Source organism: Erinaceus europaeus, chromosome 10, assembly GCF_950295315.1.
Source record: "Erinaceus europaeus chromosome 10, mEriEur2.1, whole genome shotgun sequence".
Taxonomy (NCBI): Eukaryota; Metazoa; Chordata; class Mammalia; order Eulipotyphla; family Erinaceidae; genus Erinaceus; species Erinaceus europaeus.
In genome coordinates, this window is record NC_080171.1 from 19,210,569 (window position 1) to 19,456,926 (window position 246,358).

Below are 246,358 nucleotides of genomic sequence, written 5' to 3' on the forward strand. Positions count from 1 at the left end.
TGGTAACCTGTGTGCTCAGTCTGGTGCACCACTGCCCAACTCCCTCCCGTTCTCTTTAAATGACTAAGTTTTAACCCGAGAGATTAGCTCAATGAGTTAGAACACAGGATTTGCATGCCTGAGGCCCTAGAGGTTCCAGGTTCATTTCCTGGCACCATGATAAGCCAGAATTGAATGACATTCTGGTCTCTCCCTCTATGAATTTATAAATAAATAAGTACATTTATTTATTTATTTGAGATAGACTCAAAACAGAGAGAGTGTGAAAAAGAACACAGAAAAAAAAAAAAAGAAAAAGAACACAGAAAAAAAAGAGCACAGAACGGAAGCTTCCTTCAATGTATGAAAGTTAGGCTTGAACCTGGGTCATACACATGACAAAGTAACACAATATCCAAGTGAGTTTAAATATATACATTAAAAAAAATAAACCATGGGGAAGCCAAGGAGACCCAGCCTCTGTGCTGGCCTGCTGGGAGTGCAATTGACTCCGGACTGTGAAGGGACTTCCAGGACGTGGGTCTAGTAGAATCAGATGCAGGAATTTTGTAAATACTTGAATCAGAATTTGGGTTACAATTCATGTGTAGTGTTTTTCTTTATGAATGTTTCCTTTTTGAAATGTTGAGAAATAAAATGGATCTTAATGAAAAAAAATAATAAACCATGTAACATACAATCATCCTATTAGTAACTAGCCAGTTTGTAACTAGCATAGTACCCTACACAAGTAAATACTCTCAGGGGCAGGCAGTGGCACATCTGGTTGACCACACAGGTTATAATGTTCAAGCCCTTAGTCCCCACTGCAGTAGGGAAGCTTTCTGAGTGGTGAAGCAGTGCTTCAGGTGTCTTTTTGTCTCTTTCCCTTTTTTCCCCACTTTAAAAAATATTTATTTTCCCTTTTGTTGTCCTTGTTTTTTTTTGTTGTTGTTGTGGTTATTATTATTGTTGTTAATTGATGTCATTGTTGTTGGATAGGACAGAGAGAAATCAAGAGAAGAGGGGGAGATGGGGGGTGAGGTGAGGTGGGAGAGAAAGATAGACACCTGCAGACCTGCTTTACCACTTGAGAGGTGACCCCCCTGCAGGTGGGGAGCCGGGGGCTTGAACCAGGGTCCTTACATTGGTTCTTGTGCTTCATACCTTGTGCACTTAAACTTCTGCACTACCGTCTGATTCCCTATTCCCACTTTTTTTTTATTATCTCTCTTTATTTATTGGGTAGAGACAGCCAGGAATCTAGAGGGAAATGGGTGACAGAGACGGAGACAGAGAGACACCTGCAACACACACTCTCTCTCTCTCTCTTTTTAAAGATTTTATTTATTTATTTATGAGAAAGATAGGAGGAGAGAGAGAAAGAACCAGACATCATTCTGGTACACGTGCTGCCGGGGATTGAACTCAGGACCTCATGCTTGAGAGCCCGATGCTTTATCCACTGCGCCGCCTCCTGGGCCACGAAAGTCCAAACTCTTATCCATGGCGCCACCTCTCAGACCACACTGCAACACCGCCTCTTTCCCTCTCTATTTCTACCTTCTGTCCTTCTTGATTTCTCTGTCCAATAAATAATAAATACAATATTAAAACTATTTTTTTCCCACCATACTTAGGCGTGTTACACCCAATATATAAGGTTATACCCAATGTGTATAAGGTTATTATATACAGTGTGGGGAAACAATTACTAAAGTTCACTGAGGGCTTTTTACGTCCCAATCAGATAATCAGATAATTTACATAATCTCATTTAATCTTCACAATCTGGTATGTGGTAGGGCTATCACCAAGGGAATTTCTATTGAGACAGGGCCAGTAGGACTGCAAAGTCTGTGCATAATCAGCCTCCAGGTACTACTCCTTTGAGGATCAAATATGCCACTGATAGAAATTATTTTATTATTATTTTAATACTTATTTCTTTTTGTTGCCCTTGTTTTATTGTTGTAGTTGGATAGGACAGAGAGAGGAGAGGAAGACAGAGGGGGAGAGAAAGACAGACACCTGCAGACCTGCTTCACTGCTTGTGAAGTGACTCCCCTGCAGGTGGGGAGCCGGGGGCTCGAACCGGGATCCTTATTCCGGTCCTTGTGCTTTGCACCACCTGTGCTTAACCCGCTGCACTACCACCCAACTCCCTGATTATTTTTTTTTATTTGTCAGGATAGAGAGAAATTGAGAGAGGAGGAGAGAGGGAGAGACAGAGACACCTGCAGTCCTGCTTCAACATTTGTGAAGTTTCCTCTCTGCAGGTGGGGACCTGGGCCTTGAACCTGGGTCCTTCTGCTTAGTAATGTATGTACTCAACTGGGTGCACTATTGCCCTGTCCTAAAAATATTTTTTAAGTTTTACTTATTTCATACAAAATAGAACATTCCACATGAGAAAAGCCAGAACATGCAGTGCCGGGACTCAAGCCTGAGCTTCAAGTGTGTAAGTCCTATGCACAACAGTTGAGCTATTTCTTTGACAGAGAGAAAACATTTTGCTTATTAAAATTTTCTTAAAATTTATTTTCCCTTTTGTTGCCTTTTTTTTTTTGTAGTTACTGATGTCGTCGTTATTGGATAGGACAAAGAGAGATGGAGAGAGGAGGGGAAGCCCAAGAGGGGAAGAGAAAGATAGACACCTGCAGACCTGCTTCACCGCCTGTGAAGTGACTCCCCTCCAGGCGGGGAGCTAAACCCTCTACGCTACAGCCCCAACTCCCTGCTTATTAAAATTTAAGAAAGATTTAGTTAACAGTGGGGGGGTGGGGGTGGAAGGAGAGAGAGAGAGAACACACGATAGAGCACCACTAGTTCACAAGGCAGTGGCAAAGATCGGAACTCAGGATCCAACCCTTGTTAAGTCCTGCACTCTATCTCTTGGCCAGCTCTCCAGCATGAGTTAATTTTTCTCTTTTGTGAGAACACATTGTAAACTCTTTAAAACAGGATGTTACAAGGGGGGTGGGTGGGCGGTAGTGCAGCGGGTTGAGCACACCTGGCGCAAAGAGTAAGGATCCTGGTTTGAGCCCTCGGCTTCCCACCTGGAGGGGGGTCACTTCACAGGCGGTGAAGCAGGTCTGCAGGTGTCTATCTTTCTCTCTCCCTGTCTCCCCTCTTCTCTCCATCCTATCCAACAACATCAAGGGCAACAAAAATAAGGGCAACAAAAATGGGAAAAAATGGTCTCCAGTAGCAGTGAATTCGTGGTACAGGCACGGAGCCCCAGTGATAACCTTGGAAGCAAAGATAAAAACAAAAACCAAAAAAACCAACCATGATGCTACAATTATAAGCCATCAGAGGCCAGGTGGTGGTGCACCTATTTTTTAAGTTTAGTTTTAATTATTTTCCTTTTTTTGCCCTTTTTATGGTTATTGTAGTTTTTATTGTTATTGATGTCGTTGTTGTTAGATGTCCTTACTCCGGTCCTTGCGCTTGGTGCCACGTGCGCTTAACCCGCTGCACTACCGCTGGACTCGCAGTGGCGCACCTAATAAGCGCTCACATTACAGTGCTCAGCAACCCAGGTTCAAGCCCCTGGTCCCCACCTGCAGGGGGGAAGCTTCACTAGTGAAGTAGTGCTTTCCAAGCGGTGAAGTGTTGCGGCAGTTCTATCTCTGTCCCTCCTTTTTTTAAACTTTCACCAGAGCACTGCTCAGCTCTGGTTTATGGTGGTGCAGGGAATTGAACCTGGGTCCTTGGAACTTAATGTGTGTGAAACCATGATAACTATGATGCTATCTACTCCTCTCCCCACCCCCCTTTGTTCCCCCTTCCCTCTCAGCTTTCTGTCTTTATTCAAGAAATAAATACTATTAAAATTAACAAAGTCGGGGCCGGGTGTGGCGCTCCTGGTTGAGGGCGCTTCTTACACAAGGACCCGGGTTCGAACCCCAGTCCCCACCTGCAGGGGGGAAAGCTTTGCGAGTGGTGAAGCAGGGCTGTAGGTTCTCTCCCTATCTTCCCCTACCCTCTCGATTTCTGGCTGTATCCAGTATATATAATTTAAAAAACTTAATTTTTTATTTGACACTGATTTTTACACAGAAAGCAAAGTTGTTTATAGAAAACTAATCACGGCATGTAATGCGGCTGATAATCTTGGATGGAATTTGATTAAAGATTTAAAAATGACAATACAAAAAAAAACTTAAAAAAGTAAACAACTTATAAGCCGTTATGTTATTCCTGCTTCATTACTGCTGTTGGAACGGGTCAGGTCGTTTTGGGGGCAGAGTTCTTCATTGTTGGGAGACAGAGCTAAGTCTTTCATCGCTAAACCCAGAACCACCCACAGCCCCCAAGGGCTGATGATCCGATTTCTCGAAAGTGGTTATGTGCATGGCTGACCCCGCGTAGGCGTGAGAAGGATGTGAGTCCTTTCAAGCAGAAGAGACTTGGGGATGCAGAGGAAGCCGAGCCCACAACGGGCAGGGCCGCAGTAGCGAGGCCCGCGGAGACGCTCCCGCAAGCCGGCAGCCGCCCGGGGTACCGGGCCGAGCCGTTGGCGTTTTCCCGCGCAGGGGGCGGGGCAGAGTGCGAGCCCGGGAACAGGTCGCCCAGCCCCACCCCCAGCCGGGACTACACCTCCCGGCAGGAACCACGCGCAGCCGCCTCGCAGGCCGCACCCTCGGCTTTCGGTCCCCGAGACTAGTCCAGTGCGGCTGCCCTCTCGGCTTGGCACCGAGATATAGAATTACCGTCTTTGAGACCGCGAGGGAAGCACTGTGGCAGCCTTTGATGTGAGGCATGCTGGGAGGCGTAGTCCCCTCGAGCTGTGATTGGTGGGGCGGTTTGCCGTGAGTGGCTAGATCTCGTCACGTGACGAGAGGAAGGCAGCCGCTCAGGGAACGACCTGTGGTGCCTTGTGAGGTCATCACAGCGTGACGACAAGCTGCAGTTGTGGACATCCTGGGAGCGGTGGGTAATAGTCTCTTGATTATTGCGAGTATGACAAAAGAAGCCCCATAAAATCTGCCTCGCTTTCTCTTCCCTCTTCCTTCGTCCCGCCCCAGCGCTCTCGGCATCGCCTGGATGTGGAAGCGGGTAGGCTAGCGGAAGCGACGGCGCCCCGAGGGCAGAGCGAGGACCCGAGCGTGAGCGAGGAGGACGTGGCCCCGCCCCTATCCGTGACGTACAGGTCACGTGACGGACCGGGCCGTCCCTGCCGCCGCCGCCGCTTTGTAAGAGGCACATTGGCAGGTAACGAGCGGCGGCGGCGGCGGCGGTGGAGGCGAGTCCCGAGTCGAGCGAGAACAGCAGCGGTAATTGGCACCCTTTCTCCTTCTCGGTTCCCGGGGTCTGCGCCCTGCAGTGTGCGCTTTGTGCTCCTGTGTTGGCCTCCTCTTTCCTTTCTCCGCCTTCCTACGTCCACCCGAGAGGACCGGGCCAGGCTTCCCTCGCCGCCGCCGCCTTGGTGCTTCCTCTGCCCAGGCCCGGGCGCCCTGGTTTCTCTCTCCCGCGGGCTGCCCTGGGCCCCTTTCCACCTCCCGAGCCCGGAGTCGGCGCGGCCCCACCCAGCCCCAGGGGGCGCCCACCCCTCCCCCCATTCCGGTTTCTGCCCTGGAGGGTGTGGTTTTCTCTCCCACCTCGCCACGCTGTCGCTCCCCATCCCCGGCCACCACCTCTTCGCCTTCACGGCCGTCGTGGGTCCTGCAACCAGACCTGGAGGAGGCCAACTTCTGCGCTCTGTGAGCCTTTCCCTGCTGCCCGAAGGCATAGTTCACTGCTACTTCTTTTCATGCTGGATGGCTTCGGTCCTCGACTGACTCTGGGGACTCAGTTTTTCCTTCTCATCCCACCCCCCCCCCCCCCCGGCCGTGTCCAGTTTGTTCTTTTTCTCTAACGTCGACGTTTGAGAGCGCTCTGGAAAGTAAGGCGCTCCCTCATAATAATACCTATCCGGAATGTCTCGCTTTCGTCTGCACATCACATCTTAGTATTCTTTTCCTTTAAAAATCACTTCCTAACCTTTTCAATCTAGTTATTTGCCCAGGCATCTCAGGTGCCACCTTTCTTGGCCTCTTTTCCATGTTCACTCTGGGAGTCGATCCCAATCACCATTCCTGTTATTTTCTGTTGACATAATCTTTTAGTTTACTTCCACCTCTGCCATTATGTTGTTTGTGCTTACCAAGGTGCATGGTCTACCGGTACTTAGATTGTGAATGCATGTGTGTCCTAGTAGTTGGGAGCTTTTTTAAGGTCTCTATATAAACGACCCAGAAATCGTTTTATTTTCTCTTTATCTACTATTTATTTATTTCAACCAGAGCACTGCTCAGCTCTGGCTTATGGTGGTGCAGGGAACTGAACCTGTGACTTTGGAGCCTCAGGCATGACAGTCTGTTTGCATAACCATTGTTATCTACTGCCTTTTATCTACTTTTTTAAAACATTCATTTAATTTTATTTATTTTAATGAGACAGATAAAGAGAAAGAGAAGACACCAGAGCAGTGCTCAGCTATGGCTTGTGGTAATGCTGGGGATTGAACCTGAGACCTCAGCTTCTGGCATGAGTCTTTTGCATAACCATTATACTATCTCACCAGCCTTCTCTATTTTTAAAAATGAACGTGTTAGATCTTCCCATGCTTCCTTCTTTAACTATTGGAGAGAGAAGCCACGTAGCAGAACTTCACTCTGGCATACATATTGTGTGGGATCAAACTAGCATCCTCAAGCCTGCAAGTCCTGGGCTTTACCACAGAGCCACTTTTCCCAGCTACCAGAGACTAACTTTTATTTGAAGGACATATAACTTTGTCTGGCGAACCTAGTTCTTTCGTTTTTTTCTTTTCTTTTGCAAGCACTTTTATAGTTGTCACTGGGGCTTTCACCATTCCAAGACACTTCTCCCCTTCCCCCCAAATATTGATAGGAGAGAGGGGAAGCTACCATAGCACCAAAAAGTTCTCTAGAGGAGTCAAAGTGCTTCAGCGGGGGTAGGCTGGGGAGCCAGAGACGACAGAGCTACAGACAATGACCCACATAGTTAAAGACTGCCACCTCTCCAGATTCAAAGGAGGTCTCGAAACTTTACATCAGGCTCAACCTGACGCTGTTGACTGGCTACGGGAGAAGGGCAAATGCTAGAAGAAGAAGCGGGGGTAGGGACTGGGCTGGAACTTGAATCTTGGCTAGGACAAAGCAGGCACATTATTCAGGTGAGCTATCTTGGCAGCCCTTTGCTATAATTTTCCAAGCCAAGTCATTGGCTAGTGTGTACCTCACTTTTTACCATGGGTCGTACTGTACAGCGGCAGTTTTTAAGGTATCATAAATTTGAAGGAAGTTGAACATACTAACCTGTTCTATATCCAAGGGGATAAATGGATAAATCAGTCTCCCTCCTCTCTTTCTTTCTCTCTCTCTCTCTCTCTCTCTCTCTCGCTCTTTCTTTCTACTCTTCCCTGCACAACTACTTGAGTAAGATCCTTCTTTCTATTGCTGTGAAAACACCTCTTTTATTTGTAGGTAGAAGTGACTAGTTCCCCCTGCTGTGCTTCTCCCTTCTACCTGGAGTTTTTGTGCTCATGGCTTATTCACATGCGTGATGGGATTTTCCCCTCCTTCTGTCCTGTTTATCTTCCATGGCTCTAATTTCTTCTTTGCTTCCTTGTAGACTTTGAACTCGTTAATTAAGAGAAAGGGAGGTTTTTGTTATGATAAAAATATGTATGGATGCAAGTGGTGGCATGGGAATGAGGCCATGGGAAAAGGTGGTAATTTGCCTCTCCTGCCTGTTTCCTGCTGCTCTGGTTTCCTCTGGTCTCTCACTTTAAATGTGGGCTGGACCAGCAGTAGTCACATGTAGCTGTCTGTGGAACAAGGCTTAAACAACAATAACACCTTTGCTTCCCTTTCCTGGTAACTGGTGCAGTTTATGTGCAGTGCTTAATTTCTCTTGCTATTAGACTAAGAAGTCCTTTTTAACTTTTTTAAAAAAAATTGTATTTATTCATTCCCTTCTTGTTGCCATTGTTGTTCTATTGTTGTAGTTATTGTTGTTACTGGTGTCGTTGTTGTTGGATAGGGCAGAGAGTAATAGAGGAGGGGAAGACAGAGGGGGAGAGAAAGATAGACACCCGCAGACCTGCGTCACCGCCTGTGAAGCAACTCCTCTGCAGGTGGGGAGTCGGGGGCTCTAACTGGGATCCTTATGTCGATCCCGGTCCTGGGCACTTTGCGCAATGTGAGCTTAACCTGCTGCGCTACCGCCCGACTCCCTGTTTTTAACTTTTATTTAAAAGTTTTAAGTAGTCTCCCTCCCTTTTTATGGAGGCAAATAGAGTGGGGATATTGGGGAGACAGCATAGTAGTTATGCAAATGACTCTCTTGCCTGAGGCTCTGTGCTCCCTGGTCCAGTCTGTAGCACCACCTCAAGCCAGAGCTGAGCAGTATTATGGTTTTCAAAAACAGAAAAGAGAAAAAAGAGGAGAGAGGGGGAGAGAGAGAATGCATAGATTCTCTGCTTACAAAGCTTCCCTCTGCAGGTGGGGTCTAGGGACTTGAACCCTGGTCCTTGTATACTGTAATGTATGTGCTCAACCAAGTACATCACCACCTGGCTCCAAGATGTACTTATTAAGATCACAGAGAGAAGAGAAGAGAGCCAGAGCGTCACTGAGGCATATGCAATACTGGGGATTGAACTCAGGATCTCATGCTTAGGAGACCAGCACTGCATCTACTGTGTCATCTCCCAGGTTGCTAATTTTAAGCCTTTCTTTCGTGTATATTGTTTTTTTAAAAATATTTATTTATTTATACCCTTTTGTTGCCCTTGTTTTATTGTTGTAGTTATTATTTTTGTTGGATAGGACAGAGAGAAATGGAGAGAGGAGTGGAGGACAGAGAGGGGGAGAGAAAGACACCTGCAGACCTGCTTCACTGCTTGTGAAGTGACTCCCCTGCAGGTGGGGAGCCGGGGTCTCAAACTGGGTTCCTTACACCGGTCCTTGCGCTTTGCACCACCTGTGCTTAACACGCCGCACTACTGCCCAACTCCTGCTTTTTTTTTTAAAAGCATAAAGGGTTGATGCTTAAAAGAAACAGTCTATGAATTTACAAGTTGTCTCTCTGAGTTATTTATTTTTTTACTTTTATTTATTGGACAGAGGCAGTCAGAAGTAGAGATGGCAGGGGGTGATAGGGAGAGAAGCAGAGACACCTGCAGACTTGCTTTACTACTCTTGAAGCTTTCCCCCTGCAGGTGGGGACTGGGGGATTGAACTCAGGTCCTTGCACATTGTAACATGTGCGCTCATCCAGGTGTGCCACCACCCGGCCCCCATCTCTCTAATTTTAAACAAGTTTTAGTCCTCCTCCCTAGATAACCTTTATGTTAGTAGATGTAGTCAGCTCTTAGTGGATAATTGGAGCAAGTGGAGTGTCCTTTAAAAGTCGATTGTTGAAGGGCCCTGGCGGTGCACCAGGCAGAACACACACATTACCCAGCGTGTAGGACCCGGATTCAAGACCCGCCCTACAAGGGGGAAGAGTAATGGGTGATGGAGAGGTGCTGCGGGTGTCTCTCTTTTCCTTCCTCTAGCCTCCCCTATCCCTTTTCTAACTCTCAAATAAAGAAAAGGAAAAAACAAATAAACCCACCAGGAGCGTGGATTCATAGTGCAGGTACAGAGCCTGAGTGATAAATCTTGGTGGGAAAGAAGCAGGACCTCAAATATTCTCATATGTTCTTTTTCCTCTGGCTTTCTCCATATTTTAAGACCTTCAGAGATAGAAAAACTGAAAGTGAGCTGGGGAGACAGCATAATGGTTATGCAGAAGGCTTTCATGGCTGAGGCTCTGGGGTCCTAGGCCTAACTCCCAACACTGTCATAAGCCAGAGTTGAGCAATGCTTTGGTTAAAAAACAAAAAACTGAAAGGATAGTAAATGTATGCTGTTTAATTATAGAGTGTTGCACTGGCTTTTCTTCCTTTCTCCCTCTCTTTCTTTCTTATTTTTAGTGAACCCCAGAGCATCACTGTGGCATATGTAATGCAGGAAGTCAAACTCAGGACCTTATGCTCTAGAGTCCAGTGCCTTGGGGCCGAGTGGTGGCACACCTGCTGAACACATAATTATAGTGTACAAGGACCCTGGTTCAAGGCTCCTGCAGGGGGGGAAGCTTCACTAGGGTGAAACAATGTTGCAAGTGTTTCTCTTAGTCTCCCTCCCCTTTCCCTCTCAATTTCTGTCTCTATCTAAAAAAGCCAGTGCCTTATCCACCATAGCACTTCCCAGGCAAGAATCCATTTCTTTACCACCAGGGTTTTCACTGCGACTTCACACCTGTGTGATTCCACCACAAAAGGAGGACATGTTTTATTTGATAGAAGGCGAAAGACAGGGAGAGAGGAGAAATGCCACTGTGTTGTTGCATCACATGTGAACTTTCTTCTTTTTTTTATACCAGAGCACTGCTCAACTCTGGCTTATGGTGGTGCAGGGGATTGAACCAGGGACTTAGGAGCCTCAGGCATGAAAGTCTCTGTATAACCATTGTGCTATCTCCCCCACCCCACATGTGGACTTTGCTTGTGCAGGTGCTCCCATGTGTACTCTGCTGGGTGACCTCTCTCCATCCCCTTAGGTGATTATTTTCTTGATTATCAGACATAATTGCCAGATACATCATCTGATAAGCAAGAAAAAACTACTGCTGTTTCTTAAGACAATTCTCCCTAGTTAAAGAAGAAATATATATACATATTTATTGGATAGACACAGAAGTTGAGAGGGGAGGGTGAGAGAGAAAGAAACAATTATGCTTCACTGCTTGTGAAGTTTTCCCCCTGCAGGTGGGGACTGGGGGCTTGAACTTGGGTCCTGTGTGCTAACCACTTGCACCACCACATAGCCCAATTCTCCCCGATGTTAAGTAAATTGTAATTTGTTGTAAGATATGTGTAACTTTCTTTGGCTACTGGAAAACAAAGTGTTCTATGTATCTTATTATTGCTACACAGATTCCAGATTTTAAACAGTTGATGAAAGACCCTTTTGTTAATGTGAGAATAAGATCAAACTTTTAAAAAAGATTTTATTAATGAGAAAAGAGGGAGAGAAAGAAGCAGACATCACTCTGGTACATGTGCTGCCAGGAATTGAACTTGTGACCTCATGCTAGAGAGTCCAATGCTTTATCCACTGCACCACCTCCCGGACCACGAGGTCAAACCTTCAATGATTAAACTTTAAGGAGTATATTTTCATGGCATTTAATTGTATGAAATTCTCAACTTAGGCTTCAGGTATAGCGCCCCCCCCCCGTATATATTTATGTCCACTTGAAGGTCGATCATTGTTGCTTCGGGCTGGGGTTTCCGGTAATGCACCATCATCTATTGCCTCAGAGTGCTTACACTTCAGTGGTGCCACAGTGTCGTTGGGAGTGCTGAGTCTGGGTATTGGACAAAGCCTCCTTGAGTTGACAGGGAGACTAAGCCTCATTTCTTCTAGTAGGGTTTATTTTTAACTAGATTCATGGAGTTGATTTTTTAGTTTTATTTACTTATTTATTTGGTAACTTGTTAAAACAGTTAGAATGGGGTCTGGGTGGTGGTGCACTTGGTTGAGCACACATGTCAGAATGTGCAAGGACCCGGGTTCAGGCCCCACTTGCAGGGGGAAAGCTTTGTGAGTGGTGAAGCAGTGCTGCAGGAGTCTCTCTTTCTCTCTCCCTCTCTGTTTTCCCTTCTCGCTAGATTTCTCTAACTCTCTATCCAATAAATAAAGATAACAAAAAAAATTGAAAAAGCAGTTTGAATGTTTGGTGCTGGATGGTGGTGCACCTGGTTGAGTGCACATGTTGCAGCGCACAAGGAACCAGGTTCGAATCCCTGGTCTCCACCTCCAGAGAGGGAAAGCTTTGCGAGTGGTAAAGCAGTGATGCAGGTGTCTCTCTGTTTTTCTCCTCTATCATCCCTTTCCCTCTTTATTTCTGGCTGTCTCTATCCAATAAATAAATAAAGATTTTTGAAAAATTTAAACTTTCATGACTTAAGAGGCAGTGTAGTAGTAAAGTTTTGGTCTCTTGGGCATAAGGTCCTGAGTTTGATCCCTGACATCACATGTACCATAGTGACATTTTGATCTTTCTAAATCTCTCTCATGAATAAATCTTTAAAAACTAAAGGGAGTTGGGTGGTAGTGCAGTAGGTTAAGCGCAGGTGGCACAAAGCACAAGGACCGGCATAAGGATCTGGTTTGAACTCCCAGCTCCACCTGCAGGGGAATCACTTCACAGGTGGTGAAGCAGGTCTGCAGGTGTCTTATCTTTCTTTCCCCCTCTGTCTTCCCCTCCTCTCTCCATTTCTCTCTGTCCTATCCAACAATGACGACATTAATAACAACAACAATGATAACTACAACAGTAAAACAAGGGCAACAAAAGGGGATAAATAAATAACTATTTAAAAAAAACTAAACTAAAAAAATTCTTAGAAGTTTGTGTTTATCATTCATCTTAATTGGATTTGTTGTTTATTATTTATTTTGTTACCAGAGCACTGATCAGCTCTGGTTTATGGTGTGGGGGATTGAACCTGGGGCTTTGGAGCCTCAAGCATAAGAGTCTCTTTGCGTCTACACCCACCCAGGATTTGTTGTTTATTAACATTAAAAAATTTTTATTTATTGGATAGAAAAATTGAGATGGAAGAGATAGAGACACCTTTAGCACTGACTCACCACTTGTGAATCTTCCCCTACATCTGGGGACTTGAGCCCAAGTCCTTGCACATTATAATATCTGTGCTTAATCAAATGTGCTACCATCCATTCCCTAATCTCCCCCCCCCCCCCCACCAGGGTTATTGCTGGGGTTTGGTGCTGGCATTAAAATTCACTGCTCCCAGTGGCCTATATATATATATATTTTTTTTTTTCCTTTTGTTGCCCTTGTTTTTCATTGTTGTTGTTATTGTTGTTATTGATGTCATCACTGTTGGACAGGACAGAGAGAAATGGAGAGAGGAGGGGAAGACAGAGGGGGAGAGAAAGATAGATACTTACAGACCTGCATCACCGCCTGTGAAGCAACTCCCCTGCAGATGGGGAGCCGGGATCCTTCCGCTGGTCCTTGTGCCCTGCGCCACTTGCGCTTAACCCTCTGCGCCGCCTGACTCCCTTTTTTTTTTTTTTTAAATTTTCCTTGTAGTTGCCCTTGTTGTTTTATTGTTGTAGTTATTATTGTTGTTGTTATTGATGTCATTGTTGTTGGATAGGACAGAGAGAAATAGAGAGAGGAGGGGAAGACGGAGAGAGAAAGACTCCCCTGCAGGTGGGGACCTGGGCACTCAAACTGGTCCTTGGACTTTGCGCCATGTGCACTTAGCCTGCTGTACTACTGCCCCATCCCCCCCCCCTTTTTCTTTTTAAAGTTGGATAGGACAGAGAGAAATTGAGGGGGTAGGGAGGTAGGGGGAGAGAGAGAGAGAGAGACACCTGCAGACCTACTTCATCCCCTCTGCAGGTAGGGAGTGGAGGCTCGAACCTGGGTCCTTGTGCATGGTGAAGTATGTGTTTATTAACTTGGTATGCTACCACCCGCCTTCCCTCCCCTACTTTAAAAATTTTTTTATTATTTTTTCAAATATGAGACACAGAGGGAGACACTAGAGTAGTGCTCAGCTCTGGGGGATTGAATCTTGGAACTAGGTGCATGAGATGTGCTAATTCTGTGCTCGAAGACCTTGAGCTGTTTTCCCATCCAGAATTCATTTTGATTGCCATGTTCCTGTATTACGGTTTGACCTTGTTCACTTTATAGCAGGTAGTAACAGTTAATTCCTCTCCCACATTTTGTTTTGTTTTCACTGTCAGATATCAGCCTAGGGCCTTTACATGCCTCCTGTGCTGTGCCACAGAACTGTATCCCCCATCCCACAGTTACTGTTATTACAGTGAGTCACTTTAAAGTTATTTTCTTTGGGCCATACATATTTTAAGCTTTTTATTTTATTTACTGCATATGATACAGTTTTTTTTTAAAAAACAATAGAATTTATTTATTCGTGAGAAAGATAGGGGGAGAGAAAGAACCAGACATCACTCTGGTACATGTGCTGCTAGGGTTGAACTCAGGACCTCATGGTTGAGAATCCAATGCTTTATCCACTGCGCCACTTCCTGGACGACATGATACAGACTTTACATGAGTCATAGAAATAGAAACACAAGCCAGAGCACCACTTTGGCATTTGTAGCACTGAGGGTTGAACCAGGAATCTTAGGCATGCACGTCAGGTGCACTACCAGCTGCTATTTTCTCAGCTACTGGAATTTTTTTTTTTTTGTCATATCTTACTTTCTTAATTTTTCTACTTCTGGTAATATATTTAAGTACTTGGTGAAATGACTGTTTACTGGAGACCATTTGAAAATCCTTAGCTTTGCAGTTCAGGAGGTGGTGCAGTGGATACGGTGTTGGATTCTCAAGCCCAAGGTCCTAAGTTCCCTGGTATCGCATATGCCACTATGATACTCTGGAGTTCTCTCTCTCTCTCTCCCTCTCTTTTTTTTTTTTTTTTTTTTTACCAGAGCACTGCTCAGCTCTGGCTTATGGTGGTACGGGGGATTGAACCAGGGACTTTAGAGCCTCAGGCATGAAAGCCTCCTTGCATAACCACTATGCTATCTATTCCCACCCTGGTTTTCTCAATTTCTCCCTCTCCCTTCCTCTTTCCCTTATATATCAATAAATAAAATCTTTTATAAAAATAAAATAGAGGATTCTTAGCTTTGGTATTTCAGCTTATTTGGGACCTTTTTAATTTCTTGAGGTTGAGAATACAAAGTTGATAATGGAAATGTACCCCTGAACACTACTGAGGTTAGTACAGGAATAAATACTTATTAGCTAATGTAGGCTATTTACCATTTTTTAATTTATTATTATTATTTGCTTCCAGGGTTATCTCTGGGGCTTGGTGCCTGCACAATGAATCCATTGTTCCTGGAGGCCATTTTCCCCATTTTGTTGCCCTTGTTATTGTTAATTTTGTCATTACTGTTGTTGGATAGGACAGAGAAATTGAGAAAGATGGGGAAGACAGGGGGAGAGAAAGATTGACACTTGCAGACCTGCCTCACCTCCTGCTGTGACTCCTCTGCAGGTGGGGACCTGGGGGCTTGAACCGGGATCCTTACGCTGGTCCTTGGGTTTTGCACCATGTGTGCCTAACCCACTGCGCTATTGCCCAGCTCCCATTTTTAATTATTATTATTATTATTTAAATATTTATTGATTTTTCCCTTTTTGTTGCCCTTGTTTTTTTTATTGTTGTAATTATTATTGTTGTTATTATTGATGTCTTTGTTGTTGGAATTTTTAATTATTTTTAAAAAGTATTGTATTTATAATGCGAAAGGCAGGAGGAGAAAGAATCAGACATCACTCTGGTACATGTGGTGCAGGGATTGAACTTGGGACCTCATGTTTAAGAGTCCAGTGCTTTATCCACAGTGCTATCTCCCACACCACCCATTTATACTATTTATTACCATAGAAATGTTTTCACTTTTTTTCCCCTTTTGTTGCCCTTGTTGTTATTATTGTTGTTGTCGTTATTGGATAGGACAGAGAGAAATTGAGGGAGGGGGGGAGACGGGGAGAGAAAGACAGACACCTGCAGACCTGCTTCACTGCCTGTGAAGTGAACCCCCTGCAGGTGGGGAGCCAGGAGCTCAAACTGGGATCCTTGAGCTGGTCCTTGCGCTTTGCACCATGTGTGCTTAACCTGCTGCGCTACCTCCCTCCCCCATGTTTTCACTTTTTAAAGACAAATTGAGTTTTTATAATCGCTCTGATTCTTACCTTGCTTTACAAAAAAAGCCCTAGTTGTAATGAAATTGTAACTAGCATACCGTGAACTAATTCACATACTTGAGTCTGGCCAGCTATAGGACAAAGAAATAATATAACCATCGTTACAAAGGATTTTATTGAAGTGATAGTTGGTTTGATTTGATAGTTGTAAAGCTTGGTAGACATCTTTGATTTGATCACATTAACTTTTTGTGTTTATTTTAATGAGAAAGAAAAGCAGAACACTGTTCAGCTCTGCTTTATGGTGTTGGGGGTGGGGGAATTGAACCTGAGAACTTAGCTTTTCAGGTATGAAAGTATTTTGCAGAACCATTACGGTGTATCCTCAGGCCAGATTGCATTTGCTATTATGGTTTTTCAAATGTATTCACATGAGAGAGGAGGAGAGTGAGAAGGCTAGAGCATAATTTTGGCTTGTGTGATCCTGGGGAATCTCAGGACTGCATGCTACAGTCTTTCTACAATACCTTTTCACCATTTCTGAAGCCCCCCCCCCCCCCCCTGCAGGTAGAGGCTGGGGACTGGAGCCTGGGTCATGCACTTGGTCTCCCAACCGGGCACACCTCTTCTTGGCCACCTAACAATACATTTTTTAATGTGGTGGGACCAGGTATACATTTGTGACATCATTGCTGGACCAACTTTTTCATTCTTTTCTTGGGAGAGAGAAGACACCACAACAGCGTGGAGCTCCGTGGTGTCATCCCTGTGTTACTGAGACATGAATCCAGAACTTTGTGCTTGGTAAGCTCTCTTGAGCCCACCCTAGATACACACACACACACACACACACACACACACACACACACACACACACACTGTGTGTGTATTGTCATTGCTGGGGCTTCACCATGCTGGGCTGGAATTTTTAGATGGAGGGAGGAGATACAACACCCAATTTTCCTTCAGTGCTGTAGTACTGGGGGCTCAAATCTGGGTTGTGTACAAGGTAAAGTAGGTGCCCTCCCAAGTAAGTTCTCCCACCCTTGGCTTAATTTGAATTAAGCAGAGTCAACAGGAAAAAAAAGTGGTCAGTGTACATTGATTATGTGGTTGATACTATTTGTGATAGTTTTTAGGAGTTAGCTTAAGTATTTGAAAACAGTACATTAGTTTGCTTACTTCTAGCAGCCTTGAGAAAAAGTATGTGGTCAAGGTTATCCAACCTAATAATTTGTGGACTCTGGGTCTCTGTGACTTCCAGATCTATGCTGGTAGTCATAATACAGTAGTTCTTTACCTATCTGGGAATACAGCCAAGTGCTAGCTGATAAGTCAGACAGTGCCCACATTTGTGGCACTTGGAGTTTTGCATTCCATGAGGAATGAGGGGTGGGTCTGTAGGTGGAAACCTTAAACTCCCCCTGCCTTGTTCATCTAGGCCCATTCCACATTTCTCTATTTTATATGTTGAGGTTTAGTTAGAATTTGTTGAACTTGCTTTCTGTGGTATGAAAAAGCAGTCTGTCTTTGCCTTGGCTTTTCATTCTGATTTTACCAGCTCTTCTAATCAGCATGGTGCATTGGTCTGTGATCCCTCTGCCAAATTAGTTACATCCTTTGAGGAGGCCAGGGACACAGCACCAGGAAGCAGTGATTGACAGTACACAGTGAGAACATAGGTGAGCTATAAAATTGCACTTAAGGGGCCGGTGAAATAGCTCACTTGATAATTTTGCCAACTGTGCAACCTAGGTTCGATCTTGGCCCCCACCACATTGAAGGAAGCTTTGGTGCTGTGGTCTCTTACTCTTCTGCCTCTTTATAAAAAAAAATAAATAAATAAAAAACAATGCATTTAAGAAACAGACTGTGCTTATGTAAGACTGTTTAGTGGTATTTATTTATTTATTTATTTAATACCAGAGCACTGTAAGTTCCAGTTTGTGGTCATATGGGAGTGCTAGAAATTAAACCTGGGACCTTTGGTGCCTCAGGAATGAGGGATTTTTTGCATAACCACTATGCAATCTTCCCCAGCCATATGTTTGCTGTATTAAATGACCCTAAAATGCAGTCATTGCTACTTGAGTAGAAAGTAATTGCTGTTCACATCGAGGAATAGAAAGTGAGACACTGAGGATGACTTAGCTGATTACGCTGTTGAGAAGACATGTCTGTGAAAGGTGGAGGCAAAAAAAGCAGGTACCACTGGAAGGATGGCAAGGTTCATCTGGTCAAAGTATATGGGTCAGAAAGAAGGCTGGAGAACAGACTCACCAGCTTTGGTGTGTGTCCTGAACTGCCCACAGCCCATGTTCAAATCTTGGCACCACGTATGAGAGGTGCTGTAACAACAGAGGAAGCCCCTATGCTGTGGGATGTTGATCTGAAGAAGGAAAAAAACCACCTTGTGGGGTGAAATTGGCAATGTGCAAGCCTCTGGCTCCACAACAGCTCACGCACACACTCTGGCATCAGTTTACAGTTAGAATTCACACCGGTAAATACGACTTGAAGTTGTAGCGATCAAAAGAGGGTTTATTATTGACACTGTAGTTGATAGAGATGCTCTGTCGCTTTTGGATATATTCACATAACAAAACAAGTGTTTTACAAGGGCTATCTAATGTATTCTTTGAGTTGGTTTTGAAGTACAGTGACCCTTCCTTTAGATACTTCCTAATTACTGAGTTTGTGAAGGGAGGGGTGGACAGGTCTTAAATCCTTTATGACTTAAATAGATGAGGAAGAATGGTGACACTGAAAAGGTTTTGAGGCACTTGAATAATACCTTGGAAGTCTTCAAATGAAATGGTTTTTAAAGGGCTGGGTGGTGGTGCACCTGGTTGGGCTCACACTTTGTAATAATGCACAAGGACCTAGGTTCAAGTTCCTGTTCCTCACCTGCAGGGGGAAAGCTTTCAGGAGTGGTGAAGCAAGGCTGTAGTTGTCTCTTTGTCTCCCTTCTCTGTCACCTCCTTTCAATTTCTGGCTGTTTCGATACAATAAATAAAAAAGATAATTAAAAAATAAAAAAAAAGGCTTTTAGTGAATTCCACACAAGTATGTGTAGATATCACTTATAGACAGTTAGGTGTGTGTCTCTGACCTGGCCTTTTTCTTTTTTAGCTTTTTCTGGGGGTTTAACACCCCTGGCTGGCTGACTTCTTGAGACAGAAAGAGCAAGGCAGGCAGCGAGGGAAAGAAACCACAGCACAGAGGCCTCTTTAATATGGCAGGGGCCAGACTTGAACCTGACTTGTGCACATGGCAAAGCAGTACACTGTGAGACTTCTAGTTTTGCTTTGATGTCAAAGATAACTATTTTTGCTGATAACACATTAGTTGCGGGGAAGTGTCTGCTAAAAAATGAAGTTAAAACATTTTGTGATGGGGTAAGAATGTGATGCTGAGAATTTGTGAACAGAATCAGGATAGTGTGTCTGAAAGGGAAGGAAGCTATGAAGTGTGTGTTGATTAACCAGAAAATCAGATCATAAAACCAGAAGAAAGATTTGATAATTAGGACATCAGTGGTTACCTGTGGAAGTACCTACCTTCCTTCCTTCCCTTTTTTTTTTTTTTAACTGTTGGATTGAGAGGGTAATGGAAACAAGACTAAGTTGAGGTATTTGGTGAGCAGATGGAGGCAATAAGTGTTCTTTTGGACAAATAGTTAAAGTAGTCATTGCTTACAAGATAGAACATAAGTTTCCAGGAGTGTTTGATGGATGATTTGTCTAAGCCTTTGTTTTTGAGATTCTTTGTGAAAGGAAGCATTGAACAGGTTTATATAGCAGATGTAAAGAATGAATTTGATATTTGAATGAAAACAGATTGGTGCATAAGTGACAGGTGTGTTAACATTTATATAAATCACATAATTATCTTTTGATAGATACATACTTAAATTTTATTTATTAATGAGAAAGGTAAGCAGTGAGAGAACGAACCAGACATAATGCTGGATCATGAGCTGCCCGCCAGGGAGTTAACCAGTACCTCATGCTTGAGAGTCTAGCGCTTTATCTACTGTGCCACATCCTGGCCACTTGATAGATACATTCTTTAGGTAACTGACTGGCACTTTAAAAATTTCTTCCAGCATGAGTGAAATAATAAGGATGCCATTAGAGTAACACCAAAGTATTTTTTTTTTTCCAGTCCTCAAGAGCAAGTAAACTTGCAGACTTGAAAGGTTGCAGAAAAACTGAGTTGAAATTAAGAAAAAAATCAGTATTTTTTTTTTTATTCATGGTAGTAGAGATAGTAGTCTTGGGATTGCTCAATAATAAGTCTGTTGAGCCTTTTTAAATTAGTTGTCAAAATATATTTATTTATTTATTTATTTATTTTTTTAATCTTTATTTATATATTGGATAGAGACAGCCAGAATCAAGAGGGAAGAGGGTAATAAAGAAAAAGAGAGACAGTGGTCCAGGGGTGGTGTAGTGGATAAAGCATTAGACTCTAAAGCATGAGGTCCTGAGTTCAGTCCCTGGCAGTACATGTGCCAGAGTGATGTTTGGTTCTCTCTCTCTCTCTCCTCCTGTCTTTCTCATTAATAAAATAAATCTGAGAGAGACAGAGAGAGAGGCCTGCAGCCCTGTTTCATCACTCACAAAACTTTCCCTTTGCAGGTGGGAACCGGGAGCTCAAACCCAGGTCCTTGCACGTTATAACATGTTCACTCAACCAGGTGCGCCACCAACCCGGTCCCTCAAATATTTATTTTTAACAGTTGTTTGCTGGATAATTTAAATGGCTTGTGCAGAGAAGTGAAAAGTAAGAATAACTTAAAATAGGCCATCTGCCTTATGTAAAAATCAAAGCTATGTAGAGTTTTGTTGGATGCAAAGCATATAATTATTATTTAATCACTTTTAGCAGTCATTTGCAATTTATTATATGGAAATAATTAGCAGAGATGTCACTTTACCCCAAAGTCAAAACAAATTAAATGTGGTAATGAATGGATGAAAACTTTCAAGTTTGGAGTGACAGAGCCCTGGTGAGACACCACAGTCCCACCCCTCCTTTAATGCCGCTTTCCCTTTGTATCGTCCTTCCAAATGGGGTTTCCACGAGTTCTTGAGCGTGGTAAAGCACGTGCTTTCCTGTGTGTGTGTGTGAGCTGTGTGTGACCTCTGTTGACTAGTTTTTATGAGACAGACCAGAGCATTACTCAGCTGTAGCATATGGGGGTGCTGAGGATTGAACCTTTGGTCTCAGGAATACAGAGTTGTATGCTTCAGCTATGCTATCTGCAAAACTCCCCATTGCAATAATTTTTGATCAGCTTGCATTTTATTGGGCTGACGATACACACAGGGTAGCACTTACATAGCATCGTGCTTTCCCTGTTGGCCACACCTTGTAAGGGAGTTCAATCTTGTCCACCAGCTGCTTGTCCTGAACAGCTGTGGAGAATAAAAGTATCAGCTTGGTTAGCTCCTGGCACACAGACCCAAGCAGTTGAGCTGCATGGAATTGAGGCCCAGCATTCCTCAGCACCCCTAGCTATCTTCCTCTCTTCTGACTGGGAATGTCAGCTAACTCTTGTCCCTCTGGGCCTCTCAAGTCAGCCAACATTCTTTTTTTTTTTTAAAGTGTTTTTTATATTTATTTATTTTTAATATTTATTCCCTATTATTGCCCTTGTTTTATTGTTGTAGTTATTATTGATGTTGTTGGATAGGACAGAGAGAAATGGAGAGAGAAGGGGAAGACCCAGGGGGAGAGAAAGATAGACACCTGCAGACCTGCTTCATTGCTTGTGAAGTGACTCTCCCCTGCAGGTGGGGACCTGGGGGCTCGAAATGGGGTTCTTACACTGGTTCTTGCACTTTCCGCCACCTGCACTTAACCTGCTGCACTACTGTTCAGCTTCCTATTTTTTATATTTATTTATTGATATCCCTGCTTAGCTTTGGTTTATGGTGGTGCTAGAGATTGGACCTAGTACCTGTTGGTGCCTCAGGGAAGAAAGGCTTTTTTTTTTTTTTTTTTTGCTCCAGGGTTATTTCTGGGGCTTGATACCTACACTACAAATCCCCTGCTCCGGGGCCGGGTGGTGGTGCACCTGATTGAGCACACATGGTACAGTGTGCAAGGACCCAGGTTCGAGTCCCCAGTCCCCACCTGCAGGGGAAAGCTATATGAGTGGTGAAGCAGTGCTGCAGGTGTCTCTCTGTCTCTCTATCTTCCCATCACGATTTCTGGCTGTTTCTATAAATAATAATAATAATAATAATAATAAAAATAATAAAAAAAATCCACTGCTCCTGGAGGCAATTTTTCCCCATTTTGTTGCCTTTGTTTAGCCGTTGTTGTTATTGTTGCCACTGATGTTGCTGTTGTTGGACAGGACAGAGAGAAATCTAGAGAGGAGGAGGGGAGACAGACGGGGGAAAGAAAGACAGACACCTGCTGACCTGCCTCACCGCTTGTGAACTGACTCCCCTGCAGGTGGGGAGCCAGGGGCTCCAACCGGGATCCTTCCACCGGTCCTTGCGCTTTCGCGCCATGTGCGTTTAACCTGCACTACCACCCAACTCCCTGAAAAGCATTTTTCATAGCTGTTTTGCTATCTCACCAGCATTCTGAGTTTAAACTCATCCTTTTCCCTCTAGCAGTTAAAAAAAAAAGATCCTTTGTAGGATAAAGTTGAGAATATTGATAATCTCATAGGAAAGGAGTCAAGAACACATAGGAAGTAAAATTGAAAATAACAAAACAGAAAAGACTCCTAGCATTGCAGTATGCATTGCTGAGGGCCGGAGCATCACTCTGACACATGCCATGTTGGGACTCAAACTTGGAACCTCTGCTTTGAGGCTCTGTGCCTCTTCACCAACTGCTTTCTGTATTTTTTTTAAATTTTTTATATTTATTTATTTTCCCTTTTGTTGCCCCTTTTTTATTGATGATGATGTTGTTGGATAGGACAGAGAGAAATCGAGAGAGATGGGGAAGACAGAGAGACGGGGAGAGTGAGACACCTGCAGACCTGCTTCACCACTTGTGAAGTGACTCCCCTGCAGGTGGGGAGCTGGGGGCTTGAACCAGGATCCTTATACCTGTCCTTGCGCTTTGCGCCACGTGTGCTTAACCCGCTGCGCTACCTACCGCCTGACTCCTGCTTTCTGTGTTTGTTTGTTTTGGTGCCTTCACGATGATTCCACACCCATAATTCCCTCACCCTCACTTCTTTTCACCAAGGTACTGTTGAACTCTGGCTTATGGTGATGTGGGGAATTGAACCTGGAAGTTTGGAATCTCATGCATGAGAATTTCCTTGCATAATCATTATGCTGTGTCTCTGCCCTCCCCCTTTTATTTGCACCACCACCGACCCTCTTTTTAAAAAAGATTAAAAAAAATTTCATTTATTTATTATTGGATAGAGACAGAGAAATTGAGAGGGTAGGAGGAGATAGGGAGAGACACCTGCAACCCTGCTTCACCACTCATGAGGCCTCCTCCCTGCAGGTGGGGACCGAGGCTGTAACCCAGGTCCTTGCACGTCGTGGTGTGTGCACTTAGCGAGATGTGCCACCACCTGGCCCCCCCCTTAATTTTTTTTTTTTTTTGCTGGGGCTTGGTGACAACACCACGAATCCATTGCTCCTGGAGGCCATTTTTCCCATTTCTGTTGCCCCTGTTGTTGCACTTTTTTTTTTATTGTTATTGTTATAGCTGTTGTTGGATAGGACAGAGAGAAATCAAAAGATAGACCTGCTTCACCTCTTGTGAAGCGACCCTCCTGCACGTGGGGGTCCGGGGGCTTGAACTGGGATCCTTATGCCAGTCCTTTCACCATGTTTGCCCAACCCACTGCGCTACTGCCCAGCCCCCCCCTTAATTAAAAAAAAAATCACCATTATGTATTGGATAGAAACAGCCAGAAATCGAAAGGAAAGGGAGTGGTAGGGAGGGAGTGACACCTGCAGCCCTGCTTTACCACTGATGAAGCTTTCCCTGAGCAGGTGGGGACTGGGGGCTCGAACTCAGGTCTTTGCAAACTTTAATGCGTGAGCCCAACCAGGTGCACCACCACCTGGACCCACTTACAGGGGAAAACTTCATGAGCAGTGCAACAGTGTTGCAGGCGTCTCTCTCTCTCTCCCTCTCCCTCCCTCCCTCTCCCTTTTTTCTTAATTTCTCTGCCATATTAAATAAAAATAGAAGGGACAAACAAGAGGAAAATGGCTGCTCCTTATAATGCTGCCGTCAATGACCCTGGTGGCAAAAAAAAAAAGAGGGGACACTTGAGCCCTGCTCATGTCTGCTATAAGGTGATAGAGGAGATTGGACCTGTCTCTGGATTTATAGCAACATATAAATTGTTGCTCTAATGGGCTAAATTAAGCTCCCTGATCCTTGTTTTTCTTTTAGGGTGTGACTTACATGATTTTGTAGATAGTTTTAGGGTCACCTTACAAGTTTCTGTTATTTCCTTAATGTAACTTAAATAGAAACACTGGTGTGTAAACCATTTTCTAAACTCTGGAGGTCCTTAAGAACTCAGCTGTTAAACTGAAGCAGTTTATCTTCCAAAAAGTCCTTGGAAAAAGTTAGTATGACATTTTCTGTAAATGTCCCTTCTAGAGAAGTCTTTGTAGTTTATCAAATCAGTTAGCTTTGCTGATTTATTTGTATTTCAAGTCATTTAGACCATTTTTGTACTTTGAACAGTCTAGGAAGCTTTCCATATTTTGTTGATTTTTTTTTTTTTTGAAGTGGTTAAAAACTTTATTTTTAGCCAGAGCACTGCTCATCTCTGGCTTTTGGTGGTACAGGGGGTGGAACTGGGACACTGGAGCCCTTAGACTGGAGAGTCGCTACATAACCATTATGCTATCTACCCTGTCCCAAAACGAACTTTAAACTTTAAAATCTGTTGCATCTTTGACTTACTTTAAATGAGATATTAAACTTTGTTAGGATAGATTGAAATGTAGGTCTAGTGTTCAAGAACCCGAGGTATGTATGTTTGAGTTTCTACTGGATTATTTTTAGAACCTCTTGCTCTTGTCTGTCTCTATTCTAAGAATTCAGTTGGAACCTATTCCAGGATAGTGGAACTCATGTGGGTGGAGAGTGATAAAGGGAATGGAACACAAGTGTAAACTAAATTCTCTAGTCTGGCAACTGTGTGCTTATTGCAGAAGCATTCCTATTTACTATACACAGCTCTGTTTCTTCAGAAGGGGACAGAGAATTTCACCAAATGACAGTATGTTATTTAAAGTTGTTGATTGGGGGGTAAATTTAGGACCTCCTACTTACGAGTCTGCCACACTAAAAATTAACTTTTTAAATTTTTTTGTTTATTTATTTTTTAGTATTTATTTTATTTATTTATTCTATTTTGTTGCCCTTGTTGTTTTATTGTTGTAGTTATTATTGTTGTTGTCGTTGTTGGATAGGACAGAGAGAAATAGAGAGAGGAGGGGAAGACAGGAGGAGAGAAAAGACAGACACCTGCAGACCTGCTTCACCGCCTGTGAAGCGACTCCCCTGCAGGTGGGGAGCCGGGGTTCGAACCGGGATCCTTATGCCGGTCCTTGTGCTTTGCGCCACCTGTGCTTAACCCGCTGCGTTATAGCCCGACTGCCAAAATTGTTAACTTTTTAAAAATATTAATTACATATGGGAGAGAAAGAATCCCAAGCATCACTTTGACACATGCAGCATGGGGATTTTATCAAACTTGTTGATTTCTAATTAAAACAAAAATGAAAAAAAAATTTTGTTATTGGGTAGAGACAGAGTGAAATTGAGAGGGGAGGGGGGAAATAGAAAGGTAAAGATGTGGTCCGGGAGGTGGCAGAGTAGATAATGCTTTGGACTCTCAAGCATGAGGTCCTGAGTTCAATCCCCGGCAGCACATGTACCAGAGTGATGTCCGGTTCTTTCCCTCTCTCCTATCATTTTTCATGAATAAATAAATAAAATCTTTAAAAAAAAAAAAAAAAGAAAGAAAGGTAAAGATAGGCACACCCGCAGCTCAGTTTCACCACTTGTGAAGCTTTCCCCCTGTAGGTAGAGACCAGGGGCTTGAACCTGGGTCTTGGCATACTGTAATGTGAGCACTTAACCAGGTGTGCCACTGCCTGGCCCCCCACTTTTTTTTTAATCAGGCATTATTCAACTCTGGCTTATGGTGGTTATCAGGGATTGAACCTGGCACCTCAAGCCCTTTACTTTTTTCATTTTTTAAAACTTTACCATAGCAGTGTTCATATCTGGCATATGGTAGCGAAGGGATTGAACCTGCGACTTTGGAAACTCAGGTATAAAAGTCTGTGAGCCTTTCATTTTCACACTTTCTTGGTAGCAATGAAGTTTTCCCCCCAAAAAGTGTATAAAATTTGTTCTACGAATTCTGTATATTTGTAAAGAATGGGACATAAATTCATCTTTTTTAATTTTTTAAGGTTTTATTTGTGAGAAAAGCAGAGCATCACTCTGGTATATATACTGCTGAGGACTGAACTCAGGACCTTGTGCTTGAGCACCCAAAGTCTTAACCACTGCACTACCTACTAGGCTACCCTTTTGGATCATTTTATTGCAGGAATAATGCTTTACAAGACATTTGTTGTAACATGAATCGATGTCTGTACACCAACTTAGCTCCTTATCCATTATTCTGAACTGGGTCCCCAGTGAGCTTCCCCCCAGGTGGTAACAAATTATATAGGTGTTGATATCTGAAGCTTTTATCTGATTTATGAATTTGCTGTCTCTAGAAATTTTGTGAGATTAAGGAAATATATGTTGAAGCATACTTTTATTGACTTAACATATTTATTTTCTGAGCTTTGTAAATGCCCATTTTCAGCCCCGTACTTGCCCTGAAAACTCCCATTTTTACCCTGGAAGCTTTTTTCTTGCACAGTTTAAGTATAAAGACTTAGAGGGTAGGAATGTAGGTCACCCAGTAGAGTGCATGCATTATCATGTCAGAAGACCTAGATTTGAGCTGCCAGGTCACCACATAGGAGCACCTGCATGGCAAGCTTCACAGGGAGTATTGTGTCTCTCGCCTGTTTCTTTATTCCTTTATCAACTAGAACAGAAAAGGAAAGAAAAAAGAGCCAGCTAGGAGCAATGGAATCATGTAAGATTACATGGATGTAGAGCCCAAGCAGTGAACATAAGAGAGAGAGAGACAGACACACACACACACAAATGCGCATGACACACGCATGTGCGCCCCCTTTTTTTTAAAGAGAAGGAATTCAGTCTTTTTGACTTTTCAGTTAGTATGAAGACCTATATTGATAGAAAATAACCTAGTTTGGGGAGTCACGCGGTAGCGCAGCAGGTTAAGTGCACGTGGCGAAAAGCGCAAGGACCGGCATAAAGATCCAGTCATAAAGATCCCAGTTCGAGACCCCGGCTCCCCACCTGCAGGGGTGTTGCTTCACAAGCGGTGAAGCAGGTCTGCAGGTGTCTGTCTTTCTCTCCCCCTCTCTGTCTTCCCCTCCTCTCTCCATTTCTCTCTGTCCTATCCAACAATGACGACAATAATAACAGTAACAACAACAATAATTACAACAGTAAAACAATAAGGGCAACAAAAGGGAATAAATAAGTATTAAAAATATATTTTAAAAAAAGAAAAAGTTAACTAAAGAAAAAAAAAAAAAAGAGAAAATAACCTAGTTTGAATTTGTTGAAGCCAGTATCCTTTGAGGCAAGTCTGGGACCATCACTAGTCTTTTACATTTTTTTTCTTTTAGGATTTTATTTGCAATATTTATGCCAGATTATTTTCTTTTTAAAATATTTATTTATTTCCTTTTTGTTGCCCTTGTTGTTTTTATTGTTGTAGTTATTGTTGATGTCGTTGTTGGATAGGACAGAGAAATGGAGAGAGGAGGGGAAGACAGAGGGGGAGAGAAAGATAGACACCTGCTTCACCACCTGTGAAGCGACTCCCTTACATTTGGGGAGACAGGGGCTTGAACCAGGATCCTCACACAGGTCCTAGTGCTTTGTGCCATGTGCACTTAACCCGCTGCGCTACTGCCCAACTCCCACCAAATACTTTTCCATTGTAAAGCTTTTTATATCATATAACCCAGAGCAATAAACCTTAATTAAGAGATGGTGCTTATTAGTTTCTTAACGTTTTCCCATCTATTGAGGGATTAATTTTTAAAAATTTCTTTATTGGGGAATTAATGTTTTACATTCAACAGTAAATACAATAGTTTGTACATGCATAACATTTCTGTTTTCCATATAACAATACAACCCCCCACTAGGTCCTGTGTCATCCTTTTCCAGGAACTGTACTCTCCCCTCCCCCCACCTCAGAGTCTTTTACTTTGGTGCAATATACAGACAGTTGCTTATTTTCACACAACATAAACATAAAGTGAGCAATAGTATTTCTATATTTCACAAAACAACTGTTGTGATCTATCCATGGAATTAGGGCCATTATCTATAGCATAATCATGTATTCATCATCCAGTATGGATTGAAAAGAATTTCTTAATGTTCATGCTAAGGTAATTGATAACATTTTGTCACAAGGCTATAAAAACTGAAAAATGTTTATTTTATTTATAAAATGGAAATATTGACAAGACCATAGGATAAGAGGGGCATGTACAATTCCACACAGTTTCCACCACCAGAACTCCGTATCCAAACCCCTCCCTGGATAGCTTTCCTATTCTTTATCACTCTGGGAGTATGGACCCAGGACCAATATGGGGTGCAGAAGGTGGGAGGTCTGGCTTCTGTAATTGCTTCCCTACTGAACATGGGCAATTAAAAAAATGATTTTTAAAAATTATCTTTATTTATTTACTTATTGGCTAGAGATAGCCAGGAATTGGAAGGAAGTGTTGGTAGAGGGGGAGAGAAAGACATCTGCAGCACTGCTTCACTACTTGCAGAGCTTTCCCTCTGCATGTGGGGACTGGGGACTCAAACTTGGGTACTTGTGCTCAACCAGGTGTAGTACCAACTGGCCCCCTTTAAAGTGTTTAAATCCAAAAATGTGTTAGTACAAATTGACTGTTACTGAAGTTGCTCACTTTTTAGATTCATTTATCTTAGAGAGAGTTCACACAAACCAGAGATGATTATGGCGTACGCTGTGTTGGGGGATCAAACTCAAGAGACAGTGCAGCGCTCTACCACCGAGTTAGATCCCTGGCCATTATAGCCGTATTTGAATGGCATTTTCCACTTAAAGTCATGTGCTTTCCATTTAATAACTATGAAAACACACACACTCTTGTCTTTATTTATTTATTTATTTTCTTTTGTTACCCTTGTTTTATTGTTGTAGTTATTATTGTTGTCATCATTGCTGGAAAAGAAATGGAGAGAGGAAGGGAAGACAGAGAGGGGGAGAGAAAGATAGACACCTGCAGACCTGCTTCACTGCTTGTGAAGTGACTCCCTTGCAGGTGGGGAGCTGGGGGCTCGAACCTGGGTCCTTGTGCACTGTAATATGTGTGCTCAGCCAGGTGCCTCCACCACCTGGCCCCCAGGTGTCTGTGTTTCAGCCTCTCATCATCCCCTCCCCTTTTTATCTCTGGCTGTCTCTATCCAATAGATAAGTAAAGGTAATTAAAAAAAATTAAACAATATATTATCTTTTTAATTTAATGAATTTTTGCTTTTAGGGTTTATTTCAATTGTTGTTGCTGCTGCTGCTCTTGTTGTTGGATAGGACAAAGACAAATTGAGAGGGGGTCGGGTTGTAGCGCAGCGGGTTAAGTGCACGTGGCGCAAAGCACAAGGACCTACAGTAGGATCCCGGTTCGAGCCCCTGGCTCCCCACCTGCAGAGAAGTCTATCTTTCTTTTTTATTTTATTTATTTTCCCTTTTGTTGCCCTTGTTGTTTTTTTATTGTTGTTGCTGATGTCGTCATTGTTAGATAGGACAGAGAGAAATGGAGAGAAGAGGGGAAGAGAAGACATCTGCAGACCTGCTTCACTGCTTGTGAAGCCACTTCCCTGCAGGTGGGGAGCTGGGGGCTGGAACACGGATCCTTACACCAGTCCTTGCGCCGTGCGCTTAACCCACTGCTCTACTGCCCGACCCCCTCTCAATTTCTCTTTGTCCTTTGACTCTTCTCCTCTCTGCCTTCCCCTCCTCTATCCCATTTCTCTCTGTCTTATCCAACAACGCATGACATCAACAACAACAATAATAATAACCACAACAACATGGGCAACAAAAGGGGGGGAAATGGCCTCCAGGAGCAGTGGATTCATGGTGCAGGCACCGAGCCCAGCAATAACCCTGGAGGCAAAAAAAAAAAAAAAAGAAAGAAATTTAGAGAGGAAGGAAAGGCAGAAGGAGAGAAAGAAAGATAAGATACCTGTAGACCTTCATTGCTTATGAAGCAACCCTCCCTGCAGGTGAGGAGCTGGGGACTTGAACTGGGATCCTTGCTCCAGGCCTTGCACTTTGCACTCTGTGTACTTAATCCCATGTGTTACCACCTGCACCCCTCCCTATTTTTTAGATTTTTAAAATTTGATAAGACAGAAATTGGGTGGGGGGAGAGAAAGATGCTTACAATACTGCTTCACTGCTTCTGAAACTCCCTTCTTTCAGGTGGGGATTGGGGCCTTGAACCCAGGTCCTAGGGCATGATAATGTGTGACTCAACAGTGTGCACCACTGCCTGGCTCCTTAGTAACACATCCTTTGAAGTAAATTGTTGCCAGGTGAAATCTTGGCTGGACCTATGTAACTTTTGTGTTCAAATAAAATAGGAAGAGGTAGGTAGATCTGAGTGTACCTACCAGTGTCTACATAAAGTGGTGAGATGATTTCTGGTTAAAATTGATGATGTTTGAGATTCTTGGTCTTGCAAAAATTATAAACCATAAACTTTAAAATTGCATCTGTGAAATTCAGAGTTGCTGGGAAAATAGGAAATTGTGATTCTTTATCATTGTTGTTAAGATGTATTTATTCTTTTTATGGAGGCAGAGGAAGGCAGGGAGAGAGGAAAAAACAAAACAGCACTTGAATCTGGGTCGTGCAGATAGATGGCAAAGCAGCACACTGTCCAGATAAGTTCCTTCCTTGAGAGGTTGTATTCTAGAGACTTTTGTTTCTTTTATCTCAAGCTTTTGACTTCTATCTCTGTTGTCACTATTATTTATTTTTTTAAAAATCTTTATTTATTTTCCCTTTTGTTGCCCTTGTTGTTTAACATTGTTGTGGTTATTGATATCGATATCGTTGTTATTGGATAGGACAGAGAGAAATGGAGAGAGGAGGGGAAGACGGGGAGAGAAAGACGGGGAGAGAAAGACAGACACCTGCAGACCTGCTTCACCGCTTGTGAAGTGACTCCCCTGCAGGTGGGGAGCAGAGGGCTTGAACTGGGATCCTCACGTCGGTCCTTGTGCTTTGCGCCACCTGCGCTAATCCACTGCGCCACCACCCGACTCCCTGTTTTCACTATTTTTTGCACATTGTGCTGACCATGATAATCTGGTTTCTTGCAGATTTTCCGTTTTGTACATACATTCTTTTGTATATACGGTATATGATGACTTCAGTGAACAGTGACCGCTCCAGAGGTGCTCGGGAAAAAGCGCAGATTTCAGTGACACAGACAACACAGTTACAGAAACAAGTAGTACAAGTAAGTTGTTGGGGAACTCTTTCTTGCTTCATTTGGAATTAAGGAAGTTAAGGGTGTATATATGCTTTCATGTCCTCCCTTTTAGGGAACCTCTGATTTCGAACTTTTGCTTTAAAAAAATATCTATTGGGGGCCGGGTGACAGCACATGAGTTGAGCGCACATGTTAGCTACCACACACGACCTGGGTTGGAGTTACAAGGAGGATGCTTCATGAACAGGGAAGCAGGTCTGTAGGTATCTTTCTCCCTTTCCTTCTCAATTTCTCTCTGACCTATCAAATAAAATAGGAAAAAGAAAAAAGGGGGCCACCAGGAGCAGTGGATTAATAGTGCTACTGTCAAGCCCCAGTGATAACTCTGATGGCAATAATTGAAAATACTTATTTGTAAGAGAGGAGAGAGGGAGCCAGAACATCACTGTAGTGCCATCGGAGGATCAGATTCAGAACCATGTTAATTTAAATTAAAATATTAATTTATTAATGAGGGATAGGAGGAGAGAGAAATAAGCAGACATTACTCTAGTGCTTGTACTGCGGGGATCAAACTCAGAAGAACCTCGTGCTTGAGAGTCCGACACTTTATACACTGTGCCACCTCTCGGACCCCTGTTCCCACCCCACACTTACACCATCAGGATTGATGACAACTCCACTGTTCCCAGGGACCTGCCCTCCCTCACTCCTTCATTCTTCTTTCTCTTCCCACCCTCTCTTTCCCCTCCCTCCCTTCTCCCTTCCTTTTTCCTGATAGAGGGAGAAAGAAAAACACCTGCAGTACTGCTGCACACTGCTTATCTTCTGCAAGTTGGGGCTGGGAGTTTAAATCTGGCCTGTGCCAGATTTTTTTTAACACTAGAGCACTGCTCAGTTCTGTCTTGTGGTGGTGTGGGGGACTGAACCTGGGACTTTGGAGCCTCAGGCTTGAGAATCTCTTTGCGTAACCTTTATGCTGTCCACCCCTTTCCTCCAGTTTTTGCCTCCAGGGTTATTGCCGGGGCTCAGTCCCTACACCACGAATCCGCTGCTCCTGGAGGCTTTTCTTTTTTCTTCTCCCATTTGTCGCCCTTGTTTTTTTTATCGTCATTGTGGTTATTATTATTGTCGTCATTGTTGGGTAGTACAGAGATAATTGTAGAGAGGAGGGTAAGACAGTGGGAGAGAAAGACAGAAACCTGCAGGCCTGCTTCACCACCTGTGAAGCGACCTCTCCTGAAGGTGGGGAGCCGGGGGCTCCAACTGAGATCCTTAAGTCGGTCCTTTGTGCTATGTGCGCTTAACCTGCTATGCTATGCTACCACCTGACCCCGTTTTTATTTTTGTTTTTTTTTAATAGACATGGAGAGGCAGTGAGAGAGAGGGTGAAAGATATTGGAACCATGCTCTTCTGTGGGGGCCAGTCTTGAACCCAGTTTGTACACATGGCAAGGTAGCACACTATCCAAGCGAGCTAGCTACTTTATTAGCCCTCATGAATAGCCTCTTAGGAGAAAAGAAATACAGAGCAAGTTGTAAATAATTGTAGGGACAATTCTACCAGTCTACTAAGAAATTAAATTAAAACAGACCTTGTATTACTGTATTTTTCTAATCAGTAAAGATTAAAAGTATAATCTTTTAAAGGAGGGCCAGTATGGAATGTCCACATTCTCCACCTTCTGCTCAAAAGTCCTTGGGCTGACTTCCAGAGAATTAGTCTCCAGACTAAAGAAGGAAGAGTAACTTTCCTCCTAAAGGTTATCATTAAGAGTTTAGTGGTAACCTGTTGTCAACCTCTACGTGAACACTTAAGGGATGGCTCGTTTTATCTAACTAGAAAGAAAAAATGCCTACTGAGACATGGGGAGGGTTCTTTATATAAAAAGTAGTGTGAGGACTTCTTTAAAAAGCAGCATGTATGTTAGAATAATTGTTAATGTTCATTTGTTTATTAATCCCACATTGGGAAATATTCCCTAAGCAAGCAGCCTTAAGTTGGGGGCGTGGGGAGATAGAGAGCCTTATTCTATAAGATGTCTAATGACCAATTCCTGTGTCCAATGGTAGGGGGTTCTGGGATATGAATTGTTGAGGTAACATAGTTTGAGATTAAACTGTGCTCTAATTTGATTCTCAATAAAACAGTATTTGGGAAGACCACAGAGTGAGACCCTAGGCTTGATCCCTGTGTTCTGACCTTTATTGCTCTTAGTTTTAAAACAAATAATTAATAAAAAGTTGGGTCTCTTTCTTTTTAAAAACTTAATTAACTGGACAGAGACAGACATTGAGAGAGAAGGTGGAGAAAGAGGGGGAGAGGGCAGCAGAGACACCTCCAACACTGCTCTGTGCTTGAGAAGCTTCTCCCCTGCAAATGTGGACTAGAGGCTTGGATTCATTTCATTGAGTGCTCAGCCAGCTGTGCTGCCACCCTGCCCAGGGTCTTTTTACCAGTTACGTAAGTCCCGAATCTCATTTGAAAGGAGAAAGAGAAAAAAAACAAACTTTGGAGTTTTAACCAACCACATGTCTTCAGGGGTCAATATTTTTTAACTTACTTTTTCTTTTTCTCCCTTCTATACAAAGGAGAAACTAGAGAGAGCTTTTTTTCTTAACCTTTTGAGAATAAGTTACAGAGGTTGGTGCTTCTTTGCCCTTAAAAACAAGGAAGCCCTGGGAGGTGGGCGGTAGTGCTGCAGGTTAAGCGCACGTGGCACAAAGCAAAGCGCAAGGACCTGCATAAGGATCCTGGTTTGAGCCCCAGGCTCCCCACCTGCAGGGGAGTCGCTTCACATTACCAAATGAGTTTTCTCCCACACCCTTGATGATTTTTTTAAAAGATATTTTTAAATTTATACTTGGGTAGAGAAAAATTGAGAGAGAGGGTGATAGAGGAGAGAAACAGACACTTATAGCCCTGCTTCACCACTTGTAAAGCTTTCCCCCTGCAGTAGGGACCAAGGACTTGAACCTGGGTCTTTGCACACTGTAATGTGAGTGCTTGTTAGGTGCACCTCCTTGATGGATTTTTTTAAAAAAGGACTTTGATGAAAAAAGCAGTTGAAAAAAATTTATTGCAGAGGTGATTGATTTTTATGTTTGTAAGTTTTTTTCTTTAAAAATATCTTGCCAAGATATTTCTGTTGTTGCTGGGGACTCACTCCAAGTTGAATTTAAAGAGTAATATATATTATATTTTTGCCAGAGCGCAACTGGGGCTTGTGGTGGTGGGGGCAGGGGTTGAGCCTGGGGGATGAACTTCATTTGCATAACTATTATGCTGTTTCCTCCACTCTAAAGAGTAATTAAAAAAAAAAAAGACTTGGGGGCTGGGGAGACAGCATAATGGTTATGCTAAAAGACTCTGCTATCCCAGGTTAAATCTTCAGCACCACCATAAACCAGAGCTGAGCATCAGTGCTCTTGTCTCTTCTCTCTCTCTCTCTCTCTCTCTCACTCATATTTTAAAATAAATAAAATATAATTTAAATTTTATTTAAGAAAAAAGCATTCATTTATTAATAGCAAAGAGAGCGTACACATAGGCTAGACAATCACTGTGGCACATGCAATGCCAAGAATCAAATTTGTGACATCATGCTTAAGAATCCAACACGTGGGGGCGGTAGCACAGCGGGTTAAGCGCACATGGTGTGCTTAACAACAATAATAATTACAACAATAAAACAAGGGCAAGAAAAGGGAATAAATAAATATTAAAAAAATAATTCTGTAGGGAGCTAGGTAGGTGGCAGTGCACCTAGCAGAGTGCAGACAATGCTGTGTACAGGTACCTGGGTTCAAGCCCCTGGCCTGCACCCACAGAGGGAAATTTGAAAGTGATGAAACTTCTGCAGGTATCTCTACGTCTCCTTTTCCTCTCACTTTATCCTGTTTCCTTTTCAAATTAAATAAATACAATTTTAAAAGTCATAAAATAATTTTATGATACAGACTTACTTTCATAAGTGACCAAGATGCCATTTTTGTTTATATGTATATGTATATATATATATATATATTAATTTATTTTCCCATTTGTTGCCCTTGTTGTTTTTCATTGTTGTAGTTATTATTGTTGTTATTGATGTTGTCATTGTTAGATAGGACAGAGAAAAATGGAGAGAGATGGGGAAGACAGAGAGGGAGAGAAAGAGAGACACCTGCAGACCTGCTTCACCACTTATGAAGCGACTCCCCTGCAGGTGGGGAGCCAGGGGCTCGGAACCGGATCCTTTCACAGGTCCTTGCGTTCTTGCGTTTTGTGCCACTACGCTTAACCCGCAGCTCTACTGCCCGACTCCCTATATGTATATTTTAATGTACTTTCAGGATCCCTTTTTTTTTTTTAAATTGAGAGCAAAGCTTTTTTTTTGCTCTTTTGGCAGCAGATGGAATCTGCATCCTGTCTTCTGACTGATTTCTGTTCTTCCACTTTCTTTGATGTTAGCTGCTCCTCCCTAAGGGAGAGAAAATTCAGATGAGTCACATGGCTAATAAAGATGAACAAGGACAGAATGGGATCTGTACACCATTGTGCACTATTGAATCTGATGCACGCTTGGTTATCTTAGGGAACAGACTGTGTGTGTTTCAAGAGGCACACATTCAGTGTGCTTTTTTTTTTTAATTCAATTAGTATTGCTGTCATGCTTGGGACTTTATTTATACAAGACTTTGGCATCTAGCCTGATTTTTGGGTGCACAAAAATTTCACAGTTTTATGTGCTTTCCAGGCAACTGCTGAACAGATGCGTCTCGCTCAAGTGATCTTTGATAAAAATGACTCGGAGTTTGAAACTAAAGTTAAACAGGTATGTTTCTGGCAAAGGGTTTTTTATTATTTAAAAAATAATACCATTATTTTTTAAATCTGTTTTCATTGTACCTACAAAAGTAGTTCAGAGATTTTAAAGCATAAGAACTTCTTGCTAAATTTTAATTAGTTGGAATTTGTAGTTGTCATTAGATACCTTGATCAGTGGCTAGAATAAAGGAGTTGAATGCATTTATCCTTTTGGTAGTAGGACCTTTGTATTACTAGTGTGTATGAATATTGACCTAGACATTTGTGAAAATGTCAACATTATTATTTAAAATAATATTTTTGGGAGTTGGGCGGATAGCGCAGCGGGTTAAGCGCAGGTGGCACAAAGCGCAAGGACCGGCATAAGGATCCCGGTTCCAGCCCCCGACTCTCCACCTGCAGGGGCGTCGCTTCACAGGCAATGAAGCAGGTCTGCAGGTGTCTATATCTTTCTCTCCCCCTCTCTGTCTTCCTCTCCTCTCTCCATTTCTCTCTGTCCTATCCAACAACAACAACAACAACAGTAACTACAACAATAAAAAAACAAGGGCAACAAAAGGAAATAAATATTAAAAAATAATATTTTTATTTATTTATTAAGAAGATAGAGAAAGAACCACAGATATCACTTTGGTACATGCTTCCAGGAATTGAACTCAGGACCTCACGCTTGAGAATCCAGTGCTTTATCCACTGTGCCACCTCCTGGACTATTGTTAACATTATTTATATCTGAAAAGAAAAACGTGGTATTTGCTCTACAATGAAGCCTTTTGTCCTTTATCATGTTCTTGCTTTCATTGTACTAATGGTAATATTTTTAGAAGGCCACAGTATGACTTGGTAAAAACTATAGAACAAATTCTGATCTATGTGCAGTTTGAGATATCTATGTGTGTGTTTTTTATTTTATTATTATTATTTCTTACCAAAGCACTGGTCAGCTCTGGCTGAGGGTGGTGCTGGGGATTGAACCTGGGACTTTGGAGCCTCAGGCATGAGAGTTGTTTGCATAACCATTATAGTATCTATCCCTGTCTTTTTTTTTTTAATATTTATTTTATTTATTTATTCCCTTTTGTTGCCCTTGTTGTTTTATTGTTGTAGTTATTGTTGTTGTTGTTGTCATTGTTGTTGGATAGGACAGAGAGAAATGGAGAGAGGAGGGGAGGACAGAGAGGAGGAGAGAAAGATAGACACCTGCAGACCTGCTTCACCGCCTGTGAAGCGACTCCCCTGCAGGTGGGGAGCCGGGGTTCGAACCGGGATCCTTATGCTGGTCCTTGTGCTTTGCGCCACCTGCGCTTAACCCGCTGCGCTACAGCCCGACTCCCTCTATCCCTGTCTTATCTGTATGCCCTAGCAGATACATGAAGTAGTCATTGTTTCTTTTACTCAGAATTTAATGTTTTAACATTAGCTTTCTAATCTTGTCACTGGGAGGACTTTTCTGCTGACTGGGTGTAAATCCAGTGTACTGCCACCACAATAGCTCCTCAACCCCATCTGTGCAAATAATTTCACATGATACACAGTTGGTTACAGGTCATTAATAAAGAAAATATGAGATTATTAGTAGATATATAAAGATTAAAACATTGGAAAGTGGTAATGTGTATAGAACTTGTACTGTATAATACAGGATAGGATGTAAATCAGACCTGGAGTGGTGTAAAGAGTTATATGTGGGATGGGGGCTATGTAAAGAGACTCATTCCTGAGGCTCCTAAGTCCCAGGTTCAATCCCCTGCACCACCATAAGCCAGAGCTGAGCAGTGCTCTGGTAAAAATAAAATAAGAAAAAGAAAACTTAAAAAAACGTTGTATGTATTAGTTTTATTTTCAGATAGAAACAGAGGGAAAGCGACTATAGTACTGAAGCTTCCTTAAATGCAGAGAGGACTTTGCTTGAAACCAGGTCACATACACACACACTGGCAAACAGTGTCCTATCCAAGTAGCTGTTTTGCCTACCCTTAAGCTATTTTTTTCTTGTTGTTGTTAAAGATTAATTTATTGATATACTTTCAGGGTGAGAGGATAACTATTGTATTGCTCTAGTTTAGGACCACATATGTTCAAATCCAGTATTCCAACCTCTGTTCCCCTCCTGGGCCAAAAGACTGTTTTTTACGGGGGCCAGGGTAAATAGCATAATGGTTACACAAAGACTCTTATTCCTGAGACTCCCAAGTCCCAGGTTCAGTCCCCCACACTACTATAAGCCAGAGCTGAGCAGTGCTCTGGTAAGAAAAATAAATAAAAGAAAAAAGATTTACAACAACTCCTCACTTATTGGCCTGCTTTTTTTATTGACCCCTTGGAGTTACAGTCAGCTTTCCTATGAGACCTTTGGTCATAGAATCAGCAGTGCATAGACCCAGCCTCAAGTACCCATCTCATCTTATCTCACCACCTTTCTGTTTTAGTCTTGTTCCTGCAGTTAGTCAGTGTACGTTATACTAATGTTTTTCATCTTTTGTACCAGAGGCAGTTTATTTCTACATTGAGACCAACAAAATAGAATTTATTTCCTCTTACAGTACACTGCTGAATTAACATGTAGAATATATTAAAAGTGATATGTGGGTAAAGGTGACACTGAAAATGCTTAAAAACTCCCTCTTAGTACATATTCTATACTTGAAACACTGGTGGGGAATTTGTCTTTTATTGACAAATTCATTTATTCACCAGGATTTAGGGATGGAAGTAAGTGAGAGCATTCTTTTGGCATATGGGTTGAACTCAGAACTTCACTATTGAACTCTAATAAGAGATGAGAAGACCAGAATTTTGCAAAGCTTTGCTGTTAGTTTTGTGATCACAGAAAATCACTTGAAATTTTGGGGACCGAGGGTTTAAAATGGCACTGGTAAATTTGAGAAGCCTGTGTTGTTGTGTCTAATCTGTAATTGTTCCACATGTTGCATAAAAAAAAAAAAAAAAAAAAAAAAAACAGAGCATCACACTAGCACAGAGGATGCCAGGGGTTGAATTTGGGATCTGATGCTTGACAGTCCTGTTGCCATGTTCACTGAGCCACCTCTTCGAGCCAAGTAATGTAGTTTAATTACTTTAATCTTCCTTTGTTATCTTTATTTATTTGATAGAGACAGCTGAAAGTTGAGAGAAAGGGATATACAGAAGAAGAGAGAGAGAGAGAGATACATGCAGCCCTGCTTCACCACTCATGAAGCTTACCCCCTACAGATGGGGACCCAGGTTTGAACCTGGGTCCTTGCACATTGTAACATGTGCACTCAACCAAGTTCGCCACCACTCAGCCCCCTGCCTGGTGAATCTTAAGAGAAAAGTGTGTGTAAGTAGGTATCATGGTAGTTACAGAACTTTGCTTTGAGATTATAGGGTGTTCAAACTTAATATGTACGTGGAATTGTGGAACGTTCTAACCCATTCAGTTAGGACTGATAAATACTCATACAGGGAATTTTGTACCAATGTAAAGCACGTGAAATGGTTCGCGGTGGCCACAGACTCAAACTTGACCTTTGGGAAACATACAGTCCCACTTGACTATAACTAGTTCAGATTTTGGGACATCTTTTTCCATTTAATTGAGTTTGAACAGTTAGTGATGTGATCCTGAATATACTGAGTATGCCACTACGTACAAGAATGTGTACGGTTAATTTAAAATGTACATATACAAGCAGAGGGAATAGTAGAGTACAGGACTTGCACACCTTACATGCCCGGTTTGGTCCCCAGTGTTGCATATACTGGAATGGTGTTTTGGTTTTTCTGTCATGGTGGTGAAATTCTCTCTCATATAAAATGAATTTATGGTCAGTTGGGAAGAGAATTGACTTGAAGTTTGATCCTGCCATTATTGGTCAGCCACAAAATAAGGTAAATACTTTATTCGGTTGGAAGTTCAGAATTTAGAGTACGCCTTCTCCATGTGGAAGGATTCAGTCTTTTCTTTTTCACCAAAGCCTCATGTGCATTTCCACTGCTTTGGGGCTGGTTTGTTTATTTTTTTCTCTCCCCCTTTCTGTTGATTTCATATAGGAGACAGGAAGCGGGACTGACACTTGTCTTGGTTCCATTGGTGCTACCATGTGATGCCAGAACTCAAACCCAGGTCTTTGGGCATGCTAAGGCGTATGTCCTACTGGGTGAACTATTTCCCGAATCTTCCCTCTTTGTATAGAAGACTCTTAAAATTATTATCAAGTCTAATTTTTGACTTTCCTAACCATTTTTTTTTAAAAATAATTTCAACAGCTTATGGAAGTGACAGGCAAGAATCAGGACGACTGCATAGTGGCGCTACATGACTGTAATGGTGATGTGAACAAAGCTATCAACATCCTGCTGGAAGGGAGTTCAGACACAGTAAGTTAGTCATAAGTACACGTCATTGATTTGCTTTGCTAGGATTTGCTTTTAATTTTGCCACCAGAACTTCATTGGCTCTTGGTGGACTTTTAAAACCCCCCCCCCTTTTCTCCAAATAGAATGTGAGAGAGAAAAAGAGAGACTGAGAGAAGGAGAGATACCACAGGTCCACTCGCGAACCGTCTCCTTTTGCTTAGTGCTCTTACGTGGTGGCCACGGACTCCAGCCCTGGTCCTTTCACATGATGAAGTGTGTGTTCTGCTGGCCGTCTCCTGTCCTCCAAGATTTGTTTCTTTATCCCATATTGCATTTAGGAATAGATGGGGTTTATGGAGGCTGTTCTACATTTGGCTATTAGCATTCAGAAAGAATGCTAACTTGAAGCAACTATTTTTTGGTATGTTTGGTTCCTTTGTGAAGTTGTAGTACCTGAAAAACTTAAAAATTCTCTGGATTTATAGATGTTTCATTTATATTTTTAGACATTTTTACCACCTGAAATACTTCTAGGCTCCAACACTCATGCTTCCTCAGTTGTTACTCTTTGATTTATATCTTTTTTTAATTTTTTATCTTTATTTATTGGATAGAGACATCCAGAAATCCAGAGAGTAGGGAGAGAGACAGAGAGACACACCTGTAACACTGCTTCACCATTTGTGAAGCAAGCTTTCCCCCACAGGTGGGGACTGGGGGCTTGAACTTGGCTTTTTACGTATAGTAACATGTGTGCTCAATAGGTGCGCCACCACCTGGCCCCTCTTCTATTTATATCTCTAGAGTGATAGAAAACCCAAATTTACTGGTGTGTCTCTCTGTGTGTAAATAGTCTCCAGACACATTTTCATGACATACTGATGTTGTATAAAATGAAACACTTTTTTTTCTCTTTGAAGATTTTATTATTGTGCTGGATTGGGGGGGGGGGTTGGTGTTGAACCCAGGTCCTGTTCATGGTAATGTGTGTGCTCAACTGAATGAGCCATCACCTGATCCTGATATCTAATCATTTTATATGTGAGTTTATTGGAGATTCGTTGACATCAACATTTTCTTTTCCACTGGGGGAAACGCTGGGTTGTTAGAGAAGTCATAACAAGTTTTCTGTATAAAAAAATGCATCATGACTTCCAGCAACCAGTAGCACAGCACGTTACATAGACTTTAATGCCTAAAACCCCAGATGTCCTAGAACTAGTCCCAAACACCACCATAAACCAGAGCTGAGTAGAGATCATTTAAAAAAATTTGGGGGGGGGGAGTCAGTCATTACTGGGGGTGGCGGCAAAATGGCTCACTTGCATAGTGCATTGTTTCGCCACGTGTGTCGCCCTAACCCTTGAAGGAGACTTCAATGCTGTGTTGTCTCCCTCTGCCTCTGCCTCTATCGAAAGGATGGGATGGGTAGACTAGGTGAGAAGGAAGGAAGAATGGGCACAACCCAGGTTTGAGCTTGCCCCCCACCCCTCTGAAGGAAGCTTCAGTACGGTGAAGTCTTTCTGTCTCTTCTCTATCAGCAAGTTGGACTGGAACAGTGAACACCACCTCCCCATGAGAAAAATAAAATAGACATGTATGAATTCTTTTGATTATTGTCTATGCTTTACATGACATCTCTTATCTTTGGTAGACTTCATGGGAGACTGTAGGTGGGAAGAAGAAGAATTTTGGAAAAGAAGGCTCAGAAAACAAAGAGAATAGAGAGAAGAGAAATGAGAGAGAACCGAGTCGTGGACGTGGAAATAACCGGAAAGGAAGAGGTGGCAGTCGTGGGAAAGAATGTAAGTACATACTTCGCTCCTTTATTTTTTATTTTTAATATTTTAAAAGTATTTTATTTATTTTGAATATGGACAGATAGAAATTGAGAGGCAGGAATCGGGCAGTAGCGCAGTGGTTAAGTGCAGGTGGTGCAAAGCAAAAGGACGGTCATAGGGATCCCGGTTCGAGCCCCTCTCTCCATTTCTCTGTGTCCTGTCTAATAATGATGACACCATCAGCAACAACAATAATAGCTACAACAACAATAAAAAACAAGAGCAACAAAAGGGGAAAAAAAAAAAAAGAGTGCTTTCTGTCAGCTTCTCCATTTATTTTTGTTGTTGCCTGGGCTTCACTGCATCCAGCTGACCTTTTCAGATGTAGAAAAGGAACGGCATCATAGCATTGAAGCTCTTTCCCCAGTGCGGTGCTGGCTGATTTCAAACCTGGCTTCCACACACGACCTAGCAGGCGTTCTGTCTACACGCACTATTTTGCTGGCACATCCTACAATTTTAAAGGGTCTTTTCATTCACTGATAGACATTGATAATATAGTCAGAGCTTACAGGATAAGTGGAAAATTGTTGACTAGAGTAGGGTAGTCTGGGCTTACAGGATAAGTGGAAAATTGTTGACTAGAGTAGGTTTTCTCACTGCTTTCCATATGACCCACATTTTAATAGCATTTACCCAAAACAACACTACTGACTGGGTTAAACGCAGGTGGCACAAAGCACAAGGACCGGCTCAAGGATTCCAGTTTGAGACCCTGGCTCCCCACCTGCAGGGGAGTCGCTTCACCGGTGATGAAGCAGGTCTGCAGGTGTCTATCTTTCTCTCCCCCTCTGTCTTCCCCTCCTCTCTCCATTTCTTAATGTTCTAGCCAACAACGATGGCATCATCAACAACAATAATTATAACAATAAAAAAACAAAAGCAACAAAAGAGAAAATTAAAAAAAAAAACATATATATATATATATATATATATATATATATATATATATATATATATATATATATAGACAAACAATAGGGTAAGGGGTAAAATTCCACATATTTCCACCACCAGAATTCCATATCCCATCCCCTCTACTGGAAGCTTTGCTATTTGTTATCCCTCTGGCAGTATGGACCCAGGATCATTATGAGGTGCAGAAGGTATAAGTTCTGGCTTCTGTAACTGCTTCCCCACTGAACAGTGGTGCTAAAACATGTCTTTTAATGAAGATAAATGGAATGTAACAATACATAGGCAAGTAATGTTATTAACCCCCCACACTACCAGGGAATTGAAAGCCAAATAAGCCAGAGCTGAGTAGTACTCTGGTTAAAAAAAAAAAAGTGTGGGGGGTAATATCTTATTTTAATGCTTAGTATATTTTTATTTTATTTTATTTTTTAAATATTTATTTATTCCCTTTAGGTTGCCCTTGTTTTATTGTTGTACTTGTTGTCTGTCTTCATTGTTGGATAGGACAGAGAAAAATCAAGAGAGGAGGGGAAGACAAAGAGGGGCAGAGACAGATAGATAACCTGCAGACCTGCGTCACCACTTGTGAAGCGACTCCCCTGCACATGGGGAGCCGAGGGCTTGAACCCGGATCCTTACAATGGTCTGTGCTTTTGCGCCACATGCGCTTAACCCGCTGTGCTACCACCTGACTCCCAGTGCTTAATATTTTATCCATGTTATAGAGAAATTGTTTCCTGGGGGGAAAGAAAGGTAAAGGGGGGGGGGGCCAGGAGGTGGTGCACCTGGTTGAGTGCACGTTGCAATGTACAAGGAAGCGGGCTGGAGCCCCCAGTCTCCTCCACTACAGAGGGAAACCTTTGCGAGTGCTAAAGCAGGGCTGCACGTGTCTCTCTGCCTCCCTTTCTATCTCCCTCCCCCTCTCAATTTCTGGCTGTCTCTATCCAATCAATAAAGATTAAACAATTAAAGAACGAAAGAAAAGCAAAGAGATGCGGATTCTAAAGACGGGTGTGACAAATTAAATGAATAACTTGGAAAGACCATGATGATAATTCATGTATGTTAAGCCCTGAAAGAGGTGAAGGAGCCAGTGGTGCCACCATTGTTCATGATTTTCTGTACGGTACAGTCACTAATGCTAACGGAGACAAGGAGAAGAGAAGACTTTCTTAACATTTTCTGGATGGCATCGCAAACTAGTTTTCCAGGGACTCAGTGTTTCTCTGATGTTGCCATCTCTTACTGTTGTGTGCCTATCCAGGATTTGAACCTAAGAAACCAATTTTATTTATTGCATAGAAACAGGATTTGAACCTAAGAAACAAATTTATCTTTATTTATTGCATAGAAACAGCCAGAAATTGAGAGGGAAGTGGGTGATAGGGAGAGAGAAAGGAGATACCTGCAGCCTTTCTTCACCACTTGTGAAGATTTCTCCTTGCTGGCGGGGACTGGGGACTTGCTTGAACTTGGATTCTTGTGCTTTATAACATGTGCACTCAACCAGGTGTGCCATGACCCGGCCCCTGTTTATTTGTTTGTTTTTAACCAGAGCACTGTTTACCTTGGAGTGAGGGATTGAACCTGGGACTTCAAAGCCTTAGGCTTGATAGTCTCTTTGCATAACCATTATGCTGTCTTTTCCACCCTGTCGTTTTAGTTCTTGAGTCACTTTTGTAAGGCTTTACTTTTCATATTTTATGAACCCTTTGAGAGCTGTCCTTGGCATCAGTAGTAGTTTGATAATGGTTATGAACATGAAGAATTGTTTTTCTTCCTTAGTTAGAACTGAAGAAAATGGAATTGATTGCAATCAAGGGGACAAGCCTTCAGACCGAGGCAAGCGAGCCCGTGGCAAAGGTAAAACAATAAATTGAGGAAGATTTTTTAAAAAATGTTTTATTTATTAATGAAAGGTCGGGTAGAGGAACGTTTTTGCTTTTTTTAAATCCACCTTGTACCTAGTATCTCATACTATGTAGTTACTTTCAGTAGTACCGCAGTTATTTGATGACATGCCTTTTACAAAACTATGTTCCTATTAAAAACTGACCTGGATTTCAGAAATGATGGTTAGATCTTTTTACCACTTAGAATAATTCCAAAAGGGGCCAGGTGGTGGCACAACTGGTTAAGCGCTCCCATTACAGTGCCCAAGGACCCAGGTTCAAGCGCTTGGTCCCCACCTGCAGGGGGAAGGCTTCACAAATGGTGAAGAAGGGCTGCAGGTGCCTGTCTTTCTCCCTTTCTTCTTCTTCCCCCCCCCCCCTCCTTTTGTTACCCTTGTTTTATCGTTGTTGTGGTTATTATTGTTGTTATGGATGTCATTATTGTATAGGACAGAGAGAAATGGAGAGAGGCGGTGAAGACAGAGTCAGGGAGAGAAAGAAACCTGCAGACCTGTTTCACCACTTGTGAAGCGACCTCCGTGCAGGTGGGGAGTTGGGGGCTCAAACTGGGGGCTCGAACTGGGATCTTTACACTGTTCCTGCGCTTTATGCCACGTGCAGTTAACCTGCTGTGCTACTAACCGACTCCGCTCTCTCCCTGTCTTCTCTTCCTCCCCTCTTAATTTCTCTCTCTCTCTAGCTAATAAATAAGAATAAATTTAAAAAGAGTAATTCCAAGAACATACAGTATCCCAGTTAATACTGACTTAATTTTAACTACTTGTTAACTGATGAATACATCATGCCAACTAAATTGTTATAATTTAATGTTAAGGTCCTACTGCCTGTCAAGGTTAGGCAACACTAGCCAACACCCACCTCTTTTCTCTCCGTCTGCAATGTAGAAACTGCAGGGATTCACTAACTTATGTCCAGATATACCATGGCCTCATGTGTCCCAATCCCAACATTCCAAATTTAGGTTTTTGTCTTCATTTTGTTTGGAGCAACGGAGTCTTTTTTTTTCAATGGCTTCCCCCTTGATCACTTTTTATTTGTTTCCTTTGGCATATTACTATTTGTAGGCATTTGACGGTCCTGTATCTATAAATAGACTGTCCTTTGTGGTCTCCCTTTCTGATTAGAGTGGAATTCAGTTTTGTAATGAGCGAAGTTAAAATTTAGCTCGGGGGGGAAAAAAAAAACAGACAAGAACACTGCTCAGCTGTGACTTATGGTGGGAGCTCAGAGTCAGACATGGAAGTCTTTTTTCATAGTCATTATGCTGTCTGCATGAAATCAGCCAACCAACCTACCTTCCTTGCTTCCCCCCCCCCCCCCCTTCAGGGTTATTGCTGGGCTCAGCACCTGCACCATGAATCCACCGCTCCTGGAGGCCATCCCCCCACCCCCTTTGTTGCCCTTGTTGTAGCCTCATTGTGGTTATTATTATTACCATTGTTAATGTTGTTCATTGTTGGATAGGACAGAGAGAAATGGAGAGAGGAGGGGAAGACAGAGGAAGAGAGAAAGATAGAAAGAGAGAAAGATTGCCTGTAAAGCAATTCCCCTGCAGGTGGGGAGCCGGGGGCTCGAACCAGGATCTCTACGCCAGTCCTTGCACTTTGCGCCACGTACGCTTAACCCACTACGCCACTGCCCGACCCCCCACCCTCCTGCTTTTCCTTTTTTAATTGCCACCAGGGTTATTTGCTGGGGCTCAGTGCATCTGCCAGCAACGATTCTTTCCTTTTATTCTTTTTCTTCTTTTTTTCTATTTTTTTAAAATTAGGTAATATTGAGAAATTGAGAGAGAACAGGGAGATACAGAGAGAGACAGACACCTGCCGACCTGCATCACCACTTGTGAAGCATACCCCCTACAGGTATGAAGCAGGGGCTCAAACCCAGGTCTTTGTGTTTAGTAATATGTGCTCCTAACCTGGTGTCCTACCACCTGCTTCCCCATAATTTTTTATCTTAATCAAAAATATAACGGCAGCTCGGGGGTAAACTCAGTGGATAAAGTGTTGTAGGGTCTCTCAGCATGAGGTTCTGAGTTAAATTCCTGGTAAGGACCTGGGACACACATTTTTACATTCTCCTGTTAGTAACTACAATTTAAAAATTCAAATAAGGTAACATGAATTCTGTAAGGGGGTCTGTTTTATTGATCGCTTCATGTTCTTTACTGAACTAGGCATAGCTTGTTATATATAGTTATGTACATTATGTTATATGTATTATGTATACTGGTTGTGTCAGTATGTTGCTTGGAAAGAATAGTTTTATTGGTGGTCGGGCGGTGGCACAGCAGATTAAGCGCACATGGCATGAAGCACAAGGACCAGCGTAAGGTTCCTGGTTCAAGCCCCTGGCTCCCCATCTGCAGGGGGATCACTTCAGAAGTGGTGAAGCAGGTCTGCAGGTGTCTTATCTTTCTCTCCCCTTGTCTGTCTTCTCCATCTCTCTTGATTTCTCTGTCCTATCCAACAATAATGACATCAGTAACAACATCAATAATAACTGCAAAGATAAAACAACTAGGGCAGGGCAAATAAAAGGGAAAAAAAAAAAGCCTCCAGGAGCAGTGATAACTCCGAGCCCCAGTGATAACTCTGGAGGCAAAAAAAAAAAAGGAATAGTATCTATTCAAGGCGTGGGAGTCAGCATAATGGTTCTGCAAAAGACCATTATGCATGAGGCTCCAAAGTCCCATGTTCAGTCCTCAGCACCACCCGAAGCCAGAGCTGAGCAATGCTCTGGTCTTTCTTTCCATGTCTTTCAGTCAGTCAGTCAGTCAGTCAGTCAGTCAGTCAGTCAGTCAGTCAGTCTCTCTTTCTCCCCCTGTCTCTCTCTCTCTCATTAAGTTGAAAAATAAATAAATTTAAAAACAAAGATCTTTTCAGTGCATTTGTTGGTTGTGGTTAACATGAGGGTGCAGCTTCTGTTCTCTGTAGACAAGTATGTGTACATGTGTCTACAGATTATGGAAATTGGAGGATTTCTTGGATTTTCGTCCTTAGGATTCATTCTTTCATAAATTACTTATTTATACATTTTGTTTTCCTCCTCAGTTATTTCAGATATTTTATGATTTTTTTTTTTACCTTATTTGCCACTTTTTATTATATTTAACCAGTTTTATACCACTTGTTGAATATAAATTATTGTTACCTTTTTTTTTTGCCAGCTGGGTTATCACTGGGTGTTGGCCCCTGCACAAGCAATTCACTGCTCCCAGCAGCCATTTTTTCTTTTCTCTTTTTCTCTCTAGTTTTATTTGAGAGGACCGAGAGAAATTGAGAGGAGAGTACATGATAAGGCACCTTCTGTGCCAGGTGAATGGATTAGTTGGTATAAGTAACAGAGTGTTGCTGGATAGATGTGTATTATAAAGAAGTTGGTAAAAGTAATTATTTTGTAGAACTTAAGAATTTTATACATTAGGGAAAAAAAATTAATTCACTAATGAAAGAGAACTAGGGCATCACCCTGGCACAAGGCTTGAAGTGCTGGGGATTGGTCTCCTTAAGAGTGCATGCTCCAAAGTCTCCAACCACTGCAATGTCCTAGGCCGCACAAATTTTATACTGTACCTTTTTATTTTCTTTAAGGATTTGGCCGTGGCAGAGGGAGAGGGGCAGGAAGATTCTCAACACAAAGCATGGGGTAAGTTTACTAATCTTATTTTTGTAGTTACTGTCTTCTGTTATTTCCGTTCCTCCATACCAGATGCTTTCATATGTATATATTTATATTTATTATTGGATAGAGACAGAATTTGAGAGAGGAGGAGAAGATAGAGGAGAGAGACAGAGAGACACATTCAGACGTGCTTCACTGCTTATGATGCTAACCCCTGCAGCACTGTTCCTCTACTTCTGAAGCCTTCCCCCTGTAAATAGGGACTTCAGTCTGGTTTTTTTAAACTTATTATTATTTAATTAATTAATTATTATTATTTTTTGTCTCCAAGGTTATTGCTGGGCCTTGTTGCCTGCACGACGAATCCACTGCTCCTGGAGGCTTTTTTTTTTTTTTTTTTCACTTTTGTTCTCCTTGTTGTTTATCATTGTTGTTATTGCTATTGTTGGATAGGACAGAGAGAAATGGAGAGAGGAGGGGAAGACAGAGAAGGAGGGAAAGACAGACAACTGCAGACCTGCTTTCACTGCTGGTGAAGCAACTCCCCTGCAAGTGGGGAGCTGTGGGCTTGAACCAGGATCCTTATGCTGGTTCTTGTGCTTAACCCGCTGCACTACGCCTGACTCCCAAGGGGAGACTTTTAAAATTTATTTATTTCCCTTTTGTTGCCCTTGTTTTTATTGTTGTCATTGTTGTCGTCGTTGTTAGATAGGACAGAGAAATAGAGAGAGGAGGGGAAGGCAGAGGGGGAGAGAAACACACCTGCAGACCTGCTTCACTGTTTGTGAAGCGACTCCCCTTCAGGTGGGGAGCTGGGGGCTTGAACCAGGATCCTTATGCCGGTCCTTGTGCTTCTCAAGGGAGACTTTTTAAAGTCAATTTTGTGACAGTAATAATTGCTTCCTTTAACCTTGTTCTTTATTTCAAACCCAGGACATTTAATCCTGCAGACTATTCAGAGTCCCCATCTACTGATGTCTGTGGAACAAAACCAATTGTTTGGGAAGCTACTCAGAATGGTACAGATGAGGGAAATGGTAAGTATTGTCAGAGATGTGTGTTAAATGTTTGGTCTATTAACAAAGTTGACATTGCTGTGTGCTGGTCGAACAAAATGAAAAATAGGTGCTGTCTGTTCTCCAGCCCTAGAATCAGGGTTTACATATTTACTAATGGGACATGGACCAGGGAGAAAACAGTGGCTGTACACAGGACTTGCATGCAAGGGCTCCCTGGTTTAGTAGTACCACCACAACTGAGTGGTGCTGTATCATAAATAAATAATGGTATACTTTTTAAATTGATGACAATGCTCTCTTAGACAAATATATTGGTCGACATGGGAATGAGAAATAAGGTAGTTGGTACAACGCAAACGTTCAAGGGCTAGTGGCACACTGGGTTCATCGCGCATAGTACAAAGCGAAAGGACCCACGCTCGGATCTCAGTTCAAGGCCCTCAGGCCCTCCTATCTTCAGGGGATTCAGTTCACAAGTGGTGAAGCAAGTCTGCAGGAGTCTGTCTTTCTCTCCCATTCTCTGTCTTCCTCTCTTCTATCAATTTCTCTCTGTCCTATCCAACAATAACAGTAGTAGCAGCGGCAACAACAATAGTGGGAAGGAAAAAGGTCTCCAGGAGCAGTGGTTTCATAGTTCAGACACTGAGCCCCAGCGATCACCCTGGAGATAAAGAAAATAGCAAAGGTCCAGGGGTGAGTCAGGCAGTAGTGCAGCAGGTTAAGTGCACGTGGCTTGAAGTGCAAGGACCAGTGGAAGGACCCCCGGCTCCCCACCTGCAGGGAGTCGATTCACAGGCGGTGAAGCAGGTCTGCAGGTGTATCTTTCCCTCCTCTGTCTTCCCCTCCTCTCTCCATTTCTGTTTCCTATCTAACAATGACGACATCAATAATAATAACTACTACAACACTAAAACAAGGTTAACCAAAAGGGAAAATAAATATTTAAAAAAAAAAAAAGCCCAGGGATGATAGATAGTTGAGTCACAGTGGCCTGCCAGAGTATAAATATCAGCAACCTCCCCTCTGCGTGGATACATAGCATACATTGATACTAAGCTTTGGTGCTTTCCATTCTTTGCTAATTTGTTGGCACTTTCTCTTTTGAGGAATTCATTAATTACTTTGGTATCTTAAAAGCCTTCTGTTTTAATTTGACCCACAGAACTGTCGTCAAATGCTCACACTGTAGCTCAGGGACTGCCAAACAAAAATTCTTACGGACTCAAAGGTATGACTGTTGTATTTTGAACATTACCTAGGTTGGAGAGGTGGCTCACTGGGTAGAGCACAGGACTTAGGAGATGTGTGAGGCTGAGTGAGGGCTGGAGGATGTGTCAGCTAGAGAGCGCACACCTGGCTGTGTGAGGGCCCACCAGATGGCTGCACTTGTAATTTTGAGGAAGTGTGGTGTCTCTCCTATCCCCTTCTGTTTCTCAAACCCTCTACCTATAGGGAAAAAAATGAATGATTTCACTGGGACCAGTGTTAATCCTCTTGATGCTAATTATCTTCATTTATTTTAGTTTTTTATTCCTGAATTTGTGTCTTTTTTTTTCCCTCCCAGAGGTTTCTACCCTGTCCTTGAATTCATCGGTCTGTGGTTTCCTATTATCTTTATTTACTGGATAGAGACAGCCAGGAATCAAGAGGGAAGGGGTGATACAGAGGGAGAGAGTGAGACACACACACACACCAGCAATATTGCTTCAACACTTGTAAAACATTCTCCCTGCAGGTGGGGACTGGGGTCTCGAACCTAGGTCCTTGCGCATTATAACGTGCGCTCAACCAGATGTGCCACCACCAGGTGCCTCAACTACCACATGACCTCTCAATAGGCCTCTCAAGCATGAGGTCCCGAGTTCAATCCCTGGTAGCACATGTGCCAGTGTGATGTCTGGTTTTCTCTCTCCTATCTTTTTCACTAATAAATAAACAAAATATTAAAAAATATTTTTATTTACTATAGGATACAGATAAATTGCGAGGGGTAGTGGAGATAGAAGGAAGAGAGCCAGAGAAACACCTGCAGCCCTGCTTCAACATTTGTGAAACTTTGCCCTCTTCTGGTGGCGGGACCAAGGGCTTGGACGTGGGTCCTTGTGCAGTCTAATGTATACACTTAACCAGGTACACCACTTGGCCCCAGCTTTGTTGAATTTAGGGCTTCTTCTACTGTATTGATTTTATATGGCAGTGTAGCTTTGTCTTGACATGTTTTGTGCATGTGGAGACCTGAGATAGGTGAGCAGGTGTCTGTATCTGAATGGTCCTAGGCAGAAGCTAGCGATTCATGGTCAGAAATACCTGGTACAGGACTATAGTAACAAGCTTGAGCCAGTCTGGATGGCAGCCAGAGGCTCAAGGTCGCAAGTTCTCAATGGGTGTTAGATTGTTGTGGCAGGGGTTCAGGGCTGATGGCAGACTGTGTATCTCTGGATCTCAGGACAGGCAGTGGGGCCCATTTGTTAGCTGACAGTACTTTAGGAAAACAGTGCTGTGCTTTGCGCCCCCCCCTTTTTATTTTTTTATTTTTTTCCAGAGCACTTCTCAGCTCTAGCTTATGGTGATGCAGGGAATTGAACCTAGGACTTTGGAGCCTCAGGCATGAGATCCTTTCTTTATATTTATTATTTATGATTAATAATGGGTTATAAAATCGGTAGACCGCAGAGTGTAGTTGCACACTGCACTTGCCACCAAAGCAAATAATGTGACAAGCAGGCTCCCCTATAGAACAGCTATTTCACACGCGCTTGTCTTCTCCTGACGGGGCGCATTTCCGTATACCTGCTCTTCAGGCGCTACAACACCAGTCTTTACGTGAGCGGGACTAGTCTAGCTTTACTAGATAACTGCCAGGAAACTATATACTGGGTCTCTTGTGTCATAAAGTTGATGTTATCAGTCCAACTGAAGTAGATGTTAAGCAGATAATTTTACAATGCATTATTCTTTAAAAAAAGAAAAATCCATGACCTGGGAAGTGGTGCTGTGAATAAGGCATTGGACCCTCAAGCCTGATGTTCTTTCATTCAGTCCTGGGTATCACATGAGTCAGTTATACCCTGTGTGATTAGTAAATAAATTATATATATATATATATATATATATATATATATATATATATATATATATATATATATATGTTATTTCATATGCTATGAAGAGTTTCACTTGAGAGTGACAAACCAAGAGCAAGAGCACCACTCTGGTACATGTGGTGCCTAGGATCCAAGTGGTAGCTTCAGGCATGTAAGTCCTGCACTTGACCAGCTGAACTGATCCCCCAGGTGCCTTTTCCCTTACTCTGTTTCACTTTATTTCCTCCTCTTCTGTTCCTGAATATTTTATGTACTTCATATATGAGAGAGAATTTAGGAGTGCCAGTCTAGCATATGAAGCACTAGGCTAAAATTGGGAGCATCGGCGGCTGGGGAGATTGTAAAATGGTTATGCAAAAAGACTTTCATGTTTCAGGCACCAAAGTTAATCCCCAGGATCAACATACACCTGACCTGAGCAATGCTGTGGTAAAGAAGCAGAAAAAAATTCAAATTGGGAGTCTCGTGTATGCAAGTCTTGAACTCTGCCAACTGAACTGTTTCCCTGCATTGAAAAAATTTTTATACTATAAGGATTCAGTTCATTTTTTTAAATTTATTTATTTATTACTCCCAGCCTGCCTCTTTCTTTCCCTAGTAAGGTGTGGCTCTGGAGAAGCAGAGCTCCAGGACACATTGGTGGGGTCGTCAGTCCAGGGAAGTCTGCTCGGCATCCTGCTGGCATCTGGAACCTGGTGGCTTAAAAGAGAGTTAACATACAAAGCCAAACATATTATTGAACAATTATGGACCTTAAGGCTGGAATAGTGCAGATGAAGTGTTGGGGGGTACTCACTGCAGACTATTGTGTACTTTTGCTTTCAGGTATATATTTTGCCCTAGTTTATGGATGCGTGTGAACATGTGTTCTTTCTCAGGGGACCTGGTCTATATCTAGGTTTTCGGACTTTGTTAGAAAGTGAACCACCTGGAATGGAATTAGAGAATACTATGAAAGGAAAGGTCTCACCTGAGTAATGAAGCTGAAGGGTTGTCATTCCACACCTGAAGTCTCTGGATACAGTCTGAAGTGAAGCATGCTGGGGTGGTACTCGTTGCTTTGATTAGGTTGTGATTGGCGGATGCAATGTTATTTGATATGAATTGAGAGAAGCATGCAGGAAAGTGCGCCCCACCCTAAGGTTCCAGGATTGGGGGAAGTATATCTTGTATATATCTGTGCCACTGGTTGCTTCTGTTCTCCCTGGTCTAGGCATTTGAGAGAGTCAGCATATCAAAGACTCAGCCTGTGTATTAAAAAGACTCAGTCTGTGCTTTAAAAAGTTTGAGACGTACAATCAATTTTTCCCCTCTCATATTAATTAGTGATTTATATGACTACAATTTAATAGGAGTGTACATAATCACCATTCCCACCACCAAAAAGACTGTGTCCCATCCCACCCACCCTCCCCTCCCCCCAACTGCACTGGTAAGCGGAATGTCCACCCTCCCCCTCACCACAGAGCTTTTACTTTGTTGCCCTACTCTAGATTTAGTCAAATCCTGCTTTTAGTTTCCCTTTCTCTTCTTCTTTCTCAGCTTCTGTTGATGTGTGGGATCATCCCATACTCATCTTTATCTTTCTGACTTAGCTCACTTAATATAATTCCTTCTACCTCCGTCCAAGATGGGTCAGAGAAGGTGGGTTCATTGTTCTTAATAGCTGCATAGTATTCCATTGTGTATATATACCACAGCTTTCTCAGCCACTCATCTGTTGTTGGGCACCTGGGTTGCTTCCAAGTCTTAGCTATTATAAATTGTGCTGCTATGAACATAGGAGTACACATATCTTTTCGTTTGGGCATTATGAAATCCTTGGGGGTATATCCCCAGGAGAGGAATTACTGGGTCATATGGAAGGTCCATGTCTAGCCTTGTGAGAGTTCTCCAGACTGTTCTCCAGAGAGACTGGACCAATTTACATTCCCACCAGCAGTGCAGAAGGGTTCCTCTGTCCCCACAGCCTCTCCAGCATTTGTTGCTACTGTCCTTTTTGATGTATGCCATTCTCACAGGAGTGTGGTGGTATCTCTTTATTTGCATTTCTCTGACAATCAGCGACCTGGAGCAATTTTTCATGTGTTTGTTAGCCTTTTGGATCTCTTCTGTAGTGAATGTTCTGTTCATATCCTCTGCCCATTTTTGGATGGGGTCATTTGCTTTTTTGGTGCTAAGTTTGCTGAGCTCTTTGTATATTTTGGTTATTAATCTCTTGTCTGATGTATGGCATGTGAAGATCTGCCATTCTGTGAGGGGTTTCTTTGGCTGTGCAGAAGCTTTTCAATTTGATGTAGTCTCATTGGTTTGTTTCTGCTTTAGTCTTCATTGCAATTGGGTTTGTTTCATCAAAGATGTACTTGAGGTTTAGGTGGGAAAGTGTTCCACCTATGTTTTCCTCTAAGTATTTGATAATTACTGGTCTAACATCCAGGTCCTTGATCCATTTGGAGTTGATTTTTGTTTCTGGTGAGATATGGTGGTTGAGTTTCATTCTTCTGCATGTTTCAACCCAGTTTTCCCAGCACCATTTATTGAAGAGAGCCTCCTTCCTCCATTTAATACTTTGGGCCTCCTTATCAAAGATTAGATGTCCATAGGTGTGGGTTCCCCCCCCTCCAGCACCATTTATTGAAGAGAGCTTCCTTTCTCCATTTAATACTTTGGGCCCCCTTATCAAAGATTAGATGTCCATAGGTGTGGGGCTTTAGTTCTGGGCTTTCAATTCTGTTCCATTGGTCTGTGTGCCTGTTTTTGTTCCAGTAGCAGGCTGTTTTGATGATGATAGCCTTATAGTTTTAGATCTGCGAGTGTGATGCCTCCATTTCTGTTTCTTTTCCTCCAGATTGTTTTGGCAATTCTAAGTGTTTTCTGGTTCCAGATAAATGATTGTAGTTTTTGTTCTATTCTCTTAAAGAAGTCACTTCATTATTAAACAAGTTTGTGCCCTCCCTATGTTTTCTTACTCTATGTAGAATTGCTTTGATGTGATCTGTTTTAAGCAAAAATTAATTTGAAACTTTGAATTTTAGTGTAGTATCTAGTTATATTTGAAAATTTCCTGGTTTTATTGATAATCATTCTTGAGCCTTATATTTCTTACATGATTAACTAAATTACTGAGGTATGTAGTACAGTACTTAATAGAGACATTGGGAGTAAGGTATTTGACATTGTGAATATAAAGTATGGTCGCTGTTCCTTCTCAACAGGCGCCTGGAAGAATTCTGTGGAAGAATGGACAACAGAAGACTGGACTGAAGATGTAAGCATTTAGCGTTCTATCAAATCCATCTTTCTTTTGGTTTTTGATGGCTATCATCTATACTTTGAAGCCTGAGATATCTTAATGGATGTTGTTGGCTTCTTTTGAAGAATCTGTTTACCTTTTTTTTAAGAAGATACTTTTCAGAAGGAAATTTGCATTTTTATATTTTTCAGAAATGTAACTATAAAGCATTTTCTTTTAAAATTTTAAAATTTATCTTTAGGGCTGGGGAGACAGCATAATGATTATGCAGAAGCCTTTCAAGCCTGAGGTTGTGAGGTCCCAGGTTCAATTCCCAGCACCACGATAAACCTGAACTGAGCAGTCTTCTGGTCTAGGGGGAAAAAAAAGCAAATAAAATTTTTATTTATTTTTAATGAGAGCACAATTCAGTTCTGGTCGTGCAGGAGTTTGAACCTAGGACTTTTGCGACTCATAAATGTAAGCTTTTTACATGACTATTATGGTGTCTCAGCTATCCTAATGCATCTTCTTAAAAGTAAGTAGAGAATGAGGCTCAGGAGTTGTCTCACCAAGTAGAATGTGGAATTTCTCTGCATGAGGTCCTGTGTCTGATCACTAGCAGTGCATGAGAACAAAGATAGAAATAGTGCAGCTTCAGGGATAATGTAATAGTAAATTGGTGTCTCTTTCTCTCCAAAAATGTAGAGTCAGAATTGTGTTGGAAAGATGTCATCCATGCATGAGACTCTGAATTTAAAATAGAAACAGCTATTTGGTAGGATAGTACAGTTGTTGATACATAAGGATAACTTCTCATATCCTGTCATACGTGTCTAGATGTCGGCAAGACACTGACCGCTCCCTGCATAGGTCCTATTCCCTGGTCATATACCAGGACCCCAACACCCCCATCCATCTCATTCCTTTCCCACCTTCCCCAGAGTTTCTTCTTTGTTCCAATTCAACACACACAGTCCAGTCTTCACTTTGTTTTCCCTTATTGTCCTTATTTCTTAAGTTCCACCTATGAGTGGCATCATTCTGTATTGTTCCTTCTCTCTCTGGATTATCTTACTCGACAGGGTATCCTCAAGTTTTGCCCCAAGATATAGCAAGGGAGATTTCTTTGTTTCTTATAGCTACACAGTATTCTAATATATTTTAATGTAACAGCATTCTTAGCTGTTAATTTGTTGTTGGGCATCTGTTTTGCTTCCAAGTGTGGATTATTACACATCATACTACTAATAGGATAGATGAGCAAAAATCAACTTTCTTGGGTAGGGGTATTTATGGTTTTTTTTTTTTTTTTTTTTAAGGGTATATCTCCATGAAAGTAAATCGTGCATTATAGATTAGGTCAGTTTCTAATTACCTGTATTTATTTATTTGATATAGACAGCCAGAAGTTGAGAAGTAAGGGGGAGAGAAAGAGAGACACCTGCAACCCTGCATCACCACTTACACCACTTTCCCCCTGCAAGTGGGGACTGGGGTTCAAACCCGGGCCCTTGTGTATTGTAACATATGTGCTCAACCAAGTGCACTACCACCCAGCCCCCTATAGTATCTTTCTCACTGTCTCCTTTTCCACCAGTTGACTTCTTGATTTAAAAGAAAAAGTTATAGTGATTTACAAGATATGACAGGAGGGGTGAATTTCCTTCCATACCATTCCCACCACCAAAGTTCTGAGTTCTGATTAGTTATTTTGTAATGCACATTATCCACACAAAGGAAGATTCAGTGTGTAATCTTTATTTTATTTATTGGATAAAGACAGGTATAAATTGAGAGGGAAACAGGTGATAGAAAAGGGGGAGACAGACACCTGCAACACTGCTTCTCCACTTGGATAGCGTTCCCCCCTGCAGGTGGGAACTGGGGTCTTGAACCCGGGTCCTTATGCATTATAACATATGCGCTCAACCAGGTGCGCTATCACCAGGCCCCCTGTAGTATTTTTCAGTATCACTATCTCCTTCCTGTCTGAAAAAGTCAGCCTAGAGGGCTAAGCCCGGTATTGATGGGGAAGTAAGGCCACTTGTTAAATAGTTGGGAAATTTTGTATTAATGACAAGTAGGATAGTGTGCTTGATTATCTTCTGCTGTGTAATCCTTAGCAATCTGGGACCAGGTGGTGGTGGTGTACCTGGTTGAGCACACGTATTACTGTGTTCAAGTACCTGGGTTCAAGCCTCTGGTCCCCACCTGCAGGGGAAGAGCTTCACAAGTGGTGAAGCAGCACTGCGGGTGTTTCTCTCTTTTTCCTCTTTCTATCCCCATCCCCTCTCAGTTTCTCTGTCTATATACAATAACAATAATAATAATAATAATAATAATAGTCCTTAGCAATCTAAAATTACCTTTACCTAAAAATTACCATCAGATTGACAAAACAGTTCATTTGGATAGTGTACCTGCTTTGCCTTGTGCATGACCCAGGTTTGAGTCCTGACCTCTACCACATTGGAGAATGTTATGATGTGGCGCTTTCCTCCATCTTTTTCACTATCAGTCTTTTTCTTTCTGAAAAAGAAAAGTTGGAAGTTGGGCAGTAGTGCAGTGGGTTAAGCGCACATGGCGCAAAGTGTAAGGACCAGCATAAGGATCCCGGTTCGATCCCCTGGCTTCCCACCTTCAGGGTTGTTGCTTCACAGGCGGTGAAGCAGGTCTGCAGGTGTCTCTCTTCCGCTCCCCCTCTCTGTCTTCCCCTCCTCTCTCCATTTCTCTCTGTCCTGTATGACAACAACAACAATAATAACTACAACAATAGAACAAAAGGGAATTAAAAAAAAAAAGTCAGCCTGTAGCAGTGAAGCCCTGGTAATGACAAATAGAATAGGAAAAGGAAATTATTGTTATAGGGCAGCAAGATAGCTTGCCTGGGATGGAGGCAGTTTTGCCATGCGGATGACGCAGGCTCTAGTTCCTGGTATACTAGATGGGAGGGAGTCCAGTAGGGCTTTAGGAAAAGGCGAAAGATTCATGTGGAATTAAGAGGAACCAGAGTATCCAGTAGGCCTTCAGTGTTGTGGTATCTCTTCCTTGTTCTTTGTCTTTGAAAATGTTGGTCCAGAGTACTAAAGCCCATGTGAGAAAGAAACAGATACAAGGAAATTTACAGGCTGGGGAGATAGCATATTGGCTATACAAAAGGTATATTGTATTCATTATATATGAGAGAGTTTCACATGTGAGCAGAGGGAGAAAGAGAGGGAGAGAGAGAGAGAGAGAACACGAACTGTAGTACTAGCAGTGCTGGGGATTGAGCCAGCAACCTCAGGTATACAGACCCAAAGATCTGCCTACCAGTTGAGCTATTTCTTCAGTTGCATTAAATAAATAAATCTTGGTTGGTGTCTCTCTCTCTCCCCCCCACCCCCTTCTCCCTTAAAGGAAAATTCCTGTCATGGCCACTTGTTTGTTTCCCTTTTTTTTTTGCTACTTCATGGATCTTTTTACAATGACAATGTAATGGCATAAAAACATTCAGGAATTGGATATATTTTTGTAATTTCATTGCCTGAAATTAAAGTAGTGTTTTCATCCTTCCAAACAGCTCTCTGAAACAAAAGTCTTTACTGCCTCTTCTGTTCCAGCAGAGAACCATGTGACTTCTGGGCAAAGGTAAACCCTTTTTGTCACCTTTTATCTGCTAGGCAAAGCATAATTGAAATTTCTTGCCATAGAAAATTCAGAGCTTGCTTCTTGTGTTTCCTTCATTTCCCCCCTTCTCTGAAGAGCTAAGAGAACTTCATTATATCCATAGATGTATTAACACAATTCTGCTTGGTTTGTCATTTGTGGAAGAGATTATGCCAAATTTATGTATTAGCTCATTTTTATACCCAGGCCATCTAGTGAACACTTTTTCTTTTTTTTTTTCATAACTTAGAGCACTCCTCAGCTCTAGCTTGTGGTTGGGACTGAATATGGGGCCTCCATTGCTTCAGGCATGAAACTCTGTTGTACCACTAGTGGTATGTCAGATGTGACAGACACAACTAAAGCACTATTTTTCCTGCCCCCCCCCCCCATGTGTGATTTTTTGTTTGTTTTGTTTCTTGTTTTATTTTTCTTCAATACTAGGCAGGAACATAGGGCTTCCAACATGTTTGCCCATGACTGTGTTTTTGTTTTTAGATTTATTTAGGGACAGAGAGAACCAGAGTATCACTCTGGTACATGTGATGTTTGGCATCTTAACACGAGACCTCAGGCTTCAGAGTCCAGTTTGTTAGGAATTCACTGTATTACCTCCACGACCACTGTTTCATGTTTTATAGACAGAGTGAGGGAAGGGGAGTCGGGGAGAGACCAAATCATTGCTCTACCATCCAAAGAGCTCTGTCAGCTTTTGTATTTGGTGCTATCCATGGATTTTCCATGTAGTACAGGGGATCAGAGCCCAGGGCTTCATGCATGAAAAGCATACTCTCTACCACTGAGCTACCTCTTGGGTTCTGTATCTTTTTTTTTTTTTTTTTTTTTTAGTTTTTATTTATAAAATGGAAATATTGACAATTCTATAGGATAAGAGGGATACACTTCCACACAATCCCCACCCCCAGAACTCCATATCCAATCCCCTCCCTTGATTGCTTCCGTATTCATCTCTGGGAGTATGGACTCAGGATCATTATGGGGTACAAAAGGTGGAAGGTCTGGCTTCTGTAATTGCTACCCTGCTGAACATGGTTGCAGGTTAATCCAACATGGTTGATCCATACTCCCAGCCTGTCTCTCTTTGGGTTCTGTAACTTTTTTACTACACAGATGAATTTAATACAAAATAACTTTTTTTTCATCCTATAATGTCTTTTTTTTTTTTTTTTAGGTTTCATTCTAGTGTGAGTTTAACATTATATACGGACTCTACTAGTTTTAATCTACTAGTTTCATAGATTATATGAAAGGGAGCTTTTAGAGTAGTATAAACATTCCAAGAACATGTCCAGGATTGAATTACTACACAACATTTATTGGTGGACCTGGTAGGTGGCACAAAGGATAAAACATTTGAATCTCAAGTATGAGATCCCATGTGCCCAATTATTTTCTGATTCTCTCTTCCTCCCAATAATAAGTAAACCTGTTATAATGCACTTATTTATTTATTGGATAGAGATAGAAGTCGAGAAGGGAGGAGGTGATAGGAAAAGAGAGAAGGGCTAGGTGTTGGCACGCCTTGTTGAGCATACACATACTAATCTAGAAGGTTGAAGGCCTTGATATATATATATATATATATATATATATATATATATATATAGTGCTTGAGAAATGGAGGCAATTGTGAACCTAGCTTCCGCAATCTGATCCTAAATTTGATGTCTGTAAATGATTACAAGGAAATAAAAGTAAACAAGGATTATGTCTTGCAATATGTTATTTTGTGCGTTATTTTTTTACACTTATTTTCTTAATGAGAAAATGAAGCGAGTAAGAGAGCCTGAGCACCACTCCAGCACATCCGATGCTAGGGCTCAAACTCTGCATCAGTTCACTCAGACTTGGTTCACGTCACTGATTGAGGTTTTCATACAGTTGCCATTGTGCCTTTGATGTAGAAAGTTCTGTGACCCCTGTCTGTCTTCAGAGGCTTGCTGCTTCAGTTCCTGTGACTTCATTTATTTATTTTATTTTGTTTCCCAGAGCACTGCTCAGCTCTGTCTTATGATGCTGCAGGGGATTGAACCCGGGGCTGTGGAGCTTCAGTCATAAGAGTCTTTTTTGCATAACCATTATGCTGTCTACCCCACATGTGTACTTCATGTTTAGTGATTGTTGTGCCTTTTGACTCCTTCAAACTCCATTCTCCAAAAATTTTCTTCACCAAGATAATTTTTAGCATTTATGTAGTATTGCATAATTTACTTTGTATTGATTCACCTCTCACATTCTCTGTTGCTAAGATTTGCTTATGACTTGTTCCTCATTTGCTTTTTGTCTGCATAGCATTGATCTAGTAGCCTTGCTCCAGAAGCCTGTTCCTCCTAGTCAAGCTGCAGAAGTCAACTCCTTTGAAACACCCCAACAGCAGGGCTTTGGCCAAGCTCTTGTCTTCACAAATTCTCAGCACAACAATCAGATGGCACCAGGGACTGGCAGCTCCACTGCTGTCAACTCCTATTCTCCTCAGAGTCTGGTAATTCACATTTACTCAGTATGGAATTTCCAGGGGTGTATCAATGAGCAGATTCGTTCTAGAATGACACCTGTCTGAATATCAAAAATTCTTTGTAGTTGACCCTGGTCCAGAAAACAATGATGTGGTAATTTCCAAGCACATATCTGATGATTCCATGTGGAATTCAATTACTCTGAGTTTCCTGGGCCAAGCTATAAAAATATTTCTTTATCATTAGTTGGACCTTTTGAATTATAGTCAGAGTCAAAACATCTTGACTTTTTATATTATCTTTTTTTTCAAAGTCTGTACTTAAAATAGTAAGTTTTCTTTTTCATTTCCAGTGTACTTAACTACAGATGTTTTGTCAGTTTTGGCTTGCTGAGAACACTACAAAACTGTACTCCATTTAATTCCTAGCTGCATTGTGCTATTTTTGCATTTTTGTTTTGTCATTCCATAAAACTTTGATTTTTCTTTCTTAAAATGTCTATCTGATAGAGGATTTTTAATTTAATGTACCTTAATTTTTTGTCACCTGGCTTTGATTGGGACTTCTTATCTACCTGACTCTACTATTCTGGCTGGCTGCTTTCTTGGTGCCTCTGTTTATAAGGAGGGTGAAAGACAGTGAGCAAGATGAACAGGGAGGAAGCAGAGGGACACCATAGCCCTGCTTCACCACTTAGGAAGCTTCTGCCTGTGTGGTGCTCTTGTAGTGGCCAAGGGCTCAAGCCTAGATCATCACACATGGCAAAGTGTGTATTCTATTGGGGGAACCATTGTCTGAGCTCCCAAGGACTTCATCATTTGGATGTATTTTTAATTCATGTAAAACTGATTTCCCTTGAGAATAGAATTGCTGTAGAGACTGAGAGGTGGCTCAGTGCCTGAAATGTTTTGTCTAAGAGTAATAGGTCTTGGGGGGCTGGGTGGTTCCGCACCAGTTTAAGGGCTTATAGTACTAAGCACAAAGATCTGGGTTCCAGCCCCTGGCTCCCCACCTCCCGAGGGGAAGCTTTGCAAGTGGTAAAGCAGGTCTGCAGTGCGCTCATGCTCTCTCTCTCCCCCTCTCTCCTCCCTCCTTTCCTTCCTTCCTCCCTCTCTCCTTCCCTCTGCATCTCCCCATCCCCTCTCAATTTCTCTCTGGCTTATCCAACAAAATGGAGAAAATGGCCTCCAGGAGCAGTGGATTTGTAGTGCAGGCCCCGAGCCTGGAGACAAAAAAAAAAAAAGTAATAGGCCTTGAGTTAAGTCTGGCATCACATATTGCCAGAGTGATGGTCTGGTTTGTGTTCTCTCTCTCTCTCTCTCTCTCTTTCTCCCTCTCTTCCTCCCTCCCTTCCTCATAAATAACATCTTTATTTAAAAAATTGAATGGACTGTCCATTAGAGTTCCTGGCTGATGGATGGGGCCAGGTAGAGTGCATGGTAACAGTGTGCAGGGATCTGGCTATAAGCCCCAAGTCCCTACCTGCTGGGGGAGATGTAGTAAACAGTGCTGTATTCCTCTATCTCTCTCTCTCTCTCCCTTCTTCCCCCTTCCACTTCTTTTTTTTAAATTTTTTTTATATTTATTTTATTTATTCCCTTTTGTTGCCCTTGTTTTATTGTTGTAGTTATTATTGTTGTTGTCGTTGTTGGCTAGGACAGAGAGAAATGGAGAGAGGAGGGGAAGACAGAGAGGAGGAGAGAAAGATAGACACCTACAGATCTGCTTCACTGCCTGTGAAGCGACTCCCCTGCAGGTGGGGAGCCGGGGTTCGAACCGGGATCCTTATGCCGGTCCTTGTGCTTTGTGCCACCTGCGCTTAACCTGCTTCGCTACAGCCCGACTCCCTCCCCCTTCCACTTCTATCTCTCTCTCTCTCTCTCCCTCTCTCTCTCTCCCTCTTCCTCTCTCTCTCTCTCTCTCTTACCAGAGCATTGCTCAGCTCTGGTTTATGCTGGTGCAGGGGATTGAACCTGGGATTTCAAAGCCTCAGACATAAGAGTTTCTTTGCATAACCATTATGCTATCTCCCCTGCCCTCCCCTTCCCTCTCTGTTTTCCATTTCCCTCACAGTTCTCTGTCTCAGGAAGAGAGGGAGGGAGGGAGGGAGGGAGGGAGGGAGGGAGGGAGGGAGGGAGGGAGGGAGGGAAAAGAAAGGGATTACTTGAGCTCTTAGTGGCTTGGAAGGTGTTGCAGCAGCTAGAGAACCAGGCTTGTAAGTTTGAGGTCCCATGTCTGTTCCCAAGCATTTCATGTGCCAGAGTTAAGCTCTGCTTCTCCAACCCCCATAAGTAAATAGGAAAATTTTCTCAGGAACTGTTACTGAAGCATGTGAAAATAGTCTGGTGGGAATGGAATTTTTAAACAAAATCTACAGTGAGAAATAATGAATTTATGGATAGTGTATAACATCTCCCCCCCCCATGACTTAAGTCCTGTGCTCTGTACCCTAGTAAAATGGAGAACTGAATATGCTCACCTTTTATTGCTACCTATTACTTTTTTTTGTGTGTGTGATTTTATTTATTTATCAATGAGAAAGGTAGGAGAGAGAGAGAACCAGATATCACTCTGGTACATGTGCTACGGGAATTGAACTCAGGACCTCATGGTTGAGAATCCGGTGCTTTGTCTACTGTGACACCTCCTGTATCTCGCTGCCTTTTACTTTGTATAGTCACATCAAGTCAAAGTTGTATCTGGCTTGGGAACTTGGCATTTTTAGTGTGCCATTGCTTGAAAAGGGACAGCCTAACTGAGGCGTCATATCGCTTCTGTTTTCGGAGGGCCTAATAATAACCCTTAGATTTGAGTGAGCCAACCATGTTCATGTGTCTATCTGCTGCTAGCACACTGACTATTGTCCTTACAGACTGGCTGAAATCTGTACCTCTTCAGTGAGAAAATAGGTCAAATATGAGGGTTCCCCACCCCATGTTGGTTAGCTCTGACTTATTATGGTGGTATGGGGGATTGAATATGGGACTTCGGGGCCCCAGGTATGAGTCTCTTTGCATAACTATTATGTTATCTACCGCCAGTGATTTTTTTTTTCCTGTCATATTCGTGGCTACACTGCTCCAGGCTGAGCTTTCTTTTTGAGTCAAAGGGTGAAAGGAGGAAAGAGTGCTGAAGCTCCCTTTAGTGTGGTTGGGGCAGACTTGAATCTAGGGCATGCACATGGCAAAACAAGTGAACTGCTTTTCAGACTCAGCTTGAGTTGTTTCGGTTTGTTTTTATATTTTCAGGTGTGTTGCCTTTTTTCAAGAATAGCATCTTTAAGCCACCTCAACACCTTGAGAAACTAGAATACGTATTGTTTCTTTAGCATTTTGGTGCATGAAGCTCAACTCTACTGTACTTTGATAATCAGTGGGCCACTTTAATAGCAACCCTGATGACTGTAATAAAATGCTGTGGCACAGGAGATGGTATAGTTCTCAAGCACGACGTTCTAAGTTTGATGTCTCTTCAGCATCATAAGTGTTTGAGCAACGCTCTGTTTCTCTCTGTCTCTCCCCATCTCCTCCCCCCTCCCTTCACATAGATAAATACAACTTTAAAAAACCAAGTTATTCAGGGAGAAGACAGACAGAAATCAAGAAGGGAATAAGTCGATAGGGAGGGAGAAGAAAACCACCTGTAGCCCTGTTTCCCCACTTTCCCTTCCCCCTGTGGTTGGGGCCCCGGGGCTTAAACCTGGTCTTTGTGCTCTGTAAGATGTGTACTCTACGAGGTGCATCCTCGCCTGTCCCCAATAAACAAACCTTAGTGATAATACTAAAATACTAACGTCTACACTAAGTAAGTCAGCCTCTGGGACAGGGCTCTTGTGTATGTTTTGAATATAGGTGTGACTGTACCTGGCTATCAATGCACACATTTCCAAAACACTTCATTCTTCAGAATGGGTAGGTGGTATTGAGGAGTCCTGTGTTACGTGTCACCTGGGCCATAGTCGTCATGGACTCAGTGATCTATTGCACTTACGTTTTAATTACTCAACAGAATCAGCTAATACGGAATTGGGATAATCGAGGAAGATGAGAAGTATAAGAAAAACAGTACCCCCCCAAAAAAATAAATAACAGAGCATGGTTTGGGAGATAGCCAAGCTGGTAAAGTGTTGGACTCTCACGCATATGGTCCTGGTTCAATCCCTGGCAGTACACGTATCAGAGCGATATCTGGTTCTTTCTCTCCTGTTATCTTTCTCATAAATAAACAAATAAGTAAATAAAATCTAAAAAAAGAAAAGAGAAAAAAATACCTGGGTGTCGGGCGGTGGTGCAGTGGGTTAAGTGCACATGGCCCGAAGCGCAAGGACCGGCCTAAGGATCCAGGTTCGAACCCACCGTACACAACCTGCAGGGGGTCTGCTTCACAGGCGGAGAAGCAGGTCTGCAGGTGTCTGTCTTTCTCTCCCCCTCTGTCTTCCCCTCTTCTATTTCTCTCTGTCCTATCCAACAACAGCAACATCAATAAAAACAATAATAATAAGCACAACAATGATAAAACAAGGGCAACAAAAGGAAAAAAAAATTAGCCTCTAGGAGCAGTGGATTCGTGGTGCAGGCACTGAGCCCCAGTGATACCCTAGAGGCAAAAAAAGAAAAATTACCTGAGAAGCCTTCCTTGGGCACAACTTCTGAAAGGAGCAGGTTCTTTGGTAGGGGTGACGTAAATGGCTACAATCCAGAATTTGCTTTTATAATAAATATTTTTTATTTAATTATTATTTTTTAACCAGAGCACTGTTCAGCTCTGGTTTATGGTGGTGCAGGGTTTGAACCTGGGACTTTGGAGGCTCAGGAAGGGAGAGTCACTTTGTATAACCATTATGCTATCTACCCCAACACCAGATTTTGCTTTTTTTTTTTTTTTTTTTTTTGATAATAGAAATAACTTAAAAAGTAACAGCAATGATTATTAAAAACTACTGAGCTCTAGTTTAGGTTGTACCATTGATTAAATCTGGGATTGCCTTGGGCATTTAGATGGTTTTCATAAGCACTATACTCTCTTCCCTAAACCTTAACATTACTGCTTAAATTTTTTAATCTAGAAACTTTTTTAAAATCCCTTTTTGTTGCCCTTGTTTGTTTGTTTGTTTTTTGGTAGTTATTGATATTGTTGTTGGATAGGATAGAGAAATGGAGAGAGGCGTGGAAGACGGGGAGAGAAAGATAGACACCTGCAGACCTGCTTCACCACTTGTGAAATGACTCCCCTGCAGGTGGGGAGCTGGGGGCTCGAACCAGGATCCTTATGCTTGGTGCCATGTGCTCTTAACCCACTGTGCTACCATCCGACTCCCCTAATCTAGACTCTTAAGGCAAGGTAGATGACGTCTAAGATTCATCTTTCAGATAACAATACGACTGAGGGCTGTACCCGGTTAAGTGCACACACCACTCAGTGCAAGGACCTGGGAGAAGCTGCCGCAAAGTGCTGAAGCAGCTCTGCAGGTGTCTTACTCTCCCCCCCTCTTTTTTATTTAAGAAAGGAGACATTAACAAAACCATAGAATAAGAGGGGTACAATTCCGCACAGTTCCCATAACCCGATCTCCATATCCCATCCCCTCCCCTGATAGCTTTCCCATTCTCTATCTCTCTGGGAGTATGGATCCAGGGTCATTGTGGGTTGCAGAAGGTAGAAGGTCTGGCTTCTGTAATTGCTTCCCCGCTGAACATGGGCGTTGACTGGTCGGTCCATACTCCCAGTCTGCCTCTCTCTTTCTCTAGTAGGGTGGGGCTCTGAGGAAGCAGAGCTCCAGGACACATTGATGGGGTCGTCTGTCCAGGAAGTCTGGTCAGCATCTTGCTGGCATCTGGAGCCTGGTGGCTCCCTGGTCCATGTTTAGGATGCCTCCTTGTTTGTCCCGCCGAAGGCCAGGATTTCAAGGCTTTCTAGCAGTTGATGTCAGAGCCTACTACTGCTCTACTACTTTCTAGCAGTTGATGTCAGGGCCTACTACTGCCTACTGCCGCTGCTACTTTCCAGTCGCCATCTTGGCTCCACCTCTTTTTTTTACTTAAAAATCTTTTATTTATTTATTATTGGTTAGAAACAGAAAAATTAACAAGGGAAGGAGAAGAGAGAGGGAGAGATAGAGATACATGCAGCCCTGCTTAACCAATTGTAAAGCTTTTCCCCTGCAGTTGAGGAATAGGGGCTTGAACCTGGTTTATTGCGCACTGTAATGTGTGTGTGTTTAGCCAGGTGTGCCACTACTTGGCCCCTCTTCCTCTCCTTCTGTGTTTACTCTCCACTCTCAATTTCTCTCTGTCCCACTAGATCAACAAATAATAAATAATATCAGTTGATCTCCCACTTTGTTGTTTGGTGTTGTCTGTGTTCTGCATGCCATCTTGCATCATAATCTGTTCTGTCTTCAGATCTATTCTAGACATTATAGATGGCTCTATACACATTAAAAAATGTTCAAGTTTGTCCTAGTTATTTAGTTCATGGTATTTCTCTCTAGTTAAGAAAATTGATGTCTTTCGTAATGGTAACATCACTTCCCCAATCACGGTTTTAACATCTAGGAAAATGCACTCCATACCTCTTGATATCCTCATAGTCAGAACTAGCCAGTTCTTATCACACAGTGATAATTTCAAGTAGCATGGACGGAGATGAACCCTAATGATTCATATATTCTAGGTTAGCTTTTGTTTGTTTCTTAACTTTTACAAAAATACTTGGTATGTTCAAGAATCTGAGCTAGAAATGCTACTTTACTAAGACATTCTTTTCCTTTACCTTCAAAGTCCTCCGTCCTTGGTTCAGGATTTGGAGAGCTTGCACCTTCAAAAATGGCAAACATCACCACCAGCTCCCAGATTTTGGATCAGTTGAAAACTCCAAGTTTGGGCCAGTTTACCACCACTACCACAAATTCACAGAATAGTACAAGTCCCCCCACCACTACATCCTCTTGGGATCTTAAGCCCTCAGCATCCCAACCCTCGGTCCTTAATCACTTTGGTAAGTATGCATTTGTTTCCTTTAAACTTTATTTTACTTCACGATTGGGGCTGGCTGGTAATTTGAGCACTGCTCAACCTTCTTATGTGTGCCAGTTTCTTCTTTTCTGACAACACCTGTTTGACTACAGTCGTGTTAAGAGATCCAGCTTGGGCTCTCTTGCATGTGAGCATTCTTGTGTGCAGTCTCCTCAGTCCTTCTGTTTGAGGTTGCACCCAGACCCCATTGTACCCTCCCTCCTTCCTCACCATAAGCTCTTACTGGAGGTTTGGACCTGGGGTCTTGGAGGCTAGGCATAAGAGTCTTTTTGCATAATGATTATACTCTCTCTCTACCCTAGTATTGTTTTTAAAAGTGATAGCTATCTATGTTTATTAGATTATTATGTAAACATAAAAATGAATTTGTTCTTTTTTTTTTGAATTTGTTCTTCATATTATTGATGTGGAATAGTCTCTGAAAACAAAATGGTTTGTATGTAAGCAAGAATGCATACTCACATAAATAATTTTGTGTGTTTCTTTGTATAGAGATCAAAATGGTATTTTAAGATATTCAAGAAACTGAGCATAGTATCTGTCTTAGTAAATATAGGGAAGGGATATAAAAGGGTGGTGTGTATTCATGGAATACAATTATTTTTATTGTTCAGATTTTTGTAATACAATGTTTTTTAGTAAGAAAATTGGCAAAATAGATTTTAAAGTTTAGTACAGGGCCAACGGAACTGCTGCTTTGCCATATATATGATCCAGTTTTGAGGCCCGACCTTGCTGCATTAAAGGAAGCTTTGGTGCTGTGGTACACACACACGCGCATGTGCGCGCGCGCGCGCGCACACACACACACACACACTTGATTTTTTACAGAATTCATAGTGTCAACAATTGTCTGTAAACTAAAGACATAAAGTAGCAAGTCCATTCTATCCTCTTCTCCCACAATACCCTATATGCTTCAACACTAATTTTATCTCCTCTGCATGTAGGAAATGAGATACGAATCATTAAGGTATCATTTTCCATTCACTGTTTACTGCTTAGTGTACATTGTATACACACAGAAAGCCAGACAGATGGTTGGTGGAAAGTAGTTATGACTAGCACTTCACTATCAAAAATTGTTGGAGAAGGTGCTGTAAGGAAGGCCATGAGTCTTAGTAATTGTTTCTTACCTTCCCCCTTTATATATTTTATAGACTTCAAATCTCAGCCTGAACCGTCCCCAGTTCTTAGCCAGTTGAGCCAGCGACAGCAGCACCAGACTCAGGCAGTCACTGTTCCTCCTCCTGGGTTGGAGTCCTTTCCTTCCCAGGTGAAACTGCGAGAGTCAACACCCAGAGACAGTACCTCCACTGTGAACAAACTTTTACAGCTTCCTAGTATGACTGTTGAAAACATTGCTGTATCTACCCACCAACCGCAGTCTAAACACATCAAACTTCCCAAACGGCGGATGCCTCCAGCCTCCAAGGTAAGCATTCAGTCCTGAATCCCAGTCGCAGTGGCGGTGCATTTCCCATGAACTCAGTTATTGAGCCAGCACTTCTCACACACTGATGCGCTATTTTCCTGTACATCGTTTACTGCTTTATGAAGATTTATCCTGTGGGGGACTAACGCTAGAAAAGGATGGGTTTATGTGGAGAGACGGGCCCCTAGGTGAGTTATCAGTGTGGTCCAGGGAATTGGATGGTCTTTCATATTTAGCTATCCCTCTAGCTAGAGGCTGAGTGATTCCTCGACCACATAATGCTATCTTCAGAGGCACTCCGACTCACTAGCATCCGTCATCCCCCCTTGTTCTAAGAGACTGACCATTCTCCTGTTTACTTTCCATCTTTCTCTGCTTTTTACAACAGTTATTTCTTTTTCCTTTTCTACCTTGTCATGCCTGCCACTAGTACTCAAAGCTCCCCATAGACTTGAAATCCCTGACCTGTGTTACTGACATAATGGTTTTGCTTTTTCAGGTCCCTGCTTCTGCAGTGGAAATGCCTGGTTCAGCAGATGTTACAGGATTGAATGTTCAATTTGGTGCCCTGGAATTTGGATCAGAACCATCTCTCTGTGAATTTGGATCAGCTGCAAACAGTGAAAACAGTAACCAGATCCCCATCAACTTGTATTCAAAGTCTTTAAGGTACACAAATTCCCACTAATAGTTTTGATTGAATCCCGTCCTCTATTTGCAAAAGAAGACAACAAAATAGAGAAATAGCTGGCAGAGACTGTACAACCTGTGCTAAGGGGTTTGTCCAGAACAGCCAGTCCGTGCTGCATGGAGCCAGGACTCTCAAAAGGTGCTGTGTCCTCGCCCTCTGGAAGCTAGACATTTTGTCCTTTGCTGTAGTAGTTTTCCTGAGAGCCTAGCAGATGTCTTGTGAAACACCCCCCACCCTACAGGTGGGGAGCTGGGGGCTCAAACCGGGACCCCTGTGCCAGTCCTTGTACCTTAATAACTTTTAAGGAATCGAGGTACCTGAAACTTAGGGAACCTAAGTAAAATGTCAAGCTTTTCTTCACAAGCAATGAAGCAGGTCTGCAGGTGTCTTATCTTTCTCCCTCTGTCTTCCCCTCCTCGCTCAGTTTCTCTCTGTCCTATACAACAACAACAAAAGTTCAAAAAATGAGGAAATGCCCTGAGGAGCAGTGGATTTAGATTATAGTTACTGAGCCCCAGCAATAACCATGGAGGCAAAGAAAAAAAAAAAGGCAGCCAGGAGTGGTAAATTCTTAGTGCCAGCACTAAACCCCAGCAAACAACACTGGATACAAAAATAAGAGCAAGTTATGAAGGATCATTAATGCTGCCCTCCTCTCTGTCAATAAAATTAGGTGGATCAAAGATTTGTTAGGATTGCTTTGAATCACAAATTGCCACTAATCCTTTGAAAGAATGCAATAATATAATTGGATTTTATAGACCTGCTTAATTTAAAATATGACAATAAAACGATAAGGTAGTTTTATTTCATCAAGTTCTGTGAAGTGACAAACCTTTATAGCTGATACTTTTTGTTCTTTCTAGTGAGTCTTTGAATACCTCTCTGCCCATTACCAGTGCGGTACAGAACTCCACCTATACAACTTCAGTCGTTACCTCTTCCAGTGTGACCAGCTCGACTCTGAGCTCGACTAGTCCTGTAACTACGTCTTCCTCCTATGACCAGAGTTCTGTGCACAATAGGATCGCATACCAAAGCTCTGTGAGTCCGTCGGAGTCAGCTCCAGGAACCATCACAGTAAGTAGGGCTTTTCAGGTTTATCTTCTGAGGAAGTCCTCTTTGGAATTTAGTGTTTGTTGGGCAATTTAAGAAGTTGAGGCGTCTCAACGATAGATTCATGCTGTGCATATAGGAGACTCCACAGCCAGTCCCCAGCATCACATGAAAAAATGCGAGACTTAAAGGAAAGACTAGACATTGGGGCTGAGATGTCCTTTTGGAGACAGGTCACACTTTTGAGTAGACTCTAGTTTCCTGAATTTTTTGATGGTGGCTATCTTTTCTCCTTTGAAACCTCTGTGTTTAGCAGCACCATGCACTGCAGAGTGTGCATGTACCTGGGAACTTTCTGGAAGGATACAGGGCTACCCCCCAATGCCCCAGCTGTTCATGCTGCTTGGGGTGAGATTATATTGAAAGGCATAATACCCCTCTCTCTCTACCTCCCTCTCTCCCTCCCTCCTGCCTATTTATTATTCTCACAGATGCTTAACGGCTCCAGGCTGATTTTTTTTCTTCTTCTTTCAAATGGAAAGAGAAATACACCATGCACGTAATCTTCCTTCATTATAGTGAGGACCAGGTTAGAACCTGGGTGGGGGTCAGGTCAAAACGTGAACACCACCCAAGGGAGCTAAAGTGCAGGGCCCAAGAGGCACAGAAGACTTTGTTTGGCTTTAAAATACTTATTTGCAGTAGAGATAGAGAACTCAATAGGGAAGGGGGGGAGAGAGAGAGAGAGAGAGAGGGAGATAACACTATTGTAGCTCGTGAAAACTCCCCTACCCATGTCCATGTACACTTTCATGTAATATTTTAGTTTCCTGTGAATCAAAGATGTTCATTATATTGACAGTTACTATATTAGTTATTTATTTTTTATATGATAGAGACAGAAATTGAGAAGGAAGGGATTATAAAGAGGGGGAAAGACAGACAGATACCCTGACAGATACCAGACAGCACTGCTTCATCATTTGTAAGGTTCTTCCCCTGCAGGTGGGGACCAGGGGCTTCAACCCCGGGTCCATGTACACCGTGATGTATGTTTGTCTTTATGGGGATTACATAATTTTTAAATATTTTGTATGTTGTCATCTTTAGCAATAAGCTGTTTTGTGCCTTTCCCTACTGTAATCACACACATTCATTTAGATTAAATAATTAAAATGTTCGCTTCTTTAGGCACATAACCATATCTTAATGTCCAGCATCCACCTATGGTTAGTGGCTACAACATAGGACCGTGCACATAATGAATATTTCCATTATTGCAAAGCATTTTTGGATAGTAGTGACCTATACATTTTCTTTCTTTTTTTTTTTTTTAAATATTTTATTCATTTATTTTCCTTTTTTGTTGCCCTTGTTTTTATCGTTGTTGTGGTTATTATTATTATTGATGTTATTGGGTAGGACAGAGAGAAGTGGTGAGAGATGGGGAAGACAGAGAGAAGGAGAGAAAGACAGACACCTGCAGACCTGCTTCACTGTTTGTGAAGCGACTCACCTGTAGGTGGAGAGCCGGGGCTCGAACAGGGATCCGTAACATGGATCCTCGAGTTTCATATCATGTGCCCATAACCCGCTATGCTACATCCCAACCCCACACACACACCATACATTTTCTAAACCTGACCAGACAATGTGCTGCTGTCCAAGCTCAAATACTGCTCAGATCAGGGTCTCACACAACAGCAAAGCAGCATGCTGTCCAGGCGGCTGTTTGGCTACCCTCTCCGTGCTTTTCAGCCCAGGGGTTGATGCAGCTGCAGAGCACAGAATTTGTAAGCACAAGGCTTTTAGTTTGATCCCTAAGCACTCCTAGCCCAACATTCTTACTCTTAAGGTGAAATGAACTATTTCTAAGACCTGATGGTTATTGTTTCTTGGTCCTCTTTATTTTGTCTTGAGGGGTTTTTTGTTTGTTTTGTTTTGTGTAAGAGAGACACTAGAACATGGTACCATTGTTTACAATGTTTTGTTTTTGTCTTGTGTGTACACATGTGTTGCACACTAGGGGTTCAAACTCAGGGCCTCACTTGTGCAAGTCACATACTCTACCACGAAGCCACTTGCTGATAGAGTTTTGGGAAGTTGTCTTTGTATATCTATGAAGTTTTATGCTGTTACCTCATGCTTGAGATTCCAACCTTTTTATCCTCTGGGCCACATCATACAGATTTAGCGAGTCAATGAACAGAGAAGAGTCGGACTCTGATAGTTTTGCACCCATCTTTACATTAGTAATGCAGTATAGTCTGTTTTCCTTCCCTTGAACTTTTTGTTGGAACTTGAACTTTTTTCCCTAGTGTTTTTTTTTTTTTTTAACATATAAAATTATCTCAAGGGAGCCAAGCGGTAGCGCAGCGGGTTAAGTGCACATGGCCTAAAATGCAAGGAATAGTTCGAGGCCCCAACTCCTCTGCGCTTCACAGGCAGTGAAGCAGGTCTGCAGGTATCTATCTTTCTCTCCTCCTCTCTCTATTTCTCTCTGTCTTATCCAACAACAACAACAACAACATCAGTAACCACAACCATAAAACAACAAGGGCAACAAAAGGGAAAATAAATAAATATTAAAAAATAGTTACTTAAAATTATCGCAAATAACATTTTATGAACAGAAATCGTACTGAACTGAGAGAACAGCTGTAAAGTTTGTCTGTTTCTCTTGTATTTTTATCATTTATAAGAAGATAGTCTTTGCTGACTTGCTGGCATTTCACTGTCCATTGCTTAGTCTAAAGGAGCAGAAGTCCCCTTTGTGAGTATGCCTCCTTGTATGTCATTTAGTTATTTTTAGATTCTGCTCTGTTGGGGGCTAACACACTGTCTTAATCTGATCTTTGCCCACCCAGTTTATAAGATACTGCAGAGTCACATCAGTTTTTCTCTTGTACCTTTATGCTAACAATACAAAGTATGATTATTTGTGTGAAAGTTATCTTTGTGGAAGATACTTGGAAGAATTCTTCTTTTTTCGCCTCCAGGGTTATTGCTGGGGCTTGATGCTGGCACTACAAATTCGTTGCTCTTGGAGGCATTTTTTTCCCATTTTTTTGTTGCTAGGACAGAGAAATTGAGAAATAAAAAGGAGATAGAGAAGGGGAGAGAAAGATACCTGCAGACCTGCTTCACCCTTGTAAGGTGCGCCCCCCCAGGTCTTGGAAGTATTCTCTTCCTTGCAAGAATGGTAGTCAAGAGCCGGAGCGTGCTGTGGTGAAATTTTAATATAAAATTCATAAGGGTCCGGTGGTAGCGCACTGGTTAAGCACACATAATACGGAGTCCAAGGATCCCTGTCATTCGAGCCTCTGGCTTCCCACCTACAGGGAGGTCACTTTACAAGCATTGAAGCAGATCTGCAGGTGTGTATCTTTCTCTTCCCTCCCTATCTCCCCATCACCTTCAATTTCTCTCTGTCCTATCCAATAAAATGGGGAAAGGAAAAAAAAAAAAGCCCCAGGAGCAGTGGATTCATAGTGCAGGCACCCAGCAATGACCCTGGAGGCAATAATATGATGATGATGATAATAATACTTTTAAGAAATTTTTAGACATGTTTCCATACTATGATTACTTGGGCCTTATATAGTATCCTTGCTACTTTATTTTCCCTCTCTAGGATTTATTTATTCATGAGTGAAAAGCAGAGCCTCATTTTTGCACATGTGATGCTGGGGATCAAACGGGATCTCATGGTTGAGATTTCAGTGCTTTATCCTGTAAATCTTTTTTTTGTCTTATAACTAGCCATCTCCCAGGCCATTTCTCTGTCACTTCCCGACATAGCCCAGCCTAGTAGCCTGCCCTTTCTCATTCACTCTCACTCGCTCTCTTTGTCTTCTCTTTTTTCACTGCCACCAGTGTCATCCCTGGGGCTCAGTGCATGCGTAGCTACACCATTCCCAGTGCCTCCTCCCCTTCCTTTTTTGAAGAAAAAGGCAAGACAGAAGAGACATCATAGCGTCTCTTGTGCTTGTGACAGTCACAACACACACACACACACACACACACACACACACACACACACACACACACACACACACACACACACACACACACGCCTGTGACAGTCACAACGCAACCCGAAGCCCAGGGCTCAAACTCAGGCCTCTCATGGTAGGTAATACATGCTGTAGGGCATGAGCTGCCTGCTGCTCACTCCTCAAGTCTGGTGTTAAATAATCATGAGCTTCTGGGACTTTATTAAGAATGTAGTGTATTACAGCTTTTAGTATTAATATAAAATAGGCCCACAGTCCTTGTTTAGTCTGTACCATATGTTCATTGTAGCAAAATCCCATGAGTCATTTATGACGTTATAATTTGATTTTTGAGGGTTTACTTGCTTTCTTCCTTCTAGAATGGACATGGTGGTAGTCGAAGTCAGCAGACACTAGACAGTAAGTATATCCTTATCATAATGGGCAGCAATAAAAGGGGGAAAAAATCATGGTTAACATGATGGGGAAAGAAGTCAATTACTGATTCTATAAAAACAGACACTTGGATTTTTTCCTGATTTATTGTTGGTGTAACTTTCTTTGGCAGAGTTTAGATGTTCTCATAGATTTGTATGTGACCAAGTATTGTAGTTGATGATATCGTTGGGAATATTATGAGGAGGATCTGATAGGACATATTTAGAAGATCCCTTGCCCAGAGGCACAGACTTCTGTATGGTCCAATCGCTGTCACTCCAGTGATGTGACGGAACTTTAGAAACGAGAATTAGCTCTGTAGTTCAGGAAGACATGACTGTTGCCTTTAGGATCAGATGGACTATTGCTAGGAAAAGAGAAAATGCTGTTTTCAGTAAACCCCTAGGAGAACAGGAGTCATCCCCTGCCACTCTTAGTGCAGTGCTCAAAGGTCACTAGATAGGGCAGGTTATTTCTTCCCTTTGTTTTTGACGAGCTCAGCTGTGATTTTTGTTTTTCATTTATTGAAGCAAATGGGTATCCACTATTGGGTATGGAAACCAGAGGATTCCTTTCATATTGTATTTCTTTGGAGTAGGATGTGATTTTTTTTTTTTTCTCCCTCCATCAGGGTTATTGCTGGGGCTTGGCACCAGCACTGTGAATCCACTGCTCCAGGTGGCCTTTTCCCCATTCTTCTTTTCTCTTTCTTTCTTCCTTCCTTCCTTCCTTCCTTCCTTCCTTCCTTCCTTCCTTCCTTCCTTCCTTTCTCCCTTCCTTCCTTTTTTTTTTTAAATTACATAGGTCAGATAGAAATTGAGAGGAGGAGATAGAGGGGGAGAGACAAACTATGACAGCTGCAGACTTGCTTCACCAAACATGAAGCTACCCCATTGCGGGTTCGAAGAAGGGATTGAAACCCAGGTCTCTGTGCATGGCAGCACAACAGGTGATCCACCAACTGGCCCTATGATAGGCGTTTTGTTGCTGTCACCAGGGAGTCACCTCCCCAGGATGACTTTTTCAGAGATTGGAGGTGGGGAGGGTGGTAGCTAAAGGTCGCTTCTCCTTCCTAACTGGAAAAGACAATGATGCTTTATGTCCAAGCACATATCTGAGTTGTATGTGTGGAAAACACAAAAACTGAGTCTTTTCTCCAGCTAAGATTGATTCCATTCATGTTCTTCTGGAATTCACTAAAGTTACTCTTTCTTTTTTTCTTTCTTTCTTTCTTTCTTTCTTCCTCCTTCCTTTCTTTCTTTATTTCTCTTTTAATGCTTAACACTCCCTCATTTTTTATTTGTGATTACAAGACTTTAAGATTACACCACACCCAGCACTTAGGTTACTGTATTCATTCTAAGGAAATGCTCACTGTGTATTTGAAGGGAAGTTTTGGACACCAAGTGTGTATTTATTTTTTTTTAACCAGAGCACTACTCAGCAGTGGCTTATGGTGGTGCAGGGGATTGAACCAGGGAATTTAGAGCCTCAGGCATGAGAGTTTATTTGCATAACCATTGTCCTCTTCCCCCCCCCCCCCCCCCATGTATATTCTTCATTTTTGACAAGTATGCAAGTATGGTAGTATTTGGACTCTCAGCCCCTACTTTCCTTAAGCTTGCCCGTAAACTTTGTCTCTGAAGCATTCCACATGTTGATGGGGAATGGGGGACTTGAAACCCAGGTCTTTGCACATGGATATGTGTGCATTTAATTAGGGGCACCACTGCTTGGCCCCTAGTGTGAATTTTATCAAGGTCACCACATTTGATTTTGCTTTATTAAAAGCAAAAGCAAAGACCTAATCTTTGGTTGGATTTGTCAATAAGATTTTATTTTATTTTATTCTTTTCTCTCTCCTCTCCCTGTCCACCCCCTCTCCCTCCTTTCCTTCCTTCTTCCCTCCCTCTGTCTGTCTGTCTGTCTGTCTCTCTCTCTCTTTCTCTTTGCCTTCAGGGTTATCACTAGAACTTAGTGCCTGTGCTACGAATCCTCTGTTCCTAGAGGCCATTTTCCCTCATTGTTTGGTTGCCCTTATTATTGCTATTGCTGTTGTTGTTGGACAGGACAGAGAGAAATCGAGAGAGGAGGGGGAAAGAAAGACACCTGCAAACCTGCTTTACTGCTTGTGAAGTGACCTCCTTGCAGGTGTGGAGCCAGGGGTTTGAACCAGTTCTTCTTTTTTTTTTAATTGAGGAGAGAGAGAGAGAGAGAGGGAGAGAGACCTGCAACACTGCTTCCCCTTGCAGGTGAACAGGGCTTTCAGCCTGGGTCCTTGTTAACCATGTGTGTCCCAGCCACAAGATTTTCAGTGTCCCCGTTGTCTTTTGAGGAAAAGTTGCCTCCCATTTTAATCCTAGGTACCTATCTTAGAGTATCCTGACCATTCTGGATGTGATTCAGGAAAAGGTTCCTTTATTCTTTACCTAAAACTTGGGTTTCTAGTCATTGTGGACCTTTAAGCTGTATCTTTCTGGTGCTTTACAGGGACAGTTCCCTTGAGTCAGACTTACTACGTGTCACAACTGAGCTTGAGATGTCTCAGGGTACTGAGCATGTTTTTTTTTTTTTTTAATATTTATTTATTCCCTTTTGTTGCCCTTGTTGTTTTATTGTTGTAGTTATTGTTGTTGTTGTCATTGTTGTTGGATAGGACAGAGAGAAATGGAGAGAGGAGGGGAAGACACAGAGGAGGAGAGAAAGATAGACGCCTGCAGACCTGCTTCACCGCCTGTGAAGCGACTCCCCTGCAGGTGGGGAGCCGGGGTTCGAACCGGGATCCTTATGCCGGTCCTTGTGCTTTGCGCCACCTGCGCTTAACCCGCTGCGCTACAGCCCGACTCCCGGTACTGAGCATGTTTAAGATACTTTTGAATTGCTTCTGGAGTTAAAACAGCTTTTTTAAAATTTTTTTAATAGCTACTTCATCCGTCTCATCTCCAAAGACAACAGATCCTCCCTCCACCCTGCCGTCTGCAGGCTCCCTGCCCAGCACCACCTCCTGCACTACGCTTCTGCCCTCTGCATCCCAGCACACTGCCACTTTGCCCTCCTTGTCGCAGACTGCTGACTTGTCCAGCGGCCCCCTCTCTCAACTTAACAGGTATGGGGGAAAGCAAGGGTCCAGGATGAGAGGCCCATCTGGCTGAGTATTTTAGGCCCATTATAAAAGACCAGGGCAAAACTTTCTTGTTGCCTTAGCAGGATGTCTTTCCTCTGTGGCATCACAGTGACTTTTGGCTGAATCGGTCTTCACTGGGTGGTGTGTCTGCTATCCTAGACCGATGGGTCTCCTGCAGATGGGACAGAGCCATGCTGTCCCTGCTGTAGTTCCTCCAGGGAGTGCCTTGGGTCTAGCCTTTCTCCAGCCTGTGTCTCTTGGGCCCATATCACTGTGGTGCTGGGTGAGAGTAATGGGGACTTTCTGAGCAGGCGTCTGATTTGTACTCGCCATGGATTCAGAGATCGAGTTATTAGAACAGCATGGAGGAAGATGCGACTTTTTGGTTTTTTTTTTAATTTTTGGTGTTATGTCTTCAAATCACACCCTCTTAGTTTGCTTCCCTTCTTCCTCCCCCAACCCACAGCCATTTTTATTGATTTATTTTTTTAACTAGCAGAAAAGTTTTATTTAAATTCTGGAGTTGATGGGAATTCAAGCTCTAAATCTGGCATGTGGGGTTGACCTCAGGGTCTTTCTTCTCTCCATCTGTTTAGCTGGCCCTCTAAAACTAGCATCATTCTTAGTGCAATCCTATTTTTTTACTTTTTTAAAAGTATTTTTACTTATTAATTGGATAGAGAAAGCTAGATATTAAGAGGGAGGGGGAGATAGGGAGAGAGACACCTACAGTGCAGCTTCACCACTTGTAAAGCTTTATCTCCTGCAGATGGGAACCAGGGGCTTGAACCTGGGTCTTGGAGCATTGTAACATGCACTCAACCAGGTGTGCCACTACCTGGTCCCCTATTTTTACTTTTTTACAACCTAACAAATAACTGATTATAGTTGCCTGAAATTGACTCTGCAGGTTTCTCAGGCCAGGATGTACCAGATGCTCATAGAAAGAACCCCCTCTGGGGCTGGGCGGTAGCGCAAAGGGTTAAGCGCACGTGGTGCCAAGCGCAAACAGCAGCGTAAGGATTCTGCTTTGAGCCCCCAACTCCCCACCTGCAGAGGAGTCTTCTCATAAGCGGTGAGGCAGGTCTACGGGTGTCTATCTTTCTCTCCCCCTCTCTGTCTTCCCCTCTTCTCTCCACTTCTCTCTGTCCTATCCAACAACGACAGCAACATCCACAATAAGAAGAAGAAAATCGATAAACAAGGATAACAAAAGGGGGGAGAGCAGCCTCTAGGGAGTCTTGCTGGCACCAACTCACAGTGATAATCCTGGAGGTAAAAAAAAGATGGAAAAAAAAAAGGGAAAGTCCCCCTACTCGGTCATTTCTCAGCATCAGGACACCACGCAGTAAGGAATGATGTGTGGGTGTGAAGCTGGGGCTTCCCTTTAGCAGGAAGGCGTCCAGCCGCCTGCTGAGCGTGGTGGGCTTCACTCCTGTGACTTGGAATGCACATGTGGTGTTCTGTTTTCTCTTCTAGTTCACTCTCCGGCCATCAGAACAGTCTCTCCTCTTCACATGCAACACACCCTTCCAGCACATCACACACAGTAAGTATCCTTCGTGCTTCCTTACCACCCTGTCAACTGAGCTGATCACTTAGGCACTTACAGGTGGGGCCTCAGTGTGTATGTGTATCTGTGTGTGTGATTTTTAAAGGTTCGATCTTTCTTGGCTGAAATGTCTTGATTTAGAAGGTGGTAAAACTGTTGATTTTTCATGCCCCTTTGGAAAATATTTTTCTTACCTCCAGACTTGATAAGTAAATAATTGGCAAGAATGTCAGGTAGTGAATTTTCTCTAACAGTTCACTAAAGGCACCATTATATGGTGTGTATGTCTGTCTCTGTCTCTGTCGTCTCTGTCTCTCTCTCTCTCACTAACCAGAGCATCACTCATCTCTCACGGTGGTACAGAGAACTGAACTGGAGATTTTGTAGCCTTAGGCTATCTCCTCTCCCCAAACTAAATCTTTTTTTTAAAAAAAATTCACTGAGTTCCCTGTTTATTTTATTCTATTCTTCAGATTATGTATATATATAATTTGTTAGACACAAAAATAGAAAGGGAGGAGGGAGAGAAAGATATCTCTCATGTGTGACTGCTTATAATGTGTGTTTAACAGGGTGCACAAACCACCTAGCCCTGGCTTCCCTGTTAGTTCTGGATATCTTTCTGCCTAGCAGGGGAAGTTTTATTTTATGGAGCTTGTAAAGTGGTGAGGCATTTGTGAACTTCCTAGAGAGAATTAAGTTGTTAATTTCAGCTTGTATTCGAAAGAGAACTGTGCATCTTTTGCCACATACATGTCTCTGAGTCTGGCAGCCCTGGTTCTCAGTGTTGTCATTGTAAATGCATTCCAGTTAATTTGTGTTCATGTAGGTTTTCCTGGTCACTGATTTCTCATTTATTATTTCATCATGCTGTCTCAGTCCATCTTTCACAGATCACACGTAGAGTTGTTGGTATGGTTGATATTGAAGGAAGGAAGTTTGGAGTGTGGAGAAACAGGAGTGGAAGTACAAGGGTGTTGCCAGCTAAGAAGTGGAGATGCAGAGGGGCTAGCCCTTGGTGGTGGAAGATAGGGTATATCTTCTTGAAATGGGAAGACAGGGCAGTAGTTTCAATGGCGTGCGGTTCAGACTAGCTGTGGAGGGTTGAAGGATGATCATGAAAGGGCAGAGAGGCAGGGCTGGGGGAGGATACTTGAGAAGCTGGGGGACATTGGAACACAAGAATTAGTAAGAAAGATGCTTGGAAAGAACAAAAATGTGTCTTCTGGGACACAGGAGGCATCCACCCTGGTAAATGGATCCCGGTTGATAGCCAAGTTTTGGTCCAGTGGGCATGAGCAGGAAAGTGTGAGGAACTGGGCGTGGTGGTGTGTTTTCTTTAAGAGATCAAGTCATTTGTCACTGAATGTGGTGAGGGACAAGAATCCAGATCTGGCTAATAGTAGTTTCTGGCTGAATTTCCCACACAATTTTTGCTGATAAAGCACATAGGCTCCTCCTTCCTGGCAGCAGAGCAGACGCCTTTGCCATTCTTGCGTCTCCATGGGTCTGAACAAGGAACTAGGGTACAAAGACGGCAACCAGAATTGGTTGTCCAGGAAGTTCCACATGTTTGTCAGTGTGATAGAATTGCCACTTTGGGGACATTGTAAGATTCAGTCAGGAAAAGAAAGATTTGCGTTCTCTCACCTTCTTTCTTTTGCCCAGCTTCTTTTTTTTCCACCCAGATTAAAAAAAAAAAATTTACTTATTCCCTTTTGTTGCCCTGGTTGTTGTTTTATTGTTGTTGTTGGATAGGACAGAGAAATGGAGAGTGATGGGGAAGACAGAGGGGGAGAGAAAGACAGGCACCTGCAGACCTCTCGACGCCCCGCAGGTGGGGAGCCGGGGCCTGGAACCGGGGTCCTTATGCCGGTCCTTGCACTTTGCACAACCTGCGCTTAACCCGCTGTGCTACTGCCCAACTCCCCCCCCCCTTTTTTTTTTTTTAAAGCACAAAATAGAAGATTCATGGACATGGTCTCATTGCTTCTGCCTCTGCCCTTGGGCTTCTCCTACAGCGGGGTGGGAATGTGTGGTACGCTTCAGCCTTCTTAACCTCAAGATACGTATCTGGTAGGCGGTGCACCATAGACTTGTTTGTTCTTTCCACTGTTCTGCAGTATTGCTTTTAGTTCCTCTGATGGAAATTGAGGGCCATTTTGTGTGTGTGAGTGTGTTCGCACAGTTGGAGCTGCTGGGTACTTCATATCATTGTTGTCTTTGCTTCATTTGCTCTCCCCTGCTGAGACCCCATTCAGATGGAGAGAGGGACGAACACCACAGCACCTGAGCTTCCTCTGGTGCCACGGTCCCTGTCCGACCCGGTGAGCTAATCTCTCCTTGACCCCATTATCAGTCTTGATACAAGAGCACTTATGTTTAGAAGGTGAGTCCACTTGTGGAATCGCTTGGCATTGGTCATCTTATACAAGCTGCCAGATTGCTTGGCATAGTGATTGTAACCTGCTTACCTCTTACTAGAAACACCTTATCTCCCTACTATCTCCTCAGAATGGTGTCACATCACATACCTGTATTCTTCCAGTGTGTAAAGAAGAAATGACATCAGTATAGTTTGTAGCTCTTTTGCTTTTTAAATTGATTTATTTCTGGGGGGGGGGGGAGAACTCCAGGACACCTTGTTCTGGCGCATGCAACCCCAGGAATCAAACCCTGAGCTCTTTCCGGACAGTGTTTATTATTTACAAGAAGCAAGATAAGAGCCAGCCCTGGAGGTGCTCAGGAGTGGTGTGTTCACACCTTTTCTTCTTCATTTTGTTGCCTCCAGGGTGGTTGCTGAGGCATGGTGCCGAATCCACCGATCTTGGTGACTCATTTTTTCCTTCCCCCCACTTATTTTATTTGACAGAAGAGAGAAATTGACGTGACGTGGGGGGTGGAGAGAGAGAGGTTGAGAGAAAGAGAAAACACCTGGGGTCAGTGAAGCAGCCCCTCTGCAGGTGGGGAACGGGGCCTCAAACCCGGGTCCTTTCTCGGGTGCTCAGCAGGGTACACCACCACCTGGCCAACCCCCTCGATCATTAAAAAAAACAAATTGAGGGAGTCGAGCGGTAGTGCAGCGGGTTAAGCACACGTGGCGCAAAGCACAAGGACCGGTGTAAGGATCCTGGTTCGAGCCCCCGGCTCCCCACCTGCAGGGGAGCCACTTCACAAGCGCTATACCCCACCCTACCCCCTGGTTTTTCAACCAGAATACTGCTCAGCTCTGGCTTATGGTGGTGCCAGGGATTAAACCTGAGACTTCTGGTGTTCAGCAGTGACTGCTCCTTAATCTACCATACTATGCACAAGGACCCAGGTTCGAACCCCCAGTCACCACCTGCAGGAGGAAAGCTTTGTGAGTGCTGAAGCAGGGCTGCAGGTGTCTCTCTGTCTCTCCCCCTCTAGTGCCCCTTCCCCCTCAAATTCTGACTGTCTCTATCCAATAAATATATTTTTTTAAAGATTTGCTTGTTTATGAAAGAGAACAGTATCACTCTGACACATGTGACACTAAGTTGGAACCTCTTGCTTGAGAGTCCAGTGATTTTTCTGTTTTTTCCCACTGTACCACTGCCCAGGTCACGTCGTGAACAATTTATTTACTTTAGAAGGCAACTCTTCTGTGGTTTCACCCACAGAGACAAACAGTTGTTTGTTCAAGTCTGTGGTTGGTGGCTAGTGACTGCTTGGTGTAAGAGACCAGCGCTTGCTTTTGCTGACACTGAGTAATCTTGAGTGAACTCCCTGGTTCTGTTTAGAAGGCCATGGAGTGGGTGGGTGCTGGAGTAGCCCAGCTGCTGCTGCTCTGCTGGGCCTCCTTCCCTAGTTGCTGTCCATCTGGTCTAAGGAGCGGTGGGCCTGGGAAGTCCTGGGCTGTCTCCACCTTGCTGAGTAAGCTTGGCTATTAGGACCTGAAGCTGGTGCTCAGATGTGTGAGCTTAGCACATGGTGGTCCCGTTTCCTGGGGCTTTCTGTTTTTCAGCTTCTCCAGGAGAAACTGCCACTTCCTCCCTTGCTTTCCCCAATCAAGTAACTCTTCCAAGGTTCTTTGAGACCTTGCTGGTGCTGTGTCACTGGCCACAAGTTCAACTGACAGGCAGGAATCGTAGAACTCATGCTGTTTTCTGCTGGGGTTTTCTCCCTCCTTCCCTCCTTTCCTTCCTTTCCTTCCTTCCCTTCCTTTCCTTCCTTTCCTTCCTTCCCTCCCTCCCTCCCTTCCTTCCTTCCTTCCTTCCTTCCTTCCTTCCTTCCTTCCTTCCTAGATAGATCTTGCTGGTCAGGCACGGGGACGGGCTGTTTCCTTCTAGGTATGTGGCGCTACTGAACTATAAGGTGACCTGTGTGATGTCACCGAGTTATATAGCAGTGGTGTCTGTTGGCACTTATGGCTCTCAGATGAGAAGAGCTAAAAAGTCCCTGCCCCACACATGCACAGAAGGGACACCCCTTGGAATGTCTGAAGCAGCACCTCCACGGCCTATTCTCCTGGGGGGCTTTGAGGTGGATTCTTAGCCTCACAGTCATATGGTCTGTTTTTCCTTCTAATTGAAGGTTCACTACTTGTTGTGTCTTATTTCAGGTATTGAAGGACTTCAGGGGAGTTTTCATAAAAGGCAGTGATCTCAGGGTTGGGGAATAAATAGCCATCCTACAGAGCATAAACTTGACCGTGTGTGAGGACCCAGGCTGCAGCGCCCGGCCACCACGTGGGAGCACCTGCAGGCCCCGAGCTGTGGAGCAGTGCGGTGGTGCCTCTCACTCCCTCTGTCACCCACTGTCTAAGATGAATGAAGAGAGCGAGGAATAAATAATACAGGAGTGGGGAGCCGTGGTCCTGATGCTCAGCTTCTGTCCTGCGAGCCCTACCGAGAGCACAGAGCCCTCCTGTCACAGACAGCCCCGCCCGGGCCTCCTCGCACCCTGTGCCACATGCACGTGTGTCCCGCTCTTTGTTTTGCCAGCACACCAGTGCGGAGAGCACCACTTCCCTCCAGTCCTCGGCCCCCTTCTCAACGGCAGCGACCCCCGCCTCGAGCGCGCCCTCCTCAGGACTCAGCCTGCCTGGCAGCGTGAACACAGCCAACAGCCTCTGCCTGGCAGGGACCACCGTGAGCGCCCCCAGCAGCAGTACCAGGGCCGCACCCTTGGTGACCTCAGGTGCGTGAGCTCCTGGGACCGCGCTCAGAGCCCGCAGCGCAGGATGGGCGCTTCAGATCACTGATAGTCGTTGAGCTTCTTTCTTCTTTTTCAACCGTTGCTTGCTTGTCCTGCTTGTTCCAGTGACCTCTCAAGGCACTTGGAGGCTTCTGGGTGGGCCCTGCCCAGGCGGAACTAGGCCATTGTCTGGCCTCCCCAGTCTCCGCTGGTTTTCTCCTACAGCTGAGATACCATGGAGGGTGTGGGCACAGCTGACTGGGCTGCTTCTGGCCACTTTGTGGGGCTCTGCAGAGCCTGCCGAAACCCACCGCTGGCACCACTCGTCTCTCTGGCACTGTCCACTTGCTTCTATTCTGAGGAGGCAAGAGTGCTCCAGTTTGCTCACTGCAGGGTGACCTTTGGGATTTGTGGGGTAGCATTTTTCTCATGTGAAAGGCCCCTGAATGTAGCAGCTGGTCCTTCCTCCCTCTCTCCCTCAGCCACCTCCTAGCCCAGGCTGCTGCCTCTGGTGCCAACTGTGGCCTGTGGGGAGCTCGAGGTCCCTCTGCTCCTTCAGCATCTGATTCTCTGTGGTGGACACTTCACTGCATTTTATTCTCCCGTTACAGGCAAAGCACCCCCCAATCTGCCTCAGGGAGTGCCTCCTCTGCTGCATAACCAGTACCTCGTGGGCCCTGGAGGACTGCTTCCTGCCTATCCGGTGAGTCCTGACCAGATCTGGTGAGAAGGATCTGAGGAGCCTCTGTCTCCGCTGCTGATCCCGGGTATTTCTCCCCTGTCTAGACAGCCAGGGCAGGGGCTTCCCCTAGCAGCTCACCCAGGTCCCATTTTGAGTGTGTCTTTCCCTCCATCTTGTTCTGGGTCCCCATATAAGCCAGGCTTCCAGCTATAGGGTCCCTAATGCCCTGTTGGTCCTCATGCAGATCTATGGCTATGACGAGCTCCAGATGCTACAGTCAAGACTGCCGATGGTAAGTGGGCTGTGGTGGTGGGGAGGCAGCTCTCTCAGATGTCCGTCAGTCAGTCACCGGCCTTGCCTGCCACCTTGTCTGGACCTCAGGACACTGGGACCTGGGTACTGAAATAGACAGTCCTCTCTACCAAATATGGCACCTTCTCTTTCCTCTGACGTTATTTTAGATAAGAGACAGGTGGGGTTGGGTGACAGGGCAGAGAGCAAGCCTGCACAGAGCTGCACAGAGCCCGGAAGCTCCCTTCAGTGCAGTGGGGCGAGGCTCCAGCCTGGGTTGTGCGCATGGCAAAGGCAGTCTACTATCCAAGTGAGCTATTTCCCCGCTTAGATGTCAGCTACTTGACAAGACAGGGAGAGGCTTGTCTGCTTGGATTTTTAATGTGCCGCTCAGTGTGCTCGCCTCTGCCTTGGCCATCGGTAGTGCCGCTGGTGACAGCGCTGCTTCTGTCAAACCGGAGTGAACTGCTGGAGCCGATTTGTTAAAAGACCCTCTGGCTCTGGCTTGCCGTCACTGAGGGTGGGTCTTCCTGCTTACAGCTGAGTTCCGAGGCCAAGCTGCCTCTATTTCTTTTTTTAAATAGTTATTTATTCCCTTTTGTTGTCCTTGTTGTCTTATTGTTGTAGTTATTACTGTTATTGATGTCATTGTTGGATAGGACAGAGCGGGGAAGAGAAAGAGACGCCTGCAGACCTGCTTCACCACTTGTGAAGCGACTCCCCTGCTTCGGGTGGGGAGCCGGGGGCTCCAACCCACACTTAAGCCACCTGTGCTTAACCCACTGAGCTACCACCTGACTCTTCGACTGCCTCTTTATTTTAACCTCTGCGCCTACTGTGGTGGCCACGTGAACAGGATGACAGTGCAGCGGCTTGTGGAAGGAAGCGCCTGCCCTGCCCTGACACTGTGGGCTCCCGCATCACTGCTGCTTGTTCTGGGGTTTCCTAGGCTCCCAGTGATTTTTCAGCAACCCGCGTTGTCCGGGGTTGCAGAGAGGGACAAAACTGGACATTGTGGGTCCCTGTCCTGGGTGTGGGGTCTCCTGTGCCCCTCCTTTGCATGGCCATATAGTGTTCAGGCTGTGGCAGGCGCCTCTTCCTCGTCCTCCAGGGCCTGGTGCCACAGCTCTTCTCTCTCAGGTTCTCTGTTTGCTGAAGTGTTTCCCAAGGAGACAGAGGCTGGTGACGGGGGAGTGTGCAGACCGGCAGCACAAGGGCTGGCCAGACTCCCCAGCTTCTGCACAAAGGCCCAGAAAGGAAATTGGAACCATGCTGGCAGATTTCTAGGCTGGTCAGCAGATAGTTTACCACCTTGACACTCGAGAAAACCTCACAAGCCGTATCCTGAAACCCCAGTGCATCAGAATTGGAATGTCAGGGGCCCAGAGCCTGGCTCTCTGTGGGTCCTGGTCAGACCCCTAGAAGTGCCTCACTGGGATCAATCTCAGCTCTGGGAAGCAGAGCTATTTTTGTCATTTCATGCCTTAAAAGAAATGACTTCTGGGGCCAAGTGGTGTCGCACCTGGTTGAGCGCACATTACAGTGTGCAGGGAGCAGGGTTCAAGTCCCTGGTCCTTAGCTGCAGGTGTCTCTCTTTCTTTCCCTTTCTACCACCCCCTTCTCTCTTGATTTCTACCTGTCTCTATCCAATAAGTTTTTAAAAAATATTTATTCCCTTTTGTTGCCCTTGTTGTTTTGTTGTTGTTGATGTCGTTGTTGTTGGATAGGACAGAGAGAAATGGAGAGAGGGGGAGAGAAAGACACCTGCAGACCTGTCACTGCTTGTGAAGCAACTCCCCTGTAGGTAGGGGGCCGGGGGTTCAAACCGGATCCTTATGCTGGTTCTTGTGCTTTGCGCCATGTGCGCTTAACCTGCTGCGCTACCACCCAACTCCGTCTATCCAGTAAATTAAGATAATTTTTCAAAATTTCTTTAAAAAAAATTATTTCTGAACCTACTTTTTTTTTTCCACATGAGCTAGGAGAGAGACCCAGAGCATTACTTTGGCATATGTGATACCACAAATCAAATTCAGGACCTTTTTACTGAGAGTCCCCACAGTTGGCCCGCCATGTGACTGAGCGGCCTGGCCTGCCTTTTGGCAGTCTGCTTCCCTGTGTTCTGGTCATTTTGTGCCAGCTCCCTCCTTTTCATTTTCTGGGAAATGGCTCCCCCTTCTGGGCTTTTCTGCACTCCTCGCCAGCTGTGTATCTACTTCCTCGCGCGTCCTATCTCCAAGGACTCTGCTGAGGATACTTTGGGTTTCCTGGAAGTTACCTTAGGGGGCACCAAAGGGGAGAGAGTGAGCGCCATTCCCGGCCAGGATGATTCCCATTTCGCTGTAGCTGGGCACTGCCGCCCACAGGGTGACTTGGAGGGCTTTGCATTGGCTCCGAGGCTTGGCTTTAGTACATCTAGCACAGCCCCTGCGTGGTGAATGAGACTTCTCAAAGGTCCGCCGCACTGTGTGCAGTGTCAGTCACTACAGAGCGGGTGCAGGGAGGTCAGGCTACACCTACTGCCTCTGTTCCCCTGGCCCATTAGGCCTCGTGTCCTGCCGACTTTTCTAGTTGCTCTTTAGAACTCTCCGCACTGGGTAGGCCAGCAGTGTTGGGCTGGCCAGCCGCCTCCACCTGCATTCAGCTGTGGGCTGAGGTGACATGGATGTGGCTCTGCCTGGTGGAAGCTGAGGGGCTGAACCTTCTGCATGTTATGTGGATGCCACATTGCATAGCTCCAGTGGACACCATTTACTTGGAATTCTCTGTGAAACTGGCCTCTGGAGGTGTGCATATGATGTCCCCACAGTCTAGCCTGTCCTGGAAGCGTGGCATCACCTGGAGCGCTTGTGCTGTCTGCTGGGTCTGCTCTCCTGGGAGTGGGGCGAGGCCATTCTGCTGATTGAGCCCCCTCGTCTCTCTTAGGATTACTATGGAATTCCCTTTGCCACACCCACAGCTCTTGCCAGCCGAGACGGGAGCCTCGCCAATAACCCATATTCAGGTTGGTGTGTCGATGGGGAGGGAGCACTAGGAATGGGGTTGACCTATCTCTAGTCCTGCAAGGGCTGAGGGAAGTTCCTGGCTTCCTGTTGGTGAGCGCAGGGCCAGACCTCTTGTAGTTTGCAGGAGCCGGTCTGGCTCATTCACTCCCTGGTCAGTAAAGCAATCTTCTCCTCCTAGGTGATGTCACTAAGTTTGGTCGAGGTGACTCTGCGTCTCCTGCACCACCCACCACACTGGCTCAGCCGCAGCAGAGTCAGTCCCAGGCCCACCACACAGCCCAGCAGCCTTTTCTGAATCCCGCGCTGCCACCCGGCTACAGCTACACCGGCCTCCCCTACTACACGGGCGTGCCCAGTGCCTTCCAGTATGGGCCCACCATGTTTGTGAGTAATCGTGGGGCTCCTCCTCTCAGCTGCAGGTGTGGTGGGGAGAAGGCTAAGGTTCTTGCTCTGACTTCCAGCACGTTGCACAGCGAATGGTCGTGCTACCCACTTGCTGAGCTTCAGCCACGGGGCATCTTTCCCGCCGCTGCCCTTCCTCACGCCTTGACCGCTTGTCCCACCAGGTCCCTCCCGCTTCGACCAAGCAGCACGGTGTGAACATCAGCACCCCCACCCCGCCTTTCCAGCAAGCCAGTGCTTACGGCCAGCACAGTTATAGCACAGGTGAGAGGTGCTCCCAGCTTGGAGAGACGAGGGCAGGACAGGCATGCCAGCTCACACGTGCCTCTTGTACCCGCCATGCTAGGTTATGATGACCTGACCCAGGGGACAGCAGCGGGAGACTACAGCAAGGGTGGCTATGGTGGATCATCGCAGGCACAAAACAAGTCTGCAGGTTCTGGGCCTGGCAAAGGTAGTGTCTACCCCTCCTTTCCAGGATCGAGGCCCAGAGTAGTTGTTTCTACCCTTACTTTTGGCTCAGGCGAGGCTGTCCCTGAGGGCCCCTGGAGGTGGGGGGAGGCAAGAGCCGGGACCAACTGCTGTGGGAACGACTGTCTTTCCTTTTAGGAGTATCTGTGTCTTCAAGCACCACAGGGCTGCCTGACATGACTGGTGCTGTCTACAATAAAGCGCAGGTGAGGGAGCACAGCGGCAGGCGTGCAGGTTGGAGGTCGGTCCAGCCCAGCCTCATCCTCACCTTCACTGTCTGTGCCTTGCAGACCTTTGACAAGCAGGGATTTCATGCCGGGACCCCGCCGCCCTTCGGCCTGCCTTCTGCACTGGGCTCCACCGGGCCCTTGGCCCCGGGCACGGCCCCTGGCTACGCACCGCCACCATTCTTGCACATCCTGCCTGCCCACCAGCAGCCCCACTCACAGATGTTACACCACCATCTTCCACAGGATGCCCAGGTGAGCCCAGTGAGGGGCAGCCACCCTGCCCTGAGCCGGGGGTCCTGCTCCAGCCTTGACAGCCTTCTCTCCTCCTCAGAGCGGCTCGGGCCAGCGCAACCAGCCCAGCTCCCTGCAGCCCAAGTCGCAACCCTCCAAACCCACTTACGGCAACTCTCCCTACTGGACAAACTGAACCTGAGGAGGACTGGGCTGGGCTGGGGCAAGGCATTCGTTGGGCCGGAGAAGACATGCGAAGCCCATTGCTAAGAGCCCTGCACCCTCTCTAGAATTCCCGAGACTTGTGTCAGCCAAGCCTCTGTGGGGAGCCTGCCTCCCAGACTCTCTGTTGTATGTAATGTATTTATGTATGTATTTGTAAATGTGATAGAAGTCTTGGGAGGGGTGTGGTGGGATGCAGCTGCTTTCCCCACTCAGGCCTCTTCTCTTCTGTAGCAAAACAGGTCCCCTCCCTCCTGCTGCCTTCTCCCAAGCCCTCCTGTCCAGCAGGCTGCCAGGCACCTGGAGGGACTGGTTAGGCAGTCTGGGTATCGGGGTCAGGTACCAATGAAGAATCACGACTTAACTCCTATCCTGACAAACCATTATTTGAGTTTTCTGCCTGTGTAATTACTTTCTCCCTTCTTTTGAGAGACTGGTCCACTTATCCTATGTAATGTTCCCTTCCACCAAATTTTGATCCAGGATATAGCAGATAGCCTGCCCCCCCGTACCCCCCCCCCCCCCCACAGAAACTTGGCACCAATTTGTCTCTGCAGAGCTGGGGATTCTGCTTTTGTTGTCCCCAGAGATTTGCCTTCTTCTGACTGACCATTTTTAAGATGATCTGGATTTGTGCTCAGAGAGGTTCAGTCCGTCAGCTTCCCTTAAAAAAAGATGCTTTCCTCAGTGAGAGCATATCCTTAAGGCTCCTCTATTCCAGTTGTCCGAACCACGTGGGCAGCTGCTTCAGGGGGTTCTTTTGCCCAAACACCTAATAAAATTCCGAGAGCATGCGTGGTTTCTTGTGTGTGACATGACTAAGCAGAGGCCATCCTCACTGTGGTCTGCTCCCTGGCTTCAAGTAGGGGGGGGTACGTGGCCTTGATCCTGAAAACCTGCTGTGAGGACTTGAACTCAACGTTTGTTGCTGGAAGTTGCTCTTGCCCTCCCCCCCACCCCCAACATGGCATCCATTGTGGAGAGGATTTTATTTGTACTTTTATGTTTTTCTTAGCAGAGCACTGCTCAGGTGTGGTTCATGGTATAGGGAATTGAACCTGGGACCTCAGAGCCTCAGGCATTAGTCTGCTTGCATAACTATAATGCTGGCTCCCCCATGGGAATTTTTTAGTAAATAAATAATATGGTTGGGCCTAGGACTGATAGAAATATCTATTGGATAGAGATAGCCAGAAATCCAGAGAAAGGGAGTGATGAAGTGGGGGAAGACAGACACCTCTTAACACCTTTACCACTTGCAAAGCTGGGGGCTCAAACCTGGGTCCTTGGGGATTGCGACACGTGCACGCATCTAGGTGCGTCACCACCCGGCCCCTCAAAGGAAACTTTTTTTTTTTGCAATCGGAAGGTACAGTTTTATGAGTCTGGAAAAGACCGTCACCTACCCTCTTAATTAGAGGCAGGCTTTTCCAAATCTCAAGAACTGATGTAAATGTCTTGTTTTTCATCGAACCAGCACTGTCTTGATTTGACAAAAACTGGTGGAGCAGAGTTCTGTGAAGGCAGGGTGGTATGGGGTAGGCAAGTGTTCTGGGGTAAATACTCTGTTCCAGAAAGTCCCTTCACCTGGGGCTGGGATTCTGACTCTCACCCTAACCTGGTCCATCTTCCAGGCCAGTGGGGAGGATGGTCTATTCCTCAGAAGTTTTGAGTCTTGCTTCCAGTCAGTATGCCTGTACTAACCTAAGGTCAGCTTTTACTTTTTCTGCTTTTGACTTCTCGTGGTGATCATTTCATCAGAGGGAAGTATATACAACTTAAGTTCTCAATTTTTCAGTAAACAGTGTGATCCTTTAGCTGAATCGGGAAGTTCAGAAGACAAGTGACAGTGACAGCAAAATGCTTGGCTGAGGGGGGAGTAAAGCGCTTCTCTGCACTCTTGCTTGCGCAGCTATGTGTTGGCAGATTTTACTCCATTTCAGAATTAAGACTAACATGTCCATTTCTTGGAGGTCTCATTCTACAGGGAGGTAATGGGGTTAAAGAGAAAAAAAAAAGAAAAACACTTTCAGGTGCATCTTGAGTAGTCTGCAAGGGACAAGAATTTTAGTTTATCACAATGGGAACAGGAGGAAGGTTGATCCCACAGGGAAGTAACAATACAGGTATATTTTATTTCACATTTTATTAGTAGACAGATGGGCAGAAAAAGACAAAATAAACCACTAATGGGGAAGTCAACACAAAATGCATCAGAATCTTAAACTGAAGAAAAACAGCTACAATTTCAGCTAAGGAAACTGTTAGTCAGCTGTGCCCTGCTGGTTTCAGAATAGTTGAAAGTTGCATCTGAATCTTGTATATGTAAACCTTATTTAAGGGAGGGGGTAATTTTTAGTCAAGAACTACATTTTCTCTTCAGTTTTACCGTATTGTGTTCCAAACATAAGGAAACCAGCAAATAAAGGAGCAGGTATGTATTTACCAGGGAAAGGGAAAGGAAGGGACTATTAAAAAAAAAAAAGTTCTGCCTAAGAACTCTGGAATGTTTTTAAAAAGAAAGAGGGAAGACTGACAAAGGGAATCGTGGTATTCTCCACCCAGCCTCAAAATACAGACCCAAAGAGCACCCAGAGGCCGCCACTAGAATGAACCTAAAAACGAAGGTTTTTGAGTTCCTTTTATACCAAGTATCAGCACTGCACTCACAGGTTCTGACCTGAATGAGCCTTAAAGCCCCATTCCTTTTAAAAATAAATTGTATCTCAAGTTTCCATTCACCACAGGTTATGCTCTCTCTCGAGACAGCTTGGGACCAGCTTCTGGGTTTTTTAGGTGTTATTCGGAGTTAACAGCATGTTTATGTGCTGGCAAATCTAACATGGTTTTTGTCTAAAACCAACTGAACTGTCCCCAACAAACTCAGTTCCTCCACAGTTAACACCTGAGGCAATGAATACCTTGGCGCTCTGGCTCCCTGAGTCAACGTGCAACAGAGGCCAAAGGGGCCTATGAAGCAGGGTTGAGCACCGTGGCTTCTCCCACTATGCCAAAGTGCCCGCCTGTCCTGGGAAGAGAAATGCAGGGAGGAAAAAAGGCTTACTTTCAGGGTTCAAGATTCAAGAGAGCATGACCAGGCCATGGGGAGAAATGGGTAGGAAGACTGCACTCCAGATTTGCAGACTATGTAGAATAATCAGGTTTCAACAGAATTCCTATCAGTTTGCAATCAGTGTATTTTATCACAAAGGCTTGATTTGTGTTGTGAATCTGAGAATCGCTAGATTCCAGGATGCTAGCAACCCTCACCCAATGAGGACTGGACAAGAAGTTCTGGGACTAGGTTCAGCATTGTCCCATATGCACCACAGCACATCAAATATTCCCAACACCAGACCAAACACAGAGGGCTGCTGGGAACTAACTAGTCAAATAATTGAAGAGCGAATGAAAACCCTGAGATCAGAGGAGGAGGAGTAGGAGCTGAAACGTACCTACACTACTGTAGGGTCTGCACTAGTCCTGTCCCTAATCAGCCTATCAACCCGCTAGTTCATTCTGAGTTGACACGGGGAAGTGAGACAAGTCTTTCTGTATTTTTCTTCCCAAATCTTGAGTTTTTCTCCACTGAAAGATCACTACCCTCCTATGAACTGGCCTGCTCCTGTGAGGAGGAAAAAAATAATCACCTTTCTTGATTGGTGAAGACTGATGCATCTCAATATTGATTGAAGAAACGTGATTGGAACTGGGAGAAATGAAAGGTGCAGCCACTGCATGGCGGGAAGGTACAGCGTCGCCTAACCACCACTGCAGCCAGTTTCTTTGGCCGAGCCAGAAGTCAAATAAGCCCAGGACAAACACCATGCACAACCTCTGCTTGTCACTCCACAGCCACAGCACATTAAGAGGAGATGGTCCAGTCCACATCCAATAGGGAGAGCAGGAACCGGCCATTCATCTTACATGAAGTCCACAATAGTCATTATCAGTATAGGCAGCTCAATGAAAACCAAGACACATGCACCTAGCATTAATACTGAGTAATTAAAACGGGCTACTTAGAAAAGTCCTCGTGGTGAGAGTTTATCTTGGAGGGAGGGAAAGGCCAAGTTACATATATCAAGTGTTCTAACATCAGTCACCACTTGTTTTTTTTTTCCCCAGCAGCCACAACAAAAACAGTGACTTTTAACTCTGCTCCCATTGCTAAGGTGTGTTACACAACCACGCACACAGGCACACGGACACACGCTGATCCCCAACTCTTCCCCACTGCTGGGGGTGGGGGCTGATAACCCTAACTTTAAAATAAATAGCAATCCGGTGCTCAGTTCTATGTAAAGTATGAATATTTATTTCAGGCTTTAGATCCCAATCGATTCAAAAAACAAAACAAAAAAAAACCAAAAACCAAAATCTGCTTTCTCTCTTCAGAGTAGCTGAGGCCGCCATGTCAGGATGGTTTGGGAACATACTTCATCAGGCTCAGCACAAAGTCCCTGATGCTCGCTGTACCCCAGCCTTATGAAGGGAAAGAAACAAAATTCACCACCAAGGGCTGAACAAATGCACACACACTAATGTTAATGAGCAGCTAAACCTTGGCAAATTTTTTTTTTTTCCTAAGTTTTGTGGGTTTTTAAATTTTTTTTTCCATTTTCTTTTGCTATCCAGCATATGCAGCACTTGTGAACTCTCAATGAGTTCCCAGCTTTACACACATTAAACGTCTTGAAAGACTATTCAATTCTTCAGAAATCTAAAAACAGACCAAACGTGTTTTGCTGTGAACACTTTGTAGAGACGAAGTGAGGCGGGTTGGAGCTTAAAAGGGGGAAAAGAATCAATACAGTGATGGAAGGGTAAAGAATGTAAGAATTCAGACATTCTGTGGAGGAGTATTTTCTCTCCATTAAGAGGTCCATAAAAAGGAGCAAACTGAGATCCATAAGGGGAGTCAGCAAGAGCTGCGCTGTTTTCCCCACCCCCTGTTGTAGGTTTTTGCTGAGGGGCCACTGCTGGGTCCCCATTCATTTGCTCCCCTCCCTTTGGCCTGAGACGGCAGGGCAGTACAGGGGCACTGGAGGAGCACGTCACGACTCCTCGTTCCCAGAATCATCATCATCATAACAGTCGGCATCTTCCTCTTCCTCATCCTCATCATCAATGTCATCGTCATACAAGTCGTCATAAAGCAAATCTGAGCTGTTGTCATTGGAAGGCACTTTAGTTTTGATGCAGTATTCTGCCAGGGTTGTGGGAACCTTCACTCCATCCTTTTCTGCTTCGGCTTTAGTGGCTGAAACCTGTTTCCTGAAGAGACAAAAGTTTATATAAGTGTGTCTTGAATATATTGGCTTTGGTTTCCTAATAACTGCTTGAAAGTATCTGATGGAGACCCTCTCTTAAACCAAAAAAGCCTCTCTGTCAGACCATCACCACTGGGTACCATTTTGAAGGACATTCTGAAGAGTTTAGAGCAGTAAATGCCTAATGTTAGCTTTAAACAAGTCACCTCAATGGGTTTGCTTACACTGACCTTACTTGCATACAATTCAAGTCCCACAACAACTCTGACTTCAGTAATCACCTCTATTTAAAATTAGAAGTCTTCTACTTTGTTCAGTTCCAACTGTCTCATTTTTTTCTGTGTGATCATTTGCTGTTTCTCTGATATACATATGATCAACTGCTTTTCGTTACTATTTTCAACTTAAGGAAGGACTCAATTTAAGTCACAATGTCTACTCATTCACATCCTCCTTACTACACTATTATCGCGGTGCTTACTCTTCACAGGGCCTTATGCAGTTTCACCACTCCCAGACTTCTTCATTTAGAGACAAGGGACACCATAGCACCTGAGTTTGTCCCACTATTATGGCACTTCCAGGTGGTGCATGGGTTTGAACCTGGGAAGCATGCTGGGCAGACTCAATAGTGCTGTTTCTGACCTCAATCTATGCCTTCTGAGTTCTAGATCCTTATTTAAGCTTTTTGGATGTCTGCATCCTGATGTTTCATAGGAACCCTCAAAGCAAATGTGCATTTGTCATTTCCTTGCTTTTTTTTTTTTTTTTTTTAAATTTCCACGAGGGCTATTGCTAGGGCTCAGGGCTGGGACTATTAATCTACTGCTGACAGCCTTTGAGATTTTATTTATTTTTTTATTGTTGAAATTATTGTTGTTATTGATGTCATCGTTGGACAGGACAGAGAGAAATGGAGAGAGATAGGGAGGACAGAGAGGAGGAGAGAAAGACAGACATCTGCAAATCTGCTTCACCACTTGGAAGCAACCCCTCTTGCAGGTGGGGAGCTAGGGGCTGGAACCAGGATCCTGATGCCGGTCCGTGCACTTTCTGCCTTATGTGCTTAAGCTGCTGTGCCACCCTGTGTGCTCTCACAAGCTCAACCGTCTCAAGCACAACTATTTCTCTTAACATTACAAACCTAACAGAAAAGTATTGGACGTAAGAACCTGGTTTTACATTTGCTTTGTATGATGACTTGGAAGTAATCAAATGGAAGGCAACATGCCTTACCTAATGATTTCGGCATATTCTTTGTCTTTTCCTTTACTGTCCCTCCATTTCCTGAACATGACTGAAGCATCCACATTGGCTGGGGAGAAGGTGTTGGGCTCATTTAGCAATGAGATTACACTTAACAGGATAGTCCTAGAGAAAGAGGGACAGGGTCAGTTATGGACACTCACAGACTTGAAATAACTGTTTTCCTACCCCCCTTTTGTTGCCCTTATTTATTGTTGTTACTGCTGTCGTTGTTGGATAGGACAGAGAGAGGCAGGGAAGACAGAAAGAGAGAGAAAGACATCTGCAAATCTGCTTCATGACTTGGAAGCAACCCCTCTGCAGGTGGGGAGCAAGGGGCTGGAACCAGGATCCTGATGCCGGTCCAACCTGGACTGCACAAAGAGCAAAGCAGCATACTACCTAAATGACTATTTTGCCCGTCAAAAAAAAAAGTGTATTTAAGTGAAAGCTTTACGTAAGCACTAAAATAATTACCCTAAAAACGTCAAATGGAAAGGTTAAAAAAAAAAAATCACTATGGGGCCAGGAGGTAGCACATCTGGGTAAGCACAAACATTCCAGCGTATAAGGACCCAGGTTCAAGCGCCTGGTTCCCATCTGCGGGGGCAGTTTCACGAGTGGCAAAGCAGGGCTGCAGGTGTCTCTACCTCCTGCGCCCTCAATTTCTGTCTATCCAAAGATACATAAAACATTTTTAAAAAGGGAGTCGGGCGGTAGCGCAGCAGGTTAAGCACACATGGCGCAAAGTGCAAGGGCTGGGGTAAGGACCCCGGTTCTAGCCCCCAGCTCCTCAACTGCGGAGGGTGTGGGGGGGTCCCTTCACAAGCGGTGAAGCAGGTCTGCAGATGTCTATGTTTCTTCTTCCCGTCTCCCCTTCTTCTCTCCATTTCTCTCTGTCCTACCCAACAACAAAGACAATAACTACAATAAAAAACAAGTGCAACAAAGGAGTAAGTATTTAAAAAATATTTAAAATATTTTTTTAGTGTTACATGTTTACAAAATATCACTGCTGTCTTAAAATTTCTCTCCTATTAATTTGCGTCTGTGTATGTTTCCTTTTCCTTTTCTGAAGATTTGTTTATTTATAAGAGGGGTAGGAGAGAACTAGAACATCACTGTCAAGGATCTAACTAAAGAATCCAACACTTTATTTTTTAAGAATTTATTTATTTATGAGAAAGATAGGCAGAGAGAAAAAGAACCAGACATCACTCTGGTACATGTGTTTCCGGGGATTGAACTCAGGACCTTATGGTTGAGAATCCAGTGCCTTATCCACTGTGCTACCTCCTGGACCACAAAAGTCCAACACTTTATCAAGACAAGTAATAGTCTGGGCACACTTCTCATGTAGCATTAGGTTCAGAAGGATGGTCCTTCAAAGTTGATACTGTACAAAAAATGACAGTGATTTGAAGTAAAAATAAATATAGGTGCCAATATTTTTTCATATCCTAAAGACTTTCACTGAGAAAATATCTCTGAAAATACTCAGAAAAAAGAAAACTAGCTTTACAGGATGCCGGGCAGTCGCATACCTATTTAAAGCACGTATCACCATGCACAAGGGTTGAGGTTCAAGCCCCTGCTCCCCACCTGCAGAGGGACGATTCGCCAGTGGTAAGATAGGTCTGCAGGTATCTTTCTCCCTATCTCCCTTCTCCCCTCTGGTCTATGGAATAAAACAGGGAAAGGGAGAGAGGGAGGGAGAAGGAAGAAAGCTCTATAGACTACAATTCTCTACTACCAAGTATTTCCTACAATATTATCCACAAGTCAAAATTCTGTTTGTAATTGTTTATCTGGTGGCTGAGCAATGGTATACCCACCCAGTAGAGCACACTCGTCGCTATACAAAAGGACCGTGGTTCAAGCCCTCAGTCCCCACCTGCAGGGGGGAAGCTCAGTGAGTGGCGGAGCAATGCTGAAGGTGTGTGTGTCTCTCTATTTCTGTCTTTTTTAGATTTTTTTTAATATTTATTCCCTTTTGTTGTCCTTGTTTTATTGTTGTAGTTATTATTGATGTCATTGTTGTTGGATAGGACTGAGGGAAATGGAAAGAGGAGGGGAAGAGAAAGACTGACACCTGTAGACCTGCTTCACCGCTTGTGAAGGGATTCCCCCTAGAGGTGGGGAGCTGGGGGCTCGAACCAGGATCCTTACGCCTGTCCTTGCGCTTTGTGCCACCTGCGCTTAACCCGCTGCACTACCGCCCGACTCCCTAAGAGGCTTCTGAGTCTCACTCTCTTCCTGCCCCCCCCACCCCCCATTTCCATCTGCTCTCCCCTTCCCTCTTTAAAGACAGAAGCATGCAGCTGCTGGGAGCGGTGGAGTGAGCACAGGAAGCAAGTCCTAGTGCTAGTCTTAATGGGGGAGGGGCCAGGCGGTAGCACAGCGGGTTAAACACATACAGCACAAAGCGCAAGGACGAGCATAAGGGTCCTGGTTTGAGCCCGGGGCTCCCCACCTGCAGAAGGTCGCTTCACAAGTGGTGAAGCAGGTCTGCAGGTGTCTATCTTTCTCTCCCCTCTCAATTTCTCTTTGTCCTATCCAACAACAACAGCAATGACAACAATAATAATGACAACAAGGACAACAAAATGGGAAAAATGGCCTGCAGGAGCAGTTGACTTGTAGTGCAGGTGCAGAGCCCCAGCAAAAACCCTAAAGGCAAAATAAAGAATAAAATAGGCTTAAAAAAAAAAAAAAAGGGTGGTCCGGGAGGTGGCGCAGTGGATAAAGCATCGAACTCTAAAGCATGAGGTCCCATGTTCAATCCCCGGCAGCACAGATTTGTGGGCCAGGAGGTGGCACAGTAGATAAAGCATCGGACTCTCAAGCATGAGGTCCTGAGTTCAATCGCCGGCAGCACATGTACCAGAGTGATGTCTGGCTCTTTCTCTCTCCGCCTATGTTTCTTGTTGATAAATAAATAAATAAATACAACAAGGGCAACAAAAGGAAATAAATATTTTTAAAAAATTATATCAGATTTAATACCAGGCTCAAGTAAAAGAATCCTGGCTACATACAAGTTGTTAAATATCTGAGCAGTCTAATCTAAGGTTCAGATAAAAGTAAAGATCAGGATTTCAATCGGGAGCCACAGATAAAAGGGATATTTAAATAAAACTAAAACTAGAAAACCAAGTACTACATCAATGAATTAAAAAGTGATTTAGGGAAATGAACTACTAATAAAGATGAGGAGAGTAGTCCGGGAGGTGGCGCAGTGGATAAGGCATTGGACTCTCAAGCAAGAGGTCCTGAGTTCAATATCCGGCAGCACATGTACCAGAATGATGTCTGGTTCTTTCTCTCTCCTATCATTTCGAATGAATGAATGAATGAATGAATTAATTAATTAATTAATTAATGTGGTCCTAGTCTTCCTGCTACAAATCCTCACAAGTGTTGGATTAAAGTTCTAACAACCACCACCAACCACCACAATGGAAAAAAGATGGCCTCCAGAAGCAGTGAATTTGTAGGGCAGGCATTGAGTCCTAGCGGTAACACTGGAGGTGAAAGACAGTTTCAAGTTGTGTGTGACCCAGGAGATGGTGCGGTGAAGGCAGAAGTGGCCATGCAAGCACAAGGCCCTGGGTTCAACACGTACCAGAGAACGCTTTGGTTCTGTCTTGTTCATAAATAAAAATGTCACTGTTGGGAGTCGGGAGGTAGCGCAGCAGGTTGAGCACGTGGCGCAGAGTGCAGGGAATGGCATGGGGATCCCAGTTCGGGTCCCTGGCTCCCCACCTGCAGGGGAGTCGCTTCACAGGCAGTGAAGTGGGTCTGCAGGTGTCTATCTTTCTCTCCCCATCTCTGTCTTCCCTTCCTCTCTGTCCTATCAACAATACTGACAACTATAATAGCTACAACAGTAAAACAAGGGCAATAAGAGGGAATAAGTAAATAAATTTTAAAAAAAAGATAACTAAAAAATTATACTGGTGTGGCTACTGGGGCTTCAACAGTACAGGTTTCTTGCTGTTTTGCCTCCAGGGTCAGGAATCTTTAATTCCATATAACTGGAATCCTTTTAAATTGTGAAGGAAATTGCTCAAAAGACAATTACAAGAGATCACAGGCAAAGATTTAAATGATTGCCAACAAATAGAAACTACGAGCAAGACAAAGTTCCTCCACATAAGTTTTAGAGAAGCATGTCTTTGTCAATACCTGAATGTCGGATCTATCAAACACTTTTTTAAAACTTTATTTGCTAGTATAGAGAAAAAGTGAAAGGACATAAAGGACAACACCTGCAGGACTGCTTTGCCACTCGTGAAGCTTGCCCTGTGGGTGGGGGCCGGGGGCTGGGATCTGGGTCCTTGTGCATGCCAGCACCTACACTTAATCAGGTGTGCCATTATCTCTCCACAGATTTCCGCTGGTTTAAGCTATCTAGTTACTGATTCTTGACGAAGGCAGACTTGTGGAGACCAACAAAGACTTTAGTACTAGGAAGTCAGGGGGGTCTACTTTAATAAATACTTTGAAATGTAGAAGTGGTTTAGAATTTAGTAATAAGAGATTTTTTAGTAAATGGGTACGAAAAAGTCTAGATTGCTTTAAAGAGGTTATGAGGCAGTGGGCCGGGTGGTGGTGCACCTGGTTGAGCGCACATGTTACACTGCACAAGGACCCAGGTTCGAGTCCCCGTTCCCACCTTCAGGGGGAAAGCTTCACAAGTGGTGGAGCAGTGCTCCTGGTATCTCTGTCTCTCCTCCTATCTAATCCCCCCTTTTCTCTTTATTTCTGGCTGTCTCTATGCAATAAATAAATAGACAATAAAAAAATTTAAAAAAAAAGAGGTTATGGGGTGGAGGATAGATACATAGTAGTTATGCAAAGAGGCTCTCATGCCTGAGGCTCCAAAGTCCCAGGTTCAATCCCTGGCACCACCACAAGCCAGAGCTGAACAGTGCTGGGGGGGGGGGGGGGGAAGAACAAAGAAAAAAAAATGTGTGTGTGTGTATTGTTAGTACAGATCTCTCTCCTCTCTTTATCCTTTATGGATTTTTCATCCTCTTTTTTACTACCAAAAAAAATTTTTATAGGCTGCCTGGAAATGGCACTGTACAGGCACTATGTCTCAACAATTAACTCTAGTAGTAAAAGTGGGTGGGAGAAAGCTGTATGATGCCAGTTAAAATGACATATACAGAATAAATAAATTTACAGAGACAGAAGACAACAACTCAGGAAGCGGCAGGAATAAAATGCTGGGCTCTCAGGCATGAAGTTCCAAATTTGATCATCATACGTGCCAGAGTACTACTTAGGCTCTCTCCCTCCTTCTGCCTCTTTCTCATATGAATTTAAAAAAAAAAAAGGATTATTTATGATGGAGGGGTGTCTGGAGACCAGACTCAGGAGCTTATGCGTGAAAGTCTAGTGTTTTATCCTGGAACATGATGGCAGAGGAGGACTAGAGGGGGTTGAAATTTATGCAAGAAAATGAGAAATGTTACACATGTACAAACCACTATATTTTACTGGCGACTGTAAACCACTAATCTTGAAAAAATATTAATAAAAAATATAAGTGGGGGGTTACGTTATATGAATTACATCTCAATAAAACCTTTATTTATTTACTTTTAACGTTTAACTGCCACCAGAGTTATCACTGGGGCTTGGTGCATGAATGACGAAGCCATCATTCCTGGATTTTCTTTTCCCCCTTTCTCTTCTTTGAGATAAACTGAAAGGCAAGAGACAAATAGACACACCAGCTTCACCACTCATGAAGCTTCCCACTGCAGGTGAGGACCAGAAGTTTGAAGCTGGTTCTTACGCAGGCTAACGTGTGCTTTACCAGGTGCACTGCTACATATAGCCGCTAAAGCTGCCTTGTATTTTATTCCCTTTTGTTGCCCTTGTTGTAGTTACTATTGTTGTTACTGATTTCGTTGTTGTTGGATAGGACAGAAAGAAATGAAGAGAAGACAGAGAGGGGGAGAGAAAGATAAGACACCTGCAGGCCTGCTTCACCGCTTGTGAAATGACCCCCCCCCCCCCCCCGCAGGTGGGGAGCCAGGGGCTGGAACCGGGATCCTTAAGCCAGTCCTCATGCTTTGCGCCATGTGCGCTTAGCTTGCTGCTGCACTACCGCCTGACTCCCTTAAAGCTGTCCCTTTTTAACTGACAACAAGTAATTGTGATTTTGACTAAAGAACTAGACGGGAATTCATAAAATCTGATATCGCACGTGGTATGAAGTGCAAGGACCAGAGCAAAGATCCTGGTTCGAGCCCCCAGCTCCCCACTTCACAGGTGGTGAAGCAAGTCTGCAGGTGTCTTTCTCTCCTCTCTGTCTTCCCCTCCTCTCTCCATTTCTCTGTCCTATCCAACAATGACAACATCAATTACAACAATAATAACTACAACAATAAAAAACAAGGGCAACAAAAGGAAATAAATTAGAAAAAATTGATATTACCAGGGTTTGCGTGGTAGCACAGCGGGTTAAGCGCACATGGGGCAAAAAAGCGGTAGGACCGGTCTAAAGATCCCAGATTGAGCTCCCGACTCCCCACCTGCAGGGGGGTCGCTTCACAAGCGGTGACACAAGTCTGTAGGTGTCTATCTTTCTCCCCCATCTCCCCTTCCTCTCTCAATTTCTCTCTGTCCTATCCAACAACAATGATAACAATAACAATCACAACGATAAAACAACAAGGGCAACAATGGGGGCCAGGCGGTGGCGCACCTGGTTACAGTGCACAAGGTCCCAGGTTCAAGCCCCTGTTCCCCGCCTGTAGAGGGAAAGCTTCACAAGTGGTGAAGCAGGGCTGCAGGTGTCTCTCTGTCTTCCTCTCTCTATCTCCCCGACTCCTCTCAATTTCTCTCTATTTCTACCCAATAAACAAACAAACAAACAAGGGCAACAAAAGGGGGAAAATAGCCTCCAGGAGCAGTGGATTCATGGTGCAGGCACCGAGCCCCAGTGCTAACCCTGGAGGCCAAAAATTAAAAAATGATCTTACTTCCCTTCAAATTTTATTATACTGTGATATGTAAATAAATTTCTTAATCGCTGCATCTAATATTTATTAGTCCATGTATATCCTCATGTCATGTATATGCAAATATATATACAGAACTAGCACCTATTACTATATATTTTTCATACATATGATTGAAGTTATATCTTGGTTAAGTGAAGAATTATAATTATGGTGGGGGTAGATAGCATAATGGTTATGCAAAGAGACTCTCATGCCTAAGGCTCCAATTTCCCCTGGTTCAATCCCCTGCACCATCATAAGCCAGAGCTGAGCAATACTCTGTTTAATATATACATATGTGTGTGTATATATATAATTATGGATACATGGACTGAAAATAAATATCTACCTGATCATAACCATATTTTCAATAACGGTGGCATACCCAGTTAAGCACACATAGTACGATGGGGAAGAACTCCAGGACCCAAGCCCCTCCCCCTCCCTGCAGGGGAGACACTTCATGAGTGGCAAAGCAGGATTTTATCTTTTTTCCCTGCCTCCCCTTAATTTTTCCTCTGTCCTATGGGGGGGGGGGGGATAACAATCTATTAACAGTAGCTGAATGTTGAAATTATAGTTACAGCAATTATTACAAGTTTTGTTAATAAAAGTACTATAGAAAAAATAATATGAAGCAATCAAATAAAATTCAAGTATCAGGATAAAACTCAGTGGGGATAATGAAATGGAAAATTGAAAATTGAATGCAAGCAGAAAAAAATAACTATATTAATGATAAAAAATACTTTGAACTTTGAGACCTGCAACAGTGTAGTGCATTAAGGTTTTAAAAATATTTTTATGGGCATGTGACCAACTTCCATACATAGACTACAACACCAAACAGGTGATTAAGTAACCATACGTCCAGACAGCAGTGTCATATTCATTATTACTTCACAAAATGCACCTCTTCAAAGTGATGTATATAGGCTGCCTAAAGATCTGGCTGAAGACAACATAAGGAAACAGTTCATTTTTCACTAGTTATAAGGTAATATATTCAATCTTAAGAATTACCTAGGGGTGGGGAGGAGGAGAATTACCTAGGGATCCAATAATTGCTCATACAACCCCTTCCTTACCTGACATTTTGAGTAGGATTCCACCTTTCAGAGGGTAGTTCTCCACTCTGTGGGTCATCTACAGGTGGATGAAGAATTGAAATGCATACATCTCCATTCTATGAGACACAAATACCACATTCAGGAAATACTAAACTATGACAGAAAAAGGGACATCAGTCCTATTGAAATTTCCATTCCTAGAAAGCTTGTGTTCCTAAAAGGAAGTCTATTCTTTTTATTCACATATTGAATCAATATAAGAGTCAGGGAAATAACACAGTGCAATGGTTGCTCAGAAAACTCGATTTAAGAGATCAATCCCAAGATCAATTTCCAGAACCACTAATAGCCAGAACTAAGAAGTATGCTGGTCTCTACCCCCACCAAACCTTACTGACTTCCAGCCCGACCAAGCCAACATTAATCAATTAAATATTTTTATATTTTACTCATTTTGACAAGTCTGTAAGATAGATTTATCCCCAAGATGAACTTCATAGTTAATAAAGAAACAGTATGTCTATAGCACTATCCTTCTAAAAGATCGTTAAAATGAACAAAAATTGCATTTAAAACCATTACTATTAAGTCCTGGATTGAAAATTTTTTCTTTAATATAAACTGAAAATATTCCTTCCTTACAATTAACACATTTGTTATCAGTATACGGAATTCACCAGTATGGCAATATTTTGGTTCAAATATTTAAATTATAGGATTTCCAATTGGAGAAAATAGATATATCTGGACAAAGGACACATGGGAAGTGGTGTGAAAGAGGAACAAGCGGTTAAGGAAACTTTGAAATGTGCACAATTTTAGCAACCCAAGGGAAATTTAAACATGCGAGTGTTTGTCTGGAGAAGGTAAGTCACCATAAGTGTAGACTTACAATGTTCTGAGTAAGTTAATTGTATTTCCTTTATATTGCCGTTGTAGAATGTGACAAATTTAGTAACTTGAAACAACATAAACTTTTTTTAAAGGAAGAAAACTAAATTATCAGTTTTTCCAGGTGAGGCATGGGCTGGGCAAGTCAGAGAAGTAGAAGCTCAAAGCTTATAAGCTTTTTTTCTTTTTTTAAAAATTTTTAAAATCTTTATTTATTGGTCAAGAGGGAAGGGGGTGAGAGTTGAGAGACACCTGCAGCGCTGCTTCACTACTCACAAAAGCTTTCCTCCTGCAGGTGGGGACCAGGGGCTCGAACTCAGGTCCTTGCGCATTGTAATATATGCACTCAACCAGGTGTGCCACCACCCAGCCCCTTCAAAGCTTATATACTTTCGATGAGGTCTTTTAAGTAAGAAAAATATTTTAAAGGAACTGGGAAAAAATACCTTTCTTACCATCCTGACTCCCCAGAGAAGGAAGGGAGATGTGTGCCCAAGAAAGGTAGCTAGGAAAAAGAACTTACACTTTTTTTATTGTTGTTGTAGTTATTATTGTTGTTGATGCTGTCGTTGTTGGATATGACAGAGAGAAATGGAGAGAGGAGGGGAAGACAAAGGGGGAAAGAAAGACACCTGCAGACCTGCTTCACCGCCTGTGAAGCGACTCCCCTGCAGGTTGGGAGTCGAGGGCTCAAACCCGGATCCTTCCGCTGATCCTTGCGCTTTGCGCCACGTGCGCTTAACCCGCTGTGCTACTGCCAGACTCCCCGTATTATACTTTTGTATATCCAAGACTGCTAGTGCTCTTAGAGGGCTAAAGTCAATGTATGTTAGAAACACTGGATTCCTTCCTGAGGTAGTTAGGAAAATCTAGCTTATTCTAACTTTTAAAGGTCACCTAAGTTTTTGCTCTTTATCTTCTTCCTCTACTCCCCAAATCAAGCACTGCTTATTTCTCTGATCTCTCAAATGTACATCCTTCTCATTTTCTGCCTTCCTCTTCCATTAAAAGGAAAAAAACTGTGATTACAGTACCCACCTTGATAATTCAGAATAATCTTAATTTAAGACCAATTAGTTAGCAACCGTAATTGTTGAAAGGTTCCAGAAATTAGGATATGAACATCTCCCATTATTTAATTCTATTTAGATAGAAGCAAAGAGTGTGTAAAAAAACACCACAGCACCAAAGCTTCCTCAATGTAGTGGGGACTAGGCTTGAATCTAATAGACAAGGCAAAGCAGTATACCAGCCAAATGAACTATTTCGCTGTTTGTTTGTTTGTTTATTGATTGTCTCTTTCTCATCACCAGGGCTTCACCACTCTGGGTTGACTTTTTTTTTCTCTTTTTCTATTGCCACCAGGTTCATTGCTAGGGTGTGGTGCTGGCATGACAAATTCAGCATTCTTGGTGGCTTATTTCCAGCCACCACCACCCCACCCCTTCCCTATTTTATTTGATAAAACACAGAGAGAAACTGAATAGAGGGAGGGAGGAAGGGGTGGGGGAAGGACGGGGGAAAGAGAGAGAGAAGACATCTGTATACCTGTTGAACTGCTCATGAAGCATTTCCCCTGCAAGTGTGTGTGTGTGTGTGTGTGTGTGTGTGTGTGTGTGTGTGTGTGTGTGTGTGTGTGTGTGTGTGTGTAGGCTCGAACCTAGATCCTTGCATATACATGGTAATGTGTGAGCTTAATCAGGAGTACCACCAACCGACCCCTCTGGGTTGACTTTTTCAAATAGAGATAAGAGAGGCAGACAAGGGAGTCGGGCGGTGGCGCAGTGGGTTAAGTGCACATGGCGCAAATCGCCAGGACCAGCATAAGGATCCCGGTTCGAGCCCCCGGCTCCCCACCTGCAGCGGAGTCGCTTCACAAGAGGTGAAGCAGGTCTGCAGGTGTCTGTCTTCCTCTCCTCTCTCCATTTCTCTCTGTCCTATCCAACAACAACAACATTAATAACCACAACGTTAAACAACAAGGGCAACAAAAAGGAAAATAAATAAATAAATAAATAACTTAATTAAAAAAAAAAAAAAAGAGAGGCAGACAAAGGGGAAAAAACTATAGCACAGACGCTTTCTCCAATGGGGTGGAGGGGCAGGCTTGAATCTGGTTCATGTGCATGATTAAGCAGCGCACTATCCAAATGAGCTTTTCAGCAGGCCACATAACATCTATTGGTGGGGGAAAAGTTTGGTTGGTGGTTTCAGACCTGCATACCCAAGGCCCCAGGTTCCTAGTTTGATCCCTGGCACCACATATACCAGAATGATACTTTGAATCCTCTCATATATATATGTCTATGTATATGTGTGTATAGACACATACCTTATATACATATAATAAATCTTAAAAAAAAAAAAAAAAAAGAATGTGAACACCTTTGAGGATCCATTATTGTATTTATCCTACCACAGAAGTGAACTAGAGTGGTGGTCTGGGAGGTGGCGTAGTGGATAAAGCATTGGACTCTCTCAAGCATGAGGTCCTGAGTTCAATCTCTGGCAGCACATGTACCAGAGTGATGTCTGGTTATTTCTCTCTCTCCTCTTATCTTTCTCACAAATAAATAAAATCTTTTAAAAAAAGAAGAAGTGAACTAGAGCAGCTGTTTGAATGTAAAAGCACAAGCAGCTCAGGAGGTGGTGCACTGGTTAAAGTGTTGAATTCTCAAATAGGAGGTGTCTCAAGTTCAGTCCCTAGCACTGAATGTGCCAGAGTGATGCTCTGATTCTCCGTGCCCCCCCCCCTTTATACTGGGCAAAACATCTCACCCGGATAGTAAGTCTGCTATGTCATATGTGTAACCCAAGTTTGAGTACAGTCCTTACCACAATGGAGAAAACATTGTTGCTATCATGTCTTCTAATACGTGAATAGTGAAGTGTGCTGAGATTATGTCTTACCATAGCTATGAAGGTCATAGTGAACAAAGTTAAAAACTTTACTGTCTCAGTCATGAAAGTTGTTTTCCATAACTATTATTCTATCTCCCCAACCCCCCTTGGGTATATTTTTAAAGGTGTTTGAAAATCAAAAACTAAAATGGATACGTGTGTGTGTATACATGCTTTTAAGGTGAATTAGTTCTCAATAAGAATAAAGTTTGTCGGGAGCAAGGCAGTAGCGCAATGGGTTAAGCGCAGGTGGCGCAAAGCACAAAGACCGGCATAAGGATCCCGGTTCGAGCCACCAGCTCCCCACCTGCAGGGGAGTCACTTCACAGGTGGTGAAGCAGGTCTGCAGGTGTCTATCTTTCTCTCCTCCTCTCTGTCTTCCCCTCCTCTCTCCATTTCTCTCTGTCCTATCCAACAAAAATGACATCAATAATAAGTACAACAATAAAACAACAAGGGCAACAAAAAAGGGAATAAAAACAAAATTGTTTTAAAAAGTTTGTCCTAAATAATACAATCACAATGCACGTATAATTCGACCACAGGTTTATCCTATTAAAAAGTTCAAGAAAGTTTTATTCATTAAGACACTTCTCTTTCAAATAAATGAAAAAGAACAAAATTTGTCTTTCACACGTGCTCTCTTTCCTTCTTTTTGATAGTGACACAGAGGGAGAGGGAAAAGAGAAATGGAGACACCTATCATTGCTCCACTGCTCCACTGCTTGTGAAGCTTTCCTCCTGCGTGTGGGAACCAGGTTTGCACCCAGGTCCTCGTACACAGTTAACTTGTGTACTCTACCCGGTCCTGAGTTTCTTGTTATCTAAAAAAATGAAAGAATTCTAAAACTGCTAATTTGTCACTTGCTATCTAAAAGAGTTCCCTCTCTACCTATCTAAAATCATCTATACTAGCATGACTTATTTTGGTGTTCAGGATCAAACCCAGGGGCTCAAACAAGCAAAGTGTGTTCTCTACCACTGAGTGGTACTCTACCACCTGTTGTCTAACAAAGTTGTGAAAAATAAAGATTCACTAATTACTCACTTGAGTAAGCACTCAAAAAGTATCTGTAGAAGAAAAACACAAAAACACTTTTATATGTTTTAAATACACTTTAAAAGTTAGGAAACGAGAGCTGGGTGGTAGCGCAGCAGGTTAAGCACACGTGGCACAAAGCGCAAGGACCAATGTGAGGATCCCAGGTCAAGCCACCGGCTCCCCACATGCAAGGGGGGGGTCACTTCACAGGTGGTGAAACAGGTCTGCAGGTGCCTTTCTCTCCCCTCTCTGTCTTCCCCTCCTCTATTTCTCTGCCCTATCTAACAACGATATCATCAATAACTACAATAAAACAAGAGCAACAAAAGGGAATAAATATTTATTAAATAAATAAATAAAAATAAATATTTAGGAAACAGTGAATTAATCCCACAATTTACTGTCTACAGCAGGAGAAATTTCATATATATGTTTTTTTATATATTCTGCTTCTGAACAAAGGTGCTTTATAGTATCCATAAAGGGGGTAAAGGGACACATGAGTAAGGCAGCAAATGTGTTTTTAAAAGCAATTTAAGGGAGTCGAGAGGTAGTGCAGTGGGTTATAAGCGCACGGCATAAGGATCCCGGTTCAAGCCCCTGGCTCCCCACCTGCAGGGGAGTCGCTTTACAAGCGATGAAACAGGTCTGCAGGTGTCTTTCTCCCCCCACCTTCCCCTTCTCTCTCCATTTCTCTCTGTCCTACCTAAGGATGATGACATCAATAACAATAATAACAACAACAATAATAACTACTACAACAATTTTAAAGGGCAACAAAAGGGAAAACAAATATTTTAAAAAATTAAAAGAAAAAGCAATCTAAATGTTTGGGCAATGGATACAATAGAACAAGGCTACTTCAGAGTCTTACTGCAGTGTGTAAGATTACAGAATGGTAAAGGAATAGCTTCAAAGGATATTTCAGTTGATCCTGACATAAACTGTTATCTTGCGAAACACAATACATCATTATACCATCTTTACAGATTAGCTCAAAGCTAAGTGAAGTTAATAAACAAAGGGAGATGTAACTGTTAAAAGAGGTTTTCAGTGGCTCTGCACTAGTCAGTCAAAATGTAGTAGGATAAATGTCTTGGTCTACTAAATAAAAATGCAAATGCTAACATAACATGCATTTTAATGTAGGCAGTAAGCAGCTAGGGTTTATGGCTTCAATTATAAATTAACTACAATACACAATGAGATTACAAAGGTACCTTCAGGTTTTTTTGTTTGTTTGTTTGTTTTTTAACAGAGAGCATTGCTCAACTCTGGCTTATGGTGGTGCAGGGGATTGAACCTGGGACTTTGGAGCCTCAGGTATGAGAGTCTCTTTGCATAACCATTATGCTATGTATCCCCACCCAGTTTTTTTTTTTTTTTCTTTTCAACCAGAGCTAATAGTTCTGGCTAATGATGATGCCCAGGATTGAACCTGGGGCTTCAGCACTTCAGGCCTTTTTTATTGGGGAGGGGGGGGGGGAGGAAAGCTATCACAGTGCCACTGCACCACTTTTGAAGTTTCCCGAGTAGACTACAGACTTGATCCTGGGTCCTCGTGCATGGAAAAGGACACTACACCAGATAAGATATCATAAGAAATCTTTTGTGGTTACAGTATAACTACCAGAGTGCATTGAGATATAAAGATTATTTTAATGGAGTGTATCTAAAATGTAAATATCTTCAGAGAAATTTATGCTAGACGTTTCTTACCTCATAAATGTTGGGATGCCACATTTTGGTCAAGAATCTGAAGGTAGGTGGTGAATATGGGTAGTCAATAGGAAATTTAATATGTGCCTGAAAAGGGAGGGGGGAGAAACAAAAGAAAAGCTAATAAATGAGATTACAAGTTATTTGTCTAGTAATTTACCCTATTACACCCTGGCAAAACAAAAACTCCTTTTTACAAAATATTCTTAGGATTAATATAGTTCGTTTGTATCATTATCTCTAAATGTCAGGGTTATTATTAACATGTTCTTATAGCATCTCTTCAAATATTTACAAGTTTATATAAAAATCACCAAAACTTAACAGCTGTATGATTTAATTGCACACATATAAATAAGCAATGAAAGACACAATTGTGTCACATTAATTGCCTGTGAGGGCCACAACCCTGTTCCTAGTGGACTTACTTACCCTGATGCCACTCCCAGTACTCCTAAGTGCTGTTGGTGGCTCTAACCCAGGTCCGTGTGCATGGCTGAATGTGTGTTCTACTTTTATGTATTTATCTAATGAAATAGAATAGCAAGAACAGAGGGAGAAGGGGAGAGAGACTACTACTCTAGTACACAAGGTAACATCGATTGAACCTGGGACCTTTTGTATGACGATCCTTTGTGGAACCGCTACACAATTTCTCTAGCTGCATTTTCTTTTTTCTGCTACCAGTGTTGTTGGCAGGGCTCCTGCCTGCATAACTCTCCCAGTCCCAGAAGACTCTTTGGATTTTTTCATCCCCCCCCCCCCAGATAGAAAGACAGAGACACCACAGCACCAAATCTCTCCCATGTCAGAGTTGGGTGTATTGCACCAAATAAGAGTCTCTGGGGTAGGTGGGGGGTCCAAAGAGGATGACAGAGGATCTAGTGGGGGTTGTACTGTTATGTGGAAAACTGAGAAATGTTATGTACAAACTATTGTTATTTATTTAATTTTTCTCTATCCTATCAAATAAATATTAAAAAACTGTTTCACTTTGTAACAAGTTATATTCCACTGTTTTCAGTGATATTGAATTTGACCACATCTTAAAGTATTAGAAGCAACAAGAAAATACATGAGAAGCATAAGTTCAATATGAAAAGCATTTGAGGGAGTTGAGCGGTAGTGCAGCGGGTTAAGCACACGTGGAGGAAAGCGCAAGGACGGGTGTAAGGATCCTGGTTCAAGCCCCCAGCTCCCCACCTGCAGGGGAGTCGCTTCACAAGCAGTGAAGCAGGTCTGCAGGTGTCTCTCTTTCTCTCCCCCTCCTCTCTCCATTTCTCTCTGTCCTATCCAACAACAACGACATCAATAACAACAAGGGCAACAAAAGGGAATAAGATAAAACATTAAAAAAATTTTTAAAGACATATAGAACTGAGCCCAAGAGTTGATTTGTCAATCACAAATATAAATCTTGACCATGACTTATGTTTGAAAACTAAGAACTCAAAAAAAAAAGCATTTGATTAGCAAAAATTAGCCTAAATGCAGTCTTTTCCTAACTCATCTTTATATGACATACATTTAAAATTTTCCACTTGTTTTGACCTCAGAGTTCAGTATTTATAAATGGAAAAAATATGGTGAAATAAAATGCTATTTGAGGGTGATGGGTAGATAGCATAATGGTTATGCAAACAGACTCTCATGCCTGAGGCTCCAAAGTCCCAGGTTCAATCCCCCGTACCACCACAAACCAGAGCTGAACAGTGATCTGGAGAAAAGAAACAAAGAAAGAAAGAGAGAGGAAGAAAAGAAAGGAAGAAAAAAAAGAGGGGGGGGGGAGGGAGGAAGGAAGGAAAAAAGAAAAATGGGGGGAGGGAAGGGGAGGGAGGGAAAGAAAGAAGAAATACTCTATTTGATTAGCAGACTAAATAGTTAAAGTAGTTAAACAGATGCAGTCTTATAATTGGGAGAATACAAATATTCAGAGTTGCTTCCTTTACAGAATGATCTCTTAGAAAATTTTTCAATGTGTGGTCCGGGAGGTGGCGCAGTGATAAAGCTTTGGACTCTCAAGCAGGAGGTCCTGAGTTCAGTCCCCGGCAGCACATGTACAAGAGTGATGTCTGGTTCTTTCTATCTCCTCCTATCTTTCTCATTAATAAATAGATAAAATCTTTTTTTAAAAAAGAAAATTTTCCAATGTTTATATAGGAGTGGGGGGGTAACTTTTATAACTCACAAGTAGCACATATATACTCTGATGTAATGGGATGAGGTGTTTATATAGGAGTGGGGGGTAACTTTTATAACTCACAAGTAACACATATATACTCTGATGTAATGGAATGAGGTGTGATAAGACAAATTCTGATTACCTAGTTTCAGTTTCTCTTTCTCACCTTAAAGATTTTCTATAAAGATTCGTGGACTCCAAACATCAAAATAATTCCCAAAATATTCAATAAGGTTTGTTTAAAAAGATAATATTTACAGGGGCCAGGTGGTGGTGTACCTGGATCTAGCCTGTATGGGAAAAGCCTCAAGAGCGACGAAGCAATACTACACATTTCTCCATCTCCCTCTCAGTTTCTGTCTCTCTCCAATAAATGATTTTTTTTTTAAGGGCAGTATTTGGAGAATTCTCACATTACAGCCAAGTCATTAAACAGGCAATACAGGAAGAAAGGTACAGGGGAGGGGAAGCGAGGGAAGGAGAGGGGAGAGACCTAAAAGGAAGGGTGTTTGGGTAGGCAGACTACCGTCCAAGCAGACAGGCAGCTCACAGCATCTTGTAAGTGCTAAGGACCTGAGTTCCACTGCCCAGCACCGCATGAAAATAAAATAAAACTGGGCTTCAGTGGGTACAGTGCATACTTTGCAAACCTGAGGTCCCGTGCTCTGATCTCTAGCTCATTAAATAAAATTTTAAAGAGCAAAGACAGTCTCATATATGGGAGGTAGGTCTCTTTTTTTAACACTGAGGTGCCTCCCTAGCCCCCTATTATATCCCTGTATTATATTTCTAATGGGGAAATTAGATCATCCTTCCCTAGAGATAATAAAAACTGGGTCCAGGTCATGGTGCATCACATCTTACGGTGTGCAAGGACCCAGATTTAAGCCCCTGATCCCCACCTGCAGGGGAAAGCTTCATGAGTGGTGAAGCAGGACTGCAGGTGTGTCTTTCTAGATAAATAAACATACTAAAATCAATCTTTGCAGAACTAGTAGGTAAGAAAATGTGTGGGAGTCAGATGGTGATGCACCTGACTATGCACACACATTACAGTGCACAAGACCCAGGCTCAAGCTCCCGTCCCCACCTACAGGTGGGAAGCTCCACGAGCAGTGAAGTAGTGTTGCAGGTGTCTCATTTATCTCCCTCTCTATTGCTATCTCTATATAAAATATTAAAATAACATACAAACATATTATAAACATATAAATATTAAAATCTGAATGTATGATATATATTAATATGAAAGGCAACATAGGATAACAGCAGTTAACATTCACTAGTTGGGTAGGGTCAGGTCACCTGGATAGTTGTGCTGCTTTGTCAAGTGGCATGAACCAGGTTCAACCCTGGCCCAGACCACACTGAAGGAAGCTTCAGTACTGTGGATTTTCTTTCTGTCTGTCTGTCTGCATCTAAGGAAGGGAAGGGGGGATCCACTACAGCCAAGCAGATGGCACAATGGATAAGTATTAAACTCCTGAGCCTGAAGTCCTGAGTTTGTTTCTGTTTCTAGGTATCATATATGCCAGAGTGATGCTCTGGCTCCCATGTATAACTAAAGTGAGGCTTGTAGGGGCTGGGTGATACACTTGATAGAGCACACATGTTATCATGTGATAAGACCCTGGTTCACTCCGGAGTCACTTACTGTCCCTATTGGGGGAGAAGTTTCATGAGCACTGCTGCAGGTGTCTTCTCATTTCTGTCTCTAATGAAAGAGGAGGGAGAATAAAGGAGGGAGGAGAGAGGCAAGGAGGGGTTAAAGGGAAAAATGGTGATGGAGTTGTTGGATTTTTTTGTGTGTACAGGCACTGAGCCCCAGCAATAACCCTGGTGGCAAATAATAATTTTTAAAAAATGGGCATATAGTACCTATTAATAATTTGCTGTAAGGATTGAGCAGTTAATCCTTGTAAAATATATCAGAGCTGCACCTGGCATAATATATCAAAGATATGTAAGTTTGTTAAAATACATATATATATATATATATATAAATTAGGGAGTTGGGGGATATTTGCTCACCCAAAGTAACAACACTTTTACTATGTGTAAAGACCCAGGTTCAAGCCTCCACTCACATGAGAACACCATACAGAGGGTAAGTTTCACAAGCAGTAGAATGGTGTTTTCTTCTCTCTCTCTCTCTCTCTCTCTCTCCCTCTCCCTCTCCCTCTCTCTCTCCCTCCCTCCCTGCCTGTCTCTTACCCTCCAGTTAGAAAAACAAACAGCAAACAGAAGTTCATCAGAAACAGTAGAATTTGTGCAAGTGTGATGCCCTAGTGAAGCGTCCAACAAATAAGCAATATATATATTTGATAATGAATAATGCTAGAGAGTTACTCTAGGAGACAGAAAAGCGTCTTTTGGAGCTCTATTATGGCAGATGAACAAATGGTGTACCAATAATAATGAGTGACTTGTTCAGAAAACAGTAAAAGCAGCATTCCAAATAAGAAAAGACATTCAAGTAATATTGGGGGTAAATGATTCTCTCTTTGAATGAACGAATTAAGATTAGGAACACCTGAACTGAAAATTAGTTCGAGTTCAATCCCCAGCATTACATGTGCCAAGAGTAATATTCTGGTTTCCCTTTCTCTTGTTAATAAATAAAACAAATCTTTTGAAAACAAAAGAAAACCAGACCTTACAAAATTTTAAGGGAAGGAGAAAAAGACTAAACCTCAACTTCAAGAAGGAATCAACAATAGTGGTAAAGGGCTCCAGGTAGTGAGTGACATGCAGGTTAAATGTACATGTTACCATACTCAAGGACTAAAGTTCAAGTCCCACTCTCTCTGCCTGTAAGGGGGGAAGCTTCATGAACAGTGAAGCTGGTCTCTCCCTCCCTCTCCCCCCTTCCTTTTCTCTCTGTCTTATCAAATAAATAGAAAAGGGAGGGGTGGCTGGCAGGAGCTGTGGATTTGTAGTGCCAGCACTGAGCCCCAGCAACAACCTTGATAGCAATAGTATAGTATAGTATAGTATAGTATAGTATAGTATAGTATAGTATAGTATAGTATAGTACGGTATAATAAAGTACACAGTAACAGTGGTGAAGGTATGATCTCCCCCAAAACAAAAAGTTGTTCATATAGTGGTAGAAAAGACTGAATGCTCTGTAACCACAGTTAAATAGTTATTGAAACCTTTTATTTAAAATGCACTTATTCTTATGAGACCATAGCTCTATTCTATCATGTGTGGTGCCATAAATCTAACAAGGTATCACATGTATGTAGGTTTTGTCCTCTATCCACTAAGTCACATTCCTGGCAGCCAGAACCAGTTTTAAATTACTTAATCAGGACAGTTCAGTAGTTTTGAAACAATTTTAGATTCAAACAACTAGCCCCAATTAAATGTTTTAAGAAGTCCATCTATCACTGACAGTACTTGCTTCTGAAAGCTAGCCAACTGAGAACATATTCATTTCAACAAGCACACTTCTGAATGCCGATTCACCATGACTCCAAAAAAACCCAACCCCTAATCTTCACACTTCTCCCAACCTTCCTGGGTAGTGTATGCCCTGCCACTACTGTAGTCTAGATTGAAGTCCCAGCACTACATGGAAGTGACACAACATAAGGGAAGTTCAAAGTATCTCCTTATCAGTTTCTCTGTCTGAATGGGGTGGGGAGGGGGCTGGAAATGGTGAAAGTGCTCGCCCAAAAGGTACCTGGTTCCACAAAAGTAAATACTTTTCAAATATTTTACTTATGTATGAGAGAGACTGAACCAAAGTATGGCACTGGCAGATATTAATGCTGGGAATCGAACTCAGGATCTCATGCTTAAGAATCCAACACTTAATCCAGTGTGCCACCTCCCAGACCACCATAAATAAATATTTTACAAGATATACAAATATTTTCAGATTTTAAATGTTTGCTGTAGGCAATGGGAGATAGCTCACCAGTTCAGTGTACACTTCACCTTGTGAGAGGACTTGAGTAAGAGCCTCCAGACACTACATGGGAGCATTACACAAAGGAGAACCTTCATAGGCAGTGGAGCAGCACTGAAAACACTCCTGCAAGCAACTCCTTATATCCTTCTTGCAAAATCTTAAGCATAATTATCTCTAAAATAGTTTCTGTACCACATGCCTTATTTAAAATGCCCAGGTCACTCCTAAATATATTCTCAATGAAGTCACTAAACTCCCAAAGTATGTATTTTCAATTATCTAGACTCTTAGCATTTATTTATGGTAACATTTTTGTTTACTCAATCATTCTACATTCCAAAATTGAGAAACAGTCCTGGAAGGTGATAGAACTTTTGGTGTTAGGTGTGGTGTGGAAGTATAATTGCAATCTTAATACTGTATCCCACCACTAGTCACAAAAAATGAAAAAAATAAAATTAACAGAATTTAAAAAGAAAAAGAATACCAGTCCTGTTGCCAAATGCCAATATGTGAGGTTGTAAATATATTTGCTACACTATCCTTATCCTTTGAATAGCTATGATCTAAATGAAAAGACAGAAATGCAAATAAGGAATTACAAGTTAAATGTTTTAAATGGTTTGTCTAGGGCTGGGGAGACAGCGTAATGGTTATGCAAAAGACTTTCTTGCCTCAAGATCTGAGATCTCAGGTTCAATCCCCAACATCACCATAAGCCAAAGCTGAAAAGTGCTCTGGTCTGTCTATCTGTACATATCTCATTAAATAATTATGTTTTTTTTTAAATTTTTTTTCTATTTATGTACTTTCCCTTTTGTTGCCCTTGTCTTTTTGTTGATGTTGTTACTGATGTCATCATTGTTAGATAGGACAGAGAGAAATGGAAAGAGGAGGGCAAGACAGGGGGAAAGAAAGACACCTGCAGACCTGCTTCACCACCTGTGAAGTGACTCCCCTGCAGGTGGGGAGCTGGGGAGCTGGGGGCTCAAACTGGGATCCTTACACCTGCCATGTCCTTGAGCTTTGAGCAGCGTGCGCTTAACTTGCTGTGCTACCACCGGACTCCCAAGTTTTTTTTTTTTTTTGACATGTCTACTAGATGCTAAGAAAGCACTGTAAAAGACATGCCTGAGATGATCAAGGAAGAAACCAGTCTGAAGACAAAGTTAAGATAAACAGAGAAAACCATGTGGAAGCAATGTGGAAAGGGTTACACATAAGAACAAAGGTGGACCCACACTTATGGACATCTAATCTTTGACAAAGGGGCCCACACTATTAAATGGGGAAAGCAGAGTCTCTTCAACAAATGGTGTTGGAAACAAAGGGTTGAAACATTCAGAAGAATGAAACTGAACCACTGTATTTCACCAAATACAAAAGTAAATTCCAAGTGGATCAAGGACTTGGATGTTAGACCACAAACTATCAGATCCTTAGAGGAAAATATTGGCAGAACTCTTTTCCGCATATATTTTAAAGACATCTTCAATGAAACGAATCCAATTACAAAGAAGACTAAGGCAAGTATAAACCTATGGGACTACATCAAATTGAAAAGCTTCTTCACAGCAAAAGAAACCACTCAGAGACCCCTCACAGAATGGGAGAAGATCTTTACATGCCATATGCCAGACAAGAATTTAATAACCAACATATATAAAGAGCTTGCCAAACTCAACAACAAATAACCCCATCCAAAAATGGGGGGAGGACATGGACAGAATATTCAAAAGGCCGAGAAACACATTTTGAAAAAATGCTCCAAGTCTCTGTCAGAGAAATGCAAATGAAGACAACAATAAGATACCACTTCACTCCTGTGAGAATGTCATACATCAGAAAAGGTAACAGCAGCAAATGCTGGAGAGGGTGTGGGGTCAAAGGAACCCTCCTACACTGCTGGTGGGAATGTCAATTGGTCCAACCTCTGTGGAGAACAGTCTGGAGAACTCTCAGAAGGCTAGAAATGGACCTACCCTACCTATGATCCTGCAATTCCTCTCCTGGGGATATATCCTAAGGAACCCAACACACCCATCCAAAAAGATGTGTGTACACATATGTTCTTAGCAGCACAATTTGTAATAGCCAAAACCTGGAAGCAACCCAGGTGTCCAACAACAGATGAGTGGCTGAGCAAGTTGTGGTATATATACACAATGGAATACTACTCAGCTGTAGAAAATGGTGACTTCACCATTTTCAGCCGATTTTGGATGGACCTTGAAAAACCCATGTTAAGAGAAGTCAGAAACAGAAGGATGAATATGGGATGATCTCACTCTCAGGCAGAAGTTGAAAAACAAGATCAGAAAAGAAAACTGGAATTGGCATAATGCACCATAGTAAAAGACTCTGGGGTGGGTGGGTGGGGAGAATACAGATCCAAGAAGGATGACAGAGGACCTAGAGGGGGTTGTGTTGTTATATGGAAAACTGGGAAATGTTATGCATGTAGAAACTATTGTATTTACTGTTGAATGTAAAACATTAATTCCCCAATAAAGATATAATAATAAAAAAAAAGAACAAAGGTGGAGATAAAGACTCACTTTGAGATATCCAGGAGGTACAATCAATGTGATTTAGTGACTGAGTTGATTTGTGAATTGAAAGAAAGGGGAAAAACAAATGACTTGGTTATTCTGGACTGAGGGAAAAAGTAAATGACAGAAGTGGTGAGAATTATTGCAAAGTGCTTATCAAGTGGCATGCATTGAGTTATGCTTTATATGCTTCATTTAGTCATCATTCAGATATATATATTTTATTCTTTTGCCTCCAGGGTTATCTATCACTGGGGCTTGGTATTTGCACTATAAATCCACTGCTTCTTTTTTCATTTTTTGGATAGGAGAGAGAACTTGAGAGGGGAGGGGTAGAGCGAGAAAGAGACACCTGCAGATCTGCTTCTCCACTTGTGAAGTGACCCCCCTACAGGTGGGAAGCTGGGGGCTCCAACCAGGATCCTTGTGTGGGTCCTTATGCTTTGTACCATGTCCGTTTAACCCAGTGTGCCATCACCTGGCCACCTTCAGATATAAAATTAAAAGATGAGGGTACAGTTATTAATGCACATGACACACTGAAGGATAGGTTATTTTCTAGTCCATTTCTTGCCTAAGAAGCATGACTCCATATTTGTATTTTGTTTTCCTGAATCCATTTACTTCCTGGATATCTTCAACTTCATTGTTCCTTTTGCCTTAGCTCTTCTAAACATCTGTTAACAATGTGCTCTCACTTTATAAATTTATAAATTTCCCTCATCCTCTTATTACCCCCATATGTAGAACATACCAAAACCAAAAGTATTCTAGTCAAAGAGATAAGAGACTTAAACTACATAACCAGCAGCTTATGAGTTGGCACAGTGGATTAAGCACTGGACATTGAAGTATGAGGTCCCAGGTTCAATCCCTTCTCCCCCCCCCCCAATATATATGTGAAAAAAAATATATATATATATGTATGTAAACAGGGCCAGAGAGTGTTGCGTCTGGTTAAGCACTCACTTGACAGTGTCCAAGGACTCAGGTTCAAGCCCCTAGTCCCCACCTGCAGGGGAAAGCTTCATGAGTTTTTCTTTCTTTTTAATATTTCTACTTATTTATTATTGGATAGAGACTGAGAGAAAAACTGAGAGGGGAGGGGAGATAGAGAAGGAGGGAAGGGAGGACGGAGGGAGAGGGAGAGAGAACAAGAGAGAGACCTGCAGCCCCGCTTTAGCACTTGTGAAGTTTTCCCTGGGTCCTTGCACACTGTAACATGAGCACTTAACCACCGGCTAGCCCCTTCACAAGCTTTTCTTTCTCCCCTCCCTTCTCAATTTCTGTCTCTATCCAAAAATAAATTTAAAAACTACTTAAAAAAAATAGGGCAAGGGGTAGACAGCATAATGGTTATACAAAGAATCTCATGCTTGAGGCTCCAGAGTCCCAGGTTCAATCCCCTGCACCACCATAAGCCAGAGCTGAGCAGTGCTCTGGTTAAAAAAAAAAAAAAAAAAAAAAAAAAAAAACAGTGGCCCAGGAGGTGGTGCAGTGGATAAAAAACAAAAACAAAAGTTAATTTATAAAAGAGGAAAATATGTGCAAATAACATACACATCAGTAAACAGATAATATTGACAGGCCCCAATGTACAGTACTAGGTAACTGTTATCTCACTATTTTCACATGACAAGTCATAACAAAAAATATGAATAGTAAAATGTATCCCAATTATTCCATATATGCTTGGTTATTAGTAAAATTTTAAGTAGGTTAAGAAAAAGTTTCCCAGTCCTAAACACAACTATACTGGGTAATAGTAGTTCAGCTGGATTAGTGCCTGGAGTTAAAGTGAACCGAGGACACTCCCACTGCTGGGTTTTTCTGCTATGTCATCAGCACACATCTGCTATAGGATATGTTTGCAATCTAACAGTAAAAGCAATCAAAACATATTTGCTTATTAACTTGCTGAAAGTTGCAAGACTGCTAGTCATTAATAGCAAACTTTTAAACTGCTTACTAATAATATCTGAAGAATATCATAAGCAGCTATACCTACTGTTGCTTTAGTGCTTCAGTCTTAACAAGTAAATAAGTTAAGAACTTTTAATAATTAAAACCTAAAAAGTTTAATTTAATTTAGAGTTGAAAAGTACAACCTAGGCAACCTGGGTTCAAGCCTCATGGTGTAAAGTGCTATGGCAGCAGTGGAACAAAGCAAGCTTCAGTGTTATGGATCTCCTTATCTCTCTCTGAATGAGAAGTAGTGGGGGGTGGGGGGTGTTGGGCTGTGGTTAAGGACTCAGCTTCAAGTCCATAAAGACCATCTGAGGGTGGAGAAGCTTCATTACCAGTGAAACAGGGTGCTCTCTCTACCCTTCCCTTCCCCTCTCAATTTCTATGTCCTATCAAATAAGCAAATTAAAAAAAAAATTAGTTTGGCATAGTTAAATCTTTCATGTACAAAGGTCCTGGTTCCACCAAAATAACTAACTTAGAATCATAATACTTGGCTGAGCACAAATGACTCGAAATGCAAGGACTGGCTAAGGATCCCAGTTCAAGCCCCCAGCTCCCACCTGCAGGGAAGTCACTTCACAGACGGTGAAGTAGGTCTGCAGGTGTCTATTTTTCTCTCCTCCTGCATTCCCCTCCTCTCTCCATTTCTCTCTGTCCTATCTAACAATGATGATATCAGTAACAACAATAATAATAACTACAACAATAAAAAACAAAAGGGATGTCGTTGTTGTTAGGACAGAGAGAAATGGAGAGAGATGAACAGGAGAAAGATAGACACCTGTAGACCTGCTTCACTGCCTGTGAAGGGACTCCCCTGCAGGTGGGAAACCGGGGGCTCGAACCGGGATCCTTATGCCGGTCCTTGCACTTTGCACCACATGCACTTAACCCACTGCACTACCACCCAACTCCCTAAAAAAAATTTTTTAAATCCTAACTTGGTATAATTACCCTAAAATTAAGATAAATAGAAAATTCCCACTGTTTTTACTGAACTCTATTTTTAAAATTCTGTTTATTATTATTAAAAAAATAGGGTGGAGGGAAAATAGTCTGTGCACGAGTATCAGATCTTTGGGCCTCTTCTTCACTGCTGTCACTGACTGGAATGCCAGACTGTCAGTTTATAGCTCAGTAGTGGCAAAAACCAGGGACTTAAAAAGAAAAAAGGGGGAAAAATTATTTACATTGGGTTTGGCAATGATCTTTAGGCTGTGATATCAAAAGGACATCAATAAAAAAATGTACAGATTTAACTACATAAAAATAAAACAAAATTTGGCAAGGATGTGAAGAAACAGGAAATACTGTGCAGTATTGTAAAGATAGTACAACAATCAGAAACAATGGTTCCTCAAAAAAAAAAATTAAATATAGAATTACCAAATGATTTAGCAAGTCCACTTCTGCATTATATGCCCCAAAGAATCAAAAGCAGAAACTGGATATTCACACATCTATGATGATAGCTTACTCATAATAGGTATAAGAAACTCCAAATATTGGGAGTCGGGCAGTAGTGCAGTGGGGTAAGTGCACATGGCACGAAGTGCAAGGACCGGCATAAGGATCCTGGTTCGAGCCCCCGGCTCCCCACCTGCAGGGGAGTTGCTTCACAAGCGGTGAAGCAGATCTGCAAGTGTCTATCTTCCTCTCCCCCCCCACCCCCATCTTCCCCTCTTCTCTCCATGTCTCTGTCCTATCCAACAACAATGACAACAACAGCAGCAATAATAACTACAACAATAAAAAGGGCAACAAAAGGGAAAATAAAAATATAAAAAAGAAATATATAGCTAAAAAAAAGAAACTTCAAGTATCTATCAATGAATAATAAATAAATATAGTATATATACAAATAAATGTATATATAGTCAAGACAGCACAGTGGGTAAAGACCTGGCCTCTTAAGTACAAGGTCCTAGGTTCAACTCCCCGCATCCTCTGTGTCTAAGTGACAATCTGATTCATGTTTACCTCTCTCTACCTCAGTCCCCTCCTTTCCCTATCTCCCCCTCACTCTTTCTCACTCATTAAAAAAATAAATCTTAATAATATAAAAAATGTGATATATGCTTACAATTAATTCCTATTCAGCCTATAAAAGGGAGGAAACTATATTGGCAAGATAGTTCATTGGGTAGGGCACTCCTTTGTCCTGTAAGCAAATTAGGTTTATGCCACACTGAATGAAGCTTTAATGCTTTGTTCTTTCTCTAACTCACTCCAAGTCAGTCCAGAAAGGGTAAAAAGCAAAAATAAATTTGACACATGCTACAGACAGGAATGACCTGTGAAAAAAATAAGTAAAATAAACAAGTCACAAAAAGTAAAATACTGTATGACTCCAGCTTTATAAGTCACCAGGAACTATCTAACACAGAGATAAAAAGCAGAATGATAGTTGTCAAGGCTAAGGAAGGGTGAAATAGAAAGCTGTTTAATGGTTCAGAGTTTAGTTTGAAATGAAAACCATCCTAGAGATGATGGTGGTGATAGCTGTATTACAACAGAAAATCTAAAATGTTACTAAAGGTATAGAAATATTTAGTTTACCAGAGTTCACTTCTGGCTTATGGAACTGTAACCTGGAATCTCAGAACCTCAGACATTTAGTCTTTTTGCATAATCATTATGCTATCTCACTGTCTCACTTTATACATATAGTTTATCTACATACACAAAAAGGATATTTTTAACACTGAATAGACAAGACTTCTAAGAACTCAAAAAAAAAAACAAAAAAAAAAAACACAACAACACTAAGAACTAGGGGTTAGTCGGTAGCGCAGCGGGTTAAGCACACATGGTGTAAAACGCAAGGACCAGTGTAAGGATCCCGGTTCCAGCACCCAGCTCCCCACCTGTGCAGGTGGGTCGCTTCACCGGCAGTGAAGCAAGTCTGCAGGTGTCTCTGTCTCTCTCTTTCGATTTCTCTCTGTCCTATCCAACATCAGCATCATCATCAATGGCCACAAAAATGGGAAAAAATGGCCTCCAGGAACAGTGTATTCACAGTGTAGGCACCGAACTCCAGCAATAACCCTGGAGGCAAAACAAAAAAAAAGAACTTCTGTTTCATCAAATGACATAATTTAGATAAGGAATAACAATCTACTTTATTGTACCTGGAAGTATCCTTGGATATATGTAGTAAGATTTCTACAAATCAGTAAGAAAAAGAGGAAGAAAGGTGGCAAAAAGACTTGAATAGGTTGGGAGTAGGACAGTAGCACAGCAGGTTAAGCACACATGGCGTGAAGCACGAGGATTCTGGTTCAAGCCCCCGGCTCCCCACCTGCAGAGGAGTCACTTCACAGGTGGTGAAGCAGACGTCTATCTTTCTCTCCCCCTCTGTCGTCCCGTCCTCTCTCCATTTCTCTTTGTCCTATCTAACAACGATGACATCAATAATAACTAACAACAATAAAGGACAACAAAAGAGAAAATAAATATTTTAAAAAAATTTTAAAAGACTTGAATAGCATTTCATCATAGAGGACATGAAAATGCAAAAAAATTGATGTTCAGGGAGTTGGGTGGTAGTGCAGCAGGTTATGCGCAGGTGGCACAAAGCGCAAAGACCAGATTAAGGATCCCGGTTTGAGCCCCCGCCTCCCTCTGCAGGGGTGAAGCAGGTCTGCAGTTGTCTTTCTCTCCTCCTCTCTATCCTATCCAACAACAACATCATCAATTACAACAATAACAACTACAATAAAACAAGGGCAACAAAAGGGAATAAACAAATATTAAAAAAGAAGAAAAAATAGATGTTTGATTTCTTCAGATATTAGTTAAATGCAAATTTAAGCAAAATATTTGCAATGAAAGACAAATATGAAAACAAAGTACATTCTCACAGTGCTTGCAGGAATGTAAACCACTTTAGATAACCTTCTGTTGGTTATCGACTACAGCTGTGTATAGATAGTAAAAAATACCACATATACACACATAAACTCAGAAATCCCATTCCTAGATGCATACCCCAAAAGTTTCTATTTTCACTAAGGTACATGAATTAGGAGGTTGATGTTAGCAATATTGACATAAAATCTGAAGCTATCCAAATATTCATCCATAGGAGAATGGGTAACATGTAATAGACATTTACTAGAATACTATATAACAACAAAAATAAGTGATCCACAATTATAGCTTTGAAGAGAAAAAAATTAGACAACAGATTCAAATAACACACAGGCATCTTTTTCGTACAACCCAATAAAAATAATAAATTGTGTAACTTGACAAAGAACTACAAACAAATGCTGTTTTTTATAATATTAATTTTTAACTTTATTTTGATAGGACAGAAAATTCATAGAGAAAGGAGTTAGAGAGATGCCTGTAGTAATGCTTCACCACTTGTGAGCCTCCCCCACCCTCACACCCCACCCCATCCCATGTAGGGACCATGCAGTTGAACCCAGGTCCTTTGGAGAGATATGCCACCACCCAACCTTTTTTTTTTTTTTTTTTTTGAGAAAGACTACAACACAAAAAGCTTCTTTCAATGTAGTGGGGACCAGGCTCAAATCTTGGTCGCACGTCTTCTTCTTCTAGCGTTTGCCCTTCTTCTGTAGCCAGTCAACAGCGTCAGGTTGAGCCTGATGTAAAGTTTCGAGACCTCCTTTGAATCTGGAGAGGTGGCAGTCGTTGACTATGTGGGTCGTGGTCTGTCTGTAGCCGCAGGGGCAGTTCGGGTCATCTCTGGCTCCCCAGCGGTGGAACATAGCAGCGCACCGGCCATGGCCTGTTCAATAGCGATTGAGGAAGGGCCCAACACGTGTGTTGGTCGCACGTAAGACAAAGGAACTGTTCTGCTGACCTCAAATAAAACTACTTTTATTGATTGCCTAACATGTATCCTGCTCTATGCTAATGTAATATCCAGATTCCATTAGTTGTTAGCTCTGTGACCTTAAATGGCCAAACTTTTTTTTTTTTTTTGGGCCAAAGCTTTTTTACTTGGAGTAGGCACTGTGCATGCAGGCTTTCACCTCTCCAGGGTGCTTTTTATTCAGAAGCCAAAGAGTGATATAGTACCTCCTATGTGGTGCCAGGACCTAAACCTGAGCTGAGCATATGTTAAGGCATAAACCCTACAAAGCGATCTATCTCTCAGGCCCACGTTTATTTTAAGGATTTTTTTTAAATTTATTTATTTATGAGAAAGACAGGAGGAGAGAGAAAGCCAGACATCACTCTGGCACATGTGCTGCCAGGGATCAAACTCAGGACCTCATGCTTGAGAGTCCAAAGCTTTACCACTGCGCCACCTCCCAGAGTGCAATTTTAAGGATTTTTATTTCATATGAGACAAGAGTTTCACAAGAGAAAAAGAGATGCCAGAGTGCTATTCTGGTAATTAAATACTAGGGAATGAACCCAGAGCCTCGTGAATCCAAGTCCTACAGCCTACCAACCTGAGCTATTTTTCTAGCCCATTTCCCTCATTTGGAGTAAGACTTTGATAGTACCTATCTCGTGGAGCTGTTTTAAGAATTAAATGAATTATGGTCTGGAGGGTGACACAGTGGATAAAATGTTAGGACTCTCAAGCATGAGACCCTGAATTCGATCAATCCTTTGTAATACATGTGCCAGAGTGATGCTCTGATTCTCTCCCTCTCGTTAATATTATTTTAAAAAAAGAATTAGATGAGTTAATATATGTAAAGAATTTAGATCCCTGCCTTGCACATAATAAACATTCATTAAGTGAGAGCTATTACTACTATAACTAAATCCCAGAGGAAAAGTGCCATTGAACTTGGATCTGTATATATGGGAGAACAGAAGCTTGAGTGCAAGGTTATACAAATTGGTTTCCATTCCAAGTTCTATAGTGTATTAATGATATATCTGTCTACCTTAATTATATTTTGCCCTTACTCCCATAAGAGGATACTTAAATATTAAGACAGATTTGTCAGAAAGTTGTCTGGGTAAGAGGATCATTTAAGACCCCCTGATACCAGAATTTGGAACATAATAGACTTCAGGAAGCGACATTAGCCATGGCAAGCTGAAACTCACTAGACTTTGAGAACAATTTCTTCAGAATTATAGTTGGGGTTCACAATGGCATTTGGAAGAAAGGTGGAATCCAGTAAATTCTGAGGATTAGGAACTATAAATACTAATGAAGTCAGAATCGCTCCTGGAAGTTAACGATGCGTTGACTTTGTGCACGTTGAAGGTGACAATAACTACAAGGATGATTCTGGCAGAAGTTGGGAAGGAAGCTATATTTATTTCATTTTTCTTTTTCTTTTTTAATGTTTTAAATTATCTTTATTTATTGGATAGAGACAGCCAGAAATCGAGAAGGAAAGGGGAGATAGAGAGGGAAAGAGACAGAGACACCTGCAGCCCTGCTTCACCACTCGCAAAGCTTTCCCCCTGCAGGTGAGGACTGGGAGCTCGAACCCAGGTCCTTGAGCACTGTAACGTGCACTCAACCAGGTGTGCCACTGCCCAGTCCCCTATTTCATTTTTCAATCACCTGAACCCACTCTTCATTTCCTGATATTAAATTTACCATGCTCTGATATCAGCTGGACTTATAAATTACCGAACTCAAGCTTTACATGCTCTTTCATCTATTTCCTGGTGGTTGATGATAAGCGACTTGCCTATCTGGATTCCTGACTTCTGACTTTACTTTTTAAAATCCTGTCAATACAGACTCCTTACTGCCTTCACATGACCTATGACATTTCTATCCTTTCTATTTTGTGTTGTTTTCTTGCTGTGCCAGGGCCTTATGAGTAACTTTTCTGCTCGGGGACCTGCTCTTTCTTTCTCTCCTCCTCTCTGTTTTCCTACTTATTCTTTATTTCACAAAGAGTAACAGAATGGAAGAGACACCGCAGCACTATGCCACCATCCATGAAGCTTCCTCTGATGTCACGCTCCCATATGGCTCTGGGCCTTAGCCCTACTAGATGAGCTTCCCCTGACCTTTCTTCTGGCCTTTTATTAATTTCTGTACTTATGAAAATAATTTAATATGTAGACTTAAAAAGTTAAACATATTATAAGGCTTGTGAGAAGAAATGTATGTGTATCTACCTGCCACTCCCCACTCCTCAGAAATATTGGTAATTCCAGCTATTTGAGAAGTGGAGCAAGGGTGAGGACCAACAGGCTTTCATGTCTAAGGCACTGACAGAAATCCCAGGTTCAGTCCTTAACACCACCACACACCAGAGCTGAGGAGTGCTCTGGGAAGGAAAAGAAAAAAGAAAAAAAAAAGGAGCAAAAGTTACCTCCAGCATATAGTCACACCTGAGATGAGCCAATGCTCCTGACTCAGTCACATATGCCATTATTCATATAAATAAACTGCATGCTTTGCTGTAACTAGGATTGACTTAGTAATACTTCATTCATATCTCACTGGTTTGCCACACCAGACCTTTTCTTGTAGATTCATTGGTTAATATGTATACATTTCTTTTTATTCCCAGTCATACTTCTCTTCTTCCTTTCCTTCTAATCTAATCTGTTAGGCACCCCGACAAATTTGTTTTGGCAGACCTTTTTTCAAAAGAAAAGATTGTCTCTCTCCTTTTCTCTGACACCCCCTTCCCTCTTGACTTCTGGCTGTCTCTGTCCAATAAATAAGACAAAAAAAAAATTAAGAAGGCTGGGAAGTGGCACAGTAGATAAAGCACTGGATTTCGGTCTGGGGTTTGGTGTATCTGGTTAAGCAAGTGCATGTTGCCATAAAGCACTAGACTCTCAAGCATGAAGTTGCGTTTGATGTTTGGCCCCACATGTACAAGACTAACAGTACTGGAGTTGTACCCCTCCTACCTTATGTTTTTGTTCATTAATCCTTTCTTAAATAAAAAATTAAAAAAAAAAAAGACTAACAGTACCTTAAAAGTTAGATTTCTCAGAAGTTGGGCGATAGCACAGCGGGTTAAACACAGGTGGCGCAACGAGTAAGGATCCCAGTTTGAGCCCCCGGCTCTCCACCTGCAGGGGAGTCACTTCACAGGCGGTGAAGCAGGTCTACAGGTGTCTATCTTTCTCTCCCCCTGTCTTCCCCTCCTCTCTCCATTTCTTTCTGTCCTATCTTACAATGATGACATCAATAACAACAACAATAACTACAATATCTACAACAACAATAAAAAACAAGGGCAGCAAAAGGGAAAACTGTTAAAATAAATAAATAAAACTTTATTTTAAACAATGACAAACTAGATAAAAGTTAATAAACTGGGGGTCAGGTGGTAGCACAGCAGGTTAAGCGCAGGTGGCACAAAGCATAAGGAACTGCGTAAGGATCCTGGTTCGAGCCCCCGCCCCGGCTCCCTACCTTCAAGGGAGTCGCTTCACCAGCAGTGAAGCAGGTCTGTAGGTGTCTGTCTTTCTCTCCCTTTCTCTGTCTTCCCTCCTCTCTTCATTTCTCTCTGTCCTATCCAATAATGATGACATCATTAACAACTACAACAATAAAACAAGGGCAACAAAAGGAAATGAATATTTTTTTTAAAAATTTTTTTTAAAAAGTTAATCAACTTCCTAAACCAAGAGTAAATTGAGTATCTTTGACTATCAATAATCTCTGAATATCCTGGAATTTATTTCTACAAACAGAATTATTTTACCTAACCACAATATAACTATCAACAATCACAAGCTAATGTTGAAATGTAAGTACTACCTAATCCTCAATCCTAATACTGTTTTTCTTAAGCTGAAGGATCCAGTTCAGAATCATGTGTTACTTTTAGTTACTGTCTCCAGTTTCTTTCAGACTACAAGGTAATCATTTATTACCTTAGTTTTTTCTTTCTTGCTGTTTTTGTTTTTTTGATTGGTTTTTATATTTTGCAGCATGAAGGCGTGAAGCCTGTATGCTTCTACCACTTCCAGGATAACATCAAAGCACCACTCTACCACCTGTGGAGCTTTCCTCAGTGCTGTGGTGTTCCCATTTGGTGCCAGTGGTAGAGAGAAGGGAAAGGTGGGAAAATAGAGGGCAGGGGAAGAGGGAAGAGGGGGAGAGAGGAAGGAGGAGAGGGAAAGAAAGGAAGAAATTAAAAGAGGGTGAGGGAGGGGGAAGGGAGGAGGGTAGAAAGAGGGAGGGGGAGGGGGAAAGAGAGAACAAACAGGAGGGGTGCCAGGAGATAGTTTATGCTGTATGACAAACCAGATTTGAGCAAAAACCAGCTGGTGGGAGTAGGGCAGGGCTGTGGATGGGGGAAAAAAAATGAATTTTTTTGAAAGCAAGTTATGGGGGTGACCAGAGGATGTTTTCACATTGCTTCACACTGCTATATAGGATCACTACAAATTACAGTAAAGGCTCAACTCTAATACATATTGCTGTACTATGATGTTTTAATTTACTTATCAGAGCTAACATGCATTTCAAATGCCATACACTAAGGCACAATGTAGTGTGTTTTGTCATCAAATTAGGTGGTAAAAGTCTTAATACTATTATGCAATTACATCATAACTACGCTAAAAAGAACACATAGTATTACTAGATTGCACTTATCACAGCATGCCAATTTCATGCAATAATCAGAAAAAAAATAGGAATTTTAAATGAGTGTCTCATCAAAGAGTTCCTTCATAAAACAAAACAAAACTGTAACCGAACTAGGTGTGTGAATGATCTGTCAGTTTAACAAGTAAAGTTATTTATTTACTGTTTCGTTTTGTTTTTTTAACCAGAGCACTGCTCAGTTCTGACTTAAGGTAGTGGAGAGGCCTGAACCTGGGACTCAGGCAAGAGTCTCAGGCAAGAGAGACTGCATAACCATTCACTACCCCCCCCTTTACGATGTTAAATTGTGTTTTGAGTACAGTAGTCAAAGAAATATATCCAGAGAAAATAAACCCATTTAAGATTACTAGTCTTCCAGCAAGAACAGTAGTTTAACCAAGCTGAGGATATCAGAAGCAGTGTAATAGTCAATTAGCAACCAAACCAAATGATTTTAAGTCTTGGACGTAGATGTCAACAGATGTTGCTGATTATTGCTTAGCTGTATCTCAGAGCAGTCAACAGACTTTAAACTTACTAAAGGACAGAGAGGGAGAGAGAGAGAAGCACCTGTAGTAATGCTTTATCACTCAAGAACTTGGGCTTGAACCCTTGATTCTTGTTCATGGTAACTATACTCAACCAGTCGCACCACTACCCAGACCCCAGCTTCTGTAGTTTGATCCAAATTGTATATATCTAGAGAAGGATGCACACAAAAGGAAACATTACTTTGCTAAATAGAATCATGGATAATTTCTTCTATCGGGTTGTCAGAAAAGTCAAAGAATTTTTCTATGTTTACCTATGCAAAAATACATCATGACTTTTCTAACAACCCATTATTTGCCTACATATATCTTCTTTTAAAAATATGTTTATATATTTCTTAGTGACAGGGACAGATGGGGGGGAAGGGGAGGGAAAAATCAGCTACCTGGTACATTTGCTGCCAGGGATCAAGCTCAGAACCTCATGCTTGAGAGTCCAATGTTTTATCCACTGTGCCACCTCCTGGACCATCTACCTATATTTCCTAATTTTTATATAATGAACATGTGTGATTAAATATTACATAGTAGCCATTTAAAAGCTAATATAGGGAGTTGGGCAGTGGCGCAACAGATTAAGCGCACAAAGCTCAAGGACCGGCTTAAGGATCCCAGTTTGAGCCCCTGGCTCCCCTGCTTCACAATCGGTGAAGCAGGACTGTAGATGTCTGTCTTTCTCTCTTCGTCTTCCCCTCCTCTCTCCATTTCTCTCTGTCCTATCCAACAACAACGATTATCAATAACAGCAACAATGTTAAACAACAAGGGCAACAAAAAAGGGAAAATAAGTAGATATTTTTTAAAAGCTAGTATAAGTAAATATCATAAAATATAGTGAAATATTTAACTATGGGACTCTGCCTCCACCTAAATAACAACTGTGCCGGCAAGAACTGTATAGTAACTCTTGAATTCTGTAGTCTAGTTAAACAGTTGCAGCATTCAACATAACTCACAATAGCCAAAAGGCGGAAACAGTCCAAGTTGCATCAGTAGATGAACAGGATAAACAAAATGTGGTACATGCATACAGTAGAATATTTTTCAGCTATTTAAAAAAAAAAAAAAATCACAAATGCACCATGTTATCCCACAGATAAACCTTGAAAACATTTTACTAATTGAAATAAGCCAGATGCAGAAAGGGCAAAATGATGTAAAATCCCATTCATCTGATGTTATCAAGAACAGAGATTCAGAAAGCAGAGAAGGGGGACAGGTGGCAGTGCACCTGGTTGACTGCACATTACAATAGGCAAGGACCTGGGCTCAAGACTCCAGTTCCCACCTGCAGGGGGAAAGCTTTGCCAGTGGTGAAGCAGTGTTGCAGGTATCTCTGTCTCTCTCCCTCTCTATTTCCCTTTTCCCTCTCCATTTCTGGCTATCTCTATCCAATAAATAAAGATAATAAAAAGATCATTTTAAATATTTAAGAGTAGAAGTCACCATGGACTAGGGACGATTATAGATAATACAGGACATGTGGCTAAATGATGACAACTAGCAATAAGCCATCTAGTAACATAATTTTACAAGTCCCTGACAATAAACAGCTTTGTTTGTTAAATCTGTGATAGGTAAGCTATCTTTGGACCCCAACACTTTTTTTTTAAAAGATTTTATTTATTTATGAGTATCAAACCTATGACCTCATGCTTCCAAGTATAATGTGTTAGCCACTGTGCAACCTCCCAGAATTTTTTTTCTAAACCAGAGCATTGCTCATTCTGGCTCATGGTGATGCTAGGGATTAAATCTGATATCTCAGAGCCTCAGTCATGAAAGCCTTTTTACATAACCATTAGGCTATTTCCCCAGCCCCACCTTTTTATAAAGGTTTATTTTATTATTTATTGAAGAGGCAGAAAACCACAGCATTGCACTGGCACAAGAAATACCAGGGACTGAACTGAGAACCCCAATGCTTTATCTACTATGTTACCAATTGGGTCCCCAGTAATCACTTTGTTAAAAAGAACAAATAAATACTCCTATGCTGGAGTAAAGGCTAGATTTTATTTATTTATTTATTTAGAATTTATTTATTGGGTGAGGGTTGACAGCATAATGGTTATGCAAACAGACTCTCATGCCTGAGGCTTCAAAGTCCCAGGTTCAATCCCCCGCACCACCATAAGCCAGAGCTAAACAGTGCTCTGGTTAAAAAATAAAATAACTCCAATAGCACAGCTATATACAAGATACTGGGTACTGTACAGCAAACCATAACAAAGGGACTTTTCAAAGTTAACCTAATTAACAAATAATGTGATGATAATATTAACTATCGATTGTCTTTTTGAACCCTAAGACAGCAGGAACCTCACATCTTCACTATAGAGCCCCTACTTCCCCCAGTCCTGGAACCCTTTATAGGGCCCACTTTCCCGTATGCATCTCCCAATCCAAACCAAGTAATATTGCATCCGCTGATCACAACCTAACCAAAGCAACGATTGCCACCTCAACATGCTTCACCTCAGGCTGTATCCAGAGACTTCACATGTGGAATGACAACCCTTCAGCTTCATTACTCGGGTGAGACCTTTCCTTTTATAGTATACTCTAATTTCATCTCAGGTAGTTCACTTTCTAACAAAGTCCCATAACCTAGATATACACCAGTTTCTGTGAGAGAGAGCTTATGTGCACACGTATCCATAAACTACTGCAAAATATATACCTGAAAGCAGAAGTACACTAGAGTTTGCAGTGAGTACCTCCCTAACACTTCCTCTCCACTATTCCAAGCTTGGGATCCATGATTGCTCAACAAATTGTTTGACTTCATATGTTAACTCTCTTTTCAATCACCAGGTTCCAGATGCCACCAGGATGCTGGCCAGGCTTCCCTGGATTGAAGACCCCACCAATGTGTCCTGGAGCTCAGCCTCCCCAGAGACACACCTTACTAGGGAAAGAGAGAGGCAGACTGGGAGTATGGACCGACCAGTCAACGCCCATGTTCAGCGGGGAAGCAATTACAGAAGCCAGACCTTCTACCTTCTGCAACCCTCAATGACCCTGGGTCCATGCTCCCAGAGGGCTAGAGAATGGGAAAGCTATCAGGGGAGGGGGTGGGTTATGGGGATTGGGTGGTGGGAATTGTGTGGAGTTGTACCCCTCCTACCTTATGTTTTTGTTCATTAATCCTTTCCTAAATAAAAAATAAATAAATAAATAAATAAAATAACATGGTCCGGGAGGTGGCGCAGTGGATAAAAACGTTGGTCTCTCAAGCATGAAGTCTTGAGTTCAATCCCTGGCAGCACATGTACCTGAGTGATGTCTGGTTCCTTCTCTCTCTCCTATCCCTCTCATTAATAAATAAATAAAAGAAATGATAAAAATTAAAAAATAAAATAACAATACAACCCCCACTAGATCCTCTGTCATCCTTCTTGGACCTGTATTCTCCCACCCACCCACCCACCCAGAACATCATGCAGTGCCACATGCAATGCTGGGGATTAAAAACTCAGGATGCCATGCTTGAGACTCTAACACCTTATCCACTACACCACCTCCTGGGCTGAAAAAGTAAAGTAATGTTATGAAAAAGCAAGGCTGCAGGTCTGTCTCTCTCTCTCTCTCTCTCTCCACCTCCCTTCTCAATTTCTCTATCCAATAATAATAAATTTAAAAAGTTTTGTTTGTGGGAGTTGGGCAGTAGTGCAGCAATTAAATGCAAAACACAAGGACCAGCGAAGGATCCCGGTTCGAGCTCCTGGCTCCCCACCTGTAGGGGAGTCACTTCACAGGCGGTGAAGGTCTGCAGGTGTCTTATCTTTCTCTCCCGTTCTCTGTCTTCCTCTCTTCCCTCCATTTCTCTCTGTCCCATCTAACAATGACGACATCAATAAACAATAATACTACAACAACAATGAGAAACAAGGGCAACAAAAGGGAAAATAAATAAATAAATATTTAATAAAAAAAATTTTTGTGTGTGGTCCAGGAGGTGGCACACTGGATAAAACACTGGACTCTCAAGCATGAGGTCCTGCGTTCAATCCTCAATAGCACACATACCAAAGTGTCTGGTTCTCTCACTCCTATCTTTCTCATAAATAAATAAATCTTTAAAAAAAATTTTTTAAGAGAAAAAGAAAAAACATCTATAAAATGTAAATTTAAAAAAAAAACATGGAGGGGTGGGTAGCATAATGGTTATGCAAACAGACTCTCATGCCTGAGGCTCCAAAGTCCCAAATTCAATTCCCTGTACCACCATAAGCCAAAGCTGAGCAGTGCTCTGGTTAAAAAAAAAAAAAAAACATAAAGAGGTCCGAGAGGAGGTGGCGCAGTGGTAAAGCTTTGGACTCATGCATGAGGTCCCGAGTTCGGTCCCCAGCAGTACATGTGCCAGAGTGATGTCTGGTTCTTTCTCTCTCCTGCTATCTTTCTCATAAATAAATTAAAAAAAAAAAACATAAAATAAAATAAAAAATAGTAAAAAAATGTTTTAAGGGAAAATAACTTGTATTCTATGTACAGTAGAGGTGGGATGCCTACAGTGTCTACTGCTATCCTAATGGATTCTTCTGGAAATGTCACTGTTGATTATCCACCCCAAAGTGGCCTATAAGCCCATTCCTCACTCACCCTTCCCCTAGAGAAGTCTAAAACGAAACAAAGTTAGAAGAAAAAAGAAAGTTTTGGGAGTTGGGAAGTAGTGCAGCGGGTTAAGTGTAGGTGGTGCAAAGCACAAGGACTGGCGTAAGGATCCCAGTTCGAGCCCTCAGCTCCCCACCTGCAGGGGAGTCGCTTCACAGACAGTGAAGCAGGTCTGCAAGTATCTTTCTCTCCCCCTCTGTCTTCCTGTCCTCTCTCCAATTCTCTGTCCTATCCAACAACAACAACAATAACAAAACAAGGGCAATAAAAGGGAATAAATAAATATTAAAAAGAAAGTTTTAAGTTAGGGCTGGTAAGACAGCTCAACCTGAGAGGGCACATATTTTCAACCCAAGTATGAGCTTTCACCGCTACAGCACTGAGGGGAGTTTTGGTGGGATATTATCTTTCCTCTATCTGAAAAAGTTAACCTGTGAGGATAAAAAAAAAAAAAGCTCTGAAAGGAGCAAGAAAAGTAATTATACTTGTAATGATAATACAGAGAAATTTAGAATCCTCATACAGTATTCATGGGGATATAATGTATGAGGGATTACATCATGGGGATGTACTCACATAGTTGAGAAATTCTTCAAATGGTAATATAGATTATCATATGATTTAGCAATTCTACCCCTAGGGTAAGCTCCCAAGTGAAATGATAATAATTGTCCAAACTAAAACATATATATAAACATTTGAATGTTTCTAATAGTCAAATAGTGAGAAGCCACTCAAATATCCACAACTAATGAATGGATCAACAAAGTGCCCATATAGTAGAACACTACTTAACAGTAGAAAAGTAATGAAGGTGGAGTCGGGCGGTAGCGCAGCAGGTTAAGCGCAGGGAACGCAAAGCGCAAGGACTGGAGTAAGGATCCCGGGTTTGAGTCCACGGCTGCCCACCTGCAGGGGGGGTCGCATCACAGGCAGTGAAGTAGGTCTGCAGGTGTCTTTCTCTCCTCCTCTCTGTCTTCCCCTCCTCTCTCCATTTCTCTCCGTCCTATCCAACAATGATGACATCAATAACAACAATAACTACAACAGTAAAACAAAGGCAACAAAAGGGAATAAATACATAACTAAAATTTAAAAAATTAAAAGAAGAAAAGTAATGAAGGTGGTCTGGAAGGTGATGCAGTGGATAAATCATTGGACTCTCAAGCATGAAGTCCCGAGTTCAAACCCCAGCAGCACATGTACCCGAGTTGTGTCTGGATCCTTTTTTTTTTTTTTGCCTCCAGTGTTATTGCTGGGACTCAGTGCCTGCACTATGAATCCACTGCTCATAAAGGTCATTTGTCCATTTTCTTGTCCCTGTTGTTGTTGTTACTGCTGTTGGATATGATAGAAATCGAGAGAGAAGGGGAAGAGAAAGACAGACACCTGCAAACCTGCTTCACCACTTGTGAGGTGACTCCCCTGCAGGTGGGGAGTTGGGGGCTCAAACCAGAATCCTTACACTGGTCTTTGCTGGCACCGTGCGCTTAGCCCAGTGCACTACCAACCAGTCCATATGTATTAATACATAACCAGAGTTCAGCTCTGGCTTATGATGGTGTAGGGGGGATTGATCCTGGGACCTTGGAGCCTCAGGGATAAGAATCTTTTTGCATAACCATTATGCTATCTACCCCAACCTATCTTCTTCACTTCAAAATAAAGTCATTCAAAGATGTATAAGTATAAATTATGATTTACAAATGATGCTCTAGTTCTCTCATAACTTTTTTTTTTTTTTTTAAGCAGAGCACTATTCAGCTCTCCTTTATGGTGGAGCAAAGGATTGAACCTGGGACTTTGGAGGCTCAGGCATAAGAGTCTGTTTGTATAACCATTATGCTATCTATCCCCCCCACCCGCCCTCAAATAAATCTTTTGTTTAGAGTAGAGAAATAGCATAGTAGTTCCATAACAGGCCATGATGCCTGGAAGTTCCAAGCTCCCAGGTTCAACATACTACACGATAGAGCTAGTAGTGCTCCGGCTATAGGTTATAAAGATAAAAGACTTAATGCTCAGGATCTCTTTCTCACTAACAAGTCAATCCAAAAATACTATTAATAAACAGAATTAGACAAATAAAGTAAGAGTATGCTATAATCTGGAAATCACTGTCAGGCATAAAGGCTAAGTTTGGAGGCTCCCGGGGAGACAGAAGTGGGTGGCAGAGGAGTTCGATGGCTTACCCAGTAGAAAACATGTTCACATGCAAGAGGATCGAGGCTCAAGGCCCAGGTGCCCACCTGCAGAAGGAAGAATCTCTCTCTAATAAGTAAGTGTTCATTAACTGCTGACCTGATCAGTAACTGACTCTTCTGGAACATAATGAAGTCCCTAGTTGTGGAGCCAAACAGCACAGTGGTCATACAAAGACTTTCATGTATGTGTACTGCACCCAAGTAAAAGACTCTGGGGTGGGGGGGAATGTTCAGATCCTGGAAAATGATGGCACAGGAGGATCTGGGGGTTAGATTGCTATGTGGAAAACTAAGAAATGTTACACAAGTACAAACTACTGCATTTTACTATCAACCGTAAACCATTAATCCCCTCAAAAAAGAAAAAAACTTATGATGGAACCAGTGGTGGTGTAAGCCCCCAGTCCCCAACTACAAGGGGGAAGCTTCACAAATGGTGAAGCAGTGTTACAAGTGTCCTTCTCTTCCTGTTTTCTTTCAACTTGTCTTTACACCACCAAGTCCAAAGGTATTCTCAGAGTTTTTTGAATCTTTTGTAATTTAAGGAAAACTTCAAAGCAGCAAGTAAATTCAGTAGCTCAATGAAGAAACTGAAAGGGAGTAGATAGCATAATGGTTATGCAAAAAGACTCAGGCCTGAAGCTCTAAAGTCCCAGGTTCAATTCCCACACCACATAAGGCAGAGCTGAGCAGTGCTTTGTTTAAAAAAAAACAAAAAAACTGGGTGTTAGGCAGCAGCCAACAGGTTAAGCATACGTGGCACAAAGCACAAGGACCGGCGTAAGGATCCTGGTTTGAGCCCCCGGCTCCCCACCTGCGGGGGGGGATTCACTTCACAAGTGATGAAGCAGGTCTGCAGGTGTCTATCTTTCTCTCCCCTACTTTGTCTTACCCTCCCCTCTCAATTTCTCTCTGTCCTATCCAATAAAATGGAAACAGTGGCCAAAAAGAGCAGTGGATTCAGGGGGCTGGGCAGAAAGCGCACATGATGCAAAGTGCAAGGACCTGTGTAAGGATCCCAGGTCCAGCCTCCAGCTCCCCACCTGTGTGTGGGGGGGTCACTTCACAAGTGGTGAAGCAAGTCTGCAGATGTCTCTTTCTCTCCCCCGTCTTCCCCTCCTCTGTCTATTTCTCTTTCCTGTGAAACAACAGCAATGACAATAAATACAAGGGCAACAAAACGGAAGGGGAAAAAATGGCCACCAGGAGCAGTGGGTTCATAGTGATGGCACCCAGCCCCAGCGATAACACTGGAGGCAAAAAAAAAAAAAAAAGCAAAATAAAAACCAGTGGTTTAGGAGTCAGGTAGTGGCAAACCTGGTTGAGAACCCCAATTCAAGCGTCTGGTCCCCACCTGCAGGGGGGAAACTTCACTAGAGGTGAAGCACTGCTGCAGGAGTCTCTCTTCCCTCTGTCTCTATCCTAAATACTAAAAGAAAAAGGAGCCAGCACTGTGGAATATAAAAGAATCAAACCTTAAAATAAAAAGAACATTAAAAAATAATCAAACCTTAAAAAAAAAATCAGGGAGTCAGATGGTAGCGCAGTGGGTTAAGCACAAAAAAAAAAAACAAAAAAAACTGGGTGTTGGGCAGTAGCCAACAGATTAAGCATACGTGGCACAAAGCACAAGGACCAGCAGAAGGATCCCAGTTCAAACCCCCAGTTCCCCACCTGCAGGGGAGTCGCTTCACAGGCGGTGAAGCAGGTCTGTAGGTGTCTGTCTTTCTCTCATCCTCTGTCTTCCCCTCTTCTCTCTATTTCTCTCTGTCCTATCCAACAACGATGACATCAATAACAACAATAACTTCAACAATAAAAAACAAGGGCAACAAAAGGGAATAAATATTTTTTAAAAATCAAAGGTTTAAAAATTATAGCCAGTGCAAACTACTCATGATCATAAATTTGCGTTTTTTGTGGTCCAGGAGATGGCGCAGTGGCTAAGGCACTGGACTCTCAAGCATGAGGTCCTGAGTTCAATCCCAGGCAGCGTATGTACCAATGATGTCTGGTTCTTCTCTCCTCCTATCTTTCTCATTAATACATAAATAAAATATTTTTTTAATTGCTTTTTTCCTCTGTCATCTATGGATTTCACCACTCTGGGATGACTTTTTTTCAGAGACAGAGGAAGAGAGTGAGAGAGTGACACCATTGCACCACCGTTTTCCAGTGTGGTGGAATCTGGGCTGAACTTGCTTCACATACATAGCAATGCAACATACTACCCAAGTGAGCTATTTTGCCTGCCCTGAGACCCCAAGCTGGATGCACAGCATCACATGTGCAGAAGTCATGCTCTCACTAGCCCCTTCCTCCCTCTATCTCCTTCCCTCTCTCTCTCTCCTATCATCAGGGGCAAGATGAGCATAATGATTATACACAAGTCTCTCAGGCCTGAGGTTCCAAGGTCCTAGGTTCAATCCTGGCACCACTATAATCCAAACTAAGGAGTGTCCTCTTTAAAAATAAATCTTTAGGGAGTCGGGCGGTAGTTCAGCAGGCTAAGTGCAGGTGGCACAAAGCGGAAGGACAAGAGTAAGGATCCCAGCTCGAGCCCCTGGCTCCCCACCTTAGAAGGGGAGTCACTTCACAAGCGGTGAAGCAGGTCTGCAGGTGTCTTGTCTTTCTCTCCCCCTGTCTTTCCCTCCTCTCTCCATTTCTCTCTGTCCTATCCAAGAAGGATGACACCAGTAACAACAACTACAACAATAAAAAACAAAGGCTGTGGTCTGGGAGGTGGTGCAGTGGATAAAGCATCAGACTCTCAAGCATGAGGTTCTGAGTTCAATCCCCAGCGGCACATGTACCAGGGTGATGCCTGGTTCTCTCTCCTATGTTTCTCATTAATAAATAAAATCTTTAAAAAAAATAAATAAAAATTAAAAACAAGGGTAACAAAAGGGAAAGTAAATATTAAGAATATATATAAAAATAAATAGATAAATAAATCTTTAAGGGGTCGGGTGGAGGCGCACCTAGTTGAGCATACATGTTACAGTGCTCAAGGACCCGGTTTCAAGTCCTCGTCCCCACCTGCAAGGGGAAAGCTTTGCGAGTGGTGAAGCAGGGCTAAAGATAAAAAAAAAAATAAATAAATAAATCTTTTTAAAAATGCAGGGCAGGGGCTGGGCAATAGCGCAGCAGGTTAAGCACACATGGGGCAAAGCGCAAGGATTGGTGCAAGGATCCGGGTTCAAGCCCCCGGCTCCCTACCTGCAGTGGGGGGGGGGTCACTTCACAAGTGGTGAAGCAGGTCTACAGGTGTCTATCTCTCCCCTGTCTTCCCCTCCTCTCTCCATTTCTCTGTCCTATTAAACAACAATAACAAAAACAACAACAACAATTAACAACAAGGGCAACAAAAGGGGAAAAAATGGCCTCCAGGAGCAGTAGATTCCTAGTGCAAGTACCGAGCCCCAGCATTAACCCTGGAGGCAAAAAAAAAAAAAAAAAAAATGCAGGGCTGGAGAGACAGCATAGTGGTTATAAATAAGACAATTACAAAATAGTATGGAAGGATTCCCTATGGTGTTTATGAATTTAAGTTAAATGCTTTCTGATTTCAGTATTATTTTTTAAAGCTTTATTTTATTTGATAAGAGAATTTTGTCTGCAGGTATCTCTCTCTCCCTCTCCCCCCCAGCATAGTGGTTATGCAGAAGATTCAAATTTGAGGCTCTAAAGTCCCAAGTTCAAACCCCAACACCACAAGCCTGAGCTGAGCAGTGGTCTGGTCTTCCTCTCTTTATCTCTCATAATAGGTTAAGTAAAAAATTCTCTGGCATTTATCAAATAAAATAAAATTAAAAAAAAAAAATACTGGGGCAGGGGTACATAGCATAATGATTATGCCAAGAGACACTCATGCCTGAGGCTCCAAAGTCCCAGGTTCAATCCATAAGCCAGAGCTGAGCAGTGCTCTGTTAAAAACAAAAAACAAAAAAAAGAAAAAAGAAAGAAAAAATAATACTGGGGAGTAGTGAGGTAGCACATCGGATTAAGCGCACGTGGTGCGAAACACAAGGACTGGCTTAAGGGTCCGTTGGAGCCCCCGGCTCCCCACCTGCAGGGGAGTCGCTTCACAGGCGGTGAAGCAGGTCTGCAGGTGTCTATCTTTCTCTCCCCCTCTGTCTTCCCCTCCTCTCTCCATTTCTCTGTCTTATCCAACAATAACGACATCAATAACAACAACAACTATAACAATAAACAACAAGGGCAACAAAAAGGGAATAATAAATATTTTTTAAGTTTTTTTAATTAAAGTTTAAAATAAAAGATTTAGGGCAGGTAGCTTAATGATTATGCAAAGAGACTCTCATAACTGGGTCTCCAAAGTCCCAGGTTCAAGTCCCCCGCACCACCATAAGCCAGAGCTGAATAGTGCTCTGGTTAAAGAAAAAAAAAAAATATATATATATATATATATATAGGTGGGGGCCATGTGCAAGGATCCAGGTTCAAATACCGGTGATGCATTCTTCAAATGTCTTTCTCCCTATCTCTCCGTTCTCTCTCAGTTTCTCTCTATCCTATCAAAGATTTATGGGAAGGGAGGAAGCATAATGGTTATACAAAAAGGTTTTCATGCCTGAGACTACAAAGTCCCATGTTCGATCCCTGGCACCACCATAGGACAGAGGTGAGCAGGGTGAAGCTAAAAAACAAACATCAGTGAGACACTCACTTGGATAATGTGCTGCTTTGCCATGGGTATGACACAAGTTTGAACCCAGTCCCCACTACACTGAAGAAGTTTTGGGACTATGGTCTCATTCACTTTCCCTCTGCCTTTTTTTTTAAATTTTTTTACCAGAGCACTGCTCAGCTCTGGCTTATGGTGGTATAGGGGTTGAACCTGGGACTTTGGAGCCCCAAGCATGAAAGTTTCTTTGCATAACCGTTATGCTATCTACCCTCCTCCCCTGCCTCTCTCTATCTTTACCGGGTGGTGGCACATCTGGTTTATTGCCTATGTTGCAATGCTCAAGGATCCAGGTTCGAGCCCCTAATCCCCACCTGCAGGGGGAAAGCTTTGCAAGTAGTGAAGCAGTGCTGCAGGTGTCTCTCTCTCCCGCTTTGTCTCTCCATCTCAACTTCTGGCTGCCTCTATACAATAAATAAAGGTAATAGAAAACACAAGTAGAACCTGAAATGGAATTGGCATATTGCACCAAAGTAAAAGACTCTGGGGTGGGTAGGTGGGGAGAATACAGGTCCAAGAAGGATTCAGAGGACCTATTGGGGTTTGTATTGTTATATGGGAAACTGGGGAATGTTATGCATGTACAAACTATTATACTTACTGTTGAATGTAAAACATTAATTCCCCAATAAAAAAAGATAATAAATCAGTTTTTTAAAAGAAATGAGATAGACAGACAGACAGATAGATAGATAAGATAGATAGATATGAGAGAAAACATGAGAACCAAAGCATCACTATGGCCTTACTAAATTCTGGAGACTGAATTCAGGACCTTAGGCAGCAGAGCCAGTACTTCACCCACTGTGCCACTTAGAAGCTCATTAATATTTATGAAAGAAAAAAATATCAGTGGTGGGGGGGATGTGCAGTGAATAAAGCACTGGACTCTCAAGCATAAGGTCCTGAGTTCAATTCACGGCAGCACATGTGCCAGAGTGATGTCTGGTTCTTTCTCTCCTGTCTTTCTCACGAATAAATAAATAAAATCTAAAAAAAGAAAAAGAATTGAACTGAATTCAGGGGTCCCGCAGCATAAGTCCTGTGCTCTACCACTGCACTGTACTGTTTCCAACTGAGAAGGTTCTCCACACTCCTTTCTAGGTTACTCAGGCAAGAAATCCTATAGTTTACAACCAATCACTTCCTTCCACACAGTTGTAAGTTCACTAGTGAGAGGTTATTCTAACTACCTGTCATTTACCTTAACAACTGTCACAATGATACTTTTTGGAAATTAAACTTTATCCCAGGGGGCAGCAGGACAGCTCACCTGTAGTGTGCCTGCCTTGTCAAGTGAAGGGGTTGGGGTTTGAGCCTGCAACACACCACCACACGTGATGGCTTCAGTGCTATGCTCATGTATTTGAAGTCTGTTTACAGTTGTGAAACTGCACATGTTGGAGTTCCTGCCATACCCAACAAAAAACCTTTGTTCACCTAAAGTTAGTCAGCAGATTTTGTTAAATAATGCCTTGCCAGAAAAGACACCACATAAATGTATTTTTATGCAACTAATTTTCAAGTATCTGTAAATGAGAATTCATAACAAGAAATATTTCTCAATGTGAACAGAACAGTACCTTTCTCAGTCAGTCTACTATTATAGATTGGCATGTTTACTTAGAAATTTAAAATATGGGGGCTGGGTGGTGGTGCACCTGGTTGAGCGGATGTATTACAATGCTCAAGAACCCAGGTTTGAGTCCCCGGTCCCCACCTGCAGGGGGAAAGCTTTACAAGTGGTGAAAGCAGGGCTGCAAGTATTTCTCTGTCTCTCTCCTGCTCTATCACCTCCTTCCCTCTTGATTTCTGGCTGTCTCTATCCATTAAATAAAGATTTTTAAAAATTAAAAAAAAAAACACAGAAATTTGAAATATTGGGGGGGGGGGGGCCTGGCCTAAAAAAAAAAATGGGGCCAGGCAGTAGTGCACCTGGCTAAGCACACACTTTACAGTGAATAAAGACCCGGGTTCACGCTCCTGGTGCAGGGGGAAAGCTTTGAGAGTGGTGAAGGAGGGCTGCAGGTGTCTCCACCCCCTCCCCATTTTATTATTAGATAGGACAGAGGAGAGTTGAGAGAAAATGGGGAGATAGAGGGAGAGCAAGTCAGACACTGCAGATCTGCTTCACCCATCGGCAAGCAGACCCTCTTCAGGTTGGGAGAAGGGGGCTTGAACCCAGGTCTTTGTGCTTGGTAATGTGTGCTTAACCGGGTGTACCACAGCCTGGCCCCCTCTCTTTCCTTCTCGATCTCCCCTCCCCTCTCAATTTCCTTCTGTCTCTGTCCAATAATAAGTAAAAATATTTTTAAAACATTTAAATATCTACATCTGAACTGTGAATGTTGACCATAAAAAATGGAATATAGTTGGTATGGACAATATTCACAGTATTAAAAAAAAAAAAATAGGGCTTTGGGAGTCGGGCAGTAGTGCAGCAGGTTAAGCCCAGGTGGCACAAAGCGCAAGGATGGGAGTAAAAATCCCAGTTCAAGCCCCTGGCTCCCCACCTGCAGGGGAGTCGCTTCCCAAGTGGTGAAGCAGATCTTTCTCTCCCCCTCTGTCTGTCTTCCCCTCCTCTCCTCATTTCTCTCTGTCCTATCCAACAATGAGGACATCAATAGCAACAACAATAACTACAACAATAAAACAAGGGCAATAACAGGGAGTAAATAAATATTAAAAAGAAAAAAAGTAAAAAAAATAGGGCTTAACTAAGCATTTAATAACTATCATGGGCACGAATATTAACATTCCCCTATCAACTGTTCACATTTTTTACAAAGTTGACCCAATTCCAAGTGTGAGTTTGAAGCTTCTACCTTTAGTAAACAGAGAAAACAAAACTAATGGGGTAATCCTAAAAATACACATCATAACTACATGACTAAGATGCTCACTGAAAACTTTTGCCAAGACAGCCTCTCCCTTCAAAACAAAGATTGACTCATTGCTCTTTTCTACTTAATTTTGGAGACTGAAAAAAAAAGAAATAAATATAAACGGATTCCTAAGCATTCGTTTGCTTTGTCTCTCTCTGCTTCCATCATTTAAAACATTCAGCTTGTAATCTGTGACTCGTTCCTCCAGACCTGGTAACATAAAAAATAAAGTGAGGAAAAAAGAAAACAAACAAACAACAACAACAAAGCAATGATCCCAAGTTATCTGCTTTGAAGTTAAAAAAAATAATAATAAAAAAAAGATAGTAAGATGAAAGAGCACACACACTAGATACTAGATTCAGAAATAGTGAGGAAAACAATAGAAACAATGTCTGTGGGCGCTAGGGAGCATCCCACCCTCGGCGGCAGCAGCTCCCTCACCTCGGGTAACAGTTCTCGAGTCACGACCCCGGCGGAGCTCGGCGCCCCGCAAGCAGAGGCCAGCCCCCCCCTCGGCTCGCCGCACTCCGCGGACAGTCACCCACGGGGGTGGCAGGGTGAGGACAAAGGGCATTTGGACACCAGTCCTGAAGTCAACGGAGGATGAGGACAGCAGCGGGTGGGGGGCGCCTACACGCAAAGTTCGCTCCGGGGCAGAGCTGCGGGAAAAACAAAACCGCACACCGACGCGGGCACCCGGGCACCCGTGTCTGCCACCCCTGGGCCGGGCCGGGCCGGGCTCGCCTCACCGCCGCCTCGTGGAATGCGAAGTTGGAGCGAGCAGCAGGCCGGAAAGCCCGACAAACGCTCAAAATGTCAGGTCGCTCGGGCCGCCTCCGGGAATGACAGGCCGGCACCCCCTCCCCCACCGCCACCCCCCAAAAAAATAAAGAAAGAAAAGCTTCGACCCAATAAAAGGGCAGGTCACCCTGCCCTCTGGGGCAGCTCCAGCCGGTGCGGGGATGGCCCGGGGTGGGGGGAGGGGGGAGGGGGACACGACACACGAGAGGGAGACGGACCGACAGGCCGACAGGCCGACCACCGTTCCTCCCACACGCCGCGAGCTGGGGAAGGAAAACAAAGCCAGCCCGGCTCCTCCAGCTCGTCGGCGGCCACCGGCCCGAGCAGGGCGGCTTTCCCGGGGCCCGGCCTCCCGCCCCCGCCCCCATGACAAAGACGAGGCGCTCGGGGAGCCGGGCCTTCCTGCCTCCGTGCCGGGGTGGGGGAGGGGGCCGGGCCGGGGCCGGGGCCGGGGCCGGGGCCGGGGCGGGGGCGGGGGCCGGGAGCGGGCAGCCCCCTCCGATCGCTCACTCGCGCCCGCACGCCCGGCCCTACCCGGCCCGGCCCGGAGAGCTGCCGTCAGCGGCGGGGGAGCCGCGGCCTCGGGGGCGGAAAGCCCGGGGTCGGGCGGGGGTTGCGGAGTACCTTGAAGTAGCCGCCTTCGTAGAGGGTGTTGGGGGGTCCGAAGATGGCCACCTCCCAGTTGTAGAGGTCGGACTCATCCACCAGGGTGATCCGGAAGCCCTCCACCGGCTCCTCCTGCAGGGATTTCAGCTCGAGCATCAGGGCCTTCTGCGAGCTGGTCATCTGCTGCTGGGCCATCGCGGCGGCGGCGGCGCGGGGCCGGGGCCCCAGTCCTCACGCACCGACCGGCCGGGCCGGGCCGCACCACACCAGGCCCCTCCGCTCCGCTCGCCCTCGGGCCGGGCCGGGCCGGGCCGGGCCGGGCCGCGCCGCAGCGGGCCCCGGTCTCGCACAGCCGGCGGGCCGGATCAGGCCCCAGACGGCCCGTGGGCCGGCCGGGTTCTCCTCACACACGACGCGACGCGACGCGGCCGGGCCCCTCTCCTCGCACTCGGGCCGGGCGGGGGGCAGGGCGGAGGGAGTTGGGGGAATTCGGTCCCGGGCCTCCCCCCCCCCGAGGGGGCCTCAACTTGGGTGGAAAGAGGGGGGGAGAGGCGGTGGAAGCCGAGGAAGGTGGCGAAGGGCCGGCGATGGTGAAGGGAGGGGGCCGGGCCGGCCCGGGAGCGCCGCGCTCGCTCGCTCGCCCTCTCGTTCTCCTCAGGGGCCGCCGGGGCCTGAGGGCGCGCGGGGCCGAAGGGCGGGGGGAGCGTGGCGAGCGGGGCGAGCGGGGGTCTCGCGGCGGCGGCGGCGGCGGCGGCTGCGCGGGGGGAGGGGCGAGCGACGGCGGAGCAGGAGGAGGAGGAGGAGAGCTAGAGCACCTCGCGCCGCGGGAGCGACGGAGCCGAGAAGAAGAAGGGAGGGAGGGGGGGGAGGAGGAGGAGGAGGAGGGGCCCGCGCCGGGAGGGGGGCGGCTCTCGGCGGCGGGCGGCCCGACGCCCGTGCGCGTGCGCGCGCCCCGCCCTCCTCTCCCTCCTCCTCCTCCTCCTCCTCCTCCTCTTCCCACTTCCCACTTCCCCGCCTCTTCCCAGCCGCCAGGCGCGGCGGCGGCGCTTTGTGACGCCGGCGCGTGTCCTCCGCCCTTAAAGGGCCCGGCGCCTTGTGAGGCCTGAGGCGGGCCACAGGGTCCCCCAGAAGCACTGCGGTGTGCTGTGCGGTGTTGCTCGACGCCCGGGGCAGGGACTTCTGGCCCCCAAAGACACCAGTGTTCTCCATCCCCCGTGGTGACCACCTCACACACACAGGCCCCTCTCCCCACCCGGACGGCCAGCCCTGCACAGGACGTGCGTGGCCCGGGCTGTGCAGAGAATAGGGGTCCCCATGTCTGTCCTCACGACGACAGTGTGTCCTTGGAGGGCAGTATGTTCACCACACACCCGGGGAGGAGGGGGTTCCGTTTTGCAGGAGAGAAATAAGCTACATAGGCCGGCTTCCACTTCCCTTAACTAACTACAAAGAGGAAGTTGTGGAAAATGAGCAATGCTGACTTAGCCTGAGTTCCTGGCCCTTGCTTCCCTGGGTGATCTGGGGGTGGTTATCCCTGTTTACTCCTGTGTAAACTGAAGGTCTGCACTTGAACCTGGGACCTGCAAGAAGACCCTCATGCTTAAAGCTCCAAAGTCCCAGGTTCAACACCTCTGCACCACTAAAAGCAAGAGCTGATCAGTGCTCTGGAATATAAAATAATAATAATAATAAAATCCGGGGGATAGATAACAAATGATTATGCAAACAGACTCTCATGCCTGAGGCTCCGAAGTCCTAGGTTCAATCTCCCCCGAACGCCATAAACCACTCTGCTCTGATAAACGTAGTAAAGCTTTAGACTCTCAAGCATGAGGTCCCGAGTTCGATCCCTAGCAGCACATGTGCCAAAGTGATGTCTGGTTCTTTCTCCTCCTACCTTTTTCATAAATAAATAAAATGTTAAAAAAAAAATCTTCAGTTCCAAGTTGCACCCTGAAGCTGAAACTCCTATAGTTTTTTTTTTTTTTTTCTTCCAGGGTTATCACTGGGGCTTGGTGCCTGCACTAGGAATCCACTGCTCCTGGAGGCCATTTTTCATTTTTCTTGGATAGGACAGAGAGGATTTGAGAAGGGGGGGAGAGACCCCTGCAGACCCCGCTGCTGCAGGTGGGGAGCCGGGGGCTTGAACGAGGCTCCTCTTAACCCAGTGTGCTACCGCCCAACCCTCCCTCCCCCGGTGGAGGTCTGCAGGTGTCTATCTTTCTCTCCCCCTCTCTGTCTTCCCCTCCTCTCTCCATTTCTCTCTCTCCTATCCAACAATAACAACATAATAATAACTAAAACAATAAAACAACAAGGGCAACAAAAGGAAATAAATATTTTAAAAAAAAAGTGGTCCGGGAGGTGGCGCAGTGATGAGGTTTTGAACCCGATCCCCGGCAGCACATATGCCAGAATGATGTCTGGTTCTTTCTCTCTCCTCCTATCTTTCTCACTAATAAATAAATAATAAAATCATTAAAAAAAAAAAAAAAAAGACACCTCCCTTAATGTTCCCATGGAAAGTCAGACACTGTGAGAGAATTCAACATACTTAGAATTTGGAGAACAGAAACAACCTTGGTTCCAACCCAGACTCCAAATTAACATGGTATTACCTCTTCCTTTTTCCTCAGCTTCTGTAAAAGATAGTTAATTATACCTAACACAAGCTATTGTAAAAAATAAATTGGACATATAGACAGCGTTTAGCACAGTGAATGGCACCTGGTAAGTGATCTATAAATAGGAAGTTTAAAATAAAAGGAAAAAAATTAAAGGTTTTTTTCATTGTTGTTGTACTTATTGTTGTTGTTGTTGATGTCGTCGTTGTCGGATAGGACAGAGAGAAATGGAGAGAGGAAGGGAAGACAGAGAGGGGGAGAGAAAGACAGACACCTGCAGACCTGCTTCACCGCCTGTGAAGCGACTCCCCTGAAGGTGGGGAGCCCGGGCTCAAACCGGGATCTTTACACCCATCCTTGTGCTTTGCACCTCTGCGCTATGGCCCGATCCCGAGGGTTTTTTGTTTTTTTAATTCATGAGAAAGAGCAGGAGAGCATCATGTGATCACCTGCACTGCAGGGGATCAAACTCAGGCCACCATCCTTGAAGGTCCAATACTATATCTACTGTACTACCTCCCATGCTACTAATGTAAAAATTTAAAGCATAGCTGTGTGCTGGATAGCTGGATACTTTCTTTCTTTCTTTCTTTTCTGCTTTTATCAGAGCAGAGCACTGCTCTGCTCAGCTATCTAATGGTGATGGGAGGGACTGAACCTAGGACCTCAGAGCTTTAGGCATGAGAACTTCTTGCATAACCACTTAGCTATCTTCCTCTACCCTTTTAATATACTTTTTTTAAAATGAGTTGATTATGAAAACCACTTATTTATTTTTTTGATTTTATTTATTTATTTTCCCTTTTGTTGTCCTTTTTTATTGTTGGTGTAGTTATTATTCTTGTTGGTATTGATGTCGTCGCTGCTAGACAGGACAGAGAGAAATGAAGAGAGGGGAGATAGAGAAGGGGAGAGAAAGATAGACACCTGCAGATCTGATTCACTGCCTGTAAAGTGACTCCCCTGCAGGTGGGGAGCCAGGGGCTCGAACAGGGATCCTTATGCCGGTCCATGCGCTTTGCACCATGTGCGCTTAACCCGCTGTGCTACCGCTTCTTTTTTAAATGTTATTATTGTTTGTTTGTTTACCAGAGCGCAGCGCAGCTCAGCTCTGGCTTACGGTGGTGCAGGGGATCAAACCTGGGACCTTGGAGCCTCAGACATGAGAGTCTGTTTGCATAACCATTATACTATCTACCCCTGCCCATATTATTATTATTTATTATATAAATAATAATAATATTTTATCTTTATTTATTTATTGGCTAGAAACAGCCAGAAATTGAGAGGAAAGAGGGTGTTACAGAGGGAGAGAGACAGAGAGACACCTGCAACACTGCTTCACCACTTGCAAAGCTTTCTTCCTGCAGGTGGGGTCCAGGGGCTCAAACTCACGTCCTTGTGCATTGTAACATGTGCATTCAGTCAGGTATGCCACCACTCGGCCCCAATAGACTTTTTTAAAACAGTAGTATTAGGATTATATAAAAAATTAGAGGGCTGGGGAGATAGCATAATGGTTATGCAAAAGACTCATGCCTGAAACCATGAGGTCCCAGGTTCAATTCCTAGCACCACCATAAGCCACAGAGCTGAGCAGTGCTCTGGTATCTCTGCCTCAATAAAATAAATAAAATATTTTTTTTAAAAAACAGAAAAAAAGATTAAAAGATTCATGGTCCAGGATATGGCCCAGTGGATAAGGCATTGCACTGTCAAGCATGTGGTCCTGAGTTCAATCCATGGCAGCATGGCAGCACATATACTGGCTCTCTATATGTCTATCTGTCTATCTATCTTTCTCTCTCATAAATAAATAAATAAATAAAATATTTTTTTAAAAGAAAGATTAGGGTGGGGATATAGCATAATGTTTATACAAAGAGACTTTCATGCCTGAGGCTCTCAAGTCCCAGGTTCAATCCCCCACACCACCATAAGCCTGAGCTGAGCAGTGCTCTGGTAAAAAAAAAAAAAAAAAAGGAAAGAAAAATTAGAAAGTTGTAGAGTTTCTTTTTTAAAAAATATTTTATTTATTTGATTTTTGAGAGAAATGCAGGGAGAGACACAGAGAGAAACACCAGAGCACAGCTCAGCTCTGGCTTATGGTGGTGCGGGGGATTGAACCTGGGATTTAGGAGCTTCAGGCATGAGAGTCTGTTTGCATAACCATGATACTGTCTCCCCTGACCTTAATTTCTTTTTTTTTTTTTTCTTACCAGAGCACTGCTCAATTCTAGCTAATGGTGGTGGTGTAGAGGGATTACCTGGGACTTTGGAGCCTCAGGATATGAGAGTCACTTTGTATAACCATTACACTATCTCCTCCTGTCCTTTTTTTTTTTTTTTTGTAGTTTCATGTACATAAGACCCCCCCCTTTAAAAAATTGTATTTATTTATTCCCTTTGTTGCCCTTGTTGTTGTGGTTATTATTGTTGTTGTTGTTTTTAGATAGGACAGAGAGAAATGGAGAGAGGAGGGAAAGACAGAGGGGGGAGAGAAAGACAGACACCTGCAGACCTTTCACCGCTTGTGAATTGACCCTCCTGCAGGTGGGGAGCCGGGGGCTGGAACCTCCATCCTTATGCAGATCCTCGAGTTTCACGCAACATGCGCTTAACCCACGAGGCTACAGCCTGACCCTCTACGGACCTCTTTTTTTTTTTTTTTTATAAATATTTATTATGCTTTCTCAATCTTTCCTTGGGTTTGATGGCTTTGGCAGTTTCAAAGTGTACTACTTAATTATGTTGTAGAATGTCCATTGATTAGTATCTGTTGTTTTTCCTTGCAACTAAACTAAGATTATGAGTTTGAAGAAGGAAGAACACAGAGCTAAAAATGACATTTTCATCACATCGTATCAAAAGCTCATAATATCAACATAACTCATAGGCACTTATAAGACCACCCTTTAAAAAATTATTTTATTTATTTATTCCCTTTTGTTGCCCTTGTTGTCTTATTGTTGTAGTCATTATTGTTGTCGTTGTTGTTGGATAGGACAGAGAGAAATGGAGAGAGGAGGGGAACACAGAGAGGGGGAGAGAAAGACAGACACCTGCAGACCTGCTTCACTGCCTGTGAATGTGAAGCGACTCTCCTGCAGGTGGGGAGCCAGGGGCTGGAACCTCCATCCTTATGCTGGTCCCCGAGTTTCACGCCATGTGCGCTTACCCCACTAGGCTAGAGCCCGACCCTCTTTTTTTTTTTATAAATATTTATTTATTATTATTTATTTTATTTACTGGATAGAGACAGCCAGAAATCAAGAGGGAAAGGGGTGATAAGGAGAGAGAGACAGAGAGACACCTGTAGCACTGCTTCACCACTTTCAAAGCTTTCCCTCTGCAGGTGAGGACTGGGGGCTTGAACAAGTGTCCTTGTGCACTGTAACATGTGCACTCAACCAGATGTGCCACCACCCAGCCCCAATTTTTTATTTATTTTAATGAGAGATACAGAGAGAAGGGAGAGAGACCAGAGCACTGCTCGGCTCTGGCTTATGATGGTGCTGGGGACTGAACCTGGAACCTTGAAGCCTCAGGCATGAAAGTCTCTTTGCATAACTACTGTGCTGTCTCCCCAGCCCAATGGACCTCTTTTTTCCCCTAACTTTCTACACTGTATTCTTTAGAAGGAAGTTACTATACACAGTTCACACAAAGCCCCGTCTTTGTGTTGTTTTCATTATTCTCTCCATTCCCCCCCCCCCACCCAGAGATGAATCTCAGTATTTTAAGAAATTATTCCCTAGTTCCCAACTCTAAGTCTTGTAACAAAACCCCACTGAAAATAGACCTCACGTACGTCAGAAGAGGAAAGGTGTCTCAGTTATTAGGGCCCTTCCTCCCAAAATGATAGTGTATGACTGCTTCTGACTTCCCCTCCTCCACCACTCTATTTAGAGACAAGATGATTGCTGACCTGGAAATGCGGGTGATGATGTTGACACCTTTAATAACAAGGCTATGGGTAGACAAATAGGCGGAAAGTTCATCTTCAAAGCTTCTCACCCACATGAAGTCATCACAGCCCCACCCTGACCCAGAAGATGGTAAATCCCTAACCTAACTCACCTGGCATTCAGACTGGAAGTTACTCCCTGGGTCAGATCAACTCACAAAACTTATGTTAATATGCACAATAGCTATGGCCTTACTGTGCGGGAGACTCATAGCCTCATGTGTTCATAGTTGTGTACTTAGGGCTGTCCATTTTCAGGTCAGAGGAACTAAAATTCCACAGAACTTACCTCATGTTTTGTTTTGGTTTTGTGTGTGTGCTAGCAGGTAAGACATTTGTTTATTAGTAGATTGCAACTGTGTCTTATTCATGCCTAGATCCTCATCAACCAGCACACCTGACACCTAAGTAATTGTTCTCATGGTCAAAGGCAGGAAAATAATCCACAGCAACCAACCAAGAAATCATAAATTGAACCCCACTTTCCATCTCCCTCCCTGGTATACTAGGATCTCTCAGTAAGTAGGAGCTCAAGATTAAAGGTCAGACTCAATCACATATAAGGGATTATATTGTCATACATCTAGCAGGTGCTCAAAATATAGTCTTCAAAAGAATGAATGACATAAGATTTCCAAGACATTGGGGCTGGGCAGTGAACATACTGGTTACCATGTGCAAGGACTAAGGCTTAAGTCCCCAGCCTCCAACTGCAGAGAGTAAGCCCACAAACTGAAGCAAGGCTGCAAGTGTCTCTCTTTCTGCCTCTCTATCTCCCCATCTCCCTCTCAATTTTTCTGTCTCTATCAATAATAAATAAAAAAAGAGTGGTCCGGGAGGTGGTGCAGTGGATAAAACATTGGACTCTCAAGCATGAGGTGCTGAGTTCAATCCCCAGCAGCAATGTGCCAGAGTTATGTCTGGTTCTTTTTCTCTCTCCTATCATTTTTCATGAGTCGATAAATAAAATCTTAAAAAAAAAAAAAGCTTGAGAAAGCATCATAGCCTAAGAGTAGCCTAACAAAACATGATAATTAAATATATTGCAAGCCAGGTAGCACAGTGACTAAAAAATAAACAAAATGGTGGGGTTGGGTGGTGGCACACCTGGTTGAGTGCATGTGTTACAAGGCACAAGGGCCCAGGCTTGAGCCCCCCGGTCCTGGCAAAGCCTTACAAGTGGTGAAGTAAGGCTGCAAGTTATTTCTTTTTATTTCTTTTTTTTAATTTTTATTTATTTATTTTCCCTTTTGGTTTTATTGTTGTAGTTATTATTGTTGTTATTGAAGTCTTCACTGTTAGGACAGAGAGAAATGGAGACAGGAAGGGAAGACAGAGAGGGGGAGAGAAAGACAGACACCTGTAGACCTGCTTCACCACCTGTGAAGCGGCTCTAAAGCAGGTGGGGAGCCGGGGGTTCGAACCAGGATCCTTACACTGGTCCTTGTGCTTTGTGCCATATGCACTTAACCCGCTGTGCCACCGCCCCACTCCCTGCTGCAAGTTATTTCTATGTGTCTTTTCCTCTCTGTCTTCCCATTTCCTCTTGATTTCTGACTCTCTATCAAATCAATAAAGATAAAAAAAATAAATGTTTAGGAAGTAGGGTGGTGGTAGCACAGCAGTTAAGCGCATGTGGCGCAAAGCACAAGGACCGGCCCAAGGACGCTGGTTCGAGCCCCCGGCCCCCCACCTGCAGGGGAGTTGCTTCACAATCGGTGAAGCAGGTCTGCAGGAGTCTATCTTTCTCTCCCCCTCTCTGTCTTCCCCTCTCTATTTCTCTCTGTCCTATCCAACAACGATGATATCAATAACAATAATAATTACAACAATAAAAAACAACAAGGACAACAAAAGGGAATAAATAAATAAATATTAAAAAATCTTATAACCCACTATTAATCATAAATAAATAAATGCTTTTTAAAAATAAGATTTCCAAGAGTTTTCTCATGATAATAGTGACTGGTAGAATGTGTAAAAGCCAGGAGCCTGGTGGTGGTACACCTGGTAGTACACACTCAAAACCAGGTCCTAGGACCCAGGTTCAAGCCACCAGTCCCACCTGCTGGTGGGGAAAGTAACAGTGGAAGCTGCAGATATCTCTTCTCTCTCCCTTCCTCCCCTTCCCTCTCAATTTCTCTGTTTTGATCTGAGAGAGAAAGAAAAATCAAATCAATAATAAAGAAAGAGAAAAGGGGCTGCTGGCGGTGCACCTGGTTGAGTATACATGCTATAATAGAGATGCCCCTGGTCCCCACCTGCAGGGGGAAAGCTTTACAAGTGGTGAAGCATAACTGCAGTTCTCTCTCTCTGTCTCTCTCCCTCTCTGTCTCCCTTTCCCTCTCAAATTCTGGCTGTCTCTATCCAATAATAAGTAAAGATAATTTTAAAAAATTAGAAAAACACAAATACAACAACAGCAATAGTAATTACAATAATAAAACAACAAGGGCAACAAAAGGGAATAAATAAATATTTAAAAAAAGATTGAGGGAGTCAGGTGGTAGCGCAGCGGGTTAAGTGCAGGTGGCGCAAAGCACAGGGACTGGTGTAAGGATCCCGGTTCGAGCCCCTGGCTCCCCACCTGCAGGGGTGTCACTTCACAAGCGGTGAAGCAGGTCTGCAGGTGTCTGTTTTTCTCCCCCCCCCCCGTCTTTCCTTCCTCTCTGTCCTATCCAAAAACAACAACAATAATAACTACAACAATAAAATAACAAAGGCAACAAAAGGGAATAAATAAATTTTTTTTTAAAAAAAAGATTGATTTATGTTAGCACAAGAGATTAAGGAGAATGATCTGGGAGATGGTGTAGTGGATAAGGGCATTGGACTCTCAAGCATGAAGTCCTGGGTTCAATCCCAGACAGCACATGTACCAGAGTGATGCCTATTCTGTCTCTTCTTCTATCTTTCTGATGAATAAGTAAATAAAATATTTAAAAAGATAGAGAGAGAAGGAGAAGGAACCAGAGTACCATTTTGGTACAGGGATTAAACTCAGGACCTCATGGTTTTTTAAAAATTTATTCCCTTTTGTTGCCCTTGTTGTGAACCTCATGTTTTTTAGTCCAGTGTTGTATTCACTGTGCTACCTTGTGGATAACTATAATAATAATAATAATAATACAACTATTTATTTTTTATTATTATTTCACCAGGTCTGCCTTATGGTAGTGCTGGGAATAGAATCTGGGACCTTTGGTGCCTCACGCATGAAAGTTTTTTTTTTTTTTAATAGCATTCACTATTAAGGAAACTGATTTTTTTTTTACATTTTAAAATTATTTTTATTTATTTATTGGATAGAGACAGCCAGAAATTGAGATGGTAGGGGGAGATAGGGAGGGAAAGAGACAGAGAGACACTTGGAACACTGCTTCACCACTTGTGAAGCTTTCCCCTGGGTCCTTGCGCACTGTAATATGCCCGCTCAACCAGGTGCGCCATGAAAAGATTTTTTTGTATACCATCTCTCCAAACTTAGAATTTCTCTTATTAAAGGATCAACATTTTATTTTCTCGTTTATTTATTTAAAATTTATGTATTTTCCCTTTTGTTGCCCTTTTATTGTTGTAATTATTATTGTTGTTACTGATGTCGTCGTTGTTTGATAGGACAGAGAAAAATGAAGAGAGGAGGGGAAGACAGAGGGGGAGAGAAAGACACCTGCAGACCTGCTTCACTTGTCAAGTGACTCCCCTGCAGGTGGGGAGCCCGCGGCTGGAACCGGGATCCTTACGCTGGACCTTGCGCTTTGTATCATCTGCACTTAACTCGGTGCACTACCGCCAGACTCCCCCTTTATTTATTCCTTATTGGGGGATTAATGTTTTACAGTCGACAGTAAATACAATAGTTTGTACATGCATAACTTTTCGCAGTTTTCCACATAACACAACCCCCACTAGGTCCTCTGCTATCTTGTTCCAGGACCTGAACTCTAATCCCCCCACCCGAAATCTTTTACATTGGTGCAGTAGGAATTACATTTTTTAAACCTTTTTAAATATTTATTTATTTTCCCTTTTGTTGACCTTGTTTTTATTGTTGTTGTAGTTATTATTGTTATTGCTATCGATGTCATCGTTGTTAGATAGGACAGAGAGAAATGGAGAGAGGAGGGGAAGGCAGAGATGGGGAGAGAAAGATAGACACCTGGCAGACCTGCTTCACCGCCAGTGAAGCAACTACCCTGAAGGTGGGGAGTTGGGGGCTCGAACCGGGATCCTTACGCTGGTCCTTGCGGTTCACGCCACGTGCGCTTAACCCGCTGCGCTACCTCCCAACTCCCTTTTTTTTTTTTTTTTTTTGACATTTTAAAGCATATGTTAACACCTGTTTGCTTTTCACTTTTCTTTCTCCACCTGCCCTCCCTCCCATGGTTATCACTGAGGCTCAGTGCCTGCATGATGAATCCACTGCTCCTGGAGGCCATTTTTTCTTTTTAATGTAATAGGATAGAAAGGGAGAAAGACAGGCACCTGTAGCCCTGCTTTACTGCTCAGGAAGCTTCTCACTGGCAGGTGGGGAGCCAGGGTTTGAACCTGGGTCCTTGTACACCCTAACATGTGCATACTGGTTAAGGCAGCATGTCCTGTTTAATATTAGTTTTTTTTTTTTTTTTTTTTTACCAGAGCATTGATCAATTCTGGTTTATGGTGATGCAGGGGATTGAACCTGGGACTTTGGAGCCTCAGGTTTTACAGTCTGTTTGCATAACCATTATGCTATCTACTCTCTGCCCTTACTTATTAATGAGAAATATAGGAGGAGAGAGAGAAAGAACCAGACATTACTCTGGTATACGTATTGCTGGAAATTGAACTGAGGACCTCATGCTTCAGAGTCCAATGCCTTATCCAATGTGCCATCTCCTGGACCACAAGTTTGCTTTTTTTTTTTTATTTAAAGAATTTGGTTGGGGGCCAGGTGGTGGTGTAGTGGATTAAACACACATAGTGGGAGTTGGGCGGTAGCACAGCAGGTTAAGTGCACATGGCACAAAGCATAAGACCGGAGTAAGGATTGGGGTCCAGCCCCGGCTCCCCACCTGCAGGGGAGTCGCTTCACAGGCAGTGAAGCAGGTCTGCAGGTGTCTTTTTTTCCCCCTCTCTGTCTTCCCCTCCTCTCTCCATTTCTCTCTGTCCTATCCAACAACAATGACATCAATAACAACAACAATAATAACTACAACAACAATGAAAAAAAACAAGGGCAACAAAAGGGAAAATAAATAAATACTAAAAGAATAAAAATAAAATAAACACACACAGTACAAGAATTTATTTATTCATGAGAAAGACAGGAGGAGAGAGAGAAAGAACCAGACATCACTCTGGTACATGTGTTGCCAGAGGTTGAACTCTGAACCTCATGGTTGAGAATTCAATGCTTTATCCACTGCACCACCTCCCAGACCACTCGTTTTCCCTCTCTATCTCCCCATTTCCACTCAATTTCTGTCTCTATGCAAAATAACTGAAAATATTTTTTGTAACAGCCCTTAAAAAAGATTTATTTATTCATCAATGGGGGGGGTTGAAAAAGAGGAGAGCCAGAGCACTACTCTGGCACATAGCAATGCTGGGAATCGAACTTGATACCCAATTCTTGAGAATTTAATATAAAATCCACTGGCCCACCTCTTGGGTCAAGACCCTTGGTTTGACCCCTGGCACATGATTGTTCCGTGAACAGCATAAAAAAAAAAAAAAAAAAAAAAAAACCTCCATAGATGGTGAAATGGTGATTTAAATAAAATAATTTAAAATGTGGGAGGGCAGGGGAGACAGCTTTTTTTTTTAATTATTTATTAAATGATAGAAATGATAGGAGAGAGAGAACCAAACATCACTCTGGTACATGTGCTGCTGGGGATTGAACTCAGGACCTCAGGTTTGAGAGTCCAAAGTCTTATCCACTGCGCCACCTCCCAGACCACGGAGATAGCTTAATGATCATGCAAAACAGACTCTATGCCTTAAGCTCCAATGTCCCAGGTTCAATCCCCCAGTCTCCATGAGCCAGAGCTAAGCAGTGCTCTGGTAAAAAGAAAAAAAAATTTTTTTTAGGGCCCAGGGATAAAGTTATCCACAATGGATAAAGCATTTGACTTGCAAGCATGATACCCCAAGTTCAGACCTTAGAATTCCTAGTACAGGAACTCCGGCGGTAGTGCAGTGGGTTAAGCGCATGAGGCTCGAGGCGTAAGGGCTGGCATAAGGATCCCGGTTCGAGCCCCCAGCTCCCCAACTACAGGGGAGCCACTTCATAAGCAGTGAAGCAGGTCTGAAGGTGTCTATCTTTACCCCTCTGTCTTCTCCTCCTCTCTTCATTTCTCTCTGTCCTATCCAACAACGACATCAGTAACAACAACAATAATAATAACTATAACAACGGCAACAAAAGGGACTGAATAAATAAATATTAAAAAATAATAATAATATTTTTTGAAGATTTTATTTACTTATGAGAAAGGAGGAGAGAGAAAGAACCAGATATCACTCTGGCACATGTGCTGCCGGGGTTCGAACTCACGATCTCATGCTTGAGAGTCCAAAGCTTTACCACTGATCATCCCGGACTACTATAATAAAAAATTTTTAAAGAGTGACACTGCATTTCTCTATTCTCTCATTAACAAATAAATATTTTATTTATTTGTTTATTCACTTTTTGTTGCCCTTGTTATTTTATTGTTGTAGTTATTGTTTTTGCTATTGATGTCGTCATTGTTGGATAGGACAGAGAGAAATGGAGAGGGAAGGGGAAGACAGAGAGGGGGAGAGAAAGACACAGACCTGCTTCACCGCTTGTGGAGCGACTCACCTACAGTGGGGAGCTGGAGGCTCGAACCAGGATCCTTCTGCGGTCCTTGAGTTTGCGCCATGTGTGCTTAACCCTGATGCACTACCACCAGACTAATTTTTTTTTTTTTAAACCAGAGCACTGCCCAGCTGTGCCTTATGGTGGTGCGGGTGATTGAACCTGGGACTTTGGTACCTCAGGCATGAGTGTCTCTTTGCATAACCATTATGCTATCTACCCCCGCCCAGAACCATCTTTTTTTTAAAAAAAATATTTATTTATTTATTTTCCCTTTTGTTGCCCTATTGTTGTAGTTATTACTGTTATTGATGTCGTTGTTGTTGTTGGATAGGACAGAGAGAAATGGAGTGAGGAGGAGAGAAGGACAGACACCTGCAGACCTGCTTCACTGCTTGTGAAGCGACTCTCCTACAGGTGGGGAGCCATGGGCTCGAATCAGGATCCTTACACCGGTCCTTGTGCTTTGCGCCACCTGCGCTTAACCGGCTGCGCTACCGCCCGATTCCCCCAGAACCATCTTTTTAAGACCATAAATGGAGCCAATTAGATAGCTCAGCTGGATAGTGCACCTACTTTGCCATGTGTACTATCTAGATAAGAGCCCCAGGCTGGGAAGTCGGGTGGTAGCGCAGCAGGTTAAGCGCACGTGTCGCAAAGCACAAGGACTGGCAAAAGGATCCCGGTTCTAGCCCCCGGCTCCCCACCTGTAGGGGGGTCGCTTCACGGGCAGTGAAACAGGTCTGCAGGTGTCTGTCTTTCTCTCCCCCCTCTGTCTTCCCCTCCTCTCTACATTTCTCTCTGTCCTATACAACAACAACAACATCAATAACAATAACTACAACAACAATGAAAAAGAACAAGGGCAACAAAAGGGAAAATAAATAAATTTTTTAAAATTCAAAAAAAAAAAAAGAGCCCCAGGCCCCCACTATTCTGAGGGAAGCTTTGGTGCTGTGGTGTCTCTCTGTAAAAATGTCTCCCAGAGGGGGTCGGAAGGTAGCACAGTGGGTTGAGCCCACGTGGAGCAAAGCGCAAGGACGGGATCCTGGTTAGAGCCCCCAGCTCCCCGCCTACAGGGGAGTCGCTTCACAGGCAGTGAAGCAGGTCTGCAGGTGTCTTTCTCTTCCCCTCTCTGTCTTCCCCTCCTCTCTCCATTTCTCTCTGTCCTATCCAACAACAGTAACAACAATAATAACCACAACAACATTAAAACAACAAAGACAACAAAAGGGAAAATAATAGCCTCCAGGAGAGGTGGATTTGTGGAGCAGGCACCGAGCCCCAGCAAAAACCCTAGAGACAAGGAAAAAAGAAAAAGACAGGGAAACCATGGTGTAGTCTTCCTACAGTTCTGTAGTACTCCCATGTGGTACTGAGGACTTGAACTTACGTTGCACACATGGCAAAGCCCTACTAGGTAAGCTATCCTCACAGCCCCTGACTTTCTATTTTTTGTTGTTGTTACTGGGGCTCACTTCAGGCTGACTTCATCATCTTCTTCTCCTTCTCCTCCTCCTCCACCTCCTTCTTTTATTTCTTTCTTTCCTTGTACTTGGTAGGGCAGATAGACAATGAGAGGAAGCAAGAGAGACATCTGTATAGACCTGCTTCATTAATTATAAAGCTTTGCCTCTGCAGGTGGCTAATAGGAGCTTGGACCCTGGTCCTCAAGCATGGTAGTGCGCTCTGCTGTGGGTGTGCCACCACCCAGAACCTCCTAAGATAACTTTTTTCACATAGAAAAAGAAAAAGGGGATGGGAAGCAGGGCACAGAACTTGGGTGATAGGTGTAGTGTGGAATTATACCTCTATTATCTTACAATCTTGCAAATCACTAATAAAACATGCAGATAAAAAAGAGGGGTGGGGGTCGATACGATAGCATAATGGTTATGCAAACATACTCTCAAGTCTAAGGCTCCGTCAAGTCCCAGGTTCAATTCCCCGCAGCACCATAAGCCAGAGCTGAGCAGTGCTCTGGTAAAAAAAAAAAAAAAAAAAGAAAGAAAGAAAAAGAAAAATGAAAGAGAAAACTATATCACAGCATGGAAGCTTCCTCCAATGCAGGGGGGCTTGGCTCACACCTAGGTTGTGTGCAAGATAAACCAGGAATATTATTCAGGTGAGCTCTCTTCTTGGTCCTTCTCCTCCTCCTCTTCCTTATTATAAGACTTATTTTTGTTCATTCATTCATTCATTTAATTTTCCCAGAGCACTACTCAGCTCTAGTTTATGGTGGTGCTCGGGATTGAATTTGGGACTTTGGAGCCTCAAACATAAAAGTCTTTTACATAATCACTCTGACATGTATAGAGCAGGGCATTGAACTTGGGAACTCATGCCTTAGAGTTGAATATTTTATCTACTGCACCATCTCCCAGGCTGCCACCCCCGACCCTCAATATTTCTTAAGTGTTATTCAATGCCAAATGAATGGTGACTAGTCTATCAATTCTTTGGTCTTTCTCAAATTTCAATAGTGATGCTTCCTACTCTTAATTAATTCAAATCATACTTCAAAACTTAGCACAAACACTATATCTTCTGAATACCTTAAAATACATATGTTTGGGTGAGGGAGATAGCATAATGGTTATGCAAACAGACTCTCATGCCTTACGCCCCGTGGTCCCAGGTTCAATCTCCCACATTACCATAAACCAGAGCTGCAGTGCTCTGGTGTCTATCTCTTCTTTCCTTCCTTCCTCCCTCCCTCCCTCCCTTTCTTTCTCTTTGTATCTCTCTCATTAAAATAAAACAAAAATATTTTAACATTGCTTATCTTTGTTTTATGGTGATGTGGGGGATTAAACCTGGGATTATTGAAGCCACCCACTGAATAACTTTTTTCAAACAAAATTTCTTTAGTCATAAAGAAAAAAGAAATGATGCCATTTATGAGAACATAAGTGAATAGTGAGGGTATTATGCTAAATGAAGTAAGTCAGAAAATACAAATACTGTAATAATCTCAAGACTGAGCTATCTCGCCTGGTGGACCACATGCCTTACCATGACTGAGGATCTAGGTTCAGTACCATAAAGGAGCACCATGGAAAGTACTCAAAGGGAAGTTTCACAGATGGTGGAGTGTTGTGGTATGTCTCCTTCTTTCTCTGTTTCTTTCTCCATCTGAAATAAAAATAATGAAAATAGTCTATATGATCTCAAATGTAGCATTAGAAAAGTCAAACTCACAGAAACAGAATTAGATGATGGTTGTGAGGTAAAAAGGATAAGGATATATTGGTGAAAGAATACATGTGGGACTATGTGGAAGTTTGGTAGAGCTTAGGGAAGCTCCCCCCATCTTCACAGATGGAGGTCTGAAAAGACACCTCTCTTGTTAGCCTCTCTCCATAGAGATGAGCCAAGAGAGAAAGGTCTATCAGACTCAGCTTGCCTCTGTAAGACTCCCGCTTCACAAAGAGCCTACATCCCCCGCTGTCAGCCAAATGGTTACACTCACTCAAAGTTCACACATTCCACTTCACCTTTTGATCACAAAGGCAGAGCACATCTTGTCACACACTCCTAACATGGGACAAGTGAAAAGCCCCCCAAAACCCTATTTCCTGGAACCCTTTTGATGTCTTTAAAGCCTTGTTCTTCCTTCTCTATCTCACCTTACTGGTTCGACCCCTATTCTTCTTTCAAATGCCTTTGGATAATTAAATGCCTGCATCAGGAGACTAATTGTATTGATCTTTATGTATCAGCTCTTGTCATACCGGCCCCTGCCATAGGGGGCATGCTGACCTTTAAGAAACCTGTGAATTCTGACGTATGTGAGAACTGTTCTTTGTCTAGCCTTCTATATGAACCCAAACCCACTCCCCAATAAACGAGTGTGTTCGAACCAGAATCCTCCCCGTGTTTCTTTTAATTTAATTTAATTAATTTATTTATTTTATTGGGGGAATTAATGTTTTACATTCAACAGTAAATACAATAGTTTGTACATGCATAACATTCCCCAGTTTCCCATTTAACAATACAACTCCCGAGTTTCTTTCTTTGCATGCAGTCTCTTGAACTGGTGATGAGAAATTTGGTAGTTTACCTTTCTAGCTGAGCACTAACCCACGCGAGCTCTGACAAATACAGATATTTAGATATTAAAGGAATAAGTTATTGGGTTCTAATATACAGCATGGTGACCATGTTAAGAATATTGTATTTCAGGGTCAGGTGGTAGCACACGTGGTGAGCACACACATTACAGTGTACAAGGCCCTGTGTTCAATTGCCTGGTCCTCCCCTGCAGGGCGGAAGCTGCAGGTCCTTTCCCCCCCTTGTCTTCCCTTTCCTTCTCAATTTCTCTGCCTCTGTCCCAAAATAAATCAATAAAAATATATAAAAAGAATACTGTATTATATACTTGGAAGTTCCTAAGAAATTAGTTCTTTAATCCTTTCACATAGGCCAAGTGGTGGCACACCACTGAGCACACATATTACAATGCTCAGGGATCTGGGTTCAAGCCCCTGCTTCCCACCTGCAGGGGAAAAGTCTCACAAGTGATAAGATAAAGGGGTGCTGTAAGTTAGTCAGTCAGTCAGTCCCCCCCCCCTTCCTCCCTCTTATCAAAACAAAAAGCAAAAACCAAAAGCTCACTTAGATAATGGCCTTGCTTTGTATATGATCCAGGTTCAAACCCACCCCTCACAGCACTAAAGGAAGTTTTGCCACGGTGGTGTCTTTCTTTCCATCTACCTCTGTCTCTTTATATCTGAAAGAAAAAGTCTGGAGCAGTGAAGCCCCACTGATGACAAAAACAAACAAACAACAACAACAACAGCAACACATTATAACTATATCAGGTGACAGATTATTGAAGGTGTTAGCTGTCTTTACCTTGGTAAGGATTCAATTTTTACTCACATAACTAATCAACACATTGTGCTTTATTTTATTTTTAGTTTTATTTGATGTAAACTTCATATTTACTAGGGCATAGCTTAGTTATGACTTATGGTAGTGCTAGGGACTGAACCTGGGACTTGGAGCGTTAGGCATGAAATTTATTGAAGAATTGCTATTCTACATCCCCAGCCCTACACTTCATTTTAAAATTTATTTTGCTTTTTGAAATTAACTTATGTTGGATAGAGACAGAGAGAAATTGAGAGTTGTGGGGGGGAGGTAGGGAGAGAGAGAGAGAGATTAGAAAGAGATGGCTGCAGCACTGCTTCACCACTCCTAGAACTTCCCCTTGAGAGTGGGCATTAGGGGCTTGAACTGGGGGTCTTTGTCCATTTTAACATGTGTACTCAACCAGAGGTATGTCATTGCTTGGTCCATACATTTGATTTATTATTAAAAATTAATATTGGGGTATTATAAATAAATATAATGTTATTTAATATTTATATTATAAATATTGTAGATGTAATATTTATTTATTCCCTTTTGTTGCCCTGTTTTTTATTGTTGTAGTTATTATTGTTGTTGTTATTGATGACCCCCAAGTCTTACTTTTCAATAAAGTATTTAAAAAATAAAATGTATGGGGGGAGCGATAGCGCAGCGGGTTAAGCACACGGAGCCAAGTGCAAGGACCCATCCAAGCCCCCCCCTCCCCACCTGCAGGGGTGTTGCTTCATGGGCGGTGAAGCACGTCTACAGGTGTCTTACTCTCCCCCTCTCTGTCTTCCCCTCCTCTCTCCACTTCTCTATGCCGTATCCAACAACAACAACAATAGCAATAACAACTACAAGGGCAACAAAAATGGGAAAAATCGCTTCCAGGAGCAGTGGATTCATAGTGCAGGCGCTGAGCCCCAGAGATAACTCTGGTGGCAAATAATATTAATATTAATAATAATGATAATAATAATAATAAACAAATAAATGAAGAGTCAGGCGGTAGCGCAGTGGGTTAATCGTACGTGGCACAAAGCAAAAGGACCGGCGTAAGGATCCCGGTTCGAGTTCCAGGCTCCCCACCTGCAGGGGAGTCACTTCACAGGCAGGTGGTGAAGCAGGTCTGCAGGTGTCTATCTTTCTCTTCCCCACTGTCTTCCCCTCCTCGCTCCATTTCTCTCTGTCCTATCCAGCAACAACGACATCATCATCATCAACAACAACAATAACTGCAACAATAAAACAACAAGGGCAACAAAAGGGAAAATAAATATTTTTTTAAAGTGGGCAGGGGTAGATAGCATAATGGTTATGCAAACAGACTGTCATGCCTGAGGCTCCAAAGTCACAGGTTCAGTCCCCCGGACCACCATAAACCAGAGCTGATTAATGCTCTGGTAAATAATAATAATAATAATAATAATAATAAAAAGTCTTAAGTAGAAATGACGGGTTCCTGCTGTCTTAGGGTTCAAGAAGACAATAGTTATTCTCATAATCACATTATTTGGTATTTGGGTTAACTTTGAAAAATCCCTTTGTTAGGATTTGCTGTATAATATCCACCATCACCATAATTTATGTCCTTTGACATTATTTATATATTTCCCCCAGTCCTGGAACCTTAGGGTGGGGCATACTTTCCTGCATGCTTCTCTCAATTCATATCAAATAACATTGCATCCACCGATCCCAGCATAATCAACACAATGAGTACCACCCCAGCATGCTTCACTTCTGACTGTGTCCAGAGACATCAGGTGTGGAATGACAACCCTTCAGCTTCATTACTCCGGTGAGACCTTTCCTTTCATAGTATTCTCTAATTCCATTCCAGGTGGTTCACTTCCTAACAAAGTCCCAAAACCTAGATATAGACCAGGTTCTGTGAGAGAGAGCATATCTTCACACGTATCCATAAACGAGGGCAAAATATATACCTGAAAGCAGAAGTACACTAGAGTTTGCAGTGAGTATCCCCCTAACACTTCATCTCCACTATTCCAGCCTTTAGGTCCATAATTGTTCAACAATTTGTTTGGCTTTGTATGTTAACTCTCTTTTAAGCCACCAGGGTCCAGATGCTAGCATGATGCCGACCTGGACTGAGGATGCCACCAATGTGTCCTGGAGCTCCGCTTCCCCAGAGACCCACCCTACAAGGGAAAGAGAGAGGCAGACTGGGAGTTTGGATTGACCAGTCAACTCCCATGTTCAGCGGGGAAGCAGTTACAGAAGCCAGACCTTCTACCTTCTGCAACCCACAATGACCCTGGGTCCATACTTCCAGAGGGATAGAGAATAGGAAAGCTGTGGTCCCGGAGGTGGCACAGTGGATACAGCATCGGACTCTAGGGAGTTGGGCGGTAGCACAGTGGGTTAAGTGCACATGGTGCAAAGTGTAAGGATGGGTTTTAAGGATCCCGGTTTGAGCCCCCCGCTCCTCACCTGCAGGGGAGTCGCTTCACTGGCAGTGAAGCAGGTCTGCAGGAATCTGTCTTTCTCTCCCCCTCTCTGTCTTCCCCTCCTCTCTCCATTTCTCTCTGTCCTATCCAACAATGACGACATCTGTAACAATAACAATAACTACAACAAGGGCAACAAAAGGGAATAAATAAATAAATATTAGAAAAAAAGCATCGGGGGAGTCGGGCTGTAGAGCAGCGGGTTAAGCGAAGGTGGCGCAAAGCGTAAGGACCCGCACAAGGATTCGTGTTCGAGCCCTGGCTCCTTCACAAGCAGTGAAGCAGGTCTGCAGGTGTCTATCTTTCTCTCCCTCTCTCTGTCTTCACCTCCTCTCTCCATTTCTCTCCGTCCTATCCAACAAGGATGACAATAATCATAACTACAACAATATAACAACAAGGGCAACAAAAGGGCATAAATAAATAAAATAAATATTTTTTAAAAAGCATCGGACTCTTAAGCATGAGGTTCTGAGTTCAATCCCTGGCAGCACATGTACCAGAGTGATGTTTGGCTCTTTCTCTCTCCTCCTATGCTTCTCATTAATAAATAAAATCTTTTTTTTTAAGCTATAATTGTTATTAAAAAAAAGAAAGGAAAGCTACTAGGGGAGGGGATGGGATATGGAGTTCTGGTGGTGGGAATTGTGTGGAGTTGTACTTCTCTTATCCTATGTTTTTTTAATGTCTCCTTTTTTAAAAAAAAAAAGAATTTATTTATTTATTCATGAGAAGGATAGGAGGAGAGAAAGAACCAGACATCACTCTAGTACATGTGTTGCCGGGAATCAAACTCGGGACCTCATGGTTGAGAATCCAGTGCTTTATCCACTGCGACACCTCCCGGACCACAATGTCTCCTTTTTTTAAATAAAAAAAAAAAAAGTCTTAAAAAAAAAGTAAAATCTGGGAGCCAGGCTGTAGTGCAGTGGGTTAAGCGCAGGTGGTGCAAAGCACAAGGACAGGCATAAGGATCCCAGTTCGAACCCCTTCAGGGGAGTCATTTCACAGGTGGTGAAGAAGGTCTGCAGGTGTCCATCTTTCTCTCCCCCTCTCTGTTTTCCCCCATTCTTTCCACTTCTCTCTGTCCTATCCAACAATGACTACATCAATAATGACAACAATAATAATAACTACAATAATAAAACAACAAGGGCAACAAAAGGGAAAATAAATAATAATAATAAAAATATATATATAGTAAAACTTATTGGGACAAGGAATCAGTATAATGGCTATGCAAAAGATTTTAATGCCTGAGGCTCCTAAATTCAATCCCTAGCACCACCAGAAACCAGAGCTGAGCAGTGCTATGGTAAAAACAAAAACAAACATAAAGAAACTTATTTATGCGAGATAGAGAGTTTCATGTAAGACAGAGTGTAAGCAAGAGAGGACAGAGCACATGTGTTGCTATGAATTGAACCAGGAGCCTAAAGGATGCAAACCTATTCTTTACCAGCTGATCTATTGCTCCAGTCATATTATACACGGTATCTGATTTTTAAAAATATTTATTTATTCCAAAATTCCAAGTGGATCAAGGACTTGGATGTTAGACCAGAAACTATCAGATACTTAGAGGAAAATATTGGTAGAACTTTTTTCCGCATAAATTTTAAAGACATTTTCAATGAAACGAATCCAATTACAAGGAAGACTAAGGCAAGTATAAACCTATGGGACTACATCAAATTAAAAAGCTTCTTCACAGCAATAGAAACCACTACCCAAACCAAGAGACCCCTCACAGAATGGGAGAAGATGCCATACATCAGACAAGAGTTTAATAACCAACATATATAAAGAGCTTGCCAGACTCAACAACAAGACAACAAATAACCCCATCCAAAAATGGGGGGAGGACTTGGACAAAATATTCACCACAGAAGAGATCCAAAATAAACACATGAAAAAATGCTCCAAGTCTCTGATTGTCAGAGAAATGCAAATCAAGACAACAATGAGATAATCACTTCACTCCTGTGAGAATGTCATACATCAGAAAACGTAACAGCAGCAAATGCTGGAGAGTGTGGGGTCAAAGGAACCCTCCTGCACTGCTGGTGGGAATGTCAATTGGTCCAGCCTCTGTGGAGAACAATCTGGAGAACTCTCAGAAGGCTAGAAATGGACCTACCCTATGACCCTGCAATTCCCCTCCTGGGGATATATCCTAAGGAACCCAACACATCCATCCAAAAAGATCTGTGTACACATATGTTCTTGGCAGCACAATTTGTAATAGCCAAAACCTGGAAGCAGCCCAGGTGTCCAACAACAGATGAGTGGCTGGGCAAGTTGTGGTCTATATACACAATGGAATACTACTCAGCTGTAAAAAATGGTGACTTCACCGTTTTCAGCCGATCTTGGATGGACCTTGAAAAAATCAAGGTGAAATAAGTCAGAAACAGAAGGATGAAATAAGTCAGAAACAGAAGTGAAATAAGTCAGAAACAGAAGGATGAATATGGGATGATCTCACTCTCAGGCCGAAGTTGAAAAACAAGATTAGAAAAGAAAACACAAGTCGAACCTGAAATGGAATTGGAGTATTACACCAAAGTAAAAGACTCTGGGGTGGGTGGGTGGATGGGGAGAATACAGGTCCATGAAAGATGATGAATGACATAGTGGGGGTTGTATTGTTAAATGGGAATCTGGGGAATATTATGCATGTACAAACTATTGTATTTACTGTTGAATGTAAAACATTAATTCCCCAATAAAGAAATAAATTATTTTAAAATATTTATTTATTCCCTTTTGTCACCCTTGTTGTTTTATTGTAGTTATCATTGTTGTTGCTGGGTAGGATAGAGAGAAATAGAGAGAGGAAGGGAAGACAAAAAGGGGGAGAGAAAGACACCTGCAGACCTGTTTCACCGCCTGTGAAGCGACTCCCCTGCAGGTGGGGAGCCGGTGGCTGGAACCCTGATCCTTATGCGGGTCCTTGAGCTTTGAGGCACGTGCGCTTTTCCCCCTGCGCTACCGCCTGATTCCCGGTATCTGATTTCTATTTAACCAGAGCACTGCGCAGCTTTGGCTTATGGTGGTTAAACTTGGGACCTCAACTTCAGTCATGAAGATCTTTAGTATAACGAGTATGCTATCTTCCCAGCCCTATTTCATTTTTAAATATTTATTTACTAACAATGAAGAGGAACAGACCAAATGACAGAGGCAGAGCCTCACTAGGGTCTAGATTGTAACTGGTGTCAAATTCAGGACCTCAAGCTTGCAAATATGGTGTTTTAACCACTACTCCAACTTGAGAACCTACACATTGTACAGTTTAATATTTCATTCATTTATTTTGGGTAGAGACAGAGAAATTGAGATGGGGAGACAGAGAGGGAAAGAGACAGAGAGGCAGAGAGACCCCTACAGCCCTGCTTCACCACTCATGACGTTTCCCTCCTGCAGGCGTGGACCATGATCTTGAACTGAGGTCCTTGCACATTGTAATGTATGCTCAACTGGGTGCACCACCACCACCAGGTCCCTTTGTACACTTCCTTTTTTCCCATTTTTGAAATTTGTGATTAATAGTGGGTTACAAGATTGTAAGATCACAGCATACAGTTTTACTGCACACTTTTTTTTTTAAATTTACATGATGGCAGAGGAGGACCTAGGGGAGGTTAGACTGTTATGTGGAGAACTGAGAAATGTTACTCATGTGCAAACGATTATACTTACTGTCGACTGTAAATCATTAATTCCCCTCAATAAAGAAAAATTAATTAATTTATTAATGGGGAGGGAAGACCTAGCTTCACGTGTGATGTTGGAGATCCCAAGTTCACAGGTCTAAGGGAAGAAAACAAGACAGAGTAGAGAAATTTCAAATAGTGTTTTGATATGACTGGGGCACAACATTTGAGAAAGATGGTAGAGGTAGAAAGACCCAAGGTTGAGTGAGTGGTCCGAGAGGTGGCTCAGTGGATGAAGCATTGGAATCTCAAGCATGAGGTCCGGGTTCAATACCGGGCAGCACATGTACCACCAGAGTGATGTCTGGTTCTTTCTCTCTTCTATCTTACTCATTAATAAATAAGTAAAATCTTAAAAAAAAAAAAAAAGAAAAAGAGAGAGAGTCCCCACCTACATGGGGAAAGCTTCACAAGTGGGGAAACAGAGCTTCAGGTGTCTGTCTCTTTCCCTCTACCTTCCCCTCCCCTCTCAAATTCTGTCTATATCTAATAAATAAATAAATTAATAAATTAAAAAAAGAGAGACACAAAAGTGAAAGGTTATCATTTATTGAGTGTACGATGCTGGGCACTGGGCCGATATTGTAGATCTGGTCTTTGTTTTCATGGATTCAGTCAAGGATGAAAAGAGAAACAACTACAAACTGTAAACAATAAGTGCTAAAAGGGAAAGAAACAGGATGATAAAATAAGGAAAAAAACATACTGGGTGGCCAGGGAGGGTCCAGCAAAGAGGAGATAATTATGATGACTACTGAGGGATGAAAAGTCAAGCAATTGTGGTCTGGGAGGTGGCACGGTGGATAAAGCATTGGATTCTTTTTTGTTATTATTATTATTTTTCTATTTTTTTGCATTTTTCTTTTCTTTTTTTTTATTGGGGAATTAATGTTTTACATTCAACAGTAAATACAATAGTTTATACATGCATAACATTCCCCAGTTTCCCATATAACAATACAACCTCCACTAGGTCCTCTGTCATCCTTCTTGGACCTGTATTCTCCCTACCCACCCACCCCAGAGTCTTTTACTTTGATGCGATACGCCAATTCCAGTTCAGGTTCTACTTGTTCTTTTTCCTTCTGATCTTGTTTTTCAACTTCTGCCTGAGAGTGAGATCATCCCATATTCATCCTTCTGTTTCTGACTTATTTCACCCAACATGATTTTTTCAAGGTCCATCCAAGATCGGCTGAAAACGGTGAAGTCACCATTTTTTACAGCTGAGTAGTATTCCATTGTATATATAGACCACAACTTGCTCAGCCACTCATCTGTTGTTGGACACCTGGGTTGCTTCCAGGTTTTGGCTATTACAAATTGTGCTGCCAAGAACATATGTGTACACAGATCTTTTTGGATGGATATGTTGGGTTCCTTAGGATATATCCCCAGGAGGGGAATTGCAGGGTCATAGGGTAGGTCCATTTCTGGCCTTCTGAGAGTTCTCCAGACTGTTCTCCACAGAGGTTGGACCAATTGACATTCCCACCAGCAGTGCAGGAGGGTTCCTTTGACCCCACACCCTCTCCAGCATTTGCTGCTGTTCCCTTTTCTGATGTATGACATTCTCACAGGAGTGAAGTGATATCTCATTGTTGTCTTGATTTGCATTTCTCTGACAGTCAGAGACTTGGAGCATTTTTTCATGTGTTTATTTTGGATCTCTTCTGTGGTGAATATTTTGTCCAAGTCCTCCCCCCATTTTTGGATGGGGTTATTTGTTGTCTTGTTGTTGAGTCTGGCAAGCTCTTTATATATGTTGGTTATTAAACTCTTATCTGATGTATGGCATGTAAAGATCTTCTCCCATTCTGTGAGGGGTCTTTTGGTTTGGGTAGTGGTTTCTATTGCTGTGAAGAAGCTTTTAAATTTGTGGTCCGGGAGGTGGCGCAGTGGATAGAGCACTGGACTCTCAAGCATGAGGTCCTGAGTTTGATCCCCGACACATGTACCAGAGTGATGTCTGGTTCTTTCTCTCTCTCCTTTCTCATTAATAAATAAATAAAATGTTTAAAACATTAAAAATTCCTATTAAAAAAAAGCTTTTTAATTTGATGTAGTCCCATAGGTTTATGCTTGCCTTAGTCTTCTTAGTAATTAGATTTATTTCATTGAAGATGTCTTTAAAATTTATGTGAAAAAGAGTTCTGCCAATATTTTCCTCTAAGTATTTGATAGTTTCTGGTCTAACATCCAAGTCCTTGACCCACTTGGAATTTACTTTTGTATTTGGTGAAATACAGTGATTCAGTTTCATTCTTCTGCATGTTTCAACCCATTGTTTCCAACACCATTTGTTGAAGAGACTCTGTTTTCCCCATGTAATAGTCTGGGCCCCTTTGTCAAAGATTAGATGTCCATAGGTGTGGGGGGCACTTTTTTTTTTAAAATTATTTATTCATGAGAGAGATAGGAGGAGAGAAAGAATTAGCTATCACTCTGGTACATGTGCTGCCAGGGATTGAACTCAGGACTTCACAGTTCAGAGTCCAATGCTTTATCCACTGCGCCACCTCCTGGACCATGAGCGCCAGGACCCAGGTTTGAGCCCCGTCCCCATCTGCAGGGGGAAAGCTTTGCAAGTGGTGAAGCAGGGCTGCAGGTGTCTCTCTGTCTCTGTCCCTCTCTGTCATTCCCTTCCTCTCAATTTCTGGCTGTCTTTGTTCAATAAATAAATAAATAAATAAATAAATAAATAAATAAAGATAATAAATAATATAAAATGTAAAAATAAATAAACACCCCCCTCCTCAGATCTCAGACGAGCTCCGCCCCTCCGCGACCCGCCCAAATGGCGGAAGTGCGGCATAAGAAGCGACCGCCCAGCCGTCGCTAAAAATTCCGTTCTGACGTCGTAAAGGAGCGCCGGATAGCCGGGTCTGGCTCCTCCCCCATCATGGGCGGTCCTAGAAAGTGGCGGAGGCCAATGACGACACGCAGCTAATGGCACCCGAACTGGGCGGGGCTTCGTCGCGCGCCGCGTGCCTACTCTCCTGCCGGCGAAAAGCAGCGGATCCCTAGAGGTGCTCCCGGGGTTGTTCGCGGCGCTTCGCAAGATTTGCCAAGGGCCTCACGTAGATCTCAGGTCGTATAGACAGTTGTGCAGGCACGGGGACTTTAAACCCGAGGTGCGGGACCTGGAGCTGGACACGGGGACATGGGGCCGGCGCCTCGTGGAGCTGCTGAGGAGCCGGAGGTGGGTGAAGCATCCGGCACGATTTGCCCAAAGTGTTTGCAGGTGGCAGAACTTGGCGGCAGCAGCTTGCCGGCATGGGTCCTGAAGGCGGTTCTGTCCGGAGGAGTTTCACTCCTCCAGTGAGCACTTGGACTGTTGGGGCTTGCTCGGTAGATGGAGCCTTAACTTGCTGGTATGAAGCTGTGCCTGCACGTTTAAATTAATCTGGGGATTTGATTCATTTCCTTGGCCAGACCTTCCCTCTTGACATTAGGGTGGATCTTCCCTCTGATGCATAGTATTGCGTTCAGTGCACTAGGACTTTGGAGTGTCTGTTTTCTGCTAGGATTATTGTGAAGACTGGATGGTGTACGGAATACATTTTCTGGAGTCAGACTCTAGCTTTCTCCGTCGTTGGGCACTTACCTGTATATAGGTTTTTTAAAATTTATTTATTTATTTATTTTTCTGTTGAGGTCAGAGTTGGATCTTATCAGTTAATTATTTATTTTAATTATTAGATAGGGACAGAGAAATATTGAGAGGGGAGGGGAAGACAGAAAGGGAGAGAGACAGTGGTCCGGGCGGTGGTGCAGTGGATAAAGCACTGGGTTCTCAACCATGAGGTCCCTGGCAGCATATGTACCAGAATGATGCCTGGTTCTTTCTCTCTCTGCCTATCCTTCTCATGACTAAATTAATAAATTCTTTAAAAAAATAAAGAAAGGGAGAGAGACAGACACCTGCAGCCCCACTTCCCCACTTGGGAAGCTTTCCCTCTGCAGGTGGGAGATAGGGCCTTGAACCTGGGTCCTTGAACTATAAAGTGTGCACTTTGCCAGGTGCGCCACCACCTGGTCCCAGTATGTATAGTAGCTTATATAGTTCAGGGCTTATAAGAAAAGAGGATTTTAGTAGGCTTGGATAGACCAGTAATGAAATGGCGTTTGTGAAGTTCAGGACTAAACCAGCAGCTGGGGAGAAAGTAACTCAGTTGTTAACTTAGGGCAGTGCCTAATATGTCATTACCCCTAACAGCTACAAGCAGAGCTCCGTGCTTGTGCTGTCTGATGGACGACTCAAGGAGTTTTTAGCCTGCAACTCAGTAATGTTTTCCTGAGTTACTGATTATCCTGGCATGTGCATAATTTGATTCCCAGCTAAAAGAGGAACCACGGGAACCCAGGAAGTGGTGCAGTGGATAGAACCCTGAACTCGGGAGTATGAGATCCCAAGTTCAGTCCCTGGTATCTCATGTGCCACAGTGATATTCTAGTTCTCTCTCTCATTAAGTAAGTAAATAAATCTTAAAAATATAGAAGAGGGAGTCAGTCGGGCAGTAGCACAGCGGGTTAAGCGCAAGTGGCGCAAAGTACAAGGACCGGAGTAAGGATCCTGGTTCGAGCCCCCGGCCCTCCACCCGCAAGGCTGTCGATTCATAGGCGGTGAAGAAGGTCTGTAGGTGTCTGTCTTTCTTTACCCCTCTCTGTCTTCCCTTCCTCTCTCCATTTCTCTCTGTCCTATCCAACAACGATGACATACATCAATAACTGCAACAATAAAACAACAAGGGCAACAAAAGGGAATAAATAAATAATAAAAGGTATACTTAAAAAATATATAGAAAAGACGCAGGCGGGGCAGGGTGGTGGCTCACCTGGTTGAGCCGCATATATTACAATGTGCAAGGACATGGGTTTGAGCCCCCGGTCCCCACCTGCAGGGGGGAAAGCTTCGTGAGTGGTGAAGCAGGGCTGCAGGTGTCTCTCTGTCTCTCTCCCTCTCTATCACCCCCTTCCCTCTTGATTTCTGGCTGTCTCTATCCAATAAATAAAGATTAAAAAAAAAAGAAAAGGATGCAGGAATAGGTGAGACACTTACAACTACATATGATGGTGGCACTTTAGATAATGGATGCTAGACATCTACGAACTCTTACTGACTTCTGCCTGTCAATGGCTGTAGCTGATGGAGCCAGCTGTAGAAGGCACAAGCAAGAAGGGGAAGAAGGAATCCTCTAAGAAGCGCATAGCAACGGACTGTCCAGTGGAAGGCCTCCTGCAGCCAGTGAAGCTTAGTCGGGCAGAACTATATAAGGAACCTACCAATGAGGAGCTGAATCGCCTTCGGGAAACGGAAAGCCTGTTTCATTCCAGCTTACTTCGTTTGCAGGTACTGTTGGGTTTCTGGGGCTTTGGTTAGAGGGTGGGTTTGGGATCTTGAAACTGAAGGACTCTTTGCCCCTTTTTACAGGTAGAGGAGCTACTAAAGGAAGTGAGACTGTCAGAGAAGAAGAAGGAGCGGATCAATGCTTTTCTGTTGGAGATCAAACAGCGGGTTATGAAAGTGCCCTCCACTCCTGAGACAGAGGTGAGCAGGTTGTTGGGGAACTTTTTTTATCGTTGGGGTGCAGGGCTAAACACGACAAATCTACCACTCCTGGTGGCCATTTTTTCCTTTCTGTTTTATTTGACAGAACAGAGAGAAATTGAGAGGGGATGGGGAGCTGTAGAGGGAGAGAGACAGAAAGACACCTACAGACCTGTTTCACTGTTTATGAAGTATTTCCCTGCAGGTGGGAAGCTGGGACTCAAACCTGGGTCCTTGCACATGGTAATATATGTGCTTAACCTGGTGGGTCACTACCTAGTCCCTGAAATTTTTTTAAAAATATTTTATTTATTATTATTATTTTTTTTTAATTTTCCCTTTGTTGCCCTTTTTTATTGTTGTTGTAATGGTTATTATTGTTATTGATGTTGTTGTTGTTAGGTTGTGCAGAGAGAAATAGAGGAGGGGAAGACAGAGAGGGGGAGAGAAAGATAGACACCTGCAGACCTGCTTTACCCCCTGTGAAGTGACTCCCCTGCAGGTGGGAAGCCAGGTGCTTGAACTGGGATCCTTGTGCTGGTCCTCGCGCTTTGGGCCACGTGCGCTTAACCCCTGCACTACTGCCTGACTCCCTTTTAATTTGTTTTATTATCTTTATTTATTGGAAAGCGGCAGCCAGAAATTGAGAGGGAAGGGGGAGATAGAGGGAGAGAGACAGAGAGACACCTGCAGCACTGCTTCACCATTTGTGAAGCTTTCCCACTGCAGGTGGGAACCAGGGACTTAAACCTGGGTCCTTGCGCACTGTAATATGTGCACTCAACCAGGTGCACCATCACTTGGCCCCCAGGATTTGGGACTTGAACCCAGGTCCTTGTGCATGTGTGCTAAACTGGATGAACCACACCCCAGGCCCTGTGTGGGGGAACTTTTAACAGATTTCTCTGTTCTCTGGGGTTGGAATGATGGCAAGTTCATTCTCACTGCCAGGAGCCTCAGTTAGGAGTGGATCATTCATGTATTCATTCAATCAACAGACATTTAAATGTCCTACAGTAGATGTGCTGTCAGGATAACGAGTGAACAAGGTGGCCTATGGTCTGGTGTTGCTTATGGACAGTAGATAAGTGTGATAGCTAAGCTATATGTCAATGTTAGGTAGCAAGCGCTATGGAGAGAAAGAAGAGTGGGAAAAAGAGATGGTTATGAGAATAATCTTTTCTTTTTTATCTTCTCATAGTACTGCTCAGCTCTGGCTTATTGGCTTATGATTGTGTTGGGGGTTGAACCTGGGACCTTTGCCTCAGGCATGAAGGGCTCATTGCGTAACCATTATGCTGACTCCCTAGCTGCAGATTTTTTTTTTCCTCCAGGGTTATCATTGGGGTTCAGTCCCGGCACTATGAATCCACTGTTCCTGGCAGACAGTTTTCCTCATTTTTTATTGGATAAAACAGAGAAATTGAAAGGGGAGGGGGAGACAGAGACAGAGAAAGATAGACACCTGCAGCCCTGCTTCATCACTTGTGAAGTGGACCCCCCCCCCCCCCCCCCGCAGGTGGGGAACCATGGGCTTGAACCCGGATCCTTGTGTTTTGTGCTGTGTTCACTTAACCTGGTGTGCCGTTGCCTGACCCCTTCCCCCCAGCTGCAGGTTTTTTTTTTTTTTAAATAAACATGTTTTCATTATCTTCATTTATTTGATAGAGATAGCCAAAAATCGAGAGGAGGGGAGACAGAGGGAGAGCCTGTAGCCCTGCATCACCACACATGACGTTTTCCCCTTGCAGGTGGGGACCAGGGGCTTGAACCTGGGTCCTTGTGCACTCTAACATGTGTGCTCAACCAGGTGTGTCACCATCCAGCCCCCCCCCCAGCTGCAGTTTTAAATAAAGTCATAATAAAGTTTTATAGCAGTAGATTTTATTTATTTATTGTGTGTGTGTGTGTTTATATTTGTTTATTTATGAGGAAGAAAATAAAACAGCATCACTCTGGTACATGGGATGCCAGGGATAGAACTGAGGGCCTCATATTCACAGGTCAGATGCTCTGCCCACTGCACCACCTATGGGGCCTCAAGGTACATTTTATTAAAGTGACATATATTGTGTGGAAAAAGGAAGTGAATTGGGCATATAGATAACTTGGGTAAGAATAACATTCAAGGAAGGAGACAGAGACAAAATGAAGGCTTACACGCAAGAGTGTATCTGCTCCACTGAATGAATGAGGGGAAAATGAAAGGAGATCATCCAGAAAACTAATAGAGGAAGAGAGCATATCATGTAGAACCTTGCACCAAAATAAGGACTTTTTTTTTTTTTTGAAAATTTCTTTTTTTTAATATTTATTTATTCCCTTTTGTTGCCCTTGTTGTTTTATTGTTGTAGTTATGATTGTTGTTGTTATTGATGTCGTCGTCATTGGATAGGACAGAGAGAAATGGAGAGAGATGGGGAAGACAAAGGGGGAGAGAAAGACACCTGCAGACCTGCTTCACCGCTTGTGAAGCGACTTCCCTGCAGGTGTGGAGCCGGGGCCTCTAACTGGGATCCTTACGATGGTCCTTGTGCTTGGCACCATGTGCGCTTAACCTGCTGCGCTACCACCTGGCCTCTGATGGGCCAGTACTTAAGCCACTGTACTACCTGCTGGGTTGCAAAAATGGCCATTAACAGAGAAGAGTCAAAGTGATTTATCTATATATTTACTACTTATTTAGGATAGAGATAGGGATTGAAAGGGATGGGAGAGACAGAGGGAGAGTAACAGACACTTGTAGTCACTTATCACTCGTGAACCTGCTTTATCACTCGTGAACCTCCTTTCCCTTCCCCAGGTGGGGACTGAGGGCTTGAACCCAGCTTGCTCATGCTCTACCAGGTGTGCCACTGCCTAAACCTGATTTACTTACTTATTTATTTTGGTAGAAATTGAGAGGGGAGGGGTGATTGAGAAGGAAAGAGACAGAGAGACACCTGCAGCTCTCTTCACTCAGAAAGCTTTCCCTCTGCAGTTAGGGACCAGGGGCTTGTGCACTGTAATGTGTGCTTAACTGTCTGGTCCCCCGATTTAATTATTTTTGACTTGAGTGACTAGTGTGTAGTTATCTTAAGATATGGAAAGATTAGGAGCTTAGTTTCAAACAAATACATGTAATTAAAAAAATATATATATTTATTTATTTTACCAAAACACTGCTCAGCTCTGGCTTATGGAGGTGCAGGGGATTGAACCTGGGACTTTGGAGACTTAGGCATGAAAGTCTTTTTGTATAACCATTATGCTGTCTACCTCTGCCCAAGTATATATATATTTTAATATATTTTGTTTTATTTTAGTGAGTTCTGATTTCATTATTCTTAGGCATTGCCAGGGTTTGAACTCAGAGCCTTATGGGATATAAGGCATGTGTCTACTACTGAGCCACCCACCTCCCAGGCCCCAGTGTGGTGGAAATGGGATGCTTGTAGGCATCCAGGAAACATGTTAAGAATGAAATCGAATCAAGTTGTGTCACTTTCTCCGTCCCTACAGCTGACTGACCAGGCATGGCTACCAGATGGGGTTCGAGTCCCCCTCCACCAAGTGCCATACACTGTGAAGGGCTCTTTCCACTTCCTGCCCCCCACCCATGTCACTGTTGTGGGCAGCTACCTTCTGGACACCTGCATTCGGCCAGACATAAATGTGGACGTGGCACTGACCTTGCCCAAGGTACGATCCAGAGTTTGAGGAATAGAGGGACCTGTCACCTCACCACTTACCAGTCCCTGCATCCCACCTGTTACCTGCCAGGGGACTGGAGTAGGACTTCTAAATCAAACGGGCAGACCATGGCAGTAGTCCAGAGGGCAGCTTAGATGCACTCTTGGGCCAATTGTTGCCCCTTTGGCACTTGGCTTTCCTTATCTAAGAACTGAGGATGGTATCGCTAAGCCTGGCTCGGCCACTCCGTCCACCAGCACATCCTTGGGGTTATTAAACTGTGACTGTAACCTTTTATCTTCATCCAGGCTCCCTATCAACAAACACTTATGGGACTCCCCGGCTTTCTCTTCTTATCCTCTCCAGGAGATCCTACAGGACAAGGATGCACTGAACCAGCGGTACTTCCGCAAGCGGGCCCTCTACCTGGCCCACTTGGCTCACCACCTGGCCCGAGACCCCCTCTTTGGCAGCGTTCGCTTCTCCTACACCAAAGGCTGCCACCTGAAACCCTCGCTGCTGCTGCGGCCACATGGTGGGAGGCACACACTGGATTTAGGGCACAGTTTGGGCCGATGAATTTAGTGGGGGAGGCACAAGGATCCCAAACCCGAGATGGGAGCAGGGAAGGTATAGGAACCTCAAGCTTTGAGGTGGGCAGTCTCACCTGGGATCCCCACGTAGAAGGATTGTGCCTTCAGGAGGCCCCTCTGACCTCAAGAGACTCAGAGTCTTAGCTCCCCGTCTTGCCCTTCTTTGTGTCGTCCCCCCCCCCCCCCAGGGAAGGATGAGCGCCTGGTTACAGTACGTTTGCATCCATGCCCACCACTCGATTTCTTCCGCCCGTGCCGCCTGCTGCCTTCTAAGAACAATGTGCGCTCTGCCTGGTACCGAGGCCAGAGCCTTCCAGGGGATGGTGAGCAGCCTTGGAGTCAAGGTGACATTGGAGGGAAGGGTGTTGTGGGGACTTCTCTCATGACTCGCTTCTGCTTTCCTCTCACAGGAAGCCCAGAGCCCCCCACACCTCACTATAACACATGGATCCTGCAGGATGTAGGCCTCGAGTCCCACGTGCAGCTGCTGTCAACTGTACTGGGCTCAGCCGGGGGCCTGAAGGACGGTGTGGCACTTCTGAAGGTCTGGCTGCGGCAGCGGGAACTGGACAAGGTGAGCTGGGCCTGCTGTAGCCTCCATGCGTGCTGAGTGGTGGGTGGACTGACTGTAAGCTCAGCCTTCCTCCTCCTCTCTTCCAGGGCCTAGGGGGATTTAGTGGGTTCATTGTTTCCATGCTGGTGGCCTTCCTCACGTCCACACGCAAGATCCATACCACCATGAGTGGCTACCAAGTCTTGAGAAGTGTCTTGCAGTTTCTGGGTAAGGCGGCTGGACTCAAATGGCATGGGTTCCACACATCCTGGCAGTCCTCTCATCCAGTGATGGTTTCTTATCATCAGGCCAATGGGCAGAGGCAGGCAGTTGGAGCCACCTGGCCAGAGGGAGGGCATCATTTGGGCTAGATCTCAGGGAAGGATGATAACCTGCTTACTTACCCAACTTCTCTGGTTTACTTCAGCCACCACGGATCTGACAGTCAGTGGGATCAGTTTGTGTCTCAGCTCAGATCCCTCCTTGGTGAGTGGGGCTGGGCCGAGTCTGGACATAGGGTCATGTAGGTAAGGCCCCGGCCTTGATGAGTCTTTCTTCCCCTCAAGCCGGCTTTGGCTGACTTCCACCAGGCCTTCTCTGTTGTCTTCCTGGACTCTTCAGGCCGTCTCAACCTCTGTGCTGACGTCACTGCTTCTACTTACCACCAGGTACTGATGGTCCCCAGATCTGCCTCTCGAACTAGCACCAGGACTCTTGAAACTCCTCACTAGAGAGCCGAGGTTAGGGGGCTGGGCTGCGGCACACCTGGCTGAGTGCTCATATGACCATGCGCAAGGAACTCGGTTAACTTCCAGGGGGGAAGAAAGCTTCATGAGTGCCGAGGCAGAGGTGCATGTCTGTCTTTCTCCCTCTGTATCTCCCCCTTTTCTTTCAATTTCTGTCTCTATCTAAAATAAATAATTTAAAAAAATATTTATTTATTTATTTATTCCCTTTTGTTGCCCTTGTTATTTCTTTTTATTGTTGTTACTATTGTTGTCATCGTTGTTGGATAGGACAGAGAGAAATGGAGAGAGGCGGGGAAGACAGGGGGAGAGAAAGACAGACACCTGCAGACCTGCTTCACCGCCTGTGAAGCGACTCCCCTGCAGGTGGGGAGCCAGGGGCTCGAACTGGGATCCTTAAGCCGGTCCTTGAGCTTTGCGCCACCTGCGCTTAACCCACTGCGCTACTGTCTGACTCCCTATAAATAAATATTTTTAAAAAATGAATATGGGGTGATTCCACTCATAGACAGAAGTTGAAAAATAAGAACAGAGGGGAAACCATAGTAGAGCTTGGTCTGGAGCTAGTGCACCAAAGTAAAAGGACTGGGCCAGGGGGATGTTCAGGTTCTAGAACGTGATGACGGAGGAGGACGTAGGTGGGAAGTTAGTGTTATGTGGAAAACTAAGAAATGCTATACATGTACCAGCTACTGTGTTTTACTGTATACTGTAAACCATTAATCCCCCCAAGAAAGACAAAAGCAAACCAAAAAAAGAGAGAATTAAAAAAATAAACCCTTTTCTCAGGAAAAAAAAACAGTAAAAAAAGATTTTTTTTTTTTACATTTTTATTTTGGATGGAGACAAAGAAGAATTGAGAAAGAAAAGTAGAGATACAGAGAAGACACAGCATTGCTTTACTGTTTATGAAGCTTCCTCCTGCTGGTACAGACTGGGGGCTTTAAACAAGGTCTTTTTTTTTTTTTAAAAAGTGGGGGGTCAGGCTGTAGTGCACCGGATTAGGTGCACATGGCACAAAACTCGAGGTTGTAAGGATCCCAGTTCGAGCCCCTAGCTCCCCACCTACAGGTGGGTCCCTTCACAAATGGTGAAGCAGGTCTGCAGGTGTCTTTCCCCGGCTCTTGTCTTTCCCTCCTTTCTCCATTTCTCTGTCCTGTCCAACAACAACATCAATAACAACAACAGTAATAATCACAACAATGATTAAAAACAACAAGGGCAACAAAAAAGTGGTCTAGGAGGTGGCACAGTGATGGATAAGGCATTAGGACTCTCTCAAGCATGAGGTCCTGAGTTCAGTCCCCAGGAGCACATGTACCAGAGTGCTGTCTAGTTCCTTCTCGCCTATCATTTCTCATGAATTAAAAAAAAAAAAAAACCAAAAAAGACCTGAGATTAGTGGTTCAGAAGGGGGTGTGGGGAAGTCGGGCGGTAGCATAGCGGGTTAAGCGCACGTTGCGCAAAGCGCTAGGACCAGCAGAAGGATCTCGGTTCGAGCCCTCGGCTCCCCACCTGCTCTCTCCATTTCTCTTTGTCCTAGCCAACAATAATGACATCATCAACTACAACAATTAAAAAACAAGGGTAAAAAAGGGAATAAATAAACAAATAAAAATTAGAAAAAAAATTGGCGTGGTGGGTAAGGCATTGGAAAGAAGAGAAGGGTACCTAGTTAGGCTTTTCTTGGTCTGTGCCCTGTGATCACAGAGGAGTGACCACGGTGGTGGTGGGGGGGAGTCTCACGTCTGTTCCCATCGTCCTTCCCTGTGTTTGCACCCAGGTGCAACATGAGGCACGGTTATCCATGGCACTGTTGGACAGAAAAGTTGATGATGGATTCCAGCTGTTGTTGATGACTCCCAAACCCATGATCCGGGCTTTTGATCACGTCTTGCAGTAAGTTTAGGAAGGGCAGGGCATACCAGTGGGGTTTGTTTCCTTGGAGTTAGTGGGATGAGGTGTAGCTTTTCAGGTGGTTAAATCTTCCTGGTTTGAGGTAAGGGGTGATAAATGTGACTAGCAGTCCCTGATTCCTCACTTTTTGTCCCTCTCTGTCCCCAGTCTCCGTCCGCTGAGCCGCCTACAGGCAGCGTGTCACCGAATGACACTGTGGCCAGAGCTGCAGGACCACGGTGGAGACTATGTCTCCGCTGCTCTGGGGCCACTGACTACTCTCCTGGAGCAGGGCCTGGGGTCCCGGCTGCACCTGCTGGCCCATTCTCGGCCTCCAGTCTCAGAGGTGATGAGGTGGTGTGTCAGGGAGTTTGACTTCAGTGGGTGTGGGTCCCAGAATACACACCATCCCTCTAGTTAGAAAGTGGCTTTCCAGACCACACAGAGGAGAGGAGTTCTTGGGTTGAGCTCAATGTTTTTATACCCTGCAGTGGGACATCAATCAGGATCCACCGAAACACCGAGATTCTGGGACTCTGACACTGGGATTGCTCCTCCGGCCTGAAGGGCTAACTAGTGTCCTTGAGTTGGGTCCAGAAGCTGACCATCCTGAGGTGAGGAGCCCCAGGGTGACTCGTGCCTGTTACGGGAAGCCCAGTCTGTTGACTGGAAGGAGTGGAGCATGTCGCCCTCATTCCCTGTCCCCTGAATTGGCACCTGTCAGGAGTCCTGACAGCCTTCTTCTGTTGACCTTCCCCAAACCCTCTCGCCTCCGTGCAGGCTGCTGACTTCCGCCAGTTCTGGGGTTCTCGCTCGGAGCTTCGGCGTTTCCAGGATGGAACCATCCGGGAAGCTGTGGTCTGGGAGGCAGACTCTTTGGCTCAGAAGCGCCTTATTCCCCACCAGGTGGTCACCCACCTCTTGGCACTGTGAGTGTTCAGCATCTAGATGCCAGGAGGCAACAGCGGCCTGGGAAAACTTCTAAGGTCTATCTACCCTAGATTTGGGGGGGTGGAATAAGCAGCTCTACTTTATAGTCCCCAGTGCCCACCCTATCTGTGCTCCTTTCTTAGCCATGCTGACATCCCAGATGCCTGTGTCCACTATGTGGGGGGCCTCCTGGACTCGCTTATCCAAGGCTGGAAAGAGGTAAGTGTTCAGGCTAGGGATTTGGAATAGGCAGTGTGCCCACACTGCGTAGGGGATGGTGAGCTCTAGTCTCTGCCTGGTTGCACTTCTTGACATGTCCAGCAGAGGGGGCACTGGCTCCACAGCAGTTTGAGTCCTAGACTCCCAGGTGATTTGTATTGGTTTTCTGCCCGCCTGACTGCCTGTTTTTCCCCTCAGACCTCCAGCACAGGTGAAGAGGCGCTGGCAGCAGTGGTGCGTTGCTATGATGACCTCAGCCGCCTGCTGTGGGGTCTGGAAGGCCTCCCACTGACTGTCTCTGCGGTGCAGGGAGCTCACCCCGTGCTGCGCTACACTGAGGTGAGGCTGCAGGGAGGCCAGGAACCCTGTGTGCTGGATCACTCCCCACCTCTCACCGCTCACACCACTCCCGTGTTCCCCCTTCTGACTCCTGCTCCGGGGTGCACGCCCAGGCCCCATCCTCGTTGTCCTCTCCTGTAGGTGTTCCCACCAACTGCAGTTCAGCCAGCCTTGTCTTTCTACAAGTACCTGCGAGAGCGGGCCTCACTCTTGCCCCGGATTGACAAGCCCTGTCCGGCCTATGTGGAACCTATGACTGGTGAGGGGCCTGTGGGGAGGGAGGCCACTCCATAAGCTCACTCATAGGTGGGACTAAGAGACAAAGCAAGGGGCGATAAGGGTGAGACTCAGTGGACTGGAGTTTCCCACAACAGATTGGGGGCTGGGGACCAGTGCTTTGTGGTGGAGGATGACTGTTCTGTAGAGGGTAACGTGTGCTGACACCTCTCTTGGGGGGAGATATGGAGCTATACCTATGTCAATAATAGTCTTAGAAATTACTATTTCTTGGGGGTTGGGCGGTGGCGCAGTGGGTTAAGCGCATGTGGCGCAAAGCGCAGGGACCGGCGTAAGGATCCCAGTTCGAGCCCCCGGCTCCCCACCTGCAGGGGAGTCACTTCATAGGCGGTGAAGCAGGTCTGCAGGTGTCTATCTTTCTCTCCCCTTCTCTGTCTTCCCCTCCTCTCTCCATTTCTCTCTGTCCTATCCAACAACGAATTGCGTCAACAAGGGCAATAATAATAATAACCACAACGAAGCTACAATAAGGGCAACAAAAGGGGGAAAAAATGGCCTCCAGGAGCGGTGGATTCATGGTGCAGGCACCGAGCCCAGCAATAACCCTGGAGGAGGAAAAAAGAAAAAAAATTTAAAAAAAAATCTATTCCCTTTTGTTGCCTTTGTTGTTTTATTGGTGTAGTTATTATTGTTATTGATGTCGTTGTTGCTGGATAGGACAGAGAGAAATGGAGAGACAAGGGGAAGACAGAGAGGGGGAGAGAAAGACATCTGTAGACCTGCTTCACGGCTTGTGAAGTGACTCCTCTGCAGGTGGGGAGCTGGGGGCTCGAACCAGGATCCTTACGCCAGTCCTTGTGCTTTGCGCCCCGTGCACTTAACCTGCTGCACTACTGCCTGACTCCTTTTCTGTTTTAAAGTCGATTTATTCTTTTTAAAAATTATTATTTTTATTTATTTATTGGATAGAGACAGCCAGAATTTGAGGGGAAGGGGGAAGTGTGGGGGGGCAGAGAGATACCTGCAGTACTGCTTCACCATTCGTGAAGCTTTCCCCATGCAAGTGGTAACCGGGGGCTTGAACCTGGGTCCTTGGGCATTGTGACACATGCACTCAACCAGGTGTGCCACCACCCGACCCCTATTCTTTTTTTGTAGCCAGAGCACTGCTCAGCTCTGGCTTATGATGGCGTGGGGGATTGACCCTGGGACTTTGGAGCCTCAGGCATGAGAGTCTCTTGGCATAACCATTATGCTGTCTATTCCTGCCCAGAAATCACTATTTCCTCAGTCAAGTAGTTAAAAGGAGAAAAAGGGTAATTTTTCCCTCTAGGCAATGGTTCAAGACCTCTCACCTTTCTTCCCAGTGGTATGCCACCTGGAGGGCAGTGGCCAGTGGCCACAGGAAGCTGAGGCCATACGTCGGGTCAGAGCAGCATTCCAGCTGCGGCTGGCAGAGCTGCTGAAGCAACAGCATGGACTCCTGTGCCGAGCTGCGGCAACGTACACAGACGTGCTCAAGGTTAGGTTCTGTGGGCCAGGGGTGCTGCCGAGGTGGAAGGGAATGGGTGTCCTGTCGCCCTGGGCTGACATGACATGTCTTTCTCACCCCACAACCTTCTCTAACAGGACGGGTTTGTGTTTCGCATCCGTGTGGCCTATCAGAAGGAGCCCCAGATTCTGAGGGAGATGCGGAGCCCTGAGGGGATGATCTCACTGAGGGACACGCCAGCCTCCCTCCAGCTTGAGAGGGACACTCGGCAGCTGCCCTTGCTCACCAGCGCCTTGCACGGGTAGGGCTGCCGCAGTGTCTTTGGTCCATAGGGCTTGTGTTCCCGCTCTGCTGTCCTCACCACCTGCCACTTTGGGAAGCCAGCTGGTTCAGTAATTTAGGAATGTGAGTTCTGGAGTCAGTCAAGATGTAGATTTTTATTTATTTATTTTTAACCAGAGATAGCGGTGTGGGGGATTGAACCTGGGACTTTGGGACCGACCTCAGGCATGAGAATCTCTTTGCACAACCATTATGCTCTCTGCCCTTCACCGATTCCCCCCCCCCCCCCCAACCAGAGCACTGCTCACCTCTGGCTTAATGGTAGTGCTGGGGACTGAACCTGGAATCTCAAAGCCTCAGGTGTGAAAGTCATTTTGCATAACCATTAGGGTGTCTCACCAACCCCCAAGATAAAGAATTCTGACCCTGTCACTTTACTGTGTCCTTTTAGGCAGACTTCCCCACACCCCCACTATCAGACATGGAAGTCTTTTTGCTAACCTTATGCTATCCTCCCACCCACTTTAACATTATTTTAAAAATATTTATTTACTTATGAGAGGGAGAGGGCTAAAGAGCAAAACAGAAAACCAGAATCTCGTGCTGGCCTTTGCAGTGCCAAGGGGTAAACTCGGAACCTTCTCCTTCAAAGTCCAATACTTTATCCATCACGTCACGTCCTGGGATTCCCACCTTTCCTCCCTCCCTTCCTCCCTCCCTCCCTTCTTTCCTTCTTTCTTTCTTTCTTTCTTTCTTTCTTTCTTTCTTTCTTTCTTTCTTCCATTTTATGTATTTATTAATGAGACACATAGGAGGAGAGAGTAAGAGCCAGATGTCACTCTGGTACTGCTTGAACTGGGATCCTTGTGCTGCTGGGAATTGAACTCAGGACCTTATTCCTGAGAGTCCGATGCTTTATTCACTGCGCCACCTCCTGGACCACTTTCCCTTTTTTTTTTTTTTGCCTCCAGGGTTATCACTGGGGCTCAGTGCCTGTACTAGGAATCTGCTGCTCCTGGAGGCTATTTTTTCCCCTTTTGTTGCCCTTGTATTTATTGTTGTCATTGCTGTTGTTGGGCAGGACAGAGAAGTGGAGAGAGGAGGGGAAGACAGAAAGGGGGAGAGAAAGACACCTGCAGACCTGCTTTACTGCCTGTGAAGCGACTGCCCTGCAGGTGGGGAGCTGGGGGCTTGAACTGGGATCCTTGTGCTTTACATTATGTGCACTTAACCCGCTGTGCTACTGCCCGACCTCCCCCCACCACTTTTCTTTTCACATCTGTAAAATGGGAATCATAAAAGGATTGACCACTTGGGACTTTTGTTAGGAACATGAGGTCATATATTTAATGCATTAACACAGCGCTGAGTGGCAGTGGTGCTGAAACTCTGTCCCTAGACTCTGAGTGTCTAAATCTTATTGTCATCACCCCTACCCCCGACAGGCTTCAACAGCAGCACTCGGCCTTCTCGACTGTGGCTCGACTGGCCAAGCGGTGGGTGCGTGCCCAGCTTCTGGGAGACGGACTCACGGATGAGTGCCTGGACCTGGTGGCTGCTGCCTTGTTCCTGCACCCAGAGCCCTTCACCCCCCCCAGGTGACTCCCACCTTTGACTTAGGGAGGAAATTCTCTTGGGCCCATTTTCATTTAGCTGTATCTTCATGGGGGGGGGGGGGGAGGGACAGGGGGGTTTAGTTTCAGAAGCAGGTGGTAGAAGATCTTCTAAGACACCACCCACCCACACCAAGGTATAAGACCCCTAGGACCCCAGACGCCTAGGGGTATGTGACTGAATCCCAGACTTCACACTTTTTCCTTCCCCATAGCTGCCCTCAGGTGGGCTTCCTTCGGTTCCTTTACCTGGTGTCAACCTTTGATTGGAGAAACAACCCCCTGATTGTCAACCTCAACAATGAGCTCACTGGTAAGTGGCCAGGACAGGGCTCAGACTAGTAGATTCCAGAGAGGAGGTCTTCCCTGCTAGTCTGCTGGGTTTTCTCTGTGCTCCCCCATCCCAGATAGGTATACCTGCCATGATATACTGGGCTGTTGGGGTGAGGAATTATCAGAGGGGGGAGGAGGCCCAGAGCATTCCTTTAGGGAGCCTTGCTATAAGGATGCGATGACCAGAAACAGAATGGCCTGGGGGTGGTGGTAAGCAGGTCGAATGGGGGGCTCTGGAGGAGAGTGGGAGGGGCCCTGAATAAGTATGTGAGAAGTCTTGCAGGGGACAGGGAAGGGTCCAGATTAGAATAGATGCCCAGACCTCACGGAGAGCTGTAATATGAGGAACTCCTGGTCTCAGCAGAGACGAAGGTGTCAGCTTCCTAATTCCCCAGGTGTATGGGAGCACAGGGTGGAAGGGGGGCAGGAGCAGGCCTCAGCTTGTGCAGGCCCAGAAACAAATCTGGAGTGCCAGGCAGTGGAAAATTCTGCCTTTGGGCCGAGGCTGGGAGTTTCACACCCCGCCCGGTTAAGGCAAATACAGTGTCCCTTTCATCACCTTTGCACGTGAAGGAGGGAGGGAGAGGTGTTGGGAAATCCCTGTGACGGGCAGCTGCTGGGTGTCCAGTATGAGGACCTGGGACAGGAGGGGGGCAGGCTGACCCAGGACCCTCTCTGTTCTGCCCACAGCGGAGGAGCAGGTGGAGATGCGCAGTAGCTTCCTGGCAAATCGGACTCGACTTCCTGTCTTGGTCATCTTTACCCCCCAAGACCGCAAAAGCTCTGTATGGACGCAGGATGGACCCTCTCCACAGGTTCAGTCCCATCCCTGTGCCCAAAGGCTTCTCTCCACTCAAGAGAAAGCAGGTTGAGCCTGAGCGAAGAAGCCCTCAGTTAGGTCTGACCTCTCTGCTGCCTGTGTGCCCTCAGATCCTACAGCAGCTCATGGTCCTGGCAGCCAAGGCCTTGCCTGTGCTGGAGAAGCAGCTAATGGGGCCCCAGGGACCTGGGGACATCCGGGTAAGCCCCTGACCAGGAGTTGACTCCATAGGCTCTGGGCGTCCTGGGGAACCCTGGAAGTCTGGAGCTTCAGGGACTGTCCTAGGACACCCAGTCCCCTTGTTTGGTGAAAGTGGATGCAGAAAAGGCATTGAAGCTGGCTGTGGTGTTTGGCAGCGGAGGAGCCTGGAGGACAGCCTGGGTCCTGGCTCCATCTTGGCCGCGTGTTTCAGGCCTCACTCTTTCTGCTGGACCCAAGCCAACAACTGACTGAGACTTGGTGCTCCTGCCAGGACGAGGGGGTGGGGTGGACAGAAGAGAAAGAACCCAAGTGGGCACGTGGGAGGCTTTGTGATCCGTCGTCCAAGTGAACACTGCTGACCCCCATCTCTCCTCCCTTAGACAGTGTTCCGGCCACCCTTGGACATGTATGATGTGCTGATCCGCCTGTCTCCCCGCCACATCCCTCGGCACCGCCAGGCTGTGGACACTCCAGCTGCCTCCTTTTGCCGGGGTTTGCTCAGCAAGTCAGGGCCCTCATCCCTGATGCCTGTGCTGGGCTACGATCCTCCTCAGCTGTATCTGACACAGCTCAGGGTAGGTCCCAGGTGAGGCAGGGCCTTGAGGTTGCTCTCAACTACCCACTTGTAACCTCGTTTCTCTCTCCTGCCTGTCCGTAGGAGGCCTTTGGGCACCTGGCCCTTTTCTTCTATGACCCACATGGTGGAGAGGTGATTGGTGTCCTCTGGAAGCCCACCAGCTTCAAGCCCCAGCCCTTCAAGGTGTGCTGGCTAGTGACAGTTTGTGTGTCCACGTGCTTCTGTGCGGGCAGGCATGTCTCTGTGTGGTGGGGCTGTGTGAGTGACCCGCTGTCAGGAGTGAAGTGTGTGGGCTTGTGTGTCTGTCTCCACTGCTACCACTCCAACCCTGGCTTAGTGCGTCCAGGCATGCCTTTGTGACATCCCTCTCTCCACGTTTCTGTTCCTCTTCTAGGCCTCCAACACAAAAGGATGCGTAGTGGTCTCTCAGAGTGAAGAGACACTGACAGTACCCAATGTAGAAGCCATCCTGGAGGACTTCACCACCCTGGGTGAAGGTCTGGTACAAGCTGTGGAAGCCCGAAGTGAGAGGTGGGCTGTATGATCTCCAGCCCCAGGAGCAAGCTGGCGGTGAACAGCCGGACTTCACAGAGCACCTCTGGGGCTCTCAGTGGCATGACCTCCATTTTCATCAATGTGGAACCTCCATGGAGGGTCTGCTGGCTTGAACACGCAGATCACTCTCAGTGAAACTCCTGACTCAAGTTTCTGTCTTGTGCCTTTACAGTGGCTGTGGTGTCCTACAGAGCCCCTGGACCTAACTGTCTGAACTTTCAGAAGAGTCTGAGCCAATTCAGAGAGGAAATTGAATGAGTTTAGGAGATTCATCCATCTGTCAGCCCTAGTACCTGGTACTTAGTACCTTCCAGAAGTCTGGAGAGGAGGACTCGTACCCAGGGCAGAGGTTGTGTTCCCTTTCCGTTGCCAGGATGTGGGCTCAAGCCTCAGCGTTTCCTTTGCTGTGGCAGCGGACCTTTAAGTGGGGCCCTTCCTGAGAGTCACATGACCAGCACCGAGCAGTGGAGAGGGGGCTTCATGTGTATGAATAGACTACATTGAAAGGGCACAATAGCCTCCTGTGTTGGTGCTCATGTTGCCCAGGGTGTGGACATGGAAAAGTACAGAAGACAGGAAGGGGCTGGGTGGGTGAAGAGGGGAGGGGCGGGGAGGTAGTGGTCTCCCGGTCTCCCGATTCAAGAGAGATGCAGGATGCGCTGAGTCCCGCCGGGGCCCCTCACTATCTGAGTCCCGCCAGCCCTGTGCACCTTCCCCTGGCTGCCTGCCCGGCCATGTCACAACCACCCCCATTTGACTCCCACATCGTGGGTGCAGAGGTGAGGGAGTTTTCAGTGCCCTGGGGAAGAGGAGACATGGCGCCTCCCTTTAGCTTGTTCCACACCCCCTTTCCGGCAGCCTCTCCCTTCTCTGTCTCCCCTAATCCTGGTTGTTTTTCCAGACTCGGCTCAAATAGTGCCTCCTCCTTAAACCCTTCCCTTGCCCCCAGCCTGAGGTACTCTTTTCCTCCTCTGAAACATTAGAGCAGTTGCTGTCTGTTCAAGTTCATATCCCAGTCACGTGCTGCAGTGTGAACTCTCGTTCTCAAACTGATTTAAAATTAAATCACTTAATTTCCTCATGTTCCTGACTGGTCTTTTTCCAGAGGACTTTATCCATGTTTCCTACATGTAAGCTCTCTCTCTCTTTTAAACAAATATTTATTTATTTTACTGAGAGAAAAAGAGACCAGGGCACTGCTCAGCTGTGGCATATGGTGGTGCTGGGGATTAAACCGGGAACCCCAAGAGCCTCAGGCATGAGAGTCTTTTGCAGAGCCATTAAGCTATCTCTTCAGCCTCCATATATGTAAGCTCTTTAGAGAACATGTCTGAATGCAGATTTCTTCCTTTTTTTGTTTATTTGCTTATTTGCTTTTACTAGAGCACTGCTCAGCTCTGGCTTATGGTGGTGCAGGGGATTGAACCCGGGACTTTGGAGCCTCAGGCATGAGAGTCTCTGCATAACCATTATGCTGTCTACCTCTGTCCCAGATTTCTTCCTTTTTTATTTACTAATTTATTATTATGGATTGAGACAGGGAAATTAAGAGGGAGGGGGGAGAAAAGGAGAAAGACACCTGCAGCACTGCTTCACCACTTGTGACTTGCTCCTCGCAGGTGGGGACAGGAGGCTCAAACCTGTGCCCTTGCACACTATAATGTGTGTACTCAACCTAGTGTTCCACTACTGAGCACCACTTTCTTCCTTTTATAGTTAATTATTTTAAAAAGTTGTTTTAATATAAAAAATACAGAGGGACCAGAGTGCTGCTCAGCTCTGATTTATGGCAGTGCTAGGGAGTGAACTTGGAACCAGGGAGCCTAAGGCATGAAAATCATTTGCATAACCATTATGCTATGTCTCCAGCCTTCTGATTTATTTACTAATGACAAGATGAAGAGTTAGAGCCAGAGCATTACTCTGGCACATGATACCAGGGACTCAGGACCTCATGTTTGCAAGTCTAATTCTTTTTTTTTTTTAATCTTTATTTTTTGGATAGACAGTCAGAAATTGAGAGGGAAGGGGCCAGTAGGGAGAGAGACAGACACCTGCAGCCCTGCTTTACCACTTGTGAAGCTTTCCCACTACAGGTGGGGAACAGGGATTCAAGCTTGGTTCTTTGTGCACTGTAACGTGTGCTCAACCAGGTGCACCACCACCTGCCCCCCCTTTTAAAAAAGATTTTATTTATTGATTCATGAGAAAGAAAGAACCGGACATCACTCTGGTACATGTGCTGTCAGGGATTGAACTCAGGACCCTATGCTTGAGAGTCCATTGCCTTATCCGCTGCGCCCCCTCCTGGACCATTGTGAGTCTAATTCTTTACCGATTTTCATCTTCCAGGCTATGTGAATACAGGATGGCTTCACTCAGGAAGTATAGAAATTGAGTCTATAAATATGAAGAAGTCAACCTATTTTCAATACTTAACTATGGTGGTTGGTTATCTATGTGGGGGTTGGGAGGGGGTCACAGACGTTTAGTGACAGGAGTGGTGAAAATAATTTAAAAAATTAAAAAGGGGCCAGACAGTGGCGCACCTGGTTGAACGCATACATTACAGTACGCATACATTACAGTACGCGAGGACCCAGGTTCGAGCCCCCACATGCAGGGGGAAAGCTTTGTGAGTGGTGAAGCAGTGTGGCAAGGGTCTCTCTGTCTCTCCCTCTCTATTACCTCCTTCCCTCTTGATTTCGGGCTGTCTCCAATAAATAAATAAAGATAATTAAAAACCTTATATATATATATATATTTTTTTTTTTTTTAAACACCTTATATATTTATTCCCTTTTGTTGCCCTTGTTTCATTGTTGTAGTTATTGATGTCGTCGTCGTTGTTAGGACAGAGAGAAATGGAGAGAGAAGGGGAAGACGGGGAAAGACAGATACCTGCAAACCTGCTTCACTGCCTGTGAAGCGACTCCCCTGCAGGTGGGGAGCTGGGGGCTTGAACCAGGGTCCTTACGCCGGTCCTTGTGCTTTGCGCCACATGCACTTAACCTGCTGCATTACTCCCAATAAAAAACCTTTTTTTAAAAAAGAAATATGGACAGACCTGTCTCAACACTTGTAAACCTTCCTCAGGCTGTGGGTAGGAACTGAGGGCTTGAACCCAGGGCTTTGCTCGTGGTAATGTGTCTTCTAAACCTGGTGCATCACCACCTGGCCGCCAGGGGAATCAATTTGTTCTCTCCAGAAGAGGCAGGTGGGTTGTGATGGTGATGATAAAACCCGGGAGTTGGGCAGTAGTGCAGTGGGTTAAGCGTATGTGGCACAAAGCGCAAGGACCAGTATAAGGATCCCAGTTCAAGCCCCCAGCTCCCCACCTGCAGGGGAGTTGCTTCACAGGTGGTGAAGCAGGTGTCTATATCTTTCTCTCCCCTTCTCTGTCTTCCCCTCCTCTCTCAATTTCTCTCTGTCCTATCTAACAATGACAACAGTAATAACTACAACAACAATAAAAATAAGGACAACAAAAGGGAAAATAAAAAAAAAAAAAAGATAAAACCCAAGAGGTAAAAAGTTATTGTTTAGTGAATGTCTAATATTGGGTTTTGGTGTTTTTGTTTTTTTTTCCTTTTTTATTTAAGAAAGGATTAATTAACAAAACCATAGGGTAGGAGGGGTACAACTCCACATAATTCCCACCACCCAATCTCCATATCCCACCCCCTCCCCTGATAGCTTTCCCATTCTCTATCCCTCTGGGAGCATGGACCCAGGGTCATTGTGGATTGCAGAAGGTAGAAGGTCTGGCTTCTGTAATTGCTTCCCCGCTGAACATGGGCGTTGACTGGTCGGTCCATACTCCTAGTGTGCCTCTCTCTTTCCCTAGTAGGGTGGGTCTCTGGGGAAGCGGAACTCCAGGACACATTGGTGGGGTCTTCAGTCCAGGGAAGCCTGGCCGGCGTCCTGATGATATCTGGAACCTGGTGACTGAAAAGAGAGTTAACATATGAAGCCAAACAAATTGTTGAGCAATCATAGACCCAAAGCTTGGAATAGTGGAGAGGAAGTGTTAGGGGGGTACTCACTGCAAACTCTAGTGTACTTCTGCTTTCAGGTATATATTTTGCAGTATTTATGGATACGTGTGATATGGATATGCTCTCTCTCACAGAAACTGGTGTATATCTAGGTTTTGGGATTTTGTTAGAAAGTGAACCACCTGAGATGGAATTAGAGTATACTATGAAAGGAAAGGTCTCACCTGAGTAATGAAGCTGAAGGGTTGTCATTCCACACGTGAAGTCTCTGGACACAGTCTGAAGTGAAGCATGTTGAAGTGGCAATCGTGTTGGTTAGGCTGTGATCGGCAGATGCAATATTATTTGATATGGATTGGGAGAGGCATACGGGAAAGTGGGCCCTATCCAAGGGTTCCAGGACTGGGGGAAGTAGAGGCTCTATAGTGGAGATGTGAGGTTCCTGCTGTCTTAGGGTTCAAAAAGACAATCAATAGTTAATGTTATCATCACATTAATTAGTAATGGGGTTAACTTTGAAAAGTTCTTTTGTTAGGGTTTGCTGTACAGTACCCAGTATCTTGTATATAGCTGTGCTATTGGTTACTTCTGATCTACTTGGTCTAGGCTTTTGAGAGAGTCTGCATATCAGTTATACAGCCTATATATTAAAAAGATTCAGTTTGTGTTTTGAAAAACTTCGAGACATACAATTAATTTTCCCCCTCGTATTAATTAACTAGTGATTTATATGACTACATTTTACTAGGAGTGTACATAAATACCATTCCCACCACCAAAAGACTGTGACCCATCCCTCGCACCCACTCCCACCCCCCACTGGCCCAGGAAGCTGCATGTCTACCCCTCACCACAGGGCTTTTACTTTGGTGCCCTACTTACAATTTGGTCAGGTCCTGCTTTTAGTTTCCCTTTCAGATCTTCTTACTCAACTTCTGTTGATGAGTAGGATCATCCCATACACATCTTTATCTTTCTGACTTAGCTCACTTAACATAATTCCTTCTAGCTCTGTCCAAGATGGGTCAGAGAAGGTGGGTTCATTGTTCTTGATAGCTGCATGGTTTTGGTGTTTTTGATCAATCATTCCAGCCCTCTGACTGTGAATGTATATATATAGTAATATATAATACAGTAATAAAGTGAAATATAGTAGTTTGAACATATATAACATTTCTCAGTTTTCCACATAAAACTTTGGCCCCTTCTAGATCCTCTGGATATATATTTTTAAGATTTTACTTATTGATTGATGAGAAAGATAGGAGAGAGAACCAGAGGGGGCCAGGTGGTGGTGCACCTGGTTGAGCTCACATGTTACAATGCATAATAAAGACCTGGGTTTGAGCCCCCTGTCCCCACCTGTAGGGGGAAAGCTTTGCAAGTGGTGCAGCAGTGTTGCAGGTGCCTCTCTCTACCTCTCTTATCTCCTTCCCTCTCAGTTTCTGGTTGTCTCTATCCAATAAATAAAGATAATTAAAAAATTAAAAATTAAAAAAAAAAAGAACCAGACATCACTCTGGTACATGTGCTTCCAGGGATCAAACTCAGGACCTCATGCTTGAGAGTCCAATGCTTTATCCACTGTGCCACCTCCTGGACCACTAATATATTTTCACTAGAGACAGAGAGAGGGAGAACATAGTATTGCTCAGGCTTGACATATGAAGGTGTTGAAGATGGATTGAATCTGGGACGTCAGGCATGAAAGTCTGATATACAAATGTTGTGCTATCTCCCCGACCCTGAAGTACATAATTTAAATTATCCTCATTTTTCTGAATAATGAAACAGGTGGAGCCTGCGAGAGACATCCTAGCTCCCAGGCTTATCCTTGGGGTGAAAAGCCAGGAGCCCTGACCTCCAGTGTTGTCCCAATTCTGTTATTCTTGGTGAACCTATGCCAGCCCCTACCTGTCATTGCCAATGGGACACTTGATTACACACGAGACAGGAAAGAAGTCAGAGCACATCCTGGTGTATGTGGCACTGGGGATTGAACTGGGAAGCTGGGGCAAACAACTCTACTAGTTGAACCACTTCTTCATCTGCTCCCCTCATTAATAAATACATCTTGAGATAAGCATAAAAGATGCTACATAGATTGGCTATCTGAGCCGGGGCCTGCATCCTGCTGTAAAATGCCTTTTTTTTTTTTTTTTTTTTTGCTAGGACAGATAGATTGAGAGGAAAGAGAGATACCTGCAGCATCTGCAGGAGAAGGTGGGTGGCTTGAACAAGTCTTTGCACATGGTTATGTGTGCTGACCACCCAACCCCTAGACCAGCTTTTTATCTTAAGTGAAAAACTCAGTCCTGGGGGCTGTGTGGTAACACATTAGGCTAAGCACACATGGCGCAAAGCGCAAGGACCAGCTCAAAGATTCCAGTCTGAGCCCCTGGCTCTCCGCTTGAAAGGGGAGTCAATTCACAAGTGGTGAAACATCTGCCAGTGTCTATCTTTCCCCCTCTGACTTCCCCATCTCTCAGTTTCTCTCTGTCCTGTCCAACAACAACAGCAATAACAATAACAAAATGGAAAAAATGGGGTTGCATATGGTTATGCAAAGAGACTCTCATGCTAGAGGCCCCAAAGTCCCAGGTTCAGTCCCCTGCACCATCATAAACCAGAGCTGAGCAGTGCTCTGGTTAAGAAAGAAAGAAAGAACAAATGGCATTTGTAGTGCAGACACTGAGTGAGCCTCAGTGATAACCTTGGAGACCCCCCCAAAAAAAAAACAACAAAAACCTCAGCCCCTGCTGTCAAGTAGCCCCACAGTTGTGCTTGGCTCCTCTTCAGCTTCCTTTTCCTTGGTTCCTCGTGCAGTTTTGTCACAGTCCCTCTGGATCTAGAAGGAGTATGTTCTGCTGGAGACCCCCAGGCTTGTTCCCAAGCCTTTGGACAAAGCCAGTCTGAATCTCTGAATCAGCCCAGTGTGGAAAGGGCGTGGGATCTGCCCCCCAGACAAGACTAGCACGTGGCTCTATTGGCGCAGACAGAGCCCTGCTGCAAAGGCCCCTGCTGCCTTCACATGCGGCCCTGGGCCAGCCACTTGCCCTGCTGGACTGTCTCCTCACCTTTAAAACAGGCAAGTTAATGCTGTGACCCTGTGCCTCATGAGGGTGGAGCATTCAGAAACCAAGGAACTGCATATCCTTTTTGTGCTTCCACTTCAGCAAGTAGATCAGGGAAGAAGGCCAGGCTTTAGTTTCAGTGACTCACTTTGCGGCTCTGACCAATATCCCATTTCTCCCTTTCTTTCTTTCTTTCTTTCTTTCTTTCTTTCTTTCTTTCTTTCTTTCTTTCTTTCTCTCTCTCTCTCTCTCTCTCTTTCTTTCTCTTTCTTTCTTTCTTTCTTTCATATTTATTTATTCCCTTTTGTTGCTCTTGTTTTATTGTTGTAGTTATTCTTGTTGTCATCATTTATGGATAGGACAGAGAGAAATGGAGAGAGGAGGGGAAGATGGGGAGAGAAAGACAGACACCTGCAGACCTGCTTCACCGCCTGTGAAGCGACTCCCCTGCAGGTGGGGAGCTGGGGGCTGGAACTGGGATCCTTGCACTAGTCCTTGCGCTTTGCACCACATGTGCTTAACCCACTGTGCTACCACCCAACTCCCCCATTTTTTTCTTTTTCTGGCTAATAGGTGAGGAGATTGTGGTTTAAGATGAATCTTTCATTCTTTCCTTTTTTTTTTTTTAAATCCATCTATTTATTATTGGATAGAGACATAAAGAAATTGAGAGGGGAATGGGAGATAGGGGAATTTTGAGAGACATCTGCAGCCCTGCTTCACCATTTGTGAAGTTCCCCCCTTGCATGTGGGGCCCAGGGGCTCGAACCTGGGTCCTTGTGCAATGTGATGTCCCCTTTTCTTTACTTTTCTTCTTTCTCTTTCTGGAGAGGGTAGCGATTAGAAGCTAGACCCTAACCCCAGTGAGGGGAGGGGAAGGAGAAAAAACTAAAAAGTACCCCTTCCCCATTAGAAAGGACAAGTGGGAGTCGGGCTGTAGCGCAGCGGGTTAAGCGCAGGTGGCACAAAGCACAAGGACCGGCATAAGGATCCCGGTTCGAACCCCGGCTCCCCACCTGCAGGGGAGTCTCTTCACAGGCGGTGAAGCAGGTCTGCAGGTGTCTATCTTTCTCTCCTCCTCTCTGTCTTCCCCTCCTCTCTCCATTTCTCTCTGTCCTATCCAACAACGACAACAACAATAATAACTACAACAATAAAAACAACAAGGGCAACAAAAGGGAATAAATAAATAAAATAAATATTAAAAAAAAAAGAAAAAAAAAGAAAGGACAAGTAGGGTGATAAGGTTACACATGCACATGGGTGTGTCTGCTCTGTGGGCCTCTGCATTTAACACTGTAGGTGAGCGGCCAGGAGTTGGGCTTTGGACATGCCACATGAGGACCCTGGTATCCCCAGCACCACCTATGCCAGAGTGCTGCTTTGGCCTTTGTCTTTTCTCTCTATCTCATGAGATAATCATAAAAAACAAACAAAGGGAAAAAGCAAACAAACAGGACACTTGCGTGCAGATGTAGTGGGAGTCCAACGTGAGGCACAAATGCCTTGGCTGCTGTGTGTTGGGGTGGACTGGGGGTTGGGCTGTGCGAAGCAGTGTGCACGGGCCTGTGTTCAGGGTTTGGTTTCCATCTCTGGGTTTCTGTAAGTGGCAACATCTGTCTTTGAAAACCCAGGAGAAAAAAAAAGTAATGGGGAGGGGGAGATAGCATAATTGTTAGGAAAAAACTTTCATGCCAGAAGCTCCAAAGTCCCAGGTTCAGTCCCCCACTAGAGTTGATCAGTACTTTTGGAAAAAACAAAACAAAACAAAAAACCCCTGAAAATATAAAACAACTTTTTAATAGGAGGCAAGAACTCTGGAATCTGAATTTCTATGAATAATACCTTCTTGGTACATCCTTTTAATCCTTTTTTCCCCCTTTCCATATGTTTTATTTACCTATTTAATGGTTAGAGACAGAGACATTGAGAGGGAAGGGGAAGACAAGAGAAAGACACCTGTAGCACTGCTTCACCACTTGCAAAGTTTCTCCTCTGCAGGTGAAGAGCAGGGCCTCGAACATATGGTAACATGTATACTTGTTAGGGTACACCACTACCCGGGCCCCCTTTTAAGCCTTTCTTTCTTTTAAAATCTTTTAAAAATTATCTTTATTGGATAGAGACAGCCAGAAATCAAGAGGGAATGGGGTTACAGAGAGACAGAGAGACACCTGCAGCTCTGCTTCACCACTTGTAAAGATTTCCCTCTGCAGGTAGGGACTGGGGGCTTGAACCTGGGTCCTTGTGCACTGTGACATGTGCCCTCAACCAGGTGTGCCACCACCCAGCACCCCCTTTTAAGCCTTTCTATGTAGGCACATTTAGTAAAGGGCCCTAGCTATAGTATCTGATACTCCCCTTCTGCATTGTAACATTTGTGCTCAATCAGATGTGCCACTGCCTGGCTCTGGTATCTGATAGCTCTCGAAATCAAAATGCTTTTAAAAAGCCTTTTTTTTTTTTCATTTTGTTCATTAATTTTATACTTTAAAGCATGTTTTTTAAGTATTTTATTTATTTATTTACTTATTTATTTTAAATATCCCTTTTTCTTGCCCTTGTTGTTTTATTGTTGTAGTTCTTATTGTTGTCGTCGTTGTTGGATAGGACAGAGAGAAATAGAGAGAGGAGAGGAAGACAGAGAGGGGGAGAGAAAGATAGACACCTGAAGACCTGCTTCACTGCCTGTGAAGCGACCCTGTGCAGGTGGGGAGCCGGGCGCTCGAACTGGGATCCTTACGCTGAGACCCTATTCTGCGCAGGTTCTTCTTTTGGGGGGAAAAAAAGCAAAGCCTCCAAACCTGTGGATTCCTGCAGTGGGTTACACTGAATGAAGTTTTGAGGGCTGCTCAGTTCCTGATAATTAAGTCAAATTTAGCTAGCCAGCGCCCCACCCCATCAAGAATTACACATTTAACCCCCCTCCAACATCCTGTAAGCACTTTGTGAGTCACAGATTACTTCAGGTGAGTGATAAGGGCGAGGGAAAGCCTAGGGCACCCTGCTTAACCCCCTGCAGTAGGGGGGAGGGGAGAGGGGAGGGAGGCACCTTGGCTGCTCTGAGAACTAAGGGAACATGGGACTCAAACCCCAAGAAGAGTCACTCCCCAGTGAGAACATCTGGGAGAGGGAGAATAGTTGCTCAGGTTTGCATGAGGCCCAGAGAGGGTCACACAGGGAGCTGGGGGTGGAGCTATAAAAAATCTAGGAGTCTTGTTGCTGAGCTTGGCCTTTGCTGGAGCCACCGGGTGGAGTGTGCAGACAAAAAGCAGAAGTCTGAGCTGTTGAACTCTCCAATGGGGCAGGGAGGAATGCACTCTCTGCCTTCCTGGGCAATTCTGAGTTGCCTGCCAGTCTTGTCTCTTTTCAGCTCAAGGCAGTTAAACGAAGCTGTTATCAACAAGATACAGAGAAGGAGGGACAAACACAGGGACTGTGTTGGGAGCTCTTTGGTCCATCTTAGCTCAAGTCAAAATAACCATTCACCTGACTGGAATCTGCTCAAAAGCAGAATGTAGCTCTGCATCCACTGTTCTCCCAGATGGGAAACCAGCAAAGGACAGGGCTGGTTTCCTTCTCCTTTTCTTTCTCCTTCTCCTCCTTCTTTTATTAGTGATTTAATACTGATTTACAAAATTATGAGTGGTCCAGGAGGCGGCGCAGTGGCTAAGGCACTGGATTCTCAAGCATGAGGTCCTGAGTTTAGTTCCCGGCAGCACATGTACCAGAGTGATGTCTGGTTCTTTCTCTCCTCCTATCTTCCTCATTAATAAATAAATAAAACCTTAAACCCCCCTTCAAATTATGAGGCAACAGGTGTAATTCCACATTGTTCCACCATCAGAATTCTGTGTCTTCATCCCTCCGTTGGAAATTGCAGTAGTTCTCCCAAGGTCACAGATCTGGGTTGACTATTATTCATATATATTTATCCATTTTTAAAAATTTCTTTATTGGGGAATTAATGTTTTATTTATTTTTTATGCATTAAATTCTGTATTAGGAGACTTTTATTATTATTATTATCTCTTTATTAGGGAATTAATATTTTACATTCGACAGTAAATACAATAGTTTGTACGTGCGTAACATTTCCAAGTTTTCCATATAACAATACAACCCCACTAGGTCCTCTGTCATCCTTTTAGGACTTGTCCATTTTTTTTTCCTTATGGTCTTTCCTTCTCTTCCTTTATAAGCCACACCTCTACCTATTGTTACTTTCAAATGCCCTTCTTCTTTTCCTCTTCTTTCTCCGGGTCTTGACAGAATTGGAGCTCACAACCCTCTGGTCATCTTCTCCCAATATCCACCCCCCCCCCCCCCCCCCGCTTCTCCACTGGGCATTGGCAGGTGGATCCATACCCAGGGCTGGGACTTGTAAACACTGACCAGGTTGCAGCTGGGAAAATGGTTCAGCTGGTGGAATGTAGAGCTTGCATGCCTGTGGTTTCTGGTTTGATCGCCAATACTGCATGTACCAGAAAGGTGACCTGGCTCTCTCCTCCCCCCACCCCCTCTCTCTGTGTGTGTGATGTAAAATTCTGACATATCAATCTGTAATAAATAAATTAAAAGAAACACAACAGACATGGTTGAAGCCTGGGAGTGGTGCAGTGGGTAGAGCACTAACCTTGTAAGCATGAGTGCAATCCCCAGCACTGCATATGCCAGAGTGATGCGCTGGTTCTCTCCTTACATGAGTTAAAAAAAAAAGAGAGAGAGTCAGGCGGTAGCACAGGGGGTTAATCGCAGGTGGCATAAAGCACAAGGACCAGCATAAGGATCCCAGTTCAAACCACCAGCCTCCTACCTGCAAGAGAGTCACTTCACAAGCAGTAAAACAGGTCTGCAGGTGTTTATCTTCCTCTCTCCCTGTCTTCCCCTCCTCTCAACATTTCTCTCTGTTCTATCCAACAACGACATTAATAACTACAACAGTAAAACTACAAGGGCAACAAAAGGGAGTAAATAAATAAACAAAAAGAAAAAAAGAAAAAAATTTAAAAAATTAAAAAAGACTGAGTGGGTCAAGTTTGGGCATTGGCTGGGGATGAGTAGGCACTGGGATCCAGGCTCGTGTTCCACTTGATGAATAAGGGTTTGAATGAAAATGATAACCAGATCTGGTATCCTGACCTTTCATCATTTCCCTCCACAACATCTAACTGTTGGGGCTCCTTGGAGCTCAGTTCCACTGACCCCAGGTCTGGATCTCCTCAGGAAGTCATTCCTACAGTCTGACTGCAGAATCTCCAGCTGGAGCCTGCTCCCACTCCAGGGCCCTTCCCCTGTGACCATCCCCGGAGCGGCAGCTGCTGCCGCCCTGTAATTACACCAGACTGGGCAGAGATGAGCAGAGCTATGGTGAGGCTCACACACGCCCATCACCTATCTGGAACACCAGATGCAGAGCTGCCTCCTCCTGCCTCCTCCTGTCTCCTCCTGTCTCCTCCCCCACTCTGCGGACATGGGCCTCTCAGGGCTTAGGGCCTCCCCATGGTTTCAGCTTCCTGTCTACCCAATTCTGTCCACTTCTGACTTTAGCGTTTGGTCCGCTATGCCTCTTAAGTCCCAAGTTCAAATCCTTTTTCCTCTTTCTAGTCATTGCCCTGCATCTGGCCTCTTACCCTTCTTTTGCTGTGGCTTTCTTCCAAATTTTTGGGCTTCATTCTCTTTCTCTCTCTCTCCCTCTCTCTCTCTTTCTCTCTTTCTTTGTTTGAGACTAGAACAATGCTCAGCTCTGGCTTATGGTGGTGCTGTGGATTGAACCTGGGATCTCAGAGCCTCAGACATGAAAATCTTTTGCATGACCTTTATGTTGTTCACCCAGCCCCATTCTCTCATTCTCTAACCCATCCTCCACTCAGAGAGATCCTTTTATTAATTTTGTTGCCAGAGCATCACAACTACAAATTTCTACTGCTCCTCGTGGACTGTTTTCCCCCCCTTCTTCGTTCCAGATAGAGGGTGAGAGACAGTGGAGACAGCACAATACTACGCCGCGGATGATTATCTCTTCCCTTTGTAGGACGCTCCCATATGGTGGCTAGCGGTGTGCGCTGCTATGTTCCATCGCTGGGGAGCCAGAGACGACCCGAACTGCCCCTGCGGCCACAGACAGACTATGACCCACATAGTCAACGACTGCCACCTCTCCAGATTCAAAGGAGGTCTCGAAACTTGACATCAGGCTCAACCTGACGCTGTTGACTGGCTACGGAAGAAGGGCAAAGGCTAGAAGAAGACAAGTGTGTGCAAAGTCTGCACTCTGTTATGTGAGCTATCTCCCGGGTGCTGAAATGGCTATATATAAATATATATATCAGTGTCAGGGTATCATGCATGCATAGTTTTACCACTCCTATGTTGAATTTTTCATTAGAGATAGAGAGAAAGAAGTAGACAAAATGATGCCGTTGTATTTCCCATTAGGTGCATAGCAAGGCCTGCCTGTTACCCAGTGAGCTATCTCTCTGGCCCCGGTGTGTGATTATTTTAAATTTTATTTATTTTATTTTATTTATTTTAAATTTATTTCTTTATTGGGGAATTAATGTTTTACATTCAACAGTAAATACAATAGTTTGTACATGCATAACATTCCCCAGTTTCCCATTTAACAATACAACCCCCACTATGTCATGTATCATCCTTCTTGGGTCTGTATTCTCCCCACCCACCCACCCCAGAGTCTTTTACTTTGGTGCAATACGCCAATTCCATTTCAGGTTCTACTTGTGATTTCTTTCTTTTTTTTTTTTATAATTTATTTCTTTATTGGGGAATTAATGTTTTACATTCAACAGTAAATACAATAGTTTGTACGTCCATAACATTCCCCAGATTCCCATTTAACAATACAACCCTCACTATGTCATTCATCATCTTTCATGGACCTTTATTCTCCCCACCCACCCACCCACCCACCCCAGAGTCTTTTACTTTGGTGCAATACGCCAATTCCATTTCAGGTTCTACTTGTGTTTTCTTTTCTGATCTTGTTTTTCAACTTCGGCCTAAGAGTGAGATCATCCCATATTCATCCTTCTGTTTCTGACTTATTTCACTCAACATGATTTTTTCAAGGTCCATCCAAGATCGGCTGAAAACGGTGAAGTCACCATTTTTTACAGCTGAGTAGTATTCCATTGTGTACATATACCACAACTTGCTCAGCCACTCATCTGTTGTTGGACAGCTGGGTTGTTTCCAGGTTTTGGCTATTACAAATTGTGCTGCCAAGAACATATGTGTACACAGATCTTTTTGGATGGATATGTTGGGTTCCTTAGGATATATCCCCAGGAGAGGAATTGCAGGATCATAGGGTAGGTCCATTTCTAGCCTTGTGAGAGTTCTCCAGACTGTTCTCCACAGAGGTTGGACCAATTGACATTCCCACCAGCAGTGCAGGAGGGTTCCTTTGACCCCACACCCTCTCCAGCATTTGCTGCTGTTACCTTTTCTGATGTATGACATTCTCACAGGAGTGAAGTGATATCTCATTGTTGTCTTGATTTGCATTTCTCTGACAATCAGAGACTTGGAGCATTTTTTCATGTGTTTCTCAGCCTTTTGGATCTCTTCTGTGGTGAATCTTCTGTCCAAGTCCTCCCCCCATTTTTGGATGGGGTTATTTGTTGTCTTGTTGTTGAGTCTGGCAAGCTCTTTATATATGTTGGTTATTAAACTCTTGTCTGATGTATGGCATGTAAAGATCTTCTCCCATTCTGTGAGGGGTCTCTTGGTTTGAGTAGTGGTTTCTTTTGCTGTGAAGAAGCTTTTTAATTTGATGTAGTCCCATAAGTTTATACTTGCTTTAGTCTTCTTTTTTATTGGATTTGTTTCATTGAAAATGTCTTTAAAATTTATGCGGAAAAGAGTTCTGCCAATATTTTCCTCTAAGTATTTGATAGTTTCTGGTCTAACATCCAAGTCCTTGATCCACTTGGAATTTACTTTTGTATTTGGTGAAATACAGTGATTCAGTTTCATTCTTCTGCATGTTTTAACCCATTGTTTCCAACACCATTTGTTGAAGAGACTCTGCTTTCCCCATGTAATAGTCTGGGCCCCTTTGTCAAAGATTAGATGTCCATACGTGTGGGGCCTCATTTCTGGGCTCTCAATTCTATTCCAGTGGTCAGTGTGTCTGTTCATGTTCCAGTACCAAGCAGCTTTGATGACAATGGCCCTATAATACAGTTTGCGATCTGGGAGTGTGATGCCTCCGGTTCTGTTCTTTTTTCTCAAGATTGTTTTGGCAATTCTAGGTCTTTTCTGGTTCCAGATAAACATTTGTAGCATTTTTTCTATTCTCCTAAAAAATGTGCTTGGGATCTTGATGGGGATAGCATTAAATTTATAGATAGCTCTGGGTAATATATTCATTTTGATGATGTTAATTCTTCTAACCCATGAACATGGAATATCTTTCCACTTCTTTGTGTCTTTTTCAATTTCTTTGAGTAGTGACTCATAATTTTCAGTATACAAGTCTTTCACTTCTTTGGTTAGATTTACTCCTAGATATTTTATTGTTTTTGTTGCTATAGTAAAAGGAATTGATTTCTGGATTTCAATTTCTTCTAACTTAGTGTTTGCATAGAGGAATGCCACCGACTCTGGAATGTTAGTTTTGTAGCCTGACACCTTACTGTATTGCCTGATGATTTCCAAAAGCTTCTTGCTGGATTCCTTAGGTTTTTCCATGTAAATTATCATGTCATCTGCAAATAAGGAGAGTTTGATTTCTTCTCTTCCAATCTGTATCCCTTTAATTCCTTGCTCCTGCCTGATTGCTATGGCAAGAACTTCCAACACTATGTTGAATAGTAATGGTGATAGTGGGCAGCCCTGTCTAGTACCTGATCTGACGGGAAATGCTTCCAGTTTTTCACCATTGAGTATGATGTTGGCTGTAGGTTTGCTATATATAGACTCCACTATCTTGAGGAATTTTCCATCTATTCCCATTTTTTGTAGTGTTTTGATCATAAAGGGATGTTGTATTTTGTCAAAGGCTTTCTCTGCATCTATTGATATGACCATGTGGTTTTTGGTCTTGCTTTTGTTGATGTGGTGGATCACATTGATTGATTTACGTATATTAAACCAACCTTGCATGCCTGGGATAAACCCCTCTTGGTCACGATGAACAATCTTTTTGATATACTGCTGTATCCGGTTGGCTAGAATTTTGTTTAATATTTTCGCATCTATGTTCATCAGAGATATTGGTCTGTAGTTTTCTTTTTTGGTTGTGTCCCTGTCTGCTTTTGGTATCAGGGTGATGTTGGCTTCATAGAAGCTGGCAGGGAGTATTCCAGTGTCTTCAATCTTCTGGAAGACTTTTAAAAATAAAAATAGAGGTATTAGTTCTTCTTTGAAGGTTTTGTAGAATTCATTTGTAAAACCATCTGGTCCAGGACTTTTATTTTTGGGGAGATTTTTGATAACTGTTTCAATTTCATTAGCTGTGATGGGCCTGTTCATGTTATCCACTTCCTCTTTACTTAGTTTTGGAAGTTGGTAGGTATCTAGGAAATCGTCCATTTCTTCCAGGTTCTCTAGCTTGGTGGCATATAGTTGTTCATAGAAGCCTCACATGATATGTTGAATTTCTGCGGCGTCTGTTGTGATATCTCCTCTTTCATTTACTATCTGATTTATTTGGGTCTTCTCCCTTTTTTGTTTTGTGAGTCTGGCTAAAGGCTTGTCGATTTTGTTTACTCTTTCGAAAAACCAACATTTACTTTCGTTGATCTTTTGTATGGTTTTCCTATTCTCAATGTTATTTATTTCTGCCCTAACTTTAGTGATTTCTGACCTTCTCGTTGCTTTAGGATTCCTTTGTTGTTCTTCTTCTGGGTCTTTAAGATGTGCAATCAGGCTGTTTATTTGTGCTTTTTCTTGTTTCCTAATGTGTGCTTGTATAGCTATGAACTTCCCTCTTAGGACTGCTTTAACTGTGTCCCAAATATTTTGATAGCTTGTGTCTTCATTTTCATTGAACTCTCGAAACATTTTGATTTCTTCCTTGATTTCCTCTTTGACCCAGAAGTTGTTAAGAAGTGTACTGTTGAGCTTCCACATTTTGGGACTGTTACTAATCGTTTGTTCATTGTTAAGTGTTAGTTTAATTCCACTGTGGTCTGAGAAGATGCTTGGGATGATTTCAATGGTCTTGAATTGGCTGATGCTGTCTTTGTGACCTAACATATGGTCTGTCCTTGGGAATGACCCATGTGGATTTGAGTAAAATGTGTATTCCAGTTTCTTGGGATAAATGACTCTGAAAATGTCCAATAGTTCTAGTTTATCTATCTCTTCATTTAGCTCCCTTATGTCTTTATTGATTTTCTGCCTGGATGATCTGTCAAGTTGAGAGAGTGGGGTGTTGAAGTCCCCTACTATGATTGTGTTACTGTTAATATATTGCTGTAGCTCTTTCAGTAGAAGTTTGATGTATTTAAATGGCTTCTCACTGGGTGCTATTTTAAATTTTAAATGGAGGTTGGAGCTGTGGTGTCTCTCTCCCCTCTGTCTCTCTATTTGAGTAAAAACAATGAGACAGAAGTAATAGAATTGTGCATGTGCAAGGTCCTGACTCTGAAAGAAATAATTAATAAATAAAATAAATAAATAAATAAATAAATAAATTCCCTGGAGGTGTTGCAGAAAGTAGAGCTCAGTTTGCAAGCATAAGATCCTGAGTTTGATTTCCAGCATTAGATCTGGCAAAGTGATGCTCTGTTCCTCCCCCACCCCACTCTTTGAATAACTGGCTTAAAAACCAACTACATAGATGCTAAGAATAAACTAAATGACAAATGAAAGCCATGTCACACTCCCTGTTTAAAACCCTCAGGTCTCCCATCAACCACTGTTTCCGGTGGTGGAACATTCATCAGTTGTAATCCTGTTCAGATGTAAGATGTTAAAATGCTGTCTCTGAAGCAGGAGGTAGGGCCAGGGGTTCTGCCTCATTAGCTGTCCTTGCCCCGTCTCTGGCTGCAGAAACACTTGTGAGAGATTCTGCAAGGCCTTTGGACTTAAAGAAGCCCAGCTTGAAAGTAGCTTTGGTGAAGACAGGTGGTAGTGCATCTGCTTGAGCACATGTTAAAATACACAAGGACCTGGGTTCAAGAACCTGGTCCAAGCCCCTAGTCACCACCTACAGGGGAAGTAATACTGCAGGTGTATCTGTCTATCATCTATCTGTCTATCTATCTCTCTCTCTCTCTATCTATCTATCTCTATCTCCCCTTACCCTCTGGCTATTTCTATCCAATAAATAAAGATAATAATAAAAAAAATAGCTTTGGTTCCATGATCTGGAAAGTGGTCATTAGATGTCATATTGGCCTCTCAAGTGTGAGGTTCAGGTTTGATCCCCTGTAATGCATGTGCTGATTTTATTTATTTACTCATGAGAAATGATAGGAGAAAGAGAAAGAACCAGGCATTACTCTGGTACATGTGCTTCCAGGGATTAAACTCAGGACCTCATGCTTGAGAGTCCAATGGTTTATCCAGTGCACTACCTCCTGGACCACAAAGTAAATAAATATAAGTATATTTAAATATTCTTTCTTTATTTTTTATTTTTATTTTAATTTTTTTATTTAAGAAGAGACATTAACAAAACCATAGAATAGGAGGGGTACAATTCTGCACAGTTCCCATAACCCGATCTCCATATCCCATCCCCTCCCCTGATAGCCTTCCCATTCTCTATCTCTCTGGGAGTATGGATCCAGGGTCATTGTGGGTTGCAGATGCTGGCATCCGGAACCTGGTGGCTGAAAAGAGAGTTAACATACAAAGCCAAACAAATTGTTGAACAATCATGGACCTAAAGACTGGAATAGTGGAGATGAAGTTCTGGGGGGTATTCCCTGCATGCTCTTGTGTACTTCTGCTTTCAGGTATATATTTTTCCCCTAGTTTATGGGCATGGGTGAACCTATGCTCTATCTCAGGGGACCTGGACTATATATAGGTTTGGGGACTTTATTGGGGAGTGGACCACCTGGAATGGAATTAGAGAATACTATGAAAGGAAAGGTCTCACCCGAGTAATGAAGCTAAAGGGTTGTCATTCCACACCTGAAGTCTCTGGTCACAGTCTGAAGTGAAGCATGCTGGGGTGGCACTTGTTGCGTTGACTAGATTGCGATCCGCAGATGCAATATTATGTGATTTGAATTGAGAGCAGCATGCAGAAGTGGGCCCCACACTAAGGTTCCAGGACTGGGGGAAATATAGGCTCTCTAGTGGAAATGTGAGGTTCCTGTGGTCTTAGGGTTCAAGAAGACAATGGATAGTTATTGTTATCGTCACAATATTTGGTGATATGGTTAACTTTGGAAAGTCCCTTTGTTAGGGTTTGGGGTATAATACCCAGCATCTTGTATATAGCTATGCTACCGGTTGCTTCTGTTCTCCCTGGTCTAGGCTTTTGGGAGAGACAACATATCAAAGATAGTCTATGTATTAAAAAGACTCAGTCTCTGTTTTAAGAAGTTCTAGACATATGATCAATTTTTCCCCTCACATATTAATTAAATAGTGGTTTATATGTTTACACTTTAATAGGATTGTACATAAACACCACTCCCACCACCAAAAGACTGTGCTCCATCCTCATCACTCACCCCCGCCTCCCCCACCCCCCTGCCGCGCCGGGAAGCCCAATGGCCACCCTCCCCTTCACCACAGTGTTTTTACATTGGTGCCCTGCCCTCGATTTAATCAGATCCTGCTTTTAGTTTCCCTTTCTGTTCTTCTTTCTCAACTTCTGTTGATGATTGGGGACATCCCATACTCATCTTTATCTTTCTGAATTAGCTGACTTAACATAATTCCTTCTAGCTCTGTCCAAGATGGGTCAGATAAGGTGGGCTCATTGTTCTTAATAGCTGCATAGTATTCCATTGTGTATATATACCACAGCTTTCTCAGCCACTCATCTGCTGTTGGGCACCTGGGTTTCTTCCAGGTTTTAGCTATTATGAATTGTGCTGCTATGAACATAGGAGTACACACATCTTTTTGGTTGGGCATTATGGAATCCTTGGGGTATATCCCCAGGAGAGGAATTACTGGGTCAAATGGAAGGTCTATGTCTAGCCTTGTGAGAGTTCTCCAGACTGCTCTCCAGAGAGGCTGGACCAGTTTACATTCCCACCAGCAGTGCAAAAGGGTTCCTCTGTCCCCACAGCCTCTCCAGCATTTGTTGCTGCTGTCCTTTTTGATGTATGCCATTCTCACAGGAGTTAGGTGGTATCTCTTTATTTGCATTTCTCTGACAATCAGCGACCTGGAGCAGTTTTTCATATGTTTTTTAGCCTTTTGGATCTCCTGTAAAGTGAATGTCTTGTTCATATCCTCTGCCCATTTTTGGATGGCGTCATTTGCTTTTTTGGTGCTAAGTTTGCTGAGCTCTTTGTATATTTTAGTGATTAGTCTCTTGTCTGATGTTTGGCATGTGAAGATCTTCTCCCATTCTGTGAGAGGTCTCTTTGTTTGTGTGATAGTTTCTTTTGCTGTGCAGAAGCTTTTCAATTTGATGTAGTTCCCATTGGTTTGTTTCTGCTTTAGTCTTCCTTGCAATTGGGTTTGTTTCATCAAAGATGTTCTTGAGGTTGAGGTGGGAAAGTGTTTCACCCATGTTTTCCTGTAAGTATTTGTTAGTTTCCGGTCTGACATCCAGGCCTTTGATCCATTTGGAGTTGATTTTTGTTTCTGGTGAGATAAACTGGTTCAATTTCATTCTTCTGCATGTTTCAACCCAGCTTCCCCAGCACCATTTATTGAAGAGAGTCTCATTCTTCCACTTAATACTTTGGGCCCCCTTATCAAAGATTAGATGTCCATAGGTGTGGGGGTTATTATTTATTTCTTATTGGATAGAGACAGAGAGAAGCTCAGAGGGGAGGGGGGGAAATGAGGGAGAGAGACAGAGAGACACCTGTAGCCCTGCTTCGCCACTCGTGAAGCTTTTCCCCTACATGTGGGGACCAGGGGTCGGAGACTGTGTCCTTGCACACTATAATGTGTGCACTTAACCAGGTGTGCCACCACCTGGCCCCCAAAATAAATATATACATATTTTTTAAATTTTATTTATTTATTTTCCCTTTTGTTGCCCTTGTTGTCCTTTTATTGTTGTTGTGGTTATTATTATTGTTGATGTCATCATTGTTAGACAGGACAGAGAGAAATGGAGAGAGGAGGGGAAGACAGAGGAGGGAGAGAAAGACAGACACCTGCAGACCTGCTTCACCACCTGTGAAGCAACTCCCCTGCAGATGGGGAGCTGGGGCTCAAACTGGGATCCTTATGCCGGTCCTTGTGCTTTGCACCACATGCGCTTAACCCACTGCACTACCGCCCGACTTCCGAAAATAAATATTTTTTTGAAAAGAAAAGAAAATACCTTTGGTCCTTTGGATAAGACCCCGGCTCCCCACCTGTAGGGGGATCGCTTCACAGAAGCAGGTCTGCAGGTGTCTGTCTTTCTCTCCCTGTCTCTGTTTTCCCCTCCTCTCTCCATTTCTCTCTGTCCTATCTAACAACAATGACAACAACAACAATAATAATAATAACAACAATGATAAACTGCAAGGGCAACAAAAGGGAAAGAAACAGCCTCCAGGAGCAGTAGATTCATAGTGCAGGAACTGAGCCCCAGGGATAACTCTGTGGGCAAAAAAAAAAAAGGTAATAAATATAAATAAATAAATGCAGGTTTTCTCAGGACTCAGCTGGCCAGTGGCTGGACATGCCTGCAAGGGCAGCTGGAACTCAGACCCTCCACCACAGCCTCACTGGAGACGGGCTGGCAGTGTTGGCACAGGAGGAGGAACTCGCCAGCCTGGGGACGCTCATAACAAGGTGATTCAGCTCTGCTCTCCACTCCCCGTTCCTGAGCACAGAACCAGCCCCTAATTCCCAAGACCTGGAAGCAGGAAAGCTGTCCAGCTGTGGCCACAAAGTGAGCTCGAGCATGTAGGGATTCACTGGGTTGCAGGGTCCCTGTCCCCCTAGTACCTCTCTCTGGCTGTGGTTTCCCAGCCTCTCACCTTCACCACTGCTCCTCTTCATCTGCATAAAGTTGGAATCCCAGCTCAACACTCTTTGAGAGAGAACTTAACAGCTGAATTCTTTCTCTCTCTCTCTCTCTCTCTTTTTTTTTTTTTTTTTTTTGCGTTCAGGGTTATTGCTGGGGCTCAGTGCCTGCACTACAAATCAACTGCTCCTGGAGGCCATTTTTCCCATTGTGTTGCCCTCGTTACCTATGTTATTGTCATTAATATTACTGTTGTCATTGCTGTTGCTGTTGTTGGATAGGACAGAGAGAAATCGAGAGAGGAGGGAAGATAGAGGGGGAGAGAAAGATAGACACCTGCAGACCTGCTTCACCACCCGTGAAGCGACCCCCCTGCAGGTGGGGAGCCGGAGGCTCAAACTGGGTTCCTTATGCTGGTCCTTGTGCTTCATGCCATATGCACTTAACTTGCTGCGATACCACCCAACTCCACTTCTCTCTCTTTTCTTTAACTAAACAAAGTTTAATTCCTTGAGCCTTTTAAAAAATAAATCCCTTTTTTTGGCTATTATTTTTATTTATTGGATAGAGACAGCCATAAATCAAGAGGGAAGGGGGTGATAGGGAGAGAGACACCTGTAGCCCTGCTTCACCACTTGTGAAGCTTTCCCCCTGTAGGTGGGGACCAGGGGCTTGAACCTGGGTCCTTGAGCATTGTAGCAAGTGTGCTCAACCAAGTGCACCACCACCCAGCCCCGAGCTGACTTCTCTCTAAACCTCAGTTTTATTATCTTTGAAAGTGGACTAAAGGCTGGGGAGAAAACATAATGATATGTTAAAAAAAATCAAGGGGAGTTGGACGGTAGCGCAGTGGTTTAAGCGCAGGTGGCACAAAGCACAAGGACTGACATAAGGATCCCGGCTCGAGTCCCCAGCTCCTCACCTGCAGGGGAGTCGCTTCACAGGCGGTGAAGCAGGTCCGCACGTGTCTATCATTCTCTTCCCCTCTCTGTCTTCCCATCCTCTCTCCACTTCTCTCTGTCTTATCCAACAACAATAACATCAACAATAACTACAACAATAAAACAACAAGGACAACAAAAGGGAATAAATAACTAAATATTTTTTTTTAATCATGCCTGAAGCACCAAAGGTCCCAAGTTTAGTCCCCAGTACCACCATAAGTCAGAGCTGAGCAGGACAACATATATAAAAAGAGCAAAGATCTGTGGGGGGGGGGGGGGGCTTTGAAAGTGATAAAAGAATGCTGTAGGTGTCCTCCTCCCTCCTCCCTCTTGGTTTCTCTGTCTTTATCCACTATGTAAACAAATAAAAAGATAAGAAAAAGAGGAGGACTTCCGGAGGTGGAGCTATGAGCAGCAGATAGATTTCTTTCCTCTCCTCTCCTGGATCAGCTAGGAATACCAAAGGAGACCACCCAGGACTGAAACAAGACATGACCACAGGAACCCAGTAAATCACCCGTGAGTACAAACACATGTGGCTGGTGACAGAGAGGAGAGAGGGGCCTAAGGAGAGATTAAGTGACTGTTAACAGTTCAGCAGTTTATCAGTTGAGACACCACCTCCTGTCTGCTCCGCCAACAAAGGGACAGTTTAAGGGAGGAGAGGGACTCCCCAGAGACTCACCAAGTGCAACTCTGAGTCTCCATTGCTACTACCCTCAGAATCTGGAGCAGTGAAAGGGAGGGACACCAGGGGACAGAGATCTAACCGGGAAACTCAGGAGAAGACCTATACCTTGGTGGCATAGCTGAGGGGCTGTGAAAGTCTCTTTGCATAACCACTGGATTATCTCTGCCACACCTTGCTTTATCTCTTGGTCAGGAGTCAGTGATTAAGCTAAGAAGCCTATTGATAGTTTAAAAGCCCTCAGGCTCCCATAGCCTACAGGGAAGAAAAAAAAAAAAGAGGCTTTTAAACCACTGAGCTCCAACTCAGGGATTGAAACAAACACAGACTTAAAGTGAAAGGATGGAAAACTATCATACAAGCCAATGGCCCACAAAAAAGGGCAGGAGCAGCTATTCTCATATCTGACATGATAAACTTTAAAATAGAGAAGATTAAAAAAGATAGGAATGGACACTACTTAATGCTCAGAGGATCAGTCAATCAAGAGGACTTAACAATTGTTAGCATCTATGCACCCAATGAGAAGCCATCTAAATACATCAAACTTCTACTGAAAGAGCTACAGCAATATATTAACAGTAACACAATCATAGTAGGGGACTTCAACACCCCACTCTCTCAACTTGACAGATCATCCAGGCAGAAAATCAATAAAGACATAAGGGAGCTAAATGAAGAGATAGATAAACTAGAACTATTGGACATTTTCAGAGTCATTTATCCCAAGAAACTGGAATACACATTTTACTCAAATCCACATGGGTCATTCCCAAGGACAGACCATATGTTAGGTCACAAAGACAGCATCAGCCAATTCAAGACCATTGAAATCATCCCAAGCATCTTCTCAGACCACAGTGGAATTAAACTAACACTTAACAATGAACAAACGATTAGTAACAGTCCCAAAATGTGGAAGCTCAACAGTACACTTCTTAACAACTTCTGGGTCAAAGAGGAAATCAAGGAAGAAATCAAAATGTTTCGAGAGTTCAATGAAAATGAAGACACAAGCTATCAAAATATTTGGGACACAGTTAAAGCAGTCCTAAGAGGGAAGTTCATAGCTATACAAGCACACATTAGGAAACAAGAAAAAGCACAAATAAACAGCCTGATTGCACATCTTAAAGACCCAGAAGAAGAACAACAAAGGAATCCTAAAGCAACGAGAAGGTCAGAAATCACTAAAGTTAGGGCAGAAATAAATAACATTGAGAATAGGAAAACCATACAAAAGATCAACGAAAGTAAATGTTGGTTTTTCGAAAGAGTAAACAAAATCGACAAGCCTTTAGCCAGACTCACAAAACAAAAAAGGGAGAAGACCCAAATAAATCAGATAGTAAATGAAAGAGGAGATATCACAACAGACGCCGCAGAAATTCAACATATCATGTGAGGCTTCTATGAACAACTATATGCCACCAAGCTAGAGAACCTGGAAGAAATGGACGATTTCCTAGATACCTACCAACTTCCAAAACTAAGTAAAGAGGAAGTGGATAACATGAACAGGCCCATCACAGCTAATGAAATTGAAACAGTTATCAAAAATCTCCCCAAAAATAAAAGTCCTGGACCAGATGGTTTTACAAATGAATTCTACAAAACCTTCAAAGAAGAACTAATACCTCTATTTTTATTTTTAAAAGTCTTCCAGAAGATTGAAGACACTGGAATACTCCCTGCCAGCTTCTATGAAGCCAACATCACCCTGATACCAAAAGCAGACAGGGACACAACCAAAAAAGAAAACTACAGACCAATATCTCTGATGAACATAGATGCGAAAATATTAAACAAAATTCTAGCCAACCGGATACAGCAGTATATCAAAAAGATTGTTCATCGTGACCAAGAGGGGTTTATCCCAGGCATGCAAGGTTGGTTTAATATACGTAAATCAATCAATGTGATCCACCACATCAACAAAAGCAAGACCAAAAACCACATGGTCATATCAATAGATGCAGAGAAAGCCTTTGACAAAATACAACATCCCTTTATGATCAAAACACTACAAAAAATGGGAATAGATGGAAAATTCCTCAAGATAGTGGAGTCTATATATAGCAAACCTACAGCCAACATCATACTCAATGGTGAAAAACTGGAAGCATTTCCCCTCAGATCAGGTACTAGACAGGGCTGCCCACTATCACCATTACTATTCAACATAGTGTTGGAAGTTCTTGCCATAGCAATCAGGCAGGAGCAAGGAATTAAAGGGATACAGATTGGAAGAGAAGAAATCAAACTCTCCTTATTTGCAGATGACATGATAATTTACATGGAAATTTATATCCTAAGGAACCCAACACATCCATCCAAAAAGATCTGTGTACACATATGTTCTTGGCAGAACAATCTGTAATAGCCAAAACCTGGAAGCAACCCAGGTGTCCAACAACAGATGAGTGGCTGAGCAAGTTGTGGTATATATACACAATGGAATACTACTCAGCTGTAAAAAATGGTGACTTCACCGTTTTCAGCCGATCTTGGATGGACCTTGAAGAAATCATGTTAAGTGAAATAAGTCAGAAACAGAAGGATGAATATGGGATGATCTCACTCTCAGGCATAGTTGAAAAACAAGATCAGAAAAGAAAACACAAGTAGAACCTGAAATGGAATTGGCATATTGCACCAAAGTAAAAGACTCTGGGGTGGGTGGGTGTGGAGAATACAGGTCCATGAAGGATGATAAATGACATAGTGGGGGTTGTATTGTTAAATGGAAATCTGGGGAATGTTATGCATGTACAAACTATTGTATTTACTGTTGAATGTAAAACATTAATTCCCCAATAAAGAAATAAATTAAAAAAAAAGAAAAGAAAAGAAAAAGAAAATACACTGTACTTCTGGGGTGGTTGTTTTGCAAATTGGAGGACATGCTCACTAAAACTTGAAAATGTCTCATTGTGTTTTTTGATCTGTTTCTCCTGTATTTGACTCCAAGAAGGGAGGTGGGTGGGGAAGTTGAGTGAGTTTGAAGTACAGTTTGTTTTGTGCCCACTCTTTTACTAGGCTGGCTCACACCTCATGGGTTCACGTGACTCATATCTCTCCTCTGTTGGTTCAGGCTGTTCCCATTCAGGCCAAAAGGGTTGGGGGGGGGGGTAGGAAACGAAGGGCGTGTCACCCCTTATAGGGCCCTGCCAGCCCCTTTGGTTCATCAGGCTGGGACTTGAATTTTGAGCCCTTCCCTTGCCTGGGAACCCACTCCCCCAGCTCTGACCTCAGAGTCATGGCCTCTCACAGGGGGATGGGCTCTCAGGTCATCTTCTAGGGTTCACCCTCCTGCCCAGGTGAGACACAGGCGTCGCTCATGATACCCTGGGAAGAGGCCTCTTCATATACCTTCTCCTGAAACTCCCAGTAGCGCAAGGCTTCCAGTCAGCACACAGCCCAGGATTTCCTTCTTAAAGTGCAAGAGGGAGCCCAGAGGGCTCTGGGTAAGTTGTATGATTCAGCCAGGCAGTTTAATGACATCCCCCAATCCCCAACCATGTCCCTTGTTCTCCTGTAGAGCTGAGGAAAGAACTGTCCTCAAACTCAGGCCAACCTTGTTATTTATCTACCTCTTTTTTTTTTTTTTTTTTTTTTTTAATTTTTTATTTAAGAAAGGATTAATTAACAAAACCAAAGGGTAGCAGGGGTACAATTCCACACAATTCCCACCACCCAATCTCCATATCCCACCCCCTCCCCAGTAGCTTTCCCATTCTCTATCCCTCTGGGAGCATGGACCCAGGGTCATTGAGGGTTGCAGAAGGTAGAAGGTCTGGCTTCTGTAATTGCTTCTTCGCTGAACATGGGCGTTGACTGGTCGGTCCATACTCCCAGTCTGCCTCTCTCTTTCTCTAGTAGGGTGGGTCTCTGGGGAAGCTGAACTCCAGGACATATTGGTGGGGTCTTCAATCTAGGGAAGCCTGGCTGGCATCCTGATGACACCTGGAACCTGGTGGCTGAAAAGAGAGTTAACATACGAAACCAAACAAATTGTTGAGCAATCATGGACCCAAAGCTTGGAATAGTGGAGAAGAAGTGTTAGGGAGGGTACTCACTGCAAACTCTAGTGTACTTCTGCTTTCTTACTTTGGTGCCATACTCCAAACTCAGTCAATTTCTGCTTTGCGTTTCTACTTCTTTTTTTTTTTTTTTTACATGCATAACATTCCCCAGATTCCCATTTAACAATACAACCCCCACTATTTCATTCATCATTTTTCATGGACCTGTATTCTCCCCACCCACCTACCCACCCCAGAGTCTTTTACTTTGGTGTAATACTCCAATTCCATTTCAGGTTCGACTTGTGTTTTCTTTTCTAATCTTGTTTTTCAACTTCAGCCTGAGAGTGAGATCATCCCGTATTCATCCTTCTGTTTCTGACTTATTTCACTCAACATGATTTTTTCAAGGTCCATCTAAGATTGGCTGAAAATGGTGAAGTCACCATTTTTTACAGCTGAGTAGTATTCCATTGTGTATATATACCACAACTTGCTCAGCCACTCATCTGTTGTTGGACACCTGGGTTGCTTCCAGGTTTTGGCTATTACAGATTGTTCTGCCAAGAACATATGTGTACACAGATCTTTTTGGATGGATGTGTTGGGTTCCTTAGGATATATCCCCAGGAGAGGAATTGCAGGATCATAGGTAGGGTAGGTCCATTTCTAGCCTTGTGAGAGTTCTCCAGACTGTTCTCCACAGAGGTTGGACCAATTGACATTCCCACCAGCAGTGCAGGAGGGTTCCTTTGACCCCACACCCTCTCCAGCATTTGCTGCTGTTACCTTTTCTGATGTGTGACATTCTCACAGGAGTGAAGTGATATCTCATTGTTGTCTTGATTTGCATTTCTCTGACAATCAGAGACTTGGAGCATTTTTTCATGTGTTTCTTGGCCTTTTGGATCTCTTCTGTGGTGAATCTTCTGTCCAATTCCTCCCCCCATTTTTGGATGGGGTTATTTGTTGTCTTGTTGTTGAGTCTGGCAAGCTCTTTATATATGTTGGTTATTAAACTCTTGTCTGATGTATGGCATGTAAAGATCTTCTCCCATTCTGTGAGGGGTCTCTTGATTTGGGTAGTGGTTTCTTTTGCTGTGAAGAAGCTTTTTAATTTGATGTAGTCCCATAGGTTTATACTTGCCTTAGTCTTCCTTGTAATTGGATTCGTTTCATTGAAAATGTCTTTAAAATTTATGCGGAAAAAAGTTCTGCCAATATTTTCCTCTAAGTATTTGATAGTTTCTGGTCTAACATCCAAGTCCTTGATCCACTTGGAATTTACTTTTGTATTTGGTGAAATACAGTGATTCAGTTTCATTCTTCTGCATGTTTCAACCCATTGTTTCCAACACCATTTGTTGAAGAGACTCTGCTTTCCCCATGTAATAGTCTGGGCCCCTTTGTCAAAGATTAGATGTCCATACGTGTGGGGCCTCATTTCTGGGCTCTCAATTCTATTCCAGTGGTCAGTGTGTCTGTTCATGTTCCAGTACCAAGCAGTTTTGATGACAATACAGTTTGCGATCTGGGAGTGTGATGCCTCCGGTTCTGTTCTTTTTTCTCAAGATTGTTTTGGCAATTCTAGGTCTTTTCTGGTTCCAGATAAACATTTGTAGCATTTGTTCTATTCTCCTAAAAAAATGTGCTTGGGATCTTGATGGGGATAGCATTAAATTTGTAGATGGCTCTGGGTAATATATTCATTTTGATGATGTTAATTCTTCTAACCCATGAACATGGAATATCTTTCCACTTCTTTGTGTCTTTTTCAATTTCTTTGAGTAGTGACTCATAATTTTCAGTATACAAGTCTTTCACTTCTTTGGTTAGGTTTACTCCTAGATATTTTATTGTTTTTGTTGCTATAGAAAAAGGAACTGATTTCTGGATTTCAATTTCTTCTAACTTAGTGTTTGCATAGAGGAATGCCACTGACTTTTGAATGTTAATTTTATAGCCTGACACATTACTGTACCGCCTGATGATTTCCAAAAACTTCTTGCTGGATTCCTTAGGTTTTTCCATGTATACTATCATGTCATCTGCAAATAAGGAGAGTTTGACTTCTTCTCTTCCAATCTGTATCCCTTTAATTCCTTGCTCCTGCCTTGCTATGGCAAGAACTTCCAACACTATGTTGAATAGTAATGGTGATAGTGGGCAGCCCTGTCTAGTACCTGATCTGAGGGGAAATGCTTCCAGTTTTTCACCATTGAGTATGATGTTGGCTGTCGGTTTGCTATATATAGACTCCACTATCTTGAGGAATTTTCCATCTATTCCCATTTTTTGTAGTGTTTTGATCATAAAGGGATGTTGTATTTTGTCAAAGGCTTTCTCTGCATCTATTGATATGACCATGTGGTTTTTGGTCTTGCTTTTGTTGATGTGGTGGATCACATTGATTGATTTACGTATATTAAACCAACCTTGCATGCCTGGGATAAACCCCACTTGGTCATGATGAACAATCTTTTTGATATACTGCTGTATCCGGTTGGCTAGAATTTTGTTTAATATTTTCGCATCTATGTTCATCAGAGATATTGGTCTGTAGTTTTCTATCTACCTCTTTCTTATTTGATATGATAGAGAGAAATTAAGAGGGGAGGGAGAGATAGAGAGAAAAAGAGAAACTTCCCTCTTGCTGGTGGGGGCCAGAGACTTGAACTCCTTACACATGGTAATGTGTACAGTCAACTAGGTGTGCCATGGCCCAGTCCTCCCTCCCCACTCTCCCTTCCTCTTTTTCCTTTCTTTCTTTCTCATGTCACTGCTCAGCTCTGGTTTGTGGTGGTAGGGAATGAACCTAGGATCTAAGAGCCTCAGGCATGAACTTTTTTGTTTTGTTTGCATGACCAGTATGCTCTATGCTCCGCTCTTAACCTGGTACTTCAAAGCAAGAATTCTCTGGCCCCAAAGCCTCTTAATCCCAGGTGATCCAAGGACAGTAAGAAGGGACACTCCTCCAGGCAGGGTTGTCTTATACTTCCTAAGAAACATGGACACAGCCCTCTCTTCTCAGCTCCAATCCTAATTCATCCTAGTGTGCACACATTGGTGGACTTGTGTCTACTTGCTAGTTATGGATATGAGTCTGGAGGCAGTGTCTGGGGTTATGGTCTTGAAGGCTGGGCCCTGATTTAGGGGTGTAAGACAATGAGATCCAGTCTTTGTTCTACTTGTTAGCCGTGTGACTTGGCATGGGCTTGCTTCTAATAGAATGGGTCAAAACAGTGTTCTGGGCTGGGGATACAGCATAGTGGTTATGCAAAGGATTTTTATGCCTGAGGCTATAAGGTCCAGGTTCAATTCCCAGCACCACCTATAAGTCAAAGCTGAGCAGTACTCTGGTCTCTCTCTCTCTATCTCTCTCTCACTCTCTCATTAAATAAATAAATACAGTATTTGATAGGACAGAGAGAAACGGAGAGGAAAAGGGGAAATAGTGAGGGAGAGAGAAGGGAAGACACCTGCAGTATTGTTTCACCACTACTGAAACTTCCCCCCTGCAGGTGGGGGCTGGGGATTGGGCCCAGGTCCTTGCATATTGTAATGTATGTTCTCAATCAAGTGTGCCACTACCCAGCCCCAACAGAAATAAAATATTAAGAAAAGATGTTTTATGGTGACCTGCATCCCAAGACTGTAGGTAGGCACATATGCACATTTATACATTGTGAGTACATGTAGGGACATGTGTGTAAGTGCAGACACCATGAGCAATGAGCACACATCCACAGGTGTGTGTGTGTGTGTGTGTGTGTGTGTGTGTGTGAGTTGCTTAACTTGTGTGGCCCTCCTTGTGAGCCAAACACAAATTCATATATATAAGGGTTTTGTCTGTTGGTGGTAGAGCTCTCCTTGCTTTTCTCTTCTGATTCCCAGGCCAGGCTCAAGATGGGATATTATAGACTGGGGCTTCCCACTTTCTTTCGGTGTTGAGGGAATCCTTGAGAAACACATCACAGAGTGGCGAGAAGAAAGGGCAGAATGATGTGGGGCTTCCCTGGTCTCATCATCTGGGTTGTAGCACCAGAAGTCTGGCGTTCTGCCTCAAGTCACAGGCAGGCAATCAGTGATGCTTTCTGATTCACGTGGGGCCACCCAACCTGTGGGGTGCCAAGAGGAGGGGTGCTTCTCTTTGGGCCAAGAAAGACCTGGTGTGTGGGTTGCATATATGTGTGTGTTGGAAGGCCCATAAGCCTATGGACAGAGCTCAGTGTCTACAGGTAAGTGTGGTGGCCTGCCTCAGGGCGTATGTGTGCACGCATAGGCATGCGTACGTGTGACTCTACATAGTGTGTGTTGCTAAACCCCATCTCTTTGGGCACTACTCACTTCGGAGTCATTTCTCAAGGGAGAAGTTCCCAGGGTCTTTGACCCACCTAGATTCAGTTCCTCTGGAAAATGTGGTGTTTCCGGGCAAAGCTACCATAAAGATGTGAGATGAAGATACATTCCCTCCCAGTCCCACAAGCCAAGGCCACCAAACTGTGGTTTCCTACTTTTTTTGGTTCATGGGGCCCGGTGGTGGTACACCTGGTTGAGTGCACACGTTACAGTGGGCAAGGACCTGGGTTTGAGCTCCTGGTCCCCACCTGTATGAGGACTGCTTTACAAGTGGTGAAGCAGTGTGGCAGGTGTCTCCCTGTCTCTCTCCTTTCTCTATCACCCCCTTCGCTCTCAATTTCTGGCTGTCTTTATCCAATAGATAAATAAAGGCAATAAAAAAATCAAAATTTATTTTGGTTCATGGCAGAGGATTAACTGTTCCAGGTCAACTTTTTCAGAGAGAGAGAGAGAACAACATCAAAGCTTCTCCACTACCAGTACTAAGGTATTTCCATGTGGTGTACTAGGGGCTTGGACCTGGATAGTGCAAGTGGCAAAGCAGGCACCCTCCCAAATGAACCAACCCAGTTTCTGGAATATTACATGCAAGAAGGGAGCATGGACCCCCTCAAATGGGACCAACACCTCAAGTGCTTAATTAGCTTTATCTCTCCTCTTGTGGAATCAGCTGGAGTGGGAGAGGAAAGGGTTAAAAACAGCTGGAAGCACCCCACTGGCAAGCTTGTGGCAAGGGATACGTCAGGACAGCTGGGGCTCAGCTTCTGGAGCCACGTGCAAACTGCACACAGGAATATGCGTCCTCAGCTCAGTTAAACCAGCCATGGGCACTGCACAAGGAAGGTCTGCCAGTGTGGTGAGGCACAGAGGACAGAAAGCATGTTGGACACAGTCATAGACCGAGTAGTCAGGATACAGGACATGTATACTCAGAGGGCCCAGGACCCGCAAACTCTGGCTGGAACTCAGCAAGTCCCCGGGTCCAGACTGTGAGAGACTTCTTCTCACGGGGAACTAGAGTTTCCTTCCTCCAGCCCCCTCCCTCACTGAAGGACACCTTGGGTGCGTCCAGCCTTCTTGTAGGGCAGGAACTAGGTCCTCTCTTGTCTGATTTATCTGCTCTATCAGGTCCATGAAGGGGATGATAGCAGACTCATTCATTGCGCAACGGGCCAAGGAGGGCTCTTTGATGACAGCCCCATTCTCCCCAGCTATGCTCATTCCTGCACTCTATCCGCCACTGGCTCCCAGCCCCAGCTACGGCCTCTATGCACCATGCGAAGTGTGTGTGTGTGTGTGTGTGTGTGTGTGTGTGTGTGTGTAGTATGGCACCCCTACAATTCCTCACTCCCCAGTGCCACCAGTCTTCCTTCTCATCTCCTCGCCTCCAGCCTCTCCCCCCAGCTTCCCCAGGCAAGGTGTGGCCGCCCACTCCTCCTGCCCAGAGCGGGATCCAGCGGGCGGGGCCGCAGGGTGGGCGGGGAGGGAGGCGCTCCCGGGCTCCTATAAAGGGTTCCGTCCGGTGCTGGGGACACTGCGCTGCGCCCGCCGCCCTCCAGCCTGCACCCAGTAGCCCGCAGCCCGCAGCCCGCAGCCCGCAGCCCGCCCGCCAGACCGCCCGCGCCATGGGTAGACAGAAGGAGCTGGTGACCCGCTGCGGGGAGATGCTCCACATCCGTTACCGACTGCTGCGCCAGGCGCTGGCTGAGTGCCTGGGGACCCTCATCCTCGTGGTGAGTGGTCTGCTCTCTCCCTCCCTCTCACCGCCCCCCAACCCCTCTCTCCTCTGTGAGCTGGAGGGGCTGTCCTCCTGGCCTCCCTGAGCCCTTGCCCAGCTCTGACTCCCCCAGGCTTAACCTCTTTCATAGCGCTAACTAACCCCACGATGACAGTTTTATTGACAGAAATGACAGCTGTTACTCAGTGACAGCTCTCATCCTTGACCCTCCTGTTAGAGATCCAGCCACATGCTGGGGCAGAGTCTGGGACCTACCTGCAGCCCCTCCCTCCCTCCCTGCTCCCCAGGTCCCAGACACCCAGCTCTGAGAGGCAGTCAGGGCAGTGGCCAACGGGATTCTAATGGTTTATTTGGGTTCTGGATGTCTGGCCCCTAAAAATAATTAAGCCTCAGAAAGTCCAAAAGTCCCAGTGATCTGAGGCCAGTTTGCTCGGGTGGGGGCAGAGGGCAGAAACCACACAGGGTGCAAACTGCAGAGAGGGAAGAAGGAAGGATCCTGAAGATAGGAGGCTGTGGAAGGCGGTGGCCCCAAGCAGAGACAGCTACTGCTACACCCTGCCCGAGCCCAGGCAGATGCTGTCAGCTCCAAAGAGGTGTGCTGAGTGATTCCACAGCCTCTCCGTTCCTCTGGGTTCTCTAAGTGGGGCCACTTAGTCCTGCCAAAGTGATTCCTCTCCCCCGCCCCATCCCAGTTACTCCCTGGTTATGCCACTTTCTTCCCTTGGGTTGTTCCTGGGTGATTCTGTTTGCGTTTCTTGGGTCTGGCAAACACACCAGTTACTGTCTCCATTTCCTGTCCCAGCCACTCTGATTTTTTCAGTCGCTCCTGCGGTTACACCTGTTTTACTGTGGATTACTTCTGGGTTTCGTTGCTCCATTGCAGTGGGTGGGTTACTCCATCTTGTTCCAGCCTTAACTTGGGGCAGTGCAGAACAGCCAGCCCCCACTGTGAACCAGGAAGCTTAACTATGGTCAAGTGTTACTGGGGTGGCTCACCCCAGGTGGAAAGTGGTAGTGGTGGTGGAGCAGACTCCATGCGGCCAGGAGAGCTGAGACGCACCTTAAACTTCCAGGAACAGTGTGGAGATGCAAGGTGGGACATTTTATTCCAGCTTTTCAAAAGAGTAGCTCTACCATTTCCATACCTCCTCTTCTCTGTGCCAGAAAGGATTTGGGGGAGATGTGTATTATCCCCCTACCACACAAAAGCCTTGTGTTCCTTATTCCCCTCTTTGAGAGCAGCCTGGACAGGGCAAGGTGACCATATATATATATACCCTATCCCCTCTCCAGTCTCAGTGGGCCTCCCCTATAAGGAGCTGTCAGGTCTCATACTGAGCCCCAGGATCATTTGGCTTATCTCAGACCACAAAAGGAGGGTGTTTCCTTTCTGGATAAGGCTCAGGTGGGTGTGAAGCATCGGGTGTCAGTGAAAAGCAAAACCTCAAAAAGGGCTGCCTCAAGGGGGGGGTGTGGGTAGAGGGACCAGGACTGGGAGACCCCTGAAAGGGGGGTGAGGACTTGCCTGAGTACCTCTGGGTTGGGGAAGTAGAGCCCACAGAAGCAGAGCAGGGCTAGTTCTGGGGGATTGGGGGTGCGGGGGCAGTGCAAAGAAAGTCTCCTTTCTCTGTGTTACCTAGTAAGGGCTGGGGGTGGCAGCATGGAAGGAGGAGGGGGAGGAAGAGGAAGATTAGCCCCAAGGTGGTGGAACTGGCTCTGACAGCTTTTCCCTCCAAGGCCTCCTGGAAGTGAACCAAGTTTGCCCTCAGGCAGGCAAAGAGCTGAGGCCAGGACCTGCTGAGCTGGGCAGGGTGCCCCAGACCCCCACGTGCCTTTCTCCAGCTCCCCAACTCACAATCTCTGATCTTTGCTCTCACTTGCCCGCACACCTTTGCCCCGTATCGCTGTAGCTGGTTTCCCCACTATCTCTTAGTCCTTCTGAAGGATGATAATCAAAATGCTTAACAACCCAGTGCAACAGGATGCTGACCGATCAGAATGGACAAGAGCCCTTACTTAGCATGGGTCTTAGAAACTGCCTGCTGGGTAGGCATAAAACTTTTAGTTATAGGGAGGTAAGAGTAGAGACATGAAGCCAAGACTGGAGCAAAGTTAGGAGATAGTCTGGGAGCTCAGGGCAGTAGCTCTGTACGGCCAGTACAGAAGCATGTTTACATTTGAACAATGGGAACACACATACGGTGTGTTCTGTACTTGTAGGCTATTGGTGACCTTAGTGCCCCAGAATCCCCTCTTCTTTGGGGATTCTTTGTCTTTAGGGCCTCCAAAACTAACTGGGGGAATCTGGACTCCAGAAGGCAGAGTGTGGGGAAAGGAGAAGTCAAGGAGGGTGAGGATGATGCTGAGAAGACATGGGGTGGTCTGGGGAGGGCCAGGGCTAAGAACTCCCATACCTCATTTTCTGGAGAAGTATATTCAACCTTTTTTTACTTTTTTTCCTCCCGTCCTAAGGTTTTCTCTGAGGCTCTGTTATCTTTTCTTTCCCCCTCCTTCCTTTCTTTCTTTTTTATTCATTGGATAGAGACAGGGAGAAATTGAGATGGAAAGCAGAGACTGAGAGGGAGAGAGACAGAGGCACACCTGTGGCACAGCTTGTGTAACACTTGTGAAGCCTCCCTCATGGCAGATGGGGGCTAGTGGCTTGAACTTGGGGCCTTGAGCATTGTAATACCTATGCTCTATCAGGTATGCCACTGCTCCCCCTTTCTTTTCTTTTTTATATAGAAGGTAAGGGACACAGGGGGAGAGAAATAGAGAAAGAGAAAGGCAGAGAGGAAAAAAAAAACCATAGCACTGCTCTACCATCCAGGAAGGTTCCCCCTATGCAAGTGGTCCCATGAGGTGGCCAGAGGCTTGAACCCGGGTTCTAGAATGTTATAAAGTTGGGTGAGCTATTGTCTAACCACCAACCCCCCCCCACCTAACTTTTGGTATTCATTATTTCCCTTTTTCTTTTAATTAATTAATTAACTGTGAGAGAAAATGAGAGTATCACTCTGGTACATGTGATGCTGGGGATCAAACTCAGGAATTCATGTTTGAGAGTCAAATACTTTATCCACTGTGCCACCCCCTGGGTCGGATTCCTTTTAAATTTTCTTCTTTAAAAATATTTATTTATTTAATTTTATTTATTTATTAATAAGAAATTAGGGGAGAGAGAGAGAGAGAGAGAGAGAGAGATCCAGACATCATTCTGTTGCATGTGCTGCCGGAGATCGAACTCAGGACCTCATGCTTGAGAGTCCAACGCTTTATCTACTTCCCAGACCACAAGAATATATATATTTTTATTAACACAAGGGATAGAAGGAGAGAGAAAGGTAGAGGGGAGAGAGAGAGAGAACCAGAACATCACTCTGGAAAGTGTGGTGCTGGGGACTGAACTCAGGACTTCAAGCCAGCAAGTCCAGTATTCTGGCCACTGTGCACCTTCCTGGGCTTCCCTCTTTCTTTTTTCTTTGTGTACCTTCCCCTACTATCATACCACTTGAGTTCTTCTTTGGGACAAAAATGGGAGCTACAGCAGGTAGAGGATGAGTGAGAGCCTCCCTGCTCCTTTGGACCAGGCTAGGGGCTGGGTGGGTTTGTGATAAGATGTATTCCCCTACACCCAATCCTACTGAATTTTTTTTTTTTTTACTAGAGCACTGCTCAGCTCTGGTTTATGGTGGTATAGGGGATCGAACCTGGGACTTCTGAGCCTCAGACATGAAAGTCTCTTTGCAGGGAGTCGGGCGGTAGCACAGCGGGTTAAGCGCACATGGCGCAAAGCGCAAGGACTGGCCTAAGGATCCCGGTTCGAGCCCCCGACTCCCCACCTGCAGGGGATTCACTTCACAGGTGGTGAAGCAGGTGTGCAGGTGTATGCCTTTCTCTTCCCGTCTCTGTCTTCCCCTCCTCTCTCCATATCTCTCTGTCCTATCCAACAATGAACGACATCAACAACAACAATAATAACCACAACAAGGCTGCAACAACAAGGGCAACAAAAGGGGAAGAAAATGGCCTCCAGGAGCAGTGGATTCCTGGGAGAGGCACTGAGCTCCAGAAATAACCCTGGAGGCAAAACAAACAAAAACAAACAAAACCTTAGGAGGTTTTTTGGGGGGTGGAAAGGCATGTCATTTTCTTCTGTGGGGTGCAGTTGTGGTAGGAGGGCTTTAGGGTGGGTTCCAGGAAGGACCTTTTATCCTCCTGATGGTGGTAGGTGGGGGCTGCTGGCTTTACCCCTAGAGTAGTGGGCAGGGCTTCATGTTCCCTGCCTCGTTCTGTTCCCTGACACAGATGTTTGGCTGTGGCTCTGTGGCCCAGGTCGTGCTCAGCCGGGGCACCCACGGGGGCTTCCTCACCATCAACTTGGCCTTTGGCTTTGCTGTTACTCTGGGCATCTTGGTCGCAGGCCAGGTCTCAGGTAAGGCTTTCAACCCAGTCATTGCTTCTCAGCAGTGCTCACACAGATGTCCCACCAGGAACTGGGCTGGTGGAGTATTCCCAAGGGCAGCACATAGCTCTGGCTTTGGCTTTGGTCTGTGCCATGACTGATCACAACTGTGTTCTCTTGGCATAGTAGGGAAGGAACTTGATACTTAGAACTTTTGACTCTCACCTTGGTACTAGAGATTATCTGAGCTGGCCTGTTACATAGTCCAAACTGCCTTCTCACAAGAATCCCTTCTCTGGACCTCTGTGCATTGGGGCCTGGGGTGAGGTGAGGCTGGGGTCCTGGCCTCACAGCCATGGCAGACTTTGGCTCATAGGCCCCATCTCCCCCCTGCTCAGGGGCCCACCTGAACCCAGCTGTGACCTTTGCCATGTGCTTCCTGGCACGGGAGCCCTGGATCAAGCTGCCTATCTACACCTTGGCTCAGACACTGGGAGCTTTCCTGGGTGCTGGGATCGTCTTTGGACTGTATTATGGTGAGCATTACTGACCCTGCCCTCTCACACTCTTCATCCTCCTCCCTTTACTTAAGAGCTTCTGGCACCAGGCCTTTCGATGACAGGTACCCATAGCCTGCCTAGGCCTCGGGCTTATGACTCACACATTTACACAGGGGCCCAAGGTAGGGGGCTCCAGGGGAAAGAAACAAGTCGGGCAACTGAGAGTCTTAGGCTTTCCACCCAACTCCCTGTCTCCAGAATAATGTACTGACTCTAACACCCAGGGCCCCGGGAGGGAGAGGGCCACCCTGACAGGGAAGGTTAGTCTCAGGTCTCGTCCTTACCCACTTTGGTCTAACCTGTCACCAGATGCAATCTGGGACTTTGCCAACAATGAGCTGATTGTCTCGGGCCCCAATGGCACGGCTGGCATCTTTGCCACCTACCCCTCTGGACACTTGGATATGGTCAATGGCTTCTTCGACCAGGTATGGGGCTGGGGAACAAGGCATCTTGGGTTGTTCATGGGCTGATGGAGGGGGGACACCCTCCTTATCCGGAACAGGCTTTATCAGTGTGTGGGTAAAGCTACAGTGCTTGGTTTACAGATTGAACCAGCACCCAGGGAGATCTTCTTGCCTGCAAATATTCTAGCAGCTCTGCTTTGAAGCAGCTAAGCATGGGAGACTAAAGTTGGGTTGAAGTCAAGGAAGGAAGGAGAGACCTGAGGGCTGGGCAGAGGCTTCTTCTTCTTCTTCTTCTTCTTCTTCTTCTTCTTCTTCTTCTTCTTCTTCTTCTTCTTCTTCTTCTCCTCCTCCTCCTCCTCCTCCTCCTCCTCCTCCTCCTCCTCCTCCTTCTCCTCCTCCTCCTTCTTCTCCTCCTCTTCCACCTCCTTCTTCTTCTTTTAATATTTATTTATTTATTCCCTTTTGTTGCCCTTGTTGTAGTTATTATTGTTGTTGTTATTGATGTCATTGTTGGATAGGACAGAGAGAAATGGAGAGAGAAGGGGAAGACAGAGGGAGAGAGAAAGACTGACACCTGCAGACCAGCTTCACCGTCTGTGAAGCGACTCCCCTGCAGGTGGGGATGGGGGGCTGGAACTGGTATCCTTACGCTGGTCCTTGCACTGGTCCTTGCACTTTGCACCACCTGAGCTTAATCCACACTATCGCTCCACTCTCCCACCGCAGCTTCTTCTAACCCTGTCCTCCCCACTCCCCAGTTCATTGGCACAGCTTCACTCATCGTGTGTGTGCTGGCCATTGTGGACCCCTACAACAACCCTGTCCCACACGGCCTGGAGGCCTTCACCGTGGGCCTGGTGGTTCTGGTCATCGGCACCTCCATGGGCTTCAACTCTGGCTACGCTGTCAACCCCGCCAGGGACTTTGGGCCCCGCCTTTTCACTGCCATCGCTGGCTGGGGCTCTGAAGTCTTCACGTAAGTGTGGCTCCTGGGAAGTGAACCCCAGCATGCCTGCCCTTTGTCCTCTACCATTCCCCTGACCACATCTCTGCCTCTCTCCACCAGGACCGGCCGACACTGGTGGTGGGTACCCATCGTCTCTCCACTCCTGGGCTCCATTGCGGGTGTCTTCGTGTACCAGCTCATGATTGGCTGCCATCTGGAGCCCCCACCGCCCTCCACCGAGGAGGAGAATGTGAAGCTGGCCCACGTGAAGCACAAGGAATAGATCTGCGTGGGCAGGGGCCATCCCTCCCCATGCCACCCTCCCACTGGAACTTCCATTGACTTTGCAGGGGCTGCTTTTTAGAGTCTCCCTTTATGACCCCTTGGCAGGCTAAGAAGCTACTTGTCTACCCCCACCCCATTGGATCTGCTCCCCCGACCCCCTCTGCAGGATTTGTCAGATTTGTCACTGGGTCCTGCCTAAATAGGACCTTAGGCTACTGTCCTGAGCTGTGGTGAGACAGAGGATAAGATCTTTATTCCCTGTGTCCCAAAGGAAGAAAATGAGCAGCAGGTGTATGAGTGTGCGTGTGCGTGTGCGTGTGTGTGTGTGGTTTTCCAGATATTCAGGACAAAGCACTGAGTGGGAATGTTTCCAGATTTGGGCAGTGCCCAGAGGAAGGAGGGGGAGGTAGTTCATCCATCTGTGGATGAGAAGCCGCTAGGGGGGTGAATGTCTCAGGGGCTCCATGTGGAAAAGGGTCATAAATGTTTCTGAGTGAGTGTGTGTGTGTGTGCGTGTGTGTGTGTGTGTGTATGCTTTTTTTTTTCTTCCCCTCTCTCTCTAAGTAGGGGCTTCTATAGGTTTTTTGGGAAGTAAAGTGGGAGGTGTAAGGAGGACTGGGAGAGAGGCGACAACCCAGGTCTGGATCTCTGGCTGTACTCAAATAGGAGTCGAGTAATGTGTTTCTGTTCATGATGTAAACAAGAGGGAGTGTAGGCCAGGCTGTAAGTTTCATGTTCACTTTTTTTAAAAAAAAAAAAAATATATATATATAGCAGATGTCATTCATAGTCCTAGGGATGGAGACTGGTGACTCTACTTTAAATAGGGTCTTCACTCCTCACTCCTTTAATATTTTATTCATTATGTACTCTTTTGACTTTTATATAAAAAAACCAATAAATGCATAATTAAAACTGCCAATTGTATAAGTATCTCTTTGCTTGCTCTGCTGTTTTTCTGGGGTCAGCTGAGGAGTTTCACTGTGTCTAGTTGCAGGTTTCTCAGAGTGTGTTAACCTGATGCAGTGGGGTGGGTTGGGGTGGGGGTTAGGGGCGGTGGGTCATACAGAGTAGTCAGAGACATCTTCATCTCTGTTTAAACTCAGAAAGCCCCTACATTTCTGCCTTCCTGAGAGCCCCCAGCACAGTGAGTAGCTCTCCTCCTTCATGGTGGTGCCCGTGTATTATCCTAGAAAAGGAGGCCTGAGCCTGACATGGGGAAGAACTTTCTCCCAGGCAAAGCTGCCTAAAGGCAGAAGACTGTTGCCCAAGAAGCTGTGACTTCTCTGTTGCTTGGAGGAACTCAGACTGGGAACTGATAGTCTGCTAATAGCTCACAGCTGTTCCAAGTCCATCACCTCCACCCAGACTTTGGCCCAGCTGCCTCCAGTCCTAGCTCATCAGTCCACAGAATAACCAGAGGGCTCTTTCCCCAAATTCCTGCTGCAAGTGGGCCTTTCTCTTAAAGAAAGATTTTTACTACACATGAGTTGCACATGAGGCAGAGAGAAAGAGAAACAATCCAGAGCTCTGTTCTGGTACATGTGGTATCAAAAATCAAACCAGGAGTTTCTGATACACACTCATCTGACACGTTGCCATTTCTCTAGCCTCCAAAGTCGGCCTCTTTCTTTCACTCTTCTTGCTGTTTTAGAGATAAACCCCACATCCTCCATCCTGTATGCAAGGTCTCCAGAACTGCCCCTACCCACCCCTCACGATGCCCTCCATCTAGACCACTGTGGGTGCTCCTTTGAATCTTTGCTTTAAAATACCCAGTCACACTTTTTGCTTATTGAAATCCTTCTGCTGGATCAGGGAGACAGCATATTGGTTATACAAAAGACTTTAGGGAGTCAGTGGTAGCATAGTGAGTTAAGCGTAGGTGGCACAAAGCGCAAGGACTGGCTTAAGGATCCCGGTTTGAGTCCCTGGCTTCCCACCTGTGAGGGAGTCACTTTACAGGTGGTGAAGCAGGTCGGCAGGTGTTTATCTTTCTTGTCCCCTCTCTGTCTTCCCCTCCTCTCTCCATTTCTCTCTGTCCTATCCAACAATGACGACATTAATAACAACAATAATAACTACAACAACAATAAAAAACAAGGGCAACAAAGGGAAAATAAGTAAATATTTTTAAAAGACTTTCTTTAAAATATATATATATATTTTATTTACTGGGTAGAGCCAGAGAGAAATCGAGAGGGAGTGTGGTCTGGGAGGTGGCGCAGTGGATAAAGCACTGATTCTCACCCATGAGGTTCCAAGTTCGATCCCTGGCAGCACATGTACCAGAGTGATGGCTGGTTCTTTCTCTCCTCCTATCTTTCTTATAAATAAATAATAAATTCTTTAAAAGAAAAAAAAAGAAATCAAGAGGGAAGGGGGAGAGAGGGACACACACACACACACACACACACCCACACACACACCCCTGAAGCATTGCTTCACTACTTATGAAGCTTTTCCACCTGTAGGTGGGGAGCAGGGACTTGAATCTGAGTCCTTGTGCATTCTAACATACACTCGAGTAACCAAGTGCACCACTGCCAAGCCCCCTGCAAAAGACTTTCATGCCGGGAGTCGGGCGGTAGTGTAGAGTTAAGCGCACATGCGCAAAGTGCAAGGACCAGCATAAAGATCCCGGTTCGAGCCCCTGGCTCCCCACCTGCAGGGGAGTCACTTCACAGGCGGTGAAGCAGGTCTGCAGGTGTCTGTCTTTCTCTCCCCCTCTCTGTCTTCCCCTCCTCTTTCCATTTCTCTCTGTCCTATCCAACAATGACAACATCAATAACAACAATAATAACTACAACAATAATAAAACAACAAGGGCAGCAAAAAATATTAAAAAAACAAAAGACTTTCATGCCTAAGACTCCCAGGCACAATCCTTGACACAACCATAAGTCAGAACTGAACAACGTTTTAGTTTCTCATTCAAAGAAATTAAAAAGAAAGAAAGAGAAAAAAAAAAATAAAGAAACGAACACTTAAAAATAAGTAAAACGGGCTGGGTGGTGGCACACCTGGTTGAGCGCACATGTTACAATGCGCAAGGACCTGGGTTCAAGCCCCTGGCCCCTACCTGCAGGGGGAAAGCTTCACAAGTGGTGAAGCTGGGCTGCATGTGTGTCTCTGTCTCTCTCCCTCTCTATCATCCCCTTCCCTCTCAATTTCTGACTGTCTCTATCCAAACAAATAAATAAAGATAGTTAAAAAAAGAATTAAAAAAAGTAAAAAAAATAAGTAAAACAAGATCCTCTTGATATTTTAATTCTTCCTCTTAGGAAGTCATGCCTCCTGTTCTCCCCCCATTCTTCTATTCTATTATTAAATACTTTTTTTGACCAGAGCACTGCTCAGCTCTGTTTTATGGTGGTGCAGGGGAATTGAACCTGGGACTTTGGAGCCTCAGGCATGAGAGTCTCTTTGCATAACCATTACGCTATTTACCCCTGCCCCTATTGAATACTTTTCAAAACAAGCATTTATTTATTTATTTTATGAAAAAAAGATACTCGGAGAAAGAAAGAGTAGAGCACTGCTCAGTTCTGGTCTATCATAGTGCCAGGAATCGAATTTGATCTAGGGCCGCAGGCACACAAGTCCTGTGCTCTAACACACTAAGATGTCTTTTCGGCCCTCTTCACCATCTTGTGTAGTCATCTAGCTGAGCTCAGAGGCAACAGTGACACTTAGCCCTGTTTCTCCTCTGCTTTGTTCTTCAGCTTGAGGCGCCACTACATCCTTTGGAATGACTCACTCTGGTGCGCCAACTGCCCAGGGATACAAGGGCCCCAACACACCTGAACCCAGGAAGTTGTCTATAAATCACGTGTCTTTTCGCACCTTCTCCTCCTCCCTCCCATATTCCTCCTCAAGTTTCACTAAGCCCCCACCCAGGCTCTCCTGCAGCATTAACCCCAGAGGAGCCAGAGGAGGCAGAGGAGACCTGGGCCTTGAGGGACAACTGGCTTCTAGAGGCTAAACTGGCTTCTTGATCCTCAACCATTTCTCCAGTGATGAGACCAAGACCCAGACAGGGTGGGTGACAAAGGCAGACTCTAGGGAGGTGAGAGTGCGAGAAGGCAGTTCCCCTCCAACTTTCTACCTCTTCTTTGTCCCCAGTTCCCAGGAGGCGTGTCTGGAATGTTGGAGGGATCTGAGCCAGAGGGAGTGTCCCCTTCCCAGGCCCTGTGGGGAGGAAGGGGAATGTGGCTGCCCATTCCAGCTACACAGGTCCCACCTTCAGTCCCCCACCTTGTTGTCCTCATGACTTTCTGTCCTACCTTCTCAAATACTGCTGCAGTTGACTCTGAGCAGCCAGCTCATAGGGTTATGGGTTGGGGAGGTTGAGGGTTGGGGCCTGGGGACGGTGCTTCCTGGTACCCTGTTAACAAGTAGTCAGTCCTGGGTTCTGGGCCCAGCCTGGCCTCCCTAGCTGTGTAACATGAATGCGCTCACTTTCAGTTTCTTCATCTGTGAAGTGGGAGATCAAGAGATGAGGGGGAAATGGAAAATAACCCATGAGAAGGACTTAGCACAATGACCAGAGAGAGGATGGTAGCTAATGAAAGTCACCTTGTGATTATTTCCTACAAAACTGAGAAGGGCATAGAGGTGGGCAAGAGATGCTGAAAGCTGGGTTTTACTATATTATTATTATTATTATTGTTGTTGTTGTTGTTGTTGTTGTTATTTTCCACCAGGGTTTTGGCGGGGGCTCAGTGCAGGCACTATGAATCCACCTCTCCCACCAGCCTTTGCCTTTCTTCTTTCCTTCTTTCCATTTTTCCTTCCTTCTTTCCTCTCTTTCTTTCATTTTATTAATAGAATAGAGAGAAATTTCTATTTTATGCCCCCCCCTTAAGATTTATTTATTTAAATTGTTTTTACCAGAGTATTGCTGAGGTATGGCTTAAGGTGGTGCTGGGGAATTGAACCAGGGATCTGCACCATGAATCCACCGCTCCTGGAGGCCATTTTTCCCCCCTTTTGTTGCCCTTGTTGTAGCTTCGTTGTGGTTATTATTATTGCCCTTGTTGACGCAATTCGTTTTTGGATAGGACAGAGAGAAATGGAGAGAGGAGGGGAAGACAGAGAAAGGGAGAGAAAGATAGACACCTGCAGACCTGCTTCACCGCCTGTGAAGCGACTCCCCTGCAGGTGGGGAGCCGGGGGCTCGAACCAGGATCCTTACGCCGGTCCCTGCGCTTTGCGCCACATGCGCTTAACCCACTGTGCCACCGCCCGACCCCCAAAAACTATTTTCTAAAGGTCATTGATTTCAAATTCCTCTTCCTCCTCCTCAGATTCCTTCCATGGATTCTGAATTTCCTGAGAGAAGGACAAATTGGGGATGATGATTTTCTGTGTCCTGAATTGAGGAAATTTTTGGGAAAGGAGGGAAGGGAGACCCAAGATGCAGTCACACAGACTGGCGCACAGGGCAAAAGAACTTGAAGCCGAGGGAACATGTTGGGTTGAGGATCAGACTGCATGAGATGGGGTCAAACCTGGCTGGAGCTGTGTGCTGCCTGCCTGGGGCAAGAGGGACACTCCCCACTCACTACAGGCTATGCTATTCTGGCTGGTAATACCTTTTAGAAAGCTAATTCCTCATTTCCTTTAGGAAAGTATCTTCTGTGGGGCCAGAGAACTAACTGGGTAGGGAACAAGTCTTGCTGTGCACAAGGGTCAGGTTAGAGTCCCAACACTATATGGGCGTACCACAGCACTAGAAGAAGCTCTTGTGCTGTGGTCTCTCTTTAAATGTGAAAACAAAAAACTTGATGTGATTAAGGTGAAATCACCCATGTGCGAGGTCCAGACTCCAAGGTGGAGGTGGGGTGGGGGTGTGGGAAGGGGAAGTATCCCCCTCTTCCACTCCACCTAATCCATTTTTCCTAATCCCTCTCTCATTTGGGAAGAGGTTTCTCACATAGGTAACCAGATCCCAGGCCTCACTTCTCTCTCTGTCTTTCTTTCTGAACACAGGCTGCTTCACAGCCCATTTGGAGAAAGCCATGTTTCCATAGGGTCAGAACTTGTTTGGATTAAAACCACTTTCCTTGAAACCTGAGCTGGGTTCTTCCTGTTTCCTGGTGTGCCTGCTTGCCTCTGTGTGTGCCTGCATGCAAGTTGCATGGCTCATTGTTTCTGGGCCTGACTGTCTTCTTTCTGTATGTCTCTGTCAATCTGGACTTCTGGACATTCTCTTCTCTGTCACTAATTCTCCCATCTGGGCTCTCCTTCATAACATTTAAAAAATTATTTATTTCACAGAGCATTGTTCAGTTTTGGCTTAGGTGCTTCTGGGGACCAAACTTGATAGTTTATTTTTAATGAGAGGGAGAGAGAGAGAGAGAGAGAGAGAGAGAGAGAGAGAGAGAGAATGAGAGGTTACTAGAAGATTATTTTGGACTATTTGATGCCACACATTGAACTCAGAACCTCATACTTGCAAGTCAAGCTCTCTGTTTGCTACAGCACCTCCCATGACACTCCTTTGTGTACTTCTAAGTGAACAACTATGTACCTCAGAGTTCATCTCTGTTTGTTTTTATACCAGAGACTTGTTCAGCTCTGGCTTATGGTGCTGATGAGGATTGGATTTGGGGTTTCAAAGCCTCAGGTTTGAGTCTATCTCCTTAGCTCCGGAGCCCATCTCTGCATGACTTTACAAAGTGACTTTCCTGTCAGCAAAGTCATGCTTGTCTTACCCTGAGGCATTCCTCCTCCTTAATTCCTAGTAATGAGCTTTCTCCTTCTTGCAACTCTTTCCCCTTGTTTGTCTGAAAACCTGGGTGGGGCCCCCCTCAAGTTTAGGGAAACAAGGGTGAGGTGGCATTGGGTGGGGTGGGAAGGAGAGAGGAGGGATTACTCCACCCTATTTCAAGACCCCAGAGGCCAAAAATGAACCTCAAGGGATCGGATAGTGGCACACATGTTACCATGTGCAAAGACCCAGGTTCAAGTCCCCGGCTCCTCACCTGTAGGGGGGAAAACTTCACAAGTGGTGAAGCAGGGATGCAGATGTCTCTCTCTCTCTCTCCCTCTCTAGCTCCCCCTTTCCTCTCAACTTCTAGCTCTCTCTATCCAAAAATAAATGAAGATAAAAAGGTTAAATAAAAATAAAACTTTCTATTAAAAAAATGATCCCCAATACTGCAGCAAAGGAAGGGTTGATGAAGGTGTGGCCTAAACAGGATTCCAGGAAGAGAAAGGTAAGAGCCTGCCCTGAGCTGTGGGCCTGGGAATGCTGGCAGCACAAAGGGAGGAAAAACTGAGATGTAGGTCCCTCAGGGAGATTGAAGGGCCTCAACTGGAGGCAGAGGAATGGGTGTGTCTGCCTTGTGACTAGGATGGCCTCTGTGTCTGAGTGTCTTCCATGCTTAGGGTTTTTGGTGCCAGGTTTATATGAGCTAAGGGAGAAAGTGGCAGAGGGTTTTCAGATTTCAGTACTTTAGTTGTTTCAGAATGGCACCCACTTCCTCTTTATGGAAAAGGGAAACTGAGGCTCAGAATGTCATTCACAGTCACAAAACAGAAAAGTAGAACCAGTTTTCTGTCTGAAACCTGGCTTCCCTCTACCCCTTCCCCAGTCAGTCCTACATGACATTTCAAAGATACTGGTTCTCAGTCCAGATGGCCTGTATTCCAAACTAGCCCTTCTCGGTCATGGGACCCTTGGCCTGCTCCTCTCTCTTTCTCTCTCTCTCTCTCTGTCTCTCTCTCTGTCTCTCTCTCTCTCAGTGGAGGTCTCCATTTTTCCTGGATATAATCCTAGCCTGTTTTGTACCCTAGAAGCTAATATCTATGGATTGTATTTCTTGGGTCTTCCTGTCCTCTGCCTTCCAACTGGGCTTGACAAATGGAGGGCACAGCTAGCATATCAGAGGGCAGGGAGGATTGGACAAGAGGAAGGCCATACCTTTTCTAGAGGTCTCCCTAGAGTGACCTTTTCACTTGATGTCCCAAGTTTGAACTCTGGCATTATGTTAGAGTGATGCTGTGATGTTTCTCTCTTTCCTCTCTCTCTCTCTTGCCTCTAGGGTTATCGCTGGTGCTCAGTGCTGGCACTATAAATCCACTACTCCTGTATGGCCATTTATCCCCCCCCCCATTTTATTGGATAAGAAAGAGAAATTGAGAGAAGATGGGGAGATAAGGAGAGAGAAAGATTCCTGCAGACCTGCTTCACTGTTTGTGAAGCTTCCTCCTTGCAGGTGGGGGATGGGGACTTGAACCTGGATATTTGTGCTTCATATTATGTGCACTTAACCCAGTGTGCCACTGTCTGGCCCCTTTCTCTCTTTCTTATTAAACCAAGTTGAGGGATAGCACAATGGTTATGCAGAAGACTCATGTGTGGTCCAGGAGGTGAAACAATAGATAAAGCACTAGACTCTAAAGCATAAGGTCCTGAGTTCAATCCCAGGCAGCATAAGTACTAGAGTGATGTGCGGTTATTTCTCTCTTCTATATTTCTCATTAATAAAGTAAATAAGATCTAAAAAAAAAAGACTCTCATGTTTGAGGCTCCAAAGTCCCAAGTTAAGTGCCTGGCACCACCATAAGTCAGAGTTGAGCACTGCTGTGGTTTTGGGAAGAAGCTTTGCAAGTGGTGAAGCAATGCCATGAGTATCTGTCTGTCTGTCTGTCTTATCTATCTCTATCTCCCCTTTTCCTTTCAATGTCTCTGTTTCTATTAAAAAAATGGCCACAGGGAGCAGTGAATTCATTATGCAGGCACCAAACCCCAGGAATAACCCCAGCGGCAATGAAAAAGCAGAGAAGAGAAGAGACAGAGAGATACTGGCAAAATAGCTCACTTGGATAGTGTGCTGCTTTGCCATGTGCATGACCCAGGTTCAAGTTCAGTCTTCATCTCATTTGTCTCTCTCTCTGTCTCTCTCTCGTTCTTTCTATCCGAAAAATGGATAACCCAGAGTGGTGAAACTCTGAATACTGAATGATCTCATTCATAGGTGGAACTTAAGAAACAAGGAGGGAGTCAGGTGGTAGGGCAGCGGGTTAAGCCACGTGGTGCAAAGTACAAGGACCGGCTTAAGGATCCCGGTTTAAACTCCCTGTTCCCCACCTGCAGGGGAGTCGCTTCACAAGTGGTGAAGCAGGTCTGCAGGTGTCTGTCTTTCTCTCCCCCTCTCTGTCTTCCCCTCCTCTCTCCATTTCTCTCTGTCCTATCCAACAATAATGACATCAATAACAACAATGATAACTACAACAATAAAACAACAAGGGCAACAAAAGGAAATAAATAATTAAATAAATAAAGTTTTAAAAAAATAAACAAGGAGAAAAGGGAAACACAAAGCAAAATTCGGACTGGGTTCGGTGTACTGTGCCACAGCAAAGGCCTCTGGGGCAAAGAAGGAAGCAGACAAGGGAGGGGTGTGTGTGTCGGGGTGCTTTGGGGTCCTGGTGCATAACAGTGGAAAAAGACCCACGCTGGGGGCTGAGAGTGATTTATACACATGTGTCATGTTGAGATGAGAAATTGTATCCATGTGTCAACTATTGTACTGCAAACCACTATCCCCCCAATAAGATGATAAAAAAATAATAAAAAAGAAAACAGTGATAATAAAAATCAATTAATTTATAAGACAATCATATTTTCTTTTTTTTTCCTCTCCCTTCAGCTAAGATAGCAGAAGAGGTTATTTATTGTATACGGGTTACATTCAGCCACAAGGAGAGCAGCACTAGTCCAGAATGACAAGTCTAAGACAAAGGAGCAAAAGGGACTGTGTCTTGGTATGAGCAATGAAGGTCACTCAAGATGGTCGCGTAGATCAAATGGTGATGAGGTTCTAGATCCGCTGAAAACAAGTTCTAGGCTGCAGCACAGAAGTCCAATTTGTACCAGCGCCTCTGGCCTCCGGCATCCCTTATTTCTGCTCTCGTGGCTTCCATGGGTGCACAAGTCTACTTGGACCTCTGCCTCATCTTTCTTCTTTTGCGCTTCAGCCTGAGCATTCGCTTCTTCCTCCACTTGGCTCTCATCGTGGAAAGGGTTCTAGGAAGATGGCGCTAAGGCCGAGAGAGCAAGACAATCATATTTTCTAAAAATATTTATTTATTTATGATAGAGAGCGAGAACCAGCACATCACTCTGGTACATGTGATGCTAAGAATCAAACTCTAGTCTTCATGCCTGAGAAGTCAATGCTTTATCCACAACCAGGCTTCATTAGCAAGCAAGCAAGCAAGCAAACAAACAAACAAATCGCAATGGAAGAACATAGCCTTTTTCACTCTCTCTTTCATAAAGAAAAAAGGATGGGGGACTAGGAAGATAATACAGTGATGATGCAAAAGGATTTTCATGTCTGAGTCTCCATGGGTTCCAAGTTCAATACCCAGCATCACCATAAACCAGAGCTTAGCAGTGCTCTGGTTAAAAAGAAAAAAAGAAAAAAAAATGAGGCAGCAATTAGGAAAATGACTCAACTGGTAGAGTACTGGGTTTGCATGCCTGAGGTTCCTGGTTCAGTCACAATAACACATATACCAGAGTGGCAGGGGGCGGGAGGAGTTTTATGAAACAGTGGAGATTGACTGTGGAGAGAAGTTATGAACGGGCTGAAAACTGACTTACACTGTCTCCTCCTTAGATCATCTTGGTCATACCTTTAGGTCAGAGTGCAATAAGATGTGGCATGAGGTGGGGGAGACAGTAGTAAGGCTATTCTGAAGATTTCA

General features: G+C 44.0%; 4 protein-coding genes and 2 non-coding genes across 13 annotated transcripts; 5 read left to right on the forward strand and 1 right to left on the reverse strand.

The window, feature by feature from the left end:
* The first annotated feature begins 4,868 nt into the window (after window positions 1–4,868).
* On the forward strand, window positions 4,869–93,149 carry UBAP2 (ubiquitin associated protein 2). 4 transcript variants are annotated; one of them, XM_060199282.1, is made up of 29 exons: window positions 4,869–4,917; window positions 31,288–31,427; window positions 36,143–36,220; window positions 40,465–40,575; window positions 42,209–42,359; window positions 45,099–45,176; window positions 48,823–48,877; window positions 49,787–49,890; window positions 51,035–51,100; window positions 56,192–56,244; window positions 59,774–59,841; window positions 62,173–62,362; window positions 69,116–69,332; window positions 70,531–70,805; window positions 71,305–71,474; window positions 72,363–72,576; window positions 76,928–76,967; window positions 79,908–80,091; window positions 81,589–81,658; window positions 86,629–86,824; window positions 87,433–87,524; window positions 87,748–87,795; window positions 90,720–90,798; window positions 90,978–91,183; window positions 91,366–91,465; window positions 91,548–91,655; window positions 91,811–91,878; window positions 91,963–92,154; window positions 92,234–93,149. In XM_060199282.1, exons 2-29 carry the CDS (start codon window positions 31,329–31,331, stop codon window positions 92,327–92,329), a joined length of 3,408 nt encoding a protein of 1,135 aa, XP_060055265.1. In that variant the 5' UTR covers window positions 4,869–4,917; window positions 31,288–31,328; the 3' UTR covers window positions 92,330–93,149. The 4 variants fall into 4 exon arrangements, with proteins under 4 accessions (XP_060055265.1, XP_060055264.1, XP_060055267.1 ...); XM_060199281.1 differs by lacking the exon at window positions 4,869–4,917 and adding an exon at window positions 5,131–5,261; XM_060199284.1 differs by lacking the exons at window positions 4,869–4,917; window positions 91,548–91,655 and adding an exon at window positions 5,131–5,261.
* On the forward strand, window positions 62,470–62,552 carry LOC132541146 (small nucleolar RNA SNORD121A). The gene has a single exon (XR_009552315.1). It is a non-coding gene; the product is annotated as a small nucleolar RNA SNORD121A (small nucleolar RNA).
* Window positions 78,062–78,145, forward strand: LOC132541147 (small nucleolar RNA SNORD121A). The gene has a single exon (XR_009552316.1). It is a non-coding gene; the product is annotated as a small nucleolar RNA SNORD121A (small nucleolar RNA).
* Window positions 93,150–96,650: 3,501 nt separating the features above from the next.
* On the reverse strand, window positions 96,651–150,821 carry UBE2R2 (ubiquitin conjugating enzyme E2 R2). 2 transcript variants are annotated; one of them, XM_060199285.1, is made up of 5 exons: window positions 150,059–150,821; window positions 113,519–113,605; window positions 106,984–107,081; window positions 98,865–98,999; window positions 96,651–97,632 (listed from the first exon to the last, which is right to left on the reverse strand). In XM_060199285.1, exons 1-5 carry the CDS (start codon window positions 150,233–150,235, stop codon window positions 97,413–97,415), a joined length of 717 nt encoding a protein of 238 aa, XP_060055268.1. In that variant the 5' UTR covers window positions 150,236–150,821; the 3' UTR covers window positions 96,651–97,412. The 2 variants fall into 2 exon arrangements, with proteins under 2 accessions (XP_060055268.1, XP_060055269.1); XM_060199286.1 differs by lacking the exon at window positions 150,059–150,821 and adding an exon at window positions 149,653–149,840.
* A 26,596-nt stretch (window positions 150,822–177,417) lies between these two features.
* NOL6 (nucleolar protein 6) lies at window positions 177,418–196,203 on the forward strand. Of its 3 annotated transcripts, none has more exons than XM_016188052.2 (26): window positions 177,418–177,715; window positions 179,660–179,866; window positions 179,948–180,064; window positions 183,566–183,745; window positions 184,103–184,271; window positions 184,518–184,652; window positions 184,740–184,903; window positions 184,990–185,110; window positions 185,310–185,368; window positions 185,449–185,550; window positions 187,412–187,527; window positions 187,693–187,870; window positions 188,016–188,138; window positions 188,305–188,453; window positions 188,598–188,673; window positions 188,872–189,012; window positions 189,154–189,271; window positions 190,617–190,771; window positions 190,879–191,042; window positions 192,469–192,621; window positions 192,852–192,949; window positions 193,660–193,784; window positions 193,900–193,989; window positions 194,371–194,565; window positions 194,649–194,750; window positions 194,962–196,203. In XM_016188052.2, exons 1-26 carry the CDS (start codon window positions 177,677–177,679, stop codon window positions 195,109–195,111), a joined length of 3,426 nt encoding a protein of 1,141 aa, XP_016043538.1. In that variant the 5' UTR covers window positions 177,418–177,676; the 3' UTR covers window positions 195,112–196,203. The 3 variants fall into 3 exon arrangements, with proteins under 3 accessions (XP_016043538.1, XP_060055256.1, XP_060055255.1); XM_060199273.1 differs by having other exon boundaries at window positions 177,444–177,542; XM_060199272.1 differs by lacking the exon at window positions 177,418–177,715 and adding an exon at window positions 177,747–177,887.
* A 32,602-nt stretch (window positions 196,204–228,805) lies between these two features.
* AQP3 (aquaporin 3 (Gill blood group)) lies at window positions 228,806–236,555 on the forward strand. 2 transcript variants are annotated; one of them, XM_007522864.3, is made up of 6 exons: window positions 228,821–229,025; window positions 233,339–233,465; window positions 233,834–233,971; window positions 234,305–234,423; window positions 235,161–235,378; window positions 235,469–236,555. In XM_007522864.3, the coding sequence occupies exons 1-6, from the start codon at window positions 228,918–228,920 to the stop codon at window positions 235,629–235,631; spliced, it is 873 nt and encodes a 290-aa protein (XP_007522926.1). In that variant the 5' UTR covers window positions 228,821–228,917; the 3' UTR covers window positions 235,632–236,555. The 2 variants fall into 2 exon arrangements, with proteins under 2 accessions (XP_016043540.1, XP_007522926.1); XM_016188054.2 differs by lacking the exon at window positions 235,161–235,378 and having other exon boundaries at window positions 228,806–229,025.
* Window positions 236,556–246,358: the final 9,803 nt, after the last annotated feature.

Coding starts and splice junctions, on each gene's coding strand:
- UBE2R2 (XM_060199285.1), bottom strand. CDS start 150,235: ATGGCCCAGCAGCAGATGACCAGCTCGCAGAAGGCCCTGATGCTCGAG. Junction 107,082..113,518: donor GGCATCCCAACATTTATGAG/GTAAGAAACGTC, acceptor TGTGTCTCATAG/AATGGAGATGTATGCATTTC. Junction 97,633..98,864: donor GAATATGCCGAAATCATTAG/GTAAGGCATGTT, acceptor TTGTCTCTTCAG/GAAACAGGTTTCAGCCACTA.
- AQP3 (XM_007522864.3), top strand. CDS start 228,918: ATGGGTAGACAGAAGGAGCTGGTGACCCGCTGCGGGGAGATGCTCCAC. Junction 233,972..234,304: donor CGTCTTTGGACTGTATTATG/GTGAGCATTACT, acceptor ACCTGTCACCAG/ATGCAATCTGGGACTTTGCC. Junction 235,379..235,468: donor TGGGGCTCTGAAGTCTTCAC/GTAAGTGTGGCT, acceptor TCTCTCCACCAG/GACCGGCCGACACTGGTGGT.
- UBAP2 (XM_060199282.1), top strand. CDS start 31,329: ATGATGACTTCAGTGAACAGTGACCGCTCCAGAGGTGCTCGGGAAAAA. Junction 40,576..42,208: donor TGGAAGGGAGTTCAGACACA/GTAAGTTAGTCA, acceptor TATCTTTGGTAG/ACTTCATGGGAGACTGTAGG. Junction 87,796..90,719: donor TACAGTCAAGACTGCCGATG/GTAAGTGGGCTG, acceptor CGTCTCTCTTAG/GATTACTATGGAATTCCCTT.
- NOL6 (XM_016188052.2), top strand. CDS start 177,677: ATGGGGCCGGCGCCTCGTGGAGCTGCTGAGGAGCCGGAG. Junction 188,454..188,597: donor GTCACCCACCTCTTGGCACT/GTGAGTGTTCAG, acceptor CTCCTTTCTTAG/CCATGCTGACATCCCAGATG. Junction 191,043..192,468: donor CTCACCAGCGCCTTGCACGG/GTAGGGCTGCCG, acceptor TACCCCCGACAG/GCTTCAACAGCAGCACTCGG.